This window comes from Bombina bombina, chromosome 3, assembly GCF_027579735.1.
Source record: "Bombina bombina isolate aBomBom1 chromosome 3, aBomBom1.pri, whole genome shotgun sequence".
In the NCBI taxonomy this organism is placed as follows: domain Eukaryota; kingdom Metazoa; phylum Chordata; class Amphibia; order Anura; family Bombinatoridae; genus Bombina; species Bombina bombina.
In genome coordinates this window covers 27,740,704-28,029,061 of record NC_069501.1, presented here as the reverse complement: position 1 = coordinate 28,029,061, position 288,358 = coordinate 27,740,704, and the positions used below count along the sequence as shown (strand labels likewise).

The following is a 288,358-nucleotide window of genomic DNA, read 5'->3' as shown; positions in this document are numbered from 1 at the left end:
CTTGCTACAGAGGACATATTTTGGGGGGCCTTGTTGTTGACAGCTTGTGGTTAAGCTACCTGATTTTGCTGTCAACTTGTAGATGCCCCCACAGTGGGCAGATGTACTTCCTTGCTGTTGTGGGGGGCCTATGCTGTTGTGTGTAAGATGATCTACCTGATTTAGTTTTGCAATTTGATGATGCCCCTCTTGTGATCAGCATCATGTAGCAGTGGTTGAAGACTCAGGACATAATTAGGCTTAGAAGAAATCCAAATTATAGTAACCACACAGTGTCCCCTATATGATCCTGCACACTTACTGCTTCTTTTAAATTTAATTATACACTAAAACTAGTTCTGTCTGCAACCTGATTTAATCACTCATGTGACCCTGGTCCTGTGCCTATCAAGAGCCTGAGCCAAGTAAAACCTACCTATAATTATCAACAAATCTTTCCAATTTATCTTTCATTCCTTAAAGTTTATTGACAGAATTGATACACAGTCGCCCTATTAAAAACATTAAGGGGATAATAAACCCAAATTTTTTCTTTCATGATTCAGATCGAGCAGCAATTTTAAGCAACCTTCTAATTTACTCCTATTATCATTTTTCTTCATTCTCTTGGAATCTTTATTTGAAAAAGCAGGAATATAAGCACCTAAGTAGCGCTTGCTGATTGGTGTCTAAATGTAACCACCAATCAGCAAGTGCTACCCAGGTGCTAAACAAAAAATGGTCCGTCTCCTAAGCTTACATTCCTGCCTTTTCAAATAAAGATACCAAGAGAATGAAGAAAAATGATAATAGGAGTAAATTAGAAAGTTGCTTAAAATTGCCTGCTCTATCTGAAGCATGAAAGAAAAAACATTGGGTTTATTATCCCCTTAATGTTTTTAATAGGGCGACTGTGTATCAATTCTATTAATACATTTTAAAGAATGAATGAAAATTGGTGTAAATAATGTAGTTTTTAGTTACATTTTTCTGTGTGGAGCTCTTTCTGTTGCTTCCTTTTGCAACTCATCTTAGGGAGTTTTTGCAGTGCTGTCTTTTCAAAAGATTTAAATATAATTATAGCCCCTATAACATTTTTTTCTGTGTGCTCCCCCCTTATTAACCCTCTATTAAATAAAAGCCATCACTATCTGACTTTGTCCTCAAAACCCTTTTCACTGACAGCCAGATTACGAGTTTTGCGTTATGGCTGGCTCGCTAATAACTTGTAAGTTATTTCCACCGCTCACCTTTAATAGCGCTGCTATTACAGGCTTGCAAAAAAAACGGCTTGTGCGGGCGATATGGTTGCGTTTAGCTCCAATCTCACCCAAATACAAGCGGTGTTTTGACGTGCTCGTGCACGATTTCCCCATAGACATCAATAGGGAGAGCCGGCTAAAAAAAAGCCTAACACCTGCAAACGCAGAGCATAAAGCTCAGTAACGCAGCTATATTGATGTCTATGGGGAAAAAAAATGTATGTTTAAACCTAACATCCTAACATAAACCCTGAGTCCAAACACCCCTAATCTGCTGCCCCTGACATCGCCAACACCTACATTACACTTATTAACCCCTAATCTGCCGCCCCCAATGTCGCCGTAACCTACCTACACTTATTAACCCCTAAACCTCTGGCTTCCCACATCACTAACACTAAATAAATATATTAACCCCTAATGTAACCCTAAGTCTAACCCTAACCCTAACACCCCCTAACTTTAATATAATTAAAATAATTCTAAATAAAATTTACTATTAATACCTAAATAATTCCTATTTAAAACTAAATACTTACCTGTAAAATAAACCCTAAGCTAGCTACAATATAATATAGTTACATTGTATCTATTTTAGGTTTTATTTCACAGCTAAGTTTGTATTTATTTTAACTAGGTAGAATAGTTACTAAATAGTTATTAACTATTTACTAGCTACCTAGTTAAAATAAATACAAAGTTACCTGTAAAATAAAACCTAACCTGAGTTACACTAACATCTATTATTACAATAAAATTAAATAAATTAAATTAACAAAATACATTTATCTAAATTACAAAAAAATAAACACTAAATTACTAAAAAGAAAAAAAGAAATTATCAAAAATTAAAACGAATTACTCCTAATGTAATAGCCCTATCAAAATAAAAAAGCCCCTCCCAAAATAAAAAAAACCCTAGCCTACACTAAACAGCCAATGGCCCTCAAAAGGGCCTTTTATGGGGCATTGTCCCAAAGAAATCAGCTCTTTTGCCTGTAAAAAAAAAATACAAACCCCCCCCCAACAGTAAAACCCACCACCCACACTACCAACCCCCCCAAAAAAATCCAATCTAAGTAAACCTAAGATCCCCATTGCCCTGAAAAGGGCATTTGGATGGACATTGCCCTGAAAAGGGCATTTAGCTCTTTTACATTGCCCAAAACCCTAAGCTAAAAATAAAACCCACCCAATAAACCCTTAAAAAAACTAACACTAACCCCTGACGATCCACTTACAGTTTTTGAAGACCGTACATCCATCCTCATCCAGGCAGCAGAAGTCTTCATCCAAGCGGGCAGAAGTCCTCCTTGAAGCCGGCAGAAGTCTTCATCCAAGCAGGCAGAAGTCTTCATCCAGACGGCATCTTCTATCGTCATCCATCCGGCACGGAGCAGCTCCATCTTCAAGACATCCGGCATCCTCTTCTTTCGATGGCTGTTAAAGAATGGAGTTTCCCTTTAAATGACGTCATCCAAGATGGTGTCCCTTACATTCCAATTGGCTGATAGAATTCTATCAGCCAATAGGAATTAAGGGTGGAAAAATCCTATTGGCTGTTGCAATCAGCCAATAGGATTGAGCTTTCATCCTATTGTCTGATTGGATCAGCCAATAGGATTGAGCTGATTGTAATAGCCAATAGAATGCAAGCTCAATCCTACACAACCCTACACAATAAGCACATAGACCCCAGCAGTACAGTAGAGCAGGTTCCCAGGCAGACTGACACTGTGGGAACATACAGCAGACATCAGCAAGGCTGTACATGAACCTGTCCTCAACGCAACACAGGCTTCTCAGAGACTGCAGAACATTTTTCACTAAAGAAAATCTCATTGCAGAAAATTAAAAAAAGTTCTGCCTCTGGGTTAACCCCTATATCCACCATCAAACCCACATCACAACTATAAATAAAAAGTATTAACCCCTAAATCCGCCAACCCCAACATAGCGAACTACCTAATAAAAGCTATTAACCCCTAATCCGCCATTAACCCACAATGCAATAAACCTATTAAAACTATTAACCCCTAATCCGCCATTAACCCACAACGCTATAAACCTATTAAATCTATTAATCCCTAAACCGCCAAAGCCTACAACACAAACTACCTAACAAAACTATTAACCCCTATACCGCCATTCCCCACAATGCAAATAAATTACTAAGCCCCCTAACCTAAAACCCCTAAATGAACCTTAATTACAAAATACTAAAGTTACTAACTATTAAAATAAAAAAAACTAACATTACTTTAAAAAAAAAAATAAGTTAAAATGAATCTAAAATTAAGAAAAAGAAAAAAATCTAATATTACAGAAAATAATAAAAAAATTGCCAAGAATTAAAAAATTAAACCTAATTCCTATGAAAATAAAAAAGCCCCCCAAAATAAAAACACCCCCTAATCTAAGAATAAACTGCCAGTAGCCCTTAAAAGGGCTTTTTGCAGGGCATTGCCCAAAGATAAACAACTCTTTTGCAGAAGAAAAAAGTCTAAGTCCCCCCTAACAGTAAAACCCCCCACCCACCAAACAACCCCAAAATAAAATAACCTAACACTAAAAAACCTGAAAAGGGCATTTGTTTGGGCATTTAGCTCTTTTAGGAATTGCCCACCCTAATTTAGTTTATGTTTTTAGGAGCCGTCCGTAGCTCCGGACGGGGGCGGAGCTACGGACGGCTCCTAAAAACATAAACTTCTTACAAGGAGAACACATGTGGCGGCAAAGCTGACAAACCCTGGAGGGATTTCTAATCGATTGGGACTCGCTTTTCTTCTTTCCCTGAGTGGGATCAATGCTCATTGTGAAAGTTTGTTTGTAAGTGCAATATCACTGTGTGCTAAATAAAGATTGGAAACGTCTACCTTGATGTGGGGTTGCGCTTTTCTTCTTCTTTTGCTATAGTACCTAGTTAAAATAATTACAAAATTACCGGTAAAATAAATCCTAACCTAAGTTACAATTAAACCTAACACTACACTATCATTAAATTAATTAAATAAATTAGCTACAAATACCTACAATTAAATACAATTAAATAAACTATACTAAATTACAAAAAAAACCACTAAATTACAGAAAATAAAAAAATATTACAAGAATTTTAAACTAATTACACCTAATCTAAGCCCCTTAATAAAATAAAAAAAAACAAAATAATAAAAGTCCCTACCCTATTCTACATTACAAAGTAATCAGCTCTTTTACCAGCCCTTAAAAGGGCTTTTTGCAGGGCATGCCCCAAAGTAATCAGCTTTTTTGCCTGTAAAAAAAAATACAACCCCCAAACATTAAAACCCACCACCCACATACCCCTACTCTAACCCACCCAAACCCCCCTTAAATAAACCTAACACTACCCCCCCTGAAGATCTCCCTACCTTGAGTCGTCTTCACCCAGCAGGGGCCGAAGTCTTCATCCGATGGGGCAGAAGAGCACATCCAGACCGGCAGCAGTCTTCATCTTATCCAGGCTGAACAGCCAATAGAATGCAAGCTCAATCTGATTGGCTGATTGGATCAGCCAATCGGATTGAACTTGAATCTGATTGGCTGATTGAATCAGCCAATCAGAGTTTTCCTACCTTAATTCCGATTGGCTGATAGAATCCTATCAGCCAATCGGAATTCGAGGGACGCCATCTTGGATGACGTCATTTAAAGGAACCTTCATTTGGCGAGTAGGCGTCGGTTGAAGAGGATGGATCCACGTCGGCTGGGAAGAAGATGGCTCCGCTCCGCTCTGGATGGATGAAGATAGAAGATGCCGCTTGGATGAAGATGTCTGCCGGTCCGGATGTCCTCTTCTGCCCGGATAGGATGAAGACTTCTGCTGGTCTGGATGTCCTCTTCTGCCCCATCAGATGAAGACTTCGGCCCAGCTGGGTGAAGACGACACAAGGTAGGGAGATCTTCAGGGGGGTAGTGTTAGGTTTATTTAAGGGGGGTTTGGGTGGGTTAGAGTAGGGGTATGTGGGTGGTGGGTTTTAATGTTGGGGGGGGTTGTATTTTTTTCACAGGCAAAAGAGCTGATTACTTTGGGGCATGCCCCGCAATAAGCCCTTTTAAGGGTTGGTAAAAGAGCTGATTACTTTGTAATGTAGAATAGGGTAGGGACTTTTATTATTTTTTTTTATTTTATTTTATTAGGGGGCTTAGATTAGGTGTAATTAGTTTAAAATTCTTGTAATATTTTTTTATTTTCTGTAATTTAGTGTGTTTTTTTGTAATTTAGTTTAGTTTATTTAATTAATTTAATGATAGTGTAGTGTTAGGTTTAATTGTAACTTAGGTTAGGATTTATTTTACAGGTAATTTTGTAATTATTTTAACTAGGTAGCTATTAAATAGTTAATAACTATTTAATAGCTATTGTACCTAGTTAAAATAAATACAAAGTTGCCTGTAAAATAAATATAAATCCTAAAATAGCTACAATATAATTATTCATTATATTGTAGCTATATTAGGGTTTATTTTACAGGTAAGTATTTAGTTTTACATAGGAATACTTTAGTTAATAAGAGTTAATTTACTTTGTTAGATTAAAATTATATTTAATTTAGGGGAGTGTTAGGGTTAGGGTTAGACTTAGCTTTAGGGGTTAATACATTTATTATAGTAGCGGCGAGGTCCAGTCGGCATATTAGGGGTTAATACTTGAAGTTAGGTGGCGGCGACGTTGGGGGGGTGCAGATTAGGGGTTAATAAATATAATATAGGTGTCGACGATGTTAGGGGCAGCAGATTAGGGGTTCATAGGGATAATGTAGGTGGCGGCGATGTGCGGTCGGCAGATTAGGGGTTAAAAATATTTATTATAGTGGCGGCGATGTGGGGGGACCTCGGTTTAGGGGTACATAGGTAGTTTATGGGTGTTAGTGTACTTTAGAGCACTGTAGTTAAGAGCTTTATATACCGGCGTTAGCCCATAAAGCTCTTAACTACAGCCTTTCCATGGGCGTTAGGAGTCTTGTCGGTAGAGGTGTAACGCTCAATTCAGCCAAGACTCTAAATACCGGTGTTAGGAAGATCCCATTGAAAAGATAGGATACGCAATTGGCGTAAGGGGATCTGTGGTATGGAAAAGTCGCGGCTTCAAAGTGAGCGTTAGACCCTTTCCTGACTGACTCTAAATACCAGCGGGCAGCCAAAAGCAGCATTAGGACCCCTTAACGCTGCTTTTGACGGCTAACGCAGAACTCTAAATCTAGGTGTATGCTTTTTTGTTTTTTTTTTAAAGTAATGGTAGTTTTTTTTTATTTTAATAGTAACTTTAGTATTTTGTAATTTGGGGTCATTTAGGGGGTGTTAGGTTAGGGGGCTTAGTAATTTTAATGATTTATTTGCATTGTGGGCTTTGGCAGTTTAGGGGTTAATACTTTAATAGGTAGTTTGCATTGTGGGTTAATGGCGGATTAGGGGTTAATAGTTTTATTAGGTAGTTTGCTTTAATAGGTTTATTGCTGTGTTGAATTGATGGCGGATATAGGGGTTAATAGTTTATAATTAGGCATATTGCGTTGTGGGAGGGTTGTCGGTTTATGGGTTAATATAGGCGGATATAGGGGTTTTATGTGTCTGGCTTATTTTTGGGAGGCGTGTGAGACTTTTACGGGAGATTTGATTTTTTTTATTTTTTTTCTTAGGTGCCGGCAGTTTCTTAAGTGCCGTAAGTCACTAGCGGCTCCAGAAATGTGTATTTATGCTCATTTATGCTCATTTCTGGACATCGCTAGTTTATCAGACTTACGGTACCCCGATGTGCGAGGGGGGAGAGTGCACAAAAGAGAGGAGGGAGTGTGCGCAAAAGAGAGGGGGGAGAGTGCACAAAGAGAGGGGGGAGAGTGCACAAAAGAGAGGGGGAGAGAGCGCAAAAGAGAGGGGCAACAGAGCGCAAAAGAGAGGGGGGAGAGCGCAAAAGAGAGGGGAGAGAGCGCAAAAGAGAGGGGGAGAGCGCAAAAGAGAGGGGGAGAGAGCGCAAAAGAGAGAGGGGAGAGAGCGCAAAAGAGAGGGGGAGAATGCGCAAAAGAGAGGGGGGGAGAGTGCGCAAAAGAGTGGGGGAGAGAGCAAACGAGAGGGGGGAGAGCACAAAAGAGAGGGGGAGAGAGCGCAAAAGAAAGGAGGAGAGTGAGCAAAAGAGAGGGAGAGAGACAGCAAAAGAGAGGAGAGAGAGACACCAAAGAGAGGAGAGAGAGAGCAAACGAGAGGAGAGAGAGCAAACGAGAGGGGGGAAGAGAGCGAGCAAAAGAGAGGGAGAGAGACAGCAAAAGAGGGGGAGAGAGAGAGAGAGCAAAAGAGAGGGAGAGAGACAGCAAACGAGTGGGAGAGAGAGCAAAAGAGAGGGGGGAGAGAGAGCAAAAGAGATGGGAGAGAAAGAGAGCAAAAGAGAGGGGGAGAGAGAGCAAAAGAGAGATGGGAGAGAGAGAGAGCAAAAGAGAGGAGGGAGAGAGAGAGAGCAAAAGAGAAGGGGGGAGAGAGAGAGCAAAAGAGAGGGGAGAGAGAGAGAGCAGAAGAGAGGGGAGAAAGAGAGAGCAAAAGAGAGGGGGGATAGAGGGAGAGCAAGGGGTGGGACCGCTGTACTGCAAAAAATGGCCCGTGTACGCAGGCTTTAGGACTAGTATATATATATATGACTAAGAACCAGTGTGTGGTTTGCTTTATGGACCCTGTGATAAAGAAATAAAGGTCTTTTAAATTTAACCTGGAGGCTGGAAATCCATTCATTGATATGAGCAACACCAGAACAAGAGATCATGATAAAACACAAACTCAGCTCATCTGCAGAGATGAAATCTCTCTACATAATTACTGGCTATTAGTGATGTCGCGGACATAAAAATTTTGGTTTGTGAACGGCGAACGCGAACTTCCGCAAATGTTTGCGAACCCGCGAACCGGGCGGACCGCCATAGACTTCAATAGGCAGGCGAATTTTAAAACCTACACGGACTCTTTCTGGCCACAATAGTGATGGAAAAGTTGTTTCAAGGGGACTAACACCTGGACTGTGGCATGCCGGAGGGGGATCCATGGCAAAACTCCCATGGAAAATTACATAGTTGATGCAGAGTCTGGTTTTAATCTATAAAGGGCATAAATCACCTAACATTCCTAAATTGTTTGGAATAACGTGCTTTACAACATCAGGTATGATGTTGTATCGATCAGGTAATGTAAGGGTTACGTGTAAGGGTTACGCCCGCTTCACAGTGCGCAGTGTAGGTGATATACCTGCCCTGACCATGCTTTGCAGACCAGGTATCAGTGGTCAGATGGACCCTTGCCCCAACACGGTGTGCCAGACATGCCATTATAGCAGACTTATATGGCTTTGGCGTTGCTTTTTGGTAATTAGAAGGCTGCTAAATGCCACTGCGCACCACACGTGTTTTATGCCCAGCAGTGAAGGGGTTAATTAGGGAGCATGGAGGCAGCTTGTAGAGTTAATTTTAGCTTAAGTGTAGTGTAGTAGACAACCCAAAGTATTGATCTAGGCCCATTTTGGTATATTTCATGCCACCATTTCACCGCCAAATGCTATCAAATAAAAAAAAAATTGTTCACTTTTTCATAAACTTTAGGTTTCTCACAGAAATTATTTACAAACAACTTGTGCAATTATGGCATAAATGGTTGTAAATGCTTCTCTGGGATCCCCTTTGTTCAGAAATAGCAGACTTATATGGCTTTGGCGTTGCTTTTTGGTAATTAGAAGGCTGCTAAATGCCACTGCACACCACACGTGTTTTATGCCCAGCAGTGAAGGGGTTAATTAGGGAGCATGTAGGGAGCTTGTAGAGAAAATGTTAGCTTTAGTGTAGTGTAGTAGACAACCCAAAGTATTGATCTAGGCCCATTTTGGTATATTTCATGCCACCATTTCACCGCCAAATGCGATCAAATTTAAAAAAATTTAATTTTTTCACAATTTTAGGTTTCTCACTGAAATTATTTACAAACAGCTTGTGCAATTATGGCACAAATGGTTGTAATTGCTTCTCTGGGATCCCCTTTGTTCAGAAATAACAGACATATATGACTTTGGCGTTGCTTTCTGGTAATTAGAAGGCCGCTAAATGCTGCTGCGCATCACACGTGTATTATGGCTAGCAGTGAAGGGGTTAATTAGGTAGTTTGTAGGGAGCTTGCAGGGTTAATTTTAGCTTTAGTGTAGAGATCAGCCTCCCACCTGACACATCAGACCCCCTTATCCCTCCCAAACAGCTTCCTTCCCTCCCCCACCCCACAATTGTCCCCGCCATCTTAAGTACTGGCAGAAAGTCTGCCAGTACTAAAATAAAAGGTTTTTAATTTTTTTTTTATAGCATATTTACATATGCTGTGGTGTAGCATCCCCCCTTAGCCCCCAACCTCCCTTATCCCCCCCCAAAACAGCTCTCTAACCCTCCCCATCTGCCTTATTGGCGGCCATCTTGGGTACTGGCAGCTGTCTGCTATTATTTCACAGTCAAAAAAGTGCTATGTTTTTTAAATGTACACTACTGTTACACCAGATATGAGTGGTGGCACTGGGCAAGTGGGCACAGTATACGCTGTAAGCCTGACACACACACTGGCAGGCAGGCAACTGCCATTAGATAACACAGGGGAAAAAAAAAAAAAAAAAGCAGACTGATGTTCTAGCCCTAAAAAGGGCTTTTTGGGGTGCTGTCCTTACAGCAGAGATCAAATGAGTCCTTCAGGACTGTAATGGACACTGAATACACTAGCCTAGCTATCGGTTTCCCTATTAAATCAGCAGCAGCTACACTGTCCCTCCTCTCACTAAGAATGCAGCTTCCAAATGAATCTAAAATGGATGCTGTCCAGGAGGTAGGAGGGTCTGGTAGGGAGGGTCTGCTGCTGATTGGCTGTAATGTGTCTTCTGACTGTGAGGTACAGGGTCAAAGTTTACTCAATGATGAGGAATAGGGGCGGACCGAACATCGCATATGTTCGCCATCCGCGGCGAACGCGAACATGCTATGTTCGCCGGGAACTATTCGCCGGCGAACTATTCGCGACATCACTACTGGCTATTTTTCCACAATAAAACCAATTTGAGATTAATACTAGTACATTCATTTGTTTGCACTGCATTTTGCTGTATGATACATAATCCTAGAGATGCAATGCTTTTTTTTACTCATGTAGCATAGCAAGCTTTAGTTTTTATTAAACATATTTACAAATATTTACCTATTTCAAATTTAGAGAGGCAATACAGAAAGTGTCTCTGAAAACAATGGCTTTAGCCTTTACTTGCCTCTAACTGTGGATTGCTGTATTTATTATAATTAATTTAATAGATTTTGTTTTTCAGTTTTGTTGGGGTTTTCTCTTTGCAATTTTCACAGTTTACATGGTGCCCTAAATAAATGTCAAGTGTTCAAAAATGTCTGCTCTGTGTATGGTGCAGAGGTAGAACACACTGGCATCTATATTACAAACATACTGTATGTTTCCTTCAGACCAGTTAGATTGCAAGCTCTTAAAGCCAGAGATACCTTAACAAGATCTTAGTGTCTTCATGCCATCTTGAGATAAATGTATTGATTCATTATAATAAAATACAAGAGATGATTAGTCAATTGCTGAAGAATTCTAGAAACTGTGTAAATTTCCTTAAGAGGCCTCTCCAGCTAATCTTTAAATTCATCAACCACTATGTTACTCCAAATAGCTGATTCACTAGATGCAAAGAGATGCAAAAGCTTTAATGAATCAGGTGCAACATAAGGACTGGTGAGGTGAGTTTGTACTGATGTCAGCACTACAGACAAGCAGTTCAGCTGTGCCCTATATACTATTAAATATACTTGTTGAACTTGTAATTGCTAAACAAATCTGAGTTCTTAGCTATGGAATCAGTTATTTGCTTTTTCACACTGTATTACTCTGATTATGATAATTATTATCTTATACCAGTAATGAATGGGTTAACCTGTATCTGACACTATAGATAGATTTATCAGAAGCACTTACCTGTGTGACTGTGAGCTGCGCAGGATGTGGCTGTTTGTGAGATGATCATATGGTGATAATTGTACCTATCCCCTGTGTGTGGCCCCTGGGGACATATAATGCTACAGCCAGTGAAATCCTTCCACGATGGGCCCCTGGGCTCTGTCATGCAGGTGTGAGGAATCTGACAGCTCTGTCACTGAGGGGCTCTCCGGGGAGTGCAGGAACCATGAGTTTACAATATGTTTTTGTATTAATAAATCTGTCACATTGACATCAATAATACACATTAATCACCCTGAATGCATTGCAGAGATGTCCTGTCCCTTGTTCAGATATTGTTTAATGATGAGAGCTTCAGATTTGTGTGAGAGTCTCTAATATTCTGTGCCCACCTGTACAGTTGTTAAGGTAAATCAGTAATGTTAGAGGTGCTGTGTCCCCCAGTAATTGCTGTAGCTTACCCCAAACCCCACAGGTGCCAGATGTCTTGAATTTGCAAACAAAGTAGTTTTATAATCAATAAAACTATAATGAAAATGACAAAATAATTTCTATGAACTAAAATAAAATAATTTACATGAAAGAAAAAAAAGCTAAAACTAAATAAAAATAAAAACTATGTGAAATAGAACTATAATTAAAAAACAAATGATGTTTTTGTTGTAATCTCACCTGATCGTATGATGTTGCAGTAAAAGCTCATGTGTAATAAGATATCTGACCAGTAGATGGCGCACAACAAGTACGGTTACTGATAGCAATGCTGTATCATGAAAGGACAAGTGCGAGTAAAATAGGGAAAAAGGGAAAGTAGATTTGCAAAGCTTTCAACACCAGGAATATAAATTATTCTTAGCTAAAGATAAGGGAAAAAAAGCTCTATTGGTGTCAGCAGTAGTAGTTTGCAAAGGTCTGCTGACTTTAACTATGTGTTTAATCTTTTGCTAAAATAAACACAGTTATAGGCAAGCAGCAGTGCAATAATATGTGCTTAAACACATTACAATACTTTCTTTTTTCATTTCTATGTCTTATTAAAGGGACAGTAAAGTTAAAATGAAACTTTCATGATTCAGACAGAGCAGCAATTTGAAACAATTTTCCAGTTTGCTTCTATTATCTCATTTGCTTTACTCTCTTTGCACCCTTTATTGAAAAACATACCTAGGTAGGCTCTGGAGCACCAATGCACTACTGGGAACTCATTGCTGATTGTTGACTGCACATATATGCATCTTGTAATTGACTCACTCAATCTGCTCAGCTAGCTCTCAGTAGTGCATTGCTATTTCTTCAACAAAGGATACCAAGAGAATTAATCAAATTTTATTATAGACATACACTGGAATGTTGTTTAAAATTGTATTCTCTATATGAATCATGAAGGAAAATGTTGGGGTTTCATGTCCCTTTAACCACTTAATGACCGTCGCTGGAACTTCTCTGGGGATTGTTTTCTGGCTATTTTAGGAAGCCTGCAGGATGGAGGGAGGGTCTCATAGTGCTATTATTAGCTGACAAGCACTTAAAGGTACACTGAACCCAAATGTTTTATTTCATGATTCAGATAGAGCAGGGTATTTTAAGCAACTTTCTAATTTACTCCTATTAACAATTTGTCTTTGTTCTCTTCCTATCTTTAATTTAAAAGCAGGAATGTAAATCTTAATCAGCGAAGGCTTACATTTACCCACCAATAAGCAAGCATAACCCAGGTCCTCAACCAAAAATGGGCCAGCTCCTATGCATCACATTCCTTCTTTTTAAATAAAGATAGCAAGAGAACAAAGAAAAATTGATAATATGAGTAAATTAGAAAGTAAAATACATAAAAATGGGGGGGGGGAAATTATAGAATAAAAACTAAACTATAACTAACAAAACCATTGCTCAGACTTACTCAAATTAAATAAAAACTTAAACTGAATTTTGAAAAACTAACAAAATAAAAAACAAATTTGAAAATCTGAAATTATTATAATCCTGGTGCAGAGCAAGGAGAGGGGCAAATTGGGGAGTAGGTGGTTTTAAACAAAAATAAAAGCAAATAGGAGTCCCCACCAGTACCCACCTTATTCTGAAAGGTTGTCTGCTTTACAGTCACAAATATTATGGTCTACACCCCCTAAACCATGGTTAGTACAGGTACAAATTCCCAAATCTGGAATTCCAAAATCCAAACTTATTCTAAATCCAAACTTTTTTTTTTTTTCTCAAAAGAGCTTTATTAAAGGATGATCAAACAATTACATGTTTTTCGATTTTTCCCATGAGACATGCAAATACAAAATCATATGAACGTAACATTACAAATTATAATATATAATACACACAAACAGAGATCAGTCTTTCCTGGGCCCCCAAAGGCATAATAAATTGCACACCGCTCATGTTGCAGGTGAAGTTCTGAGGGTTCATAACACAGTTCTCGGTGCACTTTTATGATTAAAGTTCCAAAAGTCCAATAGTGCACAATTTCTGATGCTCTACAACCATTCCTGGTTGGGTTATGTAGCATAGAGTCCGGGAAAAACAGAGAAAGGGAAGAGAAAAAAGAAGGAATGAATGTGCAAGAGACCTATCATCTGTATGCAGTAAAATGTATTTGTTAGATCATTCACCTTCAGTAATCCCACTATTTGGCATTGTTTGAATCTCGCTGACAAATGTTTCAAGAGGGGAAAGGTGAGGGCGGGAGGAGAGGGAGGGGGGGGTGGAAGGGAAAGGGGGGGGGGAGTGTGGAAGTGTCAGTGGTCAGTGCTATCAGCTGTATTATCCTACACTGCTCGTTGCCTGTGTGCTGCCCAGCGCTCTAACATCATCTCATGCGTGTCTACAGTTCCCTGCTGAGTATGGTGATATCTTTCTAAGTGTAACAGTGTGTCCACTTGCTCTTGCCATTCCATTAAGGTAGGTGTGACTCTGGATTTCCAATGTTTTGGAATCAGTAATTTGGCTCCATTCAGCATAATCAATAGTAGTACCCTATCCGCTTTGCAAGGCAGTTTGGGTAGCGATAGGTATAGCAATGTCTTTGGACTATTTTGTATAGATTTCCCCAAGACTAGTTCCATGTGGCTAAGTATGTCAACCCAGTAATCATCCAGCCTAGGACAGTCCCACCATATGTGTGTTGGTGTACCGGTTTCCCCACAGTCTCTCCAGCATTTGCTTGAGGCCTGTTTGTAAATCCTCTGCAGCCTGCTGGGTGTGAGGTACCACCTTGCCAAGCATTTAAAACTAAATTCTTGTACTCTCATAGAGATTGAGGATGTTTTGGTCACCAGGAAGGCAGTCTGCCAATCCTCATGTCCTATCTCGGTCTGCCATTCCCTCTCCCACGCCTTTGTGTAGGAAGGGAGTGCCCGTGTATCATCTGTAAGGAGAAGTTTGTAAAGTAATGAGATTGCATGAGCTGTTGGTGTGTCTTTCAAGCATAGAGTCTCAAATGTAGTAGGCACTCTGGTTAAGCAAGGTCTGTGTCCATGTGTCATAAGATAGTGATTTAGCTGCGTGTGTGAGTACCAACTCAACGCTAAGTTTTATATCTTCTGAGATGACCGCATGTGTCTTAAGCTTATGTCCGTCAATCAGTGTCATGATGGTGTAATCTTTAAAGGGTGTGTCAGAGGTAGTCCTGTTTTCGGGGAGGTTCCATGGGAGTGCCGCATTGTTATATATGGGAGTTAGTGGGGAATGTTTAGTTGTTATATGCGTTGTGGTGTGCATTATCTTGTCCCATACTGCATTGAAATCTATCAACAAGGGGTATTTTGTCGTTGCTACGTGCCTATCTTTCTCCAAGATCCAGGCGCCCAGGCCTGCGTTGTTTGTGTCTAAGATATCGCAATCTAGTCGGACCCATTCTTTGTTGGTATCGTTAGAGCATCAATCTAATAATTTGCCTAATGTGATTGCCTGTTTATAAGTTTGTATGTTTGGGACCCCCAGTTCCCCTCTGTCCCTAGGTAGGGATAAAGTTTTCCTGGCTACTCTGGGTCTGACCCCTCCCAAAATGTATTGCTCGATTAAATTTTGTATTTTTTGTATGTAGTTCCCTGGGAGGGGGATTGGTGTGGTCTGGAGTATATAAAGCAGTCTGGGCAGCACGTTCATCTTAACAACATTTATCCGTCCGAGCCAGGAGATTGATTTGTTTTTCCAGCTGGACAAATCCGCTACTAGCGCGGTCTTCAATCTTTTGTAATTTTCTTGAAAGACAATCTGAGCATCCGGGGAAATATATATGCCCAGGTACCTCATCTTATCCTTATGTAATTTCAGGGGGCAGTTACTTAGTATTGTGTTTAACTCCTCTAGGTCATATATGATGTTCAATATCTCTGATTTGGCTACATTAAGGTGAAAGTTAGATAATCGTCCGTATTCGTTGAAGGTGTCTAGGGTTTTGGGGAGGGATGTTTCTATGTCGGACAGTGTCAGCAGAACGTCATCAGCATATAAGGCCAATTTGTGTGTGCGCGATTTAGTCTTTATTCCCGAAATCCGCATGTCTTCTCTAATTTTTTGCGCCAGCGCCTCTATGGAGATAGCGAAGAGGAGCGGCGAGAGTGGGCATCCCTGTCTGGTTCCATTTCTGATAGAAAATCTATCAGACAGTAGGCCATTAACTTTTACTCTTGCAGTGGGGTTCTCATATAGTGCAAATATTTGTTTGATAAATGTTTCACTAAATTTCATTTTGGACAGGACTGCTTTTAGAAAAGGCCAGTGCACCCGGTCAAACGCCTTTTCGGCATCTGTAGAGACCAGTATTAAGGGTGTACTTTGTTGCTGAGCATGCAACACCAGTTGTAGCACTTTCAGCGTGTTGTCCCGTGCCTCTCTCCCTGGCACGAACCCCACCTGGTCCGGGTGTATCAGTGCGGGGAGAAACTTGTTGATTCTGTTAGCTAATACCTTGGCGTAGATTTTTACATCCACGTTGAGGAGCGAGATCGGGCGGAAATTCTCCAGTCTATCCGGGGTTTTTTCCTGTTTGGGGAGGACAGTGATGTTTGCCTCCAGCATCTGGTCTGTAAACCCTCCCTCTCGTAGCAATGAATTAAATAAGGATGTGAGAGGTGTTAGCAAGTGATGTATAAACTTTTTGTAATATTTAACCCCTAGCCCATCTGGCCCAGGGCTCTTTCCATTTGGCATACTCTTGATGGCTAACCTGATCTCATCAGCTGTAATCGGCCTATCCAGTTGTTCTGAGTCCTCTTGAGAGAGGGCGGGCAGATGGATGTCACTTAGGTATGCGTCTATGTGAGTTTGTGGGCTGTTGTTAGCAATGTTGTAAAGTGTTTCATAGTATTGCCGGAAAGTCTCAGCTATTTTCTCGGTGTCTTTCTGCGTTCGCCCTGATGCGTCTGTTAGTGTGTATATGTGTGTGTTTAGTTGTTTGCACTTTAGCGCTTTGGCTAGTGAGGAACCTATTTTGTCGTTCATCTCGAAATATTTTTGTTGTAACATTGACGCCTTTCTTTGATATTCTTTGATAAGATGATTATTCAGCTCAGTCTTCACTGTAGTCAGGGATTTTAATATTATAATAGATGAGGTGTTCTTTTTTAACTCAGCTTCCCAATATCTAATCTGAGATAGGGAGGAGTTCAAGAACTGTCTATTCTGCTTGGTTTCATTAGCTTTAAGTTTTATAAACTCTCCCCTTACTACACATTTGTGTGCCTCCCAAGTTGTAGAGGTGGGTAGGGCGTCTAGGGGGTTTTCATTAAAGTAATGCTGTAGGGTTGTATCAATTGCCAGCTTGAGTAAGGGGTTATCTAACGCATGCTCATCAAGTCTCCACATATAAGGCTTTATGGGTACATCTGGCCAGTCTAATGTGCATTGTACAGGTGCATGATCCGACCAGGTAATTGGCATTATGTCAGTGCTTTTTATTAAGGAGAGGCCTAGTTGGTCTGTTATGAGGTAGTCAATCCTAGTATAGACGTGATGTGGATGTGAAAAAAAAGTGTAATCTCGGGCGTCTGGGTGTAATGACTTCCACACGTCATGCAACTTTAGTGAGCGAAGCTGTGTGTTGACGGCTTTGATTACCTTGTGTGGTATATTAGTCTTTCCTGTTGAGGTGTCATGAATGGGGTCCAGTGGTAAGTTAAAATCTCCTGCCATAAATAGTATGCCTCTTGCATGTTCTAGCAATAATTGCGTCAGCTGCTTGAGTACTGTGTGTTGACCTTGCTTTGGCAGGTAGACATTGGCTATTGTGATGTACAAACTAAATAATGTTCCCACCACCAACAAATATGAGCCATTGGGGTCTCTGAACACCTGGGTAGGTTGGAAGGGAATCGTGTTCCTGACAAAAATACCCACCCCACCTTTCTTTGAGCTGCCCGAGGCCAGATAGTAAGTGTTATACCTGTGAGTGATGTACCTGGGCTCCCTCCCTTTTTTAAAATGTGTCTCCTGGACACAGATAATGTCCCCTCCGGCTTTGTATAGCTGTGTGAATGCGACAGATCTCTTTTCCGGGCTGTTAAGCCCCTTTGCATTTATGGTTATTAGTTTAATGGAGCGTGGCTGCATACCTCCGGTGTTCGGGGGGACCCACTAGACAGTACCAGAAATATGTCACTTGTGTTTTATCTTTCTGTTAGTATACGGGCGTGTTGGGGGCTGAGTAGCGTCTGCCTGGTCTGTGAACCAGGCTTCCCCTGTGTGGCTATGGGGTATGTAATTTCCAGATCTCTTAGTCTCTGTGTGGTGGTAAGGGGAGAAGGTAAAGAAGGAGGGGGAGGAGAGGAAAGAGGGGGGAAAAGTTGCAAACAATTATTGTATACAAAGAACGCAGTGTCAGATAGATATATAGTTCTCTTTATAACTATAAGAACAGTAATCAATAGTAACAATCAACTAAATAAGTAGGGTAATATCCCCGTCATCAAACCCAGCATTAGACATACAGACTTATAAATAACATTATATTATATACGACCAGAAGCCTTGTTTCAGGAGCCAGCCCCCATCCTGGGCCGTAGGGGTGAGCAGTCCATTAGTTGATGTGGTTCTTACACATTGTCAGCAACAGTCACTAGTGAAGGATGTTTGTAATTGTCCCGTTCAGTGTGGGCCATTGCTGTGGGTCGTGTCCGGTTCCCAGGGGGGATCCGCGGCGTAGGGCCCTCTTTTGTTTGATCCCATGTCTGGACGTGTATCTGCAGAGCTTCGCAAAAGCGGGGTAGATCATCTTGGTTTTTGTAGACAGCTGTAGTGTTGCCGTTGGTTGCAATAATGCTGACTGGGAACCCCCAGCGGTAGGCTATTTTCTTCTCCCGAAGCACCGTGGTTATATGATTCAACTCCCTTCTTTTCTGAAGTGTTGTGGGGCTCAAGTCTGTAAATATTTGAATATGGTTGCCAGCATGTGTGAGGTCTTGTTTTTGTCTTGAGTGCTTTAGGATGTCTTCCTTGTCTTGAAAGTGCAGTAGCTTCAGGATTACATCTCTAGGGGGTGCCTTGGGCGGCGGCTTCGCCCTGAGTGCCCTGTACGCCCTCTCTATAACTATATCAGGTGCATTTTCATCCCCTCTCACTGTGCGGAACAGCGCCTGCAGGCAGCCCTCCAGGGCTCCTGGTTGAATGGATTCTGGTATCCCACATACTCTCAAGTTGTTCCTCCTGCCCCTATTATACAGATCCTCCACTTTCTCGAGTAGATTGTATATAGTTTCTTCCTGATCATAGAGTAAGCGAGACAAGTGATTAATGTCGTTACTTGTAGTGTTGTGATTTTCTTCTAAGTTAGCAACTCTTTTTGTCACCTTTTGACAGGTCTCTTTTCAGGTCTCCACACCATCCCTTCACTTCAGAAAGCATTTCTCTGAGATCTTCTTTGGTGCACAGAGATTTGAGGTCTTCCTTTGTGATTAGCGGATTAATGGTAGAGACAGGATTTACAGTCTGAGGATTAGGCTGTGAGCTGGATGTGGGCTTATTGCTGTCAGGGGTACGTTGCGTTTGTGTTGGGGTGGTTTCAGGTTGCCTTAAAAATTGCTGCATGGTCCTAGGTTGTGGGATACCGTCTGACTTGGCAGGTTTTTTCTCCGGCATGTTTATGGGGAGTAGGGGGACGAGGTGTGGTGGAGCAATTGGTGGCACCTCTTTAGGCAATTTGGGCCAGTATTGGAGCTTGTGGCTGATTTGTGGGTGGTGTAGCGCCCCAGCTGCTTCACCTTATGCACTGGGGAAAACTGCTTCTGTAAGGCTTATGTCCGTAATAGTATGAGTCAGGGGCTTTGAGATGTCCTGTTGCTTTAAAGGGACTGTGTACAGGCGTTGCCCCCTGTGTCTGTGGCCCTGGTGGCATGCTAGTTTGCTGCTTGGTAGAGGATGGCAGTGAAAAGATGGCGCCCCAGAATCAAATATATGTGGCGTGTAAACTTCACAAGTATGTTTTGGGCTGTGTAGCGGTCAGTTTACATCTTATGTCCCTTGTCCCACACCTCACTGGTATGTATTGGTGCTGCCCTGGCCACCACTGCAGTTATCTGTAACAGCCAGTTGGATTACTTAACTGTTTGGCCCCTCCAGTCTGGAACTCCGGTCTGTCCGGGCTGTCCTTGATGGGTTCTGCGGCTTCAGTTGAGCAGCTACGCTGTAGTGCTGCAGATGGCCTCAGCCGCCAGTGTTCGTGACTAGCTCAGAGCCCAGTGTGCACTGCTCTTCCCTTAGGCTTCAGGATGTACCCGGAGTCGCGTGCGGGTGTAGCAGGCCTTGCAGGTGTGATGGGCCTTGGAAGCAACTGCGACCGTTAGTGTGATCGCCCGGTGGTGAGTGTCGGCGGTTGCCGGTCTGTTGAGCTGTGTCTCAATGCAGCCGTTGCTGTGCTTAGTCCGTTGGGGCCTTATTGCGCGCTGCTCCTTCCTTAGGTCCCGGGCCGCGCCAGATGTTACACGTGGGCCCGACAGGACCCGAGTGTGTACGTGGCCGTTGGGGTGTTAGTCCAGGCTTGGGAGGCTTTCACCCGTATTTTAGGGCATTATTTAGGGCTTAGGTCATGGATGGCTGCTGGGTTTGACAAACTTGGGCCTGGGAGCTGTTTCTCTACGCAGCCATTTCACTGAACGGCCAAGCTCCGCCCCTCTGAAATCCAAACTTTTTAATTAATATTAAAAAAAAAAATATCAAAAATGTTTTTTCTTCCGTCTGTAAGTCACAATTCCTACAGGTGAATTTGAAACAAAATTCAATTAGACAGTTACACTAAAGCACCAGCTCAATTTCAATGTTTAAAAATTAAAAGTGAGAAAGAGGGTGCCACATAGCGTGATACTGTTGTTACAGGTTCAGAAGGCAAAGAATTCAAAAAGGCTTACCGAACAGCTCTGCACCGTTCTGTGACCGGTGCTATCAGGCAGACTAACACTCTCAGTGGTTAGCACACTGGGTGGCCTCGGATATGGTGCAGACAGGTGGATCTCAGCGTTACTAAATTAGCACACTGGGTGGCCTCGGATGTGGTGCAGACAGGTGGATCTCAGCGTTGCTTGATTAAAGCAAATCAGCGTCTCTGCAACATGTATACTGCAGCCTCCAATGGGTTTTAGAAATAAAATACCTCTCCAGGTAAGGTAAATGATCGTGAGAGACAACTTCCGTATAATAAAGTTAAAATCTTTAATCAATCCAGGTTTTTGCTACGCGTTTCTAGACCGATGGTCTTTTCCTCAGGCATAAAAACAAAGGATATATTTACAAACACATTGCAACCTTATATACAGGTGAATAAAAAACGGAAGTTGTCATAGTTTCAAAAAAGAGACCAATCGTGGCCAAACAAACCCTGTGAATCTTATCAGCATTGATTGTAAAATCTGTAGACTGATAGTTAGTGTCAATATATGTCACAATATAGTTAAAAAATGTTTCTAAACTGTTTCGAATATCTGTCACCGATTTTTAATATTGAATATGTAAAGTGTGAAAAAATGACTATAGTTGTTTCTCACAGTTGTATGTGTATGAGAGTTGGTATATGTATAAATAAAACATATTTGAATGTGAGATATTTAAAAAGAGCATGTGATATTATTTAGGACTGTTGTGAATAGCGTAAGATGTAATAGAAAGGAACGTAATCTGATTACAAAAGGGAATACAGTTAGTACAAGAATTGGGCTCGATATTGATAATTTAATTACGAACCTCACGGCTATGGAAATGAATACACTATAGTTTTGAAAGTATGTGTATATAAATGGTCTGTGTATAATAGTCTTCAATATTTCTCTGAAATTAATTCATCAGTGTATTATCTTTTTTGATAACATGTAGATCCAAAATGTATTAAATTATCAATAGGAAAAGTGTTGTGATTCCAAATAACAATAGGAATAAATTGTTAAGGAATAGATTGTTAAGTATGATGTACCAAATGAATACAAAACAAGTTAAAAGTTGATAACCTGTAGTTTAGTTAATGATTGTAACGGTACCTAGTTTTTGCGCCAAAAGTACAAAATTATATACCTCATTGTAAGTGGAATATGTGTGTTTACCACTCCATCTGTTGTGCAATATATATTATTAATGTCAAGCAATGCATGTTTTGTTATTACATATATTTGCCATTCTGTGTATTATGGATAGAAGAATACTTGGTGAGTGTAAGGAGTATTATAAGTTTCTGTTATGCTAAAATTGTGGGAGCTGAGTCGTAAACTAATAAGGCTGATAATATTCTCCAATATATAATGTCCAGCTGAACATTACATTAATATGTAATGAGAAATAGACCCAATTAAAATGCCACTAATCGCTATGATTGTTATGTTGGTTTATAGTATATTAATACATTTTAATCTAAATCCAAGTGTGAATGTTATTGATAGTCTTTGATCTTATCAGTTATGGATATCAGATTTAGGTGTGTTTATTAGTGTTTCTGGATGTTAATTGAAGGCTGCTAGATCTAGGTTCGCATTTAAACCTTCAGGAAATAGTGTTTTTAACTTAAAAATCCAGAAGGTTTCTCGTTGTCTGAGTTTATTGGTTCTATTATAATCTACTGACCTGGGAATAAAATCTATGGGAATAAATTTGAAAATGTGGGGGTTGCCTTGGTGTTTTGTTAGACAATGGGTTGGAACACTATGTTTGATTTTCGTTTTCTTGCAATTTTTGCAGTTGCGAAAATGTTCCCCCCATCTTGTCTTGGCTTTCCTGGAGGTGCGGCCTATATATTGCAGGCCGCAAATGCACTCTAATAAATAAACGACAAAAGATGTATTGCAATTATAAAATCCCTGAATGGGATAAATGTCTCCGGTGGTATGAGATTTGAAGGTTTTAGTGCCGTGCTTGATATATTGACAGGACTTACAACCAGTTCTTCCGCATCTATAAACTCCCTGTAGCCCAAAAATACCCCTCTTGGATTTTGTGATGATCTTGGATTGTTGTTGTGTATGTTTAACAATTTTGCTGGGTGCTAAACTACTTCTCAGGGTAGGCGCTATCCTATAAACTATCTTTGGTCTTTCCTGTACAATATTCCTCAAAATGGGATCCCTTTGGATGACATGCCAATGTTTGTATATAATCTGATTAATTTTTTGAAAATGATTATTGTATTGAGTGATAAACATAGGATTTCCCTGATCTGTTGATGTATTGATTAGTTGATTTGTTTTTTTATTATTATTATTGTTGGATAATATCTCATTCCTGTCCAATCTTTTGGTTCTAGTAAGAGCATTGTCTAAAATGTGGGCCGGATATTTTCTTTCTATAAATCTATTGTATATGGTATGGCTTTGTTCAAGAAACATGTTGTAATCTGAACAATTCCTTCTGATACGTCTGAACTGACTGCACGGTACATTATTAATCCAACTCCTATGGTGATTGCTATGGTATTCCAAATAGCTGTTGCTATCCACATCTTTGAAAAAAGTTTTAGATACAATAGTCTGGTTGGACCCCCAACTGAGTGACAGATCCAAATAGTCTATTGATTCAGATTGTATATTGGCTGTAAAGGTGATCCCCATATTATTGTTATTAAGTCGAGTAATGAACGATTCAGGTGATTCTAAAGACCCGTCCCAGATAAATAAGAGGTCATCTATATAACGGCTATAGAATACCAGGTTCTCCCCAAGATCCTCCCGGACGTCCTATCATAGCTGGGATAGGCAACCTAACATATAATTTATCATTCTACATTGACCAGTTGTTACAAAAATGTGTTATCACTCTTCCGTCATACATTAGAGACAGTACTCATCTTTTACAGTTATTACAAAACCTCACCCTCACCAATAAAAAGAAATTATGGATTACCTGTGATGTTAGTTCACTTTATTCAAATATCACTCATGATTTAGGATTGACGGCAGTATCACATTTTTTAGAACAGGACCCATATTTACCCAAAGTTCAAGGAGCATACATTTTAGAATGCATTAAGTTAATTTTGCAACACAATTATTTTTTATACTTAGACCAGTTTTATTTGCAGACTAGGGGAACGGCCATGGGTACCAGGTTCGCCCCAAGTTTCGCCAATCTCTTTATGGGATTATTTGAGGAGGTATATATTTACCATGCGGATCTTGGAGAGAACCTGGTATTCTATGGCCGTTATATAGATGACCTCTTATTTATCTGGGACGGGTCTTTAGAATCAGCTGAATCGTTCATTACTCGACTTAATAACAATAATATGGGGATCACCTTTACAGCCAATATACAATCTGAATCAATAGACTATTTGGATCTGTCACTCAGTTGGGGGTCCAACCAGACTATTGTATCTAAAACTTTTTTCAAAGATGTGGATAGCAACAGCTATTTGGAATACCATAGCAATCACCATAGGAGTTGGATTAATAATGTACCGTACAGTCAGTTCAGACGTATCAGAAGGAATTGTTCAGAATACAACATGTTTCTTGAACAAAGCCAGACAATATACAATAGATTTATAGAAAGAAAATATCCGGCCCACATTTTAGACAATGCTCTTACTAGAACCAAAAGATTGGACAGGAATGAGATATTATCCAACAATAATAATAATAAAAAAACAAATCAACTAATCAATACATCAACAGATCAGGGAAATCCTATGTTTATCACTCAATACAATAATCATTTTCAAAAAATTAATCAGATTATATACAAACATTGGCATGTCATCCAAAGGGATCCCATTTTGAGGAATATTGTACAGGAAAGACCAAAGATAGTTTATAGGAGAGCGCCTACCCTGAGAAGTAGTTTAGCACCCAGCAAAATTGTTAAACATACACAACAATCCAAGATCATCACAAAATCCAAGAGGGGTATTTTTGGGCTACAGGGAGTTTATAGATGCGGAAGAACTGGTTGTAAGTCCTGTCAATATATCAAACACTGCACTAAAACCTTCAAATCTCATACCACCGGAGACATTTATCCCATTCAGGGATTTTATAATTGCAATACATCTTTTGTCGTTTATTTATTAGAGTGCATTTGCGGCCTGCAATATATAGGCCGCACCTCCAGGAAAGCCAAGACAAGATGGGGGGAACATTTTCGCAACTGCAAAAATTGCAAGAAAACGAAAATCAAACATAGTGTTCCAACCCATTGTCTAACAAAACACCAAGGCAACCCCCACATTTTCAAATTTATTCCCATAGATTTTATTCCCAGGTCAGTAGATTATAATAGAACCAATAAACTCAGACAACAAGAAACCTTCTGGATTTTTAAGTTAAAAACACTATTTCCTGAAGGTTTAAATGCGAACCTAGATCTAGCAGCCTTCAATTAACATCCAGAAACACTAATAAACACACCTAAATCTGATATCCATAACTGATAAGATCAAAGACTATCAATAACATTCACACTTGGATTTAGATTAAAATTTATTAATATACTATAAACCAACATAACAATCTTAGGCCTAGATTTAGAGTTCGGCGGTAGCCGTCAAAACCAGCGTTAGAGGCTCCTAACGCTGGTTTTGGCCGCCCGCTGGTATTTGGAGTCAGTGATTAAAGGGTCTAACGCTCACTTTACAGCCGCGACTTTTCCATACCGCAGATCCCCCTACGCCATTTGCGTAGCCTATCTTTTCAATGGGATCTTCCTAACGCCGGTATTTAGAGTCGTGGCTGAAGTGAGCGTTAGAGCTCTAACGACAAGATTCCAGCCGCCTGAAAATAGCAGGAGTTAAGAGCTTTCTGGCTAACGCCGGTTTATAAAGCTCTTAACTACTGTACCCTAAAGTACACTAACACCCATAAACTACCTATGTACCCCTAAACCGAGGTCCCCCCACATCGCCGCCACTCGATTAAAATTTTTAACCCCTAATCTGCCGACCGCCACCTACGTTATACTTATGTACCCCTAATCTGCTGCCCTAACACCGCCGACCCCTATATTATATTTCTTAACCCCTAACTTGCCCCCCACAACGTCGCCGCAAGCTACTTAAAATATTTAACCCCTAATCTTCCGACCGCAAAGCGCCGCCACCTACGTTATCCCTATGTACCCCTAATCTGCTACCCCTAACACCGCCGACCCCTATATTATATTTATTAACCCCTAATCTGCCCCCCTCAACGTCGCCGACACCTGCCTACACTTATTAACTCCTAATCTGCCGAGCGGACCTGAACACTACTATAATAAAGTTATTAACCCCTAATCCGCCTCACTAACCCTATCATAAATAGTATTAACCCCTAATCTGCCCACCCTAATATCGCCGACACCTACCTTCAATTATTAACCCCTAATCTGCCGACCGGAGCTCACCGCTATTCTAATAAATGTATTAACCCCTAAAGCTAAGTCTAACCCTAACACTAACACCCCCCTAAGTTAAATATAATTTTTATCTAACGAAATAAATTAACTCTTATTAAATAAATAATTCCTATTTAAAGCTAAATACTTACCTGTAAAATACATCCTAATATAGCTACAATATAAATTATAATTATATTATAGCTATTTTAGGATTAATATTTATTTTACAGGCAACTTTGTAATTATTTTAACCAGGTACAATAGCTATTAAATAGTTAAGAACTATTTAATAGTTACCTAGTTAAAATAATAACAAATTTACCTGTAAAATAAATCCTAACCTAAGATATAATTAAACCTAACACTACCCTATCAATAAAATAATTAAATAAACTACCTACAATTACCTACAATTAACCTAACACTACACTATCAATAAATTAATTAAACACAATTGCTACAAATAAATACAATTAAATAAACTATCTAAAGTACAAAAAATAAAAAAGAACTAAGTTACAGAAAATAATAAAATATTTACAAACATAAGAAAAATATTACAACAATTTTAAACTAATTACACCTACTCTAAGCCCCCTAATAAAATAACAAAGCCCCCCAAAATAAAAAATTCCCTACCCTATTCTAAAATACAAATATTACAAGCTCTTTTACCTTACCAGCCCTGAACAGGGCCCTTTGCGGGGCATGCCCCAAGAATTTCAGCTCTTTTGCCTGTAAAAAAAAACATACAATACCCCCCCCCAACATTACAACCCACCACCCACATACCCCTAATCTAACCCAAACCCCCCTTAAATAAACCTAACACTACCCCCCTGATGATCTTCCTACCTTGTCTTCACCATGCCAGGTTCACCGATCCGTCCTGGCTCCAAGATCTTCATCCAACCCAAGCGGGGGCTAGACATCCACTGAAGAAGTCCAGAAGAGGGTCCAAAGTCTTCCTCCTATCCGGCAAGAAGAGGACATCCGGACCGGCAAACATCTTCTCCAAGCGGCATCTTCTATCTTCTTCCATCCGATGACGACCGGCTCCATCTTGAAGACCTCCAGCGCGGATCCATCCTCTTCTTCCGACGACTAGACGACGAATGACGGTTCCTTTAAGGGACGTCATCCAAGATGGCGTCCCTCGAATTCCGATTGGCTGATAGGATTCTATCAGCCAATCGGAATTAAGGTAGGAATTTTCTGATTGGCTGATGGAATCAGCCAATCAGAATATAGTTCAATCCGATTGGCTGATCCAATCAGCCAATCAGATTGAGCTCGCATTCTATTGGCTGTTCCGATAGAATTCTATTGGCGGCGGTTTACGGAGCGGCAGATTAGGGGTTAAAAGTGTAATGCAGGGGTCAGCGATAGCGGGGGCGGCAGATTAGGGGTTAATAAGTGTAAGGTTAGGGGTGTTTAGACTCGGGGTACATGTTAGGGTGTTAGGTGCAGACGTAGGAAGTGTTTCCCCATAGGAAACAATGGGGCTGCGTTAAGAGCTGAACGCTGCTTTTTTGCAGGTGTTAGGTTTTTTTTCAGCTCAAACAGCCCCATTGTTTCCTATGGGGGAATCGTGCACGAGCACGTTTTTGATGCCGGCCGCGTCCGTAAGCAACTCTGGTATCGAGAGTTGCATTTGCGGTAAATATGCTCTACGCTCCTTTTTTGGAGCCTAACGCAGCATTTGTTTGAACTCTCGATACCAGAGTTAAATTTATGGTGCGGCCAGAAAAAAACCCGCGGAGCGTTAACAGCCCTTTTACCGCCGAACTCCAAATCTAGGCCATAGTGATTAGTGGCATTTTAATTGGGTCTATTTCTCATTACATATTAATGTAATGTTCAGCTGGACATTATATATTGGAGAATATTATCAGCCTTATTAGTTTACGACTCAGCTCCCACAATTTTAGCATAACAGAAACTTATAATACTCCTTACACTCACCAAGTATTCTTCTATCCATAATACACAGAATGGCAAATATATGTAATAACAAAACATGCATTGCTTGACATTAATAATATATATTGCACAACAGATGGAGTGGTAAACACACATATTCCACTTACAATGAGGTATATAATTTTGTACTTTTGGCGCAAAAACTAGGTACCGTTACAATCATTAACTAAACTACAGGTTATCAACTTTTAACTTGTTTTGTATTCATTTGGTACATCATACTTAACAATCTATTCCTTAACAATTTATTCCTATTGTTAGTTGGAATCACAACACTTTTCCTATTGATAATTTAATAAATTTTGGATCTACATGTTATCAAAAAAGATAATGCACTGATGAATTAATTTCAGAGAAATATTGAAGACTATTATACACAGACCATTTATATACACATACTTTCAAAACTATAGTGTATTCATTTCCATAGCCGTGAGGTTTGTAATTAAATTATCAATATCGAGCCCAATTCTTGTACTAACTGTATTCCCTTTTGTAATCAGATTACGTTCCTTTCTATTACATCTTACGCTATTCACAACAGTCCTAAATAATACCACACACTCTTTTTAAATATCTCACATTCAAATATGTTTTATTTATACATATAACAACTCTCATACACATACAACTGTGAGAAACAACTATAGTCTTTTTTTCACACTTTACATATTCAATATTAAAAATCGGTGACAGATATTCGAAACAGTTTAGAAACATTTTTTAACTATATTGTGACATATATTGACACTAACTATCAGTCTACAGATAGTAGATAGTAGTTTTGAAACTATGACAACTTCCGTTTTTTATTCACCTGTATATAAGGTTGCAATGTGTTTGTAAATATATCCTTTGTTTTTATGCCTGAGGAAAAGACCATCGGTCTAGAAACGCGTAGCAAAAACCTGGATTGATTAAAGATTTTAACTTTATTATACGGAAGTTGTCTCTTACGATCATTTACCTTACCTGGAGAGGTATTTTATTTCTAAAACCCATTGGAGGCTGCAGTATACATGTTGCAGAGACGCTGATTTGCTTTAATCAAGCAACACTGAGATCCACCTGTCTGCACCACATCCGAGGCCACCCAGTGTGCTAATTTAGTAACGCTGAGATCCACCTGTCTGCACCATATCCGAGGCCACCCAGTGTGCTAACCACTGAGAGTGTTAGTCTGCCTGATAGCACCGGTCACAGAACGGTGCAGAGCTGTTCGGTAAGCCTTTTTGAATTCTTTGCCTTCTGAACCTGTAACAACAGTATCACGCTATGTGGCGCCCTCTTTCTCACTTTTAATCTTTAGAAATCTTCACGCCGAAGACCAGAGGAGCTTTGCCGCTGACATCTTTTTGCCTTATACTGGTTTTGACTTTCTGCCCGATTTCACGGGAGCCATATGGTTTGTGCACAGTTTTAACATTTTGTATTCACCCAGCGCACCCCGTTCTAGGTTCCCCTCGGGGTTCCTGGTTTGACTTTCAATTTCAATGTGTTGATTACCTGGAGAATAAAGCAATTTTGAGTTTTATAATATACAGCAGTAGTTAAAAATTACATTGCAACCTAGTTGCAGAGAAAAAAAAATGTATTTTTAAAATGTGTCTTGAATAAATTTGTTTCCTTTACTCTTGGTCTAACATCACATAATTATAGGGTAAAAATGTAGTAATAAAAAAGGTGCATTGCTCACAAGAATGTCTTACATTCACGAGTCACAGCTTTGCAGACTAGGAAAGGCTATGCAAAAGATTCATCAATCGATGTGCTGCCGATTTGCAGTGCTGCTCCGTATTTGAATATTCTCTTCAAACAGCGCTTTGTTCTAGCTGCACTGTGTTAAGAGAAACTTACACAGTGCAGCCAGAGCACAGCACTGTTTGAAGAGAAAAGCCAGATGTGGTGCAGCGCTGCAAAATTAATGCCCTTGAAGGTTTATGTATGTGTTCTGTTCTTCCTGCAGACCTGCTGCATTTTCATCTCAGATCACAGCATGTTCTGCATTGTCTCTGGTTTGATTTATCTGCTAGAAAATGCAAATAATAGTCTATATTTATTTAAAACAACAATGATCACTTCTGATTTCAATACTGTACTTTCTTTCTAATGGTACTGTGTATACAAAATGTATATAACAATATGTTAGTTTAGGTTACATGTATATGCTGTTTAATGACATGTAAATATTGCCTAAATGACATAAGATATTACTGTTTACACTTGGGGGGATATCCATCAAGCCGTCAACCGCAAATACGTGGTAATTCCGCATCGTAATTGTTGTGAGATTGATCCGACCTAGTTTTCAAAGCCTACAGACTGGCAAATGTTGAAATTTGTGACGTAACATATGATCCACCGGTCTCAATCCAACGCAGATCGATGCTTACTTCATTACAGATGTTCCGAATACACATTCGGCTCTAGCTGACACTTTTTCCCATTTATTAAATAGTTAACAGGTACTCTCGCGGGTATTCTGGCCCAGCATACCTAGTTTTCAATCCGCCACCCTGGAGGCCGCGGATGCCATAGAAATCAATGTGAGTCTGAAACACTGAAAACTTATGTTCGATGCTGCCAGATATCCCATTGATTTCTATGGTTGAAAACAAGTTACGGTTACACCTAACACCCTAACATAAACCCTGAGTCTTAACACCCCTAATCTGCCACCCCGACATCACCGCAACCTAAATAAAGTTATTAACCCCTATCCCGCCGCTCCCTGACATCGCCGTAACCTAAATAAATTTATTAACCCCTATCCCGCTGCTCCCCAACACCGCCACAACTAAATAAATGTATTAACCCCTAAACCTCTGGCCTCCCACATCACTACCACTAACTAAACCTGTAAACCCCTAGACCGCCATTCCCCACATCGGCAAAAACTAAATTAAGCTATTAACCCCTAAACCTAACAACCCCCTAACTTTAAATTAAAATTACAACATCCATATCTTCAAATACATTTAAACTTACCTTTAGAATTAAAATAAACTAGATTAAACTATTAATTAACCTACCCTAACTATTATACTACAATTAAATTAAACCACCAATTAAATTAATTAAATTACATATTAAAAAACCCTAACCCTACTCAAATTATTTAAATCTACTATTAAACCTTATTAAAAGTACTACATTACCAAAAGAAAAAAAACTAAGTTACAAAAAAACAAACACTAAATTACGAAAAATAAAAAACGACATTATCAAAAATAAAAAAGAATTACACCTAATCTAATAGCCCTATCAAAATAAAAAAGCCCCCCAAAATACCCCCCCCTGATTGGAACAGCCAATAGAATGAGAGCTGCTCAAATCCTATTGGCTGATTGGAACAGCCAATAGGATTTGAGCAGCTCTAATCCTATTGGTTGATTTAAATCTTTCAGTCAATAGGGATGCAAGGGACGCCATCTTGAATGACGTCACTTGCCTTGAAGTTCCAGTTTACGGCGGCGACCGTATGAAGAGGATGCTCCCAGGGCCGGTGCTAGGATTTTTGGCCACACAGGCGAGGACAAATTTTGCGCCCCCCCCCCATTACATACCATAGCTGGTTTTTACAAAATTTTACAAAGATGTACTAAAAATATATATATAATTTCCCATTACCCCTTAAAAAAAAAAAAAAATAAATATATATATATATATATACATATATATATACACACACATATATATATATATATATATATATATATATATATATATATATATATATACACATACACACACTATATATTTATATATATATAAATATATAGTGTGTGTATGTATATATATATATATATATATATATATAAATATATACATTTTCTTGCCTTTTTTGTTTTGTTTATTACAGTTGAGTACTGGCATTGCCAGTGGCACCCAGGGCTGAGCATGTTGCAGGGTCATGGGATGTGTACCCAGTCCAGTATGAGAGTGCAGTTCCCTTCAGTGTTTTGTATATGTCTAGGGTGATTACATATTCCTGTGTACCCTTCCCTTGTTCCCAGTTTGTTTGGATTTGAAAGCTTGCATTGTGTGGCTGTTTTAGGGTCCCAGGTATTGGAAAGTACCTTGACCAGGTACCTGGGCTTGTCCCATTTGGCCAGATGCGGTAACTAACCTTTCCATTTTTGCTTTTAAATCTTAGCTGAGAGCTTGTAAGTGAGTGCTGGGTTTTTTCTGTGTGTTGTATTAATTTGTTTTGTAATTTTCCCTATGGTTCTTGCACCCAGACCTGACTGGGGTTAACTGCCTGTGACTCTGGGAGCAGCACAGCTTCCTGTGAGTGCCAGTGGCACCCAGGGCTGAGCATATTGCAGGGTCATGGGATGTGTACCCGGTCCAGTATGAGAGTGCAGTTCTCTTCCGTGTTTTGTATATGTCTAGGGTGATTACATATTCCCGTGCACCCTTCCCTTGTTCCCAGTTTGTTTGGATTTGAAAGCTTGCATTGTGTGGCTGTTTTAGGGTCCCAGGTATTGGAAAGGACCTTGACGAGGTACCTGGGCTTGTCCCATTTGGCCAGATGCGGTAACTAACCTTTCCATTTTCGCTTTTAAATCTTAGCTGAGAGCTTGTAAGTGAGTGCTGGGTTATCTCTGTGTGTTGTATTAATTTGTTTTGTAATTTTCCCTATGGTTCTTGCACCCAGACCTGACTGGGGTTAACTGCCTGTGACTCTGGGAGCAGCACAGCTTCCTGTGAGTGCCAGTGGCACCCAGGGCTGAGCATGTTGCAGGGTCATTGGATGTGTACCCGGTCCAGTATGAGAGTGCAGTTCCCTTCCGTGTTTTGTATATGTCTAGGGTGATTACATATTCCTGTGCACCCTTCCCTTGTTCTCAGTTTGTTTGGATTTGAAAGCTTGCATTGTGTGGCTGTTTTAGGGTCCCAGGTATTGGAAAGGACCTTGACGAGGTACCTGGGCTTGTCCCATTTGGCCAGATGCGGTAACTAACCTTTCCATTTTTGCTTTTAAATCTTAGCTGAGAGCTTGTAAGTGAGTGCTGGGTTTTCTCTGTGTGTTGTATTAATTTGTTTTGCAATTTTCCCTATGGTTCTTGCACCCAGACCTGACTGGGGTTAACTGCCTGTGACTCTGGGAGCAGCACAGCTTCCTGTGAGTGCCAGTGGCACCCAGGGCTGAGCATGTTGCAGAGTCATGGGATGTGTACCCGGTCCAGTATGAGAGTGCAGTTCCCTTCCCTGTTTTGTATATGTCTAGGGTGATTACATATTCCTGTGCACCCTTCCCTTGTTCCCAGTTTGTTTGGATTTGAAAGCTTGCATTGTGTGGCTGTTTTAGGGTCCCAGGTATTGGAAAGGACCTTGACGAGGTACCTGGGCTTGTCCCATTTGGCCAGATGCGGTAACTAACCTTTCCATTTTCGCTTTTAAATCTTAGCTGAGAGCTTGTAAGTGAGTGCTGGGTTTTCTCTGTGTGTTGTATTAATTTGTTTTGTAATTTTCCCTATGGTTCTTGCACCCAGACCTGCCTGGGGTTAACTGCCTGTGACTCTGGGAGCAGCACAGCTTCCTGTGAGTGCCAGTGGCACCCAGGGCTGAGCATGTTGCAGGGTCATGGGATGTGTACCCGGTCCAGTATGAGAGTGCAGTTCCCTTCCGTGTTTTGTATATGTCTAGGGTGATTACATATTCCTGTGCACCCTTCCCTTGTTCTCAGTTTGTTTGGATTTGAAAGCTTGCATTGTGTGGCTGTTTTAGGGTCCCAGGTATTGGAAAGGACCTTGACGAGGTACCTGGGCTTGTCCCATTTGGCCAGATGCGGTAACTAACCTTTCCATTTTTGCTTTTAAATCTTAGCTGAGAGCTTGTAAGTGAGTGCTGGGTATTCTCTGTGTGTTGTATTAATTTGTTTTGCAATTTTCCCTATGGTTCTTGCACCCAGACCTGACTGGGGTTAACTGCCTGTGACTCTGGGAGCAGCACAGCTTCCTGTGAGTGTCAGTGGCACCCAGGGCTGAGCATGTTGCAGAGTCATGGGATGTGTACCCGGTCCAGTATGAGAGTGCAGTTCCCTTCCCTGTTTTGTATATGTCTAGGGTGATTACATATTCCTGTGCACCCTTCCCTTGTTCCCAGTTTGTTTGGATTTGAAAGCTTGCATTGTGTGGCTGTTTTAGGGTCCCAGGTATTGGAAAGGACCTTGACGAGGTACCTGGGCTTGTCCCATTTGGCCAGATGCGGTAACTAACCTTTCCATTTTCGCTTTTAAATCTTAGCTGAGAGCTTGTAAGTGAGTGCTGGGTTTTCTCTGTGTGTTGTATTAATTTGTTTTGTAATTTTCCCTATGGTTCTTGCACCCAGACCTGCCTGGGGTTAACTGCCTGTGACTCTGGGAGCAGCACAGCTTCCTGTGAGTGCCAGTGGCACCCAGGGCTGAGCATGTTGCAGGGTCATGGGATGTGTACCCGGTCCAGTATGAGAGTGCAGTTCCCTTCCGTGTTTTGTATATGTCTAGGGTGATTACATATTCCTGTGCACCCTTCCCTTGTTCTCAGTTTGTTTGGATTTGAAAGCTTGCATTGTGTGGCTGTTTTAGGGTCCCAGGTATTGGAAAGGACCTTGACGAGGTACCTGGGCTTGTCCCATTTGGCCAGATGCGGTAACTAACCTTTCCATTTTTGCTTTTAAATCTTAGCTGAGAGCTTGTAAGTGAGTGCTGGGTTTTCTCTGTGTGTTGTATTAATTTGTTTTGTAATTTTCCCTATGATTCTTGCACCCAGACCTGACTGGGGTTAACTGCCTGTGACTCTGGGAGCAGCACAGCTTCCTGTGAGTGCCAGTGGCACCCAGGGCTGAGCATGTTGCAGAGTCATGGGATGTGTACCCGGTCCAGTATGAGAGTGCAGTTCCCTTCCGTGTTTTGTATATGTCTAGGGTGATTACATATTCCTGTGCACCCTTCCCTTGTTCCCAGTTTGTTTGGATTTGAAAGCTTGCATTGTGTGGCTGTTTTAGGGTCCCAGGTATTGGAAAGGACCTTGACGAGGTACCTGGGCTTGTCCCATTTGGCCAGATGCGGTAACTAACCTTTCCATTTTCGCTTTTAAATCTTAGCTGAGAGCTTGTAAGTGAGTACTGGGTTTTCTCTGTGTGTTGTATTAATTTGTTTTGTATTTTTCCCTATGGTTCTTGCACCCAGACCTGACTGGGGTTAACTGCCTGTGACTCTGGGAGCAGCACAGCTTCCTGTGAGTGCCAGTGGCACCCAGGGCTTAGCATGTTGCAGGGTCATGGGATGTGTACCCAGTCCAGTATGAGAGTGCAGTTCCCTTCCGTGTTTTGGGTATGTCTAGGGTGATTACATATTCCTGTGCACCCTTCCCTTGTTCCCAGTTTGTTTGGATTTGAAAGCTTGCATTGTGTGGCTGTTTTAGGGTCCCAGGTATTGGAAAGGACCTTGACGAGGTACCTGGGCTTGTCCCATTTGGCCAGATGCGGTTACTAACCTTTCCATTTTTGCTTTTAAATCTTAGCTGAGAGCTTGTAAGTGAGTGCTGGGTTTTCTCTGTGTGTTGTATTAATTTGTTTTGTAATTTTCCCTATGGTTCTTGCACCCAGACCTGACTGGGGTTAACTGCCTGTGACTCTGGGAGCAGCACAGCTTCCTGTGAGTGCCAGTGGCACCCAGGGCTGAGCATGTTGCAGGGTCATGGGATGTGTACCCGGTCCAGTATGAGAGTGCAGTTCTCTTCCGTGTTTTGTATATGTCTAGGGTGATTACATATTCCCGTGCACCCTTCCCTTGTTCCCAGTTTGTTTGGATTTGAAAGCTTGCATTGTGTGGCTGTTTTAGGGTCCCAGGTATTGGAAAGGACCTTGACGAGGTACCTGGGCTTGTCCCATTTGGCCAGATGCGGTAACTAACCTTTCCATTTTCGCTTTTAAATCTTAGCTGAGAGCTTGTAAGTGAGTGCTGGGTTTTCTCTGTGTGTTGTATTAATTTGTTTTGTAATTTTCCCTATGGTTCTTGCACCCAGACCTGACTGGGGTTAACTGCCTGTGACTCTGGGAGCAGCACAGCTTCCTGTGAGTGCCAGTGGCACCCAGGGCTGAGCATGTTGCAGGGTCATGGGATGTGTACCCAGTCCAGTATGAGAGTGCAGTTCCCTTCCGTGTTTTGTGTATGTCTAGGGTGATTACATATTCCTGTGCACCCTTCCCTTGTTCCCAGTTTGTTTGGATTTGAAAGCTTGCATTGTGTGGCAGTTTTAGGGTCCCAGGTATTGGAAAGGACCTTGACGAGGTACCTGGGCTTGTCCCATTTGGCCAGATGCGGTAACTAACCTTTCCATTTTTGCTTTTAAATCTTAGCTGAGAGCTTGTAAGTGAGTGCTGGGTTTTCTCTGTGTGTTATATATATATATATATATATATATATATATATATATATATAGGAGGTGTGGAGTGTGTGGGGGACCTCTATCCTCTTGTTGAGAAAAGAGGAAGAGAAACACACCACACACACCAGGATTGGCGCTGTGTGTGAAGTTAGCTATAATGTTGGTGGGGAATCCTGTATGAGCAGCTATATATCTCAGAGAATGGAGAGAAGTCCCACCTAAGGGAGGTGAGAGTATCTCTACAAAAGAAAATGGGAGGAATAGAATGAGAGAAGCGCTAAACAAGGATCAGATCCCAAAAATACTGATTAAGCAGATAGAGATCCCACTGCAAATAAAATAAAATTTACAACCAGTCTTCAATCTGGACTCCATACTCTGAGAGGAGAAGAATAAAGACAAGGCCAAGTCTACTTTGCCACTGCAGATCTTCGGAAGTTTCTCACTTACAGAGGCGGCAACTTACCTCATACGATTGAGGTTTGTTCTAGTAAGTGCAATACCTACCGGATATCAGAGTGTGATAAACCAACTAATTATTAATTAATTAATTAATTAATTATTTATTATCTCTTCCATTAATATATACTTTGAATGGACTTTTCAACATTTGTTTTAACTACTGCTTAACATAAACTTTTCTAATTATACTTTATAGGACTTTGGTTAATAATTTACCATTGTATGTGGTTTAAATACCAATCCTTACCACAGATCTCTTTCTCATCACTATTATTATTAAGGGTTTCTTGGAGATAACTGCATATACAAATATACAAATATATTTATACAGACTATCCACAATCAGTATTTTTGGGATCTGATCCTTGTTTAGCGCTTCTTTCATCCTTTTCTTCCCATATATATATATATATACATATATATATATATATATATATATATATACACACTATGGCCCCTAGTTATCAAGCCGTCAACCTCAAATACGCTGGAATTCCGCAGCGTATTTGTGGCGAGGCTGATTCGCCTTAGTTAGAAGCCCTAGACATCGGCAAAAGTAGAATATAGTGACGTAAGCTTCGATCCGCCGGACTCAGTCCGACACAGATCGATTCTTAGGTCACTCCAGATGTTCCGCACACAAGTTCGGCACAATCTGACTACTTTTGCTAGTTATCAAAAAACTAGCAGGTACGCTCGGCACTTTTCCGGCCCACCGTACCTGGTTTTCAAACCGCCGCCCTGGAGGCGGCGGATCCCATAGGAATCAATGGGAGTCTGACCATAGCGAAAGTTCATGTTCGCTTCTGCCAGACATCCCATTGATTCCTTTGGGAGCTGTCTACACCTAACACCCTAACATGTACCCAGAGTCTAAACACCCCTAATCTGTCCCCCCCTACACCGCCGCAACTAAATAAATGTATTACCCCCTAAACCGCCGCTCCCAGAGCCCACCGCCACTATAATAAATATGTTAACCCCCTAAACCGCCGCTCCCGGTCCCCGTCGCAACTATAATATATGTATTAACCCCTAAACCGCCGCTCCCAGACCCCGCCGCCACCTACATAATACCTAGTAACCCCTATCCTGCCCCCCCCATACCGCCGCCACCTATAATAAAGTTATTAACCCCTATCCTGCCGATCCCGGACCCCGCCGCAACTAAATAAATTGTTTAACCCCTAAACCGCCGCTCCCAGACCCCGCCGCCACCTATATTAAACTTATTAACTCCTAATCTGCCCCCCCCTACACAGTTGCCACCTATAATACATTTATTAACCCCTCTCCTGCCCCCCTACACAGCTGCTACTGTAATAAAATTATTAACCCCTAAACCTAAGTCTAACACTAACCCTAACACCCCCCTAACTTAAATATTAATTAAATAAATCTAAATAATATTTCTCTTATTAACTAAATTAATCCTATTTAAAACTAAATACTTACCTTTAAAATAAACCCTAATATAGCTACAATATAAATAATAATGATATTGTAGCTATCTTAGGATTTATTTCTATTTTACAGGCGACTTTCAATTTATTTTAACTAGGTACAATAGCTATTAAATAGTTATTAACTATTTAATAGCTACCTAGTTAAAATAAAGAGAAATTTACCTGTAAAGTAAAAACTAACCTAAGTTACAATTACGCCTAACACTACACTATACTTTAATAAATTATTCCTTAGATAATTGCGTATCTCCTGCTCGGATGGGGGTCTAGGAATGTCCCTTTCCTCCCTTTGGTCTGGATCATGAATATTATACAATGATTGATAAAAAAATTCCCAAACACTTTGGCTATTGATGCACCATCAGCCCGACTAGCCCTGTGATGATCAATAATATCATAAACATGAGATTTAAGTTTATTACGTGCTATGGCTCACACTAACAATTTCCCAGCTCTATCCCCCTGTTCATAATACTGTTGTCGAAGAAACATGGCTTTTTTTTGGTGGTCTTCCTGCAAAAAGTGCAAGAGGCTTTTCCTACTCTGATTTAAATCCTCTTGCAAGGATTTAAATCGTCTTTGGGATTTTCTTTATGAGCGTGTTCGTGTTGGGTTACTAGGTTTAAGAGTGCATTGTACTGTTCTTTTCTTTTTTTAGAGAGCTTTGCCCTGTACCTCATTAGTTTCCCATGGAGGACACATTTGTGGGCCTCCCAAGTAGTAGTGCAGTGTATGGTCTCGTCTACATTAAGGCGGAAGTATTCCTCAAATGTCTTGTGAAGTTCTGACCTAAGGAGAGAGTTGTTTAGTAGAGTGTCATCTAACCTCCACATGTAAGGTGTGACTGGGATATTGGGCCATAAGATCGAGCAACTTACTGGGGTGTGATCAGACCAGGTTATTGACCTGATCCTGCTCTCTGAAGTCATGGAAAGGCCTGCAGGATCTCTAAATAAGTAATCCATCCGTGTATATTTCCTGTGTGGGTGGGAATAAAATGTGTAGTCCCTAGTAGTGGTATGCAATGTACGCCATACGTTGTGTAAAAACAAATCTCTCAGGGAACTTGTCAGTTGTTTGGCTATTTTAAGGGGAGTGCTGGAAACGCCATCCGAGGTGTCCAGACTAGGCTTCAATGAGGCATTAAAATCACCTATCAAAAAAAAAATACCTTTTTGTACCTCCTGCAGTTTCTTCACAAAATTCCGGAAGAAGGCAGACTGTAATTGATTGGGGAAATATAGATTGGCCAAAGTGATTGGTCTGCCAAAGAATGAGCCAACCAGGATCAGAAACCTACCTTCTGGGTCCCTCACTGACTGCATCAGCTGGAAAGGCTAACTAGAGCGGAGGAGAATTCCCACCCCATTTTTTTTAGCTGGGCCAGATTCAAAATTAGCAGTAGGGAAGTGACGATGGAACCATATTGGCTCCTTAGTTCTAGGGAAATGCGTCGCCTGTATATAAACAATGTCACCACCAAGCCTCTCTAAGTTTCTCAGGGCTATAGAGCACTTTCTAGGAGAATTAAATCCCTTAACATTGATGGAGATCAGCTCCACAGATAGTGCCTGTGCACAATTCGTATGCTGGGCCATTTAAATTGGGAGGGGGAAAGCAGAGAGAGTGAGAGAGAAAAAGGAGGGGTAAAGGGAGAACGTAGTATGAGAAGGTGTTAGGGGAAATTAGTCGGCAAAAGGAGGAAGAGGGGTGGGGAAAGAGGCGCTTTGATCTGATACCTTTACTGATAAAGGTTATGCAGATTAGCTTCCTAAGATAAAGGTTGTGAGGAAGGATAGTGAAAAGGGAAGGTAGAAAATCCTTCAAATGCTGTATTATTGATAAAACAATTCTAAAATCACAGAACAAGGTCAAATTACAAATAATAAACCAGGGGCAGTAGTCCCTGCACTCTCACATTTGAAATGTGTAACATTGAACATTTAATTTTTAATTAGAACAACCTAAAAAAAAAAAAGGGAAACAAAAGGGAAAGAAAATATTTTTCTTTTTTATTCTCTTTTTTCCTTATAATGAGAGGAATTTTTCAACTATGTTCATACTCGGTGTTCAACCCGCCATCCGAGTCCAAGTATGACTGGTCACTTTCTAAATGAGTTAACCCCCCTATGATTAATTAGCACATATCCAACATTCAGGGAATGGGCTTGCGGCCATCATGTCAGCGTAAGGCTTTATTGTTATGTTAGTATATTAAAGCTCCAATGGTGGAGATATATAGCTATCTTTGGTTATCCCCATTCTCCAATGTTTGAGTAGGGTTATTATGTGTAAGCTATCTCAGAGGGCTGCATGACCAGACCACCAATCAAATTCACAGTGATGTGCCTAATATCATGAGGCCCATTTATCAAGCTCCGAATGCAGCTTGAAGGACCGTGTTTCTGGCGAGTCTTCAGACTCGTCAGAAACACAAGTTATGGAGCATCAGTATAATGACCTCTAATGAGGTGGACAGGAATTGCCGGAAATCAACCCGATCGAGTATGTTTGGGTTGATTGACACCCCCCTGCTGGTGGCCGATTGGCTGTGAATCTGCAGGGGGCGGTATTGCACCAGCAGCTCACAAGAGCTGCTGGTGCAATGCTGAATACAGAGAGCGTAGTGCTCTCCGCATTCAGCGAGGTCTGTCGGACCTGATCCGCACTGTTGGATCAGGTCCGACAGACATATGATAAATAGGCCCCCATGGCTCACTTTATATACAAGTATTCAATTTGTCGATGGGATATGTCTGATATTAAGACAAGTGTATTTCCTCATTCCACTTACATGGGTGTTAGCAGAGTTGTGCCAGGTCAGATGGATAAATGCTATGTCTAACCTCAATTTCCTATACAATTATCTTGTCAGTAATTTAAATACACATTTAAATGATTAGCACATACATCAAATCAAAGTAAAAAAGTGAATAAACTTCAAAACAGGTCAACACATATCAATACAGTAAAGAAACATTAACCCAAACTTATCTATAACATTTTATATACTCTGATGAAGCAGTTGCTCCGAGTTCTTATAGAGACAGTTAGCCTCCGACGAGCCTGAGCAGCCCAACCACCTTTACTGTATATTATCAGCCTGACTGAATAGGCCTTAGTATGTTAACCCCCCAAAGCATAATGAGCACATATCTGGTATTCAGGAAGTGGGCCTGTGGCCGTCATGTCAACTTAAGGCTGTATTATTATGTTAGTATATTAATGTTCCAATGGTGGAGATATATAGCTATCTCTAGTTATTCCCATTCTCTAATGTTTGAGAAGGGTTATTATGTGTAAGCAATCTCAGAGGGCTACTTGACCTCACCACCAATCAAATTCACAGTGATGTACCTAAGGAGAGAAGGGAAAGAGGTGATATGATAGCAACTTTCAAGTACATTAAAGGGTTTAGTAAAACTGAGGCTGTGGGTATTTTACATAAAATGGAAAATTCAAGAACAAGGGGTCATGAGCTCAAGCTAAAGGGTAGTAGATTCAGGAGTAATTTGAGGAAGCTTCTTTACAGAAAGAGTGATTGATTTATGGAATAAACTTCCTCAAGAGGTAGTAGCAACAAACACTGTGGGGGACTTTAAAAATGCATGGGACAAGCATAGGGCTATCCTACGAACTAGATAAGTTTATACTGTTAGGTAAGGTCGGGCAGACTTGCTGGGCCTATGGCTCTTATCTGCCGTCAATATCTATGTTTCTATGTTTCTATGTTTCTAATATCATGGCTCACCTTATATAAAAGTATTCAAATTGACGGTAGGGCATATCTAATATTAAGATGAGTGTATTTCCTCATTCCACTCACATGAGTGTAAACAGAGTTGTGCCAGTTCAGGTGGATAGATACTTATTCTAATCTCAACTTTCTATACAGTTTCTTGTTAGTAATTTAAATACACATTTAAATGGTTAGCGCATACAACAAATCAAAGTCAGATAGTGAATAAACTTCAAAACAAGCCAACACATGTCAATACAGTGAAGAAACATAAACACAAACTTATCTGTAACATATTCTGTACTCTGATGAAGCAGTTGCTCCGAGTCCTTATAGAGTCAGTTAGCCTCCGACTAGCCCGAGTGGCCCAACCACCCTTACTATATTTGATCAGTCTGACTGAATAGGCCTCAGGGTAGGTGTTTTTCATTCAAGTTCATGTCCACTTGGGGCTCCTCGGATTGCCTGTCCATGGGTGGCCCTGGAAGCTTTATCTTCAGGCCCAATGCTTGATTGAAGGCAGGTAGATCTGAGGCAGTTCTGAAGATCACAGTTGAGTTGTCCTTCGTAGCAATTATAGATGTAGGAAAACCCTCCTGTATTAGATTTTCTGTTCCTTGAGGGGAGTGGTGATGAATCGTAAGTCCTTCATTTCTGAAGAGCAGCAGGGCAGAGGTCAGAGAACACCTGGATTTCAGTGCCATCATAAATTATAGGGTGCTTGTTCCTGGCATGTTTAAGAATGTTTTATTTATCCGTAAAGGATAGAAACTTAATAATCACATCCCTCGGGGGTGCTCTGGATGGCGGTTTAAGGCGCAACACCCGGTGGGCTCTTTCTATTTGTACATCCGCAGCTCCTGGTGCATTTTTTATGAACTTAAATAAATCCTGAAGATAGTTGAGCAACGCATGTGGGCTCACTGTTTCAGCAATGTTTTTGATCCTTAGGTTGTTCTTCCTGCTCCTATTCTCAAGGTCTTCCATATGTTCTAAAAGACTTTGTAATACAACTTCCTGAGCTTGCATGCAGCTCGACTGATGCTGCAGATCCGAACACAGACTATCCTGTCTCTCTTCTACTTGAGTGACCCTCTGGTTCACAACAATTATATCTTTTTTAAGTTCATTAAACATTTGCTTTACGTCAAACATTGCTTCTTTAATATCCTTTTTGGAAGAAAGAAGTTTGAGATCCTCTTTGGTAACGTATCCAATGTGAGCAGCCTCTGTGTTATGTACTTGAGCTGCAGCTGTTTGCCTACTGGAATCATTTTGATCTTTACTGGGTGCAGGGGTTGGGTCTGTAGAGATAAAGAAGTTTTCCATGCTATTAGTTAGTGTGCCCCTGGGTGGCCTAGTGGGTTTTTTTATTTGGCATTCCAGATTATTTGTCCTATATATGGGACCTAGGCTTTCCAGCCAAACTGGTAATACAGAGATGGGTTTATATCTCGTTCTATGCTACCAGATGAATGATAGCTCAAATAGACCTTTTGTGAGGCCTTAAACAGTTAACACTCTCTAATTCTGAGCGCAGCCGCTTATAATAGGCTTGCTGCCTTATATTAAAAAAGAACTTCCCTAAAACCCCTAGGGAAAGGGGGGGGGGGTATGTGGATTATCTCCACTATCCTACCCAATATAGACCTAAGTATTAGGGTAGGTAGTGCCTTATGCTTGTGTATAACACGTTTGTAAAGAAAAAGAAGGACAGAAAAATGGGGCATATATGGTACACTTATGGGGAGATAATCATAGCAATATGTGCATTTGTGGAGTGTAGTGATTAAAACTTAACTTTTATATGATTATTATGTAAAAGGAAAGTGGAATTTACCACTACTAAAATTAGACAAGATAAAACAGTGTCAAAATAACAATTGACACACAGACTCCTCTCAGAACTCGGTGCAGTGATCAATCTGCAATGATTACCAGTCCCTCTAGCAAAATACTATTTAAGCTATCGATCTACAGACTTTGTCATAGTATCCATATACCAAGCTAGAAAAACACTGTTAAGTAGATCACATTAAATTGTGTAGAGAAAGATACTACATAGTGCATCCTGCACAATAATGTGGTTCCTTAAAGAACACAATATTAGGTGTATGTCACAATAATCTAACAAATATAATACCTTGTATAATAGTAGGTGCCGAAAAAGCTACTATTCCCTTAAATATAACATGTAGGTCAGGGGGTCGATCCGATATAGATCGTAGTTTGCGGCGCAAGCGAGGGAACCGGCGTCGCCCGCAGTTTCAGCTCGCAACTCGAGCTATCCCATATATGTCGCCGTCAGATGCTAACGTGCCGTAAGTCTGACAAACCAGCGATGTCCAGAAATCTGCGCAAGTACATATTTCTGGCGTCGCCAGTGACTTGCGGCACGTTAGAAACTGCGGGCGCCTACAAAACCTGACTAAAGTCTAACTCACCCGCACTGTCTAACACGCCTCCCTAACATAGCCCGACACGTCTAACACGCCTCCCTAACATAGACCGACACGTCTAACCCTCTATCCGCTATCCCCCCTCACTATCCTAACAATAAAATATGTATTAACCCCTAAACCGCCGCTCCCAAACCCCGCCGCAACCTAATAAAGTTGTTAACCCCTAAACCGCCGCCAGCTATATTAAATCTATAACCCTCTAAAGTGAGCCCCTAACACCGCCGCCATCTACCTTACCTACCCCCTAAAGTGAGCCCCTACCCCGCCGCTATTTTAAAATTATTAACCCCTAATCTAATCCCCCTACCCCGCCGCCATCTATATTAAATTATTTGACCCCTAAAATACTAAACTATCCCTACCACTAAACCTAAGTCTAACCCTACAAATAGCCCTGAAAAGGGCTTTTTGCGTGGCATTGCCCCAAAGTAACAGCTCTTTTGCCAGCCCTTAAAAGGGCTTTTGGCGGGGCTTTGTCACAAAGTAAACTGCTCTTTTGCCTACAATCTACATCCCCCTAGACCGCGGCCACCTATAATAAATGTATTAACCCCTAATCTAATCCCCCTACACCGCCGCCAGCTATATTAACTATATTAACCCTAATTATATTAGGGTTAATATAGTTAACATAGTTATTATATTATATATATTAACTATATTAACCCTAATTATATTAGGGTTAATATAGTTAACATCGTTATTATATATATATATTAAGTATAATAACCCTATCTAACTCTAACATCCAAACTAAACTCTTTTTTTTTTTTTTTTTTTTTTTTTTGAGTTTTAAAAGAAACTTTATTTTGTCAAGATGCGACATACAATAATGAAACATGTACAGCTCGATACAAAGATACAAATATAGACTTAATTCTCATATAGCTGTTTTCATGAAACAAAGGTTCCTCTGCGATAGAGGTGAAAGAGTTCCTAGTGAGGCGCAGTCCTTTTCCTCTGTTATGCAACTTGACATCTCTCCAATAAAACATTCAACAATACAAACAAAAAAACAAAAAAACAAATTCAGAATGTAACTATCATTATAATTATAATTATAACTATTGTTATGAAACTATGATAGACAGTGTGCGAAGGTCTATGTGTTGGATAAGAAAAAAGGTAATGTGTAATTTGATGGACGTGAGTTCTAGCCAGCGTAGATTCTCGGTGGGCTCTGCCGTGGATTATGTGTGCGCAAGACCCGTCAGTATGTGTGTGTAGTGTTGGAGGGTTTTGGGGGAGGAAGGTACTCCTCCCAGATAAGGCGGATGGAAAGAAAATCTTCTATTTTGCGTAGTTTTATATAATGGTATTGTTCCAATGCCAGTGCAGTGGACACCCTCTCTCGCCAGAATTTTATAGATGGTAAGGTGGACTGTTTCCAATAATATGGAATATACCGTTTGGCTGTATTGATCATTATTGTGGCTAGTTTCAGTCTCAGTACACATGTTATCTGTGGGAGATAGTTGAATAGGAAGGTCCAAGGTGTGAATGGTAGAGAGGTCCCTATCACTATTTGTATTTCCCTGCTGATATCTGTCCAATATGTTTGTGCAATCGGACAGGTCCACCATAGGTGAGTGAAGGTGCCCCGTTGTGTGCAACCCCTCCAGCAATTGGAGTTAGTGTGTGGAAATAACCTTCCTAATCTGTCGGGGGTATAGTGCCATCTGCAGAGAAGTTTTGTGTTCATTTCCGCTATGTTCATGGAGGAGGCGGAGGAGCTCATGTGTGTATATATTATTTTCCATGTTTTGGGTGGTTGTTGTTCATTAAGCTCTTTCTCCCAGCTTATTGTGTAGGATGGGGGATGAGTTGATCTATCTGCGACTAATAATTTATAAGATATAGAAAGAATACCCGTTTCCGGGAAGGGCAGGTAGCATAAGGATTCAAATGGTGTTAGTGGTCTAGACAGATTATGTTTCTCTATGTGTGTTGTGAAATAATGAACAAGTTGATGGTACGAGAGCCAGTCTCTAAGGGAAAGTCCCAATATCTCAGACACTTCCTCTTTAGGTTTTAACTTGCTGTCCCGTATAAGGGAATAATGTGGAATCACTTGAGTTAGACTAGGAGTGTCGGTGAAATGGGTGGGAAGCTGAGACGGGAATGTGGGATTGCCTATGGTGGGTGATAAAGGGGAGCAAGGCGTGGAAATGGATTTATATTTTCTTAAGATTTTTCCCCATACATTAAGCGTTTCCTTCACTACAATGGGAGGATCTATTGTACCTTTATCACGTTTCATTGGGAGCCAGCACCTGCCCCCCAGTTGAACCTCTCCTGCAGACATGTGTTCCAAGCTCACCCACTCTTTATGTCGGGCATGTTTACACCAGTCTACTATTCTGGTCATGAGTGTAGCGTAGCGGTACAAAAGTATGTTGGGGACTCCCAGTCCCCCCTCTGATTTAGAGCGGTATAGGGTTTGCGTGGCAATCCTAGGGCGCTTGTGACTCCAGATATATGAATTAATAATTTTTTGTAAGGAGTGGATAGTGGAGTCAGGAATAGGGGTGGGTATCGCCTTTAAAATATACAGGATTTTGGGAAGTATTACCATTTTAATGGCGTTTACTCTTCCTAACCAAGAGATTGGTTTATTGGACCATGAGGATAGGGTATTTTTGATGTGGTTTCTAAGAGGGTTAAAGTTTAATGGAATTATCTCCTGTAAATATGGTGTAATGAGGATCCCTAAATATTTTAAGGCCTTTGGCTGGTGTTTAAAATTATGCAATAGTAATATATGTAGGTCTTCAGGGGGAGAGTCTAGGTTAATGAATTCTGATTTTGTGTTATTAATGCGGAAGTTGGATAACATTCCATATCTCTGAAACAGATGCATTATGGAAGGAATAGATGTAGAAAGATTCGTAAGAGTAAGTATGATATCGTCTGCGTATAGGGAGACCTTATATTCCTTTTGTCCTATGGTAATGCCGGAAATCTGAGGTATTGTCCTGATTTGGGTTGCCAGAGCCTCCATTGCCATAATAAATAAAGTTGGGGAAAGTGGACACCCCTGTCTGGTGCCATTATTAATGTGAAAATGGTTAGATAACGAGTCATTCAGCTTTATTTTCGCCTTGGGGTTATTATATAATGCAAAAATCATATGGATAAATTGATTGTTGAAACCAAATTTTTTCAGGGTCTGAGTAAGAAAAGGCCAGCTAAGACGATCAAACGCCTTTTCGGCATCAAGTGAAAGGACTATAGATGGGATATGGTGGGTTGTGGCATATTCTATAATATTTATTATTTTTATGGTATTATCACGGGCTTCTCTGCGTGGGGTAAAGCCTACTTGATTAGTGTGAATGAGGTCTGGGATGACTCTATTCAATCGGGTGGCCAGAATTTTAGCATATAGCTTGATGTCTAAATTCAACAATGATATGGGTCTAAAATTGGAGGGTGTTGTGGGTGGTTTACCAGGTTTGGGCAGTACCACCACATGTGCCTCTAGCATGGAGGGGGGGAATTGTGCTCCGTCTATTATAGATTTGAATAAGTTCGTTAGATGGGGCACTAAAATGTCTCTGAATGTCTAATAGTATTTAGCTGAAAGCCCATCAGGGCCTGGACTTTTCCCTGTTTTTAATTCCTGAATTGCATGTATGATTTCTTGCGGGGTAATATGTGAGGTGACATCTTTTAATTGTGTGTCGTTTATGGATGGGAGTTGGCATTCTTGGAGAAATTTATGGGTGGCTTCAGAGAGCTGGTCTACTGGCGACTCGGGTTGAATGTTATAGAGAGTTGAATAATAGGTATGAAATGCCTCCAAAATATCTGGGGTGGTTTTTTGAGGGGGTTTATTTAGTGTGTGTATTTCAGTAATGTATGATTTGAGTTTTTTCTTCCGAAGTGATCTCGCTAGGTATTTACCTGCTCTATTCCCCTCAAAATGAAACAGGCTATTTGTTTTCTGTTTCAAGGTATGATATTCTATCTGTAAATAATCGTCTAGTGCCTTTCGTGTAGCTGTTATTTCGTCTAGGATAGAGGGATTTGTTGGAGAGAGCTTGTGCTGTAGGGTGATATGTGCGAGTTTAGTAGTGAGGTCTTTGTATTTTTGTTGTTTCACCTTATTAATCTTAGATTTGAGTTTGATAAGTTCGCCCCTAAGGAAGCATTTATGTGCCTCCCAGACTGAAAATTGGTTTGGCGTTGAAGGGACGTTAAGAAGAAAGTATTCCTCCAGAGTTCCAAACTAAACTCTTATTAAAATAAATCTAATATTAATATTATTAATTAAAATATTCCTATTTAAATCTAAATACTTACCTATAAAATAAACCCTAAGATAGCTATGTTAGGGTTTATATTTATTTTACAGGTAAATTGTTAATTATTTTAACTAGGTATAATAGCTATTAAATAGTTATTAACTATTTAATAGCTACCTAGTTAAAATAATTACCCAATTACCTGTAAAATAAATCCTAACCTAAGTTACAAATACACCTACACTATCAATAAATTAAATAAACTACAAATATCTATCTAAAAATACAAATAAATAAACTAAACTAAATTACAAAAAAAACAAACACTAAATTACAAAAAATAAAAAAAAGATTACAAGATTTTTAAGCTAATTACACCTATTCTAAGCCCCCTAATAAAATAATAAAGCCCCCCAAAATAAAAAAATTCCCTACCCTATGCTAAATTAAAACAAGTTCAAAGCTCTTTTACCTTACCCCTAATCTAACCCAAACCCCCCTTAAATAAACCTAACACTACCCCCCCTGAAGTTCTCCCTACCTTGTATTCACCCCGCCGGGCAGAACTCCTCATCCGATCCGGGTGATGTGTTCCAGCAAGCGGCAGAGAGTCTTCTTCCATCGGCGACGTCTTCAAGCAAATCGGCATCTTCAATCTTCTTACTTCGCTCCTCCGCCGCGGAGCATCCTTCCGGCATGACGACTTCCCGACGAATGAGGTTCCTTTAAATGACGTCATCCAAGATGGCGTCCGTTGAATTCCGATTGGCTGATAGGATTCCAAAGAACCTCATTCGTCGGGAAGTCGTCGTGCCGGAAGGATGCTCCGCGGCGGAGGAGCGAAGTAAGAAGATTGAAGATGCCGATTTGCTTGAAGACGTCGCCGATGGAAGAAGACTCTCTGCCGCTTGCTTCAAGACATCGCCCGGATGGAAGAAGACTTCACTGCCGCTTGCTGGAACACATCGCCCGGATCGGATGAGGAGTTCTGCCCGGCGGGGTGAATACAAGGTAGGGAGATCTTCAGGGGGGGTAGTGTTAGGTTTATTTAAGGGGGGTTTGGGTTAGATTAGGGGTATGTGGGTGGTGGGTTGTAATGTTGGGGGGTGGTAATGTGTTTTTTTTTGCAGGCAAAAGAGCAGTTTTCTTTGGGGCATGCCCCCACAAAAGGCCCTTTTAAGGGCTGGTAAGGTAAAAGAGCTTTGAACTTGTTTTAATTTAGAATAGGGTAGGGAATTTTTTTTTATTTTGGGGGGCTTTAATATTTTATTAGGGGGCTTAGAATAGGTGTAATTAGCTTAAAAATCTTGTAATCTTTTTTTATTTTTTGTAATTTAGTGTTTGTTTGTTTTTTGTAATTTAGTTTAGTTTATTTAATTGTATTTTTAGATAGATATTTGTAGTTTATTTAATTTATTGATAGTGTAGGTGTATTTGTAACTTAGGTTAGGATTTATTTTACAGGTAATTGGGTAATTATTTTAACTAGGTAGCTATTAAATAGTTAATAACTATTTAATAGCTATTATACCTAGTTAAAATAATTAACAATTTACCTGTAAAATAAATATAAAACCTAACATAGCTACAATGTAATTATATTGTAGCTATCTTAGGGTTTATTTTATAGGTAAGTATTTAGATTTAAATAGGAATATTTTAGTTTATAATATGAATTAGATTTATTTAATAAGAATTTAGTTAGGGGTGTTAGGGTTAGATAGAGTTAATATAGTTTATATAAATACTATAGTAACTATATTAACTATATTAACCCTAATATAATTAGGGTTAATATAGTTAATATATATAATGTAATAACTATATTAACTATAATATACTTAGGGTTAATATAGATAATATAGCTGGCGGCGGGGTAGGTAGATTAAATTAGGGGTTAATAATTTTAATATAGATGGCGGCGGTGTAAGGGGTTCACATTAGGGGATAGATCAGTTAGATGGTGGCAGTTTTAGGGGGTTAGTTTATGTAAATGGCGACGGTTTAGGGGTTAAATACTTTATTAGGGATTGCGGCGGGGGATCGCGGTTGACAGGGAGATAGACATTGCGCATGCGTTAGGTGTTAGGTTTATTTTAGCAGATCGCGGTTGACAGGGAGATAGACATTGCGCATGAGTTAGGTGTTAGGTTTATTTTAGCAGATCGCGGTTGACAGGGAGATAGACATTGCGCATGCGTTAGGTGTTAGGTTTATTTTAGCAGCCAGTCTAGGGAGTTACGGGGCTCCAATAGTCAGCGTAAGGCTTCTTACGGCTGCTTTTTGTGGTGAGGTGAAAATGGAGTAAGATTTCTCCATTTTCGCCACGTAAGTCCTTACGCTGTATATTGGATACCAAACTGCGCGGGTTTGGTATACCTGCCTATGGCCCAAAAAACTATGGGCGACGGCAGAAATATACACGCGTAACTTCTAGGTTACGCCGTATATGGGATACCAAACCCGCACAAATATTGGCGTCGCCAGCTTTTGCGGGCGACGATTTTTATCGGATCGACCCCCAGATATCCAAATAGATATGACAGTGTTAAAAGTCTAACAGGTTGAACAAATTAGCATAACATCTATTAGGTACCGTAATAAGTGTATCCACATCAGAGTATGAATCCTCAGCTGCTGAGGATGGAGAGGAAGGGTCATCAAATAGAACATTATTAGTCCCTAATGCCGATGAAAGATCAGCCATACTCTCTAGGACTGAGTAAAAAAACCAGGAAGGTATCAAACCAAAAACAAAAGAAAAAGGAGGGGAGGGAAAGTCAGATCGCAACCTAAGGAACAGGTCGAGGTGGGGGTATGGGAAGACAGGAACAAGGAGGACTGGTCAACGAGACCGAGGTGGTAAATGCCACAAACTTACAAATTATTAATCTATCAAACAAAAAGCTATCCCCTGGCCATCTTAGTGTCCTGAGAAAAGGTCTCTCTTTTTCACCAACCAACAATATAGACTACTTTGAAATTATCAAGGATGTACATTTATTCACTAGGAAAATAAATAAAATGTATGTGAAACATGAGGATACTAATCTCGACACACAGGCAATTATGGACCTTGTATCCCTGCTAGAGGAGAATAAAAATACAAATACTGATACAAATGATTGGGAAAATAAACTAGTGAAAAAATCAACCTATATGCCCCAAGTATCTCAATTTCTAGAGATTGATACTTATCAGAAAGTAGTAAGCAGAGACATTCTAAAGCTCCAAGACCGTAAAATTGATAATATAAGTAAACAATAATCAAAAGCACTAAGATATATACAAAAGTGGGAGGATGTGGCGGTCAAGGCCTCTGATAAAGGAGGAAATGTAGTCATCTGGCCTACAGACATGTATCCAATTGAAGCCATGAAACAACTAGGGGATAGGAATTGCTACAAACCCCTATGGGGCAATCCTACCCAAGATTTTTTAGTAAGTTATAACACTTTGATTGAGGGAGCTAAAAAGGATGAACTACTTAATACTCAAGAGTATAAATTCTTCAGTGTTATGAACCTCAAAGTAGCAACATTCAATTTACTACCAAAAGTGCACAAAAATCAGAAGCTTAGGGCATCAGAGCATAACAGCAAGCAGCCATCTACGTTCGTGGCTTGTCTCCACCCCTCCAATATTATGTACTTTTATGTTTGCTTTGTGGTCTGGTAACTAATGACCTCACTAATATCATGTACTTTTATGTTTGCTTTGTGGTCTGGTAACTACTGACCTCACTAATATCATGTACTTTTATATTTGCTTTATGGTCTGGTAACTACTGACCTCACTAATATCATGCACTTTTATGTATGCTTCGTGGTTCGGTTACTACTGACCTCACTATTACGTACTTTTATGTATGCTTTGTGGTTCGGATTCTACTGACCTCACTAATATCATGTACTTTTATGTATGCTTTCTGGTTCTGTTACTATTGACCTCACTAAAATCATGTACTTTTATGTATGCTTTGTGGTTCTACTGACCTCACTAATATGTAATACTACTGACCTCACTAATATGTACTTTTATGTATTCTTTGTGGTTAGGTTACTGCTGACCTTACTAATATGTTCTATTATGTATGCTTTGTGGTTCGGTTACTACTGACCTCACTAATATATTGTACTTTTCACTAATATATTGTACTTTTATGTATGCTTTGTGGTTCGGTTACTACTGACCTCACTAATATGTACTTGTATGTATTCTTTGTGGTTCGATTACTACTAACCTCACTAATATAATATACATTTATGTATGCTTTGTAATCTGGTAACTACTGACCTCACTAATATCATGTACTTTTATGTATGCTTTGTGGTCTGGTAACTACTGACCTCACTAATATCATGTACTTTTATGTATGCTTTGTGGTCTGGTAACTACTGACCTCACTAATTTCATGTACTTTTATGTTTGCTTTGTGGTCTGGTTACTACTGACCTCATTAATATCATGTACTTTTATGTATGCTTTGTGGCTCAGTTACTACTGACCTCACTAATATCATGTACTTTTATGTATGCTTTGTGGTTCGGCTACTACTGACCTCACTAATATTATGCACTGTTATGTATGCTTTGTGGTTCGGTTACTACTGATCTCACTAATATCATGTACTTTTATGTATGCTTTGTAGTTCGGTTACTACTGACTCACTAATATCCTGCACTTTTATGTATACTTTGTGATTCGGTTACTACTGACTCAGTAATATCATGCACTTTTATGTATGCTTTGTGGTTCGGCTACTACTGACCTCACTATTATCATGTCCTTTTATGTATGCTTTGTGGTTCGGTTACTACTGACCTCACTAATATGTACTTTTATGTATACTTTGTGACTCGGTTACTACTTTTATGTATGCTTTGTAGTTCGGTTACTACTGACTCACTAATATCCTGCACTTTTATGTATACTTTGTGATTCGGTTACTACTGACTCAGTAATATCATGCACTTTTATGTATGCTTTGTGGCTCGGTTACTACTAACCTTTTCTAATATAATGTACTTTTATGTATGCTTTGTGGCTAGGTTACTACTGACCTCACTAATATCATGTACTTTTATTTATGCTTTGTGACTCGGTTACTACTGACCTCACTAATATCATGCACTTTTTTTGTATGCTTTGTGGCTCTGTTACTACTGACCTCACTGATATCATGTACTTTTATTTTTGCTTTATGATTCGGTTACTACTGACCTCACTAATATCATGCACTTTTTTTATGCTTCATGATTCAGTTACTACTGACCTCACTAATATCATGTACTTTAATGTTTGCTTTGTGGTCTGGTTAATACTGACCTCACTAATATCATGCACTTTTATGTATGCTTTGTGATTTGTTTACTACTGACCTCACTAATATCATGTACTTTTATGTTCGCTTTGTGGTTTGGCTACTACTCACCTCACTAATATCATGTACTTTTATTTATGCTTTATGATTCATTTACTACTGACCTCACTAATATCATGCACTTTTATGTATGCTTTGTGATTTGGTTACTACTGACCTCACTAATATCATGCACTTTTATGTATGCTTTCTTGTTCTGTTACTATTGACCTCACTAATATCATGTACTTTTATGTATACTTTGTGGATCTACTGACCTCACTAATATGTACTTTTATGTATTCTTTGTGGTTCGGTTACTACTGACCTCATTAATATCTTGTACTTTTATGTATGCTTTGTGGTTCGGCTACTACTGACCTCACTAATATCATGCACTGTTATGTATGCTTTGTGGTTCGGTTACTTCTGATCTCACTAATATCATGCACTTTTATATATGTTTTGTAGTTCAGTTATTACTGACCTCACTAATATGCACTTTTATGTATGCTTTGTGGTTCGGTTACTACTGACTTCATTAATATGTACTTTTATGTAGTCTTTGTGGTTCGGTTACTACTGACCTCACTAATATGTACTTTTATGTATGCTTTGTGGTTCAGCTACTACTGACCTCACTATTATCATGTCCTTTTATGTATGCTTTGTGGTTCGGTTACTACTGACCTCACTAATATGTACTTTTATGTATACTTTGTGACTCGGTTACTACTGACCTCACTAATATCATATACTTTTATGTATGCTTTGTGGTCCGGTTACTACTAACCTCACTAATATGTACTTTTATGTATGCTTTGTGGTTCGGTTACTACTGACCTCACTAATATCATGTACTTTTATGTATGCTTTGTGGCTCGGTTACTACTGACCTCACTAATATCATGTACTTTTATGTATGCTTTGTGGTTCGGTTACTACTGACCTCACTAATCTGTACTTTTATGTATGCTTTGTGACTCTGTTACTATTGTCCTCACTAATATCATGTACTTTTATGTATGCTTTGTAGTACGTTTACTACTGACTTACTAATATCATGTACTTTTATGTATGCTTTGTAGTTTGGTTACTACTGACTTACTAATATTATGTACTTTTATGTATGCTTTGTGGTTCGGTTACTACTAACCTCACTGGTCACTGAGGATGTAATACAAGGAAACGCGTCTGACCAGTCTCTATATTTTTCTAACTTGCTGCCTGTCTATTGCTGTTTTTCAATCCTACCTGTTGGATATCGTTATGCCTAATTGTATATGTGAAGGAATTTCCAAATAAACAGGTATTAATATTCACTTACTTCTACCTTGCTGGGTGTTTTATTTGTGATTAAGTCTCACTGCTGCCGGGTGCGCCGGAAGTTTTTGCTTTTTGTAACCTCACTAATACCATGCACTTTTATGTATGCTTTGTAATTGGATTACTACTGACCTCACTAATATCATGTACTTTTATGTATGCTTTGTGGCTCGGTTACTACTGACCTCACTAATACCATGCACTTTTGTGCATGCTTTGTGACTCTGGTTACTACTGACCTCACTAATATCATGTACTTTCATGTATGCATTGTGGCTCGGTTACTACTGACCTCACTAATATCATGTACTTTTATGTATGCTTTGTAGTTTGGTTACTACTGACTTACTAATATCATGTACTTTTATGTATGCTTTGTGGCTCGGTTACTACTGACCTCACTAATATCATGTACTTTTATGTATGCTTTGTGGTTTGGTTACTACTGACCTCACTAATATCATGTACTTTTATGTATGCTTTGTGGCTCGGTTACTACTGACCTCACTAATATCATGTACTTTTATGTATGCTTTGTACTTTGGTTACTACTGACTTACTAATATCATGTACTTTTATGTATGCTTTGTGGCTCGGTTACTACTGACCTCACTAATATCATGTACTTTTATGTATGCTTTGTGGTTTGGTTACTACTGACCTCACTAATATCATGTACTTTTATGTATGCTTTGTGGCTCGGTTACTACTGACCTCACTAATATCATGTATTTTTATGTATGCTTTATGACTCGGTTACTACTGACCTCCCTAATATCATGTACTTTTATCTATTCTTTGTGGTCAACTTTCTGGCAGAGGGCAGCACATTTCCCTCAAGAATTTGATGATATTTTGCCCCATCCATTATTCCTTTTATCCTGACAAGTGCGCCAGTGCCTGCTGCAGAGAAACACCCCTATAACAGGATATTACCCCCTCCATGCTTTACTGTAGGTATGGTGTTATTTGGATGGTGAGATGTATTGGATTTCCTCCAGACATATCTCTTGGTGTTGAGGCCACATAATTACATTTTATTCTCATCTGACCAAAACACATTTTTCCATGTGGCCTCAGAATCTCCTAGGTGTGTTATGGACTGCATGTGGCCTTTCTTGAGGAGTGGCTTTTTTCTTGCAACCCTGCCATATAAGCCACATTTGTGGAGAATTTGTGATATTGTTGTCACATGCACACAATGACCACTCTTTGTCATAAATTCCTGCAACTGCTTCAGAGTTGCTGTGGGCCTCTTGGTAACCTCTCTTACCAGTTTTATCCTGCCTCTTTCATCCAGTTTGGAGCGACGTTCTGATCCAGTCTGTGTTGTACCAAATACCTTCCACTTCTCAACAATATACTTTACTGTGCTTCTAGGCATTGATAAAGCCTTTGATATTTTCTTGTATCCATCTCCTGACTTTAGTCTGTCCATAACATTATCTCGGAGATCTTTTTACAGTGTAATGCTCGTGAGATATTCCACTATCAGACCAAACTTGGCCAGTAGTCTTCTTATCCCGGCGTCAAGCTGGAATGATAGGGAATATCCCAGAGCAGAGAAAGTTAGCAAAATCAGGTAAGCGGTACTCACAATAGGCAGGGTAGTCTTTGGCGGCAACAGGTAGGGAATCAGCGGTTAGGCAGTTCAAGGGTAAACCACTTGAAGGACTGGAAACAGACAGGATAGTCTTTGACGGCAATAGGTAGAAAAAGCAGCGGTAAGGCAGATCAAGGGTAAACCACTAGAATGGTCAGACAGGCAGAGTTCGGCAACAGTAAGGCAATCCAAAGGTTTAAACAGACAGGGTGGTCAGACAGGCAATGTTCAGCAAGTATTTTAGGGTTAAGCAAGCAGAGTAGTCAGACAGGCAGAGTTCAATAACAGTGAGGCAATCCAGTACTTTAGGGCTCAAGCAAGCAGAGTAGTCAGACAGGCAGAGTTCAACAACAGTGAGGCAATCCAGAATACAGTAATAATAATCACACCCAGGAGCACACAAAGTAACACCTAGACTTGGGCAGTGATAGGCAGAAAGTGAGCAACTTACATAGGCACAAGATTTGCGCCACAGGAAATCCTGACCGGCTTCAGAGTGACAGAAGTGTGCAGCCATACGCAACAGGAGCTGACTCAACGCTAGGCAATGAGCAGAGCAGCAGGCGCTGCATCCCTAGCAACAGCTAGAGTGGTGCGGTGTAACAGACAGTGCCTTGCCACCCATAGTTGATTGTTTGCTTTAGTTGCACTACCAGGGACTGAGATGCTCCAGGAAACCTATTTTCATGCTGAGCTAATCAATATGCCCACAGCTGATCACAGTTGAAGGTCAAATGGCTTTGTGTGTGCCATTGAGACTCCAGGGCCCTATGATAGATGCCTTAGTTTGTCCCTAAATATTTCATTCAGTGTTTCTGTTTTACAAATGTGTTCTTCTTTTAAGAGTCATTGCAAGAATCAAACAGGATTCAGCTACAGCAATTCTTATAGTTCTGGCATGGGCCGGCAGAACTTGGAATGCTGACCTAATTCAGAAATCTCCTCTTCCTACATCAACCCTACCCTTAAGGTAGGATTTTCTGTCTCAAGGGCTTCTGTTTCACCCGTATCTCAATTTGCTAAATTTAACAGTATGAAGGTTAAACGCTTAGGGGCATATTTATCAAAGTGCGAGTGGAGATGATACGATGAAGCGCATCATGTCCGCTGCACATCAATAAATGCTGACAGCATATGCTCTCTGCATTTATCATTGCACAAGCAGATCACAAGAACTGCTTGTGCAATACCGCCCCCTGCAGAATCGTGGCCAATCGGACGCTAGCAGGGGGTGTCAATCAACCCGATCGTATTTGATTCGATTGGGTTGATTTGTTTTTGCTGCCTCAGAGCAGATGGACAAGTTATGGAGCAAGGGGCATCAAGCTCCAATCAGAGCTTGATAATTCTGCCCTTTAGACCTCAAGATCAGAGGTTTCTCTGACTCGAATATCAATACTTTGCTTCTTTCAAGTAAACCGGTGAATCAAAGAATTTATCATAACATCTGGAAAGTTTACTTTCTTTAGTGTTCTTTGTGAGGTTTTTCTTGGAAATCCTTTTAAATTCCCAGAATACTTCAGTTCCTTCATGGTGGACTATAGGCTGATAGGTTAGTTCTCTAAAGAATCAACTGTTTTGTATCACAAAATGTTGGCTAACTTGCCAGATGTTCAAACTTTTGTTTAAGCTCTGGTGAGAATTTGTCCTGTTGATAGACTCATTTCTTCTCTTTTAATCTTGAATTTAGTTTTCTCTGTCCTGCAAGGTTCTGCTTTTGAACCTATGCTTATTTTAGACCTTAAAGGGACAGTCTACTTGAAAATGTTTACTGTTTATAAAGCTAGATAGTCCCTTTATTACCCATTCTCCAGTTTTGCATAACCAACACTGTTATATTAATACCTCTGTGAGAACCTTGTATCTAAGCCACTGCAGACTGCCCTCTTATCTCAGTTCTTTTGACAGACTTGCATTTAAAGGGATAGGAAAGTCAAAATTAAACTTGCATGATTTGGATAGAGCCGGTCATTTTAAGACACTTTTAAATTCACTTCTATTTTCAAATGTGCTTCACTCTCTTGGTATCCCCTGTTGGAACAGAATATGCTCATATCCTACACTAGTGGGAGTTGCTGCTGATTGGTCCCTACACAACTTTGTCTTTTTTGATTGTCTGACTAGATGTGTTCATTTTGCTGCCAGTAGAGCAATGCTGTTCTTTTGGCAAAGGATAACACGAGAACAAAGCAAATTTGATAATGAAAGTAAATTGTAAAGTTGTTTAAAATTGTATGTTCTATCCAAATCATGAAATAAAAATTTGGTTTCCTGTCCCTTTAAGCCAACTAGTTCTGACTCATAAATAACTCCACAGGAGAGAGCACAATGTTATGTATATGACACACATGAACTAGCAGTGTCGAACTTTGATCAACTTGTTTTGGACAATTGAATGTTGATAAGAATGAAAAACCATTAAAATTCGGTAATCAAATGTTATTTCTGGTTTTTGAATGTTACTTTTATTTTCAAATATTTATAATTAGATCAAATATCCGGATTCTAAATTTTGAATGTAACATTTGATTTAGCAAATAATATTCAGAAGTTCAATAGTTCATGTGGTAGGGAATTTAGTAACTAGATACATAATAGATACAAAATATATAAATTCAAATGTTTCTATTTCCGCATATTGCATAACTAGAATATTACATGTAAAAAAAGCATTAGAAATACTATTACATTAAACCAATGTTAGAATTTTGTACAAACATTACATATATGAAACAAACAAATGTGTTAAAATTCGTTTACTTTTTCAATTGTTGCAAAACATTTGCCCATCCTTACTGCAGAGCCATTAAGGCACTAGTGAGAGCTAGCTGTTGATTGGTGACAGCTAGGCGTGTGCATCCTTATCCTTTGTGAGGGATTCTGCACATTTATTCTTGTAAAAGAATCAGGATTCGCACAGACCCTAGTGTACTGAACCTTCACAAGAATAAATGCTGGAAAGAGCCGAAGCCCAAGAGCGGCCGCCTTCTTTCACTTTCAGATCCTCACGAGTCTTTGATTCACCAGATGTATTCAGCTAGCTCCCAGTAGTACTGCCCTGGAGCTGAGTTTAACTGTGTATATAACCAGTTTGCAGGTGTTAAACACATACTGTAGTTATATACAAATAATAGAGCAGTAATAAAAAGCTATAACACAGAGAATTTTCTATTTGTAATCTCTGCCATTTAAAATATCTGTGCATGAAAAAGGATTAGCATTACACTTTTTTATTTTTATCTAAATACTAACAGCAAGCAAACAGCCATAGTGACGCAACCCACACCAGGGCCGAATTATCAATGTCCGCCGCACATCGATAAATGCCGACAGCATACGCTCTCAGCATTTATCATTGCACAAGCTTTTTACTAGAAATGCTTGTGCAATGCCGCCCCTGCCGCTAGCAGGGGGTGTCAATCAACCCGACCGTATCCGATCGGGCTGATTGCTGTCCGCCGCCTCAGAGGTAGCAGACGAGTTAAGGAGCAGTGGGTCGGAAGCAGCATCCGCTGCTTAATAAATCGTCCCCTTCGTGCACAAAAACAGTCTATTAACAAATATTTGTCATGTGATGTAAATACAAAAGAGCACAATAATTCTGTGATATATAGAGATGGAGTTTTGTTTAGACGCTTTATGATTTCTCCAGAAACAGAATTCACTGGTTTTCCAGACACCACCCAGCAGATTATATGGATAAAGATCAGGACAAAAAGTGTATATCAGTTTACATAAAAATATTTTAATTTATCCAATTAAAAAGATTGCATCTGTAATCTACAATTAAAGGGACATGAAGCCTATTTTTTTGTTTCATGTTCCAGACAGAGCATACCATCAATTTACTTCTAATATCTAATTTGCTTAATTCCTTTGGTATCCTTTGTTGAAAGTGCAGCAGTGTACTAGTAGGAGCTAGATAAAAACATTTGGTGAAAGATGCATATATGTGCAGCGAGCATCTAGCTCTCAGTAGTGCATTTCTGTTCCTTCAACAAAGGATACCAAGAAAATAAAGTAAATTAGACAATAGAAGTAAATTGGAAAGCTGTTTAAAATAGTATGTTCTACATACTCATAAAATAAAATGTTTGAGTTTCATGTCCCTTTAATTAGTTTACAATTAACCTAGCCCCTTGTATATTCTAATCATGGATAACACTGAGTTTTAACAAAAATATATTTTAGAGGCCTTTAAATAACAGATAAAGATGCTTATAGACGCCAAACACCATTTACATCACCTTTAATTAATGGCACAAATAAAATAAGAACACAGTGGGATGAAAGGATATGTTGAGCCTGCAAAACCCAGACACAGTATTGGATCAGTGGGAATCAGTCTGCCAGGGCTACACCAATGATTACAAATTACCACATTCTGTGTGGTACTTAAATTGTTAAAATTAAATGTGTTGTTAATTCTTTATAATCATTTCACTAGAATGCAGTGGTTAGACAAGGGTACTGGGCACCTTGGTGCAGAAATATTTGCTGCTCCCCCATAACAGAAAAACACAGGAAAAAATAACATTGTAATTAAACAAATTTTACTATATTATAGTAATTTTAATATCTGCCTATCTGCTATGTAATAATTTACCATCAATTACCAACAGGCCTATAATAGATATTGGTCCACTCTCAACCGTTCTTCAGCAATACTTATAATATGTATTGTTATTATCAGTGAAATTAAGAGTACAATCCATACATATACACATTCACACTCTCATACACCACACACACACATAGAGAAGCACGCACAACCACCCTTACAGAAGCAAGCACACACACACACAGAGAAGCACACACAACCACCCATACAGAAGCAAGCACACACACACACACACACAGAAGCACACACACACACAGAGAAATACACACACACAGAGGAGCACACACACAGGCACGCATAGACACACTAGCAACTTATATTTGCCTTGCTACAGCATAAAAGGGGAATGTAGTTGTCCCATTTTAACAAATCTATTTGCTTTCTTTGTTAGAACAAATAGCACTGTAGTTATCCTACGTGTTGCGACTATAATACTTTGGGGCCTATTTAACAAATGTCTGCCCGACATGATCCGATCAGCGGATCAGGCCCGACAGACATTGCTGAATGCGGAGAGCAATACGCTCTCTCCATTCAGCATTGCACCAGCAGCTCTTGTAAACTGCTGGTGCAACGCCGCCCCCTGCAGATTCGCGGCCAACTGGCCGCTAGCAGGGGGTGTCAATCAACCCGATCGTATTGAATCGGGTTGATTTCACTTTAGACCGCTGCTTCATAACTGGTGTTTCTGGCGATTCTAAAGGCTCGCCAGAAACACGGCCCTTCAAGCTCCATACGGAGCTGATAAATCGACCCCTTTACATTTATATATTTATTTACTTTAGAAGAACTAGGAACACAAACCTCTTACTGAACTGCTACTTTAAAGTCAGTAAAAACTGTGTATGGTAATGTCAGAAACTATACAGAGGCCTCATGGTTAAAATCCATATATTCGGACAATGGTAACACCAATTGCTGAGTCATATCTGCTAAAGAGCTGCTCTTTTCCCTCAGCTGCACAACTGATTGCGACATCCTAAAGCCAGCCGTACTCACCGCAGTCAAACAATGACGCAGTTTGTTCTCTTTAGCTGTGCTTTATACCAGAACATCAGTATCAGTCAAACAATGACGCAGTTTGTTCTCTTTAGCTGTGCTTTATACCAGAACATCAGTATCAGTCAAACAATGACGCAGTTTGTTCTCTTTAGCTGTGCTTTATACCAGAACATCAGTATCAGTCAAACAATGACGCAGTTTGTTCTCTTTAGCTGTGCTTTATACCAGAACATCAGTATCAGTCAAACAGTGACATAGTTTGTTCTCTTTAGCTGTGCTTTATACCAGAACATCAGTATCAGTCAAACAGTGACGCAGTTTGTTCTCTTTAGCTGTGCTTTATACCAGAACATCAGTATCAGTCAAACAATGACGCAGTTTGTTCTCTTTAGCTGTGCTTTATACCAGAACATCAGTATCAGTCAAACAATGACGCAGTTTGTTCTCTTTAGCTGTGCTTTATACCAGAACATCAGTATCAGTCAAACAATGACGCAGTTTGTTCTCTTTAGCTGTGCTTTATACCAGAACATCAGTATCAGTCAAACAATGACGCAGTTTGTTCTCTTTAGCTGTGCTTTATACCAGAACATCAGTATCAGTCAAACAATGACGCAGTTTGTTCTCTTTAGCTGTGCTTTATACCAGAACATCAGTATCAGTCAAACAATGACGCAGTTTGTTCTCTTTAGCTGTGCTTTATACCAGAACATCAGTATCAGTCAAACAATGACGCAGTTTGTTCTCTTTAGCTGTGCTTTATACCAGAACATCAGTATCAGTCAAACAATGACGCAGTTTGTTCTCTTTAGCTGTGCTTTATACCAGAACATCAGTATCAGTCAAACAGTGATGCAGTTTGTTCTCTTTAGCTGTGCTTTATACCAGAACATCAGTATCAGTCAAACAATGATACAGTTTGTTCTCTTTAGCTGTGCTTTATACCAGAACATCAGTATCAGTCAAACAATGACGCAGTTTGTTCTCTTTAGCTGTGCTTTATACCAGAACATCAGTATCAGTCAAACAATGACGCAGTTTGTTCTCTTTAGCTGTGCTTTATACCAGAACATCAGTATCAGTCAAACAATGAAGCAGTTTGTTCTCTTTAGCTGTGCTTTATACCAGAACATCAGTATCAGTCAAACAATGACGCAGTTTGTTCTCTTTAGCTGTGCTTTATACCAGAACATCAGTATCAGTCAAACAGTGATGCAGTTTGTTCTCTTTAGCTGTGCTTTATACCAGAACATCAGTATCAGTCAAACAATGACGCAGTTTGTTCTCTTTAGCTGTGCTTTATACCAGAACATCAGTATCAGTCAAACAATGATGCAGTTTGTTCTCTTTAGCTGTGCTTTATACCAGAACATCAGTATCAGTCAAACAATGACGCAGTTTGTTCTCTTTAGCTGTGCTTTATACCAGAACATCAGTATCATTCAAACAATGACGCAGTTTGTTCTCTTTAGCTGTGCTTTATACCAGAACATCAGTATCAGTCAAACAATGACGCAGTTTGTTCTCTTTAGCTGTGCTTTATACCAGAACATCAGTATCAGTCAAACAGTGACGCAGTTTGTTCTCTTTAGCTGTGCTTTATACCAGAACATCAGTATCAGTCAAACAGTGACGCAGTTTGTTCTCTTTAGCTGTGCTTTATACCAGAACATCAGTATCAGTCAAACAATGACGCAGTTTGTTCTCTTTAGCTGTGCTTTATACCAGAACATCAGTATCAGTCAAACAATGACGCAGTTTGTTCTCTTTAGCTGTGCTTTATACCAGAACATCAGTATCAGTCAAACAATGACGCAGTTTGTTCTCTTTAGCTGTGCTTTATACCAGAACATCAGTATCAGTCAAACAATGACGCAGTTTGTTCTCTGTAGCTGTGCTTTATACCAGAACATCAGTATCAGTCAAACAATGACGCAGTTTGTTCTCTTTAGCTGTGCTTTATACCAGAACATCAGTATCAGTCAAACAATGACGCAGTTTGTTCTCTTTAGCTGTGCTTTATACCAGAACATCAGTATCAGTCAAACAGTGATGCAGTTTGTTCTCTTTAGCTGTGCTTTATACCAGAACATCAGTATCAGTCAAACAATGATACAGTTTGTTCTCTTTAGCTGTGCTTTATACCAGAACATCAGTATCAGTCAAACAATGACGCAGTTTGTTCTCTTTAGCTGTGCTTTATACCAGAACATCAGTATCAGTCAAACAATGACGCAGTTTGTTCTCTTTAGCTGTGCTTTATACCAGAACATCAGTATCAGTCAAACAATGATGCAGTTTGTTCTCTTTAGCTGTGCTTTATACCAGAACATCAGTATCAGTCAAACAATGACGCAGTTTGTTCTCTTTAGCTGTGCTTTATACCAGAACATCAGTATCAGTCAAACAGTGATGCAGTTTGTTCTCTTTAGCTGTGCTTTATACCAGAACATCAGTATCAGTCAAACAATGACGCAGTTTGTTCTCTTTAGCTGTGCTTTATACCAGAACATCAGTATCAGTCAAACAATGATGCAGTTTGTTCTCTTTAGCTGTGCTTTATACCAGAACATCAGTATCAGTCAAACAATGACGCAGTTTGTTCTCTTTAGCTGTGCTTTATACCAGAACATCAGTATCATTCAAACAATGACGCAGTTTGTTCACTTTAGCTGTGCTTTATACCAGAACATCAGTATCAGTCAAACAGTGACGCAGTTTGTTCTCTTTAGCTGTGCTTTATACCAGAACATCAGTATCAGTCAAACAGTGACGCAGTTTGTTCTCTTTAGCTGTGCTTTATACCAGAACATCAGTATCAGTCAAACAGTGACGCAGTTTGTTCTCTTTAGCTGTGCTTTATACCAGAACATCAGTATCAGTCAAACAATGACGCAGTTTGTTCTCTTTAGCTGTGCTTTATACCAGAACATCAGTATCAGTCAAACAATGACGCAGTTTGTTCTCTTTAGCTGTGCTTTATACCAGAACATCAGTATCAGTCAAACAATGACGCAGTTTGTTCTCTTTAGCTGTGCTTTATACCAGAACATCAGTATCAGTCAAACAATGACGCAGTTTGTTCTCTTTAGCTGTGCTTTATACCAGAGCATCAGTATCAGTCAAACAATGACGCAGTTTGTTCTCTTTAGCTGTGCTTTATACCAGAACATCAGTATCAGTCAAACAATGATGCAGTTTGTTCTCTTTAACTGTGCTTTATACCAGAACATCAGTATCAGTCAAACAGTGACGCAGTTTGTTCTCTTTAGCTGTGCTTTATACCAGAACATCAGTATCAGTCAAACAATGACGCAGTTTGTTCTCTTTAGCTGTGCTTTATACCAGAACATCAGTATCAGTCAAACAATGACGCAGTTTGTTCTCTTTAGCTGTGCTTTATACCAGAACATCAGTATCAGTCAAACAATGACGCAGTTTGTTCTCTTTAGCTGTGCTTTATACCAGAACATCAGTATCAGTCAAACAATGACGCAGTTTGTTCTCTTTAGCTGTGCTTTATACCAGAACATCAGTATCAGTCAAACAATGATGCAGTTTGTTCTCTTTAGCTGTGCTTTATACCAGAACATCAGTATCAGTCAAACAATGACGCAGTTTGTTCTCTTTAGCTGTGCTTTATACCAGAACATCAGTATCAGTCAAACAGTGATGCAGTTTGTTCTCTTTAGCTGTGCTTTATACCAGAACATCAGTATCAGTCAAACAGTGACGCAGTTTGTTCTCTTTAGCTGTGCTTTATACCAGAACATCAGTATCAGTCAAACAGTGACGCAGTTTGTTCTCTTTAGCTGTGCTTTATACCAGAACATCAGTATCAGTCAAACAGTGACGCAGTTTGTTCTCTTTAGCTGTGCTTTATACCAGAACATCAGTATCAGTCAAACAATGACGCAGTTTGTTCTCTTTAGCTGTGCTTTATACCAGAACATCAGTATCAGTCAAGCAATGACGCAGTTTGTTCTCTTTAGCTGTGCTTTATACCAGAACATCAGTATCAGTCAAACAATGACACAGTTTGTTCTCTTTAGCTGTGCTTTATACCAGAACATCAGTATCAGTCAAACAATGACGCAGTTTGTTCTCTTTAGCTGTGCTTTATACCAGAAAATCAGTATCAGTCAAACAGTGACGCAGTTTGTTTTCTTCAGCTGTGCTTTATACCAGAACATCAGTATCAGTCAAACAATGACGCAGTTTGTTCTCTTTAGCTGTGCTTTATACCAGAACATCAGTATCAGTCAAACAGTGATGCAGTTTGTTCTCTTTAGCTGTGCTTTATACCAGAACATCAGTATCAGTCAAACAGTGACGCAGTTTGTTCTCTTTAGCTGTGCTTTATACCAGAACATCAGTATCAGTCAAACAGTGACGCAGTTTGTTCTCTTTAGCTGTGCTTTATACCAGAACATCAGTATCAGTCAAACAGTGACGCAGTTTGTTCTCTTTAGCTGTGCTTTATACCAGAACATCAGTATCAGTCAAACAATGACGCAGTTTGTTCTCTTTAGCTGTGCTTTATACCAGAACATCAGTATCAGTCAAGCAATGACGCAGTTTGTTCTCTTTAGCTGTGCTTTATACCAGAACATCAGTATCAGTCAAACAATGACACAGTTTGTTCTCTTTAGCTGTGCTTTATACCAGAACATCAGTATCAGTCAAACAATGACGCAGTTTGTTCTCTTTAGCTGTGCTTTATACCAGAAAATCAGTATCAGTCAAACAGTGACGCAGTTTGTTTTCTTCAGCTGTGCTTTATACCAGAACATCAGTATCAGTTAAACAATGACACAGTTTGTTCTCTTTAGCTGTGCTTTATACCAGAACATCAGTATCAGTTAAACAATGACGCAGTTTGTTCTCTTTAGCTGTGCTTTATACCAGAACATCAGTATCAGTCAAACAATGACGCAGTTTGTTCTCTTTAGCTGTGCTTTATACCAGAACATCAGTATCAGTCAAACAATGACGCAGTTTGTTCTTTTTAGCTGTGCTTTATACCAGAACATCAGTATCAGTCAAGTACTAAAGGTCTGATGAGTGCAATAAATCCAGTGCAGGCAGCAGCTGAGCCATAATAAAAGAAATAGAACTCATGCAGGCAGCATTTTAATAAACAGGTAGCTCAGTCGTGTTTTAATGGAGGCCAATTAGTAGTAGAAAGGTATTCAACAAGGAATACCAGTGGTAAGTGGGAGGCTAAATGGCGCAGAGCCAATGCATTGCTGGATAACTCAGCCACTCCTGAGTTGTCTAACACCAGGTCCAGCTTGGATTGGGCAATTAGCCAATCTCACGTAGACTCTACAGGACTCTCACAGCAAGAGGAGGCTAATCAGCGCTGCGGAATCTGTTGGCACTCTACAAATACCTGATAATAATAATACTAAACAATACTATCCCCAAAGTACTCTACAGATATTTTCATAACATTGCTGCACACTCTTCAGGACTAATGTCAAGTACAGACACAATTAACAAAAAATAATAATAATTCTACTTATACTTGTGGTTACCCCATATTACCCCTTAGAGAGGTATAGCAACGGCATATAGGGCACAGCAGGGGATATTTTGCTTCTGTTGTTTTTGAGGTCTGTTATAGCCAACCAGGCTGCTGGGTCATCTAATCTATTTCATACACTTAGGGCGAATATGTAGAGTGCACCAGAAGGAAAATGAGGTCTAGATGGTGAGAACGTTATCGAAATATGAAAAAAAGGTAACGTTAATAGTGTTCACCAACGTTATAATTGTGATATAAGTTCAGGTCATGGCTACTATGTATCTACTTATTCATCAAAGAGAGACCTAATGGATTTATCGATTAAAATATTTGGGTCCTATGGATTTGAATGTTATTGCGGATTTGGCAGCTTTAGATAATTTCGCATAGTTTATTGGTTATATGATATTAGAAGGGGACTTTATTATTTGATATAAATATCACTTTTGAATTGATAGTGTTTGTGTTTTCTATTTTATGCCGGGATTTCATTTTCCTATTGCGCAGTTCTTTTACTGAATAATAATATTACTATTGTGATTATTATTGTCCACTGATTATATCAGACGTTATTATCACTCTTAGATTTTTATATCTGATGTATATAACTGTTGTTATTATATTGCAATGTGGGACACTTGGCCCCTTTAAATTTTTCAAGTTATCTCTTTCCATGATGTCATGTGTCTAATGGGGAGGAGTGCGTAAGCAGGAAACCTTCTAGTGTATCTATAGCCTGAAGAAACAGTTGATTGAAAATGTGTTACTTTTAATATTTTAATAAAACTATTATACTTTTTTTTATCCTGCTCTATTTCCCCTCACATTAATAAACAAAGTTCTGTCTGGGCATTTGTATTCACATCTTGATAATTAGAAAACAATGCTTTTGTTCAAGGATTTAGTGGTGCTGCACTCGTTTTTGTTCCCAGATATTATCCTGTCTGGGTGGCTGCAGCAACTTTTTAATTTTTTATGATGACCACCACTTTAGCATTAGTGGTTCCAAGAGTAAGGGTCTCCTTTCAATAGGGGTGACAAATACCACTGTGAGAACTATGGTTCCAGGCATGGATTACTGAGTGTAGAGGAAAGGTCTTGCGGACCTGATTCGACAGTGCGGATCAGGTCCGCAAGACCTCGCTGAATTCGGAGAGCAATACACTCTCCGTATTCAGCATTGCACCAGCAGCTCATAAGAGCTGGGGTGCAACGCCGCCCCCTGCAGACTCGCAGCCAATCGGCCGCCAGCAGGGAGGTGTCAATCAACCCGATCATATTCGATCGGGTTGAAATGCGGCGATTCCTGTCCGCCTCATCAGAGCAGGCGCACAGGGTTATGGAGCAGCGGTCTTTAGTGCGCTACTTCATAACTGGTGTTTCTGGCAAATCTGAAGACTCGCCAGAAACACGACCCTTCATACTCCATATGGAGCTTGATAAATGGGCCTCTTATCTGTATCTGTGAGGATGACATCTAACAATCTAATTTAGTTAGGTATATGTTTTGGTTTAGGTTTATAATAAGGGTTTATTTTACTCAGTGTTATAATACGTTTACTCTCTAGTTTATAATCTAGTGGGTGGAGTCCTGGGTATCCAGTGAATCTGGTGACTGTGGAGGAAATCACCTGCTAAACTGCAGTTTTGTACAATTGTACTTACATTACCTAATGCATATTTACATTTAAATCCTGACAAGCTATAAACATTATAATGCAGCAGCTACACTAAATACACGTTGATTAATCTTGGTGAGTAGTATTTGCCTGATGCTCTGATCACGTAGCCTCTTCTTGTGAGGGTTAGGACCTCATGCTGAATTAAGTTGAGCAAAAGTGCGTTTAAAGATGAAAGCATCAAAACCGCTTTGTTTCCAGATCTACAGATCATATTTAATATCTATGGTGTCTATTCCATCTGCAATAAATCAAAGTGAGAAAACTTGTTAATATCATTTATGCACAGTAAGCAGCAGAAACTCTATAAAATGTAAGATGAGGCCAGAGTTCAAGGGACACAGACAATAATAGCATCTTAGATAGCTGCCTCAGTTATATTACACAAGGCAGAGCTCAAATCTATTATTAGTTACCAAAAGCAGACGTGGTCAGTAGTTATGAGGATGCCGATGTTGTGTCACCATACGGCATAAACAAGTGAGTGCACTTAAATCATTAACTATCTCAGAAGGTTAATCATACTATTCTATCAAACCATGCCATGACCCAAGCCAAGGGTGTATAGATGTCAATACAACACAAGCCCAGGAAAAAAACTGCCTCACTATTTGACCAACTAACTAATGTGCAGTGCTGCTGGGTGATAAAAATGTTTTATTCTCATGAATTCTCTTAGTGTCACTCATTATATATTCCTCAAGTACCGTACCTGACATCACAGCTCTAGCTGATCTCTTCTGTCCCCCCTCCTTGATGTGACACCAGTAATGCACATTCCACTCCACGTCATAGTTCAGCACAGATTCCAGCAGCTGTTGCCCATCACTGAGGTCTGTCACATTGAGATGACCATAGCTGGACAGGTCTTTCATGTCTCCATCCTGCAGCTCTGTCCACTCAATCTGGGGGTCTCTGAAACTCCCGGTGGTGAAACATTTCAGACGTCTCTTACCACCAACAGCCACAGCTGTAACTCTGGGGTCACTTGCACTCAACCCTGAGAAGTAGAGATTTGGCTTTTAGTGTCACATTGCAATAACAGTACAAAGCAATAAAACCCATAAGATATTAATGGGCCTCTTCTGTTTTCACACCAGCAAGAACAAAATTAAGCTTCCCAAAATTATTCAATTTATTATTATTTATACATGTATACCTACTGATACGATTTTGGGTTACTTATTTCGGGCCAGATTACGAGTAGTGTGCTAACAGATGCACAGAAGCGATATCAGGTTTTTCACACCTGTTTGCGCGCATCAGAAGTAGCGCGTGTATTACAAGTTGAAAGTAAATGCGTTTGCTTAACGGGTTAGCACAACCTCAGAGCTCTGGTTAACCGTTATGTTAGAATAAAAAGTGTTACAAAACATCAAAATTACATGTAAAAGTACAGTTACAATCATAATAACACTATCTAATAAAACAATTAAAAAATATTTCATAAAAAGTTATAAGTACTGAAAGATATAAGATCTTAAAGAGACACTAAACCCAAACATTTTCTTTCATGATTCAAGTAGAGAATACAATTTTAAAAAATATTCCAATTTACTTGTATTATCTAATTTGCTTCATTCAGTAGATATCCTTTCTTCAAGAAATAGCAATGCACATGTGTAAGCCAATCACACAAAGCATCTATGTGCAGCAACCAATCAGCAGCTACTAAGCCTATCTAGATATGCTTTTCATCAAAGTATATCAAGGAAATGTAGCAAATTAGATAATATAAGTAAATTAGAAAGTTGTTTAAAATTGTATGTTTTTTCTAAATCATGAAAGAAAAAATGTGGGTTTTGTGTCCCTTTAAGTGTTAGAAAAAAATAAAGCAGGTAAAGGGCTTTAACATAGGGATACATACATATACATGTATAAAGATGTATGTATATATACATGTCTATATATGTACACATAGGTATTTATGTATTTATATGTGTATATTTGTATTTATGTATTTATATGTGTATATTTGTATTTATGTATTTATATGTGTATATATGTATTTATGTATTTATATGTGTATATATGTATTTATGTATTTATATGTGTATATATGTATTTATGTATTTATATGTGTAAATAACATAATTTATGCTTACCTGATAAATTTATTTCTCTTGTAGTGTATCCAGTCCACGGATCATCCATTACTTATGGGATATTAACTCCTCCCCAACAGGAAGTGCAAGAGGATTCACCCAGCAGAGCTGCTATATAGCTCCTCCCCTAACTGCCATTACCAGTCATTCGACCGAAAACATGCAGAGAAAGGAAAACCATAGGGTACAGTGGTGACTGTAGTTTAATGGAAAAATTACCTGCCTTAAAGTGACAGGGCGGGCCGTGGACTGGATACACTACAAGAGAAATAAATTTATCAGGTAAGCATAAATTATGTTTTCTCTTGTTAAGTGTATCCAGTCCACGGATCATCCATTACTTATGGGATACCAATACCAAAGCTAAAGTACACGTATGACGGGAGGGACAGGCAGGCTCTTTATACGGAAGGAACCACTGCCTGAAGAACCTTTCTCCCAAAAACAGCCCCCGAAGAAGCAAAAGTGTCAAATTTGTAAAATTTGGAAAAAGTATGAAGAGAAGACCAAGTTGCAGCCTTGCAAATCTGTTCAACAGAAGCCTCATTCTTAAAGGCCCAAGTGGAAGCCACAGCTCTAGTAGAATGTGCTGTAATTCTTTCAGGAGGCTGCTGTCCAGCAGTCTCATAGGCTAACCGTATTATGCTACGAAGCCAAAAGGAGAGAGAGGTAGCCGAAGCTTTTTGACCTCTCCTCTGACCAGAATAAACGACAAACAGGGAAGACGTTTGTCGAAAATCCTTAGTTGCCTGTAGATAAAATTTCAGGGCACGGACTACATCTAGATTGTGTAGCAGACGTTCCTTTTTCGAAGAAGGATTAGGACACAAAGATGTAACCACAATCTCTTGATTGATATTCCTGTTAGTGACCACCTTAGGTAGGAACCCAGGTTTAGTACGCAGAACTACCTTGTCTGAATGAAAAATCAGATAAGGAGAATCACAATGTAAGGCAGATAACTCAGAGACTCTTCGAGCTGAGGAAATCGCCATTAAAAACAGAACTTTCCAAGATAACAACTTGATATCAATGGAATGAAGGGGTTCAAACGGAACCCCCTGTAAAACATTAAGAACTAAGTTCAAACTCCATGGTGGAGCAACAGTTTTAAACACAGGCTTGATCCTAGCTAAAGCCTGACAAAAAGCTTGAACGTCCGGAACTTCTGACAGACGTTTGTGTAAAAGAATGGACAGAGCTGAAATCTGTCCCTTTAAGGAACTAGCGGATAAACCCTTTTCTAAACCTTCTTGTAGAAAAGACAATATCCTCGGAATCCTAACCTTACTCCATGAGTAACTCTTGGATTCGCACCAATATAAGTATTTGCGCCATATCTTATGGTAAATCTTTCTGGTAACAGGCTTCCTAGCCTGTATTAAGGTATCAATAACTGACTCAGAAAAACCACGTTTTGATAAAATCAAGCGTTCAATTTCCAAGCAGTCAGCTTCAGAGAAATTAGATTTTGATGTTTGAAGGGACCCTGGATCAGAAGGTCCTGTTTCAGAGGTAGCGACCAAGGTGGACAGGATGACATGTCCACTAGATCTGCATACCAAGTCCTGCGTGGCCATGCAGGCGTTATTAGAATCACTGATGCTCTCTCCTGTTTGATTCTGGCAATCAATCGAGGAAGCATCGGGAAGGGTGGAAACACATAAGCCATCCAGAAGGTCCAAGGTGCTGTCAAAGCATCTATCAGAACCGCTCCCGGATCCCTGGATCTGGACCCGTAACGAGGAAGCTTGGCGTTCTGTCGAGACGCCATGAGATCTATCTCTGGTTTGCCCCAACGTCGAAGTATTTGGGCAAAGACCTCCGGATGAAGTTCCCACTCCCCGGATGAAAAGTCTGACGACTTAAGAAATCCGCCTCCCAGTTCTCCACTCCCGGGATGTGGATTGCTGACAGGTGGCAAGAGTGAGACTCTGCCCAGCAAATTATCTTTGATACTTCCATCATTGCTAGGGAGCTTCTTGTCCCTCCCTGATGGTTGATGTAAGCTACAGTCGTGATGTTGTCCGACTGAAACCTGATGAACCCCCGAGTTGTTAACTGGGGCCAAGCCAGAAGGGCATTGAGAACTGCTCTCAATTCCAGAATGTTTATTGGTAGGAGACTCTCCTCCTGATTCCATTGTCCCTGAGCCTTCAGAGAATTCCAGACAGCGCCCCAACCTAGTAGGCTGGCGTCTGTTGTTACAATTGTCCAGTCCGGCCTGCTGAATGGCATCCCCCTGGACAGATGTGGCCGAGAAAGCCACCATAGAAGAGAATTTCTGGTCTCTTGATCCAGATTCAGAGTAGGGGACAAGTCTGAGTAATCCCCATTCCACTGACTTAGCATGCACAATTGCAGCGGTCTGAGATGTAGACGTGCAAAGGGTACTATGTCCATTGCTGCTACCATTAAGCCGATCACCTCCATGCATTGAGCTACTGACGGGTGTTGAATGGAATGAAGGACACGGCATGCATTTTGAAGCTTTGTTAACCTGTCTTCTGTCAGGTAAATCTTCATTTCTACAGAATCTATAAGAGTCCCCAAGAAGGGAACTCTTGTGAGTGGAAAGAGAGAACTCTTCTTTTCGTTCACCTTCCATCCATGCGACCTTAGAAATGCCAGTACTAACTCTGTATGAGACTTGGCAGTTTGAAAGCTTGAAGCTTGTATCAGAATGTCGTCTAGGTACGGAGCTACCGCAATTCCTCACGGTCTTAGTACCGCCAGAAGAGCACACAGAACCTTTGTGAAGATTCTCGGAGCCGTAGCCAATCCGAATGGAAGAGCTACAAACTGGTAATGCCTGTCTAGAAAGGCAAACCTTAGATACCGGTAATGATCTTTGTGAATCGGTATGTGAAGGTAAGCATCCTTTAAATCCACTGTGGTCATGTACTGACCCTTTTGGATCATGGGTAAAATTGTCCGAATAGTTTCCATTTTGAACGATGGAACTCTTAGGCATTTGTTTAGGATCTTTAAATCCAAGATTGGCCTGAAAGTTCCCTCTTTTTTGGGAACCACAAACAGATTTGAGTAAAACCCTTGTCCTTGTTCCGACCGCGGAACCGGATGGATCACTCCCATTAATAAAAGATCTTGTACGCAGCGTAGAAACGCCTCTTTCTTTATTTGGTTTGTTGACAACCTTGACAGATGAAATCTCCCTCTTGGGGGAGAGAATTTGAAGTCTAGAAGGTATCCCTGAGATATGATCTCTAACGCCCAGGGATCCTGGACATCTCTTGCCCAAGCCTGGGCGAAGAGAGAAAGTCTGCCCCCCACTAGATCCGTTCCCGGATCGGGGGCCCTCGATTCATGCTGTCTTAGGGGCAGCAGCAGGTTTCCTGGCCTGCTTGCCCTTGTTCCAGGACTGGTTAGGTCTCCAGCCTTGTCTGTAGCGAGCAACAGCTCCTTCCTGTTTTGGTGCAGAGGAAGTTGATGCTGCTCCTGCTTTGAAATTACGAAAGGAACGAAAATTAGACTGTCTAGCCTTAGGTTTGGCTCTGTCTTGAGGCAGGGCATGGCCTTTACCTCCTGTAATGTCAGCGATAATTTCTTTCAACCCGGGCCCGAATAAGGTCTGCCCTTTGAAAGGTATATTAAGCAATTTAGATTTAGAAGTAACGTCAGCTGACCAGGATTTTAGCCACAGTGCTCTGCGTGCCTGAATGGCGAATCCGGAATTCTTAGCCGTAAGTTTAGTTAAATGTACTACGGCATCTGAAATAAATGAGTTAGCTAACTTAAGGGCTTTAAGCTTGTGTGTAATCTCATCTAATGGAGCTGATTCAAGTGTCTCTTCCAGAGACTCAAACCAAAATGCTGCTGCAGCCGTGACAGGCGCAATGCATGCAAGAGGTTGCAATATAAAACCTTGTTGAACAAACATTTTCTTAAGGTAACCCTCTAACTTTTTATCCATTGGATCTGAAAAGGCACAGCTATCCTCCACTGGGATAGTGGTACGCTTAGCTAAAGTAGAAACTGCTCCCTCCACCTTAGGGACCGTTTGCCATAAGTCCCGTGTGGTGGCGTCTATTGGAAACATCTTTCTAAATATCGGAGGGGGTGAGAACGGCACACCGGGTCTATCCCACTCCTTAGTAACAATTTCAGTAAGTCTCTTAGGTATAGGAAAAACGTCAGTACTCGCCGGTACTGCAAAATATTTATCCAACCTACACATTTTCTCTGGTATTGCAACTGTGTTACAATCATTCAGAGCCGCTAACACCTCCCCTAGTAATACACGGAGGTTTTCCAGCTTAAATTTAAAATTTGAAATATCTGAATCCAGTTTGTTTGGATCAGAACCGTCACCCGCAGAATGAAGCTCTCCGTCCTCATGTTCTGCAAATTGTGACGCAGTGTCTGACATGGCCCTAATATTATCAGTGCACTCTGTTCTCACCCCAGAGTGATCACGCTTACCTCTTAGTTCTGGTAATTTAGCCAAAACTTCAGTCATAACAGTAGCCATATCCTGTAATGTGATTTGTAATGGCCGCCCAGATGTACTTGGCGCTACAATATCACGCACCTCCCGAGCGGGAGATGCAGGTACTGACACGTGAGGCGAGTTAGTCGGCATAACTCTCCCCTCGTTGTTTGGTGAAATATGTTCAATTTGTACAGATTGACTTTTATTTAAAGTAGCATCAATACAGTTAGTACATAAATTTCTATTGGGCTCCACTTTGGCTTTAGCACATATAGCACAGATATCTTCCTCTGAATCAGACATGTTTAACACACTAGCAAATAAACTAGCAACTTGGAAATACTTTTCAAGTAATTTACTATAATATGAAAACGTACTGTGCCTATAAGAAGCACAGAAAAAGTTATGACAGTTGAAAATTAATAAACTGAAAAGTTATAGCATCAAATCTTTGTAAAAAACACAATTTTAGCAAAGGATTGCTCCCATTAGCAAAGGATAACTAACCCTGATAGCAGAAAAAAAAAAAAAAAAAAAAAAAAATACAGAAATAAACGTTTTTTTTTTTTTTTTATCACAGTCAACTACAATCTCACAGCTCTGCTGTGAGTGATTACCTCCCTCAAAACAAGTTTTGAAGACCCCTGAGTTCTGTAGAGATGAACCGGATCATGCAGGGAAGACAATAAACTTCTGACTGAATTTTTTGATGCGTAGCAAAAACACCAAAAAAGGTCCCTCCCCCTCACACATAACAGTGAGAGAGATCAGTAAACTGTCATAAATTAAATAAAACGATTGCCAAGTGGAAAAAAATAGTGCCCAAAACATTTTTTCACCCAGTACCTCAGAAAATTAAACGATTTTACATGCCAGCAAAAAACGTTTAACATTAATAAATTGAGTGTTATTAAAAAGCCTGTTGCTAGTCCCTGCAAATTAGGCTAAAGTTTTATGCATACAGTATAATTCCAGTGAAGTGCCATTCCCCAGAATACTGAAGTGTAAAATATACATACATGACAGCCTGATGCCAGTTGCTGCTACTGCATTTAAGGCTGAGTTTACATTATATCGGTATGGCAGAATTTTCTCATCAATTCCATTGTCAGAAAATAATAAGCTGCTACATACCTCTTTGCAGATTAATCTGCCCGCTGTCCCCTGATCTGAAGTTTACCTCTCCTCAGATGGCCGAGAAACAGCAATATGATCTTAACTACTCCGGCTAAAATCATAGAAAAACTCAGGTAGATTCTTCTTCAAATTCTACCAGAGAAGGAATAACACACTCCGGTGCTATTATAAAATAACAAACTTTTGATTGAAGGTATGAAACTAAGTATAATCACCACAGTCCTCTCACACATCCTATCTATTTGTTGGGTGCAAGAGAATGACTGGTAATGGCAGTTAGGGGAGGAGCTATATAGCAGCTCTGCTGGGTGAATCCTCTTGCACTTCCTGTTGGGGAGGAGTTAATATCCCATAAGTAATGGATGATCCGTGGACTGGATACACTTAACAAGAGAAATGTATTTATATGTGTATATATGTATTTATGTATTTATATGTGTATATTTGTATTTATGTATTTATATGTGTATATATGTATTTATGTATTTATATGTGTATATTTGTATTTATGTATTTATATGTGTATATATGTATTTATGTATTTATATGTGTGTATATGTATTTATGTATTTATATGTGTATATTTGTATTTATGTATTTATATGTGTATATTTGTATTTATGTATTTATATATGTATATATGTATTTATGTATTTATATGTGTAAATATGTATTTATATGTGTATATATGTATTTATGTATTTATATGTGTATATTTGTATTTATGTATTTATATGTGTATATATGTATTTATGTATTTATATGTGTATATTTGTATTTATGTATTTATATGTGTATATATGTATTTATGTATTTATATGTGTAAATATGTATTTATATGTATATATATATGTATTTATATGTGTATATATGTATTTATGTATTTATATGTGTATATATGTATTTCTATGTGTATATATGTATTTACAGATATATACACATAGACAGAGAAATACATATGTACACATATATAGCCCTTTGCAGTCAAATAGATGAAACAACATATTTATGCAATATTCATATTTAATAAAGGTTTTAACTTATTTAGTGTAAATATTTCACATTCCAATGTTCTGCATCTATATACTTATAAATAGATATTCATATACTGTAAATATATATATACGGAATTTGGCGGCGCTATACACATAAATGATAATAATAATATATATATATATAAACATAGTACTGCGGAATCTGTTGGCGCTCTACAAATAACCAATAATAATATATATATATATAGATAATATTGTACAAAATACCATTATACATATATAGAAATATGTATTTATGAGTAAATAGAACATATTCTGTTACATGAAGAACATTGGAATGTGAAACATTTATATTTTTATGTCGGTTAGCGCACTTGAGAAAATGTGATCGAGTTTGAGGGCGAGTAGGGTGTTTTTCCACTTTTCTTGCTCCATTGACTTCTATGGGGGAATAAGTTATCTTTTTACTTTCAACTTGAAATATAAGCACTGCCCATTATGCGCAAAAAGCTTTACTTCTAGCGCAGTTAACGCATGAGCGGGAACATTAAATAGAGCTCCACTTGTAATCTAGCCCTTTATATTTTAATGTATTAAAGGGACTGTGATGAGAGCAGGATGTGATGTCACTAGTTTGGGGGCGGGGCTTAGGTCTGGTGTCTGTGTCGCAGTTAGTTTAGTACAATCAACCTGACTAGATGTGTATTGTTATGCTCTGCAATAAAATAGAGTTGTACCATCATTGCTGTGTCCTGCATATGTCCTGCATCTCATGACAGGGACATTAGACTGCTTGGCACATTTACAGGTTACTACTCACCATGCTAGTGTTTTTCCTCCCGTGCTTGCAGCTGTCTTCAAAGCTGTTCTATTATTTTATCACTGCTGCTAGTTAGGGAAGCACCACATTTTCATGCTAGGCACACGCCATCCATAATCTCCCCACTCTAATAATCCTTAAACTGCCCACCATAAAGTATGCCACTACACTATTAATTTCTAAACTACCACACGCCTACATTGTAAAGTAACCCCTCTACACTATTAACCCCTAAACAGCTACACACCCCTCACCGCAAAATACGCCTCTACACTATTAACCCCTAAAATGCCACACCCCCAAATTGCAAGTACCCACTAACCTCTAAACCCCAAACCAGCTAACCCCCCTAACACCCCTAACCTAACACCCCCTGGGGTATAAAAAACAACAACCTAACATTACAAAAAAAAGCTATAATTACAGAAAATAAAAAAGTTAACAATACAGAAAAAAACACAAACAATCAAAACCCCTCTGTTATGCCTATACTAAAACTAGCATCCCCTTTAGAAAATCCACACCAAAATAAAAAATAAAAACTATACTAACACTAAAAGTTACTTTAGCAATAGCACTTAGGAGATGTTTTTGTAGGTCATTGCCCTAAAGTGACAACTCTTTTTCTAAAAAGAATACAACCCCATTCTACAATATAAGTAACCCCTCAACCCCACAAAAAAGCCTATCTTAAAAAAATCTACTCTAAAAATTGCTCTTCTAAGGACATCTAGTTGGGCATTGCCCTTAGGAGGGCATTTGGTAGGGCAGTGCACTAAAGCTCTTTTGCTTCCCAAAAAACAAACAAAAAAGCCACCCATAAATAGCCTACCACTAAACCCTAAAGATGGTACTCATCAAACATAAATCTGACTCCTACGTGATTGCCAGCTGCGGTTCTCCTCTTATATACTGGTGGGGGTGGTCTTCTATCTAAAGCCTGGCGGTGATGGTCTTCTATTCTCATCCATCTTCTGATCTTTCATCCGACATCCTTTTCATGCAGTCACCCATCGCACCCTTGCATTGCCATTGGCTGATTTTCAAATTCAAATCAGCCAATAGAATGAAAGTTTTTTTCTATTGGCTGATTTAAATTTGGATTTGAAAATCAGCCAACAGCAATGCAAGGGCACCACTATATAAAGGGGGTACCTCACATTCAAAATTCAGTGTGTGGCGGGTGACTGCATGAAGAGGACACCAGATGGAAGATAAGAAAAAATGAAGATGGATGAAGATAGAAAACCCCCACTGCCAGGATGAATATAGAAGACCACAGCTGCCAGGATGAAGATAGAAGACCACTGCTGCCAGGATGAAGATAGAAGACCACCGCTGCCAGGATAAAAGAGGAACACCGCAGTTGGAAATCACGTAGAAGCCAGATTCAAGTTTAGTGAGTACCCTCTTTGGGGTTTAGTGAAGGCTTTTTTGGGGGGAGGCAGCAGAGAACTTTAGGGCACCCTTCTAAGGACTTTTGCTATAGTTTTATTATAGTGTTAGTCGTTTTTTTATTTTGGGGTGTATTTTTTTAACTGGGGCTTTGGATTTAGAATAGGCATAACAGGTTTTTTTGTAATGGTAGTTTGTTTTATTTTCTGTTATTTGCGATGTGGGTGTGTGGCGGTATAGGGGTTAAAAGTGTAGTGGGTTCTTTGTGATGTGGAGTTTTGGTGGCTTAGGGGTTACTACTGTAGTTTAGTGCAATTTTTTTCTCTACTTGAACTTTCAGGTTGCGTAAAAAGTTTAAACATTAAATGCGATTTCGTTAAAGTGATCACATTTACTTTCAGCTTGTAATGCGAGCGCACGTTGGTATTCAACACTGCCCACAGAAAATATAGGGAGTGTAAATTAAAGCACATTTATTGAATAGTGAATTTGCGGTAATTTAAAGAGACAGTCTACACCAGATTTTTTATTGTTTAAAAAGATAGATAATCCCTTTATTACTCATTCCCTAGTTCTGCATAACCAACACAGTTATATAAATATACTTCAGAGCTGGCTTCCTGGAACTCCACGTGTGTGAGCACAGTGTTATCTATATGACACACATGAACTAAACCCTCTAGTGGTGAAAAACTGTAAAATTACATTCTCTATCTGAATCATGAAAGTTTATTTTGGACTAGACTGTCTCTTTAAACAGTATGATATTTAAACAGTGCAATAATATGGATCTTAGTATAAAAAATACAGTAATCTCATTTATGCTCCTCATGTTAACAATAGTGCGCCACTCTAATCTAGCCCTAAGATGGCAGTGCCCAGTATAAAGATGCAGAGCTTCACCAACCAGAACCTATAAAGAGTTAAAATAAAAGAACAGGTCTAAAGAGATCTGCAGACATAGAAGGAAAATAAAACACGAGTAGAGATCATTATCATAGTTCAATTTGTGTCCAACACTTTCATTTATTTTTTAAATCTGAGTTTATTTTCGTTTCCTTGTACACTCTCGTTGTTTATTTTAGGACAATTGCTTTTTCTCAGTCATTATATTTTCATTAACTATGGATCTATCTGAAAAGCAAACAATTATGTAAATGCTCATTGTCACATTTCTATAATACAGAAGTTGCTAGGCATAGAATCTAACTTACCATCTAATGACAACAAGACAGCGATGTCTCCTCTGTCCTTTCGGTTGGCGGCTTGGCAGTAATAAATTCCTACATCAGCTAATGTGACTTTTCTCAGCATCAGGTTCAGCTCCCCTCTTGACAAATCTCTGATCAGCTCTGTGCGTCCTCTGTACATTTGATCTTGTAACTCACTTGTATCTTCTCCCTCTTGGTAGACATAAGCTATAGTGCCTTTGTCATTCAGAGCATCTTTCTTCACCCATGTGACATACAAGCTCTCAGGCCCAGTGATAAAGGAGAACTTACAGGGGAGAACGACTGTGCCATGAAGTTTAGTTGTCACTTCCAGCACTGATGCTGCAAATGGAAGAAATAGAACTTACTTTGTCTGAGTGAAGCTAAAAGTAACATTTCATACAATGGGGTCAGTGGCCTTTATCTCATATTTATCATGGTGCGCTATTTAGTGCTTTTGCTCAAGGGTAAACTAGTAGTAAGCTTTTTCCGCTCGTCGGTTGCGCTCTTATCACAAGTTGAAAGTAAAAAGCTTGCACGCCAGTGAAACCCGACCTGCGCTTACTAAACATCATGACCGCGTTAACTTATTCTCCCCATAGAAGTCAACGGAGAGCACAGAAGAGAAAATCTAACACTTATCGCTCCCACGCTAACCCTACAACAGTTATTTATATTTCACATTCCAATGTTCTTCACTTACAGAACAATGTACTTTTTATTGTAAATATATATTTCTATATGTATCTGTATATGCCTAAACCTTGATATCTATTCCTATATATAAATATATATACAGTATATGTATTTTACATTATTATTATCCTATATAATAAAAGGCCAAGTGTGTTTGTCCAAAGCTGTCATGCGCAGTAGAGACTGCGCAAGAGGACAAACACACCTGGACTTAGAGTCTCTACCTGAACAGTCGGTGCGGGCAAAAGTGGGTGTGAGCGGCGTGACGGGGGCGTGGTTGGGCATGGCAGGAGGGATAGAGGTGAGAGAGATAGAAAGAGAAGGGGAGAGAACAAAATAGATGGGAAAGAGCAAGAGAGGGAGGAGAGAGAGCAAAATAGAGAGGAAAGAACAAAAGAAATAGGAATGAGCAAAATAGAGGGAGGAGAGAGAGAGCAACAGAGAGGGGGAGAGAGAGAGCAAAAGAGAGGGATGGAGAGAGAAAGAGCAAAAGAAAGGTGGGAGAGAGTGAAAAAGAGGGGGGAGAGAGCGCAAAAGAGAGGGGGGAAAGAGAGCGCAAAAGAGAGGGGGGGAGATAGAGCGCAAAAGAGAGGGAGAGAGAGAGAGCGCAAAAGAGAGGGAGAGAGAGAGCGCGCAAAAGAGAGGGGGAGAGAGAGAGCGCAAAAGAGAGGGGGACAGAGAGAGCGCAAAAGAGAGGGGGAGAGAGAGAACGCAAAAGAGAGGGGGAGAGAGAGAACGCAAAAGAGAGGGGGAGAGAGAGAGCGCAAAAGAGAGGGGGAGAGAGAGAACGCAAAAGAGAGGGGGAGAGAGAGAACGCAAAAGAGAGGGGGAGAGAGAGAGCGCGCAAAAGAGAGGGGGAGAGAGCATGCAAAAGAGAGGGGGGAGAGAGAGAGCGTGCAAAAAAGAGAGGGGGGAGAGAGAGAGCACAAAAGAGAGAGGGGAGAGAGAGCGTAAAAGAGAGGGGGAGAAAGAGCAAAAGAGAGGGATGGGGAGAGAGACAGAACAAAAGAGAGGGATGGGGAGAGAGACAGAGCAAAAGAGAGGGATGGGGAGAGAGACAGAGCAAAAGAGATGTGGGAGAGAGAGCGCAAAAGAGAGGGGGAAGAGAGAGAGTGCAAAAGAGAGGGGGAGGGGGAGAAAGAGCAAAAGAGAGGGATGGGGAGAGAGACAGAGCAAAAGAGAGGGATGGGGAGAGAGACAGAGCAAAAGAGAGGGGGAAGAGAAAGAGCGCAAAAGAGAGGGGGTAGAGAGAGAGCGCAAAAGAGAAGGGGAGAGAGAGAGAGTGCAAAAGAGAGGGGGGAGAACAAAAGAGAGGGGGGAGAAAAAGCAAAAGAGAGGGGGGAGAGGGAGCAAAAAGAGAGGGGAAAGAGCAAAAGAGAGGAGAGAGAGAGCAAAAGAGAGGGGGGATAGAGAGAGCCAAAGAGAGGGGGTAGAGAGAGCAAAAGAGAGGTGGAGCGAGAGAGAGCGCAAAAGAGAGGGGGAGAGAGCACAAAAGGAGGGGGGAGGGAGAGCAAAAGAGAGGGGGGGAGAGAGAGAGCAAAAGAGAGGGGGAGGGAGAGAGTGCAAGGGGTAGGACCGCTGCACTGCAAAAAATGGCCCGTGTGAACAGGCTTTAGGACTAGTCATATATACATATTTAATAATAACATTTTTATTATTTTCTATGTAAAGAAAATATTTTCTATGTAAAATATGCATAATGTGATTTGTGTTTTGCATAAAGAATTACTAACTAATGCAAGTTATTGTAATTTACATATAAACTATTACAAAATATTAATAACAATTATTATAAATACTGATAAAATTTCTAAATAATACATAGAAGATATTTTTTTACAGTATGTATAATAATTTAATATATATATATATATATATATTAATATGTTTTAATATTTTATATGTATTCTTTCAATATCGCCCATTGAAGTTAGCAATTCTTCATGAGCGCAAACCTAACACCACTTTAGAACTAAATATCCCCAATCCTTGTTATGCATACTTTACATTCCTATATTCTTCACATGGAAAAAAAAAAGTATTTTTTATTATATATATATATGGTAATGTTAATGTAAAATACATATACACACCTATATATCTATATGAATAAATTTACAGGTATAGGTATATATAGATATATATATATACAGTCGTATGCAAAAGTTTAGGCACCCCTGACAATTTCCTTGATTTTCATTTATAAATAATTGGGTGTTTGGATTAGCAATTTCATTCTGATCTTTCAAATAACCGAAGGACACAGTAATATTTCACTAGTGAAATGAGGTTTATTGGATTAACAGAAAGTGCAATATGCATCAAAACAAAATTAGACCTAAGTAAACACTAAATAAACCTATTAACCCCTAAACCGCAGTTTCCAAACATCGCCGACACTAACTAAACCTATTAAGCCCTAAACCGCCACCCCCCACATTGCAACAACCTAAATTAAACTATATTAACCCCTAAACCTAACACCCCCTAACTTTAACATAATTAAAATAGACCTAAATTAAAGTTACAATTATTAACTAACTACCTATTTAAAAATAAATACACTTACCTGTGAAAAAAAAACCTAAGCTAGCTACAATATAACTATTTACTAACTTACCTGTGAAATAAAACTAAAACATAAGCTTACACTAAAACCTAACATTACTAAAAATAAAAAACCTAACATTACAAAAAAAATTAAAACTACAATTACAAAAAATAACAAACGCATTTATCCAAAATAATAAAAATGATTCCTATTCTAATACCCCGTTTAAAAACAAAACAAAAAAAACCACCCTAAAATAAAAATACCCTTTTCTATAAAAAACTACCAAGGGCCCTTAAAAGGGCCTTTTGTAGGGCATTGTCCTAAAGTTAACAGCTCTTTTGCAAACAAATAAAAAACACCCCCCTCTAACATTACAAACCCCACCCCCCCAAACCCACAAAATAAAAAAAAACTAACTAAATAAAACCTAATCTACCCATTGCCCTGAAAAGGGCATTTGTATGGGCATTGCCCTTAAATTCAGCTCTTTTACTGCCCTTAAAAGGGCATTCACCTTTTTTTGGCCCATAAAAAACCCCTAATCTAAAAAAAAATTACAAAAAATGCCCTAAAACCTAACACTAACCCCAAAATCAGTACTCACAGTTGCTGATTTCCAGCGAAAGATCTTCATGCCAGCGGCAAAGCATCTTCATCCAGGCGGCTCCATGTTCATCCATCGCTGGACCGGCATCTTCTTCATCCCTTCGGTGGCAGAGCGGTCGCAAATTCTCGGAGGCGGAGGGCCAGGCGGAGGTCCATCGGTCTGACGTGGAGGTCCTCTTCATGTGATCGTCTGCTGCACACTGAGGATTCAATGCAAGCTACCCCTTTTATATTGGGGTACCATTGCATTCCTATTGACCTCCGCCTCCGCGCATCCACCACTTCACTGCCGCAGGGATGAAGAAGATGCTGGTCCCGTGATGGATAAACATGGAGCCGCCAGGATGAAGATCTTTTGCCGGACTTCAGCAACTATGAGTACCGATTTTGGGGTTAGTTTTAGTTTTTTTTGGGGGGTGTATTTTTTTTTAGATTACGGTTTTAATAGGCCGAAAAAGAGCTGAATGCCCTTTTAAGGGCAGTAAAAGAGCTGAATGCCCTTTTCAGGGCAATGCCCATACAAATGCCCTTTTCAGGGCAATGGGTAAATAGTTTTTTTTAGTTAGGTTCTTTTTGTTTGTTGGTTTGGGGGGTGGGGGTTTGTAATGTTAGGGGGTGTTTGTTTTTATTTTTTGCAAAAGTGATGTAAATGTTTGGGAAATGCCCTACAAAAGACACGTTTAAGGGCACTTGGTAGTTTATTATAGATTAGGGTTTTTTATTTTGGAGGGTTTTTTTTTTGTAATGTTTGGTTTTATTTTTATTTTACAGGTAAGTTTCTATTTATTTTAACTAGGTAGTTAGTAAATAGTTATATTGTAGCTAACTTAGGTTTTATTTTTATTTCACAGGTAAGTTTGTATTTATTTTAACTAGGTAGTTAGTAAATAGTTATATTGTAGCTAGCTTAGGTTTTATTTTTATTTCACAGGTAAGTTTGTATTTATTTTTAAATAGGTAGTTAGTTAATTATTTTTAACTTTAATTTAGATCTATTTTAATTATGTTAAAGTTAGAGGGTGTTAGGTTTAAGAGTTAGGTTTATTTAGTTTTGGCAATGTCGGGGAACTGCGGTTTAGGGATTAATAGGTTTAGTTAGTGTTGGCGATGTTTGGGAATGGTGGTTTAGGGGTTAAAAGTTTTATTTAGTATTTACTTAGTATTGGCGATGTTGGGAAATGGTGGTTTAGGAGTTAATAGCTTTATTTAGTGTCAGCGATGTGGGTGGCTGTTGCGGTTTTAGATAATTTTGTTTCTGCAATTGCCAGCAAATGAGTTATGTTAAATTAAATAGTTTGTGTAGATCCTTTCATTTTTTCGGATCCATTCTTTATTCATATGCATTATTCTATTCTAAACTTTAGAATAGAATAATGCATATGAATATAGAATGGATCCGAAAAACGAACGGATCCGAAAAAACGATTTTACTTAACTAATTTGCAGAAACAAAATTATTTATTTAATTAATGAAAACTAAACGAAACATTTTTTTTAGCGTCGCACATGTCTAGCGTTCAGTTGGTAAGTCTGCATGGGGTTGTATTCGGCTACACTATACATTATGGACCAGATTCGAGAGGGATAAGTGGTTTACCGGGGTGGGGGGGGGGATTGTGGTGTGTGAATATGTTTTCCAATGGCAAACACACCCCTACCATGACAATATTGTCTGATACCCATGATTAATAGGGCCACTGAGTGATTTATTAGAATGACACTACAGTTAATTATTATATAGGAGCATAACAAGTGATTTCACACTGAGAAACAAACAAAGTTTTTTATAAATGAACTCTCTGTTTATATCTTAAAGGGACACTGAACCCAATTTTTTTCTTTCATGATTCAGATAGTGCAGCAATTTTAAGCAACTTTTTAATTTATTCCTATTATCAATCACCTAGATTACGAGTTTGGCGTTAGAGGCTGTGCGGTGCTAACGAGCAGTTTAAGCTCACCGTTCACTTACAGACAGAGCTGGTATTACGGGAAACCCGGCCTTAACCGCAAAAAAAGTGAGTGAAGAACAAAATTTTGCTCCACATCTCACCTCAATACCAGCACTGATTACGATAGCGGTGAGCTGGTAAAACGTGCTCGTGCACGATTTCCCCATAGGAATCAATGGAGGAGAGCAGGCTGAAAAAAAAACTAACACCTGCAAAAAGCAGCGTAAAGATCCTAACGCAGCCCCATTGATTCCTATGGGGAAATAAAAGTTATGTCTACACCTAACACCCTAAAATGAACCCCGAGTCTAAACACCCCTAATATTGAATTAATTAACCCCTAATCTGCTGCCCCCGACATCGCCGACACCTGCATTATAGTTATGAACCCCTAATCTGCTGCCCCCAACATCGCCGAATCCTACATTATATTTATTAACCCCTAATCTGCCACCCCAATGTCGCCGCAACCTAACTACATTTATTAACCCCTAATCTGCCACCCACAAGGTCGCTACCACTATAATAAAGTTATTAACCCCTAAACCTAAGTCTAACCCTAACCCCCCCCTAATTTAAATATAATTACAATAAATCTAAATAAAATTACTACAATTACCTAAATAATTCCTATTTAAAACTAAATACTTACCTATAAAATAAATCCTAAGATAGCTACAATATAACTAATAGTTACATTGTAGCTATCTTAGGGTTTATTTTTATTTTACAGGCAACTTTGTATTTATTTTAACTAGGTAGAATAGTTATTAAATAGTTATTAACTATTTCATAACTACCTAGTTAAAATAAAGACAAAAGTACCTGTAAAATAAAACCTAACCTAAGTTAAACTAACAATTAACACTACACTATAATTAAATAAATTAACTAAATTAAATACAATTAATTACAATTAAATAAAATTATCTAAAGTACGAAACCCCCCCCACTAAATTACAGAAAATAATAAAATAATTACAAGATTTTTGGGGGGCGGAGCTAGCCTGAGAACTGAACGGATGTAAAGTGCCAGAGCTCCTGCATAATTTTGCTAATTTTACTATATTTAAGAGTGTAAAAGCCTTTTTTTTTTGTTTTGTTTTATTTTTATTATCTCTCCTACTACTTACTAGGGCCTAGATTTAGAGTTCGGCGGTAGCCGTCAAAACCAGCGTTAGAGGCTCCTAACGCTGGTTTTGGCCGCCCGCTGGTATTTGGAGTCAGTGATTAAAGGGTCTAACGCTCACTTTTCAGCCGCGACTTTTCCATACCGCAGATCCCCCTACGCCATTTGCGTAGCCTATCTTTTCAATGGGATCTTCCTAACGCCGGTATTTAGAGTCGTTTCTGCAGTGAGCGTTAGAGCTCTAACGACAAGATTCCAGCCGCCTGAAAATAGCAGGAGTTAAGAGCTTTCTGGCTAACGCCGGTTTATAAAGCTCTTAACTACTGTACCCTAAAGTACACTAACACCCATAAACTACCTATGTACCCCTAAACCGAGGTCCCCCCACATCGCCGCCACTCGATTAAAATTTTTAACCCCTAATCTGCCGACCGCCACCTACGTTATACTTATGTACCCCTAATCTGCTGCCCCTAACACCGCCGACCCCTGTATTATATCTATTAACCCCTAACTTGCCCCCCACAACGTCGCCGCAAGCTACTTAAAATAATTAACCCCTAATCTTCCGACCGCAAATCGCCGCCACCTACGTTATCCCTATGTACCCCTAATCTGCTACCCCTAACATCGCCGACCCCTATGTTATATTTATTAACCCCTAATCTGCCCCCCTCAACGTCGCCGACACCTACCTACACTTATTAACCCATAATCTGCCGAGCGGACCTGAGCGCTACTATAATAAAGTTATTAACCCCTAATCCGCCTCACTAACCCTATCATAAATAGTATTAACCCCTAATCTGCCCTCCCTAACATCGCCGACACCTACCTTCAATTATTAACCCCTAATCTGCCGACCGGAGCTCACCGCTATTCTAATAAATGTATTAACCCCTAAAGCTAAGTCTAACCCTAACACTAACACCCCCCTAAGTTAAATATAATTTTTATCTAACGAAATAAATTAACTCTTATTAAATAAATGATTCCTATTTAAAGCTAAATACTTACCTGTAAAATACATCCTAATATAGCTACAATATAAATTATAATTATATTATAGCTATTTTAGGATTAATATTTATTTTACAGGCAACTTTGTAATTATTTTAACCAGGTACAATAGCTATTAAATAGTTAAGAACTATTTAATAGTTACCTAGTTAAAATAATAACAAATTTACCTGTAAAATAAATCCTAACCTAAGATATAATTAAACCTAACACTACCCTATCAATAAAATAATTAAATAAACTACCTACAATTACCTACAATTAACCTAACACTACACTATCAATAAATTAATTAAACACAATTGCTACAAATAAATAAAATTAAATAAACTATCTAAAGTACAAAAAATAAAAAAGAACTAAGTTACAGAAAATAATAAAATATTTACAAACATAAGAAAAATATTACAACAATTTTAAACTAATTACACCTACTCTAAGCCCCCTAATAAAATAACAAAGCCCCCCAAAATAAAAAATTCCCTACCCTATTCTAAAATACAAATATTACAAGCTCTTTTACCTTACCAGCCCTGAACAGGGCCCTTTGCGGGGCATGCCCCAAGAATTTCAGCTCTTTTGCCTGTAAAAAAAAACATACAATACCCCCCCCCCAACATTACAACCCACCACCCACATACCCCTAATCTAACCCAAACCCCCCTTAAATAAACCTAACACTAATCCCCTGAAGATCTTCCTACCTTGTCTTCACCATACCAGGTTCACCGATCCGTCCTGGCTCCAAGATCTTCATCCAACCCAAGCGGGGGTTGGCGATCCATAATCCGGTGCTCCAAAGTCTTCCTCCTATCCGGCAAGAAGAGGACATCCGGACCGGCAAACATCTTCTCCAAGCGGCATCTTCTATCTTCTTCCATCCGATGACGACCGGCTCCATCTTGAAGACCTCCAGCGCGGATCCATCCTCTTCTTCCGACGACTAGACGACGAATGACGGTTCCTTTAAGGGACGTCATCCAAGATGGCGTCCCTCGAATTCCGATTGGCTGATAGGATTCTATCAGCCAATCGGAATTAAGGTAGGAATTTTCTGATTGGCTGATGGAATCAGCCAATCAGAATATAGTTCAATCCGATTGGCTGATCCAATCAGCCAATCAGATTGAGCTCGCATTCTATTGGCTGTTCCGATCAGCCAATAGAATGCGAGCTCAATCTGATTGGCTGATTGGATCAGCCAATCGGATTGAACTATATTCTGATTGGCTGATTCCATCAGCCAATCAGAAAATTCCTACCTTAATTCCGATTGGCTGATAGAATCCTATCAGCCAATCGGAATTCGAGGGACGCCATCTTGGATGACGTCCCTTAAAGGAACCGTCATTCGTCGTCTAGTCGTCGGAAGAAGAGGATGGATCCGCGCTGGAGGTCTTCAAGATGGAGCCGGTCGTCATCGGATGGAAGAAGATAGAAGATGCCGCTTGGAGAAGATGTTTGCCGGTCCGGATGTCCTCTTCTTGCCGGATAGGAGGAAGACTTTGGAGCACCGGATTATGGATCGCCAACCCCCGCTTGGGTTGGATGAAGATCTTGGAGCCAGGACGGATCGGTGAACCTGGTATGGTGAAGACAAGGTAGGAAGATCTTCAGGGGATTAGTGTTAGGTTTATTTAAGGGGGGTTTGGGTTAGATTAGGGGTATGTGGGTGGTGGGTTGTAATGTTGGGGGGGGGGTATTGTATGTTTTTTTTTACAGGCAAAAGAGCTGAAATTCTTGGGGCATGCCCCGCAAAGGGCCCTGTTCAGGGCTGGTAAGGTAAAAGAGCTTGTAATATTTGTATTTTAGAATAGGGTAGGGAATTTTTTATTTTGGGGGTCTTTGTTATTTTATTAGGGGGCTTAGAGTAGGTGTAATTAGTTTAAAATTGTTGTAATATTTTTCTTATGTTTGTAAATATTTTTTTATTTTCTGTAACTTAGTTCTTTTTTATTTTTTGTACTTTAGATAGTTTATTTAATTGTATTTATTTGTAGGAATTGTGTTTAATTAATTTATTGATAGTGTAGTGTTAGGTTAATTGTAGGTAATTGTAGGTAGTTTATTTAATTAATTTATTGATAGGGTAGTGTTAGGTTTAATTATATCTTAGGTTAGGATTTATTTTACAGGTAAATTTGTTATTATTTTAACTAGGTAACTATTAAATAGTTCTTAACTATTTAATAGCTATTGTACCTGGTTAAAATAATTACAAAGTTGCCTGTAAAATAAATATTAATCCTAAAATAGCTATAATATAATTATAATTTATATTGTAGCTATATTAGGATTTATTTTACAGGTAAGTATTTAGCTTTAAATAGGAATCATTTATTTAATAAGAGTTAATTTATTTCGTTAGATAAAAATTATATTTAACTTAGGGGGGTGTTAGTGTTAGGGTTAGACTTAGCTTTAGGGGTTAATACATTTATTAGAATAGCGGTGAGCTCCGGTCGGCAGATTAGGGGTTAATAATTGAAGGTAGGTGTCGGCGATGTTAGGGAGGGCAGATTAGGGGTTAATACTATTTATGATAGGGTTAGTGAGGCGGATTAGGGGTTAATAACTTTATTATAGTAGCGCTCAGGTCCGCTCGGCAGATTAGGGGTTAATAAGTGTAGGCAGGTGTCGGCGACGTTGTGGGGGGCAGATTAGGGGTTAATAAATATAACATAGGGGTCGGCGATGTTAGGGCAGCAGATTAGGGGTACATAGGGATAACGTAGGTGGCGGCGGTTTACGGAGCGGCAGATTAGGGGTTAAAAGTGTAATGCAGGGGTCAGCAATAGCGGGGGCGGCAGATTAGGGGTTAATAAGTGTAAGGTTAGGGGTGTTTAGACTCGGGGTACATGTTAGAGTGTTAGGTGCAGACGTAGGAAGTGTTTCCCCATAGGAAACAATGGGGCTGCGTTAAGAGCTGAACGCTGCTTTTTTGCAGGTGTTAGGTTTTTTTTCAGCTCAAACTGCCCCATTGTTTCCTATGGGAGAATCGTGCACGAGCACGTTTTTGATGCCGGCCGCGTCCGTAAGCAACTCTGGTATCGAGAGTTGCATTTGCGGTAAATATGCTCTACGCTCCTTTTTTGGAGCCTAACGCAGCATTTGTTTGAACTCTCGATACCAGAGTTAAATTTATGGTGCGGCCAGAAAAAAACCCGCGGAGCGTTAACAGCCCTTTTACCGCCGAACTCCAAATCTAGGCCTAAGTCATTTACTAAGTCACTTCAGTGAAGAACTATCCTAACTTTGAAGCGGTGGTTTGCAGACCATACTCCCTGCTTGGGACCATATTGCAAGTGGAACTGGGTCAGAATACCGAGCTGCGCCGGCCCCAAAGACTGTACTATCTACTACCCAGGCTTACCATGGACAGAACGGCTGACTGAGGGAGTGTATACGAAGTGACAGATGGAAGTATAACGACATCATAGGTACCTCTGTGATATGCCCGCATAAGCGTCTTGCTAATAGAAAGGCGCGAAAGAGCGCCATTACTGACAGACACCACCGAGCAGCAGTGAAGGAGAAGGCGCCTCTATACCCTGCAAGAAAAGACACTACAGAGCTCTAAGGTCCGACGCAGAAGCGCAACAGGTACAGATACTTTTAATGTACAGGCGCCCTGGCAACTAAGTTATTCTAACACTTAAACGGCTATAGTCACGCCACTTATGCTTATGAACTGAGGAGAGATGGACAGTTATATTTGAGGTAAAGCAGTTTCTCACAATCGCAACTCACGATCTCATTAGCAAACTGCTTATAACAGACTTTGGTGTTGTTTCACTATGGAGTCCCAGCTAATCTCTATGCTGCATAATTTAATCACCTCATTAGACAGCCACACAAGTTCCCTTAAACAGGAGATAAAGGATGCCTTTAATTTCTCCTCGAGTAAAATGGAGGGACATGAAGTGAGAACTGAGTATAGAGATTTGACCATCTCAAGTGTACCTAACTCAGTGCCCCTAACATGCCTAACACCGATGACATATATATTCCCGCTAACTAGCGCTAAAAGTGAAGCTGCTTGTGAAACAGTCCAGGGGCATACCACATTACCACCCGCAGCCCGCGTGGCAAGAGAGTCAGGTGTTATGGCACTTCCAGAACACAATCAGCAGAATGTGGAGGATGGTCAACTAACTAGGTTAAAATTGCACATCACAACACTTGGAGAGCTTCACTGGTCCTTGGCTTGTAACCGGAGCGGACTGACCGGTCGCTTGGATGCGGCTCGGGCACAGGGAAACCCTCCCGTGGAGGAGGACTCTCAACACCTCAAGTTACTTTACTTAAGGCCCTACAAACTGGGTATCGGCTAGACCACACACCACTCTAACCCAGATTTGAGGACGGTTCTGCTCCAATCATTCACGCTAAACCTGTTAATGACGACTGTTTAGTATGATGCTCAAATTTGTGGTCTCATTTTATTTTTTTTATTGTACCCATATAATAGAACTATAAGCTTATGTAGTGCTTCTATGTACTATTTTTCATTATTCTCTTTTAAATATTCAATATTCTTTATTTTAATCTTTATGCTCCATGTTTTGTTGCATCTGAAGACTAGGCTATATTTTTCCTATTAAGGTTTTACATAAAGACTAGGCAAATTTTCTTTGAATATATTCAAGGTACTGCGTGACAGGTTCTATCTAGATGGTCAATATTAGACTATGAGTTACTCTACTGCATATGTTAATATACATAAGGTTAAGAAATGTTATACAATTACTACTCAGTGAGAGGATATGCAGTGTCTATTGCCTCTCATATAAGGCATGTTTATGTTCTATTTCTCATATGAGACAGATATTCTACTAACACATAGTACACTCTATCTTATGTCATGTTGTGCTTGTCCTATCTCATTCCAATCTATTGTTGTTGGGTACTTAGCAACTTTCCTTACTTAAGTTAAATAGATTATTTAGATTTCCTCACACCTATGCCTGAGTATAACTACATTAACATGGTAGCTTATTTGAAGGAACTGGCACTGGCTTTATGCTATAACCACTCCCTCTTTGTATGTATCAGGAAGCTCCCTCACAGTGCTACTATAGTATTTACATTATTAGTACCCTTAGTTTCGGAATGCTAGTGATAACTGCCTTTATTGCCTAAGCTGTAGTACATGAGGTGCATGTTTATATGTTCAAAGGTTACTATGCCACCCTAAGCTCCCCATCACCTAATCCAACTAACGACTAACTCTTCCTTAGCTTAATATTTTATCCAACTGCACATGTCATTTGCTGCCCTTTTTATATATGTACTAGCAGCAATCTTTACTATAGCCATAATAGTGTCCAGGATTCTCTAATAGGCCACAAGCGTTCCTGACAGAGCTTTGTCCAGATAATAACCCTCCTCAGAAGGCTAGCATTATATTTAGAAGCCTGAACTGCGTCCCGCCCTAAATATGTGGATATATAGCTAGCCTTATGTTCTGTAACGCTATGGACCTAAGAGCACTCAACTTACCTGCTACTTTAGTCAGACATAGTCTAATCAACTTACCTACCACGAGAGACCTACTTAATATATGCATAGCCCTTTTTTTTATCTCTATTAGCTAATAATGCTAAACCTTGCCTATTCCATGTTAGGGGACTATTGGTATCCTGAATGAAGTCTAATAACCTTAAGTACTGGGTCGTAATAATTTATTTTATAATCTGGTATTTTTTTACTAATAGGTTTGTCTCACATATTAGAAGTATCTTAGACGATCACACCGCACCTACACTGCCTTGCTAAATAGTGGGCTCTGTTAAGTCTGTGACCTATGTGTGTCTACGTGACTTGAAGAAGATCTGAACCCCCCTGCTATAGTCCAGCTTAATTTTTCTGAACCAGCTAGGCAGTATTATTATAGTAATAAGGCTGATATAGTGTCACATCTATGTTTGCTGTCATTGCTACTTACTGACCTGGAGGAAATTTACAGTTCACCTTTAGTTGTTTGTGCTTTCTATTAGATCCTAAGATGTTTTCTTTGTTTTGTTTTTGTATGGTTTTGTCTATAAATGCAAACCTTGTGTTCCTCAATCTAAGCCCCTATCACACACCCTAAACTACTCATACCCATATAAGGCTCCGCCCCCCCCCCCACCTCTCCGCCTCTCCACCATCTCCCCTATACATATAGCGGTGCTTACCCGCTGAATATCCCCCCCCCTATATATCTCAGCCCAAGAGTGGCTGACGCATAAGCTAAATCTCCACAGCCTGATACCCCTGACTCTGATATTCTATTGATTGTTTTTCATAGTACTGCGGAGATTATTTGTTAATAATGTAACATAAAATGAAGTTATATTTCACCTCGCCTAAACTTTTGTCTATCCTCATGTTAAGATTTGATATGTAATTATATTGTTGCATGTGTATTTTTCTAAGAAAGTCAGTTTATAGACAATGTATTATTTACTCTGATGTAACTTTGGCCTCAGGGCGAATCGTGTTTGTTACTCTATGCTTTAACTTCAATAAAAAAATTATTTTTAAAAAAAAATAATTACAAGATTTTTAAACTAATTACGCCAAATCTAATCCCCCTAACAAAATAAAAAATCCCCCCAAAATAAAAAAAGCCCTACCCTACACTAAATTACAAATAGCCCTTAAAAAGGGCCTTTTGCAGGGCATTGCCCCAAAGTAATCAGCTCTTTTACCTGTAAAGAAAAAAAGTACAAATACCCCCCCAACATTAAAACCCACCACCCACTCAACCAATCCTACTCTAAAACCCACCCAATCCCCCCTTAAAAAAACCTAACACTAACCCCTTGAAGATCACCCTACCATGAGACGTCTTCACCCAACTGGCCAGAAGTGGTCCTCTAGATGGGCAGAAGTCTTCATCCAAGCCGGACAGGTCACAAAGGATTTCAGACAATCTAACTCTCTTTTTGTTGTGTATTCAGGGAAGTGCAGGGGTCAGAGGGCTTCTGCTACTTCTTTGTCTTTTTGGCTGAGGAGCCTGATCCGCTTGGCCTTTGAGACGGTGGGACATAAGCCTCTTCAGAGGATTATGACTCATTCCACTAGAGCGGTAGCTTCATCTTGGGCCTTCAAAAATGAGTCTTCTATGGAGCAGATTTGCAAGGTGGCTACCTGGTCCTCCTTGCATACCTTCACTAAGTTTTACAAATTTGATGTTTTTGCTTCTGCAGAAGCTGTTTTTGGGAGAAAGGTTCTACAGGCTGTGGTGCCCTCAGATTAAGGGTCCGCCTTTTACCCTCCCAGTTTCATTTAGTGTCCTCTAGAGCTTGGGTATATGCTCCCACTAGAAATGAATGAAGCCGTGGACTCTCCTCCCCTTTAGATGGAAAACATAAATTATGCTTACCTGATAATTTTATTTCCATCCACGGCCTCTGCTCGTATCTCCGATGGGCGAACCTAAATTTAATATTCTCTTCTGGCACCATTTATACCCTAATGTTTCTCCTACTGTTCCTTGTTCCCACGGCAGAATAACTGGGGGATGAGGGGAGTGGGGGAGGTATTTAAGCCTTTGGCTGGGGTGTCTTTACCTCCTCCTGGTGGCCAGGTTCTTAATTCCCACTATTAATGAATGAAGCCGTGGACTCTCCTCGATGGAAATAAAATTATCAGGTAAGCATAATTTATGTTTTTGTAGATGATCCATTTATATAGATAGGACAAAAAGTACCGGTATTGTTAAAACTTCAATGTTTATTCCAAAATGGTAAAAATGGCTCACATGACGATTAAAAATGATGGAACAGAGTTGCCAGAATAGGCTGACGCATTTCAGCCCCAAAAGCCTTATTCGTAGACACAATTGTCCCTCTCACCTGTGGAGCTTTCATACACTCCCTCAAATTCTAATTGGTTAATGCAAAATCTGTGCTCACTATTACGCTTGACATTTAAAGAGACAATCGACTACATTTGAAACTTAAAGTGTTGGTAAAGTTACATTATTATCTATCAAAATAAATATGTTTAATTCATCATTTTATAAATTTTATTCTGTAAATAAAATTATAAGTTTTCAAAAGTCATTTATTTTTTGGCATATATTCAACCCTTTTTTTTTGTTTGTTTTTTTACACTCCGTTCACGTTTTGCAATCCGCCCACAGAGTCAATAGCGCATGCGCAAATTTATTTTTCATCGGCTGGAACACTGTGCGCTCCCGTTTTATGCATGCATATTATTTTCAATAGGGAAATCCCTTAACAAGTAATCTGCATCTGCAAAACGATATGGACAAGCATGTGCAACTCTGTCTAGTAGACGACGGTCCGATTTTTTTGCTCATGCACAAAATTTGTCTCATGGGAGCGAGCCTTGAATTGTGACATGGGGAGTGGGTGGGACCGCTATCTAGTCAAATGCGATATCGGATCAGGAAGTGGCAGATGGGAGGAACAAGCAACAGTAAGAGACAATTTTTAAAATTGCGATCTCTTAATAATAATAATAATAATAATAATAATAATAATAATAATAATATTGAGGATGTAAAAAAATAGCGACTAAGCTGTAATACAGATGGGCTAGAAAGTGTAAGTGCTTAACTTTACCATCACTTTAAACCTCTACCACTAAATCATGGGTATTCCTAATACAAAGCATTTAATATATACTATGATATGATATTGTACAATTACATAATTCACTGTTTAAATACAGCAGTATAGCAGTTCCATTACAGACCACTTAGTAGTGTTTTATGAAAATACTAAATGCACATATAGGGGTCAATTTATTGAAGTCTGGCGGACATGATATGCTGTAAGGTGAATTGGCCCAATTTGGCCAATAATAAATTGACCCCATGATATGATTATCACAATATGTACAAATTCTAGCTCTATTTTATATAATATTACATTTAGTTCATCATTGACATCTTATTCTATTAATAAACTATAATGCTCTGTGTGACCCCATTAATTGACCGATTCTGGCTGGATCACTGCCAATAATTTATGACATCCCCCTCTATGTTCATTCCATGGGGCCTATGTGTATTCATTTTAAAGATCCAAAATGCTTCTTTTTTGAATAACTCATTTATCCTACTACCTCTTCTTGGTTTGGAAGTAATCAGATCAATAATCACCCATGTGAATGATCTAGTATCTTTTTGGTGTTTATGTATAAAGTGCTTGGCTGCTCCTGCAACTGCCTTACCTCTCTCTATATCATTTAGGTGTTCTCTTATTCTCACCCTTGTTTCCCGTGAGGTGCACCCAATATACTGAACCCTACAATCTGTGCAAGTAATCATGTATATGGCATATTCAGATCGGCAATTAGTACAAAAATTGCAGTCATATACCTTTTGGGTATTATATGATTGAAACACCTTAATTATTTGTGTGCATTCACTCGCTATACAGCTTCGTGCTCCACATCTGTAGTGGACTTTACAGGTAAGCCAACTACTTTTTCTCTTTTGTTTTTTTTAAAGAACTAGGGGAACTTAGATTACCAATTGTTACATTTCTTCTAGAAACAAAGCGTTCCATGGCCATTATTCCTTCTGCATGTGGTATGGTTAAATGCAGGCCTACCACATCTACTGTTAACCAGCTATATTCACCTTGCCATACCAAGTTGTTAGTTAGGTTTAGCAGATGTTTGGTGTCTTTAAGAAAGGATGGAATCTTCCACATGAGGGGCTGGAGTAGGGATTCAATCCAATTGGAGAAATTTAAAATAGAGAGCCTACCCCCGATACGATTAGATGTCCCTTTACATTAATGATGGATTTATGTACCTTTGGTAAGTGATGAAAGATCGTTGTCACTGGTTCATCAACATACAGGTACTCGAAGGTCATAAGAACCATCACTTTCAACTCGAACACATCCCTCAATTCTGCCTGAAAGTTAATTGTAGGGTTTGCGGTCAGAATATCGTATACATCCCTATCTTGAAGCTGTCTTGATGCTTCCTCTACATAGAAGGTTTTGTCCTTGACCACTATTGAGCCACCATTGTCTGAATGTTTAATCAGAGGGGGATATCATAAATTATTGGCAGTGATCCAACCAGAATCCGTAAATTAATGGGGTCACAAAGAGCATTATAGTTTATTAATAGAACATTATATAAAATAGAGCTAGAATTTGTACATAGTGTGATAATCATATGTGCATTTAGTATTTTCATAAAACTCTACTAAGTGGTCTGTAATGGAACTGCTATACTGCTGTATTTAAACAGTGAATTATGTAATTGTACAATATCACAGTATATATTAAATGCTTTGTATTAGGAATACCCATGATTTAGTGGTAGAGGTTTACGTTTCAAATGTAGCCTGTTGTCTCTTTAAATGTCAAGGGTAATAGTGAGCACAGATTTTGCATTAACCAATTAGAATGTGAGGGAGTGTATGAAAGCTCCACAGGTGAGAGGGACAATTGCGTCAGCCTAGTCTGGCAAGTCTGTGCCATAATTTTTAATCGTCATGTGAGCCATTTTTACCAATTTGGAATAAACATTGAAGTTTTAACAATACTGTACTGGTACTTTTTGTCCTATTTGTTATTCAGCATTGGAGAGTGCTGACCGGACACAGTTAAACAGCGGATTACACTAAGACCCGTGGGGGCTCCGGGTTAGTTCCACTGTAGCTGCTGAGACCAGTGACACTATCACATCAACTCCATTGACAGCGCAATTGCGGAAGTCTCCTGGCAGAGAAAGGATCATGTGACATAGAGGTCAAGTGAGACGCCAAACAGGAGACACGGAGCTATACACAGCTGATGTAAACCAAGGTGGAAGATATCACATTGATACCCGGTAAGGGGTTTCTCAAAGCTGGCTATAATTCGCAGATGATATATAAGGAGCCGAGGTGAGACAACCTTATTTAGTTAAGCACGAACATATGGGATAACAGATGCGGTAAGCAGTTTTGATTATAACTAGGTTGTCACTGTGAGCAGCGGGTAATTTAGAGCAGCAGTTCTTTCACGCTTGTTATTGGGTAGATCCATTTATATAGCCTATACAGCGTTTTTTTTTTGTTTTTTTTAAATGTATAGTTTTGCTTATTTTTAAATAGCATTGTGCTCATTTTCAGACTCCTAACTAAGCCCCAAAGTTTTAGAAGAATACTAATGTATGCCTGCTCCAGCTTGCTCCTGATTGTGTAGTCTTTTCATATGCAGAGGAAGTCGGCGAGTGTCTGCTCTTTTTGCTATAGAAGCGCTTGCAGTGGGCTTTCCAGCTTCCTTTTCAACAGTGCTAAACTGGGAGCTTCTAAGTAAGTTTATAAACAGTTTATACTGGATTTTTATATCAGTATCTGTGCATATTATTCTTTAGAGTAGTGTCTTCTACATGCAGTTAAATGCAAATTGGTGTATACTGGCCTTTTAACCCCCCACAACCCCCCAAAAAAAACTATCTAAAAAAAATACTCTAAAAAGTGCACTGCATTTGTTTGGGCATTTTTTAGTGTTAGATATTTTTTTTTTGGGGGGGGGGTATTTTTTTTTAAGATTATGGATTTTTTTTCTCTCTGGGAGGCTAAAGAGCTTAATTACCTTTATTTTTCAGGGGGGTTAATTTTAGAAGGTGTATTAATTTTTTTTTCTTCGTTAAAAACAGCTTGATCATTTTAGGACAATGCCCTGCAAAACACCCTTTTAAGGGATATTTGTAGTTTAGTTTTAGAATATGATATTTTTTTATTTTGGGGTCTTTTTTTATTTCGTGTTTTTAGAATAGGCATAACTCTTTTTTATTTTTAGTAATTTGTTTGTATTTTTTAATGATAGGGTTATATTTAAATAATGATAGGGGGGTTGATAATGGTAGGTTGTTGTTTTTGGTAGGGTTAGTCTATTTTGGTTTAACTTAGTGGGGCTTAGGTTAGAGGGTTTAGATATTAGTGGGTTATTTTGCGTTGGAGGGACTGGCGGTTTAGGGGTTAATAGGGGTTAATAGTGTAGTGGGGACTTTGTGTTGTGGGGGGCTGGTGGTTAAGAAGGTAATAGTGTAGAAGCTTACTTTGCGGTGGGGGTGTGTGGAGGTGTGTGGAGGTTTGGGGTTAATAGTGTAAAGAGGTAGTTTGCGATGTGGGGGGTGGCGGTTTAGGGGTTCATAGTGTAGTTTAGTGTTAGGGTTACTCCGGACAAACTCTTTTTTTTAAATAAAAGGTAAATGCATTTGAGAGGGCATATTAACGCACAACGCTACCAATAGAAAATATGGGGAGCTCAATGAACACCGCAATCTCGCTATCACGTTTACGCTCCTCGCGCTAACAATAGCGCTCCACTTGTAATCTGGATTCTAGACTTCTATTAAATAACTTGATTAATACATTGGTCAGAGCTGTTCTTATATGATTAAGACAGGTTCTGCCCAATTCATATCAGAACAGCTCCGACTAATGAATTTTGCAAATTATTCAATAGGACTAATGAATATAATACACATTAGTAGGCCTGAAATTCAAGATTTGGAACAGTAACATAGATAGCCACATGCAAACACATACATGCACAGACACACACACACATGCACACATACATGTACACACACAAATACACACACACATGCACACACACAGACACATGCACACATGCACACGCACAGACACATGCACACATACACACGCACATACACATGCACACACGCACACACACAAACACACATGCACACACACACATGGGGACACACACATGCACACCAGGGGCGGACTGAGACCAACCAGGGCCTCTGGGTAAAAGTGTAGCAGGGCCCCCACCCCCTTTATGCTCCACCCTATTGCCCCTCCCACCTATTGTGCTCCTCCCACCTCATAAGCCCCTCCCCTGCCAAGTTTTTAATTTCTATATAAAGAGCCTTTTTGTTTCCTTTTATTTGTGCTGCATGTCAGTGTTAATTCACACTGAACTACAGACACTATTACATGCTTTGTCTGCCTGCCTGGAACACAGGGTGCGTGTGTGACAGAGAGAGTGACTGTGCGTGTGTGACAGAGAGAGTGACTGTGCGTGTGTGACAGAGAGAGAGATTGTGTATGTGTGACAGAGAGAGAGACTGTGCGTGTGGGACTGTGTGTGTGACAGAGAGAGAGACTGTGCGTGTGTGACAGGGAGAGAGACTGTGCGTGTGTGGCAGAGAGTGAGACAGTGTGTGTGTGTGGCAGAGAGAGAGACAGTGTGTGTTTGTGTGACAGAGAGAGAGACAGTGCGTGTGTGTGTGTTTCTCAATTACTGAGCCCCAGGCCCCCAGAAGATTGGAGCTAGATGAATCCCTATATTTATATTAAAGAAAAATAATATTTAACCCAACACAAGTAACAAGTATAATATTTTTATTATCATTTACACTTTGACTTCCCCCCTTTAGATTAATACTTTAAGTATTCATCTAAAGGGGGGAACGCAAAGTGTAAATGATAATAAAAAAAAATATTTACTTTGTGCATTGCAATATTGCATTTTTTTTTCAACAAGAAAGTGAAACTTTGGAATGACACAGCCCAGATGCACAAACAGACCAGGGACACAAACACAAACAAAAATGGAAGTTTTTTGCAAGAAACTTGTTTGCAGATATAGATCTATATTCCAACACTCTCAAGCACACATCATCAGAAAGACCCTACATCACAAATAACACTTGTACCTTTTTGCCTCTTACCTGCCTTGATTACAGATTATTAAATATATATTTGACCTCAAAATAAAAAAGAAATAAAAATATATATAAATATGTATGTATACTGTGTGTGTGTGTATATATATATATATTTACCTGCTTAAATGTCCAGTCATATTCTTATGCAAATATCTACAATTGGACTCCCAGGAGCAAAGGAGAAAATGAAAGTTACAGCCTGCTACCGATCTGAAGGAGACTAAGGATTGCATTCCTGACATTCTCTCGGTAGCAGGCTGTCCGGATCTTCAGCTCTTAGGCTTTAATTTATTGCAAATTGTGCTTTCAGGGGTCATAAGAGAAGAAACAGTAATAAATCATATGCACATGTACTGCCATAGTGAAACTACCAACCAGGGCACATCAGACAGGGCTTATAAAGCTGCCGTAACATGTTCCCTGCAGCAAGATACATAGAGGCCTATTTATTAAAGGTCTTGTGGATCTGATCCGCTCTCCGTATTCAGCATTGCACCAACAGCTCACAAGAGCTGCAGGTGCAACGCCGCCCCCTGCAGACTCGCGGCCAATGGGCCGACAGCAGGGGGTGTCAATCAACCCGATCGTACTCGATCGTGTTGAATTGTGGCGATTCCTGTCTGCCTGCTCAGAGCAGGCGGACAGGGTTATAGAGCAGTGGTCCCACGGGCCCACAAGCTCCATACAGAGCTTGATAAATGGGCCTCAATCTGTCCTCTCACATGCAACGTAAATAATAATAGGCAGCACCATACATGATGAAGCTGCAGCAGGGATCATGATCCAGGTTTAAATTCCTATTCAGGTACACCCAAGGCAAAGCTAAACTGTTTTTTTGCACTTCTAGAGTTCTGGTTGTAGCTGCAGGATGGTCCAACTTCAACACACAGCAGCGCATGCTTTCCAGCAATCTTGTCTCCTAGGCTAGAGCCTAACTATAAGCCCTGCCCCCGCAAAGCATGACACCCACATTTAGACACACTTGTTTTAAGGCAACAGCTACACTCACGTGTGACAAAATAACTTTATACACGGGGGTTTAAAAAAAATGTAGAACAATTTAAAAACAGAACCTTAGCCTGTGGCATGTGGCTGCCTGTAGTCCAATTTGCTTGCCTCCGGCTCCTTCACTCGCCTAGCCTGAGTGAGTCGCAATCTTCACCTCCAGCACATGTACCCACACACTGCTCTGCTGCTCCAACTGTATGCACACAGTGCCTGGGTGGGGTGGGAGCTGCTGACTGACTGTAGTGCCACAGGGTGATCATTAATGGCTACTGTCCCTAATTCCCTGGATGAATTCATAGCACTTTGTATTACCCTGGACTCTCGCTTTCAGGAGAGACAAGCTGAGAGAGACAGAACTCATAGAATCCTTCCTTCCTGTCTTCCTACTCATCCGATCTCTAGACAATCCTCTACCCCTTCAGCACCTCCAGTTACCTCAGTAGAGGAACCCATGGATCTCTCCTCCCTCAAACCCACAGAATCTGAAAGACAGAGAAGAAGGAGATTGAGACTGTGTTTCTACTGTGGTTCTAACTCCCACCAGCTAAAGAACTGTGATACCCTGCCGGGAAAAGCCAATACTTAGAGAATAAAACTGGGGTACCTCTAAGCATGGTCATTACTAAGTCTCCTCAATCTTCTCGAATCCTGGTACCTGTTACCCTCTCCTTTTTTCAAAATTCTGTCCACACTCAGGCCTTTATTGATTCAGGGGCACTTGGACATTTTTTGGATCAACGTTTCATGATTCAGGCAGGATTACCTCTTCTGCAGAAAAAACACTGTCTTAAAATAACTGCTCTGGATTGCACTCCCCTTGGATCAGGTTTAATCCATTTTGAATTAGCACCCCTAACCATGTCTGCGGGAGTCCTTCATACCGAACAGTTGCAGTTCAATGTCATTCATTCTCCAGCACAACCAGTAATCATTGGTCTTCCTGGGCTCCATATACACAATCCAGAGTTCGACTGGACTGAGGGACAGTTGACCTCCTGGGGTACATCCTGCTTCCACTCCTGTCTGGCTAAAGTTACTCCATTACGCCACATCCCCATTGCCAGCCTACAGACCCCTTCAAGCCTTCCCTCAATTTATGTGGATTTTACTGATGTGTTTGAAAAGAAAGCAGCTGATGTGCTGCCACCCCACCGTCCTTACGACTGCAAGATTGACCTCTTTCCTGGAGCCCCACTTCCTAAAGGGAGGACTTATCCACTCTCCAAAGCTGAAACCAAGGCCATGGAGAAGTATATTCAAGAAAACCTAGCTAAAGGTTTTATTCGCCCTTCCTCTTCTCCTGCCAGGGCTGGCTTCTTTTTTGTCAGTAAGAAGGATGGTGGGCTCAGACCATGTATCGACTACAGAGCCCTTAACAACCTCACTATCAAGAATCGCTATCCTATTCTGTTAATCACTGAACTTTATGATTCGCTCCAGAATGCTCGCTACTTCACTAAGTTGAATCTACATGGGGCATATAATTTTGTTCATATATTTCCAGGGCATGAATGGAAGACTGCCTTTAACATAAGATCAGGGCATTACAAATACCTTGTAATGCCTTTTGGGCTGTGTAATGCCCCTGATGTCTTCCAGGCATTTGTCAACGATGTCTTCCGTGACCTCCTCAATCACACTGTCATTGTCTATCTGGATTACATCCTTATTTTCTCCTCCACCCTTGAGAAGCATCATGAACATGTGAGACAGGTTCTTCGCCTCAGAGACAATTCCCTGGTAGCCAAACTAGAGAAATGTGAATTTGACCAAGTTCAGATCCAGTTCCTTGACTATGTTATCTCGAAGGAGGGTTTTGTCATGGATCCTTCTAAGTTCACCGCAGTCCTGGAATGGCCTCAACCCACCTCATTAAAGGAATTACAGAGATTATTGGGGTTCTCTAATTATTACCGCAAGTTTATAAAAAAACTCCCAAATAGTTGATCAACACTGAGTTAAACAAAAACTGGCCTCCCAAAGCCGTGGATGCCTTCTCTCACCTGAAAAAGGCCTTTTGTTCTGCTCCTGTGCTCCGCCATACTGATCCTGACCTGCAGTTCACTTAAGAGGTTGACACCTCCGAGATTGGAGCTCGAGCAGTCCTATCTCAAAGGGATCCTTTATCCTCCAAGTTGCACCCTGTAGACTTTTTTTTTTTTCTCCAAGCGCTTTACTCCTGCAGAGAAGAACTGTGACGTGTGTAATCGTGAACTCTTGGCCATTAAGATGGCTCTGACTGAATGGCGTAATTGGCTCCTATTGAACACATAATACCCCCTCCTGTGTGGTTTCTCAACTTAACACCTCTCTTCTTCAAAGACTGCAACATGCCCAGCCTAGAAAGCCTCCTGAAGCCCTCGCGGCTCCCGATATCTTATTTGTACCTCTGAACCTACACACCCCTGTGCTATCCTGGGCTCATGATAGTAAACTTTCAGGACATCCTGGTTTAACAAGAACTTTTAAGCTTCTTTCCAAGCATGTATGGTGTCCTACCATGAAGACCGACGCTCTAGATTATGTGAAAGCCTGCACGACTTGTGCTGCCAATAAGACTACTCGATTCTTGCCTCCGGGCTTACTCCAAACGTTGTCCATTCCCAAACAACATTGGACACACATAACAATGGATTTCATTGTGGACCTCCCTCCTTCTGACCATCATACGGTTATCTGGGTTGTGGTAGATCGATTTCCAGACTGGCTCATTTTGTACCCTTAAAGAAACTGCCATCTTCCCAAAAGTTATCGTCTCTTTTTCTGTTACATGTGGTATGACTTCATGGCATTCCCGTGAATATTGTTTCCGACAGAGGTCCACAATTCATCTCTGCCTTTTGTAGAGCCTTTGCAAGTTTATTGGAACCACCGTTTCCTTGTCTTCCGGCTACCATCCTCAGACTAATGGGCTGACTGAGAGAGTGAATCAAGATCTCGAAGCCTATCTCAGAAATTTTGTTAATTCTCTCCATACCAACTGGTCTGACTTGTTGCCCCTAACTGAGCTGGCAAAGAACACTCATTGGCACTCTTCTTTACGATGTTCTCCATTTCAAGCTGCAGCAGGTTACCAACCTTGTGTCTTTCCTCTTTCTGCTCAGTCCACAGGGATTCCTGCTGCAGACCGACACGTTACTAACCTCACTACTCATTGGCAACATATTCGCTCTCAGTTATGTTCAGCTGTCTCCAGATAAAAGAGGATTGCTGATCATAATAGAGCTTGTGTTTGTGCTTTTTCGGAAGGTGATCATGTTTGGGTCTCTACTCAACATATTCGTATACATCAACCCAGTCATAAATTAGGGCCTAGGTTTATTGGCCCCTACAAGTTCCTTAAAAGACTGTCTCCTACAAAGTGGCCTTGCCCAGAACCCTGGGCATACACCCTATCTTTCACATCTCGTTACTCAAGCCTTACATCAAGAACAGATATTCTCAGCTCCAACCACCTCCTCCCCCACTCCATGTTCATGGTGACCCTGAGTATGAGGTTGCTAAGATCCTGGACTCCAGATACAGGCACAGGCAACTACAGTACCTCGTACACTGGAAGGGTTACTCCACGGCAGATCATTCCTGGGTTCCTGCCCGTGATGTGCATGCTCCATCTTTGGTCTCCAGACTTCATGCTGCACATTCCATCAAGCCTATGGCCGTATTTATCAAGGTCTGGCGGACCTGATCCGACAGTGCGGATCAGGTCCGCCAGACCTTGCTGAATAGCAATACGCTCGCCGTATTCAGCATTGCACCAGCAGCTCACAAGAGCTGCTGGTGCAACGCCGCCCCCTGCAAACTCGCGGCCAATCGGCCGCCAGCAGGGGGGTGTCAATCAACCCGATCGTACTCAGAGCAAGCGGACATATTTTGGAGCAGCGGTCTTTGTCGCTGCTCTCTGCTCTGCTGTGGCAGTTGCCATGGACACAGGCACATCTCCTGTTGCTAGGGATACAGCAGTGTAACTGCAGCATGGTGATGACATCATCACCACCTGTCCTGTCTTCGCTATGTAAAGGCCTCAGTCCCTCTCACCTGTGCCCAAGTATAGGTGTTTTTTTTCTTGTGATCCTAGGTGCTGTATATCTGTATGCTGAATTGCTGTATTGATTGACTGTTGCTGTACTCTGCGGGTTTGACTACACTGCTTGCCTTAACCCCTGAATTGCTGGATTGCTTTACCGTTGATTAACTCTGCCTGTTTGACTACTCTATTGATTTACCCTTAAATTGCCTTACGGCTGGATTCCCTACCTATTGCCGTCACAGACTACACTGGAATAACAAGACTACTAGCCAAGTTTAGTCTGATAGTGGAATATCCCACGAGCATTACAAAGTTATAGCGCAAATTATAGCGTGTGTTAAAGTTTCACCTTATTTGTTTGCATAGCCAATAGAATTTCATTAGCTCTCATCCTTTTGGCTTATTTGAACAGCCAATAGGATTTCAGTAGCTCTCATCCTATTGGCTGATTTAAATTTAAAAAAATCAAATCAGCCAATATGAATGCAAGGGTCGCCATTTTGAAAAGGTTCCCTTGCATTGAAGATTCAGTGTATGGCAGTGACCGTATGAAGAGGACGCTCCGTGCCAGATGTCTTCAAGGATGGACCCGGGATACAGCTAGAAGATGCCACCTGGATGGATGAAGACCTCGCCACCTGGATGAAGACTTCTTGCCTCCTGGATGTCCGGACTTCAGAAACTGGGAGTAGATCTTCGGGGGTTAGTATTAGGTTATTTTAAAATCTTTTTGGGTGGGATTTTTTTTTAGATTAGGGTTTGGGCTTTATGTAAAAGAGCTGAATGCTTTAAAAGGCAAATGCCATACAAATGCCCTTTTCAGGGCAATGGGTAGCTTAGGTTTTTGTTAGATTTATTTTTTTTATTTTGGGGGGTTGGTTGGGTGTTGGGTTTTACTGTTGGGGGGGTCTTTGTATTATTTTACAAGTAAAAGAGCTGATTTTCTTAGGGCCCTTTTAAGGGCTATTGGTAGTTTATTGTAGGCTAGGGTTTTTTTTGGGGGGTGGGGGTATTTTTATAGGGCTATTAGACTAGGTGTAATTGTTTTTATTTTTGATCATTTCGTTTGTTATTTTTCGTATTTTAGTGTTTGTTATTTTTTGTAATTTAGTATTTTTTTTTTTTTTTTATTTTAGACTTAAATTTCTTTAGTAGCGTTAGTTTTTATTTAATATGTAATTTTAGCATAATAGTTTAGTATAATAGTTATGTTAGGTTAATTTATAGTTCAAACTTAGTTTTTTTTTATTTCACAGGTAAATTTTTATTTATTTTAAGATAGTGATATTGTAATGTGGGAGGCTGGTGGTTTAGGGGTTTAACAGTTTATTTAGTAGTGGCTATGTGGGGACTGGCGGTTTAGGGGTTAATAGGTTTAGTTAGTGGTGGCGGTGTCTGGGAGCGGCGGAATAGGGGTTAATAATTTTATTATAGTGGCGGGGATGTGGGCGGGCGGCAAATTAGGGGTTAATACGTATTAAATAGTGTTTGCGATGCGGGAGGGTGGTAGTTTAGGGGTTAATAAGTAGTTTATGGGTATTATTGTACTTTGTAACAGTTTAGTTATGAGTTTTGTGAAACATTTCTGTGGCGCAAAACTCATAACTACTGGTCTCAGATTGCAGAATGGCTTGTGTCGGTATAGGCTGTAATGCAATCATTTTAGGCTCACCGCACAACTTGTGTTACTGGCGCTATGGAAATCCCACGCAAAAACGTCATTTTTTTGAGTGCAGGATTGACGTTGCGTTACAGGCTGAAATGCTTGCAGTACAGCTATACCGACAAGACACGTAATGGCTGCGTTACTGTTTTTTTTCCGGAAATTACCATTTTTTCAGCGTTAAAACCGCAACACAAAACTCGTAATCTAGGTGATAGTATGTTATTCTGTTAGAATAAAAAGGTGGAATGTAAGAATATATATATATATATATATATATATATATATATATATATATATAACAATACTGACACCATTTTGTCTTTACTTTGTCTTTATTCCTCCATTTTAAGTTTGGTTTATTATAGTTTATTATGTTATGTGAAAAATATGCTGATGTTTTAAGCTGAACACTTTGGGGTAGATTTAACAAGGGCCGGATAGCCCTTGTTCCCCTTGTTTCCGCGCGAGCCTTCAGGCTCGCCGGAAACAGCAGTTATAAAGCAACGGTCTAAAGACTGCTGCTCCATAACTTGCCCGCTGCCTCTGAGGCTGCGGTCTTCAATCCACTCAATCCTATATGATTGGTCTGATTGACACCCTCTGCAGGGGGCCGCATTGCTCAAACAGTTCACATTCAATGATGTCTGTTGGACATGATACGCTACAGCGTATCATGTCAGACAGACATTGGTAAATCTCCTAATAGAAAAAAGCAGCAATGAGGTGTCAGCATAAAAATCCCTTTATTTTTCAAACATGGGGATCATGTAGAGAACGCAATGTTTCGGGGCAGTCCTCTTAGTCATGACATGTATAGTATGCTGACACCTCATTGCTGCTTTTTTCTACTTGGACGGTGGGTTTGACAGTGGCCCACAGACGTGTCAGTACACCTGGTTTCAGTGCTGGTCTTTCTTTGGATTTTATTGGTAAATCTCCTCCCAGATCTCAATAATTTGCCCCGTGTTCTTGTTATGTCTTTGGCGATGTGCCTAGGTGTACTTTTATCTAACACTCCTCGCTCATTAAAAATACTCCTTTTTATTCCTTATTTTTACTATGCATACTGTGTGAGATGGTGTGACTATAATATGTCATTGTTTAACCCCATATACTGTAACCATTGTCTATAAAAGTATGTGATGCCTTATAATAAACAGAACAGTGGTTAGACTTTACTTGCTGCCTGCCTGTTGTTCACCGAGATATCTTGCCAAGTAACCCATTCAGTTCTAGGTGAAGGTGTAGAATACTGCTAAGTGTCAATTGATACCCCGTTTATAAGATAACGCCTAGCAGTCACTATTGTATAGTTTTTCAATTTTCTGCGTGAGATTTTATCAACTCCTAAGTCTCCCTTATTTTTTTCAAAAAAGTTGGCAACCTTAGGTCAGTCTCATGGTTAATCTGTCTCCAAAAGCTCTCAATGATACTAAAGACCCATAATACACAGTCACACATAGTAATAAAATGTCTACAAACCACACCACTCAAATCTGTCAGCTCTTGGAATGCTTACCGTTGACTGGTAGGCAGCAGGTCAGTAGTGCTGAGGCAATCACCTGAAATATAAATGTGAAACTGGGTATTATGGGAATATTTGTCATTTACTTGCCCTCTCTTGCAGTGGATACTCATACATATTTGCAGCATGGGTTCTGCCTCACCTATATTGGGCCAGATTACAAGTGGAGTGCTAAATATCTCTTGCGCGCAAGCGATATTAGCTCACCACTGAGTAATAACAGTGTAGGGGGTAAGTAGTGCAGCGATGGCAGCAAATAAAAATATATATGTATATGATTATATACATATATATTTATGTGCTAATAAGTGTATATACACATTAACACACACACATATATATATATATATATAAGCATATACATATATATTTACTGGGAACACACATTTCCCATAGACCGCAATGTAAAGGCACTTTCAGTGACGTTTTTTTTCTAACACCCCACTCCCACCAACTTTAAAAGCCCCAAAACTTCCTAGTGCCACTTGTAATGGCTGGTTATTTATTGCGTGCCCGCAAGCGGGAAAATTTGCCTGTTTTAGGGCACACAATAATTTAGCGCTCCACTTGTAATCTAGCCCATAGTTTATTAATATTTTTAGGCAAATAAATACTTTTAAAAATGACATAAATGTGTATGCAATTCTGACTGTCCCTTTTCAATCTCCCGTTTTTGTTGATAATTAATTTTAAGTGACCACATACACAATTGAGTCTATACTTGGCAAAACCGAAATTTTCCCAACAGAATAAGTCCAGATCTAGATCTAGATCCAGAGGCAGATACCCCGCATACAATACGCAAACTCAGGAGAAACATGTAACATTTTCTGACACAGACCAATTAGATGAGGAGAGGGGGGAGCAGTCTATTTCTAGTGTTATTAGACAACTAATGACTACAGGGGATCAATCTGTCAGGCCCAAGGAGGCCGTAGGGGGGAGAACTGATCCCATTATTACTAGAAACTATAATAAGAAAAGAACATCACAATCCACCCTACTTGCACAAACAGAACAACGCAGACTAGAATTCCTTAGTAACCATGATAATTAAACTACTAGAATAACGCAGAATATCACACCCTGTATTATAAACTCCAATCAACAGGTTTTTCACAGGGACACCACAACATCAGGAGAGACATCGCCGGAAATCAACCCGATCGAGTACGATCTGGTTGATTGACACCCCTTCTGCTGGCAGCCTATTGGCCGCGAGTCTGCAGGGGGCGGCATTGCACCAGCAGTTCTTGTGAACTGCTGGTGCAATGCTGAATTCAGCGAGGTCTGTCGGACCTGATCCGCACTGTCGGATCAGGTCTGACAGACCTTGATAAATAGAGGCCATGGGCTATAAGCCAAGTCAGTTTTCTATCCAACCAGGGAAAGGGGACCTTTCTTGGAGGCTTTTCACAATAGGGTCGAGGAAGACCTCGTTTTGCTGTCAGCTGGAAGCAAAAAGCCTTACCCAAATTTATCAATTACCCAGGCACAAGCATTAGATGCCCTTAAAAATAGAGATGACTTGGTGATTCAGCAATCTGATAAAGGGGGCAGTATTGTTGTACAAGATAAAATCTCATATGTACAGGAGGCAATGAGACAGCTATACACATTAACACACACACACATATATATATATATATATATATATATATATATATATATATATATATATATATATATATAAAAGCATATACATTTACAGGGAAAACACAGTTAGCATAGACCGCAATGTAAAGGAACCTCCGCAAGCGGGCAAATTTGCCTGTTTTAGGGCACACAATAATTTAGAGCTCCACTTGTAATCTAGCCTATAGTTTATTAATATTTTTAGGCAAATAAATACTTTTAAAAATGTCATAAATATGTATGCAATTCTGACTGTTTCTTTTCACTCTCCTTTTTTATTGATAAATAATTTTAAGTGCAGCTCCATCTAGTGGCTCTGGTAAAACAGCAATTTATTATACCTGGTGGAGCTGCTCTTACTGTAGCCCTCCCGCAGCCTCTAATATTCACTATCTTTAAGATAGATTATGTCACTTCCTGGGAAATTCAGCAACAGGAAGAGAGCCCATTTCAGTTTCATGCAGTAAGATCATGGTGCATTTGTAAGTACTCACATGTGTAATAACAGTTATAGGGCTGGCCTGGAGACAACTGGTGTTATGCCTGTGTGTTTTAGCCTTAATGCAACATTTTAACAGGTTTTGGGAAATTCCACTTTTCCGGGGATTGCTGGGAATTGTATTCTTTCTAAAAAGGATCTCCCACACTTCCTGTATAGCTTTATGTTCCTCCAGTGATCAGTTATAGAGAGCCCTGCTTGCAGTGTAAACTGTCATCTCCAGTGATCAGTTATACAGAGCCCTGCTTGCACTGTAAACTGTCATCTCCAGTGATCACTTATAGACAGTCCTGCTTGCAGTGTAAACTGTCATCTCCAGTGATCAGTTATAGAGAGTCCTGCTTGCAGTGTAAACTGTCATCTCCAGTGATCACTTATAGACAGTCCTGCTTGCAGTGTAAACTGTCATCTCCAGTGATCAGTTATACAGAGCCCTGCTTGCAGTGTAAACTGTCATCTCCAGTGATCACTTATAGACAGTCCTGCTTGCAGTGTAAACTGTCATCTCCAGTGATCACTTATAGACAGTCCTGCTTGCAACTGTCATCTCCAGTGTTCAGCTATAGAGAGCCCTAAAGCTGCTATGACTGATTGTAAATGCTCATTTGTTAATAACTAGTATTCATCACACTCAGAAGAAGTTTCACTTTGACGGGGACTTTCTTTCAATATTTATTCTTTATTATTTACATTGTCATGAATCTTAAAAATACTGTCCATGCCGGTAAAATACCAGCTGGGTGGCAACCCTACTTGCAGTGTAAAACTATCATCTCCAGTGATCAGCTATAGAGAGTCCTGCTTGCAGTTTAAACTGTTATCTCCAGTGATCAGCTATATAGAGCCCTAAAGCTGCTAGGACTGATTGTAAATTATCATTTGTTAATAACTAGTATTCATCACATTCAGAAGAAGTTTCACTTTGACAGGGGCTTTCTTTCAATATTTATTCTTTATTTTTTACATTGACATGAACCTTAGTGGCAATCCTACTTGCAGTGTAAAACTGTTATCTGCAGTGATCAGCTATAGAGAGCCCTGCTTGCAGTATAAATTGCCATATCCAGTGATCAGTTATAGAGAGTCCTGCTTGCAGTGTAAACTGTCATCTCCAGTAATCAGTTATAGAGTCCTGCTTGCAGTGTAAACTGCCATATCCAGTGATTAGCTATAGAGAGCCCTGCTTGCAGTGTTAACGGTAATCTCCAGTGATCAGTTATAGAGTGTCCTACTTGCAGTGTAAACTGTCATCTCCAATGATCCGTTATAGAGTTCTGCTTGCAGTGTAAACTTTCATCTCCAGTGATCATCTATAGAGAGCCCTGCTTGTAGTGTAAACTGTCATCTCCAGTGATCAGCTATAGAGAGCCCTGCTTGCAGTGTAAACTGTCATCTCCAGTGATCAGTTATAGAGAGTCCTGCTTGCAGTGTAAACTGCCATCTCCAGTGATCAGTTATAGGGAGTGCTGCTTGCAGTGTAAACTGTCATCTACAGTGATCACTTATAGACAGTCCTGCTTGTAGTGTAAACTGCCATCTCCGGTGATCAGTTATAGAGAATCCTGTTTGCAGTGTACACTGCCATCTCCAGTAATCAGTTATAGAGAATCCTGCTTGCAGTGTAAACTGTCATCTCCAGTGATTAGCTATAGAGAGCCCTGCTTGCAGTGTAAACAGTCATCTCCAGTGATCAGTTATAGAGTGTCCTGCTTGCAGTGTAAACGGTAATCTCCAGTGATCAGTTATAGAGAGTCCTGCTTGCAGTGTAAACTGCCATCTCCAGTGATCAGTTATAGGGAGTGCTGCTTGCAGTGTAAACTGTCATCTACATTGATCACTTATAGACAGTCCTGCTTGTAGTGTAAACTGCCATCTCCGGTGATCAGTTATAGAGAATCCTGTTTGCAGTGTACACTGCCATCTCCAGTAATCAGTTATAGAGAATCCTGCTTGCAGTGTAAACTGTCATCTCCAGTGATTAGCTATAGAGAGCCCTGCTTGCAGTGTAAACTGACATCTCCAGTGATCAGTTATTGAGAGTCCGGCTTACAGTGTAAACTGTCATCTCCAGTGATCAGCTATAGAGAGTCCTGCTTACAGTGTAAACAGGGGCTTTCTTTCAATATTTATTCTTTATTTTTTACATTGACATGAACCTTAAAAATACTGTCTGTGTCTGTAAAATACCGGCTGGGTGGCAACCCTACTTGCAGTGTAAAACTGTTATCTCCAGTGATCAGCTATAGAGAGCCCTGCTTGCAGTATAAATTGCCATATCCAGTGATCAGTTATAGAGAGTCCTGCTTGCAGTGTAAACTGTCATCTCCAATTATCAGTTATAGAGTCCTGCTTGCAGTGTAAACTTTCATCTCCAGTGATCAGCTATAGAGAGCCCTGCTTGCAGTGTAAACTGACATTTCCAAAAGCTATAGAGAGTCCTGCTTGCAGTGTAAACAGTCATCTCCAGTGATCAGTTATAGAGTCCTGCTTGCAGTGTAAACTGTCATCTCCAATTATCAGTTATAGAGTCCTGCTTGCAGTGTAAACTTTCATCTCCAGTGATCAGCTATAGAGAGCCCTGCTTGCAGTGTAAACTGACATTTCCAAAAGCTATAGAGAGTCCTGCTTGCAGTGTAAACAGTCATCTCCAGTGATCAGTTATAGATAGTCCTGCTTGCAGTGTAAACTGACATCTCCAGTGATCAGTTATTGAGAGTTCGGCTTACAGTGTAAACTGTCATCTCCAGTGATCAGCTATAGAGAGTCCTGCTTACAGTGTAAACAGGGGCTTTCTTTCAATATTTATTCTTTATTTTTTACATTGACATGAACCTTAAAAATACTGTCTGTGTCGGTAAAATACCGGCTGGGTGGCAACCCTACTTGCAGTGTAAAACTGTTATCTCCAGTGATCAGCTATAGAGAGCCCTGCTTGCAGTATAAATTGCCATATCCAGTGATCAGTTATAGAGAGTCCTGTTTGCAGTGTAAACTGTCATCTTCACTAATCAGTTATAGAGAGTCCTGCTTGCAGTGTAAAATGTCATCTCCAGTGATCAGTTATAGAGAGTACTGCTTGCAGTGTAAACTGTCATCTCCAGTGATCAGTTATAGAGAGTCCTTGCTTAAAGTGTAAACTGTCATCTCCAGTGATCAGTTATAGAGAGTCCTTGCTTGAAATGTAAACTTTCATCTTCAGTGATCAGTTATAGAGAGTCCTGCTCGCAGTGTAAACTGTCATCTCCAGTGATCATTTATGAAGAGTCCTGCTTGCAGTGTAAACTGTCATCTCCAGTGATCAGTTGTAGAGAGCTTTGCTTGCAGTTTAAACTGTCATTTCCTGAGATCAGTTATAAAGAGTCCTTCTTTCAGTATAAACCATCATATCCAGTAATCAGTTATGTAGAACTTTGCTTGCAGTGTAAACTGTCATCATTGCGTACATGTATGTGTGTATTTGTATCTATGCATGTTTGTCTATGCATGTGTGTGTGTGTGTGTATGTATGTGTGTGTGTATGTATGTGTGTCTATGTACTGTATGTGTGTATGATTATGTATGTGTGTATGTACATCTATATATGTGTCTATTCATGTTGTATGTATGTGTGTAAATGTGTCTATGTATGTATATGTATGTTTGTATGTGATTGTATATGTATCTATGTATGTGTATGTATGGGTGTGCATGTGTCTATGTATGTGTATGTATATATGTATGTATATCTATGCTTGTGTGTATATCTATATATGTGTGTGTGTGTATATGTGTCTATGTATGTATATATATGTATGTGCGTGTGTGTGTATATGTGTCTATGGGGCCGATTTATAAAAGCATCAACTGATATTACGCTGGTATTCCATGTGAAATTAGACGCAAAGTTGATCCATCGTAGTTAAAGGGACACTGAACCCAAATTTTTTCTATCATGATTCAGATAAAGCATGCAATTTTAAGCAACTTTCTAATTTACTCCTATTATCAAATTATTTTCATTCTCTTGGTATCTTTATTTGAAATGCAAGAAAGTAAGTTTAGATGCCGGCCCATTTTTGGTGAACACACTGTGTTGTTCTTGCTGATTGGTGGATAAATTCACCTACCAATAAACAAGTGCTTTCCATGGTGCTGAACCAAAAAATAGCTTAAATGCCTTCTTATTCAAATAAAGAAAGCAAGAGAACGAAGAAAAATTGATGGAGTAAATTAGAAAGTTGTTTAAAATTGCATGCTCTATCTGAATCACGAAAGAAAGAATTTGGGTTCAGTGTCCCTTTAACAAAGCGTCAACATCTTTAAATGTTAAAATGTGTGAAGTAATATACGCTCCCGCGATCTCAATCCGACGCCGATCTATGCTTGTGTTATTCCGCCATCACATTCGACTCTATTTGACCCTCTTGCCAATTTATCAAACATTCAACAGGTACGCTCACGTCTATTCTGCCGCAGTGAACCTATCGTTCAAACCGCCACCCTTGACGCTGTGAATAGAAATCAATGGGAGTCTGATAAGCCAGAAAGGTTATGTTAGATGCTGCAAGAGAATGAAGCTTATTACATATTTATGTAAATTAGAAAGTTGATTACAATTGTAAACTCTTTCTAAATCACACAGACAACAAAGACTCATGTTCAGTATCTAAATAATATGTTAATTAATAATATTATAATAACACGTCATTTTAAGGGACAGATTAATTTCAAAAGTAGTTTTAATGACAGGCAATGTCTGTCTGGCAGTAGGACTAGTAGATATAGGGAAAACATGAAATAAATACATTACATACTATAGCTAACTTACGGCGAGATTACGAGTTTGGCATTAACAGGGGTGTATTGCTAACAAGGCTTTTTTTTCTAACGCTACCTTAAGCCAATGCTGGTATTACAGTTTTTTTTAAACCTGGCGTTAGCAGCAAAAAGGTGATCGTAGAGCAAAATTTAGCTCCACATCTCACCTCAATACCAGCATTGCTTACGGTAGCGGTAAGCTGGCTAAACGTGCTCGTGCACGATTTCCCCATAGGAAACAATGGGGCTAAGCCGGCTGAAAAAAAAACTAACACCTGCAAAAAAGCAGCGTTCAGCTCCTAACACAGCCCCATTGTTTCCTATGGGGAAATAAAAAATATGTCTGCACATAACACTCTAACATGAACCCCAAGTCTAAACACCCCTAATCTTACACTTATTAACCCCTAATCTGCCGCCCCGAACATCGTCGCCACCTGCATTATACTATTAACCCCTAATCTGCCGCTCCGGACACCGCCGCCACCTACATTATACTTATGAAACCCTAATCTGCTGCCCCCAACATCAGCGCCACCTACATTATACTTATGAACCCCTAATCTGCTGCCCCCAACATCGACGCCACCTACATTATAGTTATTAACCCCTAATCTGCCCCCCCAACGTCGCCGCAACTATAATAAATTAATTAACCCCTAATCTGCCGCCGCCGCCAACGTCGCCGCCACTATAATAAAGTTATTAACCCCTAAACCTAAGTCTAACCCTAACGGCCCCTAACTTAAATATAATTTAAATCAATCTAAATAAAATAACTACAATAAAATAAATTATTCCTATTTAAAACTAAATACTTACCTATAAAATAAACCATAAGATAGCTACAATATAACTAATAGTTACATTGTAGCTATCTTATGATTTATTTTTATTTTACAGGCAACTTTGTATTTATTTTAACTCTGTAAAATAGTTATTAAATAGTTATTAACTATTTAATAACTACCTAGCTAAAATAAGTACAAAATTACCTGTAAAATAAAACCTTACGTAGGTTACAATTATACCTAACACTACACTATCATTAAATAAATTAACTAAAATACCTACAATTAATTACAATTAAATTCAATAAACTAAATTACAAAAAAAACAAACACTAAATTACAGAAAATAAAAAAAGAATTACAAGAATTTTAAACTAATTACACCTAATCTAATCCCCCTAATAAAATAAAAAAGCCCCCCAAAATAATACAATTTCCCTACCCTATACTAAATTACAAATAGCCCTTAAAAGGGCCTTTTGCGGGGCATTGCCCCAAAGTAATCAGCTCTTTTACCTGTAATAGAAAAATACAATACCCCCCCAACATTAAAACCCACCACCCACACACACCTACTCTAAAAACCACCCAATCCCCCCTTAAAAAATCCCTAACATTACCCCATTGAAGATCTCCCTACCTTGAGCCGTCTTCACCCAGCTGGGCACAAGTGGTCATCCGATCCGGGCAGAAGTCTTCATCCGATGGGGCAGAAGAGGACATCCAGACCAGCAGAAGGCTTCATCCAAGCGGCATCTTTTATCTTCTTCCTTCCGACGAGGAGCGACTCCATCTTGAAGACATCCGGCGCGGAGCATCCATCCTGCATGAAGTTCAATCTGATTGGCTGATGACCTCGCATTCTATTGGCTGATCCAATCAGCCAATTGGATTGAACTTCAACCCGATTGGCTGATTAAATCAACCAATCAGATTTTTCCTACCTTAATTCCGATTGGAATAATGGATTGAATAATCCTATCAGCCAATCGGAATTCGAGGGATGCCATCTTGGATGACGTCATTTAAAGGAACCGTCATTCGTCGAGTAGTCGTCGTGCTGGAAGGATGCTCCGCGCCGGATGTCTTCAAGATGGAGTCGCTCCTCGTCGGATGGAAGAAGATAGAAGATGCCGCTTGGATGAAGCCTTCTGCCGGTCCGGATGTCCTCTTCTGCCCCATCGGATGAAGACTTCTGCCCGGATCGGATGACCACTTGTGCCCGGCTGGGTGAAGACGGCTCAAGCTAGGGAGATCTTCAATGGGGTAGTGTTAGGTTTTTTTTAAGTGGGGATTGGGTGGGTTTTAGAGTAGGGGTGTGTGGGTGGTGGGTTTTAATGTTGGGGGGGTATTGTATTTTTTTTTTACAGGTAAAAGAGCTGAATACTTTGGGGCAATGCCCCGCAAAAGGCCCTTTTAAGGGCTATTTGTAATTTAGTATAGGGTAGGGAAATTTTATTATTTTGGGGGGCTTTTTTATTTTATTAGGGGGATTAGATTAGGTGTAATTAGTTTAAAATTTGTGTAATTCTTTTTTATTTTCTGTAATTTAGTGTTGTTTTTTTCCCGTAATTTAGTTTATTGATTTTAATTGTAATTAATTGTAGGTATTTTAGTTAATTTATTTAATGATAGTGTAGTGTTAGGTGTAATTGTAACTTAGGTTAGGATTTATTTTACAGGTAATTTTGTACTTATTTTAGCTAGGTAGTTATTAAATAGTTAATAACTATTTAATAACTATTGTACCTAGTTAAAATAAATACACAGTTGCCTGTAAAATAAATATAAATCCTAAGATAGCTACAATGTAACTATTAGTTATATTGTAGCTATCTTACGGTTTATTTTATAGGTAAGTATTTAGTTTTAAATAGGATTAATTTATTTAATTATGTTAAATGTATTTCGTTTAATTTAAATTATATTTAAGTTAGGGGGGTATAGGGTTAGGTGCAGATTAGGGGTTTATAGGTATAATGTAGGTGGCGGCGTTGTCCGGTCGGAAGATTAGGGGTTAAAATTTTTTAGTGTTTGCGATGTAGGGGGGGGCTCGGTTTAGGGGTTAATAGGTAGTTTATAGGTGTTAGTGTACTTTTTAGCACTTTAGTTAAGAGTTCTATGTTCCGGCGTTAGCCCATAAAACTCTTATCTACTGACTTTTAATTGCGGTAGGAGTCTGGACAGGAGAGGGTCTACCGCTCACTTCCTCCAAGACTCATAATACCAGCGTATTATGCAATTGACGTAAGGAGATTTGCGGTAGCCTCAAGTCGCAGAAGAAAAGTGAGCGGTGAGCCTGTACCTGTCAGACTCGTAATACCAGCGTTAGGTAAAAAGCAACGTTGGGACAGCTCAACGCTGCTTTTTAAGGCTAATGCAAAACTCGTAATCTCGGTGTTACTTTTTTGATCAATTTAATTTCACCATGTTTAACGCATGTAATACAAGTCCCACTGCATTTCGCACCAAATTGGACGCAATACTCAGACTCTTAAACAACCCACAAACTAGTAAAATTTTCCTTCACTTTTGATTGGGAAATGCATCAGTCAATCTGATTTAAATATACATTTTATAGTGTCACTAACGAATCAAATGGCTGATTAATCAAATTGCTCATTAATCACTCATTCGTTACATTGTGTATTATATTTTGAAAGTATGTATATGTGAAATTAGTATTAAAGTTAAAGGGACATGAAACACAATTTTTTTCTTCCATGATTCAGATATAGAATACAATTTTAAACAACTTTGCAATTAACTTATATTATTTAATGTGCTTCCTTCTCTTATTATCCTTTGCTAAAAGGTTTATCTAGGCAAGCTCAGGAGCAGCAGATAACCTAGGTTCTAGCTGTTGATTGGTGGCTGCATATATATATTGATTGTGATTGACTCACCCATGTGTTCAGTTAGAAACCATTAGTGCATTGCTGCTCCTTCAATAAATGATACCAAGAGAATGAAACAAATTACAAAATAGAAGTAAATTAGAAAGTTGTTTAACATTGTATCCTCTATCTGAATCATGAAAGAAAATGTTTGGGTTTCATGTCCCTTTAAACATTGATAATGACATTAGGACACACAGTGTAATATTTTTGACAATGATTTTAAAAATCGAATGATGTTTGATTCAATCTAATCTTAAGCTGATAGCTTAAAGGGATAGTCCACCTAACATTAAACTATCATGAATCAGATACAGCAGAAATTAAAATCACCTATTTACTGTCATGATATTTTCAGTGTTTTTCTTCCTTCTCTTGAATTTAATTTTCATTAAGAAATGTCATCTTATATGCAAGCCCATTTTGTAACACCTGTGTAGGGGTGGTGTTTCAAACTAGACTGCAATCAGGAAGGGTTACACAGGTGCAAAAAGAAAACTGGCACAGCTCTTAAAATATCCATTGATTGCAAATAAATACATATGATACCCTGATTACATGTTATATTCCCAATTATTCTTGATCAGAATAATAATATATTTACACTATATACATATAGTGGTATAATTAAACACAGAAATATGAAAGACATCATTGTTTAGAACAAAATACAATTTAAGGACATATAAATATGTTTGCGCAAGATCTCTGACGTAACACACACAATATATATATATATATATATAAATAGTTGCCAGTGCCCTGCACACACTTTTCAAAAGCTAGATTGCCCGGGGTGCATTCAAGTTTAACACTTATGTCATAAAAAAGGAACGCACTCGCCGGGTCTTATGTGCATGGTATTTAATAATACATCAAGAGGTGACGTTTTGGGGAAGTTAGCCCCGTCCTCAGACCTTTACAAAACAAACCAAACTTATTACAATATATACATTACCCGCCACCATCACTTGCGAACAACCGGAAGTGCCCCTGGCGTCCTGCACGTACCACTGTGCAGGTCCGCCGGTTATTATGGCAACCGGAAGTCGCAATCCTGTGAGCAAAACAGAAACAACATAAATATATGTTAGCCCGTTATCACATATATGTAAGGTAACATTATTTACATTCATAGCACTGGCCTACTGACCTTGTGGGAATAAGAAACTGTCATCCTTATTATCTGGCAACTAAACCATTATGTTAACAAGGAGGTCCCCTCTACCTAGGAAACTGCCCAGAATCATAGGTCCCTATTACACACCCTCTAATTTTAGTTAATGGCAAACATCTAGTTAATGGCAAACATCTGGCCTATGGTTTATTATTAGAGGAACCAGTGCCAATCTAAATAGGTATTTAAACCTTTTGGAGCCAGTGTATTCAGAGTGAATATCCACTTTGATTCTTTCTGTAAAAGTAATTTGGCCCTGTTTCCCCCTTTATTTAATTTGTGGACATGATCGATGAAGATAAATCTGAGATCCACGGCCGTATGGCCAGTCAACGCGAATTGCCTCGCAACTGGCTGGTCCGATTCTTTTTAACAAATCGCCAGCCTAATAGCAGCTCGATGATTGGCCAAATGGGTGTACAGAGTATGAACCGTCTTTCCTACATAAAATAGACCACAGCAGCAATGTAGCAAATATATGTTATGTTAGGTGCAAGTATTTGATATCCTTAACTGCAGGACCACTCAGTCTCACACCAAACCTTTAGGTTCATTAGATGTAATCAAGAACCTAGTTTTTGCTCATAGATCTGAGGGTCACTGCTGCATGGATGCAGAGTGAAAGAAATGAGATTTAAAGATATATTATCCCGATTGCAATAGCAGTTTGCAATATGCAGATAATTATAGAGATAGTAGATAAAAGAAAGGTAAATATAGATTAGTGTTAGTATGTGAATGTCAGCCTCAAATAACACAGGTTGCAACCAGGAGGTGTTTCTATATAAATTAAGCAGGAGAGCTCTATAACGGTTATATTGTTTTTAGTTAACAGGCAGTCCTTAGTTAGTCTATAACGTTGTTAGTATTCATGTAAACAGCAGGCAGTCCTTCACAATCAACAGTATGATATTTGATAAGGCACATAGAATATTAAAGCACAGTTCGTCAAGCTGAATCGATAGATATTACAAGCAATCAGATTGTTAAAGGTAGCTGTATTTGCATAAGCGTCACACTGTATAACATGCAGGAAAGTCCTTTAAAGTAGTAAGTGAATTAAGGTATAATACGTTACCACCTTCAGAGAGTAAGTAATAGTAACGGTTACCGCAGCTTCAAGGTGAGTTACTATTAAGCACAGGAGTTGGTTGTTTGCAGCCAGAGTGAGAGAGAGCTCCTGAGACTTACGGTGACGTCAGACGCCGATACACGGCTTCAATGTATAAGCCGGGAGAAACAGATTTAACAAGTGTAAGATACTTTGAGGATTCCGGTCAAAATAAGGAAACCTGAAATAAGACGATCCAAAGTTGAAAAGCACACAGCAATTGTAGTTACTAATAGTAAATTCCTTGGTTAGGAATACCAGCAAGGTGTCTTCGTTGTTGCTCAGCTTATAGCTAAGTGAATACAAATTACCAAGCATAGGTAGACTGGAGGAGGGGCCTTATATAGGAATGTGAATACCTGAACATCCTGATTTAAAGGGACAGGAACATAACAGGACGCCCCCCTAAAAAGAGCCGCTCCGCGGATCAAGGCTTGGGTCGGTCGGGATATCTTCGATGGAAAATTGAAAGAAGACGGGGTGCCGACAAATTAGAGTATGGTTCCCAGGAGTCCTCATCAGCCCCAAAACCTTTCCATCGTACCAGGTACTGGAGTTGATTGCGGTATAAACGAGAGTCCAAAATAGAATCCACTTCATACTCAACATCATCCACAACTGGAGGGTTAGTCAATGACGGATGAGGGGGATCCCTTGTCGGAGAGAAAGGTTTCAGGAGGGACACATGGAATGTAGGATGTATCCTGAGAGAGGGAGGTAGCTGAAGAGTCACAGCATTTGGATTAACAACCTTAACTATGTCATAGGGACCTATAAAGAGACTTCCAAGCTTTTTACTTGGAATACAGAGTTTCAAGTGTTTGGTACTTAACCAAACCTTATCCCCAGGTTTATAAGGAGGGGGTTTCGAGCGTCTCAAATCATAATGATGTTTCTGTGAAGCTTGAGCTTCTTGTAAGGTTGTTTTGAGAACAGAAAAACCCTCAGCAATAGTATTAACTGTCTGATCAACCGTAGGTAGCAAGGAATCGGTTCTGTGGAAAAGATGGTATGAAGGGTGAAAACCATAATTAATATAGAATGGCGAAGTTTTTGTGGATGCGTTGGTCATGTTATTATGTGCAAATTCTGCAGTAGGCAGCAGAGCGAACCAGTTATCCTGTTGGTTGGTACAATAGCATCTCAGATACTGTTCAAGAGACTGGTTAGTCCTTTCGCACTGACCATTAGTCTGGGGATGATAAGCAGTACTTAATCTCCTAGTAATCTTGAGTATAGAACATAACTGAGTCCAGAACTTAGAGGTGAATTGAGATCCTCTATCAGACGTGATGGAGTCAGGTAGTCCATGTAACTTTACAACATGATTCAAGAACAGTATGGCTGTTTCGGATGCGGTTGATAAACCCATATGTGGGATAAAGTGTGCCATTTTAGAAAACAAATCAACAATGACTAGAATTGTGTTATGGTTAGAGGATGGAGGTAGCTCCACTATATAGTCCAATGCTATGTCCTTCCAGGGTCTTTCAGGAACTGGTAATGAAAGTAGAAGTCCATAAGGACGAGTTCTAGTATGTTTGCAAGTAGCGCAGACAGAACAGGATCGAATGTAAGAAGAGACAGAACTTTTCATATTGGGCCACCAATAGTCTCTTTGTAGTATGCGTAGTGTTTTATGAAGTCCAGGATGTCCTGAAAGGAGAGAATCATGTGCAGAATGCATCAATTCATTTCGTAGAGGTTCTGGAATGTATATCTGGTTTCCATGGTAATACAGATTACTACTGTGTTTTTGTAGATCTGCTAATGGGAGTTTTGGATCTGCTCTCTGATACTCTTTTATAGAGGTTTCAGTGATTGAAGTCAATCCAATGAACTTATTTTGTGGAATGATAGAATCTGGAGGTATATAATGTTGAGGTTTTGGATCCTTCCTTGAAAGCGCATCTGCTTTTGTATTTTTAGAACCTGGGCGGTAAGTGATGGTGAAATCAAATCTTGAAAAGAAGAGGCTCCATCTAACTTGTCTAGATGTTAATGTTTTGCTGGTTTTTAAATATTCAAGGTTTCTATGATCCGTAAATATAAGAATAGTATGTTTAGTACCCTCAAGGAGGTGTCTCCAAAACTCTAGTGCTGATTTTATAGCGAGAAGCTCTTTTTCACCAATAGCATAATTTAGCTCGGCTGAGCTCATTACCCTAGAGTAATATGATATTGGATGTAGTGCTTCCTTGGGTGAAACTCTTTGTGAGAGTACAGCTCCAAGAGCGTACTCAGAAGCATCAACCTCAAGCGTGTACTGTAAACTGGGATCTGGGAATTTGAGTATCGGTGCTGTTACAAACCTCTCCTTTAATACTTTAAATGCGTTCTCAGCATGTATATTCCAAGAGAAACCAGGTTTTTTCTGAGTTAATTTAGTCAAGGGTCTAGCAATCTCAGAAAAGCCCTTGATAAACTTCCTATAGAAGTTTGCAAACCCAAGAAATCTCTGAACATCTTTTTTTGTACGGGGGGTGCTCCAGTTAGTAATAGCTTCCACTTTGTTTGCTTCCATAGCGATACCAGAAGGGGAAACCTGGTATCCTAAGAAGGAGATAGTAGTGGTATTAAAAATGCATTTCTCTAGCTTGGCATAGAGATGGTGTGTACGAAGTCTGGACAAAACAAGCTTGACATGGGTGTGATGGTTTGTTATATTGTCAGAATAGATTAAAATGTCATCTAAATAAATGACCATACAGACATCAAGTAAGTCATGAAATACGTCATTTATAAAACACTGGAACGTTGCAGGAGCGTTGCACAGCCCAAAAGGCATTACTGTATATTCATACAGTCCATAACGTGTGCGGAAAGCTGTTAGCCACTCATCGCCTTTCCTCATTCTTATCAAGTTATAAGCTCCTCTAAGATCTAATTTTGTGTAAATTTTAGCTCCTTGCAACCGTTCTATAAGTTCAGGGATAAGTGGGAGTGGGTACCTGTTTTTCTTGGTACATTTATTAAGTTGTCTGTAGTCAATAATAGGACGAAGTGATCCGTCCTTATTTTTAACAAAAAACATTGCAGCACCTGCTGGAGAGGTGGAAGGTCTTATAAAACCTTTCTTAAGGTTATCCTCTAAGTACTGTTTCAAATGAACCAATTCAGGTTCTGACATAGGGTATATATGACCAAAGGGAATGGAACTGCCCGGTAGTAAGTCTATAGGACAGTCATATGACCTGTGGGGGGGTAAGTTCTGAGCTTCTACTTTGTCAAACACATCAGAATATTCTTTATAACATTCAGGTAAAACATGATCAGTCATACAACACACAGAAGCTTTGGGAAAACAGACTTCCTTACAGTAAGTGGAATTAAAATTCACAACACCTTGCTTCCAAGAAATATCAGGATCATGTTTTATCAACCAATTGATACCAAAAATTAATGGGTATAAACTAGAGGGCAAAATGTCAAATGTACATGTCTCAGTATGGCCCTTCTGTGTGATAACTTGTAAGGGTGTAGTATGATGGGTAATAGGCCCCGTATTCATAAGAAAACCATCAACCAATCTTATGGCTTGTGCACTATCTTTTTTTATTGTGGGTATTTTATGTTTTGTTACAAATGCTTGGTCAATGAAATTCCCAGATGCACCAGAGTCAATAACGGCCTGGGTTTTTGTCTTCTGTAGACGCCACTGCAAAAGAACAGAAATTGGTAAATGAGTGGTAAGCGCAGACAATTTATTAAGGCAATTTTGGTGTTGAAGATTCTTACCCCTCTTCTGTCTGATAAGCACAGGACAGTCTCTAACAGCATGGTCCTTTGCTGCGCAATATAAACACAAGTTATGTAGCTTCCTTCTGGCTTTTTCCTCTGGTTTTAGAGGACCCCTCATGACAGCAACTTCCATAGGTTCATCGTTTGATTTAGATGGTGCAGTGACCACAGGATGGTATGCTGGGATTTTCTTGACAACAGGATCAGATAGTGCCCTTTCAGATCTACGTTCTCTTATCCTTCTATCAACAGTGATACATAAAGTCATAAGATTCTCTAAATCCACAGGAACTGCACCACGGGCTAATTCATCTTTTAATGTTTCAGAAAGACCTGTTCTGAACTGATTTCTCAGAGCAGGTTCATTCCATTGGGTGTCTGGTGCCCATCTTTTAAAGTCCGTGATATATTCTTCTACTGCTCTTTTACCTTGTCGTAGGTTCCTAAGAGCAGTCTCAGCAGTATTCTGCTTATGATGGTCTTCATATAATAGGGACATGGCAGAGAAAAAGGCATCTAAGGAGTCCAATATGGGGTCATTGTTCTCATAGAAGGCGTTAGCCCATGATTTAGCCTCTCCTCTGAGATATGAGATGACCGTTAGAACTTTGACTCGATCAGATGCATAGGTTCGGGGTTTTAAAGAAAAATACAAAGTACAGGAGTTTTTAAATTCTCTAAACTGAGTCCTGTCACCAAAGAATTTTTCAGGTGGAGATATAATTGGTTCAGGTGTTAAATCAATAGGAGCAGGTTTATCAGATAAATGCACATTAATAAACTTCCTAATGTGATCACTTTTCAATTTTAATTTCTCTGAGGCCTTGTAGCATATGGTCCATGCTTTGTGCAAGGGAACCAACACGGTTTGTAAGTTCACTGATATCCATGCTGTAGGATATATGTTAGGCTTGGTAATATGTTATGTTAGGTGCAAGTATTTGATATCCTTAACTGCAGGACCACTCAGTCTCACACCAAACCTTTAGGTTCATTAGATGTAATCAAGAACCTAGTTTTTGCTCATAGATCTGAGGGTCACTGCTGCATGGATGCAGAGTGAAAGAAATGAGATTTAAAGATATATTATCCCGATTGCAATAGCAGTTTGCAATATGCAGATAATTATAGAGATAGTAGATAAAAGAAAGGTAAATATAGATTAGTGTTAGTATGTGAATGTCAGCCTCAAATAACACAGGTTGCAACCAGGAGGTGTTTCTATATAAATTAAGCAGGAGAGCTCTATAACGGTTATATTGTTTTTAGTTAACAGGCAGTCCTTAGTTAGTCTATAACGTTGTTAGTATTCATGTAAACAGCAGGCAGTCCTTCACAATCAACAGTATGATATTTGATAAGGCACATAGAATATTAAAGCACAGTTCGTCAAGCTGAATCGATAGATATTACAAGCAATCAGATTGTTAAAGGTAGCTGTATTTGCATAAGCGTCACACTGTATAACATGCAGGAAAGTCCTTTAAAGTAGTAAGTGAATTAAGGTATAATACGTTACCACCTTCAGAGAGTAAGTAATAGTAACGGTTACCGCAGCTTCAAGGTGAGTTACTATTAAGCACAGGAGTTGGTTGTTTGCAGCCAGAGTGAGAGAGAGCTCCTGAGACTTACGGTGACGTCAGACGCCGATACACGGCTTCAATGTATAAGCCGGGAGAAACAGATTTAACAAGTGTAAGATACTTTGAGGATTCCGGTCAAAATAAGGAAACCTGAAATAAGACGATCCAAAGTTGAAAAGCACACAGCAATTGTAGTTACTAATAGTAAATTCCTTGGTTAGGAATACCAGCAAGGTGTCTTCGTTGTTGCTCAGCTTATAGCTAAGTGAATACAAATTACCAAGCATAGGTAGACTGGAGGAGGGGCCTTATATAGGAATGTGAATACCTGAACATCCTGATTTAAAGGGACAGGAACATAACAATATACAATAAATTATGTGGTACATGTCACCCTGTGTCTAATTATGTACTTCTTGTTGGAATGGGGATGTACAAATGTCCTGGTATTTCTCATTCCATTGCATGTAGTGCAACGAAGACACCCATTTGGGGGGACTAATCCATGTACTCTTCTTGCAGCTCTCAATCGGATCCACCTTAACCAAAGTATCTCTGATGGATCTGGATCTCCTATATCCCACTCTAGGTGGTCCCATCTTGGTGAATGGGAGAGTGGTATCTGTATTGACAATGTTACAGTTCCTCCTTATAGTTGTCGAGAGGTCCTTCTTGTCCACAGTGTACGCTGTAAGGTAGGACATTCTATTTTCTAGTGGCCGTTGTTCTTTAATCGTGAGTGCCTCCTCATGTGTTAAATCCCAGAACTTCTTCAAATGGTTGTCAATATGTCCTTCCTGATAACCTCGTTGGAGGAACCTCTTCTTCATCTCCAACAATTGTTTCTTGGCCTGTGTAGAATCACTATTATGGCGAACTACCAGCTTGAATTGAGAAATGGGTAGTGCCTTCTTAAGGGCTGGTGGATGGCAACTAGTGGCTTGTAACAGTGTACATAGCCATGATAATACCACTTATAGACAACTCCCAGGGGATCCTATATGAACCTTTAAAAAAGAGGTGGATGTATCTCTACAGAATGCAATGTCGGAAGATCAGATTGATACGCAATTATTAACATTTCTAACAGTACAGTTTCCCAGGACGCCAGTGTTTTATACACTGCTCAAGGTGCACAAACATGCCACACGGCCACATGGGAGGCTGATAGTATCGGCCATTGGGTCTCTTTTACAACCCATTGCTGTGTACTTGGATTCCATATTTCAACCTATTGTACGGAACATGCCGTCCTTCCTATTAGATTCGATGTCCCTTATAAAAGAATTGAATAACCTTAAGGGACTAAAAGGAAAAGAATGGCTAGTCACATTAGATGTGGTTAGCCTTTATACGGTGATTCCACACAACCAGGGCTTGGAAGCTATACGCAACCATCTATGTAGATATCCTTATGTGGGGCCTGATATGGAATGGATTCTGGAACTCCTTCAGTTTTGCCTAATGATTAATTACTTTTGGTTTGAGACTTTCTTTTATCTACAATTACTTGGGACGGCGATGGGGTCGAGCATGGCCCGATCGTATGCCAACATCTATATGGCAGAATTCGAGCAGTATCATACCCAGCTTTTTCAACATGCAAACATCTAATTTTTTCATCGTTATATAGATGATTTGTTTATCATATGGGATGGGTCGCTAACAGAGTTACAGTTATGGTTTCAACAACTGAATCAGGTCCTCCCTAACTTACAATTTAAAATGCAGTACAGTGAAGAAACAGTCGATTTCTTAGACCTGAGAATTTACAAGCAAGATAACAGGCTATGTACAACCCTTTTTCGTAAAAAAAAACGACAGGAATTCACTGTTACAAGCCACTAGTTGCCATCCACCAGCCCTTAAGAAGGCACTAACCGTTTCTCAATTCAAGCGGGTAGTTCGCAATACTAGTGATTCTACACAGGCCAAGAAACAATTGTTGGAGATGAAGAAGAGGTTCCTCCAACGAGGTTATCAGGAAGGACATATTGACAACCATCTGAAGAAGTTCTGGGATTTAACACAGGAGGATGCACTCACGACTTAGGAACAATGGCCACTAGAAAATAGAATGTCCTACCTTACAACATACACTGTGGACAAGAAGGACCTCTCGACAACTATAAGGAGGAACTGGAACATTGTTAATACAGATACCACTCTCCCATTCACTAATATGGGACCACCTAGCGTGGGATATAGGAGATCCAGATCCATCAGAGATACTTTCGTTAAGGTGGATCCGATTGAGAGCTACAAGAAAAGTACATGGATTAGTCCCCCCAAATGGGGTTGTTACAGGTGTCTTGGTGGAACTACATGCAATGGAATGAGGAATACTAGGACATTTGTACATCCCCATTCCAACAAGAAGTACATCATTAGACACAGGGTGACATGTACCACGGAATTTATTGTATATTTGCAGCATTGCCCCTGTGGTCTATTTTATGTAGGAAAGACGGTTGATACTCTGCGCACCCGTATGGCCAATCATCAAGCTGCTATTAGGCTGGCGATTCGTAAAAAAGAATTGGACCATACGGCTGCGGATCTCAGATTTATCATAATCGATCATGTCCCCAAATTAAATAGAGGGAGAGACAGGGCCAAACTACTTTTACAGAAAGAATTAAAGTGGATATTCACTCTGAATAAACTAGCTCTAAAGGATTTAAATACCTATTTAGATTGGCACTGTTTCCTCTAATAATAAACTATTGGATATCCATATAGGTCAGATGTTTGCCCTTAACTAGGGACCTATGATTCTGGGCAGTTTCCTAGGTAGAGGGGACCTCCTTGTTAACATAATGGTTTAGTTGCCAGATAATAAGGATGACAGTTTCTTATTCCCACAAGGTCTGTAAATATCTGTAGGCCAGTGCTATGAATGTAAATAATTTTACCTTACATATATGTGATAACTGGCTAACAAATATTTATGTTGTTTCTGTTTTGCTCACAGGATTGAGACTTCTGGTTGCCATGACAACCGGCGGACCTGCACAGTGGTACGTGCAGGACGCCAGGGGCATTTCCGGTTGTTTGCGGGTGATGGTGGCGGGTAATGTATATATTGTAATAAGTTTGTTTTGTTTTGTAAAGGTCTGAGGAAGGGGCTAACTATCCCGAAACGTCACCTCTTGATGTATTATTAAATATTATGCACATAAGACCCGGCGAGTGCATTCCTTTTTTCTGACATATATATATATATATATATATATATATATATATATATATATATATATATATATACAAGTATGTAAATAAGATATATGTACAAATTCTAGCTTTAATAATAATTATAAAAAAAGAAAAAAACATGAGATAGGCATATCATGATTTCTAGAAATACAAATACACATTAATTTATGTGAAAATATCATATATCAGATTTTTTTGTATAACAAATAAAAAAAATAACTTTTTATGAGATATTATTTTTCAGGTATAAATCTAGCTATTTATTGGACATTAACAGATGAAAAATAAAAGATTAGCTTTAGAGAAATGTGCTTGTTCATGGACAGCAATGATATGGTATAAATAAAGTTGGAAAAAACAGAATATCCACAACATCGATGACTCTTATTTATCAACAGTCCAATTCTCATCGCTCCGTACCTGACGCACGTGTTTTTGACTGACTTTTTAATAAATAAAGGCGTCTTATGTCGATTTGCGGCAGCGATGTCTTGCGAGCATATTGACTCCAGCTAATGCACTAAGATTGACGCTTTGATAAATCGGAACCTATGTATGTATGTGTGTGTATGTATGTATGTGTGTCTATGTAGGTGTATGTATGTATGTATGTATGTGTGTATGCATATGTGTATGTGTCTATTCATGTTGTATGTATGTGTATATGCGTCTATGAGGTCGAATTATCAAGCCATCAACTATGCTGCATTCGACGGCACCAATACGCTCGCCTAACATTGCCTAACATTGCGGTCGCGGACCTGAATACGCTTTTCAAAAAGCCACGCACCAAGTATGGGGCGATGAGCAGCGGACTGTTGTTAACTAACAGTCATCGATCTCGCTGCTATTCGGCTTTTTCCCATCTTTATTTATACCCTGTCACTAAACACCGCCACTATACTAAAATGTTTAACTCCTATCCCGCCGCTCCCGGACCAGGCCACAACTAAATAAAGTTATTAACCCCCATCTCGCTGCTCCTGGAGTCCACTGCAACTCTAATAAAGTTATTAACCCCTATCCCTCCGCTCCCGGAGCCCACCGCAACTCTAATAAAGTTATTAACAACGTGTAGTTAACCGCAACCATGACAAGCCGTGCTTGAGCCGGAAGCCCAAATAAGTTGAAAGGGCTAGTTCACCTGTCCACCTGGAGTGCCGTAGCCGGTAGCGGCGGATCAGACCGCAAAGGAATGCACAAGTAGAAAGGATAGGCAGGCACTACTCCAAACCGATGTATGTAAAAACAAATGCGATGCTTTATTGAAATTCCAAGTAAAAACAACAACACATGCAGGCAGGCAGTAAAGGAGACTAGAAGTCTAACATGTTTCACGCCTCCAGGTGCGCTTACTCATAGACTAACGTCTATGTCCGTACTCTAACTCTTTATAGGCCTGAGAGGTAACAAAAAAATTAACCCCTTCAAGTCTAAGCAAAGTAAAAAAGAGTAAAAACAATATCCTAATGTGACACTGTATGATATTAGCTGTTAAATAAATTAAGTATAAGTATGCACAGACCTTGACTTCCTAAGACTTGACATAATACTTATATAAATTTACAGAGCAAAACAACATTTTTTTGAAAAAGTCATAATAGAAGAAACACACATATAGTATTTCAATTTTTCTCAAAGACAAACATAGTATGTGATCCCGATTATATGAAATGTAATCAGGCATTATTAACTCAAGTGCATTTTAACACTACAAAACTGTTGATAACAGGACATATAATACCTAAATACATTAGCCAGTACTAAAGAGGACAGAACCGGACTTTGTTTCTTTTTTTATATATAATTTTAGATACATTTATGTACATATAATATTCTTTTCATAATGATTTGAGATATAACAATAACATCTGTACTATGTATCAATAAAAAAGTTTGTCACACTCTCGGTTCATACCGTATGGTAGACGTGTGCACAATTTTAAAATCCAATAGAGTTCTTTTTTCTCTAGGATTTTATCCCTGTTTCCACCCCTAGGTGGCACTTTGGCAATATCTATAATTTGGAATGACAAACTAGCTATGTTAGTTAAATGAATATTGTTAAAATGGTCTGCTACTGTAGAATCTTTGCTGTAGTTTTTTACATCTCTTACATGTTCATTATAACGTGTCCTCACAGTACGGGTAGTTTTACCCACGTACTGTAAAGAACAAAGATTGCAAGTAAGTAGATATATGACAAATTTTGCACCACAATTGGCATAGAAATCAATAGAATAAATCTTCTTATTGACTTGACACAAAAAATAATCCTGCTGGAGGATATTAGGACATGCTAAACAACTTCCTGTTCCACATTTGAAACTACCTTTTTTATTTATCCATGTATTTGATTGAAGTATAAAAGAAATATCAGAGCGCCAACTATAGAAGGCAGGGTCCACAATAAACTATAACCAAATCTCCAGGATGGCTTCAAAAAGTGTTTATTACAACACAAACAGAACAGTAATGATTGATTACTTTAACTTCAATGTCTGTGTGTTTTACAATACAGTTAAAACAATTACATTAACCCAATATTATTGTTATACAAAATATTATTATAAAATCACAATCCTTTGGGTTTTCAGGATATTAAAACAAATAAAATTAAATATGATTTAAAATGATATTACAATTTTCCCTCATGGATCCATGTTAACAGTCTTAAGTTTAAATTAACCATACATTGGAACAGTAATAAAATCAATCTAAGGCTTGTTTCAGGTGTTAACCCCCTTGAAAAACTCTTGGATGAGGTGACCTTTCCGGTCAGATTGGAGTTATTGAACAATATACAGGCTTAAATTGGCTGCCTTCAATCTTTGGCAATCAAGATTAGCCCAAAGAAATCCCCTTGGTGAGGGATCCTACACAAAATTAAAAAGTCTGCTTACAGCCTAATGAAAATACTGCTTGCAACCTATTACTTTTGTATAGTATGTGCCCTAAAGCGTGATAAATAAACTTCCTACTAAAACGTGATACACAAACTGTTTTTCAAAAGTGAATAAAACATATACTTGGTGAAAAAAATTGGTGATAAAATAATCACAGTGGAAAACACTTGCAGCAAATTACTTGTGGTGAAAAAACAATTGCAGTACAATCTGATGATTGATCTTTGCTTAGTGCTCAATCCCAATAAAAACAATAACAGTGAGTGCCAATCAAAGCACAAGAACTAGTGATAAAACTTGCTTAAATGTTCAATCAAAAAAAAAAGTAACCAATGAAGAATAAAATCCTTGAATATCAGATGTGCAGAACTAGTGAGTGGAAATATGAATGTTTAACAATTATAAGTCCCAACAATTGATGTGTTTAATCCTCCTCACGAGTTTCTTACCCCGCGCGTGATATACGCTAAGTGTGGGACACACTGATATTCTCTGATATTTATGCTGCTAGAATTTCAATTTGGTCCGGGAGCCGCTGTTACTGACAGCCACAAAGTGAGGTGTTAATCTCAGCCAGTATTGATCCAGCCAGTGACACGGACTACTACGGCTTTAAACCGTGCTCACCCACCGAGAGGAAACCGCCACCAGTGTGGTCAGAGCAGCTTGCTGTGAGACGGACAAACCCAAGTGGGAGTTTACCTGGAATCTTGAACTCCATTTTATCACCACGGGTGAACCTCTACCACAAAAGCTGAGCGGCCTGTTTTTAGCTGACAGAAGAAAACGAGGGACCGCGAGGTAACAAGCAGAGGGTACCAACGCTTGAAAGGGCTAAGGGACCGAGCGCTTGTGAGCAAGGGGACCCAGGGCTTACCGAATATCTTGCACACATAGGATCGTGAGGAGGATTAAACACATCAATTGTTGGGACTTATAATTGTTAAACATTCATATTTCCACTCACTAGTTCTGCACATCTGATATTCAAGGATTTTATTCTTCATTGGTTACTTTTTTTTTTGATTGAACATTTAAGCAAGTTTTATCACTAGTTCTTGTGCTTTGATTGGCACTCACTGTTATTGTTTTTATTGGGATTGAGCACTAAGCAAAGATCAATCATCAGATTGTACTGCAATTGTTTTTTCACCACAAGTAATTTGCTGCAAGTGTTTTCCACTGTGATTATTTTATCACCAATTTTTTTCACCAAGTATATGTTTTATTCACTTTTGAAAAACAGTTTGTGTATCACGTTTTAGTAGGAAGTTTATTTATCACGCTTTAGGGCACATACTATACAAAAGTAATAGGTTGCAAGCAGTATTTTCATTAGGCTGTAAGCAGACTTTTTAATTTTGTGTAGGATCCCTCACCAAGGGGATTTCTTTGGGCTAATCTTGATTGCCAAAGATTGAAGGCAGCCAATTTAAGCCTGTATATTGTTCAATAACTCCAATCTGACCGGAAAGGTCACCTCATCCAAGAGTTTTTCAAGGGGGTTAACACCTGAAACAAGCCTTAGATTGATTTTATTACTGTTCCAATGTATGGTTAATTTAAACTTAAGACTGTTAACATGGATCCATGAGGGAAAATTGTAATATCATTTTAAATCATATTTAATTTTATTTGTTTTAATATCCTGAAAACCCAAAGGATTGTGATTTTATAATAATATTTTGTATAACAATAATATTGGGTTAATGTAATTGTTTTAACTGTATTGTAAAACACACAGACATTGAAGTTAAAGTAATCAATCATTACTGTTCTGTTTGTGTTGTAATAAACACTTTTTGAAGCCATCCTGGAGATTTGGTTATAGTTTATTGTGGACCCTGCCTTCTATAGTTGGCGCTCTGATATTTCTTTTATACTTTGACATTTCCTGTTGACCACTAGGGGTCAACCTATCTGAGCTAAGGGTCGTCTTTCAGCAGGCGCTTGGTAAATTAATTTAAGAATTCCTATATTTGATTGAAGTGTATTGTCAAATTTTACCAAACTTGGTGACAGGGTTTGTGCCAAAGTTTTAGATTTTTTTGGCACAAATTTAAATTTTTTGATAAATGGCTTTAATGTTTCATCTGACTTTAATAGGTTAAGATGTTTCTTTATTATTTTAACCACTTGGTTATATTGTTGGCTAAAGGGTGTGGAGAACACAATAGCCTCATCAAAATCAGTATCTAAATACTGTGATTTAACATTAGTATTTGTATCTAAATGCTTAACTGTATTTCTCACATTCTCCAATCTCTTAGGTTTATAACCTCTTTTAACCAATCTATCTCTTAGTTCAATAGATTGTTCCTCATAAACAACATCAGACCTTGTATTACGGCTAATCCTCAAGAATTGGGATTTGGGGATTGAATCAATTAAATGCTGTGGATGCTGTGACTTTGCATGCAGGATGGTATTGCCTGCAGTCGGCTTTCTATATGTTCTAGTAATGATAGAATTATTACTTATTAGAAGTGTCAGATCTAAATAGTTAACTTGTTTCAAACTATATTCTCCTGTAAACTTAAGGTTCATTTCATTATTGTCACAGTACAATAGAAATTCACTAAAGATGTTATCATTAAAAGGAATATTGAATATAAAGAGCAGATCATCTATATAGCGTACATAAAGTGCTATTTTGTCACTCCAAACATTGCTAGGTGTATATAGATATAATTGTTCCCACCATGCTACATAGATATTGGCAAACGAGGGGGCAAATTTTGCCCCCATCGCTGTACCACAAGTTTGAATAAAATATTCATTATTAAACAAAAAATAGTTATGTGACAATAAGAACTTTAACACCTCACAGATATAGTCTATCTCTGCAGGAGTATAGAGTGAATCTCTCTGCATAAAATACTTAACAGCTTTAATACCCTGACCCTGAGGAATGGAGGTGTAAAGGGAAGCTATATCTATAACACCCCATGAAAAATTTGAATGCCATTGTATATCCTCCAATGTTAAAAGGAGGTGCGAGGTGTCCTGCAGGTAGCTCAACTGTGACATTGCAATCATGTATATAATTGGGCAGCTGTACGCAGACAAAATTCACATAGAAGGCATACTAATGCCAACCAAAAGGGTAATAAAAATTCTGGAAATAAAAATCAAAATGTGATACAACATGATGGGGGACCACCGAAATCCATACTGAAGAAAAAAGATAATAAGAAAGTGGTGTTCAGTACTGATGAGGGAGAATCTACAGACTCAGAAGCAAGTGCAAGGAGTACCAGTGTTTCTACCAGCTCCTTCTCTCCCCTGTCTTCTCCTTCTGTCTCCCCCTCCCCTTGTTCCTCTTTTTTACAGGAATCTTCAATGGAGGATGCAGACGAGGAACCGCAGATGACCAAACCAAAGACAAGAAGAAATCCTCAAAAATATCAAAAAAACAAAGAAGAAGGAGACGGTGGAAAAACAAAAGGAGAAGAAAAGAGCAAAAAAAAGAAGGGACATTGATTCCAGATCACAGTCCTAATGAGGTTCTATCTACTGATAGTCATGACACACAAGGACTTAATATTGTTAACATATCTGATTATATTCTTAATGACAATGAAAGAAATGTTCTTTTAAGAGGTCTGGGATTTGCACCAACTAGAAATTTCTCAGGGTTTTCCACACTGCTGGATATTAATAAATTTGTGTGCAAGTTAACCTTGAAAATGTATTTTGCACTTAATAAACAAAGTGAAGCTATGACTCTGAGTAGTGTGGCATACCCTCAGAGATTTAATAAAAAAAAGCACATTGATTTTGAACAAGCATGCACACTTTGGTTAATATGTATAGTGATGATAATCAACAATATCAATCATCCATTTTTCCTAAACCAAAAAAACATCATTCTAACTTCTATCCTACTAACTACAGGGGACCACTTATTAATGCATTTCAAAAGGCTGTGCAAATGGATATTCTTGATTTGGAGGATGGTATTGTAGCTAATGCTGCCTCCCGTAATCTGACTGCTAATGAGCGTAAAGCTATTAAATCTTTGCAGGACAATAACAATATTGTTATACGCAACTCAGATAAGGGAGGCAGCATAGTTATTATGAATAAGCAAAATTATTTTGATGAAGCTTATAGACAACTTCTGAATGATAGGACATACCAAAAACTGGATAGGAATCCAACACTAATATTTAAGAAAGAATTAGAAAAACTAGTCAAAGATGGTATATTGCTGGGTATCTTTGATGAAGGAGATGTCATTGTACTAGTACCAGATAATCCTATTTGTCCTATATTCCATCACGTACCTAAGATCCATAAAGATGCGAGATGTCCTCCGGGTAGACCAATTGTGGCAGGAATCGGCTCATTATTTGAGCCTTTAGCAGAATAGCTGGATTCCATTTTACAACCAATTGCAATGTCACAGTTGAGTTACCTGCAGGACACCTCACACCTCCTTTTAACATTGGAGGATATACAATGGCATTCAAATTTTTCATGGGGTGTTATAGATATAGCTTCCCTTTATACCTCCATTCCTCAGGGTTAGGGTATTAAAGCTGTTAAGTATTTTATGCAGAGAGATTCACTCTATACTCCTGCAGAGATAGACTATATCTGTGAGGTGTTAAAGTTCTTATTGTCACATAACTATTTTTTGTTTAATAATGAATATTTTATTCAAACTTGTGGTACAGCGATGGGGGCAAAATTTGCCCCCTCGTTTGCCAATATCTATGTAGCATGGTGGGAAAAATTATATCTATATACACCTAGCAATGTTTGGAGTGACAAAATAGCACTTTATGTACGCTATATAGATGATCTGCTCTTTATATTCAATATTCCTTTTAATGATAACATCTTTAGTGAATTTCTATCGTACTGTGACAATAATGAAATGAACCTTAAGTTTACAGGAGAATATAGTTTGAAACAAGTTAACTATTTAGATCTGACACTTCTAATAAGTAATAATTCTATCATTACTAGAACATATAGAAAGCCGACTGCAGGCAATACCATCCTGCATGCAAAGTCACAGCATCCGCAGCATTTAATTGATTCAATCCCCAAATCCCAATTCTTGAGGATTAGCCGTAATACAAGGTCTGATGTTGTTTATGAGGAACAATCTATTGAACTAAGAGATAGATTGGTTAAAAGAGGTTATAAACCTAAGAAATTGGAGAATGTGAGAAATACAGTTAAGCATTTAGATACAAATACTAATGTTAAATCACAGTATTTAGATACTGATTTTGATGAGGCTATTGTGTTCTCCACACCCTTTAGCCAACAATATAACCAAGTGGTTAAAATAATAAAGAAACATCTTAACCTATTAAAGTCAGATGAAACATTAAAGCCATTTATCAAAAAATGTAAATTTGTGCCAAAAAAGTCTAAAACTTTGGCACAAACCCTGTCACCAAGTTTGGTAAAATTTGACAATACACTTCAATCAAATACATGGATAAATAAAAAAGGTAGTTTCAAATGTGGAACAGGAAGTTGTTTAGCATGTCCTAATATCCTCCAGCAGGATTATTTTTTGTGTCAAGTCAATAAGAAGATTTATTCTATTGATTTCTATGCCAATTGTGGTGCAAAATTTGTCATATATCTACTTACTTGCAATCTTTGTTCTCTACAGTACGTGGGTAAAACTACCCGTACTGTGAGGACACGTTATAATGAACATGTAAGAGATGTAAAAAACTACAGCAAAGATTCTACAGTAGCAGACCATTTTAACAATATTCATTTAACTAACATAGCTAGTTTGTCATTCCAAATTATAGATATTGCCAAAGTGCCACCTAGGGGTGGAAACAGGGATAAAATCCTAGAGAAAAAAGAACTCTATTGGATTTTAAAATTGTGCACACGTCTACCATACGGTATGAACCGAGAGTGTGACAAACTTTTTTATTGATACATAGTACAGATGTTATTGTTATATCTCAAATCATTATGAAAAGAATATTATATGTACATAAATGTATCTAAAATTATATATAAAAAAAGAAACAAAGTCCGGTTCTGTCCTCTTTAGTACTGGCTAATGTATTTAGGTATTATATGTCCTGTTAACAACAGTTTTGTAGTGTTAAAATGCACTTGAGTTAATAATGCCTGATTACATTTCATATAATCGGGATCACATACTATGTTTGTCTTTGAGAAAAATTGAAATACTATATGTGTGTTTCTTCTATTATGACTTTTTCAAAAAAATGTTGTTTTGCTCTGTAAATTTATATAAGTATTATGTCAAGTCTTAGGAAGTCAAGGTCTGTGCATACTTATACTTAATTTATTTAACAGCTAATATCATACAGTGTCACATTAGGATATTGTTTTTACTCTTTTTTACTTTGCTTAGACTTGAAGGGGTTAACTTTTTTGTTACCTCTCAGGCCTATAAAGAGTTAGAGTACGGACATAGACGTCAGTCTATGAGTAAGCGCACCTGGAGGCGCGAAACATGTTAGACTTCTAGTCTCCTTTACTGCCTGTCTGCATGTGTTGTTGTTTTTACTTGGAATTTCAATAAAGCATCGCATTTGTTTTTACATACATCGGTTTGGAGTAGTGCCTGCCTATCCTTTCTACTTGAATAAAGTTATTAACTCCTATCACCCCTCTCTCGGACCCCTCCGCAACTAAATAAATGTATTAACCTCTAAACCCCTGGCCTCCCACATCACTACCACTTACTAAACCTATTAACCCCTAAACCGCCAGCCCTCGACATTGCCATAAACTAAATTAAGCTATTAACCCCTAAACCTAACAACCCGCTAACTTTACATTAAATATTAACTCATCCCTATCTTATAATAAATTTAAATTTACCTTTAGAATTAAAATAAACTATATTAAACTATTAATTAACCTACCCTAACTATTATACTAAAATTACATTAAACTAAATTAAATTAACTATATTACATATTTAAAAACCCATCCCTACTCAAGTTATTTAAATCTACAAAAAATAAAAAACACTAAGTTACTCAAAATAAAAAATAAATGATCAAATATTTAAACTAATTACACCTAATCTAATAGCCCTATCAAAATAAAAAAGCCCCCCAAAATATAAAAAAAAACAGCCTACAATAAACTACCAATGGCCCGTAAAAGGGCCTTTTGTGGGGCATTGCCCAAAAGAAATCAGCTCTTTTACCTGTAAAATAAAATACAAACACCCCCCAACAGTAAAACCCACCACCCACACAACCAAACCCCCCAAATAAAAACCTATTTACAAAACCTAAGCTCCCCATTGCCCTGAAAAGGGCATTTGTATGGGCATTGCCCTTAAAAGGGCATTTAGCTCCTTTTCAGCCCAAAGTCCCTAACCTAAAATTAAAACCCACCCAATAAACCCTTAAAAAACCTAACACTAACCCCCGAAGATCAACTTACAGTTTTCAAAGTGTCAGAATTCCTAGGCGAAGCCGTCAGAAATCTTCATCCAAGCGGGCAAAAGTCTTCATCCAGACAGCATCTTCTATCTTCATCCATCCGGTGCCGAGCAGCTCCATCTTCATGATATCCGGCGCTGAGCATCCTCTTCTTCCGTCATCTGTTGCAGAATGAAGTTTCCCTTTAAATAACGTCATCCAAGATGGCATCCCTTACATTTCCATTGGCTGATAGAATTCTATCAGCCAATCGGAATTAAAGGGGAAAAAATCCTATTGGCTGTTGCAATCAGCCAATAGGATTGAGTTTTCATCCTATTGGCTGATCCAATCAGCCAATAGAATTGAGCTTACATTCTATTGGCTATTCCAATCAGCCAATAGAATGCGAGCTCAATCCTATTTGCTGATTGGATCTAATTCTAAAGGTACGTTTATTACCTTTAATTCTAATTAATTCTAAAGGTAAGTTTAAATTTATTATAAGATAGGGATGAGTTAAAATTTAATGTAAAGTTAGAGGGTTGTTAGGTTTAGAGGTTAATAGCTTAATTTAGTTTATAGCGATGTGGGGGGCTGGTGGTTTAGGGGTTAATAGGTTTAGTAAGTGGTAGTGATGTGGGAGGCCAGGGCTTTAGGGCTTAATACATTTATTTAGTTGCAGAGGGGTCTGGGAGCGGTGGGATAGGGGTTAATAACTTTATTAGAGTTGTGGTGGGCTCCGGGAGCGGAGGGATAGGGGTTAATACATTTATTTAGTTGCAGTGGGCTCCGGGAGTGGAGGGATAGGGGTTAATACATTTATTTAGTTGCCGTTGGCTCCGGGAGCGGAGGAATAGGGGTTAATACATTTATTAGAGTTGCGGTGGGCTCTGGGAGCGGCAGGATAGGGGTTAATACATTTATTTAGTTGCGGTGTGCACCAGGAGCTGCAGAATAGTGGTTAATACATTTATTTAGTTGCGGCGGTATCAGGGAGCAGCGGGATAGGGGTTAATAACATTGTGTAGGTGGCAACGATGTCGGGGCAGCAGATTAGGGGTGTTTAGACTTGGGGTTTATTTTCAGGTGTTAGGTGTAAACGTAATTTGTTTTCTACCAATGAAATCAATGGGATATCCTGCAGCAGCGAACATAAGCTTTAGCTGCTTTCGGACTCCCATTGATTCCTATAGCATCCGCGGCCTCCAGGGTGGCGGATTGAAAAGCAGGTACACTGGGCCGGAATAGTGGCGAGCGTACCTGTTAGAAGTTTGATAACTTGTAAAAGTTGTCATATAGTGCTGAATTTGTATTCGGAACATCTGTAATGTAAGCAGCGATCTGTGTCGGATTGAGACCGGTGGATCATAGTTTATGTCACAAATTTCAATTTTTGCCGGTCTGTAGGCTTTGATAAATGGGTCGAATCAGGCTCGCCACAATTACGCTGCGGAATTCCAGCATATCTGCGGTTGACGGCTTGATAAATATCCCTCTATGTATGTGTATATATATATATGTATATGTGAGTATGTATCTATGTGGTACTTGTAAAGTGTGGCTAATCACCCATAAGGGTCTCAAGGCGGAAGGATGAAAGGCTGAGTAGACCTCGCCGGGGATCGAACTTGCAACCCTTTGGTTGCTACAGAGCTCAGCCACAGTGCATTAGCATGCTGAGCTATCTGTCTGGCTCATGTATGTATATACTGTGTGTGTAAATATATGTATGTATGTGTATATGTGTCTATGTATGTGTGTATGTATGTTTGTATGTATGTGTGTTACATACAGTATATATATATGTATCTGAAGCGAAAGAAGTCTATGATTAAGACCACAAGCCGAAACATGTTAGACCATTTTGCACTGAGCTGTTTTCTATTTTAAGCTGTATCATTAAAATTTTGGATTTTATAAAGAAGATTTGTGCCGACTTCTTTCATCTACTTTATATATATATAAAACCTTGAAAGTCACCACTGCAACTGCTGATTTATGCCAGGCTCAGTCTTGTGAAATGAGGGAGAACACATGTTAATCTAATATAAATAGTAATTTGAGGTTATCACACAAACATACATTTATTTTCAGTAAACAGATTGTTACCCAATATAACATACCAGAGTAATGAAGTGCATGTCCATAGCTTTTGTGCTGCACATATGTAGATTCTATGAAACAAAAAAAATTAATGTTATAAATCTTGTTCTTTATAGAAAAGAAAATCTACTCTTCAACAAACTATGGGCTAGATTACAAGTAGCGCTAATGCTAGCTCAGGACGTGATAAGCAATATTGTGACCACACTAACGCACATATATCAAATTGAAAGTAAAAGGTCTCTCTGAGCGTAAAAAGAAACTGTCCTAGACAAATTAGAGCAACCGGAGCCCTAGCATAAATTGTAATTGTAAAAAAAACTATTATACTCACATATACACTATTTAATAAAAAATATTATGTAAAAATTAATAAAAATGTTGTATATGGGTTAAAAGGCATATGGTATATGGCAATATGTTTTACTGGAAAGGGCTCCAATGTATATATATGTCTAAATGTGTGTGTCTGTGTGTGTGTGTGTATATATATATATAGATAGATGATAGATAGATAGATAGATAGATAGATAGATAGATACGTAAACTCCCAGTTAACCGGCACCCATGGGGATTGGTAGATTCCTGGTTGCTTGAGAGCTACTATTAAAAAAGGCCTAACTAGTTCTATAACCCATACTATACTATAAACGCTGTATTTACTTGATGTTAAGATTTAAATACAGTAAATAAAAGTAAATTATTAATTAATATTAATGCCGCCTCCGTTCAGTCCTGGGTACTCAGTGTCAGTGTGATGTCTAATTCTCAGACTGCCTTGTGCTCACAACTTTCAAGAGCAGTTATGTAGGGTCTGGTGGCATTAAAAGGGCGCGCTTTCACTTTTGACAGCCCACTATAGAGAAAGGAAACTGCAGAGGAAAGTTAGTGTTCATTTTAATGTATAGTAGCTTAAAAAAATTCTGTTTGCTTGAGAATTTTGGTTGCTTGAGTTCTGGTTAACTGAGAGTTTACTGTATATATGTGTGCATATATATATATATATATATATATATGTGTGTGTGTGTATTTATGTGTTTATGTGGAAATATGTATATACATACATATACACATGTATAGACATCATACAGCATACCTGATCTTTTTACATTTAACTTGTAACATGTGTGCTAATCTGTTCGTGTTAAAGTTTAAGTTTGAGCGCAGTTAGTGAGTGATATATTTAGTTTGTCACTTGAAATCTGGCCTTACGATGACACATTGGGCCCTATGATCTAAAGCTTTCTGCTCTGACGACATTATAAAATAAGTCCCATCAGTTCTGTGAGGTCCATCAATTTTAGAAAGGCAAATGTTAGCTTGAGAGCTTTTTATCCTGCTATGCAGGTTCTGCGTGTGAAGGAGAGACACATGCAATGCAATATAATGTTAAAAAAGCCATAAAGATCTGAGACATTTCTCTCCATTTTGGTAAGTTTTTCATAATCACCCTTAAGGTCTACGCTCCCACTTGTGACATTCCACACCATTAAAAATAACTAAACAATACCCAACCATACAAAATAAAGACAGACACACAGAGCTGGGTGAAAGACCATGTCATGGTCGTGTTTTTTTTTTCTTCAAATAACCAAACCAAGTAAGACTTTCTCAAAGTTAATGAAATAGGAGAGGCGGCATTTGAATCCATATCAAACTCCATACAGCTAGAGGTTAGGACCCGGGTTTAGGTGTAGGTGGATCATGTCGAGGTTACCCCTACAACAGCTAGTACCAGGCGTCATAGGGGTTCTTTAACCATCAGGCCCATCAGGCGTTTATTGTATAAGCAATAAATGCAAAGTATAGTTATTGTTTCTTGGACATTCCCCATTATCTTTTTTACATTTTCCAGTATATATCTATATATATATATATATATATATATACTTAAAAAAGTTTTTGGGAAAATAGTCAGTTCAAACACACTCTTGCTACATCTCCTTTCCTTAAGACTACAAATAAGAACAGTTGTATTTAAAAATGGAAGGCATTTATGTCCTCAAAGACATTACAATAGACTGTGACTCTTCTGACATGGAAGACATCTTGGAGGATATAGAGACTGTGTGATGATTTATTCCAGCAAATGGATAATCTCAGAAAAAAAGATATTAGATTAGGACTGGACATAAAAACCTTTCAAATATATCAACAACATTCAAGAATCCCACGGGGTTTGAGGATTTCAAAGTTTCCCTCTTTTCAGGTTACCTGTCAAGATTTCATAGCCAAATGTAATGATGCGCTCACAGCTTGCTCTAAAGCCCCTATAGACTTACTATATTGAATTTAAAAAGAAACAGAGACTGTAACTTATCCAACATATGCAGGACTTGCAGACAGAATTGAAAAAGCATCAACATCAACAATTTAGAGATTATGATAAACAATTTCAGGACAATATGAGATCCTTTAAAAAGGAACTGTGGTTATTTAAACAACAGAAAATGCATAGGGACAAATTAGACTATGAAATGAATAAGGTCTACAAGTGGACTAGTGGCAATGATTACATAGCACCATTTAAGAACAGAGTTATACATAAAAAATCAATAGTAGCAAAAACTCAGGGTCTAAGCAATCTAAAAAAGTTACATTCAGTGAAACAGAATATGATTATGACACTTCAGATCAGGAAACATCACTACAACAGATATTAAACTCTAACTCAATAGGGGACACTATTTCTGCATTAGATACCCCAATCCCTAGCACATCCTCTCAGTCAAAAAACGGGGTGAGTCACAACAAACCAAGCACAAAGATAAAAACAAAAAGAAAATACATAGAGGGAGTAGGGGACAATGGGGAAGGAGTAAATCACAACCGGTACCCCCAGAGGAAAACAGTGTCCTACAGGACAACTCGTCCGTAAACAATGTTATTAACTTATCCTCTAGAAATCTAAACAATCAAGAAATGTCACTTTGGCAAAAAGGTTTAAGTTTTGCCCCTAGTTGTAACTTTGATATGTTTTCCACTATTCTAGATGTTAACAGATTTGTAAGGGACTTAACCCTAAAAAAACATTGTTATAGTGATGAGCTAGAGGAATATAATGTGACACAAGAGGATGATACTGATAACACACAATGTGAACTCAGACCTAACTTCAATTTTAATGACCAAGCAGCTATGACAGACATACAGGAATTTATGAGGGAAAGTAATGTTGAACAACGATTTGGCCCCTCAGAAAAAGATATTGACCTTGGTAAATTTAAAGAAAAAACTAATTTTTATCCTATTCATAGCAGGGGTTTAAATTTACAGGTTTTTCAACAAACACTCAAAACCCAGCTTATTGAATTGGATAAAAAGAATAAAAGTACCAAAATAAAGGGATTCAGAAATAATCATTTAACTGCACTTGAAAGAAAAGCAATTGATGATGTCAAAGATGACCCAAATATAGTGATTAGGGAATCAGACAAGGGTGGCAGTACAGTAGTTTTGAATAAATGTGATTATGTGGCTGAAGCCAATAAGCAACTTGCTAACACAGATATATACCAACCCTTAGCTTGTGACCCGACTGATACATACCGAAGATTACTGGCGGAGGTAGTCTACAAAGCTGAATTAGATGGTGTGATCTCTGAGAAAATGGTAGAATATTTATTACCTAAATATCCATCTATGCCTATATTCCACCACTTACCCAAACTTCACAAAGATCCCACCAATCCACCTGGTCACCCAATCGTGGCTGGTATTGGTTCACTTAATGAGAGGCTATCGGATTTAGTTGATACTTTTTTACAGCCTATAGTTACTAACCTATATGGCTATTTAAGAGATACCACTGCACTCATTGAACAGGTTGAACACATAACTTGGTGTGATAATTCTAGATTAGTCACAATGGAAGTGACATCCCTTTACACTTCCATCCCTCATGATAAGGGATTGGAAGCGTTGATGTTTTTTCTCACAAATTTTACTACATATGATTTTTTTACCATTCAATTTTTGCACACAGCAGTTGAATATTTACTCACTCACAATTTTTTTATGTTTGAGGGCAAGTACTATCTCCAGAAACGTGGCACAGCTATGGGTGCCAAATTTGCACCATCATAAGCTAATTTGTATATGGGGTTTTGGGAGGAGTGCCACGTTTTTGGAGATACTAATCCCTTTCGTGAAAATATTGTCTACTTCGGTAGATATATTGATGATTTGCTGTTGGTGTGGGATGGGGACGGTTCTTTGGTTCACCAGTTCCTTGACTACGCCAACAGCAACAATTTAAATTTGGAGTTCACTATGATGGATAGTGTGGACAGTCTCAATTTTCTGGATGTCACACTCACATCTCACATTGATACACACTCATTGGAGATATAACTCTATAGAAAGAGTACATCAGGAAATACTATTCTTCATTCTTCTTCTTGTCACCCAAAGCACACCACCAATTCTATACCTTATGGTCAAATGACTAAACTAAAATAAATTGTACCACAGAAGATAAATATCAATTACATGTATCCAATACCAGCCAGAGATTGAAAGCGTGAGGCTATGACACTAAACTATTGGCAGAAACTAAAATTGAAGTTGATAAATTGAAGAGAGAGGATTTACTAGTGACAAAATATAACAAAAAAAAAACAGAATAAGAGAAATAACAACAAACCTTACTTTGTAACAAATTATAGTAAAGATTACAGGAAAATTTGTGGCATTATTCGTAATTGCTTACCAATTTTAAAAAGTGATGTTAAACTAAACAAAATCATTTGCGAAGGCTGTAATTTCTCAGCACGCAAAGCTAAGACCTTAGGAAGCCTATTAGCTCCTTCTAGGTTACCGTTCAATAAGAATCAGTCTTGGTTAAGGAGGAGAATAGGTTGCATCAAATGTCAAGGAAATATCTGTAAAACTTGCACACATATACAACAGGGAATGAAATTCGTATCCAGTACCACTAATACGGAGTTTGACATACGTTTCAGTATTTCTTGCAATACTAATTTTGTCATTTACCTACTAACATGTCAAGGCTGCAAGAAACAGTACGTAGGGCGTGCGGAACGTGCTTTATGAGATAGGTTTCTTTAACATTTGAGAGATATTGGTAACCCAGATAGTACTACACCAATAGCTAAACATTTTAGGAACACAATTCAAATGATTCCCTTCTAACAGTACAGGGTATAGACTATGCCCTCAGGCACAGAAGGGGTGGAGACAGAGACAGACTTTTAGACCAAAGGGAAGTATTTTGGATTTTCAATCTTAAGACAAAGCACCCCTTTGGTCAATAATAATGGATGTTGATCTATTTTACAAAAAGTCAAAATGATAGTTTAATATTGAATTAAATTGTATATTTTGATATATTTGATATATTTGAATACTTATTCATATTTTCTAAGTAAGGTTAGCATCCTATATGTATTCTTCTTTAATAATAGTTCTTATATTTATATGTGTCTTTTCATAATGAATATTTTATGGCCTTAATATGGAATAAAGGAAGAGATTTTTTACCATGACCAAAAAGAAAGTCATGGGTTAATTTATGTAACAGGTGCATGTAATTGATAATTAACTATGCCTTTAAATAGAGCTCTCAGATACAGCATTGGTTATGCCAGTGAACAAGGGCTGACATTAGGCCCGAAACATGTTTGGCTGCTGTTGTTGCATTCAGTTACAGGTTTGTAACTGAATTCCTATGTTTTTACATGTAAAGGATTTTAAAAAAAAATTCTCTTCATAATAAAGTTTTATATATATATATATATATATATATATATATAACTTCTCCTTTTTCTTCTTTTGGTCTGGAGATGCGGATTAGCAGAGTGTGTATATATATATATATATATATATATATGTATGTGTGTGTGTGTATTTATGTGTTTATGTGGAAATATGTATATACATACATATACACATGTATAGACATATACAGCGTACCTGATCTTTTTACTTTTAACTTGTAACATGTGTGCTAATCTGTCCGCGTTAAAGTTTAAGTTTGAGCGCAGTTAGTGAGTGATATATTTAGTTTGTCACTTGAAATCTGGCCTTACGATGACATATTGGGCCCTATGATCTAAAGCTTTCTCCTCTGACGACATTATAAAATAAATCCGATCAGTTCTGTGAGGTCCATCAATTTTAGAAAGGCAAATGTTAGCTTCAGAGCTATTTATCTTACTATGCAGGTTCTGCGTGTGAAGGAAAGACACATGCAATGCAATATAATGTTACGAAAGTGATCTGAGAGATTTCTCTCCATGTCGGTGAGCTTTTCATAATCACCCTTAAGGTCTATGCTCCCACTTGTGACATTCCACACCATTAATACTCAACCATCAGGGGGTGACAGGGGTGACTCCTGTCAGGGGCCCAATGGGCCAGGGGGGGGGCCAGGAGGCAAGAACTAAAAAATAAATAAAAAAAAAATACATTTTGGCAGCCACCAGTGGGTACTACAGCAGAGTGCTAATTGAGCATGAGAAATGTTATTACAAGGAGTAAAGCATTAGCAATTGAGAGGATTTCTGTGTGTGCACTATACTACTATGCACAGTATGAGACAGACTTGGCACTTTGTTTGTACAGTGTGTGCCTGAGTCAGACGGCAGATCACTTTCATTTGCAGAGGAGATAGGACTTACTTAGCAAATGTTTTTATTTCTTTGTGCAATTTCGGATTGTAACTTCAGTGTGGTAGTAGTTGTATGGTGGGGCCAGGGGTCCATAAAAACACATTTTTTTAGCAGCAGTGTATTTATGATTATTTGACATTGCTGTAGAAATTCTATATTTAAAACCATGCAGAAATGTTTCCTCCTCAATACACAAATGGTAGGTGCCCTTTTGCCAGGTATGCATTTTTATTTTTATATATATATATATATATATATATATATATATATATATATATAAATTAATTACATTCCAGTTTACTGCCCCTTTATGCAAGGACTTTCCAGATGCAAGGAGGCATTTCATCTAAGATTTTTACATCTGCATAAATGTGATATTCTCAGATTAAGATTACTCAGTGTTTGAAATGAGACAGGTTAACTTAAAACTGTTCAGTTTACACTACAGCTGACTTAATTTTGAAATACATACCAACAAGCCTAAATCCTGCATTTAACCAGATCTAATGGTATGAGTACCACAGCTTATGGTTCCACCACGACCATATAGAGTACAGCATTTTGAAAATCCATAAGCACAGCTGACAGATGGGAACATTTGTACACTATATTTGAAGTGGTGCTCTTGGTTGGGGAAAATGGGGAAAAAACAAACATATGTCAACCTTTTAAAAGTACTTTTCTTCATCTAGCCATCTACCCAGATCATTAATGTACAATTTTGAATTCACAGAATTATTTTTGTTTGCACATTTACAAATATGATTCTTTAAAAAGTGATCTCTTAATTTCTGCAATTTTTTATCATGAATGTCACACACTGTTTATTTTGGGGATGCAAGGTGCATAAATGTTTCCTCCAGTGAATGTTTCTGTGGGTGTCTGTGTTTATGTCTTTGTGCTTTGGTTTGTGTCTCTATGAGTGTGTATGTATTTTTTTTCTGTGGGTTTCTCTGTGAGGGTGTGTGTGTATGTCTTTGTGCATTTTCTGAGGATGTCTGTGAGGGTGTGTGCATATGTCTTTGAGCTTTTTCTATGGGTGTCTCTGTGAGGGTGTGTGTATGTTTGTCATTGTGTATTTTCTCTGGATGCCTCTGTGAGGGTGGCTGTGTATGTCTGTGTTTTCTGTGGATGTCTCTGTGAGGGTGTGTGTGTGTATGTATGTATATCTGTGTTTTCTGTGGAAGTCTCTGTGAGGGTGTGTGTTTTCTGTGGGTGTCTCTGTGAGGGTGTGTGTATGTCTTTGTGTGTTTTATGTGGATGTCTCAGTGAGGGTGTGTGTATGTATGTCTTTCTGTGTTTTATGTGGTTGTCTCTCTGTGTGTGTATGTCTTTGTGTGTTTTCTGTGTGTGTGTGTGTGTGTGTGTGTGTATGTCTTTGTGTGTTTTCTGAGGCTGTCTCTGTCGGTGTTTCCTTGGGTGTATGTGCTCGTTTAAGTTTGTGTGTGTGTGTCCATTGTCTGTTCCTTTTTAGGACATTTTGACCTTACTACTGATTATTCACATCTTTCTACAGACTTTGAGACTAATGAGACCTTTACGGAAGTCACCAATCCACCATTTAACCTTTAAATTATTGTTTAGGCAGTTCAGGACCCTTCCTTTCAGCCACTGCATGCTGTTGTCATCATTTAATTGGCATCTTCCTTTACAAAAATATAATCAGAACTCCATATTTTGTTTTCTAAATCTCCTTTTTTTTTTTACAAAACTGTAGTTTACCTCATTACTTGTCAGGTCAATGTAAACAAGTGCTGAGTGTCAGTTTGGGTGTCTGTGTCTGAGTGTGTTTCTTTGCGTGTCTGCTAGAGTGTCTGTATGTGAATCCTTATGTGTGAGTGTGTGTGTGTGTTTCAGTGTATGAGTGTGTCTGTGTGTGTGTATGTTACTACCTTTACAACATTTCCAAGTTTAAATAGACACTTAAGAATAAAGTGCATATACGTTTTAGTCACTTGGTCAAAAATTGCACATGTCAAAGGAGAGGGGGGGCCTGATCAATGGTTAAGTCAGGGGCCTCAAAATTTCTAGTGGCGGCCCTGCCAACCATACAAAATAAAGACAGACACACAGAGCTGGGTGAAAGACCATGTCATGGTCGTGGTTTTTTTTTGGTTTTTTTTCAAATAACCAAATCAAGTAAGAATTTCTCAAAGTTAATGAAATAGGGGTGCCAGCATATGAATCCATATCAAACTCCATACAGCTAGATGTTAGGACCCGGATTTAGGCTTGGGTGGATCCTGTAGAGGTTACCCCTACAACAGCTAGTACCAGGCGTCATAGGGGTTCTTCATCCATCAGGCCCATGGGCAGGGGAACTCCCCGGGCACAACCTGGGGACATCACCCGCCCATTAGCTTGATATGTTACCCCTGTTGATTGTGCCATGACCTCCCACTAGGAAATAAACAATAAACAAACATAGCATCTCCAACCTATAAGGATACAACTGGTAATGAGCCATACAGCACGCTACTTCTGGGGAGTGCATTAACTTAAAGGCAGATGACTTACTAAGATTAGCCCAACTAACTCTATCCCCGCCTGCAGCTAGACCATCAACCCTATGGAAGCCATGTGTCTCTATTGCTGACCATACAATACTTTTCTTTGTTTATTTAGTTGTTTTTTTTTGTCTTTTTTTTTTATATAAAAGAGGGAGGGTCAAACTTCTCCACACTGATTCAGGAAGAAAGAGGAAAAGAGGCCTTCTCTCTTCACTTAAATAGGTAAGTACATCCCCTCCCACTCACTGGCAACAACCAGAGAACAACCCAAGGCCTACATGTCAGTTAGGGAGCAAGGCCCTTCATTTCATTTCAGGATACAGGCACCTTACACTTCCATAGTTTTTATAAGCCGTCATATATGGCTAATGACACATTGGCCTCTATTTAACAAGGTCTGGCGGACTTGATCCGACAGTGCGGATCAGGTCCGCCAGACCTCGCAGAATACGGAGAGCAATACGCTCTCTGTATTGAGCATTGCACCAGCAGCTCACACGAGCTGCTGGTGCAACGCCACCCCCTGCAGACTCGCGGCCAATGGGCCGCCAGCAGGGAGGTGTCAATCAACCCGATCATACTCGATCGGGTTTTTTTCCGGCGATGTCTGTCCGCCTGCTCAGAGCAGGCGGACAGGTTATGGAGCAGCGGTCTTTGTGACCGCTGTTTCATAACTGCTGTTTCTGGCGAGTCTGAAGACTTGCCAGAAACACGGGCCGTCAAACTCCTTTCGGAGCTTTATAGATAGGCCCCATTGCCTTTGTTCCATGAAAAAGAGAGTATATAAAAATGTATTTGCATTTTCTTTGTTTTATTGCACACACTCATTCTATGTTTTCTCATTTCATTTTCAGCTTTGTTTAATTTGTTTTCATTGCACAATATTGTAATGTTTGCTATAGACATATAACCCCTGAAAACTGACAACTCGCCAGCAAGTTACCAACAGCAGCCGTGCAACAAACCTCTGCCTAATGTCACCAGATTATTTGATATAGAGTAATTCAACAACGAATGAAAACTCATTTACATAAAGTTATAGGGTTAGATTACAAGTGGCGTGCTACTGTTAGCGCAAGTCGCAATAACCAATATCGTGACCGCTTTAACTTGCGTTGTATTACAAGTATTTAAAAGAAAAATGTGCACCAAACACAACATTAATACTTTAAAATTAACGATTACACTCCTATATACACTATCTGATAAAAAATGTATTCACATAAAAATTACTAAAAATCTTATATGTATTAAAAAGTACATGGTATATAACAATAGAAAAGGGCTACATTGTATGTATGTCTAAATATGTGTATATATTTATATATGTGTGTGTATTTATAAATATTTAAATATATATGTATATATACACACATATACTGTATAAATACCTTATATATGAAAAATCATTTTTATTCAATTTAAATATTTGATAATGTGCTACATTCTAAGTATATCTGATCTCTGGTAAATTTTCTAAAAGTGCCTTAATTGGCCTTAAATTTAAGTCTTGTAGTTTTTTTATTTAAAAAAATAAAAAAGTAGTTTTTTTTTTAAAAATAAAAAACTGAACTGAACTGCACAAAGCACTTAAAGGGCCTTTACATTGTGGCCTATGGGAACTGTGTGTTCCCAGTGAATATTTACAGTATCCCACAAAAGTGAGTACACCCCTCACATTTTTGTAAATATTTTATTATATCTTTTCATGTGACAACACTGAAGAAATAACACTTTGCTACAATGTAAAGTAGTGAGTGTACAGCCTGTATAACAGTGTAAATATTTTATTATATCTTTTCATGTGACAACACTGAAGAAATGACACTTTGCTACAATGTAAAGTAGTGAGTGTACAGCCTGTATAACAGTGTAAATATTTTATTATATCTTTTCATGTGACAACACTGAAGAAATGACACTTTGCTACAATGTAAAGTAGTTATTGTACAGCCTGTATAACAGTGTAAATATTTTATTATATCTTTTCATGTGACAACACTGAAGAAATGACACTTTGCTACAATGTAAAGTAGTGAGTGTACAGCCTGTATAACAGTGTAAATATTTTATTATATCTTTTCATGTGACAACACTGAAGAAATAACACTTTACTACAATGTAAAGTAGTTATTGTACAGCCTGTATAACAGTGTAAATATTTTATTATATCTTTTCATGTGACAACACTGAAGAAATGACACTTTGCTACAATGTAAAGTAGTGAGTGTACAGCCTGTATAACAGTGTAAATATTTTATTATATCTTTTCATGTGACAACACTGAAGAAATAACACTTTACTACAATGTAAAGTAGTTATTGTACAGCCTGTATAACAGTGTAAATATTTTATTATATCTTTTCATGTGACAACACTGAAGAAATAACGCTTTGCTACAATGTAAAGTAGTGAGTGTACAGCCTGTATAACAGTGTAAATAATTTATTATATCTTTTCATGTGACAACACTGAAGAAATGACACTTTGTTACAATCTAAAGTAGTGAGTGTACAGCCTGTATAACAGTGTAAATATTTTATTATATCTTTTCATGTGACAACACTGAAGAAATGACACTTTGCTACAATGTAAAGTAGTGAGTGTACAGCCTGTATAACAGTGTAAATATTTATTATATCTTTTTATGTGACAACACTGAAGAAATAACACTTTACTACAATGTAAAGTAGTTATTGTACAGCCTGTATAACAGTGTAAATATTTTATTATATCTTTTCATGTGACAACACTGAAGAAATAACACTTTGCTACAATATAAAATAGTGAGTGTACAGCCTGTATAACTGTGTAAATAATTTATTATATCTTTTCATGTGACAACACTGAAGAAATGACACTTTGTTACAATCTAAAGTAGTGAGTGTACAGCCTGTATAACAGTGTAAATATTTTATTATATCTTTTTATGTGACAACACTGAAGAAATAACACTTTGCTACAATGTAAAGTAGTGAGTGTACAGCCTGTATAACTGTGTAAATTTGCTGTCCCCTAAAAATAACTCAACACACAGCCATAAATGTCTAAACCATTGGCAATAAAAGTGAGCACACTCCTAAGTGGAAATGTCCAAATTTGGCCCAATTAACCATTTTCCCTCATGTGACTCGTTAGTGTTACAAGGTCTCAGGTTTGAATGGGGAGCATGTGTGTTAAATTTAGTGTTATCACTCACACACTATCTCATACTGGTCACTGGAAGTTCAACATGGCACCTCATGGCAAAAAACACTCTGAGGATCTGAAAAAAAGAATTGTTGCTCTACATAAAGATGGCCTAGGCTATAAGTAGAATGCCAAGACCCTCAAACTGAGCTGCAGCACGGTGGGCAAGACCAAACAACGGTTTCACAGGACAGGTTCCACTTAGAACAGACCTTGCCATGGTCGACAAAAGAAGTTGAGTGCACGTGCTCAGCGTCATATCCAGAGGTTGTCTTTGGGAAATAGACGTATGAGTGCTGTCAGCATTGCTGCAGAGGTTGAAGGGGTGGGGGGGTCAGATGTCAGTGCTCAGACCATACGCCGCAGACTGCATCAAATTGGTCTACATGACTGCCGTCCCAGAAGGAAGTCTCTTCTAAAGATGATGCACAAGAAAGCCTGCAAACAGTTTGCTGAAGACAAGCAGACTAAGGACATGGATTACTGGAACCATGTCCTGTGGTCCGATAAGAGCAAGAAAAACTTATTTGGTTCAGATGGTGTCAAGCATTGTGTGGCGGAAACCAGGTGAGGAGTACAAAGACAAGTGTGTCAAGCATGGTTGTGGGAGTGTCAAGGTCTGGGCCTGCATGAGTGCTGTCAGCACTGGGGAGCTGCAGTTCATTGAGGGAACCATGAATGCCAACATGTACTGTGACATACTGAAGCAGAGCATGATCCCCTCCCTTCGGAGACTGGGCCGCAGGGCAGTATTCCAACATGATAAGGACCCCAAACGCACCTCCAAGATGACCACTGCCTTGGTGATGGACTGGCCAAGCATGTCTCCAGACCTAAACTCGATTGAGCATCTGTGGGGCACCCTCAAATGGAAGGTGGGGGAGTGCAAGGTCTCTAACATCCACCAGCTCCGTGATGTTGTCATGGAGGAGTGGAAGAGAACTCCAGTGGCAACCTGTGAAGCTATGGTGAACTCCATGCCCAAGAGGGTTGAGTCAGTGCTGGCATATAATTGTGGCTACACAAAATATTGATACTTTGGGCCCAATTTGGACATTTCCACTTAGGGGTGTACTCACTTTTGTTGCCAATGGTTTAGACATTTATGGCTGTGTGTTGAGTTATTTTGAGGGGACAGCAGATTTACACTGTTATACAGGCTGTACACTCACTACTTTACATTGTAGCAAAGTGTCATTTCTTCAGTGTTGTCCCATGAAAAGATATAATAAAATAGTTACAAAAATGTGAAGGGTGTACTCACTTTTTTGACATGCTGTATGTATATGCTTACACAATCCAATGTAGGGAACCAGCAATATCTTCAAGCAATGCAAATGCAAACGCAGACAGGAGCTCACTGCTAGCTCCAAAGTACATCCAATAAACAAAGGTGTCCACAGCATAAGCTTCCAAATCTTTTCTTTATTTAGGGAAGGATTCAAAGGTACACAAATAGCAGTAACGTTTCAGGTTATACACCCTAAGTCATACAATCATGACAATGTATGACTAAGGGTGTATAACTTAAAACGTTACTGCTATTTGTGTACCTTTGAATCATTCCCTAAATAAAGAAAAGATTTGGAAGCTTATGCTGTGGACACCTTTGTTTATTGTATATGCTTACATACATATATATTTATGTGTTAATATGTGTAGATATTATTTTCTTTCATGTAATTGGCAAGAGTCCATGAGCTAGTGACGTATGGGATATACAATCCTACCATGAGGGGCAAAGTTTCCCAAACCTCAAAATGCCTATAAATATACCCCTCACCACACCCACAATTCAGTTTTACAAACTTTGCCTCCTATGGAGGTGGTGAAGTAAGTTTGTGCTTGATTTTTATGATTTCTTCTATGATAAGCGCTTCTAAGCATTCTGAAGCCCAATTCCTCTCAGAGTATAGTGTTTGTCAGAGAGATGTGAAGAGAATATTGCCTATTGATTTTATGGTTTCCCTTGCGGGAAATTTTTTCGAGGGTTCTCTGTTATCGGACATAGGGATTCATCTCCTACCTCCCTTTTCAGATTGACGATATACTCTTATAAACCATTACCTCTGCTGATAGTTTTCAATACTGGTTTGGCTATCTGCTATATGTGGATGGGTGTCTTTCGGTAAGTATGTATCATTATTTAAGACACTCTCAGCTATGGTTTGGCGCTTTATGTATTAATATAAAGTTTTAAATATATGTATTTTGCTTATATTTGCCATGAGTCAGGTCTATGTGTATTTCCCTTTGATGTCTGGCAGTTTCGTTATATGTATCATGTTTTAGGAAGTTTGTCTTACCTGGGGTATAGTCTTTTTTTCAATTTGACTTGCTTTTTCTCTGAAAACTTGTGGTCAAATTAGGCTCGCGAGGGCGCAAAATGCTGTTATTTATTGGCAAAATGCTGTTATTTATTGCGTCATTATTGGTGCGAGAATTTTTTTGGTGCGAATGTGCATCTGTAATGTTCATCATTTCCTGCATCTTAGTTGACGCCAGGTTGTTTGGTGAGAAATTGTGTTTGTTATGACGCGAGTTGTGTCATTTCTGGATGTTTGTTGGCGCCCAAAAAATTTTCAACTTCCTTTAGCATCGTGCATCATACTTGGCACCAAAAAATGGAATTTTATTTTACCCTACTTCCTATATGCTCCTTGCCTTCTTTATGCTCAGAGGGCTAAGCTATTTGCTTTGTTTGTTAATTTTAGTATTTGCATTTTTTCCCATTCCTGAAACTGCTATATGTGGAAATAATATATTTCTGTTTAAATGTTATTTTTTCTTTTACATTTTACAAGATGTCTCAATCTGATCCTGTCTCAGAAGTCACTGTAGGAACCATGCTGACTGAACATAGTTCTACCAAAGCTAAGTGTATCTGTTGTAAGATAGTGGAGATTATATCTCCAGCTATAGTATGTAACAGTTGTCATGATAAGCTTTTGCATGCAGAAAAGGTTTCTATTAGTGCTAGTACAGTATCTGTTGTTCCTTCAACATCTAAAGTACATGATATCCCTGTTGATATGAAAAATTATATTGCTGATGCGATACAGAAGGCTATGGCTTCTATACCACCTTAAAATAAACTTAAAAGGTCTTTTAAAACTTCTCATAATACTGATGAAATTTGTAATGACCGACAACATACTGATATATCCACCTCTGATGAGGATCTCTCTGATTAGGAAGATCCTACTTCAGACATTGACACTGATAAATCAAATTATCTTTTTAAGATTGAGTATATTCGTTCTTTGTTAAAAGAAGTGTTGATAACTTTGGATATTGAGGAGTCTGGACCTCTGGATAATAAATCCAGTAAACGTTTAAATTCTGTTTATAAACCTCCTATGATTACTCCTGAGGTTTTTCCTGTTCCTGATGCTATTTCTGATGTGATTGCTAATGAATGGGCTAAGCCTGGTGCTTCTTTTATTCCTTCTTCTAGGTTTAAAAAGTTGTATCCTTTGCCAGTGGCTAAGTTAGAGTTTTGGGGAAAAGTCCCTAAGGTTGATGGGGCTATTTCTACTCTTGCTAAGCGTACTACTATTCCTATGGAAGATAGTACCTCTTTTAAGTATCCTTTAGATAGGAAAATTGAATCTTATCTAAGGAAAGCTTATTTGCATTCTGGCTATATTCTCAGAACTGCCATTTCTATGGCTGATGTTGCGGCTGCATCAACCTTTTGGTTGGATAGCTTAGCACATCGGGAAAAATATTCTGATTTGCATAGCATTGTTCGTTTGCTTCAGCATGCTAATCATTTTATCTGAGATGCTATTTTTGAAATCATCAAGATTGATGTTAAATCTACAGGGAGTGCAGAATTATTAGGCAAATGAGTATTTTGACCACATCATCCTCTTTATGCATGTTGTCTTACTCCAAGCTGTATAGGCTCGAAAGCCTACTACCAATTAAGCATATTAGGTGATGTGCATCTCTGTAATGAGAAGGGGTGTGGTCTAATGACATCAACACCCTATATCAGGTGTGCATAATTATTAGGCAACTTCCTTTCCTTTGGCAAAATGGGTCAAAAGAAGGACTTGACAGGCTCAGAAAAGTCAAAAATAGTGAGATATCTTGCAGAGGGATGCAGCACTCTTAAAATTGCAAAGCTTCTGAAGCGTGATCATCGAACAATCAAGCGTTTCATTCAAAATAGTCAACAGGGTCGCAAGAAGCGTGTGGAAAAACCAAGGCGCAAAATAACTGCCCATGAACTGAGAAAAGTCAAGCGTGCAGCTGCCAAGATGCCACTTGCCACCAGTTTGGCCATATTTCAGAGCTGCAACATCACTGGAGTGCCCAAAAGCACAAGGTGTGCAATACTCAGAGACATGGCCAAGGTAAGAAAGGCTGAAAGACGACCACCACTGAACAAGACACACAAGCTGAAACGTCAAGACTGGGCCAAGAAATATCTCAAGACTGATTTTTCTAAGGTTTTATGGACTGATGAAATGAGAGTGAGTCTTGATGGGCCAGATGGATGGGCCCGTGGCTGGATTGGTAAAGGGCAGAGAGCTCCAGTCCGACTCAGACGCCAGCAAGGTGGAGGTGGAGTACTGGTTTGGGCTGGTATCATCAAAGATGAGCTTGTGGGGTCTTTTCGGGTTGAGGATGGAGTCAAGCTCAACTCCCAGTCCTACTGCCAGTTTCTGGAAGACACCTTCTTCAAGCAGTGGTACAGGAAGAAGTCTGCATCCTTCAAGAAAAACATGATTTTCATGCAGGACAATGCTCCATCACACGCGTCCAAGTACTCCACAGCGTGGCTGGCAAGAAAGGGTATAAAAGAAGAAAATCTAATGACATGGCCTCCTTGTTCACCTGATCTGAACCCCATTGAGAACCTGTGGTCCATCATCAAATGTGAGATTTACAAGGAGGGAAAACAGTACACCTCTCTGAACAGTGTCTGGGAGGCTGTGGTTGCTGCTGCACGCAATGTTGATGGTGAACAGATCAAAACACTGACAGAATCCATGGATGGCAGGCTTTTGAGTGTCCTTGCAAAGAAAGGTGGCTATATTGGTCACTGATTTGTTTTTGTTTTGTTTTTGAATGTCAGAAATGTATATTTGTGAATGTTGAGATGTTATATTGGTTTCACTGGTAAAAATAAATAATTGAAATGGGTATATATTTGTTTTTGTTAAGTTGCCTAATAATTATGCACAGTAATAGTCACCTGCACACACAGATATCCCCAGCTAAAACTAAAAACAAACTAAAAACTACTTCCAAAAATATTCAGCTTTGATATTAATGAGTTTTTTGGGTTCATTGAGAACATGGTTGTTGTTCAATAATAAAATTAATCCTCAAAAATACAACTTGCCTAATAATTCTGCACTCCCTGTATGTCTTTGGCTATTTTAGCTAGAAGAGCTTTATGGTTCAAATCATGGAATGCTGACATGGTATCTAAATCTAGGTTACTATCTCCACTATTACTGGGGGAAGGGAGTTTTTTTGCCCCAAGATAAAAAGTCTAAGGGTAAATCTAAAGCTTCTAATTGGTTTTGTTCCTTTCGTCAGAATAGAGAACAGAAAACTACTCCTTCCCCTAAGGACTCTGGCTCCAAATGGAAGCCATCCTCGAGTTGGAATAAATTCCAAGCCTTATAAGAAACCAAAGCCAGCCCCCCAAGACTGCATGAAGGTGCGGCCGTCAATCCAGTTCTGCTGGTGGGGGGCAGATTGAATTTATTTCAAGACGTTTGGGCAGGTTCCGTTCAGAACCATTGGATTCAGAAAATTGTCTCTCAGGGGTATCGAATAGGTTTCAGAATAAGACCTCCTGTGCAAAGATTTTTTTCTCTCTCATGGTCTAACAAATCCTGTGAAAGCGCAGGCCTTTCTGAAGTGTGTTTCAGATCTAGAGCTTTCAGGGGTAATTATACCAGTTCCACTTCTGGAGGGTCTGGGTTTCTATTCAAATCTATTCATTGTCCCGAAGAAGGAAATTCTTTCAGACCAGTTCTGGATCTGAAGTTTTTGAATCAATTTGTAAGGGTCCCAACTTTCAAGATGGTGACTATAAGGACTATTCTGCCTTTTGTTCAGCAAGGACATTACATGTCCTCAGTAGACTTACAGGATGCGTCTTCACATTCTGATTCATCCAGACCACTATCGGTTTTGGAAATTCTCTTTTCTAGACAAGCATTACCAATTTGTTGCTCTTCCATATGGCCTAGCAACAGCTCCAAGAATCCTTTCGAAGGTTCTTGGTGCCCTTCTATCTGTAATCAGAGAGCAGGGTATTGCAGTGTTTCCTTATTTGGACGATATCTTGGTACTGGCTCAATCTTTTCATTTAGCAGAATGTCACATGAATCAACTTGTGTTGTTTCTTCAAAAGCATGGTTGGAGGATCAATTTACCAAAGAGTTTCTTGATTCCTTAAGCAAGGGTCACCTTTTTAGGTTTCCAGATAGATTCAGTGTCCATGACTCTGTCTTTAACAGACAAGAGACGAATTAAACCTTCAGTCTCGATCATTCCCTTCAGTGGCTATGTGCATGGACGTTTTAGGTCTCATGACTGCAGCATCGGACGCAATCCCCTTTGCTCATTTTCATGAGACCTCTGCAGCTTTGGATGCTGAATCAATGGTGCAGGGATTATACTCGGATATCACAATTGATATACTTAAATCCTAACATTCAGCTCTCTCTGTCCTGGTGGTTGGACCATCATCGGATTATTCAAGGGGCCTCTTTGGTTCGTCCTTCCTGGACTGTGATTTCAAAAGATGCAAGTCTCACAGGTTGGGGAGCTGTCTGGGGGTCTCTGACAGCACAAGGAGTTTGGAATCCTCAAGAAGCGAAGTAACCAATGAATATTTTAGAAATCCGTGCTATTTTCAGGGCTCTTCAGGATTGGCATCTATTAAAGAGAGAATCATTCATTCGTTTTCAGACAGACATATCACAACTGTGACATATGTCAATCATCAGGCTGGGGCTCGCAGTCCTTTAGCAATGAAAGAATACTTTCTAGGGCGGAATCCAACTCCTGTCTAATTTCTGCGATACATATCCCAGGTGTAGACAATTGGGAAGCGGATTATCTCAGTCATCAGTCTTTACATCCAGGGGAGTGTTCTCTCTATCCATATGTATTTTGTCAGATTGTACAGATGTGGGGTCTTCCCGAAAAAGATCTGATGGCTTCCCATCTAAACAAGGAACTTCCCAGGTACCTTTCCAGGTCCAGGGATCCTCAGGCGGAGATGGTGGATGCGTTAGCAAATCCTTGGTTTTACCAACCTGCTTACATTTTTCTGCCTCTAGTTCTTCTTCCAAGGGTGATCTCCAAGATCATAATGGAACAATTGCATGTGTTTCTGATAGCACCAGCATGGCCTCACAGGTTTTGGTATGCAGATCTTGTCCGGATGTCCAGTTGCCAACCTTGGCCACTTCCTTTAAGGCCAGACCTTCTATCTCAAGGGCCGTTTTTCCATCAGGATCAATGGAAATTGAACGCTTAGTGCTAGTCACAGAGGTTTCTCTGACTCAGTGATTAATACTTTGCTACAAGCTCGAAAGTCTGTTTCAAGGAAGATTTATTATCTTTCAAGGAAGATTTATTATCGGGCTTGGAATACCTATATTTCATGTTGCTTTTCTCATAAATTCTCTTGGCATTCTTTTAGAATTCCTAGAATTTTACAGTTTCTTCAGGATGGTTTGGATAAAGGTTTGTCTGCAAGTACATAAACGAAGAGGAAAAGCAGGCACTGCATCGGGGTACCATAAAACTATAATGCTTTATTTCACATGATTAAAAAATAAACAGCTACATCCGCTGTATAGTACGCTTAAGAGAAAAGGTACAAAATGTCAAGTACAAGGCAGCGGAGAGAGAGACACAAGAAATGCCTGACTAGTTTCGAGTCCTCACAGGACTCTTATTCATAGACATAAAAAGGAGAAAGAGAGGCCCGCATTTAAAAGGAAGCCTGTGTGCAAAAAACAGCTGGTTCCTATACAAATTAATTAGGAAACCAGTTTGTGGTTAACTTCTAAATGTACAGTTCACTCCTAATCCTTAACAAAAATGATAAAAACAAATAATGAATTTCTCAGAAACATATGCCTAGATTTAGAGTTCTGCGGCCAAAGGGGTGCGTTAGCTACGCTGGTTTTTTTCTGGCCGCACCTTTTAAATACCGCTGGTATTTAGAGTTCACAGAATGGCTGCGTTAGGCTCCAAAAAAGGAGCGTAGAGCATATTTACCGCAACTTCAACTCTCGATACCAGCGGTGCTTACGGACGCGGCCAGCTTAAAAAACGTACTCGTGCACGATTCCCCCATAGAAAACAATGGGGCTGTTTGAGCTGAAAAAAACCTAACACCTGCAAAAAAGCCGCGTTCAGCTCCTAACGCAGCCCCATTGTTTGCTATGGGGAAACACTTCCTACGTCTGCACCTAACACTCTAACATGTACCCCGAGTCTAAACACCCCTAACCTTACACTTATTAACCCCTATTCTGCCACCCCCGCTATTGCTGACCCCTGCATATTTTTTTTAACCCCTAATCTGCCGCTCCGTTAACCGCCGCTACTTACATTATCCCTATGTACCCCTAATCTGCTGCCCCTAACACTGCCGACCCCTATATTATATTTATTAACCCCTAATCTGCCCCACACAATGTCGCCTCCACCTGCCTACACTTATTAACCCCTAATCTGCCGAGCGGACCGCACCGCTATTATAATAAAGTTATTAACCCCTAATCCGCCTCACTCCCGCCTCAATAACCCTATAATAAATAGTATTAACCCCTAATCTGCCCTCCCTAACATCGCCGACACCTAACTTCAAACATTAACCCCTAATCTGCTGACTGGAGCTCACCGCTATTCTAATAAATGTATTAAACCCTAAAGCTAAGTCTAACCCTAACACTAACACCCCCCTAAGTTAAATATAATTTAAATCTAACGAAATAAATTAACTCTTATTAAATAAATTATTCCTATTTAAAGCTAAATACTTACCTGTAAAATAAATCCTAATATAGCTACAATATAAATTATAATTATATTATAGCTATTTTAGGATTAATATTTATTTTACAGGTAACTTTGTATTTATTTTAACCAGGTACAATAGCTATTAAATAGTTAAGAACTATTTAATAGCTAAAATAGTTAAAATAATTACAAATTTACCTGTAAAATAAATCCTAACCTAAGTTACAATTAAACCTAACACTACACTATCAATAAATAAATTAAATAAAATACCTACAATTACCTACAATTAAACCTAACACTACACTATCAATAAATGAATTAAATACAATACCTACAAATAACTACAATTAAATAAACTAACTAAAGTACAAAAAATATAAAAGAACTAAGTTACAAAAAATAAAAAAATATTTACAAACATTAGAAAAATATTACAACAATTTTAAACTAATTACACCTACTCTAAGCCCCCTTATAAAATAACAAAGCCCCCCAAAATAAAAAAATGCCCTACCCTATTCTAAATTAAAAAAGTTCAAAGCTCTTTTACCTTACCAGCCCTGAACAGGGCCTTTTGCGGGGCATGCCCCAAGAAATTCAGCTCTTTTGCCTGTAAAAAAACACATACAATACCCCCTCCCCAACATTACAACCCACCACCCACATACCCCTAATCTAACCCAAACCCCCCTTAAATAAACCTAACACTAAGCCCCTGAAGATCTTCCTACCTTATCTTCACCTCACCGGGTATCACCGATCGGTCCTGGCTCCAAAATCTTCATCCAACCCAAGCGGGGGCTGGCGATCCATAATCCTGCGGCTGAAGAGGTCCAGAAGAGGCTCCAAAGTCTTCATCCTATCCGGGAAGAAGAGGCGATCCAGACCGGTAACCATCTTGATCCAAGCAGCATTTTCTATCTTCATCCGATGAGGAACAGCTCCATCGTGAAGACCTCCAGCGCGGACCAATCTTTTTCCGACGACGTCCAACTGAAGAATGGCGGTTCCTTTAAGGGACATCATCCAAGATGGCGTCCCTCGAATTCCGATTGGCTGATAGGATTCTATCAGCCAATCGGAATTAAGGTAGGAAAATTAATGGAACCGTCATTCTTCAGTTGGACGTCGTCAGAAGAAGATTGATCCGCGTTGGACGTCTTCACGATGGAGCCGTTCCTCATCGGATGAAGATAGAAGATGCCGATTGGATCAAGATGGTTGCCGGTCTGGATCGCCTCTTCTTCCCGGATAGGATGAAGACTTTGGAGCCTCTTCTGGACCTCTTCAGCCGCAGGATTATGGATCGCCAGCCCCCGCTTGGGTTGGATGAAGATTTTGGAGCCAGGACCGATCGGTGATACCCGGTGAGGTGAAGATAAGGTAGGAAGATATTCAGGGGCTTAGTGTTAGGTTTATTTAAGGGGGGTTTGGGTTAGATTAGGGGTATGTGGGTGGTGGGTTGTAATGTTGGGGGGGGGGTATTGTATGTGTTTTTTTACAGGCAAAAGAGCTGAATTTCTTGGGGCATGCCCCGCAAAGGGCCATGTTCAGGGCTGGTAAGGTAAAAGAGTTTTGAACTTTTTTAATTTAGAATAGGGTAGGGCATTTTTTTATTTTGGGAGGCTTTGTTATTTTATTAGGGGGCTTAGAGTAGGTGTAATTAGTTTAAAATTGTTGTAATATTTTTCTAATGTTTGTAAATATTTTTTTATTTTTTGTAACTTAGTTCTTTTTTATTTTTTGTACATTAGTTAGTTTATGTAATTGTAGTTATTTGTAGGTATTGTATTTAATTCATTTATTGATAGTGTAGTGTTAGGTTTAATTGTAGGTAATTGTAGGTATTTTATTTAATTTATTTATTGATAGTGTAGTGTTAGGTTTAATTGTAACTTAGGTTAGGATTTATTTTACAGGTAAATTTGTAATTATTTTAACTATTTTAGCTATTAAATAGTTCTTAACTATTTAATAGCTATTGTACCTAGTTAAAATAAATACAAAGTTACCTGTAAAATAAATATAAATCCTAAAATAGCTATAATATAATTATAATTTATATTGTAGCTATATTAGGCTTTATTTTACAGGTAAGTATTTAGCTTTAAATAGGAATAATTTATTTAATAAGAGTTAATTTATTTCGTTAGATTTAAATTACATTTAACTTAGGGGGGTGTTAGTGTTAGGGTTAAACTTAGCTTTAGGGGTTAATACATTTATTACAGTAGCGGCGAGATTAGGTCGGCAGATTAGGGGTTAATAATTGAAGTTAGGTGTCGGCGATGTTAGGGAGGGCAGATTAGGGGTTAATACTATTTATTATAGGGTTATTGAGGCGGGAGTGAGGCGGATTAGGGGTTAATAACTTTATTATAGTAGCGGTGCGGTCCGCTCGGCAGATTAGGGGTTAATAAGTGTAGGCAGGTGGAGGCGACGTTGAGGGGGCACATTAGGGGTTAATAAATATAATATAGGGGTCGGCGGTGTTAGGGGCAGCAGATTAGGGGTACATAGCTATAATGTAGGTGGCGGTGGTGTACGGAGCGGCAGATTAGGGGTTAATAATAATATGCAGGGGTCAGCGATAGCGGGGGCGGCAGATTAGGGGTTAATAAATATAATATAGGGGTCGGCGGTGTTAGGGGCAGCAGATTAATGGTACATAGGGATAACGTAGTTGGTGGCAGTGTACGGAGCGGAAGATTAGGGGTTAAAAAATTTAAATATAGTGGCGGCGATGTGGGGGGACCTCGGTTTAGGGGTACATAGGTAGTTTATGGGTGTTAGTGTACTTTAGAGCACAGTAGTTAAGAGCTTTATAAACCGGCGTTAGCCCAGAAAGCTCTTAACTACTGACTTTTTTCTGCGGCTGGAGTTTTGTCGTTAGATTTCTAACGCTCACTTCAGCCACGACTCTAAATACCGGAGTTAGAAAGATCCCATTGAAAAGATAGGATACGCAATTGACGTAAGGGGATCCGCGGTATGGAAAATTCGCGGCTGGAAAGTGAGCGTTAGACCCTTTCCTGACTGACTCCAAATACCGGCGGTAGCCTAAAACCAGCGTTAGGAGCCTCTAACGCTGGTTTTGACGGCTACCGCCCAACTCTAAATCTAGGCCATAATGTTTGATTGAACAGTAGATAATCTCATTTATAAGTACTTGATAGGAAAGGTACACTTAGCAATCACTGTGTAAGATGTATTTAGAAAGTATAATTTCTTAATATCCTCAACTTTACAAGAAAATAAATTTATAAGAAATGTATAGAAAATTATCTTCCTATGGGATATAATGAAACATGTAAGATGTAAATAAAGCTATATTTATATCCTGTTGATAGATTTAGGACAAAGAATTGTATATGAATATATAAACATATATAAAATATATGGATATAATATATGTGAGTAATGTGGTACATACATTCTTAGATGAAGATAGACATTCTTAGATGAAGATAAACATTTAACACTTTAAGTGTCAATGAAGAAATTTATATCACATTCACGATTCATACCCCTAGGGGAACAAGTTTGTAATTTTAACATCCAGAATAGTTCTTTCTTTTCCAAAGACTTAAATTTATTTCCACCTCTGATGGGCAAATTTACAGTGTCAATTATTTTTATGCTTATATTGGCTTCGTTGGTAAAGTGAAAACTATTAAAGTGATTGGCTACTGCAGAATCTTTATTATAATTTTTTGTGTCTCTTGTGTGCTCATTAAACCTCTTTCTGACTTCCCTAGAGGTTTGTCCTGTGTATTGCAATTTGCATATATTACATGTAAGGAGATATACCACAAAAGTGGTGCTGCAGTTTGCATAGAAATCTATAGTATATTCTTTTTCTGTGCTAGTGCTGAAAAATACATTTCCTTCCTGAATATGTGAGCACATGTTACAATTTCGTCTGCCACATTTGTAATTTCCCTTATGTGTTAACCAATCATGTTTGTTTCCTTTAGTTCTCACAACTAGACTAGGGGATATTGTTTGTCCCAAAGTTTTTGATTTTTTAGGAACATATTTTATGTTGTTAATGAGGGGTCTTAGAGTATCATCTCCTGAAAGAATGTGTGAATGTTTTTGTAAAATCTTTACAATGTCATTATATTGTTTGGAATATGCTGTGGAGAAAACTATTGCATCCTTGAAACTAGATTCATTTCTCTTTTTCTTGTTATTATGTGTTCCTAAGGTTGTGTTATAATTTTTGATTTCTTTTCTACATTTTTCTAAACTATTGGCATTGTATCCTCTACAGATTAGTCTTTTTTTTAATTCCAAAGATTGTGTTTCATAAATATGATCTGACTTTGTATTTCTCCGTATCCTGATGAATTGACTACGTGGTATTGCTTTAATTAAATGTGTAGGATGTTGGGACGTGGCGTACAGAATAGTATTGCCTGCAGTTTCCTTACGATAAGTGCTTGTGACAATGCAGTTGTCAATGATTTCTAATGTGAGATCTAGATAGTTAACACTCTGTGTGCTGAATATCCCTGTAAATTTTAAATTAAATGGATTAACATTGATGTAATCCATAAAAATATTAAATTCTGCATCATCCAGTGGTTTTTTTACAATGACCAACAGATCGTCAATGTAAGGAATGTATAATAGGATATCTTCGAGCCAAGGATTATGTGTATTATAAATATGTGACAATTCCCACCAGGAGACATATAAGTTTGCAAAGGCAGGGGCAAACTTTGCCCCCATGGTGGTGCCACATATTTGATTATAAAAACATCCATCAAACCAGAAATAGTTATGTGAGAGTAAGAATCTTAACACATCTCCTACATATTGTTTGATATGGATATTTAGGTCCATCTCTCTCTGAAGAAAAAATTCTATTGCTTGTACCCCTAGATCTTGGGGGATACATGTATATAGTGAGCATACATCAATTACTGCCCATGAATAATTTTCCTTCCAACTGACAGTGTCCACAATTTCAATTAATCTGGCCATGTAATACATCATCTAGCCATGCCCCCAAAGGCTCAAACAAGGACCCCACCCCTGAAACAATGGGTCTCCCTGGTGGGGAGATGGGGTCCTTGTGAACCTTGGTGAAATGGTAGAAAATAGGAGTAAGGGGATGTTCAGGTATTAAATTGGAGATATCCTTTTCTCCAAAGACACCCAAAGCTACACCTTCCATGACAATGGATTGTAATTTCTTTTTATATAGAAAAATAGGGTTACCTGGAAGTTTTCTATATGTTTCTGTGTGATTAAGTTGTTTCATGGCTTCATTAAAATAAGCTTCTTTATCTTGAATAACAATGCTGCCGCCCTTATCCGCATTTTTAATGACAATGTTATTATTGTCTTGAAGTGATTTTAATGCCTGTTTTTCTTTATAAGACAGATTATGGACGGCAGCATTGGTATTATTTCTTTTCTCCAATTCAAATAAATCTTCTTGAACCAATTTTTGGTAAGAATTAATAATAGCCCCCCTGTATTGTGTAGGATAGAAATCCATTTTTGTCTTCTTTGGATGGACAAGCCTATTGGGGTTACCAATCTCCTGGTCCCCACTAAATAAATCTGTAAGGGTGACCAAGGCCTTAGCATCTTCAAATGACAAAATGGGATTTTCACTATTAATGTGAGATGAAGGAGGTTCAACCTTAAATGCCTCTTCAGATGTGTTTTCAGAATTTGTTAATGCAAAAAACCTTTTTAGAGTTAGTTTACGGATAAACTTATTGATGTTGAGAAATGTATTGAAACAAGAAAAGTTGCCTGAAGGAGCAAACCCTAGCCCCTTGGACAAAACCTGAAACTCCTCTTTCTTGAGGGTGTACTTGGATAAATTTACCACACTAACATTATCATTAAAAGAAAGAGTTCCAAGGGCTTGTTCTTCTGAATGAGCAGGATAGGATTTTATAGTCCTTTCTTTGTCAATTTGTTTTTCCCTTTTTGTTCTCCATCTCTTTCATTTTCTTTTGGTTTGGAGTTCCCCGATCGTGTCTTTGGACGAACCGTTTGTTCTGGATCTCGCGACTCCACTGCCTCCACCGCCTCCTGTAAAAAATCACATGAAGAGGATGGAGAGATAGAAGGAGAGGAGGAAGAAAGAAGAGAAGAACAGCTGGAAGAATAGGAAGTGTCTGAAAAACAGCCTTCAGAATGCAGTAGCCAATCACTTTAATAGTTTTCACTTTACCAACGAAGCCAATATAAGCATAAAAATAATTGACACTGTAAATTTGCCCATCAGAGGTGGAAATAAATTTAAGTCTTTGGAAAAGAAAGAACTATTCTGGATGTTAAAATTACAAACTCGTTCCCCTAGGGGTATGAATCGTGAATGTGATATAAATGTCTTCATTGACACTTAAAGTGTTAAATGTTTATCTTCATCTAAGAATGTATGTACCACATTACTCACATATATTATATCCATATATTTTATATATGTTTATATATTCATATACAATTCTTTGTCCTAAATCTATCAACAGGATATAAATATAGCTTTATTTACATCTAACATGTTTCATTATATCCCATAGGAAGATAATTTTCTATACATTTCTTATAAATTTATTTTCTTGTAAAGTTGAGGATATTAAGAAATTATACTTTCTAAATACATCTTACACAGTGATTGCTAAGTGTACCTTTCCTATCAAGTACTTATAAATGAGATTATCTACTGTTCAATCAAACATTATGTTTCTGAGAATTTCATTATTTGTTTTTATCATTTTTGTTAAGGATTAGGAGTGAACTGTACATTTAGAGGTTAACCACAAACTGGTTTCCTAATTAATTTGTATAGGAACCAGCTGTTTTTTGCACACAGGCTTCCCTTTAAATGCTAGCATCTCTTTCTCCTTTTTATGTCTATGAATAAGAGTCCTGTGAGGACTCGAAACTAGTCAGACATTTCTTGTGTCTCTCTCTCTCCCCTGCCTTGTACTTGACATTTTGTACCTTTTCTCTTAAGCGTACTATACAGCGGATGTAGCTGTTTTATTTTTTAATCATGTGAAATAAAGCATTATAGTTTTATGGAACCCCGATGCAGTGCCTGCTTTTCCTCTTCGTTTATGCACTTGTATAGTGGCTGGGTTTCGCAACTGCTACGGCACTCCGTTGGCTCTCCATGGGAAGTCTGCATTGAAACCGGTATCATTTCCGGTTACCTCGCCAGGTCCGTGGTCGCTGCTAGGAACGCCGCCTCTCTATGTCTCATTTGTCTGCAAGTACTTTGAAGGGACAAATCTCTGCTCTTTCTGTTTTATTTCATAGAAAGATTGCTAAACTTCCTGATATTCACTGTTTTGTTCAGGCTTTGGTTCATATCAAGCCTGTAATTAAATCAATCTCTCCTCCTTGGAGTCTTAATTTGGTTATGAAGGTTTTGCAGGCTCCTCCTTTTGAGCCTATGCATTCTTTTTGGATATTAAACTACTTTCTTGGAAAGTGTTGTTTCTTTTGGCTGACTCTTCAGCTAGAAGAGTTTCTGAATTGTCTGCTCTCTCTTGTGAGTCTCCTTTTCTGATTTTTTATCAGGATAAAGCTGTTTTGCGGACTTCGTTTAAATTTCTTTCTAAGGTTGTGAATTCTAACAACATTAGTAGGGAAATTGCTGTTCCTTCCTTGTGTCCTAATCCTAAGAATACTCTTGAAAGATTTTTACATTCTTTGGCTGTTGTAAGAGCTTTGAAATATTATTTCAGGAAGACTTCTAGTCTATTTGTTGTTATATTTGGTCCTAGGAAAGTTCAGAAAGCCTCTGCCATTTCTTTGCATCTTGGTTAAAGCTTTTGATTCACAAGGCTTATTTGGAGGCAGGACTGTCTCCGCATCAGAGAATTACAGCTCATTCTACTAGATCAGTCCCTACTTCTTGGGCTTTTAAGAATGAAGCTTCGGTTGATCAGATTTGCAAAGCAGCAACTTGGTCTTCTTTGCATACATTTACTAAATTTTACCATTTTTATGTATTTGCTTCTTCTGAAGCAGTCTTTGATAGAAAAGTTCATCAGGCAGCTGTCTCAGTTTGATTCTTCTGCTTATGATTTAAGTTTTTTTTCTTGAAATTTATGTGAAATTTATAAGAAAAACTTATTTTTTTGTGGATTTAATTTTTTCAGTGGAAATAGTTGTTTTTATTTTATCCCTCCCTTTCTAGTGACTCTTCTGTGGTCTTCCACATATAGGGTATTTCTATCCCATACATCACTAGCTCATGGACTCTTGCCAATTACATGAAAGAAAACACAATTTATGTAAGAACTTACCTGATAAAATTATTTCTTTCATATTGGCAAGAGTCCATGAGGCCCACCCTTTTTTTTGTTGGTTATGATTTTTGTATAAAAGCACAATTTTATTTCCAGTTCCTCTTTATGTATGCTTTTTTACTCCTTATTTTATCACCCCACTTCTTGGCTATTCATTAAACTGAATTGTGGGTGTGGTGAGGGGTGTATTTATAGGCATTTTGAGGTTTGGGAAACTTTGCTCCTCCTGGTAGGATTGTATATCCCATACATCACTAGCTCATGGACTCTTGCCAATATGAAAGAAATTAATTTATCAGGTAAGTTCTTACATAAATTATGTTTTTTTTGTAACTTTCAATGGCAGCGCTATGGAAAGTGCAATACCACTACATTTTTAGCGTTATTTACGCACATGTATAGCGCACAACTTGTAATCTTGGTGAGAGTAATTTATAGCCAAACGAGGGTAAAATGGTTAAAAGCAGAGCACCATAGTCTAAGCGAGACCTCTGATGCGTTTCGAGTTACAAACAATGCGCTTTATCAAAGATAATAGGTGATAGCTATATTTAAACAGGAATGGGTAGTGACATCATATTGCAACATAGCCAATCAGAATCACTCTAACATTGTTATCTATATTACTATTCATAGAGGCATTAATACTCATCTTATTACTTAAGATTATACTCACATATGTATACATAATAGTATAGATGATTCCCCTCCATATTTTAATAATATGCAATTTCTTTCAAAACTCTGATCAATGAAGAAACTTGGACCAAAAGTTACGCATCTGTTTTCTATATCCAATGAACATACACAGTGTCACTTGTTACCAGGGTAACAGACATATATAATCCTTTACGATTATTATGTATAGAGCATCATAATACATTGGTCATACCATCTGTTATTACACCTAGCACAAAAATCCACTCTGCAAATGTAGATCACTCTGCCACCTTGTGTTTTATTGCCACAATTAATGTTAGTGTATGTATATGACCAGCAGCTCAGTACTACTTTGGCTACATTTGAAAGTGACCGCTTGACAGGGAAGAACAATAAATTTGCAAGAGATGAAAAGATCTACAAGTTTTACGTTATATAGCTGGAATATGGAAAGGAGCGGCAATAGAACACAAAATTGTTTACGCACTAACCAACGTACCAAATTGAATAGAGCATGACGCCAATATAGAGGTGGTCAGAAGACTCCAAAGAAAGTCAGCTTTTTGGACTCTTCTCTCTCATAGTAGATAAGGTTGAAAAAAGACTGAAGTCCATCGAGTTCAACCTATACAAATCTAAAATACTTACAAAAAGCTCCAGTTAAGTTTAAATAACCCCATTAAAAATGTGACCCATTTAATACTAGCAATCATATCCATGAATTTTGTTTATATACAGAAATTTATCCAGACTATTTTTAAATGTATCTATGGCATTGGCATTCACTACCTCCTTTGGTAATGAGTTCCACAATTTTATTGCTCTTACAGTGAAAAAAACGTTTCCGTTGCAGGAGATTAAATCTCCTTTCCTCCAACCTTAAATTATGACCTCTTGTCAGAAACAATTTTCTTGGAATAAAAAGAGCTTCAGCCATCTCTGTATATGGGCCTTGAGTATATTTATATAAAGTAATCATGTCACCTCTCAAGCGCCTTTTTTCTAAAGAGAACAGACCCAGTTTGGCTAGCCTCTCCTCATAGGTTAATTTCTCCAATCCCCTTATTAGCTTTGTGGCCCTTCTCTGAACTTTTTCTAGTTCTGCAATATCTTTTTTAGCAATCGGTCCCCAGAACTGCACTCCAAACTCAAGGTGAGGTCTTACCAGAGCTTTATATAATGACAGAATTATGCTTTCCTCCCTTGAATCAATGCCTCTTTTAATACATGCTAGTATCTTATTAGCCTTTGAAGCCGCTGCCCTGCATTGTGCACTCATCTTTAGCTTGTTATCTATTACTACTCCCAAATCCCTTTCCTCCTGTGTTTGGCTAAGTCTTGTCCCATTTAAAAAATACGTAGCCTGCTTATTTTTACTTCCAAAATGTAGAACCTTAAATTTTTCCGTATTAAATCTCATTTTCCATTCACTTGTCCATAGTTCTAATTTTAGCAAATCCCTTTGTAAAGAGAGTTCATCCTGCTCTGACCTAATGACCTTACTTAACTTAGTATCATCTGCAAAAATAGAGATGTCGCTATTTAATCCTTGCTCCAAGTCATTTATAAAAATATTAAAAAGAACAGGGCCCAGTACTGATCCCTGGGGGACGCCACTGATTACCTTTGTCCAATCTGAGTATGATCCATTTACTACTACTCGTTGCTCCCTATCTTTTATCCAGTTATTTATCCATGAGCTAACATTTTCAGCTATTCCCAGTCCCTTAATTTTGTGCATTAATCTCTCATGTGACACTGTATCAAATGCCTTTGCAAAATCTAAGTATATCACATCAACTGATTCCCCTTTATCTATATTTTTACTTACTTCCTCGTAGAATCTAATTAGATTAGTTTGACATGATCTATTTCTCCTAAAGCCATGCTGATTAGAACTCATAATCTTGTTTACACGAATATGCTCATCAATATAATCCCTTATAATCCCTTCAAATATCTTCCCCACTATTGATGTCAGACTAACTGGTCTATAGCTTCCTGGATCATCCCTGCTTCCCTTTTTGAAGAGTGGCACCACATCAGCTTTACGCCAATCCTGGGGTACCATGCCTGAGGATAATGAGTCTTGAAAAATTAAGAGTAAAGGTTTGTCTATAACAGTGCTAAATTCACTTAACACCCTTGGGTGTATTCCATCTGGGCCTGGAGTTTTATTTACCTTAATATTTTTAAGTTTTTTCCTGATATCCTCTAAACAAAACCCAGTTAGTGGTATGGACTGACATGTTCTATTCTGTTCGAAAGTATAATTCAATGGTTCCTCTCTTGTGTATACTGAAGAAAAAAACTGGTTTAGTATCTCAGCCTTCTCCCTGTCACTGTTAATCATGCTACCCTCCACACATTTTAATGTACCTATATTATCCTTCTTAGATTTTTTGCTATTTATGTACTTAAAGAACCTTTTAGGGTTAGACTTAGAATCCTTGGCAATTCATTTTTCATTTTCAATTTTGGCTAATTTGATTGCCTTTTTGCATGCTTTGTTACATTCCTTATAAATATTGTATGCGGAGTCTGTACTATTTTCTTTTAATAATTTAAATGCCCTACGTTTTTTCCTAATTTCTCTTAACACATTTTTATTTAGCCATAACGGCTTAGTTTTTTTATTTTTATAACCATATGGTATGTATTGATATGTATATTTATTTAACACATTTTTAAATATTATCCATTTATCCTCTGTATTTTTATTAGAAAATACATTGTCCCAATTTATATTATTTAATGATTTCCTTAAATCGTTGAATTTTGCTTTCTTGAAATTAAAAGTCTTAGTTAAGCCTTTAAAACACTGCATATGAAAATAGATTTCAAATGTGACCATGTTATGATCACTGTTACCCAAATGTTCTTTAACTTCTATGTTTGATATTATATCTGTATTGTTTGATAGCACTAAATCCAATATAGCTTTACTCCTATTTGGCTCCTCTATTAATTGTGACAAGAAGTTATCCCTGAGAACATTTAAAAATCTATCCCCCTTAGCTGAATTACTAGTTTCATTGGCCCAGTTTATATCAGGGTAGTTAAAATCTCCCATAATTACAGCACTGTTATTAGCAGCCTTACCAATTTGGATAAGTAGTTAAGAGCTATCAAGCATCTACCCCCATAGACTGCTCTTTAGATTGTGACACCCCGATAACTATAGATGATCAACAGCCATCAACGTCCTCCAGTTTTTAACAAGAAAAATGAAATCCAGAGGAAATAAAATAGATGTAAAAGAGGAGAATAGAGAGGGGGAGATCAGTTTGCAATCTATTCCAGAGAAAAGGGATGACAAATTAAGAAATCACCAAAAAACAAGAAGAAGATAATTCCCAAGTACGGACTGTGATTAATTTGTCAGACCTCCAACTCTCTGGTGATGACATACCAGTACTTAACAAAAGAACTGGGTTTTTGTCCAACTGCTGATTTCAATCTATTCAATATCATCACCGATGTAACTAAATTGATTAGATAAATAGCTTTGAAAAAACACTTTTTTTCACATTAAGTTCCTGTGCTGTCACCTGAATATGAAGCAATTACTTCCAACTCTGTCCTAACACATCCCTCTATACCTGATAATGATTCTCAGTCTACCACATATGATATTGATTCTTATGAGCTAACCACCTTTCCTGACCAACTAACACTGCAGACATTAACTGAATTGCTAGGGACATCAGAAAGAAAAGTTGACCCCATTGAGAAACATCTAATATATAATAAACACCTTAGGGGGAAGAGTATTTTCTATCCAGTACAGGTAAAAGGCCATCTAATAGAAGTTTTCCAAGAAAAAGTTTAGAATGACCTCATAGAATTGCATGAAAAAATGAAAATAAGAAACAAACACAACAGCAAATATAGAGTTCATGGCAATTTGAGTAAACACCAATTCATATCTTTAAAATAATTGAGAAAAAAATGATAATATTTTGATAACAGATAAAGGTGGGCAATAGTGGTTCAAAATAGGGACTAATATTATGAAGAAACGATTAGACAATTAGAGGATGCTACCACTTACAGACCTATGAGCAATAACCCAACGTTAGTGTTCAAAAACAACAATTATTTAATCTATTGGGCACAGGTTAACAACTAGGTATCTTAGATGAAGAATTGTGTAGGTATTTGTTACCAAAACATCAGAAAATTGCTAACTTTAGGATAGTGCCAAAGATACACAAGAAGAGTTCTCCACCAGGATGCTCAATAGTTTCGGGAGTTAAGCTTTAAATGAACATTTGGGTGAGTGGTTGTATAACATACTACAACTGCTAGTGGTTACCCATCCAGCTTATCTAAATTACACTAAACACATACTTCAAAAACTAGAAAGAGTGGAGTGGAATGAGACATAAAACTGGTTAACAGTTGATGTCAGTTCTCTTTATTCGTGACTACCTCACCATTTAGGTAAGCTAGATAAGCAAGCAGTGGATTTTATTTTCTGAAAGAATCCAGTACCTTTGATGACAATTTAATTAAGTTTGTGATCCAGATTTTGGATTATCTGCTGACCCATATTTTTTTTCTGTTCAATGGTCTATTCTATCTCCAGATATTCGGATCTGCTATTGGGGCAAAGTTTGCCCCTTCATATGCAAACCTGTTTTCAGGTTGGTATAAGCGGTTCCACATATTTGGGGATAGGAATCCCTATTTGCAACACATTTCCATTTATGTTAGATATATTGATGATCTGTTAGTTAGGTGGGAGGGTGATGAATTCTTTGCAAAAGAGTTTGCGGGATATCTAAATGACGATTACAATTTGAAATTTACTTCAGAGTTTGAGGAGAAATACAATTTCTTGAGATTTCACTTAATAGTATATCAAACACCAAAAAAGTTGAAGTGGAGTTATATCTTAATTCTAAGAGCAGACTCAACCACCCATCCCACCTAAGGAGGTCCATTCTGCAAGGCCAGTTCATAAGACACAGACGCAATTGCACCCAGCTAAGTAGTTATAACAAGCATTATTTAGCACTGGCTAACAGGTTAGTACAATGAGGTTATAAATTGGACCAACTGGTGAAAACTAGAGCCCAAATTAGATCACTAGACAGGCAGACCCTACTAAAAAACAAAAGATCAGAACGGATTACAAAGGTACAAGATAATGTTAATAACAGTCTAACAATCTGGTCATTCTAAAAACCGACCAGACCCTAAAAACCATTGTAGCAGAGGTTGCAGGTTTATCCCAAAAAGAGCATCTACCTTGGGAGATGAACTTATTGAATATGTGTTTAAAGACCCTAAGACCAATGGAATGCTGGCTACATAGGAAATTATCTTTTAGATGTGGGAGGAATCCCTGCTTAGCCTGTAATTATATAACTATAGGGGAAAGCTTTGCCTCCAAGAGTAATAATAACTGCCATAAAATAATATACTGATTAGATTGCTGCTCATGATATTTATTTTATCTAATTACATTTAAAATAAGTAATAAACAATATACAGGTTTCACAAGCAGAATGGCCAAAGACCACATCAGGGAACACCTTAGAGACATAGGGGCCCATTTATCAAGCTCCGAATGGAGCTTGTGGGCCCCTGTTTCTGGCGAGTCTTCAGACTCGCCAGAAACACCAGTTATGAAGCAGCGGTCTAGACCGCTGCTCCATAACCCTGTCCGCCTGCTCTGAAGAGGCAGACAGGAATCACCGGAAATCAACCTGATCGAGTACGATCGGGTTGATTGACACCTCCCTGCTGGTGGCCGATTGGCCGCGAGTCAGCAGGGGGCGGCGTTGGATCAGGTCCGCAAGACCTTTAATAAATAGGCCCTATAGAATCTATATATCAACCCCAGTGGCAAAACATTTTTCTATACATCCAGAAGATATTAAAGCCTTCTCATTTCTAGTAATAGATTTCATTCTCCAAAACAGCAGAGCTGGGGATCGTTTTAGGATCCTATTAAATAAGGAAACCAAATGGATTTTTTCTTTAACACAAGAGATCCCCAAGATATAAATAAGAGATGGGATGCAGAGCTATACTATATGTGGAATTATAACATAAAAATGAATATAAAACAAATTTGTAATTTGTTTCTAATACTGCTACTACATATTGATAGTTACAATAGGACCTACCTGTACCAAGCCATACATTTACTAACTTACTAAGTTCCATTGTGTTTGCTAATAAATCTGATAGTTATAACATCCCACGTTTGGTTGAAGTTCCCAGTTCAATAAAATAAGACTAGGGATTATGGTGAATTGTTTTTATTCATTGCATATATTGTCATTATTTTAAACTTTGTATATGTCTAGCAGGATGGATAGTGTAACAATAACATCATTGAAATTGTTGATCTAGACAAAAAATTTGCAACATTTACTCTAATAACGCACTATACATATGTTTCCAATGATAATGAATGTTTCTTCTTCTTTTCTCCTACCAACTAGTGATGTCATAAACATATTATTTTTTAATTGGTTAAGAGTGAATTAATTAAAAAACATACACAACAAATAAAAAAGGCGCTAACACTCCTTTTAAAATGTAAGTAATAATTATTAATTAACTCTGCCTATTTTTAAATAAAATTGCTCAAATAAACATCACAAAAAACACATCACATAAAGATTAAAACCAGTGTACACTGCTAATAACACAGCAAATTAAACAATATTACCACATTTAGATAATGAAGAAAATTCATACACCACTTGAGTCCTCTGCTGCTTGTTTGCCAAATGTATCCTTCACACCAAATGCAGTAGGGCAGGAACTTTCACTCTAAAAGAAAAAAGCACAAAGAAAAGACTCAAGTGCAATAAAACACACAATTGCAACTGCGCTCAAAAGTTAACACTTACAATGTTTATTCAAAATAAATGCACATTAAAACACAGCTTCTCTCATCCAAAGCAAATACTCGGAATACTCAGCTACTTCAAACCGCTTCCTCTTCTGTGGTATGAACTCCTTCTCAGAGGTCCGCCGGAACTCTCAACATAGGGAGGAAACTTGCTCTTATGGCTACGGTAGCCCTGAATGTCCAAAAAGTAGAGCGTTCTGTTCCTAGGACTACGGTTGCTCTAGAGGTCCAAAACAGTAATGTGCAGTCACTAGAGGCAGGTGAGGCAGTGCTTCACCTCTCATATGGGCAAAAATATATATTTTTTTTTATTGGCTTTTAAAAAAAAAATGTAATTTTTTTCCCCCAGCATTTTTTTTTCACAGCTACATGTTGTGCAATGGAGAAGCACAAGCCTGCCCACCATTACATAACATGCTGCGCCACCTACTGGATGAAAGTGGTTAAGATCATTGCATGGCCCATAAGTGCTTATTTGAGGCAGTCCTATTTGGGCTGAACCAATCCAGTGAGAGGCATTAGTAAGTGGAACTTAGGATTGGGGCTGGATGTTAAATCATATAAAACAAAACAAAAACGGAAAAAAACAACTTTCATATATTTTGTTGCTGTCCTGTGAACCTGCTAGCTTTCCTAAAGTGAAAAAGAGAGTTCTGTTCTTCCCCTCTAAGTGCAGTGGAATGTGCCACTGTCACTTCCTAAATCCTTATACAGAGCAGGAATAGATGCAGAGAGAGCAGTGTTTCAGCCACATCTTATTAAAGTAAGATTTTACTGAAAGGGATTCTGTTAGTGAAAATGATAATTTAATGAATGCGGTTTAGTGTTTTTTTTACTCTTTTACAGCAAAGGATCGTTTTTTTGTATTTTGTTTACTCAAAATTTACACCCAATAACTTAGCAGCTTGCCTCTGTACTTCACACTAATTTATAGTCTCATTTTCTGAACTCTCTGTAGCTCTGCTGTTTTATTACTTAAAATGCAGTGGTCCCTCTCCCCCCCCTTGTGTGTGTGTGTGTGTCTCTCTCTCTCTATCCATCTCTCTCCTTATATGTTGTTCTCCCCCATGGTCTCTTTCTCTCTCTGTCTCTCTTCCTCCCCCTCTGACTCTCTCATCCCTTATGTGTCTCTCTAACCCTCTGTGTGTGATTGTGTGTCTCTCTCTTTCTCTCTCTCTAACCCTCTGTGTGTGATTGTGTCTCTCTCTCTCTGTGTCTCTCTCTAACCCTCTGTGTGTGATTGTGTCTCCCTCTCTAACCCTCTGTGTGTGATTGTGTCTCTCTCTCTCTTTCTCTCTCTCTCTAACCCTCTGTGTATGATTGTGTCTCTCTCTCTTTCTCTCTCTAACCCTCTGTGTATGATTGTGTCTCTCTCTCTTTCTCTCTCTTTAACCCTCTGTGTGTGATTGTGTCTCTCTCTCTCTCTGTGTCTCTCTCTAACCCTCTGTGTGTGATTGTGTCTCTCTCTCTCTAACCCTCTGTGTGTGATTGTGTCTCTCTCTCTTTCTCTCTCTCTCTAACCCTCTGTGTGTGATTGTGTCTCTCTCTCTTTCTCTCTATCTCTCTCTAACCCTCTGTGTATGATTGTGTCTCTCTTTCTTTCTCTCTAACCCTCTGTGTGTGATTGTGTCTCTCTCTTTCTCTCTCCCTCTCTAACCCTCTGTGTATGATTGTGTCTCTCTTTCTCTCTCTCTAACCCTCTGTGTGTGATTGTGTCTCTCTCTCTAACCCTCTGTGTGTGATTGTGTCTCTTTCTCTCTCTCTAACCCTCTGTGTGTGATTGTGTCTCTCTTTCTTTCTCTCTCTCTCTCTAACCCTCTGTGTGTGATTGTGTCTCTCTCTCTTTCTCTCTCTAACCCTCTGTGTGTGATTGTGTCTCTCTTTCTCTCTCTCTAACCCTCTGTGTGTGATTGTGTCTCTCTCTCTTTCTCTCTCTCTAACCCTCTGTGTGTGATTGTGTCTCTCTTTCTCTCTCTCTCTCTCTCTCTCTCTCTCTCTCTCTCTCTCTCTCTCTCTCTCTCTCTCTCTCTCTCTAACCCTCTGTGTGTGATTGTGTCTCTCTCTTTCTCTCTCTCTCTCTCTCTCTCTCTCTCTCTCTCTAACCCTCTGTGTATGATTGTGTCTCTCTTTCTCTCTCTCTTTCTAACCCTCTGTGTGTGATTGTGTCTCTCTCTCTTTCTCTCTCTCTAACCCTCTGTGTGTGATTGTGTCTCTCTCTTTCTCTCTCTTCTCTCTCTCTAACCCTCTGTGTATGATTGTGTCTCTCTCTCTTTCTCTTTCTCTAAACCTCTGTGTGTGATTGTGTCTCTCTCTCTAACCCTCTGTGTGTGATTGTGTCTCTCTCTCTCTCTCTTTCTCTCTCTCTCTAACACTCTGTGTGTGATTGTGCCTCTTTCTCTCTCTCTCTAACCCTCTGTGTGTGATTGTGTCTCTTTCTCTCTCTCTAACCCTCTGTGTGTGATTGTGTCTCTCTCTCTCTCTTTCTCTCTCTCTCTCTAACCCTCTGTGTGTGATTGTGTCTCTCTTTCTTTCTCTCTCTCTCTAACCCTCTGTGTGTGATTGTGTCTCTCTCTAACCCTCTGTGTGTGATTGTGTCTCTCTTTCTCTCTCTCTCTCTAACCCTCTGTGTGTGATTGTGTCTCTCTCTTTCTCTCTCTCTAACCCTCTTTGTGTGATTGTGTCTCTCTCTTTCTCTCTCTCTAACCCTCTTTGTGTGATTGTGTCTCTCTCTTTCTCTCTCTCTAACCCTCTGTGTATGATTGTGTCTCTCTCTCTTTCTCTAACCCTCTGTGTGTGATTGTGTCTCTCTCTCTAACCCTCTGTGTGTGATTGTGTCTCTCTCTTTCTCTCTCTCTCTCTCTCTCTCTCTCTCTCTCTCTAACACTCTGTGTGTGATTTTGCCTCTTTCTCTCTCTCCCTAACCCTCTGTGTGTGATTGTCTCTCTCTCTTTCTCTCTCTAACCCTCTGTGTGTGATTGTGTCTCTCTTTCTCTCTCTCTCTAACCCTCTGTGTGTGATTGTGTCTCTCTCTCTCTCTCTCTCTCTCTCTCTCTCACACCCTCTGTGTGTGATTGTCTCTCTCTCTTTCTCTCTCTAACCCTCTGTGTATGATTGTGTCTCTCTCTCTTTCTCTCTCTCTAACCCTCTGTGTGTGATTGTGTCTCTCTCTCTCTCTCTCTCTCTCTCTCTCTCTCTAACTCTCTGTGTGTGATTGTGTCTCTCTCTATTTCTCTCTCTCTCTCTAACCCTCTGTGTGTGATTGTGTCTCTCTCTCTCTCTCTCTAACCCTCTGTTTGTGATTGTGTCTCTCTTTCTCTAACCCTCTGTATGTGATTGTGTCTCTTTCTCTCTCTCTAACCCTCTGTGTGTGATTGTGTGTCTCTCTCTCTCTAACCCTCTGTGTGTGATTGTGTCTCTCTCTATTTCTCTCTCTCTAACCCTCTGTGTGTGATCGTGTGTCTCTTTCTCTCTCTCTAACCCTCTGTGTGTGATTGTGTCTCTTTCTCTAACCCTCTGTATGTGATTGTGTCTCTTTCTCTTTCTCTCTCTCTAACCCTCTGTGTGTGATTGTGTCTCTCTTTCTCTCTCTTTATTTCTCTCTCTCTAACCCTCTGTATGTGATTGTGTCTCTTTCTCTTTCTCTCTCTCTAACCCTCTTTGTGTGATTGTGTCTCTTTCTCTCTCTCTAACCCTCTGTGTGTGATTGTGTCTCTCTTTCTCTCTCTTTATTTCTCTCTCTCTAACCCTCTGTGTTTGATTGTCTCTCTCTCTCTCTCTCTCTCTCTCTAACCCTCTGTGTGTTATTGTGTGTCTCTCTCTCTTTCTCTCTCTCTAACCCTCTGTGTGTGATTGTGTCTCTCTCTCTTTCTCTCTCTAACCCTCTGTGTGTGATTGTGTCTCTCTTTCTCTCTCTCTCTAACCCTCTGTGTGTGATTGTGTCTCTTTCTCTCTCTCTCTCTCTCTCTCTCTCTCTCTAACCCTCTGTGTGTTATTGTGTGTCTCTCTCTCTCTTTCTCTCTCTCTAACCCTCTGTGTGTGATTGTGTCTCTCTCTCTTTCTCTCTCTAACCCTCTGTGTGTGATTGTGTCTCTCTTTCTCTCTCTCTCTAACCCTCTGTGTGTGATTGTGTCTCTTTCTCTCTCTCTCTCTCTCTCTCTCTCTCTCTCTCTCTCTCTCTCTCTAACCCTCTGTGTGTGATTGTGTCTCTCTTTCTCACTCTCTAACCCTCTTTGTGTGATTTTGTCTCTCTTTCTCTAACCCTCTGTATGTGATTGTGTCTCTCTCTCTCTTTCTCTCTCTCTAACCCTCTGTGTGTGATTGTCTCTCTCTTTGCATTTTCTCTCTCTCTAACCCTCAATGTGTGATTGTGTCTCTCTCTTTCTCTCTCTCTAACCCTCTGTGTGTGATTGTCTCTCTCTTTCTCTCTCTCTCTAACCCTCTGTGTGTGATTGTGTCTCTCTCTCTCTCTCTTTCTCTCTCTCTCTAACCCTCTGTGTGTGATTGTGTCTCTCTCTCTCTCTTTTTCACTCTCTCTAACCCTCTGTGTGTGATTGTGTCTCTCTCTCTTTCTCTCTCTCTCTAACCCTCTGTGCGTGATTGTGTCTCTCTCTCTCTCTTTTTCACTCTCTCTAACCCTCTGTGTGTGATTGTCTCTCTCTCTCTCTCTCTCTCTCTCTCTCTCTTTCTCTCTAACCCTCTGTGTCTCTCTCCCCCCGTCTCTCCCTTTCCCCCGAGTGCTTTTCTGTGATTCTGTCTACCTTTTATTTATTTAATTAATGAATTGGTAGTGCCATCTGATGGTGTGGCTTTATTTAAAGGGGTGGGGTCAAGCGCCCCACCATCTTTAAATTTCTCCAGCCGCCACTGGATCAAGACATTTTTATATTTACTGAATAATGAAAGAATCTATAAGCATAATTTGCAGCATTAAAGTAAAAAGTATGTTTTAAACATATTTTAATGGGCATGGATTTCTAGATCTCATAATCAGAGCAAGCATTGTGTTATCTGGCAAGAGTTTCTGTTACAATCCTTTTAGACTAAAATCAGATGTTTACTAAGTTGACCAGTTTTCCAAGACACCATTTAAAGGGACATGAAACCCATATGAAACCCATATGCAAATTTAAATAACTTTTCAATTTACATCTAATATCTAATTGTCTTCATTCTTTTGATATCCTTTGTTGAAAATCATATCTAAATATGCTCAGTAGCTGCTGATTGGTGGCTGCACATAGATACCTCATGTGATTGGCTCACCCATGTGCATTGCTATTTCTTCAACAAAGGATATCTAAAGAATGAAGGCATATCCTAGTCATTGCCTCAACAGCCTCTGACGTCACTGCACATCACAGGTCCAAAATTAACCTGTAATTACCCCAACGCGTTTCATCTGCTACCGTGCAGACTTTCTCAAGGAGGATAGTAATTAAGTAAGTAAATATGGCACAACTGACTATCACCTATTATCTTTGATAAAGCGCATTCACCTAAATTACAAGTTATCACACTTTCCATAGCGCCGCCATTACAAGCTACAAAAAACCCTTCTTGTGTTGTGCGATATGGTGCATTAATAAGCTCCATACCGCACACAAGCCAAGTCCTGGCTTGAAGTGCTCGTGCACGTATCTCCCCATAGACATCAGTGGAGAGAAAGTGTTAGAAAAAAAACACCTGCAATTGCGGAATGGCATGCCCCATTGATGTCTATAGAGACAAGAAGGTTTGTTATAAATCTAACACCCTAACATAAACCCCTAGTCTAAATACCGCTAATCCGCCGCCCCCGACATCGCCAACACTAAATAAAGCCATTAACCCCTAAACTGCCGCCCTCTACATCGCCAACAGTAAATAAAACTATTTACCCCTAGTCCGCTGCCCAGGGCCGCCACTAGAAATTTTGGGGCCCCTGACTTAGCCATTGATCAGCCCCCCCCCCCCCCTTGACATGTGCAATTTTTGACCAAGTGACTAAAACGTATATATGCACTTTATTCTTAAGTCTCTATTTAAACTTGGAAATGTTGTAAAGGTAGTAACATACACACACACAGACACACTCATACACTGAAACACACACACTCACACATAAGGATTCACATATAGACACTCTAGCAGACACGCAAAGAAACACACTCAGACACAGACACCCAAATAGACACTCAGCACTTGTTTACATTGACCTGACAGGTAATGAGGTAGACCAGCTTTGTAAAAAAAGGCGATTTAGAAAACAAAATATGGAGTTCTTATTATCTTTTTGTAAAGGAAGATGCCAACAGCATGCAGTGGCTGAAAGGAAGGGCCCTGAACTGCCTAAACAATAATTTAAAGGTTATATGGTGGATTAGGTGACTTCCGGAAAGGTCTCATTAGTCTCAAAGTCTGTAGAAAGATGTGAATAATCAGTAGTAAGGTCAAAATGTCCTAAAAAGGAACAGATAATGGACACACACACACAGACAAACTCAAACTTACACATACACCCAAGGAAACACCGACAGAGACAGCCTCAGAAAACACACACACACACAGACACCCACAGAAAACACACAAAGACATACACACACCCTCACGGAGACACCAACAGAATACACACACCATCACAGAGACATCCACATAAAACACAGACATACATACATACACACACACACACACACACACCCTCACAGAGACATCCACAGAAAACACAGACATATACACCCACCCTCACAGAGGCATCCAGGGAAAATACACAAAGACAAAACATACACACTCACAGAGACACCCATAGAAAAAGCTCAAAGACATATGCACACACCCTCACAGACATCCACAGAAAATACACAAAGACATACACACCCACCCTCACAGAGAGACCCACAGAAAAAAAACACATACACACTCATAGAGACACAAACCAAAGCACAAAGAAATAAACACAGACACCAACAGAAACACTCACAGTAGGAAACATTTAGGCACCTTGCATCCCCTAAATCAACAGTGTGTGGCATGCATGATATATATATATATATATATATATATATATATATATATATATATATATATATATATATATGTAGATATCTAAAAAGACAAGCGCACAGAGACACCTCTCATAGTGCAGATCAATTGGGTTTATTTACACAAACATTTAAAATACAAGATAAGCTGTGGAGGGTATTCCTTACTCACAAATATGACCTCAATCGAAATGAGGTAAGATAAGGCAATTGGATACTCAAAGTGTCCCCACTTATAGCCTGGAAAACGCCGGGCTGTAAAGGCAGTCCTCAAATCTCAATTCCGTAGATGAGGCTTAGTATTATTCTCTCCGGTAATAGTGGTCACAGTTCCTCATATGCTTGTTAGCAATCACAGATGAACTTGGGTAAATATAGCACAATATGCTCTATTCAGAGCTGTAAAATACCGCTATGCTTCTCTTGTAATGCTTAAAGAGAGCTCTCGGCGTGTCTGTCGGCAGTGACGTAAGGTGGGCGTGGCCTTACGCCTTTCACGGTAAACAACCGCTTCGTCAGAGGCTTCAAGCGCTTGTCTTTTTAGATATCTACAGCTGTACTACATCACTCAATCAGAACCTTGGGTGTTTCCTTGACGAGCTGCACTGAAATCATCTCCCTGCACATTTTCCACAGGAATATCATCAGAAGGATAAGACTGTCTTTTTTTAAATTCTAAATTATTCTATAATTGTTTCAAAATTATTTTATAATGTTTTTTACTTTATATTTCATGTATATCTGAATATTTTATATAGATTTAAATATAGGCTCACTTTTCACTGACAATAGTGATTAATTTTCAGGTTGTTTATCATAACACACTTGAAATTAGATCTGTTTCTAGAGAAACAATAGAACTATTAAGTTAATCTATTGTATTCTCTACAACTATTTTAAACTAGTACAATCATTTTAAAACTAGTACATATAAGTGTGCGCAACTTTTCTTTTATTTTCTAAAGGCAAGATTCACTAGTTGAGTCCTCTTTTGGAATTTAAACTAATTCATTTATATATATATATATATATATATATATATATATATATATATATATATATATATATATATATATATATATATATATATATATATATAAATACATATCTGCCAAAAGGGCACCTACCATTTGTGTATTGAGGAGGAAACATTTCTGCTTGGTTTAAAATATAGAATTTCTACAGCATTGTCAAATAATCATAAATACACTGCTGCAAAAACTAAGTGTTTTTATGGACCCCTGGCCCCACCATACAACTACTACCACACTGAAGTTACAATCCGAAATTGCACAAAGAAATAAAAAACATTTGCTAAGTAAGTCCTACCTCCTCTGCAAATGAAAGTGATCTGCCGTCTGACTCAGGCACACACTGTACAAAGTGCCAAGTCTGTCTCACACTGTGCATAGTGGTTTAGTGCACACTCAGAAATCCTCTCAAATGCTAATACTTTACTCCTTGTAATAACATTTCCCATGCTCAATAGCACTCTGCTGTAGTACCCACTGGTGGCTGCCAAAATTTTTTTAGTTCTTGCCTCATGGGGCCCCCCTGGCCCATTGGGCCCCTGACAGGAGTCACCCCTGTCACCCCCTGATGGCGGCCCTGCCGCTGCCTACCCGCATCGCCATCACTAAATAAACCTATAAAAAAGGCCATCACTAAATAAACCGGTAGTAAATGAAATCCAAGAAAAGAGCAGTCCAGGCAATCCAATAGTGTAAAAATAAAAAGTCAATCTTTATTCGATAAAACACAGATCAGCAACAGGCCGCAATGAGGGATAAAACAGGTCTGAGCAGTCTGACCAATTTCAGTCGTTTAGACTTTAATCATGGACACAAAACCGGTCAGACTGCTCAGACCTGTTTTATCCCTCATTGGAGGCTGTTGCTGTTCTGTGTTTTATTGGATTATGGAATAAAAATTGGCATTTTATTTTTACACTATTGGATTGCCTGGACTGCTCTTTTCTTGGATTTCGTTTTCTATACACTATACGGAGTACAGGGACTCTGTTCCCTTCACTGAGCATGTCCGGGAATCAGGGCCTGTGATTGGCTGAACGTCATTGCCTCACTTTCGCCTAGATTACGAGTCTTGCGTTAGTCTTAAAAAGCAGCACTGAGAGGTCCCAACGCTGCTTTTTAACGCCCGCTGGTATTAAGAGTCTGGCAGGTACAGGTGTACCGCTCACTTTTTTTCCACAACTCGAGCATACCGCAAATCCACTTACATCAATTGTGTATCCTATCTTTTCAATGGGACTTGCATAACACCGGTATTACGAGTCTTGGAAAAAGTGAAAGGTACAGCCTCTCCTGTCAAGACTGATACCGCATTTAAAAGTCAGTAGTTAAGAGTTTTATGGGCTAACGCCGTAACATAAAACTCTTAACTAAAGTGCTAAAAAGTACACTAACACCCAAAAACTACCTATTAACCACTAAACCGAGGCCCCCCCCACATCACAAACACTATATTACAAATTTTAACCCCTAATCTGCCTAACCAGACATCGCCACCACTTCAATAAATGTATTAACCCATAAACCGCCGCACTCCCGTCTCGCAAACATTAGTTAAATATTATTAACCCCTAATCTGCCGTCCCTAACATCGCCGACACCTACCTACATTTATTAACCCCTAATCTGCCGACCCCAACGTCGCCGCCACTATATTAAATTTATTAACCCCAAAATCTAAGTCTAACCCTAACCCTAACACCCCCCTAACTTAAATATTATTTAAATAAATCAAAATAAAATTACTACAATTAAATAAATTATTACTATTTAAAACTAAATACTTACCTATAAAATAAACCCTAAAATAGCTACAATATAATATATACAATATACAATAATTACATTGTAGCTAGCTTAGGTTTTATTTTTCTTTTACAGGCAACTTTGTATTTATTTTAACTAGGTACAATAGTTATTAAATAGTTATGAACTATTTAATAACTTCCTAGTTAAAATAAATACAAATATACCTGTAAAATATATCCTAACCTAAGATACAATTACACCTAACACTACACTACAATTAAATAAATTACCTAAATTAACTACAATTAATTACAATTAAATTAAATAAACTAAATGGCAAAAAACAAACAAACACTAAAGTACAGAAAATAATAAAATAATTACAAGTTTTTTAAATTAATTACACCTAATCTAATCCCCCTAATAAATAAAAAAAACAAAAAAAACAATAAAAATCCCTACCCTATACTAAATTACAAATAGCCCTTAAAAGGGCTTTTTGCGGGGCATTGCCCCAAAGTAATCAGCTCTTTTAGCTGTAAAAAAAAGACAATACCCCCCAACATTGCAACCCACCACCCACACACCCAACCCTACTCTAAAACCCACCCAATCCCCCCTTAATAAAACCTAACACTACCCCCTTGAAGATCACCCTACCTTGAGACGTCTTCACCCAACCGGGCAGAAGTGGTCCTCCAGACGGTCCGAAGTCTTCATCCTATCTGGGCAAGAGAGGTCCTCCAGACGGGCAGAAGTCTTCATCCTGGCGGTGTGGGTCCATCTTCAAGACATCCGACGCGGAGCATCCTCTTTGTTCGACGGCGACTGGAACAATGACGGGTCCTTTAAATGACGTAATCCAAGATGGCGTTCCTTCAATTCCGATTGGCTGATAGAATTATATCAGCCAAACGGAATTAAGGAAAAAAAATCCTATTGGCTGATTAGAACAGCCAATAGGATTGAGCTTGCATACTATTGGCTGATTTGAACAGCCAATAGAATGCGAGCTCAATCCTATTGGCTGATTGGATCAGCCAATAGGATTTTTTCTACCTTAATTCCGATTGGCTGATAGAATTCTATCAGCCAATTGGAATTGAAGGGATGCCATCTTGGATGACGTCATTTAAAGGGCCCTTCATTGTTCCAGTCGCCGTTGAACGAAGAGGATGCTCCGCGTCAGATGTCTTGAAGATGGACCCGCTACTCATTTTAGCCTGGAACTGCTATACCACTTGCATGGGGCGGGAGATCTTATTACCCCAGTCCCCATAGTTTTGCTTATCTGGCTCTACTAGCCTTACCTACGGACTGCCTGGCTACTGAGACATAACAGTATCAAGACTTACTTTTGTTTTCCTGACATATGACCCGGATCCGCTGATATATACCACAAACCTCCTCCTGTTTTATTTTAACTAAATAAACCTATTAACCCCTAATCTGCCGCCCCGACATTGCAAACACTAAATAAACCTATTAACCCCTGTCGACCACCCACATTGCTACTACTAAAATAAACCTATTAACCCCTAAACCGCCAACCCCCACATCACTACTACTAAAATAAATCTATTAACCCCTAAACCGCTAACCCCCACATCGCTACTACTAAAATAAATCTATTAACCCCTAAACCGCCAACCCCCCACATTGCTACTACTAAAATAAACCTATTAACCCCTAAACTGCCAACCCCCACATCACGACTACCTAAATTAAACTTTTAACCCCTAAACCTAACAGCCCCTAACTTTAAATTAAAGTTACACTATAACTACCTTCAAATAAATAAAACCCTAGGTTTAGGGGTTAATAGTTTAATTTAGGTAGTCTCAATGTGGGGGTTCGGTGGTTTAGGGGTTAATAGGTTTATTTAGTGTTGGCGATGTGGGGGTCGGCGGTTTAGGGGTTAATAGTTTTAATATTAGTAGTAGCGATGTGGGGGCTCAGCGGTTTAGGGGTTAATAGGTTTATTTTAGTAGTAGCGATGTGAGGGGTTGGCTGTTAAGGGGTTAATAGGTTTATTTAGTAGTAGCGATGTGGGGGGTCGGCGGTTTAGGGTTTAATAGGTTTATTTAGTGTTGGCGATGTGGGTGAGCAGCGGATTAGGGGTTTAATATAGTATTTGTAAATGAGGGAGATGGCGGTTTAGGGGTTAATAGGTAGTTTATAGTTTTAGTGTACTTTGTGACATTTTTGATTTGCAAAATCCATAACTACTGGTCTTTGATCGCGGAATGGATCATGGCTGTATAAGCTATAGCGTTAGCGGAATAGCCGGACCGCAAAACCTGTAATACGGGTGAACTGAATATTCCACAATCAAAAGCCATTTTTTGAGTTTGGAATGAATCATTGCGGTATAGGCTAAAACGCTAGTGATATAGCCGTACCACTACGACTTGTAATACGGGTGAGCTGACTATTCTGCACGCAAAGGCCAATTTTTCAGCGGTATAGCCGTACCGCACAATTGTGCGGTACTGATTGTTTGTAGTGCAAAACACGTCAGAGGTCTCCCTTAGACTATGGTGTTCAATATGAAATATTTTCTTTTTAGTAGTATTAAACAAAGTGTTCTGCTTTTTACCATTTGACCTTTGTTGGCTATAAATTACTCTGTTACTGAGGCTAGAATTGCCTAACTATACAGTAACTGTTTCCTCCTACATTTACCACTTACATTTATGTCTATATGAAGCCTACTTGGGAAGAGGCTTGGAGGATCCAGTACACCCGATGGGAATCCCCCTGATTGGGTGAGTGTTTTTTACTCTTTTCTCTATTTATATATTATCTATATGTACATATATATATTTAACATTTGCTGCAAATCACTGCACGGCTTGCCCCTTCTCTGCACTAGGTTCTCATGCCGTGTGATTCACAGCATCAGAACGACGCTCCCATTGAAGCATATGGAAGCACGCTCTCTTGAGCTCAATGCTTCCCTGCAATGTAAACGCAATGTCGTGTTCGCATTGCACTTAACTAGTAATACCATCTCACTTTTGTGTACCCTTTTAATACTAAGTGAAGCGCAAGTATTGATTTTGCAAAAGCGATATTTTGAGCTTCACTTGTAATCTAGCCTAATGTGTTTTACTGTGTATTTACTGTAAATATTTTACATTCCAATATTTTTCACATAGTTATTTGTATTGTTAAATAGATATTCCTATATATATATATATATATATATATATATATATGTCATTATATATCTATACCTGTATATACTCATATATATATATATATATATATATATATAAATCATTATATATATATATATATATATATATATATGTAAAGAACATTGGAATGCTAAATATTCATATCTCATGTCGTGTTGAGTACACTTGGTCTAACACATTTTGCAACCGAGTAGTAAGTGTTGTGTTTTTTATATAACGGGATCCAGTGAAGTCTATGGGACACATGCGCGGTTATGATATCTGAAGTCCTAAAGTTGCCACACATACGGTTTCGCTCTTGCGCAAACATTTTACTTTTAACCTGTAGTATGCATGCAAACCCACGCACCTTAAAACTTTACGTCTTGTGGTGTTTGTGTGCAAGTGAAAGCGCTAAATAGCGAGCCACTTGTAATCTGGATCATAATATTAAATAGCTATTTATACTTTCAATAACATTTTCTGTTATAGTCTTTTTTAACACTAATGATGGATACATATAAATTCATATGAGAATGAAATAGGACTTTTAAAGACATATTAAAGGCTATAAAGAATACTGATTACTACCAGCATAAGTTACAAGTTTGGGGTCACATGCTTTCACCACCAAATCACTTTAGTTTTATCTATATAACATCTCTACAACCTCCTATCAATTGACTACAGCATTACTGAAATCGGAATTCAAAGGCCTCTATTTATCATTTATCAAGGTCTGTCGGACCTGATCCAACAGTGCGGATCAGGTCCGACAGACCTCGCTGAATACGGCGAGCAATACGCTCGCCGTATTCAGCATTGCACCAGCAGCTCACAAGAGCTGCTGGCGCAACGCCGCCCCCTGCAAACTCGCGGCCAATGGGCTGCCAGCAGGGGGTGTCAATCAACCCGATCGGGTTGATTTCCGGCGATGTCTGTCTGTCTGCTCAGAGCAGGCGGACAGGTTATGGATCAGCGGTCTTTGTGACCGCTGCTTCATAACCGCTGTTTCTGGCGAGTCTGCAGGCTCGCCAGAAACACGGGGCATCAAGCTCCATACGAAGCTTGATAAATATGCCCCAATGACTCATCTCATGTTGATTACTGCTAGCTACCGAGTCTGACCCTGTGATTGGCTATAAAAAGCACACTGTAACCTAGTGGAACATTACACCCTTTATTACCCAGAAGAGATTCTCTTTCGTATTAGTGTCATGTGACCCTTGGGTTGTTACATTGCTGATGTAAAAACATAAAATTCTTAACCAATTTACACCAATTAAAAACAAAAAGTAGAAGCTCTGCAAGCTTATGTAATTTCCTATGGGAAAATGCTACCCCCCCCCCCCACTCGCACATGGCTGTCAATCACAGCATTCAGATCTATCTGGGGTGATTTAATTTCTGCCAGTTTATAGCTTGATAAATGGAGCCCATACTGTTTGATTTTTTTCTTATTCTTCTTTCTTTGTATCCCATTGCATGAGATCTGCTCTATTTGATGTATGGTATCAGTTTGTTATATAAATAAAAGTAAAAGAGGAGATATAAAAATGCTTGCTCATTCTGCCTTAAGAAATGCGCACAAGGGACAAATTAAACTTACATTGTTCAGGAGAGCGTAGAGTTAAAAAAAGAAAAAAAAACCTTTCCAATTTACTTATATTATGGAATTGATCTTTTCTGCTTTCCATAAGAGCATACTGAGGTAGTCTCAGGAGCATGATGTGTCCTGTGCACTATACGTGTGGGTATAACAGGGTATGTAACAATGTAATGCATTTAATGCTTAACACTCATGTCCGAGCATTATCTTTCTTCACAACTGCATACTATTTTATAAAACTCTGCAGATTTAGGGATTTTAGTAAAAATTTGCTTTTCTCTACCAGCTGTGTGACCACTAGGGATGGGTGAATGTTTTGCAACATTCGAAAAATGAAACACATTTGTTTGTTTGTTTTGAATTTGGAAGGTTTGTACAACATTCTAACATTAGTTTAATGTAACAGTATTTCTAATGCTTTCTTTAAGTATAATATGTGATTCAAATTTTTCTAATAATTCTATTAGAATTATGCAATATTTGAATTTGAAGAATTAAAATTGATATATATGTAATAATATTTCTAATGTGCTCTATTAATGTAATTTTCGAATTATGCAGTATTCTAAATAGAAACATTCAAATTGATATATTTGTATCTATTATGTATCAATTTACTAAATTCCCTACAACATGAACTATTGAACTTCTGAATTTTATTTGTTAAATCGAATGTTACATACAAAATTTTGAATGTGGATATTCGATCTAATTATGAACAAAATAAAAAAACTGGAAATAACACTTGATTACCAAATGTTAATTAATTTTCATTCTTAGCAACATTCGAATGTGCAAAACGAATGTCCACAGGACTATTCGTTCTATCAAACAAATTGCAATTTCTGTATATTCAACCATCCCTAGTGACTACTAGTTTTAAGATCACTTTTAGATCTCTTCTGTAGATTTATCTCTGTGAGAGCTAGAAAGCAAAATGCAAAGAGATCACTGGAATATTCATTCCTGATTATATATACATCACCAACATATGGATTATACACATTTGTGGTTCCCCACATAAATGCTGAATGCACTGCATTAGAACAATGTGTAACTGAATATGTGGCAATGGAACTCTATGTGATTGAATGTGCGGCAGTAGAACTCTGTGTGACTGAACGCATGACAGTAGAACTTGGATTGAATGCGCAGCAGTAGAACTCTGTGTGACTGAATGCACGACAGTAGAACACTGTGTGACTGAATGCACAGCAGTAGAACACTGTGTGACTGAATGCACAGCAGTAGAACTCTGTGTGACTGAATGCACAGCAGTAGAACTCTGTGTGACTGAATACACAGCAGTAGAACTATGTATGACTGAATACACAGCAGTAGAACTCTGTATGACTGAATACACAGCAGTAGAACTCTGTGTGACTGAATGCACAGCAGTAGAACACTGTATGACTGAATACACAGCAGTAGAACTATGTATGACTGAATACACAGCAGTAGAACTCTGTATGACTGAATACACAGCAGTAGAACTCTGTGTGACTGAATGCACAGCAGTAGAACACTGTGTGACTGAATGCACAGCAGTAGAACTCTGTATGACTGAATGCACAGCAGTAGAACTCTGTATGACTGAATGCGCAGCAGTAGAACTCTGTATGACTGAATGCGCAGCAGTAGAACTCTGTATGACTGAATGCACGGCAGTAGAAATCTGTGTGACTGAATGCAGGGCAGCCAAACTCTGTGTGACTGAATGCATGGCAGTAGAACTCAGTGTGAGTGAATGCATGGCAGTAGAACTCTGTGTGATTGAATGTGCAGCAGCAGAACTCTGTGTGACTGAATGGACTGCAGTAGAACTATGTGTGACTGATTGGACTGCAGTAGAACTTTGTGTGACTGAATGGGCTGCAGTAGAACTATGTGTGACTGAACGGACTGCAGTAAGGGTCTGTGTGACTGAATGGTCTGCAGTAGAACTATGTGTGACTGAATGGACTGCAGTAGAACTATGTGTGACTGAATGGGCTGCAGTAGAACTCTGTGTGACTGAATGGACTGCAGTAGAACTCTGCATGACTGAATAGACTGCAGTATAACTCTGTTTGACTGAATGGGCTGAAGCAGAACTCTGTGTGACTGAATAGGCTGCAGTAGAACTCTGTGTGATGGAATGGGCTGCAGTAGAACTATGTGTGACTGAAAAGGCTGCAGTAGAACTCTGTGTGACTGAATGGGCTGCAGTAGAACTCTGTGTGACTGAATACAAGGCAGTAGAAGTCTGTTTGGCTGAATGCATGACAGTTGACCTCAGTTTGACTAGATGCACAGCAGTAGAACTCAGTTTCACTGAATGTGCGGCAGTAGAATTCAGTCTGTCTGTATGCATGGCAATAGAACTCAATTTGACTGAATGAACAGTAGTAAAACTCAGTCTGTCTATAGATGCACAGCAGTCTACCTGGATGCACGGCAGAAGAACTCTGTATGACTGAATGCACAGCAGTAGAACTCTATTTGACTGAATGCACGGCAGTAGAACTCAGTCTGTCTGAATGCACGGCAGTAAAACTCTGTGTGACTGAATGCATGGCAGTAGGGCTCATTCTGTCTATAGATGCACGGCAGTAGAACTCTGTGTGACTGAATCCACAGCAGTAGAAGTCTGTGTGATTGAATGCATTGCAGTAGAACTATATTTGACTGAATGCACTGCAGTAGAACTCAGTCTGTCTGAATGCACGGCAGTAAAACTCTGTGTGACTAAATGCACAGCAGTAGAACTCTGTGTGACTAAATGCACAGCAGTAGAACTCTGTGTGACTGAATGCACAGCAGTAGAACTCAGTCTGTCTATAGATGCTTGGCAGTAGAACTCTGTGTGACTGAATGCATAGCAGTAGAAGTCTGTGTGACTAAATGCACAGCAGTAGAAGTCTGTGTGACTAAATGCACAGCAGTAGAACTCTGTGTGACTAAATGCACAGCAGTAGAACTCTGTGTGACTGAATGCACAGCAGTAGAACTCAGTCTGTCTATAGATGCATGGCAGTAGAACTCTGTATGACTGAATATACAGCAGTATAACTCTGTGTGACTGAATGCACGGCAGTAAAACTCTGTGTGACTAAATGCACAGCAGTAGAACTCAGTCTGTCTATAGATGCATGGCAGGAGAACTCTGTGTGACTGAATGCACGGCAGTAAAACTCTGTGTGACTAAATGCACAGCAGTAGAACTCAGTCTGTCTATAGATGCATGGCAGTAGAACTCTGTATGACTGAAGGCACAGCAGTAGAAGTCTGTGTGATTGAATGCATGTCAGTAAAACTCAGTTTGACTGAATGTACGGCAGTAGAACTCTGTGTGACTGAATGCACGGCAGTAGAACTCTGTGTGACTGAATGCATGGCAGTAGAACTCAGTTTGACTGAATGCACGGCAGTAGAACTCTGTGTAACTGAATGCACAGCATTAGAACTCTGTGTGACTTAATGCATGGCAGTAGAACTCTGTGTGACTGAATGCACGGCAGTAGAACTATGTGTGACTGAATGCACGGCAGTAGAACTATGTGTGACTGAATGCAAGGCAGTAGAACTAAGTGTGACTGAATGCACAGCAGTAAAACTATGTGTGACTGAATGCACAGCAGTAGAACTATGTGTGACTGAATGCACGGCAGTAGAACTCAGTTTGACTGAATGCACGGCAGTAGAACTCTGTGTGACTGAATGCACGACAGTAGAACTCTGTGTGACTGAATGCACGGCAGTAGAACTCTGTTTGACTGAATGCATGGCAGTAGAACTCTGTTTGACTTAATGCACGGTAGTATAACTCAGTTTGACTGAATGCACGGCAGTAGAACTATGTGTGACTGAATGCACGGCAGTAGAACTATGTGTGACTTAATGCATGATAGTATAACTCAGTTTGACTGAATGCACGGCAGTAGAACTCAGTGTGACTGAATGCATGGCAGTAGAACTCTGTGTGACTGAATGCACAGCAGTAGAACTCTGTGTGACTTAATGCACGGCAGTAGAACTCTGTGTGACTGAATGCACGGCAGTAGAACTATGTGTGACTGAATGCACGGCAGTAGAACTATGTGTGACTGAATGCACGGCAGTAGAACTCAGTTTGACTGAATGCACGGCAGTAGAACTCTGTGTGACTTAATGCACGGCAGAAGAACTCTGTGTGACTGAATGCACGGCAGTAGAACTATGTTTGACTGAATGCATGGCAGTAGAACTCTGTGTGACTGAATGCACAGCAGTAGAACTCAGTTTGACTGAATGCATGGCAGTAGAACTCTGTGTGACTGAATGCACAGCAGTAGAACTCAGTTTGACTTAATGCATGGCAGTAGAACTCTGTGTGACTGAATGCACAGCAGTAGAACTCAGTTTGACTTAATGCACGGCAGTAGAACTGTGTGTGACTTAATGCACGGTAGTATAACTCAGTTTGACTGAATGCACAGCAGTAGAAGTCTGTGTGACTGAATGCACATCAGTATAGGTCTGTGTGACTGAATGCACAGCAGTAGAACTCTGTGTGACTGAATGCACAGCAGTAGAACTCTGTGTGACTGAATGCACAGCAGTAGAACTCTGTGTGACTGAATGCACAGCAGTAGAACTCAGTGTGACTGAATGCATGGCAGTAGAACTCTGTGTGACTGAATGTGCAGCAGTAGAACTCTGTGTGACTGAATGCACAGCAGTAGAACTCAGTGTGACTGAATGCATGGCAGTAGAACTCTGTGTGACTGAATACACAGCAGTATAACTATGTATGACTGAATACATACACAGCAGTAGAACTCTGTATGACTGAATACACAGCAGTAGAACTCTGTGTGACTGAATACACAGCAGTAGAACTCTGTGTGACTGAATACACAGCAGTAGAACTCTGTGACTGAATGGTCTGCAGTAGAACTATGTGTGACTGAATGGGCTGCAGTAGAACTCTGTGTGACTGAATACAAGGCAGTAGAAGTCTGTTTGGCTGAATGCATGACAGTTTGACTAGATGCACAGCAGTAGAACTCAGTTTCACTGAATGTGCGGCAGTAGAATTCAGTCTGTCTGAATGCATGGCAATAGAACTCAATTTGACTGAATGAACAGTAGTAAAACTCAGTCTGTCTATAGATGCAAAGCAGTCTACCTGGATGCACGGCAGAAGAACTCTGACTGAATGCACGGCAGTAGGACTCATTCTGTCTATAGATGCACGGCAGTTAAACTCTGTATGACTGAATGCACAGCAGTAGAACTCTATTTGACTGAATGCATGGCAGTAGAACTATGTGTGACTGAATGCACGGCAGTAGAACTCAGTTTGACTGAATGCACGGCAGTAGAACTCTGTGTGACTGAATGCACGACAGTAGAACTCTGTGTGACTGAATGCACAGCAGTAGAACTCTGTTTGACTGAATGCATGGCAGTAGAACTCTGTGTGACTGAATGCACAGCAGTAGAACTTAGTTTGACTGAATGCATGGCAGTAGAACTCTGTTTGACTTAATGCACGGTAGTATAACTCAGTTTGACTGAATGCACGGCAGTAGAACTATGTGTGACTGAATGCACGGCAGTAGAACTATGTGTGACTTAATGCACGGTAGTATAACTCAGTTTGACTTAATGCACGGCAGAAGAACTCTGTGTGACTGAATGCACGGCAGTAGAACTATGTTTGACTGAATGCATGGCAGTAGAACTCTGTGTGACTGAATGCACAGCAGTAGAACTCAGTTTGACTGAATGCATGGCAGTAGAACTCTGTGTGACTGAATGCACAGCAGTAGAACTCTGTGTGACTGAATGCACAGCAGTAGAACTCAGTGTGACTGAATGCATGGCAGTAGAACTCTGTGTGACTGAATGTGCAGCAGTAGAACTCTGTGTGACTGAATGCACAGCAGTAGAACTCAGTGTGACTGAATGCATGGCAGTAGAACTCTGTGTGACTGAATACACAGCAGTATAACTATGTATGACTGAATACACAGCAGTAGAACTCTGTATGACTGAATACACAGCAGTAGAACTCTGTGTGACTGAATACACAGCAGTAGAACTCTGTGTGACTGAATACACAGCAGTAGAACTCTGTGACTGAATGGACTGCAGTAGAACTATGTGTGACTGAATGGGCTGCAGTAGAACTCTGTGTGACTGAATGGACTGCAGTAGAACTCTGTATGACTGAATGGACTGCAGTAGAACTCTGTTTGACTGAATGGTCTCAAGCAGAACTCTGTGTGACTGAATAGGCTGCAGTAGAACTCTGTGTGATGGAATGGTCTGCAGTAGAACTATGTGTGACTGAATGGGCTGCAGTAGAACTCTGTGTGACTGAATGGGCTGCAGTAGAACTCTGTGTGACTGAATACAAGGCAGTAGAAGTCTGTTTGGCTGAATGCATGACAGTTGACCTCAGTTTGACTAGATGCACAGCAGTAGAACTCAGTTTCACTGAATGTGCGGCAGTAGATTAAAAGAGAGAAGCGCTCAACCTGGGAACGAACAATAGCATAATAGCTTGTTCTATGGCTAGTTACCACCCTAGAAGCAGCCTCTTTTTGCTCAATGTGTGCCTTTCACAGAAAAGAACTTTCCTGTAGCATATCAGTCTGATCCTGACTTCACAGTACAGTCCAGCCCCGAAATACCAGGCAATCCCTTTCTGAACAAGAGAAACAGCAAAACCCCAGACGTACGTTTCGGCCTATTGTGGGCCTCGTCAGTGAGGTGCAGCCATATCCCTCTAGGCACACAGAGCAACGGGTCCACGTCTGGATTCCCGCATCACACTTAGGGAGATGTCCCTAAGTGTCATAATTTGCATACATTAAAAGAGAGAAGCGCTCAACCTGGGAACGAACAATAGCATAATAGCTTGTTCTATGGCTAGTTACCACCCTAGAAGCAGCCTCTTTTTGCTCAATGTGTGCCTTTCACAGAAAAGAACTTTCCTGTAGCATATCAGTCTGATCCTGACTTCACAGTACAGTCCAGCCCCGAAATACCAGGCAATCCCTTTCTGAACAAGAGAAACAGCAAAACCCCAGACGTACGTTTCGGCCTATTGTGGGCCTCGTCAGTGAGGTGCAGCCATATCCCTCTAGGCACACTGAGCAACGGGTCCACGTCTGGATTCCCGCATCACACTTAGGGAGATGTCCCTAAGTGTCATAATTTGCATACATTAAAAGAGAGAAGCGCTCAACCTGGGAACGAACAATAGCATAATAGCTTGTTCTATGGCTAGTTACCACCCTAGAAGCAGCCACTTTTTGCTCAATGTGTGCCTTTCACAGAAAAGAACTTTCCTGTAGCATATCAGTCTGATCCTGACTTCACAGTACAGTCCAGCCCCGAAATACCAGGCAATCCCTTTCTGAACAAGAGAAACAGCAAAACCCCAGACGTACGTTTCGGCCTATTGTGGGCCTCGTCAGTGAGGTGCAGCCATATCCCTTTAGGCACACTGAGCAACGGGTCCACGTCTGGATTCCCGCATCACACTTAGGGAGATGTCCCTAAGTGTCATAATTTGCATACATTAAAAGAGAGAAGCGCTCAACCTGGGAACGAACAATAGCATAATAGCTTGTTCTATGGCTAGTTACCACCCTAGAAGCAGCCTTTTTTTGCTCAATGTGTGCCTTTCACAGAAAAGAACTTTCCTGTAGCATATCAGTCTGATCCTGACTTCACAGTACAGTCCAGCCCCGAAATACCAGGCAATCCCTTTCTGAACAAGAGAAACAGCAAAACCCCAGACGTACGTTTCGGCCTATTGTGGGCCTCGTCAGTGAGGTGCAGCCATATCCCTCTAGGCACACTGAGCAACGGGTCCACGTCTGGATTCCCGCATCACACTTAGGGAGATGTCCCTAAGTGTCATAATTTGCATACATTAAAAGAGAGAAGCGCTCAACCTCAATTCAGTCTGTCTGTATGCATGGCAATAGAACTCAATTTGACTGAATGAACAGTAGTAAAACTCAGTCTGTCTATAGATGCAAAGCAGTCTACCTGGATGCACGGCAGAAGAACTCTGACTGAATGCACGGCAGTAGGACTCATTCTGTCTATAGATGCACGGCAGTTAAACTCTGTATGACTGAATGCACAGCAGTAGAACTCTATTTGACTGAATGCACGGCAGTAGAACTATGTGTGACTGAATGCACGGCAGTAGAACTCAGTTTGACTGAATGCAAGGCAGTAGAACTCTGTGTGACTGAATGCACGACAGTAGAACTCTGTGTGACTGAATGCACGGCAGTAGAACTCTGTTTGACTGAATGCATGGCAGTAGAACTCTGTGTGACTGAATGCACAGCAGTAGAACTTAGTTTGACTGAATGTATGGCAGTAGAACTCTGTTTGACTTAATGCACGGTAGTATAACTCAGTTTGACTGAATGCACGGCAGTAGAACTATGTGTGACTGAATGCACGGCAGTAGAACTATGTGTGACTTAATGCACGGTAGTATAACTCAGTTTGACTGAATGCACGGCAGTAGAACTCAGTGTGACTGAATGCATGGCAGTAGAACTCTGTGTGACTGAATGCACAGCAGTAGAACTCTGTGTGACTTAATGCACGGCAGTAGAACTCTGTGTGACTGAATGCACGGCAGTAGAGCTATGTGTGACTGAATGCACGGCAGTAGAACTATGTATGACTGAATGCACGGCAGTAGAACTATGTGTGACTGAATGCACGGCAGTAGAACTATGTGTGACTGAATGCACGGCAGTAGAACTCAGTTTGACTTAATGCACGGCAGAAGAACTCTGTGTGACTGAATGCACGGCAGTAGAACTATGTTTGACTGAATGCATGGCAGTAGAACTCTGTGTGACTGAATGCACAGCAGTAGAACTCAGTTTGACTGAATGCATGGCAGTAGAACTCTGTGTGACTGAATGCACAGCAGTAGAACTCAGTTTGACTTAATGCATGGCAGTAGAACTGTGTGTGACTTAATGCACGGTAGTATAACTCAGTTTGACTGAATGCACAGCAGTAGAAGTCTGTGTGACTGAATGCACAGCAGTATAGGTCTGTGTGACTGAATGCACAGCAGTAGAACTCTGTGTGACTGAATGCACAGCAGTAGAACTCTGTGTGACTGAATGCACAGCAGTAGAACTCTGTGTGACTGAATGCACAGCAGTAGAACTCAGTGTGACTGAATCCACAGCAGTAGAACTCTGTGTGACTGAATGCACAGCAGTAGAACTCTGTGTGACTGAATGTGCAGCAGTAGAACTCTGTGTGACTGAATGCACAGCAGTAGAACTCAGTGTGACTGAATGCATGGCAGTAGAACTCTGTGTGACTGAATACACAGCAGTATAACTATGTATGACTGAATACACAGCAGTAGAGCTCTGTATGACTGAATACACAGCAGTAGAACTCTGTGTGACTGAATACACAGCAGTAGAACTCTGTGTGACTGAATACACAGCAGTAGAACTCTGTGACTGAATGGACTGCAGTAGAACTATGTGTGACTGAATGGGCTGCAGTAGAACTCTGTGTGACTGAATGGACTGCAGTAGAACTCTGTATGACTGAATGGACTGCAGTAGAACTCTGTTTGACTGAATGGTCTCAAGCAGAACTCTGTGTGACTGAATAGGCTGCAGTAGAACTCTGTGTGATGGAATGGTCTGCAGTAGAACTATGTGTGACTGAATGGGCTGCAGTAGAACTCTGTGTGACTGAATGGGCTGCAGTAGAACTCTGTGTGACTGAATACAAGGCAGTAGAAGTCTGTTTGGCTGAATGCATGACAGTTGACCTCAGTTTGACTAGATGCACAGCAGTAGAACTCAGTTTCACTGAATGTGCGGCAGTAGAATTCAGTCTGTCTGTATGCATGGCAATAGAACTCAATTTGACTGAATGAACAGTAGTAAAACTCAGTCTGTCTATAGATGCAAAGCAGTCTACCTGGATGCACGGCAGAAGAACTCTGAATGAATGCACGGCAGTAGGACTCATTCTGTCTATAGATGCACGGCAGTTAAACTCTGTATGACTGAATGCACAGCAGTAGAACTCTATTTGACTGAATGCACGGCAGTAGAACTCAGTCTGTCTGAATGCATGGCAGTAGAACTCTGTGTGACTAAATGCACAGCAGTAGAACTCAGTCTGTCTATAGATGCATGGCAGTAGAACGCTGTGTGACTGAATGCATAGCAGTAGAAGTCTGTGTGACTAAATGCACAGCAGTAGAAGTCTGTGTGACTAAATGCACTGCAGTAGAACTCTGTGTGACTGAATGGACAGCAGTAGAAATCTGTGTGATTGAATGCATGGCAGTAGAACTCAGTTTGACTGAATGCACGGCAGTAGAACTCTGTGTGACTGAATGCACTGCAGTAGAACTCTGTGTGACTGAATGGACAGCAGTAGAAATCTGTGTGATTGAATGCATGGCAGAAGAACTCAGTTTGACTGAATGCACGGCAGTAGAACTCTGTGTGACTGAATACACAGCAGTAGAACTCATTTTGAAATAATGCACAGCAGTAGAACTCTGTATGACTGAATACACAGCAGAAGAACTCTGTGTGACTGAATACACAGCAGTAGAACTCTGTATGACTGAATGCACAGCAGTAGAACTCTGTGTGACTGAATACACAGCAGTAGAACTCTGTGTGACTGAATACACAGCAGTAGAACTCTGTATGACTGAATACACAGCAGTAGAACTCTGTATGACTGAATGCACAGCAGTAGAACTCTGTTTGACTGAATGCACGGCAGTAGAACTCTGTATGACTGAATACACAGCAGTATAACTATGTATGACTGAATACACAGCAGTAGAACTCTGTGTGACTGAATACACAGCAGTAGAACTCTGTGTGACTGAATACACAGCAGTAGAACTCTGTGTGACTGAATACACAGCAGTAGAACTCTGTGTGACTGAATGCACAGCAGTAGAAGTCTGTGTGACTAAATGCACAGCAGTAGAAGTCTGTGTGACTAAATGCACTGCAGTAGAACTCTGTGTGACTGAATGGACAGCAGTAGAAATCTGTGTGATTGAATGCATGGCAGTAGAACTCAGTTTGACTGAATGCACGGCAATAGAACTCTGTGTGACTGAATGCACTGCAGTAGAACTCTGTGTGACTGAATGGACAGCAGTAGAAATCTGTGTGATTGAATGCATGGCAGAAGAACTCAGTTTGACTGAATGCACGGCAGTAGAACTCTGTGTGACTGAATACACAGCAGTAGAACTCAGTTTGACTTAATGCACAGCAGTAGAACTCTGTATGACTGAATACACAGCAGTAGAACTCTGTGTGACTGAATACACAGCAGTAGAACTCTGTATGACTGAATGCACAGCAGTAGAACTCTGTGTGACTGAATACACAGCAGTAGAACTCTGTGTGACTGAATACACAGCAGTAGAACTCTGTATGACTGAATACACAGCAGTAGAACTCTGTATGACTGAATGCACAGCAGTAGAACTCTGTTTGACTGAATGCACGGCAGTAGAACTCTGTATGACTGAATACACAGCAGTAGAACTCTGTGTGACTGAATACACAGCAGTAGAACTCTGTGTGACTGAATACACAGCAGTAGAACTCTGTGTGACTGAATACACAGCAGTAGAACTCTGTATGACTGAATACACAGCAGTAGAACTCTGTATGACTGAATGCACAGCAGTAGAACTCTGTTTGACTGAATGCACGGCAGTAGAACTCTGTGTGACTGAATACACAGCAGTAGAACTCTGTATGACTGAATGCACAGCAGTAGAACTCTGTGTGACTGAATACACAGCAGTAGAACTCTGTGTGACTGAATACACAGCAGTAGAACTCTGTGTGACTGAATACACAGCAGTAGAACTCTGTATGACTGAATGCACAGCAGTAGAACTCTGTGTGACTGAATACACAGCAGTAGAACTCTGTGTGACTGAATGCACAGCAGTAGAACTCAGTGTGACTGAATGCATGGCAGTAGAACTCTGTGTGACTGAATGTACGGCAGTATAACTCTGTGTGACTGAATGCATGGCAGTATAACTCTGTGTGACTGAATGCATGGCAGTAGAACTCAGTCTGTCTAGATGCATGGTAGTAGAAGTCTGTGTGACAATGCACGGCAGTAAAACTCAGTATCACTGAATGAATGGCTGTAAAAGTCTGGATGATTAGTGCTTGTTTTCACATGATAAGCGGACAGCTCCAGCAAGAGGGAAAAAAAACAGGAAGTTCCACTGTACATTGCTATACCAAGTGTGATTCCTTTAGTCTCCAAGTATGCCCTGTGAGGGGCTTGGAACGATGGAGCTTACTGGAGCACACATGGTGTTCAGTATCTAATGCAGGGCAGTAGAACTCTGTGTGACTGAATGCACAGCAGTAGAACTATGTGTGACTGAATGCATGGCAGTAGAACTATGTGTGACTGAATGCAAGGCAGTAGAACTATGTGTGACTGAATGCACAGCAGTAGAACTATGTGTGACTGAATGCATGGCAGTAGAACTATGTGTGACTGAATGCATGGCAGTAGAACTCAGTTTGACTGAATGCACGGCAGTAGAACTCTGTGTGACTGAATGCACGGCAGTAGAACTCTGTGTGACTGAATGCACGGCAGTAGAACTCAGTTTGACTGAATGCATGGCAGTAGAACTCTGTGTGACTGAATGCATGGCAGTAGGGCTCATTCTGTCTATAGATGCACGGCAGTAGAACTCTGTGTGACTGAATCCACAGCAGTAGAAGTCTGTGTGATTGAATGCATTGCAGTAGAACTATATTTGGCTAAATGCACAGCAGTAGAACTCAGTCTGTCTATAGATGCATGGCAGTAGAACTCTGTGTGACTAAATGCACAGCAGTAGAACTCAGTCTGTCTATAGATGCATGGCAGTAGAACTCTGTGTGACTGAATGCATAGCAGTAGAAGTCTGTGTGACTAAATGCACAGCAGTAGAAGTCTGTGTGACTAAATGCACTGCAGTAGAACTCTGTGTGACTGAATGGACAGCAGTAGAAATCTGTGTGATTGAATGCATGGCAGTAGAACTCAGTTTGACTGAATGCACGGCAGTAGAACTCTGTGTGACTGAATGCACTGCAGTAGAACTCTGTGTGACTGAATGGACAGCAGTAGAAATCTGTGTGATTGAATGCATGGCAGAAGAACTCAGTTTGACTGAATGCACGGCAGTAGAACTCTGTGTGACTGAATACACAGCAGTAGAACTCTGTATGACTGAATACACAGCAGAAGAACTCTGGGTGACTGAATACACAGCAGTAGAACTCTGTATGACTGAATGCACAGCAGTAGAACTCTGTGTGACTGAATACACAGCAGTAGAACTCTGTGTGACTGAATACACAGCAGTAGAACTCTGTATGACTGAATACACAGCAGTAGAACTCTGTATGACTGAATACACAGCAGTAGAACTCTGTATGACTGAATGCACAGCAGTAGAACTCTGTTTGACTGAATGCACGGCAGTAGAACTCTGTATGACTGAATACACAGCAGTATAACTATGTATGACTGAATACACAGCAGTAGAACTCTGTGTGACTGAATACACAGCAGTAGAACTCTGTGTGACTGAATACACAGCAGTAGAACTCTGTGTGACTGAATACACAGCAGTAGAACTCTGTGTGACTGAATGCACAGCAGTAGAAGTCTGTGTGACTAAATGCACAGCAGTAGAAGTCTGTGTGACTAAATGCACTGCAGTAGAACTCTGTGTGACTGAATGGACAGCAGTAGAAATCTGTGTGATTGAATGCATGGCAGTAGAACTCAGTTTGACTGAATGCACGGCAATAGAACTCTGTGTGACTGAATGCACTGCAGTAGAACTCTGTGTGACTGAATGGACAGCAGTACAAATCTGTGTGATTGAATGCATGGCAGAAGAACTCAGTTTGACTGAATGCACGGCAGTAGAACTCTGTGTGACTGAATACACAGCAGTAGAACTCTGTATGACTGAATGCACAGCAGTAGAACTCTGTGTGACTGAATACACAGCAGTAGAACTCTGTGTGACTGAATACACAGCAGTAGAACTCTGTATGACTGAATACACAGCAGTAGAACTCTGTATGACTGAATGCACAGCAGTAGAACTCTGTTTGACTGAATGCACGGCAGTAGAACTCTGTATGACTGAATACACAGCAGTAGAACTCTGTGTGACTGAATACACAGCAGTAGAACTCGGTGTGACTGAATACACAGCAGTAGAACTCTGTGTGACTGAATACACAGCAGTAGAACTCTGTGTGACTGAATACACAGCAGTAGAACTCTGTGTGACTGAATGCACAGCAGTAGAACTCAGTGTGACTGAATGCATGGCAGTAGAACTCTGTGTGACTGAATGTACGGCAGTATAACTCTGTGTGACTGAATGCATGGCAGTATAACTCTGTGTGACTGAATGCATGGCAGTAGAACTCAGTCTGTCTAGATGCATGGTAGTAGAAGTCTGTGTGACAATGCACGGCAGTAAAACTCAGTATCACTGAATGAATGGCTGTAAAAGTCTGGATGATTAGTGCTTGTTTTCACATGATAAGCGGACAGCTCCAGCAAGAGGGAAAAAAAACAGGAAGTTCCACTGTACATTGCTATACCAAGTGTGATTCCTTTAGTCTCCAAGTATGCCCTGTGAGGGGCTTGGAACGATGGAGCTTACTGGAGCACACATGGTGTTCAGTATCTAATGCAGGGCAGTAGAACTCTGTGTGACTGAATGCACAGCAGTAGAACTATGTGTGACTGAATGCATGGCAGTAGAACTATGTGTGACTGAATGCACAGCAGTAGAACTATGTGTGACTGAATGCATGGCAGTAGAACTATGTGTGACTGAATGCATGGCAGTAGAACTCAGTTTGACTGAATGCACGGCAGTAGAACTCTGTGTGACTGAATGCACGGCAGTAGAACTCTGTGTGACTGAATGCACGGCAGTAGAACTCAGTTTGACTGAATGCATGGCAGTAGAACTCTGTGTGACTTAATGCACGGTAGTATAACTCAGTTTGACTGAATGCACGGCAGTAGAACTATGTGTGACTGAATGCACGGCAGTAGAACTATGTGTGACTTAATGCACGGTAGTATAACTCAGTTTGACTGAATGCACGGCAGTAGAACTCAGTGTGACTGAATGCATGGCAGTAGAACTCTGTGTGACTGAATGCACAGCAGTAGAACTCTGTGTGACTTAATGCATGGCAGTAGAACTCTGTGTGACTGAATGCACGGCAGTAGAACTATGTGTGACTGAATGCACGGCAGTAGAACTATGTGTGACTGAATGCACAGCAGTAGAACTATGTGTGACTGAATGCACGGCAGTAGAACTATGTGTGACTGAATGCACGGCAGTAGAACTCAGTGTGACTGAATGCACGGCAGTAGAACTCAGTCTGTCTATAGATGCATGGCAGTAGAACTCTGTGTGACTGAATGCATAGCAGTAGAAGTCTGTGTGACTAAATGCACAGCAGTAGAAGTCTGTGTGACTAAATGCACAGCAGTAGAACTCTGTGTGACTAAATGCACAACAGTAGAACTCTGTGTGACTAAATGCACAGCAGTAGAACTCAGTCTGTCTATAGATGCATGGCAGTAGAACTCTGTATGACTGAATGCACAGCAGTAGAAGTCTGTGTGATTGAATGCATGTCAGTAGAACTCAGTTTGACTGAATGCACGGCAGTAGAACTCTGTGTGACTGAATGCGCGGCAGTAGAACTCTGTGTGACTGAATGCACAGCAGTAGAACTCTGTGTGACTTAATGCACGGCAGTAGAACTCTGTGTGACTGAATGCACGGCAGTAGAACTCTGTGTGACTGAATGCACGGCAGTAGAACTATGTGTGACTGAATGCACGGCAGTAGAACTATGTGTGACTGAATGCAAGGCAGTAGAACTATGTGTGAATGAATGCACGGCAGTAGAACTATGTGTGACTGAATGCATGGCAGTAGAACTATGTGTGACTGAATGCACGGCAGTAGAACTCAGTTTGACTGAATGCACGGCAGTAGAACTCTGTGTGACTTAATGCACGGTAGTATAACTCAGTTTGACTGAATGCACAGCAGTAGAAGTCTGTGTGACTGAATGCACAGCAGTATAAGTCTGTGTGACTGAATGCACAGCAGTAGAACTCTGTGTGACTGAATGCACAGCAGTAGAACTCTGTGTGACTGAATGCACAGCAGTAGAACTCTGTGTGACTGAATGCATGGCAGTAGAACTCTGTGTGACTGAATGTGCAGCAGTAGAACTCAGTGTGACTGAATGCATGGCAGTAGAACTCTGTGTGACTGAATGTGCAGCAGTAGAACTCTGTTTGACTGAATGCACAGCAGTAGAACTATGTATGACTGAATACACAGCAGTAGAACTCTGTATGACTGAATACACAGCAGTAGAACTCTGTGTGACTGAATACACAGCAGTAGAACTCTGTATGACTGAATACACAGCAGTAGAACTCTGTATGACTGAATACACAGCAGTAGAACTCTGTGACTGAATGGGCTGCAGTAGAACTCTGTGTGACTGAATGGACTGCAGTAGAACTCTGTATGACTGAATGGACTGCAGTAGAACTCTGTTTGACTGAATGGTCTGAAGCAGAACTCTGTGTGACTGAATAGGCTGCAGTAGAACTCTGTGTGATGGAATGGTCTGCAGTAGAACTATGTGTGACTGAATGGACTGCAGTAGAACTCTGTGTGACTGAATGGGCTGCAGTAGAACTCTGTGTGACTGAATACAAGGCAGTAGAAGTCTGTTTGGCTGAATGCATGACAGTTGACCTCAGTTTGACTAGATGCACAGCAGTAGAGCTTAGTTTCACTGAATGTGCGGCAGTAGAATTCAGTCTGTATGTATGCATGGCAACTCAGTTTGACTGAATGCATGGCAGTAGATCTCTGTGTGACTTAATGCACGGTAGTATAACTCAGTTTGACTGAATGCACGGCAGTAGAACTATGTGTGACTGAATGCACGGCAGTAGAACTTTGTGTGACTTAATGCACGGTAGTATAACTCAGTTTGACTGAATGCACGGCAGTAGAACTCTGTGTGACTGAATGCACAGCAGTAGAACTCTGTGTGACTTAATGCATGGCAGTAGAACTCTGTGTGACTGAATGCACGGCAGTAGAACTATGTGTGACTGAATGCACGGCAGTAGAACTATGTGTGACTGAATGCACAGCAGTAGAACTATGTGTGACTGAATGCACGGCAGTAGAACTATGTGTGACTGAATGCACGGCAGTAGAACTCAGTTTGACTGAATGCACGGCAGTAGAACTCAGTCTGTCTATAGATGCATGGCAGTAGAACTCTGTGTGACTGAATGCATAGCAGTAGAAATCTGTGTGACTAAATGCACAGCAGTAGAAGTCTGTGTGACTAAATGCACAGCAGTAGAACTCTGTGTGACTAAATGCACAACAGTAGAACTCTGTGTGACTAAATGCACTGCAGTAGAACTCAGTCTGTCTATAGATGCACGGCAGGAGAACTCTGTGTGACTGAATGTACGGCAGTAAAACTCTGTGTGACTAAATGCACAGCAGTAGAACTCAGTCTGTCTATAGATGCATGGCAGTAGAACTCTGTATGACTGAATGCACAGCAGTAGAAGTCTGTGTGATTGAATGCATGTCAGTAGAACTCAGATTGACTGAATGCAGGGCAGTAGAACTCTGTGTGACTGAATGCACGGCAGTAGAACTCTGTGTGACTTAATGCACGGCAGTAGAACTCTGTGTGACTTAATGCACGGCAGTAGAACTATGTGTGACTGAATGCACGGCAGTAGAACTATGTGTGACTGAATGCACGGCAGTAGAACTATGTGTGACTGAATGCAAGGCAGTAGAACTATGTGTGACTGAATGCACAGCAGTAGAACTATGTGTGACTGAATGCATGGCAGTAGAACTATGTGTGACTAATGCATGGCAGTAGAACTCAGTTTGACTGAATGCACGGCAGTAGAACACTGTGTGACTTAATGCACGGCAGTAGAACTCTGTTTGACTGAATGCACGGCAGTAGAACTCTGTTTGACTGAATGCATGGCAGTAGATCTCTGTGTGACTGAATGCACAGCAGTAGAACTCAGTTTGACTGAATGCATGGCAGTAGATCTCTGTGTGATTTAATGCACGGTAGTATAACTCAGTTTGACTGAATGCACGGCAGTAGAACTATGTGTGACTGAATGCACGGCAGTAGAACTATGTGTGACTTAATGCACGGTAGTATAACTCAGTTTGACTGAATGCACAGCAGTAGAACTCAGTGTGACTGAATGCATGGCAGTAGAACTCTGTGTGACTGAATGCACAGCAGTAGAACTCTGTGTGACTTAATGCATGGCAGTAGAACTCTGTGTGACTGAATGCACGGCAGTAGAACTATGTGTGACTGAATGCACGGCAGTAGAACTATGTGTGACTGAATGCACGGCAGTAGAACTATGTGTGACTGAATGCACGGCAGTAGAACTATGTGTGACTGAATGCACGGCAGTAGAACTCAGTTTGACTGAATGCACGGCAGTAGAACTCAGTCTGTCTATAGATGCATGGCAGTAGAACTCTGTGTGACTGAATGCATAGCAGTAGAAATCTGTGTGACTAAATGCACAGCAGTAGATGTCTGTGTGACTAAATGCACAGCAGTAGAACTCTGTGTGACTAAATGCACAACAGTAGAACTCTGTGTGACTAAATGCACTGCAGTAGAACTCAGTCTGTCTATAGATGCACGGCAGGAGAACTCTGTGTGACTGAATGTACGGCAGTAAAACTCTGTGTGACTAAATGCACAGCAGTAGAACTCAGTCTGTCTATAGATGCATGGCAGTAGAACTCTGTATGACTGAATGCACAGCAGTAGAAGTCTGTGTGATTGAATGCATGTCAGTAGAACTCAGTTTGACTGAATGCAGGGCAGTAGAACTCTGTGTGACTGAATGCACGGCAGTAGAACTCTGTGTGACTTAATGCACGGCAGTAGAACTCTGTGTGACTGAATGCACAGCAGTAGAACTCTGAGTGACTTAATGCACGGCAGTAGAACTCTGTGTGACTTAATGCACGGCAGTAGAACTCTGTGTGACTGAATGCACGGCAGTAGAACTATGTGTGACTGAATGCACGGCAGTAGAACTATGTGTGACTGAATGCAAGGCAGTAGAACTATGTGTGACTGAATGCACGGCAGTAGAACTATGTGTGACTGAATGCATGGCAGTAGAACTATGTGTGACTGAATGCACGGCAGTAGAACTCAGTGTGACTTAATGCACGGCAGTAGAACTCTGTGTGACTGAATGCACAGCAGTAGAACTCTGTGTGACTGAATGCATGGCAGTAGAACTCTGTGTGACTGAATGCATGGCAGTAGAACTCTGTGTGACTGAATGCACGGCAGTAGAACTCAGTTTGACTGAATGCAGGGCAGTAGAACTCTGTGTGACTGAATGCACGGCAGTAGAACTCTGTGTGACTTAATGCACGGCAGTAGAACTCTGTGTGACTGAATGCACGGCAGTAGAACTCTGTGTGACTGAATGCACGGCAGTAGAACTCTGTGTGACTGAATGCACGGCAGTAGAACTATGTGTGACTGAATGCACGGCAGTAGAACTATGTGTGACTGAATGCAAGGCAGTAGAACTATGTGTGACTGAATGCACGGCAGTAGAACTATGTGTGACTGAATGCATGGCAGTAGAACTATGTGTGACTGAATGCACGGCAGTAGAACTCAGTTTGACTGAATGCACGGCAGTAGAACTCTGTGTGACTTAATGCACGGCAGTAGAACTCTGTGTGACTGAATGCACGGCAGTAGAACTCTGTTTGACTGAATGCATGGCAGTAGAACTCTGTGTGACTGAATGCACGGCAGTAGAACTCAGTTTGACTGAATGCATGGCAGTAGAACTCTGTTTGACTTAATGCACGGTAGTATAACTCAGTTTGACTGAATGCACAGCAGTAGAAGTCTGTGTGACTGAATGCACAGCAGTAGAAGTCTGTGTGACTGAATGCACAGCAGTAGAACTCTGTGTGACTGAATGCACAGCAGTAGAACTCTGTGTGACTGAATGCACGGCAGTAGAACTCTGTGTGACTTAATGCACGGTAGTATAACTCAGTTTGACTGAATGCACAGCAGTAGAAGTCTGTGTGACTGAATGCACAGCAGTATAAGTCTGTGTGACTGAATGCACAGCAGTAGAACTCTGTGTGACTGAATGCACAGCAGTAGAACTCTGTGTGACTGAATGCACAGCAGTAGAACTCTGTGTGACTGAATGCATGGCAGTAGAACTCTGTGTGACTGAATGTGCAGCAGTAGAACTCAGTGTGACTGAATGCATGGCAGTAGAACTCTGTGTGACTGAATGTGCAGCAGTAGAACTCTGTTTGACTGAATGCACAGCAGTAGAACTATGTATGACTGAATACACAGCAGTAGAACTCTGTATGACTGAATACACAGCAGTAGAACTCTGTGTGACTGAATACACAGCAGTAGAACTCTGTATGACTGAATACACAGCAGTAGAACTCTGTATGACTGAATACACAGCAGTAGAACTCTGTGACTGAATGGGCTGCAGTAGAACTCTGTGTGACTGAATGGACTGCAGTAGAACTCTGTATGACTGAATGGACTGCAGTAGAACTCTGTTTGACTGAATGGTCTGAAGCAGAACTCTGTGTGACTGAATAGGCTGCAGTAGAACTCTGTGTGATGGAATGGTCTGCAGTAGAACTATGTGTGACTGAATGGACTGCAGTAGAACTCTGTGTGACTGAATGGGCTGCAGTAGAACTCTGTGTGACTGAATACAAGGCAGTAGAAGTCTGTTTGGCTGAATGCATGACAGTTGACCTCAGTTTGACTAGATGCACAGCAGTAGAGCTTAGTTTCACTGAATGTGCGGCAGTAGAATTCAGTCTGTATGTATGCATGGCAACTCAGTTTGACTGAATGCATGGCAGTAGATCTCTGTGTGACTTAATGCACGGTAGTATAACTCAGTTTGACTGAATGCACGGCAGTAGAACTATGTGTGACTGAATGCACGGCAGTAGAACTTTGTGTGACTTAATGCACGGTAGTATAACTCAGTTTGACTGAATGCACGGCAGTAGAACTCTGTGTGACTGAATGCACAGCAGTAGAACTCTGTGTGACTTAATGCATGGCAGTAGAACTCTGTGTGACTGAATGCACGGCAGTAGAACTATGTGTGACTGAATGCACGGCAGTAGAACTATGTGTGACTGAATGCACAGCAGTAGAACTATGTGTGACTGAATGCACGGCAGTAGAACTATGTGTGACTGAATGCACGGCAGTAGAACTCAGTTTGACTGAATGCACGGCAGTAGAACTCAGTCTGTCTATAGATGCATGGCAGTAGAACTCTGTGTGACTGAATGCATAGCAGTAGAAATCTGTGTGACTAAATGCACAGCAGTAGAAGTCTGTGTGACTAAATGCACAGCAGTAGAACTCTGTGTGACTAAATGCACAACAGTAGAACTCTGTGTGACTAAATGCACTGCAGTAGAACTCAGTCTGTCTATAGATGCACGGCAGGAGAACTCTGTGTGACTGAATGTACGGCAGTAAAACTCTGTGTGACTAAATGCACAGCAGTAGAACTCAGTCTGTCTATAGATGCATGGCAGTAGAACTCTGTATGACTGAATGCACAGCAGTAGAAGTCTGTGTGATTGAATGCATGTCAGTAGAACTCAGTTTGACTGAATGCAGGGCAGTAGAACTCTGTGTGACTGAATGCACGGCAGTAGAACTCTGTGTGACTTAATGCACGGCAGTAGAACTCTGTGTGACTGAATGCACAGCAGTAGAACTCTGAGTGACTGAATGCATGGCAGTAGAACTCTGTGTGACTGAATGCATGGCAGTAGAACTCTGTGTGACTGAATGCACGGCAGTAGAACTCAGTTTGACTGAATGCAGGGCAGTAGAACTCTGTGTGACTGAATGCACGGCAGTAGAACTCTGTGTGACTTAATGCACGGCAGTAGAACTCTGTGTGACTGAATGCACGGCAGTAGAACTCTGAGTGACTTAATGCACGGCAGTAGAACTCTGTGTGACTGAATGCACGGCAGTAGAACTATGTGTGACTGAATGCACGGCAGTAGAACTATGTGTGACTGAATGCAAGGCAGTAGAACTATGTGTGACTGAATGCACGGCAGTAGAACTATGTGTGACTGAATGCATGGCAGTAGAACTATGTGTGACTGAATGCACGGCAGTAGAACTCAGTTTGACTGAATGCACGGCAGTAGAACTCTGTGTGACTTAATGCACGGCAGTAGAACTCTGTGTGACTGAATGCACGGCAGTAGAACTCTGTTTGACTGAATGCATGGCAGTAGAACTCTGTGTGACTGAATGCACGGCAGTAGAACTCAGTTTGACTGAATGCATGGCAGTAGAACTCTGTTTGACTTAATGCACGGTAGTATAACTCAGTTTGACTGAATGCACAGCAGTAGAAGTCTGTGTGACTGAATGCACAGCAGTAGAAGTCTGTGTGACTGAATGCACAGCAGTAGAACTCTGTGTGACTGAATGCACAGCAGTAGAACTCTGTGTGACTGAATGCACGGCAGTAGAACTCTGTGTGACTTAATGCACGGTAGTATAACTCAGTTTGACTGAATGCACAGCAGTAGAAGTCTGTGTGACTGAATGCACAGCAGTATAAGTCTGTGTGACTGAATGCACAGCAGTAGAACTCTGTGTGACTGAATGCACAGCAGTAGAACTCTGTGTGACTGAATGCACAGCAGTAGAACTCTGTGTGACTGAATGCATGGCAGTAGAACTCTGTGTGACTGAATGTGCAGCAGTAGAACTCAGTGTGACTGAATGCATGGCAGTAGAACTCTGTGTGACTGAATGTGCAGCAGTAGAACTCTGTTTGACTGAATGCACAGCAGTAGAACTATGTATGACTGAATACACAGCAGTAGAACTCTGTATGACTGAATACACAGCAGTAGAACTCTGTGTGACTGAATACACAGCAGTAGAACTCTGTATGACTGAATACACAGCAGTAGAACTCTGTATGACTGAATACACAGCAGTAGAACTCTGTGACTGAATGGGCTGCAGTAGAACTCTGTGTGACTGAATGGACTGCAGTAGAACTCTGTATGACTGAATGGACTGCAGTAGAACTCTGTTTGACTGAATGGTCTGAAGCAGAACTCTGTGTGACTGAATAGGCTGCAGTAGAACTCTGTGTGATGGAATGGTCTGCAGTAGAACTATGTGTGACTGAATGGACTGCAGTAGAACTCTGTGTGACTGAATGGGCTGCAGTAGAACTCTGTGTGACTGAATACAAGGCAGTAGAAGTCTGTTTGGCTGAATGCATGACAGTTGACCTCAGTTTGACTAGATGCACAGCAGTAGAGCTTAGTTTCACTGAATGTGCGGCAGTAGAATTCAGTCTGTATGTATGCATGGCAACTCAGTTTGACTGAATGCATGGCAGTAGATCTCTGTGTGACTTAATGCACGGTAGTATAACTCAGTTTGACTGAATGCACGGCAGTAGAACTATGTGTGACTGAATGCACGGCAGTAGAACTATGTGTGACTTAATGCACGGTAGTATAACTCAGTTTGACTGAATGCACGGCAGTAGAACTCTGTGTGACTGAATGCACAGCAGTAGAACTCTGTGTGACTTAATGCATGGCAGTAGAACTCTGTGTGACTGAATGCACGGCAGTAGAACTATGTGTGACTGAATGCACGGCAGTAGAACTATGTGTGACTGAATGCACAGCAGTAGAACTATGTGTGACTGAATGCACGGCAGTAGAACTATGTGTGACTGAATGCACGGCAGTAGAACTCAGTTTGACTGAATGCACGGCAGTAGAACTCAGTCTGTCTATAGATGCATGGCAGTAGAACTCTGTGTGACTGAATGCATAGCAGTAGAAATCTGTGTGACTAAATGCACAGCAGTAGAAGTCTGTGTGACTAAATGCACAGCAGTAGAACTCTGTGTGACTAAATGCACAACAGTAGAACTCTGTGTGACTAAATGCACTGCAGTAGAACTCAGTCTGTCTATAGATGCACGGCAGGAGAACTCTGTGTGACTGAATGTACGGCAGTAAAACTCTGTGTGACTAAATGCACAGCAGTAGAACTCAGTCTGTCTATAGATGCATGGCAGTAGAACTCTGTATGACTGAATGCACAGCAGTAGAAGTCTGTGTGATTGAATGCATGTCAGTAGAACTCAGATTGACTGAATGCAGGGCAGTAGAACTCTGTGTGACTGAATGCACGGCAGTAGAACTCTGTGTGACTTAATGCACGGCAGTAGAACTCTGTGTGACTTAATGCACGGCAGTAGAACTCTGTGTGACTGAATGCACGGCAGTAGAACTATGTGTGACTGAATGCACGGCAGTAGAACTATGTGTGACTGAATGCAAGGCAGTAGAACTATGTGTGACTGAATGCACAGCAGTAGAACTATGTGTGACTGAATGCATGGCAGTAGAACTATGTGTGACTAATGCATGGCAGTAGAACTCAGTTTGACTGAATGCACGGCAGTAGAACACTGTGTGACTTAATGCACGGCAGTAGAACTCTGTTTGACTGAATGCACGGCAGTAGAACTCTGTTTGACTGAATGCATGGCAGTAGATCTCTGTGTGACTGAATGCACAGCAGTAGAACTCAGTTTGACTGAATGCATGGCAGTAGATCTCTGTGTGATTTAATGCACGGTAGTATAACTCAGTTTGACTGAATGCACGGCAGTAGAACTATGTGTGACTGAATGCACGGCAGTAGAACTATGTGTGACTTAATGCACGGTAGTATAACTCAGTTTGACTGAATGCACAGCAGTAGAACTCAGTGTGACTGAATGCATGGCAGTAGAACTCTGTGTGACTGAATGCACAGCAGTAGAACTCTGTGTGACTTAATGCATGGCAGTAGAACTCTGTGTGACTGAATGCACGGCAGTAGAACTATGTGTGACTGAATGCACGGCAGTAGAACTATGTGTGACTGAATGCACGGCAGTAGAACTATGTGTGACTGAATGCACGGCAGTAGAACTATGTGTGACTGAATGCACGGCAGTAGAACTCAGTTTGACTGAATGCACGGCAGTAGAACTCAGTCTGTCTATAGATGCATGGCAGTAGAACTCTGTGTGACTGAATGCATAGCAGTAGAAATCTGTGTGACTAAATGCACAGCAGTAGATGTCTGTGTGACTAAATGCACAGCAGTAGAACTCTGTGTGACTAAATGCACAACAGTAGAACTCTGTGTGACTAAATGCACTGCAGTAGAACTCAGTCTGTCTATAGATGCACGGCAGGAGAACTCTGTGTGACTGAATGTACGGCAGTAAAACTCTGTGTGACTAAATGCACAGCAGTAGAACTCAGTCTGTCTATAGATGCATGGCAGTAGAACTCTGTATGACTGAATGCACAGCAGTAGAAGTCTGTGTGATTGAATGCATGTCAGTAGAACTCAGTTTGACTGAATGCAGGGCAGTAGAACTCTGTGTGACTGAATGCACGGCAGTAGAACTCTGTGTGACTTAATGCACGGCAGTAGAACTCTGTGTGACTGAATGCACAGCAGTAGAACTCTGAGTGACTTAATGCACGGCAGTAGAACTCTGTGTGACTTAATGCACGGCAGTAGAACTCTGTGTGACTGAATGCACGGCAGTAGAACTATGTGTGACTGAATGCACGGCAGTAGAACTATGTGTGACTGAATGCAAGGCAGTAGAACTATGTGTGACTGAATGCACGGCAGTAGAACTATGTGTGACTGAATGCATGGCAGTAGAACTATGTGTGACTGAATGCACGGCAGTAGAACTCAGTGTGACTTAATGCACGGCAGTAGAACTCTGTGTGACTGAATGCACAGCAGTAGAACTCTGTGTGACTGAATGCATGGCAGTAGAACTCTGTGTGACTGAATGCATGGCAGTAGAACTCTGTGTGACTGAATGCACGGCAGTAGAACTCAGTTTGACTGAATGCAGGGCAGTAGAACTCTGTGTGACTGAATGCACGGCAGTAGAACTCTGTGTGACTTAATGCACGGCAGTAGAACTCTGTGTGACTGAATGCACGGCAGTAGAACTCTGAGTGACTTAATGCACGGCAGTAGAACTCTGTGTGACTGAATGCACGGCAGTAGAACTATGTGTGACTGAATGCACGGCAGTAGAACTATGTGTGACTGAATGCAAGGCAGTAGAACTATGTGTGACTGAATGCACGGCAGTAGAACTATGTGTGACTGAATGCATGGCAGTAGAACTATGTGTGACTGAATGCACGGCAGTAGAACTCAGTTTGACTGAATGCACGGCAGTAGAACTCTGTGTGACTTAATGCACGGCAGTAGAACTCTGTGTGACTGAATGCACGGCAGTAGAACTCTGTTTGACTGAATGCATGGCAGTAGAACTCTGTGTGACTGAATGCACGGCAGTAGAACTCAGTTTGACTGAATGCATGGCAGTAGAACTCTGTTTGACTTAATGCACGGTAGTATAACTCAGTTTGACTGAATGCACAGCAGTAGAAGTCTGTGTGACTGAATGCACAGCAGTAGAAGTCTGTGTGACTGAATGCACAGCAGTAGAACTCTGTGTGACTGAATGCACAGCAGTAGAACTCTGTGTGACTGAATGCACAGCAGTAGAACTCAGTGTGACTGAATGTATGGCAGAACTCTGTATGACTGAATAAACAGCAGTAGAACTCTGTTTGACTGAATGCACGGCAGTAGAACTCTGTGTGACTGAATACACAGCAGTAGAACTCTGTGTGACTGAATACACAGCAGTAGAACTCTGTGTGACTGAATACACAACAGTAGAACTATGTATGACTGAATACACAGCAGTAGAACTCTGTGTGACTGAATACACAACAGTAGAACTCTGTGTGACTGAATACACAACAGTAGAACTCTGTGTGACTGAATACACAGCAGTAGAACTCTGTATGACTGAATACACAGCAGTAGAACACTGTGTGACTGAATACACAGCAGTAGAACTCTGTGTGACTGAATACACAGCAGTAGAACACTGTGTGACTGAATACACAGCAGTAGAACTCTGTGTGACTGAATACACAGCAGTAGAACTCTGTGTGACTGAATGCACAGCAGTAGAACTCAGTGTGACTGAATGCATGGCAGTAGAACTCTGTGTAACTGAATGCTCGGCAGTATAACTCTGTGTGACTGAATGCATGGCAGTAGAACTCAGTTTGACTGAATGCACGGCAGTAGAACTCTGTGTGACTGAATGCATGGCAGTAGAACTCTGTGTGACTGAATGCATGGCAGTAGAACTCTGTGTGACTGAATGCATGGCAGTAGAACTCAGTCTGTCTAGATGCATGGTAGTAGAAGTCTGTGTGACAATGCACGACAGTAAAACTCAGTATCACTGAATGAATGGCTGTAAAAGTCTGGATGATTAGTGCTTGTTGTCACATGATAAGCGGACAGCTCCAGCAAGAGGGAAAAAAAACAGGAAGTGCCACTGTACATTACTATACCAAGTGTGATTCCTTTAGTCTCCAAGTATGCCCTGTGTGGGGCTTGGAACGATGGAGCTTACTGGAGCACACATGGTGTTCAGTATCTAATGCACGGCAGTAGAACTCTGTGTGACTGAATGCACGGCAGTAGAACTATGTGTGACTGAATGCACGGCAGTAGAACTATGTGTGACTGAATGCAAGGCTTTAGAACTATGTGTGACTGAATGCACAGCAGTAGAACTATGTGTGACTGAATGCACGGCAGTAGAACTATGTGTGACTGAATGCACGGCAGTAGAGCTCTGTGTGACTTAATGCACGGCAGTATAACTCTGTGTGACTGAATGCACGGCAGTAGAACTATGTGTGACTGAATGCACGGCAGTAGAACTATGTGTGACTGAATGGGCTGCAGTAGAACTCTGTGTGACTGAATGGACTGCAGTAGAACTCTGTGTGACTGAATGCACGGCAGTAGAACTCTGTTTGACTGAATGCATGGCAGTAGAAATCTGTGTGACTGAATGCACAGCAGAACTCAGTTTGACTGAATGCATGACAGTAGAACTCTGTGTGACTTAATGCACGGTAGTATAACTCAGTTTGACTGAATACACAGCAGTAGAACTCTGTGACTGAATGGACTGCAGTAGAACTATGTGTGACTGAATGGGCTGCAGTAGAACTCTGTGTGACTGAATGGACTGCAGTAGAACTCTGTATGACTGAATGGACTGCAGTAGAACTCTGTTTGACTGAATGGTCTCAAGCAGAACTCTGTGTGACTGAATAGGCTGCAGTAGAACTCTGTGTGATGGAATGGTCTGCAGTAGAACTATGTGTGACTGAATGGGCTGCAGTAGAACTCTGTGTGACTGAATGGGCTGCAGTAGAACTCTGTGTGACTGAATACAAGGCAGTAGAAGTCTGTTTGGCTGAATGCATGACAGTTGACCTCAGTTTGACTAGATGCACAGCAGTAGAACTCAGTTTCACTGAATGTGCGGCAGTAGAATTCAGTCTGTCTGTATGCATGGCAATAGAACTCAATTTGACTGAATGAACAGTAGTAAAACTCAGTCTGTCTATAGATGCAAAGCAGTCTACCTGGATGCACGGCAGAAGAACTCTGACTGAATGCACGGCAGTAGGACTCATTCTGTCTATAGATGCACGGCAGTTAAACTCTGTATGACTGAATGCACAGCAGTAGAACTCTATTTGACTGAATGCACGGCAGTAGAACTATGTGTGACTGAATGCACGGCAGTAGAACTCAGTTTGACTGAATGCAAGGCAGTAGAAGTCTGTGTGACTGAATGCACGACAGTAGAACTCTGTGTGACTGAATGCACGGCAGTAGAACTCTGTTTGACTGAATGCATGGCAGTAGAACTCTGTGTGACTGAATGCACAGCAGTAGAACTTAGTTTGACTGAATGCATGGCAGTAGAACTCTGTTTGACTTAATGCACGGTAGTATAACTCAGTTTGACTGAATGCACGGCAGTAGAACTATGTGTGACTGAATGCACGGCAGTAGAACTATGTGTGACTTAATGCACGGTAGTATAACTCAGTTTGACTGAATGCACGGCAGTAGAACTCAGTGTGACTGAATGCATGGCAGTAGAACTCTGTGTGACTGAATGCACAGCAGTAGAACTCTGTGTGACTTAATGCACGGCAGTAGAACTCTGTGTGACTGAATGCACGGCAGTAGAACTATGTGTGACTGAATGCACGGCAGTAGAACTATGTGTGACTGAATGCACGGCAGTAGAACTCAGTTTGACTGAATGCACGGCAGTAGAACTCTGTGTGACTTAATGCACGGCAGAAGAACTCTGTGTGACTGAATGCACGGCAGTAGAACTATGTTTGACTGAATGCATGGCAGTAGAACTCTGTGTGACTGAATGCACAGCAGTAGAACTCAGTTTGACTGAATACATGGCAGTAGAACTCTGTGTGACTGAATGCACAGCAGTAGAACTCAGTTTGACTTAATGCACGGCAGTAGAACTGTGTGTGACTTAATGCACGGTAGTATAACTCAGTTTGACTGAATGCACAGCAGTAGAAGTCTGTGTGACTGAATGCACAGCAGTATAGGTCTGTGTGACTGAATGCACAGCAGTAGAACTCTGTGTGACTGAATGCACAGCAGTAGAACTCTGTGTGACTGAATGCACAGCAGTAGAACTCTGTGTGACTGAATGCACAGCAGTAGAACTCTGTGTGACTGAATACACAGCAGTATAACTATGTATGACTGAATGCACAGCAGTAGAACTCTGTGTGACTGAATACACAGCAGTATAACTATGTATGACTGAATACACAGCAGTAGAACTCTGTATGACTGAATACACAGCAGTAGAACTCTGTGTGACTGAATACACAGCAGTAGAACTTGTGTGACTGAATACACAGCAGTAGAACTCTGTGACTGAATGGACTGCAGTAGAACTATGTGTGACTGAATGGGCTGCAGTAGAACTCTGTGTGACTGAATGGACTGCAGTAGAACTCTGTATGACTGAATGGACTGCAGTAGAACTCTGTTTGACTGAATGGTCTCAAGCAGAACTCTGTGTGACTGAATAGGCTGCAGTAGAACTCTGTGTGATGGAATGGTCTGCAGTAGAACTATGTGTGACTGAATGGGCTGCAGTAGAACTCTGTGTGACTGAATGGGCTGCAGTAGAACTCTGTGTGACTGAATACAAGGCAGTAGAAGTCTGTTTGGCTGAATGCATGACAGTTGACCTCAGTTTGACTAGATGCACAGCAGTAGAACTCAGTTTCACTGAATGTGCGGCAGTAGAATTCAGTCTGTCTGTATGCATGGCAATAGAACTCAATTTGACTGAATGAACAGTAGTAAAACTCAGTCTGTCTATAGATGCAAAGCAGTCTACCTGGATGCACGGCAGAAGAACTCTGAATGAATGCACGGCACTAGGACTCATTCTGTCTATAGATGCACGGCAGTTAAACTCTGTATGACTGAATGCACAGCAGTAGAACTCTATTTGATTGAATGCACGGCAGTAGAACTCAGTCTGTCTGAATGCACGGCAGTAAAACTCTGTGTGACTGAATGCATGGCAGTAGGGCTCATTCTGTCTATAGATGCACGGCAGTAGAACTCTGTGTGACTGAATCCACAGCAGTAGAAGTCTGTGTGATTGAATGCATTGCAGTAGAACTATATTTGGCTAAATGCACAGCAGTAGAACTCAGTCTGTCTATAGATGCATGGCAGTAGAACTCTGTGTGACTAAATGCACAGCAGTAGAACTCAGTCTGTCTATAGATGCATGGCAGTAGAACTCTGTGTGACTAAATGCACAGCAGTAGAACTCAGTCTGTCTATAGATGCATGGCAGTAGAAGTCTGTGTGACTAAATGCACAGCAGTAGAAGTCTGTGTGACTAAATGCACTGCAGTAGAACTCTGTGTGACTGAATGGACAGCAGTAGAAATCTGTGTGATTGAATGCATGGCAGTAGAACTCAGTTTGACTGAATGCACGGCAGTAGAACTCTGTGTGACTGAATGCACTGCAGTAGAACTCTGTGTGACTGAATGGACAGCAGTAGAAATCTGTGTGATTGAATGCATGGCAGAAGAACTCAGTTTGACTGAATGCACGGCAGTAGAACTCTGTGTGACTGAATACACAGCAGTAGAACTCATTTTGAAATAATGCACAGCAGTAGAACTCTGTATGACTGAATACACAGAAGAAGAACTCTGTGTGACTGAATACACAGCAGTAGAACTCTGTATGACTGAATGCACAGCAGTAGAACTCTGTGTGACTGAATACACAGCAGTAGAACTCTGTGTGACTGAATACACAGCAGTAGAACTCTGTATGACTGAATACACAGCAGTAGAACTCTGTGTGACTGAATACACAGCAGTAGAACTCTGTATGACTGAATACACAGCAGTAGAACTCTGTATGACTGAATGCACAGCAGTAGAACTCTGTTTGACTGAATGCACGGCAGTAGAACTCTGTATGACTGAATACACAGCAGTATAACTATGTATGACTGAATACACAGCAGTAGAACTCTGTGTGACTGAATACACAGCAGTAGAACTCTGTGTGACTGAATACACAGCAGTAGAACTCTGTGTGACTGAATACACAGCAGTAGAACTCTGTGTGACTGAATGCACAGCAGTAGAAGTCTGTGTGACTAAATGCACAGCAGTAGAAGTCTGTGTGACTAAATGCACTGCAGTAGAACTCTGTGTGACTGAATGGACAGCAGTAGAAATCTGTGTGATTGAATGCATGGCAGTAGAACTCAGTTTGACTGAATGCACGGCAATAGAACTCTGTGTGACTGAATGCACTGCAGTAGAACTCTGTGTGACTGAATGGACAGCAGTAGAACTCTGTGTGATTGAATGCATGGCAGAAGAACTCAGTTTGACTGAATGCATGGCAGTAGAACTCTGTGTGACTGAATACACAGCAGTAGAACTCAGTTTGACTTAATGCACAGCAGTAGAACTCTGTATGACTGAATACACAGCAGTAGAACTCTGTGTGACTGAATACACAGCAGTAGAACTCTGTATGACTGAATGCACAGCAGTAGAACTCTGTGTGACTGAATACACAGCAGTAGAACTCTGTGTGACTGAATACACAGCAGTAGAACTCTGTGTGACTGAATACACAGCAGTAGAACTCTGTATGACTGAATGCACAGCAGTAGAACTCTGTTTGACTGAATGCACAGCAGTAGAACTCTGTATGACTGAATGCACAGCAGTAGAACTCTGTTTGACTGAATGCACGGCAGTAGAACTCTGTATGACTGAATACACAGCAGTAGAACTATGTATGACTGAATACACAGCAGTAGAACTCTGTGTGACTGAATACACAGCAGTAGAACTCTGTGTGACTGAATACACAGCAGTAGAACTCTGTGTGACTGAATGCACAGCAGTAGAACTCTGTGTGACTGAATGCACAGCAGTAGAACTCAGTGTGACTGAATGCATGGCAGTAGAACTCTGTGTGACTGAATGTACGGCAGCAGTGGCGTAGCGTGGGGGGGGGCCACAGGGGCGGTTGCCCCGGGCGCAAAATTCTGAGGGGCGCAAAATGCTTGGCTCCCAGCCTCCCCAGTCCCCACCATCTCAAGACAGTAGACAGTCACAGTCCCATTCCCAGCGGCGCTACAGGGAGGCTAAAAAATCTGACAGGCGCCTGCGCCCAGCCGTTCTGTCTCTCAAGTGAACTGTCTACTACTCTAAAGTCAAGACGTGCTGTGTAATGATTTAATTATCATAATTTTATGAGTGTAATCCTATCCGACCGTTACCTGCTGCTAGACTAGTGTTTACGCTACTAGTTAGCACGGTCCACTCCCACTCCCAGCGCACATGTCAGGAGGGAGGAAGAAGTCAGAGCAGCAGAGCCAGAGTGGAGTCAGACTGACTAGCACGCTGCGTCCGCAATGATAAGGTAAGTAGTGTCTACAGAAATTACCAAACTCATCACCGGGTCCGTATCAGAACCAGACCACCAGTGCCACTGCCAGCCAGAATTATAATTAAATTATTATAGCCCCTGTTTTTGCCTGGGCCCTGGGGAATAGGGCTTTGGAAATGGCAACGCACGCAAAATGCAGCTTAGCCTCTACCGTTACCCAGGTGACGTTGCAGGGCTAGCCAGCCAGCCAAGTTCCAAAGGACCCAGAGTCACTCTGAGCCAGACAGCCAAATTCCAACTTCCAAAGGAACCAGAGTCTGAGCCAGCCAGCATGCCAGAGTGTGAGAGTGATCTATGCTGCTTTAAAGTGAAAGCTGGTTATTTTATTTCAAATTCATTTTTAACCTGGGTAAAATAAAACATACAAGATGTAGATGATCTACATCTTGTATGTTTTTTCCCAGGTTAAAAATGAATTTTAAAAAAATAATAACTGGCTTTCACTTTAAAGCAGCATAGATCACTCTCACACTCTGGCATGCTGGCTCAGATGTATTTTAAAAATGAAATCCCATGTTTAAATATTAAACCATAAAAAATGTAATTGTTAAGTTATATAATGTACTTACTTAATGTATATAATAAAGTAATGGCTGCCTGCAACCATATTGAGTCCTAATTTTTAAGGATGAATGTAGAGTTTAGAATTCTATATATATATATATATATATATATATATATAGTATATATTTTTGTTGTTAAAATAAAGCTTTGTTTGTTTTAAAACAAAAACCTGTCTCCTAAGTTATTGAGCTGTCTCTTAGATTCAAAGCAAATTTGCCAATTCCTACTGTACTGGTGGAAGAGACTCAGTCAGTGCTGATGGATTAGGGGGGCGCAATTCTTGCCTTGCCCTGGGTGCTGAGAAGCCACGCTACGCCACTGTACGGCAGTATAACTCTGTGTGACTGAATGCATGGCAGTAGAACTCAGTCTGTCTAGATGCATGGTAGTAGAAGTCTGTGTGACAATGCACGGCAGTAAAACTCAGTATCACTGAATGAATGGCTGGAAAAGTCTGGATGATTAGTGCTTGTTTTCACATGATAAGCGGACAGCTCCAGCAAGAGGGAAAAAAAACAGGAAGTGCCACTGTACATTGCTATACCAAGTGTGATTCCTTTAGTCTCCAAGTATGCCCTGTGAGGGGCTTGGAACGATGGAGCTTACTGGAGCACACATGGTGTTCAGTATCTAATGCAGGGCAGTAGAACTCTGTGTGACTGAATGCACAGCAGTAGAACTATGTGTGACTGAATGCATGGCAGTAGAACTATGTGTGACTGAATGCAAGGCAGTAGAACTATGTGTGACTGAATGCACAGCAGTAGAACTATGTGTGACTGAATGCATGGCAGTAGAACTATGTGTGACTGAATGTATGGCAGTAGAACTCAGTTTGACTGAATGCACGGCAGTAGAACTCTGTGTGACTGAATGCACGGCAGTAGAACTCTGTGTGACTGAATGCACGGCAGTAGAACTCAGTTTGACTGAATGCACGGCAGTAGAACTCAGTGTGACTTAATGCACGGTAGTATAACTCAGTTTGACTGAATGCACGGCAGTAGAACTATGTGTGACTGAATGCACGGCAGTAGAACTATGTGTGACTTAATGCACGGTAGTATAACTCAGTTTGACTGAATGCACGGCAGTAGAACTCAGTGTGACTGAATGCATGGCAGTAGAACTCTGTGTGACTGAATGCACAGCAGTAGAACTCTGTGTGACTTAATGCATGGCAGTAGAACTCTGTGTGACTGAATGCACGGCAGTAGAACTATGTGTGACTGAATGCACGGCAGTAGAACTATGTGTGACTGAATGCACGGCAGTAGAACTATGTGTGACTGAATGCACGGCAGTAGAACTATGTGTGACTGAATGCACGGCAGTAGAACTCAGTTTGACTGAATGCACGGCAGTAGAACTCAGTCTGTCTATAGATGCATGGCAGTAGAACTCTGCGTGACTGAATGCATAGCAGTAGAAGTCTGTGTGACTAAATGCACAGCAGTAGAAGTCTGTGTGACTAAATGCACAGCAGTAGAACTCTGTGTGACTAAATGCACAACAGTAGAACTCTGTGTGACTAAATGCACAGCAGTAGAACTCAGTCTGTCTATAGATGCATGGCAGTAGAACTCTGTATGACTGAATGCACAGCAGTAGAAGTCTGTGTGATTGAATGCATGTCAGTAGAACTCAGTTTGACTGAATGCACGGCAGTAGAACTCTGTGTGACTGAATGCGCGGCAGTAGAACTCTGTGTGACTGAATGCACAGCAGTAGAACTCTGTGTGACTTAATGCACGGCAGTAGAACTCTGTGTGACTGAATGCACGGCAGTAGAACTCTGTGTGACTGAATGCACGGCAGTAGAACTATGTGTGACTGAATGCACGGCAGTAGAACTATGTGTGACTGAATGCAAGGCAGTAGAACTATGTGTGAATGAATGCACGGCAGTAGAACTATGTGTGACTGAATGCATGGCAGTAGAACTATGTGTGACTGAATGCACGGCAGTAGAACTCAGTTTGACTGAATGCACGGCAGTAGAACTCTGTGTGACTTAATGCACGGTAGTATAACTCAGTTTGACTGAATGCACAGCAGTAGAAGTCTGTGTGACAGAATGCACAGCAGTATAAGTCTGTGTGACTGAATGCACAGCAGTAGAACTCTGTGTGACTGAATGCACAGCAGTAGAACTCTGTGTGACTGAATGCACAGCAGTAGAACTCTGTGTGACTGAATGTGCAGCAGTAGAACTCAGTGTGACTGAATGTGCAGCAGTAGAACTCAGTGTGACTGAATGCATGGCAGTAGAACTCTGTGTGACTGAATGTGCAGCAGTAGAACTCTGTTTGACTGAATGCACAGCAGTAGAACTATGTATGACTGAATACACAGCAGTAGAACTCTGTATGACTGAATACACAGCAGTAGAACTCTGTGTGACTGAATACACAGCAGTAGAACTCTGTATGACTGAATACACAGCAGTAGAACTCTGTATGACTGAATACACAGCAGTAGAACTCTGTGACTGAATGGGCTGCAGTAGAACTCTGTGTGACTGAATGGACTGCAGTAGAACTCTGTATGACTGAATGGACTGCAGTAGAACTCTGTTTGACTGAATGGTCTAAAGCAGAACTCTGTGTGACTGAATAGGCTGCAGTAGAACTCTGTGTGATGGAATGGTCTGCAGTAGAACTATGTGTGACTGAATGGGCTGCAGTAGAACTCTGTGTGACTGAATGGGCTGCAGTAGAACTCTGTGTGACTGAATACAAGGCAGTAGAAGTCTGTTTGGCTGAATGCATGACAGTTGACCTCAGTTTGACTAGATGCACAGCAGTAGAGCTTAGTTTCACTGAATGTGCGGCAGTAGAATTCAGTCTGTCTGTATGCATGGCAATAGAACTCAATTTGACTGAATGAACAGTAGTAAAACTCAGTCTGTCTATAGATGCACAGCAGTCTACCTGGATGCACGGCAGAAGAACTCTGTTTGACTGAATGCACGGCAGTAGGACTCATTCTGTCTATAGATGCACGGCAGTTAAACTCTGTATGACTGAATGCACAGCAGTAGAACTCTATTTGACTGAATGCACTGCAGTAGAACTCAGTCTGTCTGAATGCACGGCAGTAAAACTCTGTGTGACTAAATGCACAGCAGTAGAACTCAGTTTGTCTATAGATGCTTGGCAGTAGAACTCTGTGTGACTGAATGCATAGCAGTAGAACTCTGTGTGACTAAATGCACAGCAGTAGAGCTCTGTGTGACTGAATGCACGGCAGTAGAACTCAGTCTGTCTATAGATGCATGGCAGTAGAACTCTGTGTGACTGAATGCATAGCAGTAGAAGTCTGTGTGACTAAATGCACAGCAGTAGAAGTCTGTGTGACTAAATGCACAGCAGTAGAACTCAGTCTGTCTATAGATGCATGGTAGTAGAAGTCTGTGTGACTGAATGCATGGCAGTAGAACTCTGTGTGACTGAATGCATGGCAGTAGAACTCTGTGTGACTGAATGCATGGCAGTAGAACTCAGTATCACTGAATGAATGGCTGTAAAAGTCTGGATGATTAGTGCTTGTTTTCACATGATAAGCGGACAGCTCCAGCAAGAGGGAAAAAAAACAGGAAGTGCCACTGTACATTACTATACCAAGTGTGATTCATTTAGTCTCCAACTATGCCCTGTGTGGGGCTTGGAACGATGGAGCTTACTGGAGCACACATGGTGTTCAGTATCTAATGCAGGGCAGTAGAACTCTGTGTGACTGAATGCACGGCAGTAGAACTATGTGTGGCTGAATGCACGGCAGTAGAACTCTGTATGACTGAATGCACAGCAGTAGAACTATGTGTGACTGAATGCACAGCAGTAGAACTATGTGTGACTGAATGCACGGCAGTAGAACTATGTGTGACTGAATGCAAGGCAGTAGAATTATGTGTGACTGAATGCACAGCAGTAGAACTATGTGTGACTGAATGCATGGCAGTAGAACTATGTGTGACTGAATGCATGGCAGTAGAACTCAGTTTGACTGAATGCACGGCAGTAGAACTCTGTGTGACTGAATGCACGGCAGTAGAACTCTGTGTGACTTAATGCACGGCAGTAGAACTCTGTTTGACTGAATGCATGGCAGTAGATCTCTGTGTGACTGAATGCACAGCAGTAGAACTCAGTTTGACTGAATGCATGGCAGTAGATCTCTGTGTGACTTAATGCACGGTAGTATAACTCAGTTTGACTGAATGCACGGCAGTAGAACTATCTGTGACTGAATGCACGGCAGTAGAACTTTGTGTGACTTAATGCACGGTAGTATAACTCAGTTTGACTGAATGCACGGCAGTAGAACTCTGTGTGACTGAATGCACAGCAGTAGAACTCTGTGTGACTTAATGCATGGCAGTAGAACTCTGTGTGACTGAATGCACGGCAGTAGAACTATGTGTGACTGAATGCACGGCAGTAGAACTATGTGTGACTGAATGCACAGCAGTAGAACTATGTGTGACTGAATGCACGGCAGTAGAACTATGTGTGACTGAATGCACGGCAGTAGAACTCAGTTTGACTGAATGCACGGCAGTAGAACTCAGTCTGTCTATAGATGCATGGCAGTAGAACTCTGTGTGACTGAATGCATAGCAGTAGAAATCTGTGTGACTAAATGCACAGCAGTAGAAGTCTGTGTGACTAAATGCACAGCAGTAGAACTCTGTGTGACTAAATGCACAACAGTAGAACTCTGTGTGACTAAATGCACTGCAGTAGAACTCAGTCTGTCTATAGATGCACGGCAGGAGAACTCTGTGTGACTGAATGTACGGCAGTAAAAGTCTGTGTGATTGAATGCATGTCAGTAGAACTCAGTTTGACTGAATGCAGGGCAGTAGAACTCTGTGTGACTGAATGCACGGCAGTAGAACTCTGTGTGACTTAATGCACGGCAGTAGAACTCTGTGTGACTGAATGCACAGCAGTAGAACTCTGAGTGACTTAATGCACGGCAGTAGAACTCTGTGTGACTTAATGCACGGCAGTAGAACTCTGTGTGACTGAATGCACGGCAGTAGAACTATGTGTGACTGAATGCACTGCAGTAGAACTATGTGTGTCTGAATGCAAGGCAGTAGAACTATGTGTGACTGAATGCACAGCAGTAGAACTATGTGTGACTGAATGCATGGCAGTAGAACTATGTGTGACTAATGCATGGCAGTAGAACTCAGTTTGACTGAATGCACGGCAGTAGAACTCTGTGTGACTTAATGCACGGCAGTAGAACTCTGTTTGACTGAATGCACGGCAGTAGAACTCTGTTTGACTGAATGCATGGCAGTAGATCTCTGTGTGACTGAATGCACAGCAGTAGAACTCAGTTTGACTGAATGCATGGCAGTAGATCTCTGTGTGACTTAATGCACGGTAGTATAACTCAGTTTGACTGAATGCACGGCAGTAGAACTATGTGTGACTGAATGCACGGCAGTAGAACTATGTGTGACTTAATGCACGGTAGTATAACTCAGTTTGACTGAATGCACGGCAGTAGAACTCAGTGTGACTGAATGCATGGCAGTAGAACTCTGTATGACTGAATGCACAGCAGTAGAAGTCTGTGTGATTGAATGCATGTCAGTAGAACTCAGTTTGACTGAATGCAGGGCAGTAGAACTCTGTGTGACTGAATACACAGCAGTAGAACTCTGTGTGACTGAATACACAGCAGTAGAACTCTGTGTGACTGAATACACAACAGTAGAACTCTGTGTGACTGAATACACAACAGTAGAACTCTGTGTGACTGAATACACAACAGTAGAACTCTGTGTGACTGAATACACAGCAGTAGAACTCTGTATGACTGAATACACAGCAGTAGAACACTGTGTGACTGAATACACAGCAGTAGAACTCTGTGTGACTGAATACACAACAGTAGAACTCTGTGTGACTGAATACACAGCAGTAGAACTCTGTATGACTGAATACACAGCAGTAGAACACTGTGTGACTGAATACACAGCAGTAGAACTCTGTGTGACTGAATACACAGCAGTAGAACTCTGTGTGACTGAATACACAGCAGTAGAACTCTGTGTGACTGAATACACAGCAGTAGAACTCTGTGTGACTGAATGCACAGCAGTAGAACTCAGTGTGACTGAATGCATGGCAGTAGAACTCTGTGTAACTGAATGCACGGCAGTATAACTCTGTGTGACTGAATGCATGGCAGTAGAACTCAGTTTGACTGAATGCACGGCAGTAGAACTCTGTGTGACTGAATGCATGGCCGTAGAACTCTGTGTGACTGAATGCATGGCAGTAGAACTCAGTCTGTCTAGATGCATGGTAGTAGAAGTCTGTGTGACAATGCACGACAGTAAAACTCAGTATCACTGAATGAATGGCTGTAAAAGTCTGGATGATTAGTGCTTGTTGTCACATGATAAGCGGACAGCTCCAGCAAGAGGGAAAAAAAACAGGAAGTGCCACTGTACATTACTATACCAAGTGTGATTCCTTTAGTCTCCAAGTATGCCCTGTGTGGGGCTTGGAACGATGGAGCTTACTGGAGCACACATGGTGTTCAGTATCTAATGCACGGCAGTAGAACTCTGTGTGACTGAATGCACGGCAGTAGAACTATGTGTGACTGAATGCACGGCAGTAGAACTATGTGTGACTGAATGCAAGGCTTTAGAACTATGTGTGACTGAATGCACAGCAGTAGAACTATGTGTGACTGAATGCACGGCAGTAGAACTATGTGTGACTGAATGCACGGCAGTAGAGCTCTGTGTGACTTAATGCACGGCAGTAGAACTCTGTGTGACTGAATGCACGGCAGTAGAACTCTGTTTGACTGAATGCATGGCAGTAGAAATCTGTGTGACTGAATGCACAGCAGAACTCAGTTTGACTGAATGCATGACAGTAGAACTCTGTGTGACTTAATGCACGGTAGTATAACTCAGTTTGACTGAATGCACGGCAGTAGAACTATGTGTGACTGAATGCACGGCAGTAGAACTATGTGTGACTTAATGCACGGTAGTATAACTCAGTTTGACTGAATGCACGGCAGTAGAACTCAGTGTGACTGAATGCATGGCAGTAGAACTCTGTGTGACTGAATGCACAGCAGTAGAACTATGTGTGACTGAATGCACGGCAGTAGAACTATGTGTGACTGAATGCAAGGCAGTAGAACTATGTGTGAATGAATGCACGGCAGTAGAACTATGTGTGAATGAATGCACGGCAGTAGAACTATGTGTGACTGAATGCACTGCAGTAGAACTATGTGTGACTGAATGCACGGCAGTAGAACTCAGTTTGACTGAATGCACGGCAGTAGAACTCTGTGTGACTTAATGCACGGTAGTATAACTCAGTTTGACTGAATGCACAGCAGTAGAAGTCTGTGTGACTGAATGCACAGCAGTATAAGTCTGTGTGACTGAATGCACAGCAGTAGAACTCTGTGTGACTGAATGCACAGCAGTAGAACTCTGTGTGACTGAATGCACAGCAGTAGAACTCTGTGTGACTGAATGTGCAGCAGTAGAACTCAGTGTGACTGAATGTGCAGCAGTAGAACTCAGTGTGACTGAATGCATGGCAGTAGAACTCTGTGTGACTGAATGTGCAGCAGTAGAACTCTGTTTGACTGAATGCACAGCAGTAGAACTATGTATGACTGAATACACAGCAGTAGAACTCTGTATGACTGAATACACAGCAGTAGAACTCTGTGTGACTGAATACACAGCAGTAGAACTCTGTATGACTGAATACACAGCAGTAGAACTCTGTGACTGAATGGGCTGCAGTAGAACTCTGTGACTGAATGGGCTGCAGTAGAACTCTGTGTGACTGAATGGACTGCAGTAGAACTCTGTATGACTGAATGGACTGCAGTAGAACTCTGTTTGACTGAATGGTCTCAAGCAGAACTCTGTGTGACTGAATAGGCTGCAGTAGAACTCTGTGTGATGGAATGGTCTGCAGTAGAACTATGTGTGACTGAATGGGCTGCAGTAGAACTCTGTGTGACTGAATGGGCTGCAGTAGAACTCTGTGTGACTGAATACAAGGCAGTAGAAGTCTGTTTGGCTGAATGCATGACAGTTGACCTCAGTTTGACTAGATGCACAGCAGTAGAGCTTAGTTTCACTGAATGTGCGGCAGTAGAATTCAGTCTGTCTGTATGCATGGCAATAGAACTCAATTTGACTGAATGAACAGTAGTAAAACTCAGTCTGTCTATAGATGCACAGCAGTCTACCTGGATGCACGGCAGAAGAACTCTGTTTGACTGAATGCACGGCAGTAGGACTCATTCTGTCTATAGATGCACGGCAGTTAAACTCTGTATGACTGAATGCACAGCAGTAGAACTCTATTTGACTGAATGCACTGCAGTAGAACTCAGTCTGTCTGAATGCACGGCAGTAAAACTCTGTGTGACTAAATGCACAGCAGTAGAACTCAGTCTGTCTATAGATGCTTGGCAGTAGAACTCTGTGTGACTGAATGCATAGCAGTAGAACTCTGTGTGACTAAATGCACAGCAGTAGAGCTCTGTGTGACTGAATGCACGGCAGTAGAACTCAGTCTGTCTATAGATGCATGGCAGTAGAACTCTGTGTGACTGAATGCATAGCAGTAGAAGTCTGTGTGACTAAATGCACAGCAGTAGAAGTCTGTGTGACTAAATGCACAGCAGTAGAACTCAGTCTGTCTATAGATGCATGGTAGTAGAAGTCTGTGTGACTGAATGCATGGCAGTAGAACTCTGTGTGACTGAATGCATGGCAGTAGAACTCTGTGTGACTGAATGCATGGCAGTAGAACTCAGTATCACTGAATGAATGGCTGTAAAAGTCTGGATGATTAGTGCTTGTTTTCACATGATAAGCGGACAGCTCCAGCAAGAGGGAAAAAAAACAGGAAGTGCCACTGTACATTACTATACCAAGTGTGATTCATTTAGTCTCCAACTATGCCCTGTGTGGGGCTTGGAACGATGGAGCTTACTGGAGCACACATGGTGTTCAGTATCTAATGCAGGGCAGTAGAACTCTGTGTGACTGAATGCACGGCAGTAGAACTATGTGTGGCTGAATGCATGGCAGTAGAACTATGTGTGACTGAATGCAAGGCAGTAGAACTATGTGTGACTGAATGCACAGCAGTAGAACTATGTGTGACTGAATGCATGGCAGTAGAACTATGTGTGACTGAATGCATGGCAGTAGAACTCAGTTTGACTGAATGCACGGCAGTAGAACTCTGTGTGACTGAATGCACGGCAGTAGAACTCTGTGTGACTTAATGCACGGCAGTAGAACTCTGTTTGACTGAATGCATGGCAGTAGATCTCTGTGTGACTGAATGCACAGCAGTAGAACTCAGTTTGACTGAATGCATGGCAGTAGATCTCTGTGTGACTTAATGCACGGTAGTATAACTCAGTTTGACTGAATGCACGGCAGTAGAACTATGTGTGACTGAATGCACGGCAGTAGAACTTTGTGTGACTTAATGCACGGTAGTATAACTCAGTTTGACTGAATGCACGGCAGTAGAACTCTGTGTGACTGAATGCACAGCAGTAGAACTCTGTGTGACTTAATGCATGGCAGTAGAACTCTGTGTGACTGAATGCACGGCAGTAGAACTATGTGTGACTGAATGCACGGCAGTAGAACTATGTGTGACTGAATGCACAGCAGTAGAACTATGTGTGACTGAATGCACGGCAGTAGAACTATGTGTGACTGAATGCACGGCAGTAGAACTCAGTTTGACTGAATGCACGGCAGTAGAACTCAGTCTGTCTATAGATGCATGGCAGTAGAACTCTGTGTGACTGAATGCATAGCAGTAGAAATCTGTGTGACTAAATGCACAGCAGTAGAAGTCTGTGTGACTTAATGCACAGCAGTAGAACTCTGTGTGACTAAATGCACAACAGTAGAACTCTGTGTGACTAAATGCACTGCAGTAGAACTCAGTCTGTCTATAGATGCACGGCAGGAGAACTCTGTGTGACTGAATGTACGGCAGTAAAACTCTGTGTGACTAAATGCACAGCAGTAGAACTCAGTCTGTCTATAGATGCATGGCAGTAGAACTCTGTATGACTGAATGCACAGCAGTAGAAGTCTGTGTGATTGAATGCATGTCAGTAGAACTCAGTTTGACTGAATGCAGGGCAGTAGAACTCTGTGTGACTGAATGCACGGCAGTAGAACTCTGTGTGACTTAATGCACGGCAGTAGAACTCTGTGTGACTGAATGCACAGCAGTAGAACTCTGAGTGACTTAATGCACGGCAGTAGAACTCTGTGTGACTTAATGCACGGCAGTAGAACTCTGTGTGACTGAATGCACGGCAGTAGAACTATGTGTGACTGAATGCACGGCAGTAGAACTTTGTGTGACTTAATGCACGGTAGTATAACTCAGTTTGACTGAATGCACGGCAGTAGAACTCTGTGTGACTGAATGCACAGCAGTAGAACTCTGTGTGACTTAATGCATGGCAGTAGAACTCTGTGTGACTGAATGCACGGCAGTAGAACTATGTGTGACTGAATGCACGGCAGTAGAACTATGTGTGACTGAATGCACAGCAGTAGAACTATGTGTGACTGAATGCACGGCAGTAGAACTATGTGTGACTGAATGCACGGCAGTAGAACTCAGTTTGACTGAATGCACGGCAGTAGAACTCAGTCTGTCTATAGATGCATGGCAGTAGAACTCTGTGTGACTGAATGCATAGCAGTAGAAATCTGTGTGACTAAATGCACAGCAGTAGAAGTCTGTGTGACTAAATGCACAGCAGTAGAACTCTGTGTGACTAAATGCACAACAGTAGAACTCTGTGTGACTAAATGCACTGCAGTAGAACTCAGTCTGTCTATAGATGCACGGCAGGAGAACTCTGTGTGACTGAATGTACGGCAGTAAAACTCTGTGTGACTAAATGCACAGCAGTAGAACTCAGTCTGTCTATAGATGCATGGCAGTAGAACTCTGTATGACTGAATGCACAGCAGTAGAAGTCTGTGTGATTGAATGCATGTCAGTAGAACTCAGTTTGACTGAATGCAGGGCAGTAGAACTCTGTGTGACTGAATGCACGGCAGTAGAACTCTGTGTGACTTAATGCACGGCAGTAGAACTCTGTGTGACTGAATGCACAGCAGTAGAACTCTGAGTGACTTAATGCACGGCAGTAGAACTCTGTGTGACTTAATGCACGGCAGTAGAACTCTGTGTGACTGAATGCAAGGCAGTAGAACTATGTGTGACTGAATGCACAGCAGTAGAACTATGTGTGACTGAATGCATGGCAGTAGAACTATGTGTGACTAATGCATGGCAGTAGAACTCAGTTTGACTGAATGCACGGCAGTAGAACTCTGTTTGACTTAATGCACGGCAGTAGAACTCTGTTTGACTGAATGCACGGCAGTAGAACTCTGTTTGACTGAATGCATGGCAGTAGATCTCTGTGTGACTGAATGCACAGCAGTAGAACTCAGTTTGACTGAATGCATGGCAGTAGATCTCTGTGTGACTTAATGCACGGTAGTATAACTCAGTTTGACTGAATGCACGGCAGTAGAACTATGTGTGACTGAATGCACGGCAGTAGAACTATGTGTGACTTAATGCACGGTAGTATAACTCAGTTTGACTGAATGCACGGCAGTAGAACTCAGTGTGACTGAATGCATGGCAGTAGAACTCTGTATGACTGAATGCACAGCAGTAGAAGTCTGTGTGATTGAATGCATGTCAGTAGAACTCAGTTTGACTGAATGCAGGGCAGTAGAACTCTGTGTGACTGAATACACAGCAGTAGAACTCTGTGTGACTGAATACACAGCAGTAGAACTCTGTGTGACTGAATACACAACAGTAGAACTCTGTGTGACTGAATACACAACAGTAGAACTCTGTGTGACTGAATACACAGCAGTAGAACTCTGTATGACTGAATACACAGCAGTAGAACACTGTGTGACTGAATACACAGCAGTAGAACTCTGTGTGACTGAATACACAACAGTAGAACTCTGTGTGACTGAATACACAGCAGTAGAACTCTGTATGACTGAATACACAGCAGTAGAACACTGTGTGACTGAATACACAGCAGTAGAACTCTGTGTGACTGAATACACAGCAGTAGAACTCTGTGTGACTGAATACACAGCAGTAGAACTCTGTGTGACTGAATACACAGCAGTAGAACTCTGTGTGACTGAATGCACAGCAGTAGAACTCAGTGTGACTGAATGCATGGCAGTAGAACTCTGTGTAACTGAATGCACGGCAGTATAACTCTGTGTGACTGAATGCATGGCAGTAGAACTCAGTTTGACTGAATGCACGGCAGTAGAACTCTGTGTGACTGAATGCATGGCCGTAGAACTCTGTGTGACTGAATGCATGGCAGTAGAACTCTGTGTGACTGAATGCATGGCAGTAGAACTCAGTCTGTCTAGATGCATGGTAGTAGAAGTCTGTGTGACAATGCACGACAGTAAAACTCAGTATCACTGAATGAATGGCTGTAAAAGTCTGGATGATTAGTGCTTGTTGTCACATGATAAGCGGACAGCTCCAGCAAGAGGGAAAAAAAACAGGAAGTGCCACTGTACATTACTATACCAAGTGTGATTCCTTTAGTCTCCAAGTATGCCCTGTGTGGGGCTTGGAACGATGGAGCTTACTGGAGCACACATGGTGTTCAGTATCTAATGCACGGCAGTAGAACTCTGTGTGACTGAATGCACGGCAGTAGAACTATGTGTGACTGAATGCACAGCAGTAGAACTATGTGTGACTGAATGCAAGGCTTTAGAACTATGTGTGACTGAATGCACAGCAGTAGAACTATGTGTGACTGAATGCACGGCAGTAGAACTATGTGTGACTGAATGCACGGCAGTAGAGCTCTGTGTGACTTAATGCACGGCAGTAGAACTCTGTGTGACTGAATGCACGGCAGTAGAACTCTGTTTGACTGAATGCATGGCAGTAGAAATCTGTGTGACTGAATGCACAGCAGAACTCAGTTTGACTGAATGCATGACAGTAGAACTCTGTGTGACTTAATGCACGGTAGTATAACTCAGTTTGACTGAATGCACGGCAGTAGAACTATGTGTGACTGAATGCACGGCAGTAGAACTATGTGTGACTTAATGCACGGTAGTATAACTCAGTTTGACTGAATGCACGGCAGTAGAACTCAGTGTGACTGAATGCATGGCAGTAGAACTCTGTGTGACTGAATGCACAGCAGTAGAACTATGTGTAACTGAATGCACGGCAGTAGAACTATGTGTGACTGAATGCACAGCAGTAGAACTATGTGTGACTGAATGCACGGCAGTAGAACTATGTGTGACTGAATGCACGGCAGTAGAACTCAGTTTGACTGAATGCATGGCAGTAGAACTCTGTGTGACTTAATGCACGGCAGTAGAACTCTGTGTGACTGAATGCACAGCAGTAGAACTCTGTTTGACTGAATGCAAGGCAGTTAAACTCTGTGTGACTGAATGCACAGCAGTAGAACTCAGTTTGACTGAATGCATGGCAGTTGAACTCTGTGTGACTGAATGCACAGCAGTAGAACTCAGTTTGACTTAATGCACGGCAGTAGAACTCAGATTGACTGAATGCACGGCAGTAGAACTCAGTGTGACTGAATGCATGGCAGTAGAACTCTGTGTGACTGAATGCACAGCAGTAGAAGTCTGTGTGACTGAATGCACAGAAATAGAACTCTGTGTGACTGAATGCACAGCAGTAGAACTCTGTGTGACTGAATGCACAGCAGTAGAACTCTGACTGAATGCACAGCAGTAGAACTCTGTGTGACTGAATGCACAGCAGTAGAACTCTGTGTGACTGAATGCACAGCAGTAGAACTCTGTGTGACTGAATGCACAGCAGTAGAACTCTGTGTGACTGAATGCACAGCAGTAGAACTCTGTGTGACTGAATGTGCGGCAGTAGAACTCTGTGTGACTGAATGTGCGGCAGTAGAACTCTGTGTGACTGAATGTGCGGCAGTAGAACTCTGTGTGACTGAATGTGCGGCAGTAGAACTCTGTGTGACTGAATGCACGGCAGTAGAACTCTGTGTGACTGAATGCACAGCAGTAGAACTCTGTGTGACTGAATGCACGGCAGTAGAACTCTGTGTGACTGAATGCGCGGCAGTAGAACTCTGTGTGACTGAATGTGCGGCAGTAGAACTCTGTGTGACTGAATGCACAGCAGTAGAACTCTGTGTGACTGAATGCACAGCAGTAGAACTCTGTGTGACTGAATACACAGCAGTAGAACTCTGTGTGACTGAATGCACAGCAGTAGAACTCAGTGTGACTGAATGCATGGCAGTAGAACTCTGTGTGACTGAATGCACGGCAGTATAACTCTGTGTGACTGAATGCATGGCAGTAGAACTCAGTTTGACTGAATGCACGGCAGTAGAACTCAGTCTGTCTAGATGCATGGTAGTAGAAGTCTGTGTGACAATGCACGGCAGTAGAACTCAGTATCACTGAATGAATGGCTGTAAAAGTCTGGATGATTAGTGCTTGTTGTCACATGATAAGCGGACAGCTCCAGCAAGAGGGGAAAAAAAACAGGAAGTGCCACTGTACATTACTATACCAAGTGTGATTCCTTTAGTCTCCAAGTATGCCCTGTGTGGGGCTTGGAACGATGGAGCTTACTGGAGCACACATGGTGTTCAGTATCTAATGCACGGCAGTAGAACTCTGTGTGACTGAATGCACGGCAGTAGAACTATGTGTGACTGAATGCACGGCAGTAGAACTATGTGTGACTGAATGCAAGGCTTTAGAACTATGTGTGACTGAATGCACAGCAGTAGAACTATGTGTGACTGAATGCACGGCAGTAGAACTATGTGTGACTGAATGCACGGCAGTAGAGCTCTGTGTGACTTAATGCACGGCAGTAGAACTCTGTGTGACTGAATGCACGGCAGTAGAACTCTGTTTGACTGAATGCATGGCAGTAGAAATCTGTGTGACTGAATGCACAGCAGAACTCAGTTTGACTGAATGCATGACAGTAGAACTCTGTGTGACTTAATGCACGGTAGTATAACTCAGTTTGACTGAATGCACGGCAGTAGAACTATGTGTGACTGAATGCACGGCAGTAGAACTATGTGTGACTTAATGCACGGTAGTATAACTCAGTTTGACTGAATGCACGGCAGTAGAACTCAGTGTGACTGAATGCACGGCAGTAGAACTCTGTGTGACTGAATGCACAGCAGTAGAACTCTGTGTGACTTAATGCACGGCAGTAGAACTCTGTGTGACTGAATGCACGGCAGTAGAACTATGTGTAACTGAATGCACGGCAGTAGAACTATGTGTGACTGAATGCACAGCAGTAGAACTATGTGTGACTGAATGCACGGCAGTAGAACTATGTGTGACTGAATGCACGGCAGTAGAACTCAGTTTGACTGAATGCATGGCAGTAGAACTCTGTGTGACTTAATGCACGGCAGTAGAACTCTGTGTGACTGAATGCACAGCAGTAGAACTCTGTTTGACTGAATGCAAGGCAGTTAAACTCTGTGTGACTGAATGCACAGCAGTAGAACTCAGTTTGACTGAATGCATGGCAGTTGAACTCTGTGTGACTGAATGCACAGCAGTAGAACTCAGTTTGACATAATGCACGGCAGTAGAACTCAGATTGACTGAATGCACGGCAGTAGAACTCAGTGTGACTGAATGCATGGCAGTAGAACTCTGTGTGACTGAATGCACAGCAGTAGAAGTCTGTGTGACTGAATGCACAGAAATAGAACTCTGTGTGACTGAATGCACAGCAGTAGAACTCTGTGTGACTGAATGCACAGCAGTAGAACTCTGTTTGACTGAATGCACAGCAGTAGAACTCTGTGTGACTGAATGCACAGCAGTAGAACTCTGTGTGACTGAATGCACAGCAGTAGAACTCAGTGTGACTGAATGCACAGCAGTAGAACTCTGACTGAATACACAGCAGTAGAACTCTGTGTGACTGAATGCACAGCAGTAGAACTCTGTGTGACTGAATGCACAGCAGTAGAACTCTGTGTGACTGAATGCACAGCAGTAGAACTCTGTGTGACTGAATGCACAGCAGTAGAACTCTGTGTGACTGAATGTGCGGCAGTAGAACTCTGTGTGACTGAATGTGCGGCAGTAGAACTCTGTGTGACTGAATGCACGGCAGTAGAACTCTGTGTGACTGAATGCACAGCAGTAGAACTCTGTGTGACTGAATGCACAGCAGTAGAACTCTGTGTGACTGAATGTGCGGCAGTAGAACTCTGTGTGACTGAATGTGCGGCAGTAGAACTCTGTGTGACTGAATGCACAGCAGTAGAACTCTGTGTGACTGAATGCACAGCAGTAGAACTCTGTGTGACTGAATACACAGCAGTAGAACTCTGTGTGACTGAATGCACAGCAGTAGAACTCAGTGTGACTGAATGCATGGCAGTAGAACTCTGTGTGACTGAATGCACGGCAGTATAACTCTGTGTGACTGAATGCATGGCAGTAGAACTCAGTTTGACTGAATGCACGGCAGTAGAACTCAGTCTGTCTAGATGCATGGTAGTAGAAGTCTGTGTGACAATGCACGGCAGTAGAACTCAGTATCACTGAATGAATGGCTGTAAAAGTCTGGATGATTAGTGCTTGTTGTCACATGATAAGCGGACAGCTCCAGCAAGAGGGGAAAAAAAACAGGAAGTGCCACTGTACATTACTATACCAAGTGTGATTCCTTTAGTCTCCAAGTATGCCCTGTGTGGGGCTTGGAACGATGGAGCTTACTGGAGCACACATGGTGTTCAGTATCTCTGGAACTTGTATTCCTCAACATATCAGTGTTACTGAGCACTGATGTAATAAAACAGACATGTAGGTATACATTTTTTACATACATGTTCTTAGACAGCCAGATTAAATACTGGGCTGTCTGAATCAATATCAGATACTTGACTTATTTTCCCCTCACAGGTCAGTTATCTGCCCCACTCCCTGACAGTCTATGTACTGTACAGATGCTTTACTTGTAAAGCCAATCACATATGTATAGTAAATGTGAGCTGGTAATATTGACTATACTTGGAGGAGATATCACTAGCCATGACTGGGTTGAAAAGTCAGGGAGCATTTAATTAATCTTTACATAGATGTACTGAAACGAAAAATCCAATAATGCTTATCCAACAGTCTAAAATAACATGAATCTAAAATATGCATATGAAATATTTAGGCTGATGACACAAGCCACATGTTAAACAAATAGCCAGGTTAAAAATTTAGCATGAAGATATCAATATCTTATTTCATCACATAATTATTTGTGGTAGAAAATGACTCGCAGAAAAGGTGATGCATTTAACCAAGTCAGAAATATAAATTATTGACTTTAATGGCAGCTTAAACATTTTAAAAAGTAAAAAGTAAAATGTAAAACAATGGATATTAAGTTTTTTATAAATTATAATAGGCAATAATAATAGCATTAGAAAGGAATGATAAAACGGTGCTTGACAAATATTTTGTAAACTTAGCAGCCAACAAGAATACTGAGGAGCCAGCCACCTATTTATTGGTATAGAAGAATCCAAAAAGTTAGGAACAGAATTTGAATTTTAGAATCCATGGCTCTCTGATTTGTCAAGCCCTGAAACAGAACATAAACAACCAATTAGCAACAAGATCTACTAAGACAAAGCAGTTGTTTCCAATCCTCTTTTGTGCTTTGACCAAGATTAGGTAGCTTCTTGCAGATGATGAATAAAAGATCAAGAAGGTCTGTAAACAAGTTTTTACTACCCAGTTGTCATTTTAACTGAAAAAAAGGAAGAAAAAAAGAGTCATGATGATAAATGAACAAGAAAACCAAGCAAACATCTAGTAAGCAATATAAAAAATAAACATATAGGATCGTTTTCTTCTTTATCTTTAATAAAAGCTAGATTACTTGGTCACAAAACCCAAAATAATCTTCATTATATTCAATAGAATAGTCATTATATATAGGTAATAGATTAAATGTTGAAAATGTTTAAACAATATTGCTAAAACATTGAATCAGTTGGACAAGACTTTAACATCATACCCTTTGTGAAATGTAATCTTTAGGATGAAAGCATTATGAACTGACACCACGCTGATCCTACTTTTGTATTTTTATGAGACTTAAAGATATGATCCATGTGTGCAAAATGATTTTCCAATGAGGCCAATATGACAAAGAAGAAACTGAATTGCTTTAACCATAATACCCGTCCAATACTAACACTTATTATCCTCCTACTGATTCCTATAAATATAACATTGTCTTAGAATGTCTAACATAGGTTTGTGGTCTGCTTGCTAGTTTAAGACCTTTTGCTTATAAATTATGATTAGCTAAAGCAAGGTTTGTTGTAATTACAAGCCCATGACGATAAACTGTTCTGTAAGTTGTTAAACAGAACATTAACATTGATTAAATTAGGTGTAAAGTGTCAATTCCATTGTCATAAAAGCGTTAGTATCAGCTGACAAAACTCAAAAATATATTTTATTCAGTCCTGAAAGCCAACACTCTTGCTAAAGATTATGAGCAAGATTCAAAGAGCTTTCCTTAAAATATAAAGATTTTGTTTATGTTTTGTAGGAAAGTGTAATGAAAATCACAAATTGGAAGGATCACTAAGTGTGCTTCATTACTGACCCACCCAACCAGGCAATGTGGTCTCAAAATTAGTAAATTGGCCATACAGGGGAAAAAATATAAACTTTCTGTAAATAAACATCTGTTACATGAACTGCCAAGAACTGGTGACTGAGTCAGCTGTTCCTTATAGGCCTGGCATGTCCGCCATTTTCAAGTAGGGTCACATTGTTCTTGTTTTTTTGCATGTGAAAGGAATATGTATATTCTTAGTAATAAACCTAAATGAACAATTATTTAGGAAGATATATTGACAGGAACATTTCAATTGCAATGAAAGAAACTAATGTTGAAAATAGAGAAATATAGTATAGAATGGGATCACAACCAAATAAGTTATCATAAAAGAACTACATGGTAAAAGGTGAATGAAATAATAGTGATGGAAGCTGACAAAGAAGAGGCTACAATAAAAATAAATAGATATTTTTATATGAACCCCTTGAACCAAAATGATGTAGATCTACATTATTTTATACATAGCCCATTGTACCACATAATGTAGATCTACGTCACAGCTTGAGGAAGCCCATGCAGTCTTGGTTGTCAAGTGACAACTGAGACTTGCTGTTGGTAGGCTTCTGGCATCTACCTTCTTATGGTAACAGAGCAGGATGAGTGCCTCTGACGTCCAAATGGTTGAACTGTGATGCCACCGACATGCCAGGTATGGATTTTAAATGCTACATGATCGACAGCATTGAATTTATATTATTTAAATTATGAATAAAAGCTAAGTTTTATTGAGAAGCAACACCCGGTTTGTTTCTGTTTTGGATTCCTGACATCCAAATAGTGTCATGAAATATACAAAAAATGAGCCTAGATCAATACCTTAGGTTGTCTACTTTTAAACTATATATATTTTTAGGGGTAAAACAAAACTCACCTGTTTACAACATTTAACATGGAGCAGTGAATTCTCTTGGTTGACAGTAGATGTGGTTGGGCTCTACTCTTGCATCCCACACACCTTTGGAGTGGAAGCGGTTAAAATCTCTCTAGACTTGTATAGCAATTATGATTCCAAACTGAAGAAATACATTTTGAAAACTTTGGAATTTTTACTGGTTCACAACTATTTCAAATTTGGTGACTCTTTTTTTCTCCAAAGGCGTGGGACCGCCATGGGCGCAAAATTTGCCCCCGCCTATGCAAATTTATTCATGGGTTGGTGGGAGAGGTCTCACGTCTTTGGAGAACAAAATCCGTATAGGCATTGTATACGATCATACAAAAGATACATAGATGATCTTCTTTTTGTATGGTCAGGAACTGAAGATGAAATGAAGAATTTCATTCTCTATTTGAACAGTAATCAAGTTAACTTACAGTTCACCTTCACTTCCGATAAATCTAAAATTTCATACCTAGATCTCTATTTGATAGGGGATACATCCTCATCACGAGTTACAACCACACTATACAGAAAGCCAATGACATTGAATACATTTCTCCATGCAAGATCCTGCCACCCCAAGCATACAGGATTTGGGGTGGCTAAGGGTCAATTTATAAGGCTTAAAAGAAATTGTTCTGCAGATAGTGATTTTTTGAATGAATCTGAGGTTTTGAAGCAACAACTCTTGGAAAGGGGTCATTCTAAAAAGGTAATAAATAGAGCCTTCCTGGAAGTTAATGGTTTTGACAGGAATACTATGTTACAACATAATAGGATTAAGACCAATACAGGGTTCCATAAATTGAAACCCAATTTCATTACAACTTTCAGCCCACAGTTTAGAGAAATTTGTGGCATCATTAATAAACACCTCCCGGTTTTAACTGGTGAAGATAGTTTGAAAGATTTAGCCAAGGACGGTTTAAATTTTATTTCTAGGAAGGGCTGCACAATTGGCAATATGGTGGCTCCTAGTATGTTGAAAAAAACAACAACATCAGGCAGCAGCTGGTTACAAATTAAAGGGCATTTTAAATGTCATTTTTCTAATTGCATAGCCTGCAGTCCTACAACTGTTACAGACAGATTTCAGTCTAAAAGTACACAGGGTTTTTCTCTCTTCAAGTTGCACCAATTGTCGCACCACTTATGTCATCTATTTAGCTGAATGTGTCCAATGTAACAAGCAATACGTGGGGTGTACCTCACGAGAAGCACGCACACATATTAGGGAACACCTTAACAATATTGACAAGGAGTATGATGTATCTGATTTAGTGCATCATTTCATATTTGAGCACAGGAAATCAGTTACCAGCTTCAGGTGGCAAGTCATTGAGAGGATATTACATACCCCCAGAGGGGGTGACAGAATGCAAAGACTCTTTTATAGAGAAGCATTCTGGATATTTACCCTCCAAACCAGACGCCCAAAAGGTTTTAATGCAGTTGGGGATATCATCAACTATTGGCAACATGGATGAGTCTAAATGATAGAGTTAATGTAGGCAGACATAAATGAGTTCTTAAAATGGATTCTATCCCCAACATAAGTTAGGTTTATATTACTGATGTAGATTGAAGTTTAGATGACTTTCATCTGATAAGCTCTAAATCCATGGGTATATAGATTGTGTTCTTGCAACTACTTTTATATATGAGGGTTCTTAAATATTTAATCCAATTAGTGCTGTTTTATATCATAGTATCCAGATAGAATATTTGAATTGTTTCCATATTTATATTTAGTTGCATTTATTAATCCACTCACTATATATCTTTAGGGGGAAAGAGGGATTTTACTTTTAGTACCAAGTTTATCCCATTATGAATGCTTCTTTAAATAAAAACATAAGTGATGTTATCTCTTATCCTAAGTTTGTACTCTCTAGCAGATGAATCAATACTGCTTAACCTTTATAGAGCTAATTCAAATTCCGATATAGTGCTAAGTGTAATACAATATTTTCATGTTCATTTCCCTAATAGTATCTGTATCCTTGTCAGCTATGATCAATTTAATCCGCTCTGACCGCCAGCTGTTCACCCTTGGGGTTCTATTAAGGTGGATACTTAAGGGTGAATACCGGATATCCCTTTAGGTCTATGATTAAGGCTATCTATCCAGCCGAAACGCGTAAGACCAACTGGCAGCTGATGGTCACTGCTTTTTCTATTCTCATTTTTCAGTTTTAAACCCGATTTTCTTTTTAAGTGTGTTTTTCTATTTTTTTTTCAATAAAAGTATCACTGTTTATCTTACCGGAGCTCACTGGAGTTTTTTGCTCGTTTTGTGAATATTTGTTATGCCATACCAAATAGGGCCTGGACCCACTGCCATAACAAGTCTAAGGGGCCAATTTATCAAGCTCCGAATGGAGCGTGATGCCCCGTCATTTCCGGCGAGCCTTCAGGAAGGAAGCAGAAGTTATGAAGCAGTGGTCTAAAGACCGCTGCTCCATAACTTGTCCGCCTGCTCTGAGTCCATGGACAGAAATCAATACGATCGAATATGATCGGGTTGATTGACACCCCCTGCTAGCAGCCGATTGGCCGCGAATCTGCAGGGGGCGGCATTGCACCAGCAGTTCACAAGAACTGCTGGTGCAATGATAAATGCCGACAGCGTATTCCTACTTTAATAGTATGTAAAGAGTTTTGTGGGTTAATTTTGAGAATTTGGATAGTTCTGCTACACCAAATGAGAGTTACCCCATTGTGGGCCAGATTACAAGTGGAGTGATGTTTAAGGCTCCTGCTCATGCGCTAACTCCACTAAAAGTAAGCTTTTTGCACGTGTCTAGTAGCTCTCGTATTAAAAGTTAAAAGTAAATCATTTTCGCTTGTGTATTAACCTGATTCTTGCAAAAATCCGAATTTAGGATATTGCGCTTGTGTTAATGTATTCTAGCATAAAAGCTAATAGAGCAAAAAATAAGTGGAAAAATACACCCTGCTCGCTCGCAAACCTAATCACTTATTCTCAAGTGTGATAACCTGACATGAGAATATGAATATTTCACATTCTGTTGTTCACATAGCAAAATATGTTCTATTTATTTATAAATGCATATTTCTATGTATATATATATGATGGTATTTTGAAACTATATATATATATCTATGCCTACATATACATGGTAGGTATAGATATATACAGATATATGTATATCTATTAGAATATTGCATAAATATTATTTTACATGTTTTCATCTACTTAATTGCAAAGGGCTCCAAGGAACTTATATATATATATGTCTATAGATGTGTATGTATGGGTTTATATGTGTATATATGTCTGCAAATACAATAAATAAATATGTACACACACACACACACACATATATATATATATATATATATATATATACACTGTATATATATATGTGTGTGTATTTGTTAAAGTCCTTGTTTTTTAACTATATGATAATGGGTGAGTATTATACTGTATGTATTATATATTTTGTCTTATATGTATGTCTTCCATTGTGATATATAATATAAAAGGAGGGGAAGAGAAAAAAAAACATACACTGAGAAAAATAAATATGAAATTATAATTTGGAGTCTATGGTGCCTAAGTGTCTTAATCATTAATTTGAAAGGTCTCTATTTTAGAAGACTTATGGATTGTTTTTACTATTATAGGGAAATTGTGTTTATTATGTTTGTGTTTTAATGTGAAAAAAGGTGTAAAGGTGTATATATATTTTCTGACCGTTTGGGACCAAGGCTATTTTTACACTTTTGCAGTGTTTGTGTTTAGCTGTAATTTCCCTCTTACTCATTGACTGTACTCACACATATTATATACCGTTTTTCTCGCCACTAAATGGACTTTATAAATATTATTTTCATCATATCTTATAATTTACTATAAAAAAATATAAAATATGAGGAAAAAATGGAAAAAAAACACTTTTTCTAACTTTGACCCCCAAAATCTGTTACACATCTACAACCACCTAAAAACACCCATTCTAAATAGTTTCTAAATGTTGTCCTGAGTTTAGAAATACCCAATGTTTGCACGTTCTTTGGTTTTTTTTGTAAGTTATAGGGCAATAAATACAAGTAGCACTTTGCTATTTCAAAACCACTTTTTTTCAAAATTAGCGCTAGTTACATTGGAACCCTGATATCTGTCAGGAATCCCTGAATAACCCTTGTATATAATTTTTTTAGTAGACAACCCAAAGTATTGATCTAGGCCAATTTTGGTATATTTCATGCCACCATTTCACTGCCAAATGTGATCAAATAATGATAAAAAAACATTAATTTTTTCACAAATTGTTTCACAAACTTTAGGTTTCTCACTGAAATTATTTACAAACAACTTCTGAAATTATGGCAAAAATGGTTGTAAATGCTTCTCTGGGATCCCCTTTGTTCAGAAATAGCAGACATATATGGCTTTGGCGTTGCTTTTTGGTAATTAGAAGGCCAATAAATGCCGCTGCGCACCACACGTAATTTATGCCCAGCAGTGAAGTGGTACATTAGGGAGTTTGTAGGGAGCTTGTAGGGTTCATTTTAGATTTAGTGTATTGTAGTAGACAACCCAAATTATTGATCTAGGCCCATTTTGGTATATTTCATGCCACTATTTCACTGCAAAATGCGATCAAATAAAAAAAATTGTTAACTTTTTCACAAACTTTGTCACAAACTTTCGGTTTCTCACTGAAATGATTTACAAACAGCTTGTGCAATTATGGCACAAATGGTTGTAAATGCTTCTCTGGGATCCCCTTTGTTCAGAAATAGCAGACATATATGGCTTTGTCGTTGCTTTTTGGCAATTAGAAGGCCGCTAAACGCCGCTGTGCACCACACGTGTATTATGCCCAGCAGTGAAGGGGTTAATTAGGTAGCTTTTAGGGAGCTTGCATGGTTAATTTTAGCTTTAGTGTAGAGATCAGCCTCCCACCTGAAACATCCCACCCCCTGATCCCTCCCAAACAGCTCTCTTAACTCCCCCACCCCACAATTGTCCCAACCATCTTAAGTACTGGCAGAAAGTCTGCCAGTGCTAAAATAAAAGGTATCTTTTTTTTTTTTTCTTCAAAACTTTAACATATTCTGCTGTGTAGGATCCACCCTTAGCCCCCAACCTCCCTGATCCCCCCAAACAACTCTCTAACCCTCCCCCTCTAACTTATAGTGTGCAATCTTGGGGTACTGGCAGCTATCTGCCAGTACCCTGTTTGTCAAAAATAATGTTTCTCTTGCAAGGTGTATCCAGTCCACGGATTCATCCTTTACTTGTGGGATATTCTCATTCCCTACAGGAAGTGGCAAAGAGAGCACACAGCAAAGCTGTCCATATAGCTTTTTATGGGGGCTTTTTCTGGGGTTATCCACATGGCTGGTTTTTAGTCACTTAAGAGTGTTTTTTACTAGGCCTCACAACTCCGGAGTAGAGTGGGAGGGGCCTCAGATATGCAGTTAGAATTTGCAGAGAAGTTCATGCTGATTCACATTAAGGGTCCTGCTGCTGTTTGAGGGCCTGATAGAAGCTATATTCCCCCAAATCTGATCCGTAAGGGCAGGTAGGGCCACAGCAAGGCTGTGGCAAGGTGCTGTACTATTGTTAACTGGGTGTTGGCTTTAGGCTGCTCCGTTTTGGGCATTAAGGGGTTAATCCTTCTAAAACTTGTGGTGCAATCTTATTAAAGCTTTGGGTACATACTGTGAAAATTTCAGGAGAATCGCTGCATTTTTCACTGTTTTGTAAAATTGTGTGCTCTTTTTATTTCTTAAAGGCACAGTAACGTTTTTTTCAAATTGTGTTTTTTAATTGATTAAAGTGGTTTCCAAGCCTGCTTATATATATTACTAGTCTATTAAACATGTCTGTCATTAAGGAAAATCCTTGTTCAATGTGTTTAGAAGCCATGGTGGAACCCCTTCTCAGAATGTGTCCCACTTGTACTGATATGTCTATACACTTTAAAGATCATATCGTTGCACTTAAAAATGTGGCCCAAGGTGATTCTCAGACTGAAGGTAACGAGGGTAGCCTGTCTGCCTCTCCCCAAGTGTCACAACCAGTTATGCTCGCGCAAGCGACGCCTAGTACCTCTAGTGCGTCTAACTCTTTTACTTTACAAGATTTAGCGGCAGTCATGGATAATTCTCTTACAGCTTTCTTATCTAAACTGCCCGTGTTACCTGCAAAGCGTGATAGCTCTGTTTTAAGAACAGATTATGAGCATTCTGACGCTTTGGTAGCCATATCCGATATACCCTCTCAGCGCTCTGAAGTGGGAGCGAGGGATTTGATGTCTGAGGGAGAAGTCTCTGATTCAGCAAGGGTTCCTCCTCAGAAAGACTCAGATACATTGGCTTTTAAATTTAAACTAGAACACCTCCGCGTTTTGCTTAGGGAGGTATTAGCTACTCTGGATGACTGCAACCCTTTGGTGATCCCAGAGAAATTGTGTAAAATGGACAAGTACCTAGAGGTCCCGGTTTACACGGATACGTTTCCGGTCCCTAAGAGGATTGCGGATATCATTTCTAGGGAGTGGGATAGACCAGGTGTTCCCTTTGCTCCCCCTCCTGTTTTTAAGAAAATGTTCCCCATACCTGACCCTGTGCGGGACTCGTGGCAGACGGTCCCTAAGGTGGAGGGGGCTATTTCTACACTTGCTAAACGCACAACCATACCAATTGAAGACAGTTGTACTTTAAAAGACCCAATGGATAAAAAGTTAGAGGGTTTACTTAAGAAAATTTTTGTTCAACAAGGTTTTCTTCTCCAACCTATTGCCTGCATTATTCCTGTAACTACTGCAGCTGCTTTCTGGTTTGAGGCGCTGGAAGACTCGCTCCAGACGGAGACCTCATACAAGGAAATTATGGAAACCTTAACAGGGCTGGAATAAGGGTAAACAGGCCAAAAAGCCTGCAGCTGCCACCAAGACAGCATGAAGGGGTAGCCCCCGATCCGGGACCGGATCTAGTAGGGGGCAGACTCTCTCTCTTCGCTCAGGCCTGGGCAAGAGATGTACACGATCCTTGGGCATTAGAGATTGTAGCCCAGGGATACCTTCTAGAATTCAAGGACTCTCCTCCAAGGGGAAGGTTCCACATTTCTCATCTGTCTACAGATCAGACAAAGAAAGAGGCATTTTTACGCTGTGTAAAAGATCTACTTACAATGGGAGTGATCCACCCAGTTCCAATTGCAGAACAAGGACTGGGGTTTTACTCAAACCTGTTTGTGGTTCCCAAAAAAGAAGGAGCTTTCAGACCAATCCTGGATCTCAAAATTCTAAACAAATTCCTCAGAGTCCCATCATTCAAGATGGAGACCATTCGGACAATCTTACCAATGATCCAGGAAGGTCAATATATGACTACCGTGGATCTAAAGGATGCGTATTTACACATTCCTATCCACAAAGATCATCACCAGTTTCTCAGGTTTGCTTTTCTGGACAAGCATTATCAGTTTGTGGCTCTCCCTTTCGGGTTGTCCACTGCTCCCAGAATTTTCACAAAGGTGCTAGGATCCCTTCTGGCGGTACTAAGACCGCGGGGAATAGCAGTGGCACCTTATTTAGATGACATCCTAATTCAGGCGTCGACTTTCCAAAGAACCAAGTCTCACACGGAGATCGTATTGGCCTTTCTGAGGTCTCACGGGTGGAAGGTGAACGTAAAAAAGAGTTCTCTATCCCCCCTCACAAGTTCCATTCCTAGGAACCCTGATAGACTCGGTAGAAATGAAAATATTCTGATGGAGGTCAGAAAGCTAAAACTGTTAACTACTTGCAGAGCTCTTCATTCCATTCCTCGGCCATCTATAGCTCAGTGCATGGAGACAATCGGACTAATGGTAGCGGCAATGGACATAGTCCCTTTTGCTCGGATACACCTCAGACCACTGCAACTGTGCATGCTCAAACAGTAGAATGGGGATTATGCAGATTTGTCTCCTCATATTCAGTTGGACCAGGAGACCAGAGATTCTCTTCTCTGGTGGTTGCCTCAGGATCACCTGTCTCAGGGAATATGTTTCCGCAGACCAGAGTGGATCATTGTGATGACCGACGCCAGTCTGTTAGGCTGGGGTGCGATCTGGGACTCCCTGAAAGCTCAGGGCTTATGGTCTTGGGAAGAAGCTCTTCTTCCGATAAACATTCTGGAACTGAGGGCGATATTCAACGCTCTTCAGGCATGGCCTCAACTAGCTGCGGCCAAATTCATCAGATTTCAGTCGGACACGACTGTAGCTTACGTCAATCATCAGGGGGGAACAAAGAGTTCCCTAGCAATGACGGAAGTAACCAAAATAATCAGGTGGGCGGAGGATCACTCCTGCCATCTCTCAGCAATTCACATCCCAGGAGTAGACAACTGGGAGGCGGATTTTCTAAGTCGTCAGACTTTTCACCCGAGGGAGTGAGAACTCCACCCGGAGGTATTTGCCCAGCTGACTCAGCTATGGGGCACTCCAGAGTTGGATCTGATGGCGTCCCGTCAGAACACCAAACTTCCTCTCTACGGGTCCAGGTCCGAGGATCCCAAGGCGGTATTGATAGATGCTCTAGCAGCACCTTGGTCCTTCAATCTGGCTTATGTTTTTCCACCGTTTCCTCTCCTCCCGTGTCTGGTTGCCAAAGTCAAGCAGGAGAAGGCTTCTGTGATTCTGATAGCACCTGCGTGGCCATGCAGGACTTGGTATGCAGACCTAGTGGACATGTCATCTGTCCCACCATGGATATTGCCAATGAGGCAGGATCTCCTGATACAGGGTCCGTTCAAGCATCCAAATTTAGTTTCTCTACATCTGACTGCTTGGAGATTGAACGCTTAATTCTATCAAAGGGGGGGTTCTCTGAGTCAGTTATAGATACTCTGATTCAGGCTAGAAAGCCTGTCACCAGGAAAATCTACCATAAGATATGGCTGAAATATCTTTGTTGGTGTGAATCCAAGGGCTACTCATGGAGTAAGATTAGGATTCCCAGGATATTGTCTTTTCTCCATGAAGGATTGGAGAAAGGATTGTCAGCTAGTTCCTTAAAAGGACAAATATCTGCTTTGTCTATCCTGTTACACAAGCGTCTGGCAGAGGTACCAGACGTTCAAGCGTTTGCTCAGGCTTTAGTCAGAATCAAGCCTGTCTATAAACCTGTGGCTCCGCCATGGAGTTTGAACCTAGTTCTTTCAGTTCTTCAAGGGGTTCCGTTTGAACCTTTACATTCCATAGATATTAAGTTGTTATCTTGGAAAGTTTTGTTTTTGATAGCTATCTCTTCTGCTAGAAGAGTTTCAGAAGTATCTGCCTTACAGTGTGATTCACCTTACCTGGTGTTCCACGCAGATAAGGTAGTTTTGCATACCAAGCCTGGTTTTCTTCCTAAAGTTGTTTCTAACAAGAATATTAACCAGGAAATAGTTGTTCCTTCTCTATGTCCTAATCCATCTTCGAAGAAGGAACGTCTATTACACAATCTTGATGTAGTTCGTGCTTTAAAGTTCTATTTACAAGCAACTAAGGATTTCAGAAAAAAATCTTCTTTGTTTGTTATCTATTCTGGTAAGAGGAGAGGTCAGAAAGCGACTGCTACCTCTCTTTCCTTTTGGCTGAAAAGCATCATCCGTTTGGCCTATGAGACTGCTGGCCAGCAGCCTCCTGAAAGAATTACTGCTCATTCTACCAGAGCAGTGGCTTCCACATGGGCTTTCAAGAATGAGGCTTCTGTTGAACAGATTTGTAAGGCAGCGACTTGGTCTTCACTGCATACTTTTGCCAAATTTTATAAATTCGATACTTTTGCTTCTTCGGGGGCTATTTTTGGGAGAAAGGTTTTGCAAGCAGTGGTGCCTTCCGTTTAAGGTACCTGTCTTGATCCCTCCCTTCATCCGTGTCCTAAAGCTTTGGTATTGGTATCCCACAAGTAAAGGATGAATCCGTGGACTGGATACACCTTGCAAGAGAAAACAGAATTTATGCTTACCTGATAAATTACTTTCTCTTGTGGTGTATCCAGTCCACGGCCCGCCCTGGCATTTAAGTCAGGTAAAAAAATTTTTGTTTAAACTACAGTCACCACTGCACCCTATGGTTTCTCCTTTTTCTTCCTAACCTTTGGTCGAATGACTGGGGGGTGGAGCTAGAGGGGGAGCTATATGGACAGCTTTGCTGTGTGCTCTCTTTGCCACTTCCTGTAGGGAATGAGAATATCCCACAAGTAAAGGATGAATCCGTGGACTGGATACACCGCAAGAGAAAGTAATTTATCAGATAAGCATAAATTCTGTTTTTTTTTTGTTTTTGTTTTTTCTGTAGTGTAGCTGCCCCCCCCCCCCCCTCAATAGCCAACCCCTTCCCTGATCACTTAGATAACCTCCCTCCTCTCTCCCACCTTATCCCCAGCTACATATACAGTGTCCCATAGTGTAGCTTCCCACCCACTTCGACCCCCGTGAGTCACCCCGTGGGCACATTTGCCCCCCGCATATGATCGCCCTCCTGCGATGAACTCCTCACATCGATGGCCGCCCACCTGCCTCCCACATCGGCTCCCATCCACCAACGATCATGGCCATCGATGTCCGATGCAGATATCGAGGCATCACTGCAATAACATGAAAGCGACTGGAAGCTTTCAAACACCAACAACGTAGAGGGTACATCCTTGGTCGTTAAGGACATTTTTTTGTAGGACATACCCTGTACGTCATTAGTCATTAAGGGGTTAATAAATGTCATGTGAGAGGTCCCAAACATTTTCTTGTCATATTTGGACCCTATGGGACCGATTACCCAAACGGTCAATCAACCCCAATGCAGCTGTTTCCGCGTGAGCCTTTAGGCTTGCCAGAAACAGCAGTTAAGAAGCAGTGGTCTTAAAGGGACACTGAAGTCAAATTTTTTCTTTTGTGATTCAGATAGAGCATGCAAGTTTAATCAACTTTCTAATTTACTCCTATTATCAATTTTTCTTTGTTCTCTTGCTATCTTTATTTGAAAAAGAAGTCATCTAAGCTAAGGAGCCAGCCAATGTTTGGTTTAGTACCCTGGACAGCACTTGATTATTGGTGGATGAATGTATCCACCAATCAGCAAGAACAACCCAGGTTGTTCACCAAAAATGGGCCGGGTTATAATATAGAGGGAGAGATTTAGTAATTAATATTTTAATTGCCTCCATCATGTGGCATAGGTTAATAGTTCTGGATCTGCCTCCTCTCCTTTTAGAAAATATTGAGAGAAAATGGCTGTCATTTTTGGGATTCAAATCATTGGGTTAAGCAAAGTGTTGTTTTTGCCAGTAAGTGAAGGTGGTCAGGCACTGATAGATTTAAAAAGCAGAACAGCAGCTTTTGGGTTCCAGTTTTTGCAGAAGCTTTTTGTTTTGTGATGTTATGCTCCTTGCAGAGATCTTGTATTTACGCTGCTTCATAAGGTAGATGGTCTGGGGTACAACCAGCAGTTGTTTCTAATAGATTTGAGTAAAATATATGTTACTATACTAATGCTACCCCTTTTATTGGTAAAAGTTTGACTGATTTTTTATTTCAATACCATCCTTTCATGTTACTTTTTTAAGTTCCTCTCTCTCTCTCTCTCTCTATGGGCGTAATCCGATAAACGGCGTAGTTTGCGGCGCAAGCGAGGGAACCCGCGTCGCCCGCAGTTTCAGCTCGCAACTCGAGCTATCCAATATACGGCGCCGTCAGATGCTAAAGTGCCGTAAGTCGGATAAACCAGTGATGTCCAGAAATCTGCGCAAGTACAAATTTCTGGCGTCGCCAGTGACTTATGGCACGTTAGAAACTGCCGGCGCCTACAAAACCTGACTAAAGTCTAAATCACCCGCATTGTCTAACACGCCTCCCTAACATAGCCCGACACGTCTAACACGCCTCCCTAACATAGCCCGACAAGTCTAACCCTCTATCCGCTATCCCCCCTCACTAGCCTAACAATAAAATATTCAAGGTGTAAGTGAGATAAGTAGAGCGCTGGAAACAGTGATTCCAAACACCTCACAGTAAATAAGTCCTTCAGACTAATTTAGTGTTATACAAAAAAGGGGGGTGGGGCGTGAGGGCGCTAGTGAAAGCTTAAGAAATCTAAATGGTGAATATTTAACACAGTATGTGTCTATGTATTCAGTGTCTGCTCAAATAATTTCTTTAAATATATAAAACTAAATTTTTCAGTGTTTGTTTATATAAATGTTGTGTAATAGTTTGTGTATTTTATAACGTTTTAGGATATATTATGACCATATATCATAATTTATAATAATTTGAATAAAGTGCACTGTGTGACAAATTTTCTGCAACCAAAAATTCTTTGATCTTTAATATACACTGCTATATAGAATCAATATTTCTCTTGAAAATTTCATACGTTTTAAACTTGGTATTTCCAAATGTATTAACTTACAAATTCTAAGTATACCGATGTTCAAATATATATCTTCATTCAAATACTATATAGGTATTTCTCTTTTGTACAAATATATGCCAAAAAAACAACAGAAGAGGAGATTAAATGTTAATAAAAGTTATTTATTATAACAATATAAAAATCGAATTAAATAAAAGGGACGTCTCCCCAAAATTAAAAAATGAAAATAAAAACAGTATCTGTTAACAGTAGAATCTGAATTCCTAATAATTTCTGCAACTCTGTATAAACAAGGGAGTCTTTGCAATCAGGTTTCTAAGGATTTCCCATTGCCGTATTTTCTTAACAGAAATGTTTCTTATTATGGCAATTTAAAGTTGTACAAAGTCAGTAAGGTTTTACAGTATGCAGTCCCAGACTTAGCGGTTCAAAGTGAGGTTAGATGAATATTGTGATACTTAGCGTATGAGTTACCTTCTCCCTTACAGCCGGTTCATTCACTGCTGTTTTCCTCGATGCAACTGTAAACTCAGACCCGCCGCATGTAGTCGGCGTCTGACGTCACTGCCTGGTCTTTGATCTTCTGAATCCGTTATTAAGTAACAGTTTGGCTCTTTAACTTTTCAGAGCCTCTGTGTTTCAAAAAATCCTGCACTTAGTGTTGTACACGCAGGAAAGAGATGCTTGAAAGATGTTGTGTAGTAGTTGTTGGTAGTAAAAATAACCCGGGTTATACTGTCATAACACTTTTTCAATTGCTTAATTCAAAAGCTTGTAGAAAAGTCACTTAGTACCACTGAGGGTCACAGGAATCACTGGAAGCCACCAAGGGTCACAAGGGTCGACGCGTTTCGCTCTTATTCAGAGCTTTATCAAGATACTTGTGAGTCCTGAGTGTAGATATTTATAGCTGGTGCCAGACTTTGATTGGTTATTGCTTCAATAGATTAAAGGTGGAATTTTTTTGCTTGCATTCTATTAAGGTAGAATTTTTGAAAAACTCATACTTGTATCACAATGAATAGTTGAACTCCCTTGTTTTACTATTACAGTGCTATTTTTGCTAGTAATGCTTAAATTATAAAGTGGATATAAAATAAAATATATGTTACAAGGTAAAATATCATGAATTAAAATTAAACTTCAGATACATCAATTTATAATTATAAAATTAATCGGCCTATCCAGTAGGTATTGCTCTAAAACCTAGGTAAAATATTGCACATTCCATATTTTGGAGACTTTGCTGGGCCTAACAATTGAATAAAAATTAACTATATAATATAAAAATCCATAATTCATTATAAAAAGGTGAATATATATTATATACGATGTCTACTAGTAATGTGGATTAATGTGAATTAGAGTATTGTTGGGGGGTGGTTTATGGTATTATTCCAATAGAAAGGGGGAAAGATCTAATTCAGAATTCAGGCCTCTGGGGTATAGTGTGTCATATTTATATATTAATTCTGCTTCCTTGATTAATAATTTCTTTTCAAGATTTCCTCCTCTCCAATGTTTGTGTACTTTTTTTATGCCCCAGTATAACAGGTCTTTGTTGTTCCCTTTATGGACTGTTTTAAAATGTTTGTAAAGATGTGTATCATCGATCCCATTTTTTATGTTATTTAGGTGTTCTCTGATTCTGTCCTTTACCATTCTTTTTGTTTCACCTAGATAGAAAAGGTTGCAAGAACATTTCAGGATGTATATTACATTTTTCGTTGTGCACCTTATTGTATCTTTAATTGTGAAAGGTTTCTCTATTTTATTGATTTTAATATTATTTAACTTTTTACTGTGTTTGCAGGCTTTACAGGAATAGCATGGAAAGAACCCTGCAATTCCTTTTCCATTCAGATCTTTTTGTTTCAGATATGTCTTTTTAGGTGGTTTGAACTCACTGGGAGCTAGTAAATTCTTCAGATTAGTAGCTTTTCTGAATATAAAATTTGGTGTTTCAGAGATCTTATCTCCCAAGATGTCATCTTCCTTAATAAGGTGCCAGTGTTTTTTTACTATTCTTTTTATTATATTATGATCATCATGATAATCAGTAATAAATGGTGTTTTTATTTTATCTTCAGGATTATTTTGTTTTTCTTTGTATGTTAATAGATTATCCCTTTCTGTATTCCTAGCTCTCTCTTCAGCTTTTTTAGTAGTTTCTCTATTATACCCTCTAGATAAAAATCTATCTGTTAATAATTTGGATTGATTTTCAAAGTCTATAGTTCTAGAACAATTTTTCTTTATTCTTAAGTATTGGCCTGTTGGAATACTTTTTTTCCAAGTTTCTAGATGACAACTTTTGGAGTGTATGTAGTTATTTGAGTCGGTTTTTTTAAAATGTGTTCTAGTTTCTATTATTTAATCTATAACCATAATTTCCAAATCTAAAAATGTTATCGAACTTTTACTCCAGTTAGACGTGAATTTTATACCTAGATTATTGGTGTTCATGTTGTTAAACATTTTAGTTAAATCTTGTTCTGTTCCTTCCCAAATTATAAGCAGGTCGTCTATATACCTCTTGTAAAGCACAAGGTTTGCGCCATAGCTATCATCTCTGAAGAAATCATTTTCCCAGGAACCCATGAAGAGGTTGGCATAGCTAGGCGCAAACCTTGTGCCCATAGCCGTACCTTCTGTTTGTAAGAAAAAATTTTGATTGAAGGAAAAATAATTATTTTCTAGAATGTATCTAATGCTTTTTAGAATAAAGGTTCTTTGTTGGTCTGTCATATTGGAATCTGATTTTAAGAAGGAATCAACTGCTTGTATGCCTTTGGAGTGATTAATAATAGTATACAATGAAGTGACATCGAAAGTGGCTAAAATCATATTATTTTTCCATTTAATGTTTTTTAATAAATTAAGGACCTGAGTTGAGTCTTTGAGATAAGATTTTAGCTCTTTTACGTGTTTTTGCAAAAAGGTGTCTACATATTTTGATAAATTTGCTGATGGGGAGTCGATACCAGAGATGATTGGTCTGCCGGGGGGGTTAACTAAACATTTATGAATTTTTGGCAGAAAGTAAAATATTGGGATCCTAGGGAATTTTGGAGTTAAAAATTCTAGTTCTTTATTGTTAAGTATACCTGATGTTTTACCTTCTAATAATAGTTTATTGAGGTTTTTGTTGAATTTTTCTGTTGGATCTAGTTCTAATTTTATATAGGTTTTGTTATCGTTAAGGAGCCTATGTGCTTCTTTTAAATATTGTGTTGTATCCATTAGGACAATCCCCCCACCCTTGTCTGCCGATTTTATTGTAATCTCTGTGTTATTTTGTAGATTCTCCATTACTTTTTTCTCTTTTAGACTCATATTGTATTTTTTTATTTTTGGTAAATTGCATTTTTGAATGTCTTTACAAACTAGTCTTTCAAAGGTTTCCAAATAATTACCTTTTTCATGAATCGGGTTAAATTTTGATTTTATCTTAAGATTAGTATGTTGAATACCATCTTGTTTCAAATCTAATTGCTTTTCTATGGGGTTTTTTAGAAAGAATCTTTTAATAGTTAGGTTTCTAACGAATTTTTTTGCATGGATATGAGAATTGAATTTATTCATCCGTGTTGTTGGAGCGAAAGATAAGCCCAAACTTAGGACCCTTTCTTCTTCTTTATTCAAAATTTTACTACTTAAATTAAAAATACCCTGATTTTTGTTTATTTCAGCCTTTTTGCCTCGTTTTGACCTTCCTCTTCCTCTCTTTCCTCTAGGGTTCTTTTCTTTCTTGTATTTTGTTCTGTCTCTCGTCTGTTTAACTCCCTTGAGGTGCCCTCCTTTAGAGGGCTCCTCTCTAAAAAAACTGGTTCGTTATTAGATTGATTATCTTTTATTGATTTGGCATTCCCAAGGGATTCATAACGATTATATGTTGGTGTCTCCCAGTATTGTTCTTGTTTAGAACTGTTCCTTCTATTTGTGTTTCTGGGATATTCCCAATTGTTGTGTCTATTTTGATTTTCCCTGTATGGGTGTTGCCTAAAGGTATTATGTTGAAATTCAGAATAGAAGTGTTCTCTATTTTGGTATCTTGGGAATCTTGGTCTGTCAGCTTGCCAATTTCTTTCATAGAATCTATCATGTTCATAGTTATTATTATAAGAATAATGGTTTCTTCTATTTTCTTGATCACTTCTTCTATTATTATATGAATGAAATGTTCTGATGGGTTTAGTTTGTTTGTATTCATGTTTATATTCATTCCTTTGTTCTTTATTGTGTGTGTGTTCTGATTCAGTTTTATTAATATTTTCATTGGTTTTTGGGTTGTTATCATTAATGTCCCTTTCCATCTTATTCCATTTAGTTCTAAGAAGGTCTTTATTGAGATTGGATAGTTTTTCAATTATTACTTTTTGTTTTTCTTTATATTCATTACTGCTTTTTTTATCTTTCAATTTTTCTTTAATTTCTAAAATGTTTTGTTCAATCTCTACCAGTGTTTCTTTTCTTGATCTTTTTAGAATGTCAATAAGAGTATTAGAAGCTTTCTTTAATGTGTCTGTCCACTCAGCTTGTAGTGTATCAGTTAATTGAAATGTACAATTTTTACTTAGTTTTAAACCTCTTGGTATGATGTTTTTCGCTGTATATGTATTTAAAAAAGTGAGTTCCATTTTTTGTTTTAATTCTTTGGTCATATATATTTCTAATTTTTGCATTAAGTCCGAAATTTTATCAGATGAATTATAGTTCATAGGTGGACTATTATTGTCATTCATTGCAAAGACTCCCTTGTTTATACAGAGTTGCAGAAATTATTAGGAATTCAGATTCTACTGTTAACAGATACTGTTTTTATTTTCATTTTTTAATTTTGGGGAGACGTCCCTTTTATTTAATTCGATTTTTATATTGTTATAATAAATAACTTTTATTAACATTTAATCTCCTCTTCTGTTGTTTTTTTGGCATATATTTGTACAAAAGAGAAATACCTATATAGTATTTGAATGAAGATATATATTTGAACATCGGTATACTTAGAATTTGTAAGTTAATACATTTGGAAATACCAAGTTTAAAACGTATGAAATTTTCAAGAGAAATATTGATTCTATATAGCAGTGTATATTAAAAATCAAAGAATTTTTGGTTGCAGAAAATTTGTCACACAGTGCACTTTATGTTCCGATCAGCCAATAGAACGCAAGCTCAATCTGATTGGCTGATTGGTTCAGCCAATCGGATTGAACTTGAATCTGATTGGCTGATTCAATCAGCCAATCAGATTTTTCTACCTTAATTCCGATTGGCTGATAGAATTCTATCAGCCAATCGGAATTCGACGGACGCTATCTTGGATGACGTCATTTAAAGGTACCTCTTTCGTCGTTCAGTCGTCGGCCTGGATGGATGCTCCGCGTTGGTGGAGAGAAGATTGAAGATGCCGCTTGATGGAAGATGCTGGCGGATGGAAGAAGACTTTGCTGCCGCTTGGATAAAAACATCGCCGGGATGAAGATTTCTTCTTTACCGCTTGGATATACATCGCCCGGATCGGATGAGGAGTTCGGCCCGGCGTGATGAAGATAAGGTAGGGAGATCTTCAGGGGGTAGTGTTAGGTTTATTTAAGGGGGGTTTTGGTTAGATTAGGGGTATGTGGGTGGTGGGTTGTAATGTTGGGGGGTGGTACTGTGTTTTTTTTTCAGGCAAAAGAGCAGTTTTCTTTGGGGCATGCCCCCACAAAAGGCCCTTTTAAGGGCTTGTAAGGTAAAAGAGCTTTGAACTTTTTTTAATTTAGAATAGGGTAGGGAATTTTTTTTATTTTGGGGGGCTTTATTATTTTATTAGGGGGCTTAGAATAGGTGTACTTAGCTTAAAAATCTTGTAATCTTTTTTTTATTTTTTGTAATTTAGTGTTTTTTTTTTTTTGTAATTTAGTTTAGTTTATTTAATTGTATTTTAGTTTAGATATTTGTAGTTTATTTAATTTATTGATAGTGTAGGTGTATTTGTAACTTAGGTTAGGATTTATTTTACAGGTAATTGGGTAATTATTTTAACTAGGTAGCTATTAAATAGTTCATAACTATTTAATAGCTATTATACCTAGTTAAAATAATTAACAATTTACCTGTAAAATAAATATAAACCCTAACATAGCTACAATGTAATTATTAATTATATTGTAGCTATCTTAGGGATTATTTTATAGGTAAGTATTTAGATTTAAATAGGAATATTTTAATTAATAATATTAATATTAGATTTATTTTAATAAGAGTTTAGTTAGATAGGGTTATTATACTTAATATATATATATAATATAATAAAGATATTAACTATATTAACCCTAATATAATTAGGGTTAATATAGTTAATATATATAATATAATAACTATATTAACTATATTAACCCTAATATAATTAGGGTTAATATAGTTAATATAGCTGGCGGCGGTGTAGGGGGATTAGATTAGGGGTTAATACATTTATTATAGGTGGCCGCGGTGTAGGGGGATGTAGATTGTAGGCAAAAGAGCAGTTTACTTTGTGACAAAGCCCCGCCAAAAGCCCTTTTAAGGGCTGGCAAAAGAGCTGAATTCTTTGGGGCATGCCCGCAAAAAGCCCTTTTAAGGGCTGGCAAAAGAGCTGTTACTTTGGGGCAATGCCACGCAAAAAGCCCTTTTCAGGGCTATTTGTAGGGTTAGACTTAGGTTTAGTGGTAGGGATAGTTTAGTATTTTAGGGGTTAAATAATTTAATATAGATGGCGGCGGGGTAGGGGGATTAGATTAGGGGTTAATAATTTTAAAAATAGATAGCGGCGGGGTAGGGGCTCACTTTAGGGGTTAGGTAAGGTAGATGGCGGCGGTGTTAGGGGCTCACTTTAGGGGGTTATAGATTTAATATAGCTGGCGGCGGTTTAGGGGTTAATAACTTTATTATGTTGCGGCGGGGTTTGGGAGCGGCGGTTTAGGGGTTAATACATTTTTTATTGTTAGGATAGTGAGGGGGGATAGCGGATAGAGGGTTAGACGTGTCGGGCTATGTTAGGGAGGCGTGTTAGACAGTGCGGGTGATATAGACTTTAGTCAGGTTTTGTAGGCGCCGGCAGTTTCTAACGTGCCGTAAGTCACTGGCGACGCCAGAAATTTGTACTTGCGCAGATTTCTGGACATCGCTGGTTTATCCGACTTACGGCACTTTAGCATCTGACGGCGCCGTATATGGGATAGCTCGAGTTGCGAGCTGAAACTGTGGGCGACGCGGGTTCCCTCGCTTGCGCCGCAAACTACGCCGTTTATCGGATCGCGCCCCTGTACTGTATTTATATTTTTTCCACTCTCTCTCTCTCTCTATATGTTTCTCTCTTATACTCTCTATCTATATATCTCTCTATCTATACTGTATTTATATTTTTTCCTCTCTCTCTCTTTCTCTCTCTCTCTTTTTCTCTACCTTTCCCCCCCCCCCCCCCGCGGCGTCTCTATCCCTCTCTGTCTCTCCCTCTCTTTCTTTCTCTTTTTTTTCTCTCTCGCTCTCTTTCTCTCTCTTTCTTTCTCTTTTTTTTCTCTCTCTCGCTTTCTCTCTCTCTATCTCACTCTCTCTCTATCTCACTCTCTCTCTCACACTTTTTTTGTAAGATGGTGAGAGTCCATGAGCATTCACATCTGGGATTAAAGTCCAGTCCAATAGGAGGAGGCAAAAAATCCACATAACAGAGCTCTAATCCCTCCCATTTTCCCATGATTCATTAGTAATTTTTTTCTCTTCAGCAAGGAGTGATGGTGAAAAATGATACACCAGAACTGCTTGTGCAATGTTACATTCAGCGATGTCTGGCGAACATGAACCGCTTCAGAGGATCATGTCCGCCAGACATTGTTAAAATCGACCCTGTGTCTCAACCTCTCTATGTCTGTCTGTCTCTCTCTCTCTCACAATCTCCCCCCTCTTTCTCTCTGTCTCTGCCTGTTTCTCTTTCCGTATTTCTCTATATTTGCCTCTCTCTCTCTCTCTCTCTCTCTCTCTCTGTGTCTCTCTCTGTCTGTGCATGTGTGTGTGTATCTCTCTATGTATCATTTTCTCTGTGTCTGTATCTCTCTGCCTGTGTATGTATTTCTGTGTGTGTGTCTCTCTCTCTCTCTCTCTGTCTCTTTTTCTGTGTTTCTGTGACTATGTGTCTGTCTTTCTCTCTCTGTCTCCCTCTCTATATGTCTCTGTCTCTCTCTCTGTCTCTCTTTCTGTGTTTCTATTTTTTGTCTGCTTGTATCTCTGTCTGTTTCTCTGTCTTTCTGCATTTGTCTCTTTCTCTGTCTCTTTGTTTATCTCTCTTTCACTCTCTCTCTCTCTCTCTCTCTCTTTCTCTTTGTCTTTCTATGTCTCTCTCTGTGTATCTCTCTCTTTTTGTGTCTATCTCTCTCTATGTCCGTCTCTCTGTCTCTCTATTTGTGTCTCTCTGTCTCTTTGTGTCTCTCTGTCTCTCTCTGTGTGTCGGTCTCCCTCTGTCTGCCTTTCTCCCTCTCTCTTTGTCTGTCCCTTTTTTTATATTATTTAAATTGATACATATTATACTCACTACATCAGGGGTGAATTCACAAGCACATCATTATATCTACCAATACCTCACACATTGGTTTTCTACAAAGTCTATCTTACCTTGTACACAGTTCCTGAAGCTGATCTGTGAGCCGTCAGTTTACAGTCAGACAACTCATTTACAGGAAACTGAAACTAAATTCTCATTGGTGGATTAACTCTGAGCATAAAACTATAAATAAACACAACAGCTTCAAACCAAAGCTTCCGACATTAATAATTTCTGAATGCGTCTGGCAGAAAATAAGATAAAGTGTATAAGAGGTTTATAAAAACACACATTTAATTATGCTAAAATATCAGTACAGAATGTATTATTAAACAGCAAATAACATTAAATAATATATAATATACAATATATATACATATAAAACCCTTAGGGGGGGGCGAGGTTCAGACCAGACACAAACTATTGTATATATATATATATATTTATATTAGATACACACCTAGACTTTTCTTTCTATTTTTTTAAGCACATATTTTTTATCTGAGACTGCTCCATATATTAATGTAATATTTGCTGTCTGATAATAGATTTTGTAGTGATAGTTTTGTATAATTGAATGTATAGTTTTATAAACCTCTTATACACTTCAGGTGCTCCTTGTTGCCCTACTTGTTAGTGTAAAACTGAAGCGAGTTTTGCTGCTGCTGCTGATCTTTATTAATGCTCAGTGAGGCCACCAGTGAGTCTTTAGTTTTGTTTTACTGTAAATGTCTGTGCTGTGTCTCACAGACTGCCAGGTACCACCCCCTGTTATTAATATTTATGTCATATTTAGGATTAGATTAGGAGATCTGTGAGAACTTGTGTATGAAACCATATAGTACACAAATAATCAGATGCAATGTTTGTTTAGTGCAACCATACAGTTGCCAATATTTAAAACATAATTCCAAGAACACTTTGCAGTCACACCCATTTATAGTGTAATTTAACCATACTGATTGATCAAGGAGATAGAAAAACAACATTAACCTTTCATGAATCAGATAATAACAATATAGTTGTTTTTGCTATTCAATATACTTTGTTCTCTTGGGTATGTTTTTTGAAAGTAATATGTAAATATCCTCAGCAGCAACAATGCACTAATGGGAACTACTTGGAGATGACTTTAAACAGACTTTGTAATCTGGATTTTTCTTTGCATAAATGTTTTGTAGATGATGATTTGTATAGCCCACCAGGGAGTGTTTTGTAACAATGTATAGTTTTGCTTATTTTTAAATAACATTGTGCTGATTTTCAGACTCCTAACCAAGCCCCAAAGTTTTAGATGTTATTAAGGGTCTTTCATATGCAGGGGAGAGGGTTTGCTATTCCTGCTTTCTTAGCCCATTTAAATGGGTGTTCAAGCCTAACCTCATCAACAGTACTAAGCTGGGAGCTACTAAGTACGTTTTTATAAGTTTTTATACCAGATTTTGGATCAGTATCTGTGCATATTCTTCTTTATAGCAGTGTCTATTACATGCAGTTATATGAAAAATGATGCGTACTGTCCGTTTAATGATGCGTTTCATCCATTTGCAGAGGTTAAACACATGGTTGCACACAATCAATGGTGCAATAATAACATTGTTCTAACATATTAAAGCATTTTCTTTTTTGCATTGTTATAACCCTTTAACCCCTTCAGTACCAGGAATTTTAGAAAAAATGCGCCCAAAATACAGGAAAATTGTTATCATTTTTGCTATCACTCCATTTAAACAGAAATAGAGTATTGTTTTTATTTTATTTACCTATCAAAACTACATATTTCTTTTTAGTAGACAACGCAAGGTATTGATCTAGGCTCATTTTAGTATATTTCATGCCACTATTTCACCGCCAAATGCGATCATAGAAAAAAAAATCTATAATTGTTCACAAACTTTGGGTTTCTCACTGAAATTATTTACAAACATCTTGTGCAATTATGGCACAAATGGTTGTAAAAGCTTCTCTGGGATCCCCTTTGTTCAGAAATAGCAGACTTATATGGCTTTGCCATTGCTTTTTGGTAATTAGAAGCTGCACACCACATTTCTATTATTTCCAGCAGTGAAGGGGTTAATTAATTAGCTGGTAAGGGTAATAGTATATTAATGTAGGTATTATCCTCTCAACTGACACCTCCCCCCTCCTCACCACTATATTAGGTACTGGCAGACAATATGCCAGTGTAATGTTATAGTTTTTTTCGTTTGTTTTTTTAATTAAATGTATTTGTTTTTTTCTGAACTGTAAGTTCCCCTCCATTAAATCCACCATCTTAGGTACTGGCATATTTCTTCCATTACCCAGTTTATAAGCATTTTTTAATTTATTTATGTATTACTATTTTTTTTTTTCTTGTAGTGCAGGGGTCCCCCCACACCACCCTCCCTGCAATCAATAATCAGACCCCCACCCTCCCTTATATTCTCCTTTCCCATAGTGTAGTATTCCATCCCTTCCCCCTCCCTTAACTTTTTTCCTGTAGTATAGGGTCCCTCTTATCCCTCCGTCTCCACGATAGTGCTCTGTTACCATTTAAAGGCAGATGCTGCAAGCCCCCGAGCAGCAAGTCTTGGTTGTCACTTGACTACTGACACTGCCTGGGCTTCAAGCATGTCAGATGTAGATCTACGTTATGCGATACGTTGGGCTATGTACTGCAAGATGCAGATCTATGTCTGAATAGGTTAAGGGGTTAATGCAGGTTAACTGTTCTACATAGTCGTGAGTTTATTATATGAAAATGTGCTAAGGCCCCTTTTATGTATTTAACCCACATAAGGCTGGATTACATGTTGCTAACGATAGGTATAGATATATATTTTACAAAAAAAAACTTATATTCCATATAAAGAAATAAAAATGTAAAAATAAAAGGAACATTTTCTTCGATGTAAAGAAGAACACAGGAATGTAAAGTATTCCTAACTCACTTTGGGGTTAGAAAAGTTGGTCTAGCATGGTGTCGGGTTAGCGCATGAGTGATAACGGTTGGTTTGATGACAAGGGTACACATAGGACATGTAACATTACACGGTTTGGCACCCGTACAACAGAAAATAAACATGCAAATTAAATGAATACAAGAAGCATGATAAAATGAGGAAGTTGGAGCTGCAGAAGTGGATTAAACCTGGTGGAATGGTTCACGTGACTGAGCAGTGGGAACTTTGTTATAAAATAGATATTGCACGTAAAACACAGTATAATATGACCTCCCCTGTGGGATTCTGCATTCTACTGAATCACTATAGAAGTCAGCTCATAACTCACCAGGGATTCCTAGTTTAGCCCCTTGTCTTAGAATATTCCATGAGATCTGCCTATGTGAGGGTCATGTGATATTGTCACGCTGGTACATTTTATATCCTCTTGCTCAGTGAGAAGAGAAAGCACACTGAGAGGCAGGGACTTAAAACTCCAAATGTTTCTTTCATGATTCAGACACAACAGACAATTATTAACAGCTTTCCAATTTACTTATCAACTTCTCAAATTTTCTTCATTATCTTGGTATCTGGGAACCAACTGATCACATCATGTGAGCCAATACAGCATCAGTTCTTCTAGGTAGACTTGCACAAAGTCAGGGGTATGTATGCAAATAGTCAGGTGCGCAATTAAACAAATATACCAAACAGGTGCTAATGATTGACAATTTAAGGCCAGATTACAAGTGGAGTGCTAAATTATTGCGTCTGCAGGTGTGCAAATTTGCCCGTTTGCGGGCATGCAATAATTAACTAGCCATTACAAGTGGCTAGTTATTGCCACTGCTGGCACTCAGAAGATAAACCAGGGATCCGATCTCTGGTTAATTTTCTAAATGTGCCCCAAATGCCCTTAAAATAGAGGGTATTATAGGTTTTTATTTAAAAAAATATATTTTTTTTTAATAAAAAACAACTACACTAGGCAGTTTTTGGTGTCTAAAGTTGGCGGGGGTGGGGTGTTAGAAAAAAAAAAAGGCACTGAAAAGTGCCTTTACATTGCGGTCTAAGGGAACTGTGTGTTCCCAGTAAATAGATATGTATATGAATATATACTGTACATATATATATATATATATATATATATACTGTATATTTACTGTATGTGTTGATATGTGTATATACACATATTAACACATACTTATATACTGTATATATGTATTTAGTCATATACATATATTAAAAAATATACTGCAATCACTGTGCTACTTACCCCTTCACTGCGCAAGGTTCTTATGAAGTCTCTGACAGCATCAAAATGAGGCTCCCATTGGAGCATATGGAAGAGGGCTATCGTGATCTCGCAATAAGATATATATTAAAATATATCATTAAGAATTAATAGAACATTTTCTGCTATATGCTGAACATTGGATTATGAAATATGCTAAATTATCTTCTTATGTTGCATTTATAAATAACTGCAATCGTGTTTGTGCGACTTGAGGGTCTTAGCTTTTTTCAACTTTTTCAGCTACATTGAAGTCTATGGGGAATGCGATTTTGCATTCACGACTTTTCAAAGTCTATTTGTTACCGCGACTTTGAGAATGTGAGAGAGCAAACTTTTTACTTTCAACTTGTAATGCGAGTAAGAATCTTCAATCACAAAAAATTACTTCTTGCAATTTTAACGCTCTAATGCAAGTGCAAACTTGGGGGCCAATTTATCAAGGACCGAATTACCCCTGTTGCCCCTGTTTCCGTGCGAGCCTTCAGCGTCGCCGAAAACAGCAGTTATGAAGCAGCGGTCTTAAGAACGCTGCTCCTTAACTGGTCCGCCACCTCTGAGCGGTGGACAGCAATCAACCCGATCAGATACAATCGGGTTGATTGACACCCACTGCTAGCAGGCGATTGGCCGCAAATCTGCAGGGGGCGGCATTGGACAAGCAGTTCATCAGAACTGCTTGTGCAATGTTAAATGCCAACAGTGTATGCTGTCGGCATTCAGCAATGTCTGTCGGACATGATATGCTACAGCGTATCATGTCGAACAGATATTGATAAATCAGCCCCTTGCTCTCCACTCCTTATCTAGACCAATATTGGGCAAGTCTTGAGAATATTGCATACGTTGTTTCTGGGTGTTGAAGTGTAACTATAATTATATCAGTGATGAAATACATATAAAAGTGAGGAAAGCTTAATGGTTGGAAGACCGTCCTTAGATGTATGGCTTGTAAGTCTGGAAGTAGCATCTGTGTTTAAGTGAAAAGGAACTGTTTCCTTAGAGAGAATTTCAGAGAAGATGCTAGCATCCATCTTTCTTTTCTCTATAAATATAATTGTTTGCTGTGCAGCACTCTGTATAGACATTGTTTGAAGGATTCAGTACTTAACAAAAATAATGTTTATCTGGGTAGATGGCTTAATACAAATTCCAATAAGTGGTATGAGCAGAATTATAGAGATTTCTCTATTAGAAGCATGGAAGAACTTACAATTAACTTTATCACAGAAATGTATTTTATAAAATGTTATATGTTACAAATTGTATCCCTTATAATCAAAAAAGTGATGTACAGTTCTTAAATAAATTTCTGCTAACTTTTTTCTGAGGGACAAGGAAAGTTATTTATTCCCTTAATAAATGATCCCAGATTAAAAATGTAGCGGTATTTGCCCACCAAGAAAAAAATATTTGTAATATTGTTTGTTTAGTTAAGATAACGGCTGAATGGCTGCTAGAGAAGGAACATTGCATATTTACAGATTTAGAGAAAGGCTTAGTAAAACCTTTTACACTTAAAACTATATTACATAAATATAATAATAAACTCCCCAAAAAAACAAACTAATTAAGTGTAATACAAAGAGCCATAAGGGCCTGGCAGATATATTCTAAAAAGATGGAAATTAAAGGGATACTAAACCCAATGGCCCCTATTTATCAACCCGTCAACTGTGCTGCATTCGCCGGCACCAATACGCTCGCCTAAGATTGCCTAACATCGCTGAAGCGGACCTGAATACGTTCTCCATATTTAACAAAAAAACTGTCAAAAAGCCACGCACCAAGTACGGGGCTATGAGCAGCGGACTGTTGATAACTAACAGTCATCGATCTCGCTGCTCTTCGGCTTTTTCCCAGCTTTATTTGTATACTGTCACTAAACACCCACACTATACTAAACTGTTTAACCCCTAAACCGCCGCTCCCTGAGCCCACCACCACTCAAATAAAGTTATTAACCCCTAAACCGCCACTCCCGGACCCCGCCACAACAAAATAAACTGTTTAACCCCTAAACCGCCACTCCCGGAGCCTACCGCCACCTACATTATACTTATTAACCCCTAATCTGCCACCCCCAACGTCGCTGCCACTATTCTAAATGTATTAACCCCTAAACCTAAGTCTAACCCACTAACCCTAATACCCCCTAACTTAAATATTATTTAAATAAATCTAAATAAAAATTAATATCATTAACTAAATTATTCCTATTTAAAACTAAATACTTACCTATAAAATAAACCCTAAGATAGCTACAATATAACTAATAGTTACATTGTAGCTATCTTAGGGTTTATTTTTATTTTACAGGCAAGTTTGTATTTATTTTAACTAGGTACAATAGTTATTAAATAGTTATTACCTATTTAATAACTACCTAGATAAAATAAATACAAATTTACCTGTAAAATAAAACCTAACCGAAGTTACAATTACACCTAACACCACACTACAATTAAATTAATTCACTAAATTAAATACAATTAATTACAAATAAATAAAATTATGTAAAGCGCAAAAAAAACAAACACTAAATTACAGAAAATAATAAACAAATTACAAGATTTTTAAACTAATTACACCTAATCTAATCCCCCTAACAAAATAAAAAAGCCCTCCCAAAATAAAAAAAAAGCCCTACACTAAATTACCAATAGCCCTTAAAATGGCCTTTTGCGGGGCATTGCCCAAAAGTAATCAGCTCTTTTACCTGTAAAAAAAAGTTCAAATCCTCCCAAACACATTAACACCCACCACCCACACAACCAATCCTACTCTAAAACCCACCCAATCCCCACTTAAAAAAACCTAACACTAACCCCTTGAAGATCACCTTACCGGGAGAAGTCTTCACCTAACCGGGCTGAAGTCCTCAACGAAGCAGGGAGAAGTCTTCATCCAAGCCGGGCGAAGTGGTCCTCCAGATGGGCAGAAGTCTTTATCCAGACGGCATCTTCTGTCTTCATCCATCCGGTACCTTTAAGTGACGTCATCCAAGATGGCATCCCTTAAATTCCGATTGGCTGATAGAATTCTATCAGCCAATCGGAATTAAGGTAGAAAAAATCCTATTGGCTGATGCATTCAGCCATTAGGATTGAAGTTCAATCCTATTGGCTGATCCAATCAGCCAATAGGATTGAGCTGGCATTCTATTGGCTGTTCCAATCAGCCAATAGAATGCCAGCTCAATCCTATTGGCTGATTGCATCAGCCAATAGGATTATTTCTACCTTAATTTCGATTGGCTGATAGAATTCCGTGCCGGATGGATGAAGATAGAAGATGCCGTCTGGATGAAGACTTCTGCCCGTCTGGAGGACCCCCTTCGCCCGGCTTGGATGAAGACTTCTCCCGGCTTCGTTGAGGACTTTGGCCCGGTTGAGTGAAGACTTCTCCCGGTAAGGTGATCTTCAAGGGGTTAGTTTAGGTTTTTTTTAAGGGGGGATTGGGTGGGTTTTAGAGTAGGTTTGGTTGTGTGGGTGGTGGGTTTTAATGTTGTGGGGGGGATTTGTACTTTTTTTTACAGGTAAAAGAGCTGATTACTTTGGGGCAATGCCCCGCAAAAGGCCCTTTTAAGGGCTATTTGTAATTTAGTGTAGGGTAGGGCTTTTTATTTTGGGGGGGCTTTTTTATTTTGATAGGGGGATTAGATTAGGTGTAATTAGTTTAAAAATCTTGTAATTTGTTTATTATTTTCTGTAATTTAGTGTTTGTTTTTTTTGTTGTACTTTACATAATTTTATTTAATTGTAATTAATTGTATTTAATTTAGTAAATTAATTTAATTGTAGTGTTAGGTGTAATTGTAACTTAGGTTAGGTTTTATTTTACAGGTAAATTTGTATTTATTTTATCTAGGTAGTTATTAAATAGTTAATAACTATTTAATAACGGTCGCCTAGATTACGAGTCTTGCGTTATCCTTAAAAAGCAGCATTGAGAGGTCCCAACACTGCTTTTTAACGCCCGCTGGTATTACGAGTCTGGCAGGTACAGGTGTACCGCTCACTTTTTTTCCGCGACTCGAGCATACCGCAAATCCACTTACATAAATTGCGTATCCTATCTTTTCAATGGGACTTGCATAACGCCGGTATTACGAGTCTTGGAAAAAGTGAGCGGTAGACCCTCTCCTGTCAAGACTCCTACCGCATTTAAAAGTCAGTAGTTAAGAGTTCTATGGGCTAATGCCGTAACATAAAACTCTTAACTAAAGTGCTAAAAAGTACACTAACACCAAGAAACTACCTATTAACCCCTAAACCGAGCCCCCCCCACATCATAAACACTTAAATAAAAATTTTAACCCCTAATCTGCCGACCGGACATCGCCACCACTTTAATAAATATATTAATCCTTAAACCACCTCACTCCCGCCTCGCAAACACTAGTTACATTTTATTAACCCCTAATCTGCCGTCCCTAACATCGTCAACACCTACCTAAAATTATTAACCCCTAATCTGCCTCCCCCAATGTCGCCACCACTATAATAAAGTTATTAACCCCTAAATCTAAGTCTAACCCTAACACCCCCCTAACTTAAATATAATTTAAATACATCTAAATAAAATTACTAGTATTAAATAAATTATTCCTATTTAAAACTAAATACTTACCGATAAAATAAACCCTAACATAGCTACAATATAACTAATAGTTACATTGTAGCCATATTAGGATTTATTTTTATTTTACAGGCAACTTTGTAATTATTTTAACTAGGTACAATAGTTATTAAATAGTTATTAACTATTTAATAACTTCCTAGTTAAAATAAATAAAAATATACCTGTAAAATAAAACCTAACCTAAGTTACAATTACACCTAACACTACACTATCATTAAATAAATTACCTAAATTAACTACAATTAATTACAATTAAATTAAATAAACTAAATTACGAAAAAGCAAACACTAAATTACAGAAAATAATCAAAAAATTACAATTAGTTTAAACTAATTACACCTAATCTAATCCCCCTAACAAAATAAAAAAGCCCCCCAAAAATAAAAAAATCCCCTACCTTACACTAAATTACAAATAGCCCCTAAATTACAAATAGCCCCTAATAGCCCCTGATTAGAACAGCCAATAGGATTGAGCTCGCATACTATTGGCTGATTGGAACAGCCAATAGAATGCAAGCTCAATCCTATTGGCTGTTCTAATCAGGGGCTATTAGGGGCTATTTGTAATTTAGGGCTATTTGTAATTTAGTGTAAGGTAGGGATTTTTTTATTTTTGGGGGCTTTTTTATTTGTTAGGGGATTAGATTAGGTGTAATTAGTTTAAACTAATTGTAATTTTTGATTATTTTCTGTAATTAGTGTTTGCTTTTTCGTAATTTAGTTTATTTAATTTAATTGTAATTAATTGTAGTTAATTTAGGTAATTTATTTAATGATAGTGTAGTGTTAGGTGTAATTGTAACTTAGGTTAGGTTTTATTTTACAGGTATATTTTTATTTATTTTAACTAGGAAGTTATTAAATAGTTAATAACTATTTAATAACTATTGTACCTAGTTAAAATAATTACAAAGTTGCCTGTAAAAATAAAAATAAATCCTAATAAGGCTACAATGTAACTATTAGTTATATTGTAGCTATGTTAGGGTTATTTATCGGTAAGTATTTAGTTTTAAATAGGAATAATTTATTTAATACTAGTAATTTTATTTAGATGTATTTAAATTATATTTAAGTTAGGGGGTGTTAGGGTTAGACTTAGATTTAGGGGTTAATAACTTTATTATAGTGGTGGCGACATTGGGGGAGGCAGATTAGGGGTTAATAATTTTAGGTAGGTGTTGACGATGTTAGGGACGGCGATTAGGGTTAATAAAATGTAACTAGTGTTTGCGAGGCGGGAGTGAGGTGGTTTAAGGATTAATATATTTATTAAAGTGGTGGCGATGTCCGGTCGGCAGATTAGGGGTTAAAATTTTATTTAAGTGTTTATGATGTGGGGGGGCTCGGTTAGGGGTTAATAGGTAGTTTCTTGTGTTAGTGTACTTTTTAGCACTTTAGTTAAGAGTTTTATGTTACGGCATTAGCCCATAGAACTCTTAACTACTGACTTTTAAATGCGGTAGGAGAGTCTTGACAGGAGAGGTCTACCGCTCACTTTTTCCAAGACTCGTAATACCGGCGTTATGCAAGTCCCATTGAAAAGATAGGATACGCAATTTATGTAAGTGGATTTGCGGTATGCTCGAGTCGCGGAAAAAAAGTGAGCGTACACCTGTACCTGCCAGACTCGTAATACCAGCGGGCGTTAAAAAGCAGTGTTGGGACCTCTCAATGCTGCTTTTTAAGATAACGCAAGACTCGTAATCTAGGCGAACCGTTATTAAATAGTTATTAACTATTTAATAACTACCTAGATAAAATAAATACAAATTTACCTGTAAAATAAAACCTAACCTAAGTTACAATTACACCTAACACTACAATTAAATTAATTTACTAAATTAAATACAATTAATTACAATTAAATAAAATTATGTAAAGTACAACAAAAAAACAAACACTAAATTACAGAAAATAATAAACAAATTACAAGATTTTTAAACTAATTACACCTAATCTAATCCCCCTATCAAAATAAAAAAGCCCCCCCAAAATAAAAAGCCCTACCCTACACTAAATTACAAATAGCCCTTAAAAGGGCCTTTTGCGGGCATTGCCCCAAAGTAATCAGCTCTTTTACCTGTAAAAAAAAGTACAAATCCCCCCCACAACATTAAAACCCACCACCCACACAACCAAACCTACTCAAAAACCCACCCAATCCCCCCAAAAAAAAACCTAAACTAACCCCTTGAAGATCACCTTACCGGAGAAGTCTTCACTCAACCGGGCCAAAGTCCTCAACGAAGCCGGGAGAAGTCTTCATCCAAGCCGGGCGAAGGGGTCCTCCAGACGGGCAGAAGTCTTCATCCAGACGCATCTTCTATCTTCATCCATCCCACGAATTCTATCAGCCAATCGAAATTAAGGTAGAAATAATCCTATTGGCTGATGCAATCAGCCAATAGGATTGAGCTGGCATTCTATTGGCTGATTGGAACAGCCAATAGAATGCCAGCTCAATCCTATTGGCTGATTGGATCAGCCAATAGGATTGAACTTCAATCCTAATGGCTGAATGCATCAGCCAATAGGATTTTTTCTACCTTAATTCCGATTGGCTGATAGAATTCTATCAGCCAATCGGAATTTAAGGGATGCCATCTTGGATGACGTCACTTAAAGGTACCGGATGGATGAAGACAGAAGATGCCGTCTGGATAAAGACTTCTGCCCATCTGGAGGACCACTTCGCCCGGCTTGGATGAAGACTTCTCCCTGCTTCGTTGAGACTTCAGCCCGGTTAGGTGAAGACTTCTCCCGGTAAGGTGATCTTCAAGGGGTTAGTGTTAGGTTTTTTTAAGTGGGGATTGGTGGGTTTTAGAGTAGGATTGGTTGTGTGGGTGGTGGGTGTTAATGTGTTTGGGAGGATTTGAACTTTTTTTTACAGGTAAAAGAGCTGATTACTTTTGGGCAATGCCCCGCAAAAGGCCATTTTAAGGGCTATTGGTAATTTAGTGTAGGGCTTTTTTTTATTTTGGGAGGCTTTTTTATTTTGTTAGGGGGATTAGATTAGGTGTAATTAGTTTAAAAATCTTGTAATTTGTTTATTATTTTCTGTAATTTAGTGTTTGTTTTTTTTGCGCTTTACATAATTTTATTTATTTGTAATTAATTGTATTAATTTAGTGAATTAATTTAATTGTAGTGTGGTGTTAGGTGTAATTGTAACTTCGGTTAGGTTTTATTTTACAGGTAAATTTGTATTTATTTTATCTAGGTAGTTATTAAATAGGTAATAACTATTTAATAACTATTGTACCTAGTTAAAATAAATACAAACTGCCTGTAAAATAAAAATAAACCCTAAGATAGCTACAATGTAACTATTAGTTATATTGTAGCTATCTTAGGGTTTATTTTATAGGTAAGTATTTAGTTTTAAATAGGAATAATTTAGTTAATGATATTAATTTTTATTTAGATTTATTTAAATAATATTTAAGTTAGGGGTATTAGGGTTAGTGGGTTAGACTTAGGTTTAGGGTTAATACATTTAGAATAGTGGCAGCGACGTTGGGGTGGCAGATTAGGGGTTAATAAGTATAATGTAGGTGGCGGTAGGCTCCGGGAGTGGCGGTTTAGGGGTTAAACAGTTTATTTTGTTGTGGCGGGGTCCGGGAGTGGCGGTTTAGGGGTTAATAACTTTATTTGAGTGGTGGTGGCTCAGGGAGCGGCGGTTTAGGGGTTAAACAGTTTAGTATAGTGTGGGTGTTTAGTGACAGTATACAAATAAAGCTGGGAAAAAGCCGAAGAGCAGCGAGATCGATGACTGTTAGTTATCAACAGTCCGCTGCTCATAGCCCCGTACTTGGTGCGTGGCTTTTTGACAGTTTTTTTGTTAAATATGGAGAACGTATTCAGGTCCGCTTCAGCGATGTTAGGCAATCTTAGGCGAGCGTATTGGTGCCCGAATGCAGCACAGTTGACGGGTTGATAAATAGGGGCCATTGGGTTTAGTATCCCTTTAATTTCCATCTTTTTAGAATATATCTGCCAGGCCCTTATGGCTCTTTGTATTACACTTAATTAGTTTGTTTTTTGGGGAGTTTATTATTATATTTATGTAATATAGTTTTAAGTGTAAAAGGTTTTACTAAGCCTTTCTCTAAATCTGTAAATATGCAATGTTCCTTCTCTAGCAGCCATTCAGCCGTTATCTTAACTAAACAAACAATATTACAAATAATTTTTTTCTTGGTGGGCAAATACCGCTACATTTTTAATCTGGGATCATTTATTAAGGGAATAAATAACTTTCCTTGTCCTCAGAAAAAAGTTAGCAGAAATTTATTTAAGAACTGTACATCACTTTTTTGATTATAAGGATACAATTTGTAACATATAACATTTTATAAAATACATTTCTGTGATAAAGTTAATTGTAAGTTCTTCCATGCTTCTAATAGAGAAATCTCTATAATTCTGCTCATACCACTTATTGGAATTTGTATTAAGCCATCTACCCAGATAAACATTATTTTTGTTAAGTACTGAATCCTTCAAACAATGTCTATACAGAGTGCTGCACAGCAAACAATTATATTTATAGAGAAAAGAAAGATGGATGCTAGCATCTTCTCTGAAATTCTCTCTAAGGAAACAGTTCCTTTTCACTTAAACACAGATGCTACTTCCAGACTTACAAGCCATACATCTAAGGACGGTCTTCCAACCATTAAGCTTTCCTCACTTTATATGTATTTCATCACTGATATAATTATAGTTACACTTCAACACCCAGAAACAACGTATGCAATATTCTCAAGACTTGCCCAATATTGGTCTAGATAAGGAGTGGAGAGCAAGGGCTGATTTATCAATATCTGTTCGACATGATACGCTGTAGCATATCATGTCCGACAGACATTGCTGAATGCCGACAGCATACACTGTTGGCATTTAACATTGCACAAGCAGTTCTGATGAACTGCTTGTCCAATGCCGCCCCCTGCAGATTTGCGGCCAATCGCCTGCTAGCAGTGGGTGTCAATCAACCCGATTGTATCTGATCGGGTTGATTGCTGTCCACCGCTCAGAGGTGGCGGACCAGTTAAGGAGCAGCGTTTCTTAAGACCGCTGCTTCATAACTGCTGTTTTCGGCGACGCTGAAGGCTCGCACGGAAACAGGGGCAACAGGGGTAATTCGGTCCTTGATAAATTGGCCCCCAAGTTTGCACTTGCATTAGAGCGTTAAAATTGCAAGAAGTAATTTTTTGTGATTGAAGATTCTTACTCGCATTACAAGTTGAAAGTAAAAAGTTTGCTCTCTCACATTCTCAAAGTCGCGGTAACAAATAGACTTTGAAAAGTCGTGAATGCAAAATCGCATTCCCCATAGACTTCAATGTAGCTGAAAAAGTTGAAAAAAGCTAAGACCCTCAAGTCGCACAAACACGATTGCAGTTATTTATAAATGCAACATAAGAAGATAATTTAGCATATTTCATAATCCAATGTTCAGCATATAGCAGAAAATGTTCTATTAATTCTTAATGATATATTTTAATATATCTTATTGCGAGATCACGATAGCCCTCTTCCATATGCTCCAATGGGAGCCTCATTTTGATGCTGTCAGAGACTTCATAAGAACCTTGCGCAGTGAAGGGGTAAGTAGCACAGTGATTGCAGTATATTTTTTAATATATTATATGACTAAATACATATATACAGTATATAAGTATGTGTTAATATGTATATACACATATCAACACATACAGTAAATATACAGTATATATATATATATATATATATATGTACAGTATATATTCATATACATATCTATTTACTGGGAACACACAGTTCCCTTAGACCGCAATGTAAAGGCACTTTTCAGTGCCTTTTTTTTTTTCTAACACCCCACCCCCCAACTTTAGACACCAAAAACTGCCTAGTGTAGTTGTTTTTATTAAAAAAAAATATATTTTTTAAATAAAAACCTATAATACCCTCTATTTTAAGGGCATTTGGGGCACATTTAGAAAATTAACCAGAGATCGATCCCTGGTTTATCTTCTGAGTGCCAGCAGTGGCAATAACTAGCCACTTGTAATGGCTAGTTAATTATTGCATGCCCGCAAACGGGCAAATTTGCACACCTGCAGACGCAATAATTTAGCACTCCACTTGTAATCTGGCCTTAAATTGTCAATCATTAGCACCTGTTTGGTATATTTGTTTAATTGCGCACCTGACTATTTGCATACATACCCCTGACTTTGTGCAAGTCTACCTAGAAGAACTGATGCTGTATTGGCTCACATGATGTGATCAGTTGGTTCCCAGATACCAAGATAATGAAGAAAATTTGAGAAGTTGATAAGTAAATTGGAAAGCTGTTAATAATTGTCTGTTGTGTCTGAATCATGAAAGAAACATTTGAGTTTTAAGTCCCTGCTCTCAGTGTGCTTTCTCTTCTCACTGAGCAAGAGGATATAAAATGTACCAGCGTGACAATATCACATGACCCTCACATAGGCAGATCTCATGGAATATTCTAAGACAAGGGGCTAAACTAGGAATCCCTGGTGAGTTATGAGCTGACTTCTATAGTGATTCAGTAGAATGCAGAATCCCACAGGGGAGGTCATATTATACTGTGTTTTACGTGCAATACTATTTTATAACAAAGTTCCCACTGCTCAGTCACGTGAACCATTCCACCAGGTTTAATCCACTTCTGCAGCTCCAACTTCCTCATTTTATCATGCTTCTTGTATTCATTTAATTTGCATGTTTATTTTCTGTTGTACGGGTGCCAAACCGTGTAAGTTACATGTCCTATGTGTACCCTTGTCATCAAACCAACCGTTATCACTCATGCGCTAACCCGACACCATGCTAGACCAACTTTCTAACCCCAAAGTGAGTTAGGAATACTTTACATTCCTGTGTTCTTCTTTACATCGAAGAAAATGTTCCTTTTATTTTTACATTTTTATTTCTTTATATGGAATATAAGTTTTTTTTGTAAAATATATATCTATACCTATCGTTAGCAACATGTAATCCAGCCTTATGTGGTTAAATACATAAAAGGGGCCTTAGCACATTTTCATATAATAAACTCACGACTATGTAGAACAGTTAACCTGCATTAACCCCTTAACCTATTCAGACATAGATCTGCATCTTGCAGTACATAGCCCAACGTATCGCATAACGTAGATCTACATCTGACATGCTTGAAGCCCAGGCAGTGTCAGTAGTCAAGTGACAACCAAGACTTGCTGCTCGGCTTGCAGCATCTGCCTTTAAATGTAACAGAGCACTATCGTGGAGACGGAGGGATAAGAGGGACCCTATACTACAGGAAAAAAGTTAAGGGAGGGGAAGGGATGGAATACTACACTATGGGAAAGGAGAATATAAGGGAGGGTGGGGGTCTGATTATTGATTGCAGGAGGGTGGTGTGGGGGGACCCCTGCACTACAAGAAAAAAAAAAATAGTAATACATAAATAAATTAAAAAATGCTTATAAACTGGGTAATGGAAGAAATATGCCAGTACCTAAGATGGTGGATTTAATGGAGGGGAACT

General features: G+C 39.6%; 1 protein-coding gene across 1 annotated transcript; it reads right to left on the bottom strand.

The window, feature by feature from the left end:
* Positions 1-69,036: 69,036 nt before the first annotated feature.
* LOC128652810 (butyrophilin-like protein 10) lies at positions 69,037-272,053 on the bottom strand. The gene is made up of 7 exons (XM_053705761.1): positions 272,016-272,053; positions 182,722-182,796; positions 145,722-145,772; positions 111,837-111,879; positions 81,989-82,327; positions 70,582-70,869; positions 69,037-70,110 (listed from the first exon to the last, which is right to left on the bottom strand). The coding sequence occupies exons 3-7, from the start codon at positions 145,761-145,763 to the stop codon at positions 70,073-70,075; spliced, it is 750 nt and encodes a 249-aa protein (XP_053561736.1). The 5' UTR covers positions 145,764-145,772; positions 182,722-182,796; positions 272,016-272,053; the 3' UTR covers positions 69,037-70,072.
* Between the last annotated feature and the right edge of the window lie 16,305 nt (positions 272,054-288,358).

Bases quoted from the DNA above. Each gene is read 5' to 3' on its own strand.
- LOC128652810 (XM_053705761.1), bottom strand. From the start codon at position 145,763: ATGTGCAGCACAAAAGCTATGGACATGCACTTCATTACTCTG. The intron at 70,870-81,988 runs GTAAGTTAGATT...TCTACTTCTCAG, and splicing joins TGTCTTGTTGTCATTAGATG to GGTTGAGTGCAAGTGACCCC. The intron at 70,111-70,581 runs GTACGGTACTTG...GATTTATTGCAG, and splicing joins AGCTAGAGCTGTGATGTCAG to ATGGAATAGACACCATAGAT.